Raw genomic sequence first — 288358 nt, 5'->3', positions numbered from 1 at the left:
TTACCATACTAGACAGTTGAAAGGTTGCCTATGTCACTTAAGTCCAAAATTGGCTTCGCTCACCAAGATGCCAAATTCAGATTTTTAAAATGGCACCCATAATAACTTTGTTTCTGAACACCCATTCATAAAACAAATTCTAAATGTAAGACTGGAAAACTTCATCAGTAAGAAAGATAAATGGCTTTTTGTGGGTTCCTTTCACAGCTGTGAGGAAAGTATTTTATAGACAAAATCTTTGGCTGACTTAGAAAATTAGTGTGTGTGCTTATAGTTCATTGCACACATCTGACAGTCCTCTTAAACCTAAAATTTACTTTTATAGTAAATTGAATTAGGCCATTTTCTCCCGTTTTACTTCTGATAGACTAATATTCCCTGTGACTTGCAAGAAGTGCTATAATTCCCACAAATGCTGTTTAAATTTGGTTTGTGTGTTTAGATGTGAATGGTTTAAAATTGTTGTTACAAGTAGTTGAAATAAATTTGGCTTTACAGTAACAGTAACAGTTTTTTGTTTTGTGGTTTTTTTTTCTGATGCTGAATTTGTCATTATAAAGGGTTTCAGTGTAGGAAAGATCATGAGTTTGACTCGATCAAGTAGCATCAACAATGCTGTCTAGTGCATGCATTTGAAGCACCACATGAGCATGTACTTTACCATCTTCTAAGCTATAAGAGTAAATGGTATGAGAGGTTATGTAAGATGTTGAAAGGCTTTTTAGTGCTGGATGCACTGGAGAGATTACAACACATGTTTAATTCCACTGTCTACACCACCTGAAGATTGTCTACATCACTCAGGTTTCTGATTGTCTGCATGGCAAACCTTTGACCTGGGTAGAGGAGAGTTACCTCAGACTATGCCTTCATCCATTTGTGCCTCTCCACCCCATCCAGATTTTTCAGTCCAGCATCATCTAGAGTGAATAACAGGACAATTTGGAACGGACAGCTCTGCTATTAGTCAGTGACAGGAAAAGAGGCAACTACATGTCAGAGTGACAGATGCCGCTGCCCCGTTGACACTTTTTCTCTGCTTTTATGTTTCTTTTTTTCCCTCAACTGTTTTTCTACTCTAGTGCCGTTTGTTTTCCATGTGTTATAGGGTTGATTGTTGTTTGGTGTACCCAATGATGGACAGCAGTCATCTGTAAAATTGACTCGCCTCTGGAGCTGTTTCAGGAAATTGGACAAAAATAATACACAACTAGGATTAATGAAATGATTTTCTTTCTTCCATTTTCTTCTTCTCTTCTATTGTTCTTTGTGCTCAGATGTCTGACAGAAAAGGCAAAATGCCAACAATTACCTTATCATAGTCACACAGATGCAGTGCATCTGTTTCTCTACCATTATTTCATGCTTAGCTTCCAGCTTGATGTGGCCTATTCTACCCTTTTTCTCACAGCAGAGTTTTCATCAAGTTCACCTTCAAATGACAGTATAATCCGTCGCCTAAAAATAGTCCCACTGTGACACATTTGGTGCTTGCATCTTGGCTCTCACTTTTCTTGGATCACTTTATCTTGTGTTTATTAATTAATCTCCTTTAATGATCAGTGTAGATAAATGAAGCAGAAAGACAGAACACAGGGACTAACCTGTATAATATGTGAAGCTCAGAATTTAGCCATAGAAGTGATATCAGTGATAAAATGAGCTTATAAAAATACCATATAAGTATTACATGTCAGAGTTTTTCCTGGCAGCATTGGTGGACAGGTTGGGAAAGTAGGATGGGAACAGAGAAAAGAAAGGAGGTGATGAAAAGAGAGGCATCGTTCTTTGTTTTGCAGTCATCAGTAGGTCTTGATTCCACATTGCGTTAGCTACCCATGTGCTGGGTCTTTTAGAGGCTTCTTTCCCTGGCTTTGGTGTGCCCCTAGCAGAAACGCAGACAGCGGAGAACAGTTCCTGTCATGATTTAATGACCCGTGTGATTTCTTGGCAAGAAACATGTCCTCAGAGGCAGCTCGACCTGTCTCCCTGGGCTCTCGTCTCTTCCAGAACCCCAATGAGGGGGCTCTCTTTTTCAGTACTGCCACCAGTGACTAGATTCCTTGGTAAAACAGTTAGAAATTGGACATTAATGTGGTAGTTGCTTCCCATGGCCTGTCATCATCATCCCATTTGCCACCCCAGAAAGCAGAGGAAGAGGCAGAGTGGAGAAGATGGAACTAGAACCACTTGCGTCTCTGAGAAAATTAGTGAAGTTTTTATGTCTTTGGTCCTTCTGGTTTTAAGTTTGATAAGGTCACTACATAGCTACACTAACATTTTGTACACAATATGGAGTAAGCTCTTTTGTTTTTGTATGGATGTCCTTAACCAGTATTATGTTAATTGCTTTTTAATGGTGCTATTAAAGGGAGGCTGTCCCTCACACCCCAGCACACCTGTACAGATGATAACTATACGTTAGATGTGGGCCCCTTGATATCAGCATGGAGTCATCATCGTATTGTTGATTAAATGTAAATGTAAAAGCCAGTTTATCCTGAGTGCAATCAACCTGTGAAGTATTTTATTTAACCCCCAATTGTTTTTGTCCTCAGCTTTTTTTAATGGAGTTATAATAGGGTCTTGTTTTAAATACAGCTTAATCTTTTTTCTGAGCCAGAAAAATGTAAGCAGAGTTAAACTCTGAATAGGATTCATATTTTAATAAGAACCAGGGAAAATTTTAGACTCTGCACTCTCTTGTGATCAGGCATTGCAGCCGCAGCAGTAGAACTTGCAGCCCCAGTCCAGATTAGATAAGCAGGAAGTGCTGAATCTGTTCTCTTTATGCCTTCTTTTGGTACACTGGGGCTGTAAAGTCAGTCCCTCAGTTTGCAGAAGTGCTGATGGAAGCATAATTGAATAACCATGCTGATTATTGATATCACACAAACACACCAGCTTCTAATTGGAATGAAGGACGGGAAGGAGCAGTGGAAAGGATACCAATCTGGGTGGCACTTAAAAAATGTGAAGTGAACCAAGTATTCTTGATAGACATTTTGTTCTACGTAGCATCATCTTGTTTCTTGAAATGCCTAACAACCTTTTTCCATCATCAGTGGTATAAAATTGTCTAATACTTTTATAAAACAGAAAATACAGTTTTAATGCGATGTCTCAGAAAAGCTGGCATGATTCACTTTAAGCCTTTTTTCTCCCTCTCATTGTAAATCCTGATTTTGTTCTTCCTTCTAGCCACTGTGCCGGCAAGCCCCTGTTCGTTTCAGTGTACGACTCCAGCAGTCCCACGCTGCCACCCGCACGGTGGACGAAGATCGTCCCTGGACTGGTCAGGAGAGCCTGGCTGAGGATGACCCCGAAATGTGGGCTCTGCTGCAGAAAGAGAAGGACAGGCAGTGTCGTGGTCTAGAGCTCATTGCATCTGAGGTACTACAGCTTTAACAATAATTTCCTCTGCTTTTGGCAGAACAGATTAATGCAGTTCTCTTAACATCTTATGTGGTCAGTTAAGGACAGCCACACTGAGTTTTGCCATAAATTTCTTTGCATAGAGATATGTAACACACTGCAACGGCAATATAATTTTTTTTTTTCCTTTTGTCAAAAAAAACTAAAACTCTTCCTGTTAAGTTGGCACATTTTTAAAGAAATAAAATTTACTCACTCATTCTGTATGAGTTGGCAGCATCTCCCTTATATGTTGGCAGTGCAGGTAGCCAAGAACACTGCATAACTTCTGATTAATGTTTTGCCAAAGCAGATAAATGCCCAGACTTCCTACCATTGTTGAATATCTATTGTTAGTACAGCTGATAGGAGTGACTTGAAAAGCTTTTATTAGAGGTATATTATGTATAAATGCAGCACTGTTATTGGATAAGGATATGAAATTGTACATCTACTACAACAAATAAGTGTAATGTGTTTGAAATTCTTACAGTGTAAAATAGTGTTGACTCATTTATTCCTAAATCATCATGTCCTCATAACATCACATTTCCTCTGCCAGTAGTCTGCAAGGCTTACAAAACTCTGACCTTATTTCCCAAACAAACAAATGATAAAACTTCTGTCATAAACACCGACAAGAACAAATTCATATCAGCATTGCTTTTTATTAATTAGTCACTCAATGACAAGCTGTGCTCTGTATGTTGTAATTCATTCAGACATGGCTTCTTAAATAGTGAAACATTCAGAGTTAACTCCACTGGCTGTAAGCCAGAATAATTGTACTTGGAGCAAAAATAAAAAAATAAAAAGGTAGCCCTTTGTTTCCATTCCAGGGCTGCATGGTGTGCAATAGAGAATTTTACTATTCAGAAGGGCAGATGAGGTTTTATCTTCTGTTGTTCTTTCTTTCTTTGCCACAGTAGTTGTTCAGTGGAGTATATCAGACCCTTCTCAACACAAAGCCTGACCACTCTAGTGTAAGATAAAGCTGATATCTTCATCCTTCTTCCTCCCTAACTCACTCTGCAAGGCACATCACAGTACAGTGAGGCAGGCATTCCCTGAATAACAAGACGTACATTATTACACACGTACCGTCACCAACCCGACACATACACACATCTCAAGACACTGCAAAGCAATTGCATTTAGTTTCCTAATGTATGCACAGTTATCAGCATGACAGACGGACGCAGCAGAAAGCTGTTATTGAAACTGTTACCTCCCTTGATCTTCCCTTTCATCCTTGGTGAAGCATTAGCATAACCACTTACGCACAATTTGCCATCACCACCCAATCAAAGGAGAGTGAAGGGTGGATTTGTCTTTGTCTTAAATTGTATTATTGACAACTGTAATAAAACACACCAGTTTTGTTAGGGCCAGGATATACTTGCTGTGAATGCAAGCGTACACATCCATGTTTCGCTACGTTTGTGTATATACTTTCTGCAAACATCGGAAGCACGGCACGGCACGGTAAAAATGCTCAATACTGCAGGTCACCGCAAGTAAAATGTCAGAAAGGACCCACAGCCAAACATAATTCATTTAGTTTACCATTTTTTAGGGTTTAGCATCCATGAAATAATCACAAGACATTACAATTAAGAAGCTGAATTCATAAAACTTGGCATGAATTGTTGCAGATTTAGACCTTACATAAACATTTCAAGATTGTTTGTTTGTTAGTTTTTTGGAATTCAGCACCCATTTTTCAGCTAACCGTACTCATTAACATTGGTTTGTCAGGTCGGTGAATTGCAGAATTAATAAGACCACTAAGGTAAACTTTAATGTGTCTAAAAACATTTATTACATTATCTTATCCTCCAGCAATAAGCGCTGTGAAGTGCACAGTGTTGGTCTATGGAAGTCCAGAGGTTCAATACTAATGATTATCTGTAGCCAGAGGGGATTTCTCACTATCACTTAACAGACTTTAATTTGCCGTCCTCGTCCCTTCATCCTCTCATGTCATTGATCTGAATGTGTGTTTGCTTGTGTGTGTGTGTGTGTTCTCACCACAGAATTTCTGCAGCCGAGCAGCTCTGGAAGCTCAGGGTTCCTGTCTGAACAACAAATACTCAGAAGGCTACCCAGGGAGACGGTGGGTGTTTATCCAGCCACACCTCAGCTTATTAACCCTGCTGATATTCTGTGCTTTAGGACATTTGTTACAGACATGCCAACATAAACACCCCATAGATTTTTTTTTTTTTACTGTGTTTTCTAGACAGCCTCTAATAGAATGTACTAACCACATAAATAATCCAGAGCCTTTACCTTGCCAAAGAGGACTCCCAAGGGGGTACATTGGAACAATTTAGTGCCAGGCTGAGAGTTGTATGTTTTCTATTTCAGGTTTCCCATTTTCTGTAATTTCCCTTGGATAATTCACATTTATCAACAGCAAACGGAGAGCTGACGTGCTTTGAAATGCTCATCTTTTGATGCCTTTTGGATCCTAGAATATGAGCCTCTTAAATCTCCCTCCCACTGTATGTGTCTTTAATTTTTATCCGCCCCATCCCACTCATCTGCTGCTTTACACTCAAATGTAATGAAACAAAGGGATCATCTCATCCAATGAGGGGTTTGTACAGTATCCATTTGTTGACAGTTCATCTGTTTTTAGCATTTCCCCTGACATGCCCCAGATCTGCTGTAAAACTTTGAGGTCAGTGTTGGTTGAGGGTTTTTATTTTAATTATTTATTTTATCATTTATATATTTATTTTTAATCGGTGTTCCTGATGGTATCAAATACATTAAAATGTATGATGATGAAAAACGTTTCATTCAGTGGAGACGCTCTAAAAATTCTTAAAGGTCAGATCTCAGAGAACGTGTTGACGTTGATAAAACCTAAAAAGAATATTGGATCCATTTTAAGCCATAACATGACTCAGAATTTCCTACAATGACGGTAGATTCTGCTTGTTTAGTCATGCTGGTTCCCATGATGGACACGAAGTTCTCGGTGCAACACCAGAGCAGGAGAAATACTTATTGGTGGTGTTTTTTTTTATTTTTTATTCATTTCAGAAAAAAAAGTTGGTCTTTGTACCACCTGCCTTTCATAGAGGAAAAACAAGTGCAGATACAAACTATCTGCTGGACACAGTGAATAATTGAGATGGAAATGCATTTTTTTTTATATTTCCATCAGGAGTTGATGAAAGAAGGAATCTACAGAACTCAAAACTAGTCCGTTTAAATTTAGTAAGTAGACAGAGCCTGAAAATGAAAGAATATGTTACTCTGTGTTTGCTAGATGTGTAAGTTAATAACCGTTTTGTAAGCAATTTACTGCATCGTTGATGCCCCCAAGAGTGCAAAAAATATATATATCTTGTATTTTGAGAATGGTGTACCTCTTTTTCATAAAGGGCATATTTCTTTTTTACCTGTAATCCCTAACCTCAGGTACTATGGTGGAGCAGAGGTGGTTGACCAAATTGAGCTTTTGTGTCAGAAGCGAGCACTTGAGTCCTTTGACTTGGATCCAGAAAAATGGGGTGTCAACGTTCAACCATACTCTGGTTCTCCGGCTAACTTTGCTGTCTACACTGCCGTTCTCAACCCTCATGACCGCATCATGGGCCTGGATCTCCCTGATGGAGGACAGTCAGTATTCACACCTTCTTCTTATTCTGTGCCTTACCAAAGCAGCTCTAATTTCTTTTTTGGCTAGCACTGTTGTGACACTTGGAGGGCCTGAATGAGTATAGTGCTTGACTCTTATGTTTTTTTGCAGTGTGCATATACCTAAACACATACAAAATATATAAACATTTTTCTCAAGCAAATTGTTTCCTTGGTACTAAAAATTGTGTTTGTGCTTCAATTTTTCCTTTTTTGTGTCCTAGTCTGACTCATGGCTACATGTCTGATTTGAAGAGGATTTCTGCAACATCAATTTATTTTGAGTCCATGCCCTACAAGCTAAATGTAAGTAGTAATATCTACAAAAACCTGTTTTTAAGTTTCAACAGTTTGTCAACAAAATCAGGTTTTACAGATTGAGTTGTACTCTGTTAGCTACTGTCCATAAATTGGATTTTTTTTAAGCTTATTCATCTGTTGCAATAGGTAATAGAAGAAAACCTATTAAAGACTGGATAAAGAACATTGAATAGCTCTAGTGCTTCAAGGCCAAATCACATAGTATATGCTCTGAGGTCATCCTTTAATAAACCATTTTCATGTTTCTTCTATTGTATGAGGAAATCTAGCACACAATAATTTGTCAATGTGAGTTATTAGTGTGGACATCTGTAATAATGACATATTGTGTGTGTGTGAATGTGTTCATCTTTCTTTTTAAAAATGTTAACCAACTAAATAACTAAAGATCAAGAAATTCCTGCTCTCAGTGGGAAACAAGACAGCGTGGGCAGAGACTCAAGGAAACTTAAACCCAGCAGACACTTGCTGGCAGGCACTTAATGAAGGAGCAGTGTTTAAGTTGATGTATGACCACCCTACACAATGCAGCCACGCAGTCCCACAATCATACTATGTAAAACACACTTAGAGTTGTGTACTTGCATGGAGATCTTTACAATCAGGTTCCACACATGTGACAAGTAATTTATCATGTTACCATATACAGTGGATACGATCAGCCCATGGTATATATAATGTATTGTATTTCACTCCTGGGGTTCATAGTTGTGTGGTAGTGTTGGTTGCAGTTGATGGATGGCAGTGAGAGTCTGCATGTCCAGACCTGCTGATGTATAGGCAGGCAGGACCCCTCTGCGAGAGAGATAATGGGAAATCGACAGGCTGGCCAGCATCACTGGCTCCGTCTTCACAATGAACAGGTTGATGGAGTGAGGGGGCATCCATAGACGTGCTCTGGAGATGGGAGATTATCAGGTTGTCTAAATAAAACTTTCCATCCTCCTCTTCTCTCTTCTTTTTCTTGTCTCTGACTTCCTTACTCCCCATCGTTTCTGTCTCCCACTTCGTTTTTCTGCTACATCCCACTGTCTTTCATTTAGCGTCTTCAGATGCTGGGAGGAGGATTAGAAGGGTAAAGCTGTAGATTCAGGCACCAGACATACTGGTCATTTCATGTGATTTCCAGCTCCATCTTCAGAGTTTTGGATTAACTAACATGTTTCTGAAATTGCCCAGTTTGTTGAATGGAGCAGTGAGAGTTTTGAAGCCAGCTTGATGTTTTCAGCTTCATCACAGCATTTGAGCAAATCCCTGAAAGGTGGAATTAGGATAAGTAAAGGTGCATTACCGGAATTGCTCCATCTTACCCTATGATCTGATGGGTGTAAATCTCTCCATTAGATAGGTTCTTTTCCCTTTTAAGGTAGCCAAAGTATTTCAATTGCAGCTGCTTCAAATGAACTTCAAATGGAAAATGTCTTTCTTCCGTGTTGAAATGCGCTCTCGATCCTCAGATATCTAACAGTTTTTTTTCATCTTATGTTCCTTTTTTTTCTTGACCCTTACACTCACTTTAATATTCTCATATTCCTCCTCCACTTTCTCTTCATTATTTTCTCTCTTTTATTACCTCTTCTCTCTCCTCGCAATCTGTCTCCCTCTTTGCAGCCTGCAACAGGCCTCATAGACTACGATCAGATGGAGATGACGGCCAAGCTGTTCCGGCCCAAGCTAATCATCGCTGGCACCAGTGCCTATGCCCGCCTCATTGACTATGCCCGCATCAAGAAGGTGAGTGGAGATCTGTATATTCAGTCCTCACCTTACTTTCACCCTGCCCCTGAATTCCTGATACCTATTGTTTTTTTTAGCTATTAATCCTGTACGAGGGAGGTCAGTACAGCTTCATCTTGTAATATAGAACGTAGTCAACCTGTTTGTTGAAATGTCGTACACACCTGCTTTCCATACTCGCAGATAAGACCGAGCCAATGTTTCTTCCAGCCACATCTTTACAAATTTTTGTCCCGCAATGGAAACTTCCCTCATCTAAATGATGAGCATTCGCTTGTCAAACTTCAATATTTCCAAATGCAAACCACTTTTAGGCTCATTACACACTTTCCACACACCAACACAGATGCTTTCATCCTCTGTTGCCTACTGAACCTGTTCTGAGCAACTTTTACAACACACTTCACTGCCCTCTTTCATGGTGCACAAGGGGCTCTTTATCTGTTTTGTTATACCAACCCGGTGATTCACTTCATTCTCTCCATGGCTGGCTCCCTTTTGTGGCAGAGCTCTACTTTAGCCAGTGCCATCAGATGAAGTGTGCCCCCATTATAGAACTTTGTTTTTATTAACCACCATAACCACTTTGCCACTAGGCCTGATGAGGGGCCATATTTCCTGCCCTCCATCTCTCTACGGAGCTTTTCACTGTTTTATGGCAGAATCTGCAGGGCAGGCTTCTCTTCAGCTTTTCAATGATTTGCTACCTAAATTTTATCACAGAGTTTTGTTGCCCTACCGGCGTTCCCTTTTTCCTGCTTTTTGTATCTAATATAGATGTGCTGATCCAGTTTAGATATCAGAGAAAGTAAGATCGTCATGACACACTATGAAAGACTGTACTGCTCTGATCATTTACCACTGAGTCATTTACGTTAGCAAGCTAAATATTGGTTGTGGCCTCTTGAATAAATGCTTACAAGGGAAAACGTGGACATATTAAATGTTGAAATATCTTCCCAATGAGAAAGTAGGTATGTCTAACAGATGTAGAGTAATCAGATCTTAATCGTTGGGAAAATTTGCAAACGTAAAAGTAATAAGAGATTTTATCTTTTAAATGTCAACAAATACAGAGTGCAGGCAAATCAAATGTCCCCCTAACTTAAGTCAGTAAGGCTGAGATTAGTTGTGCCTTGTGTTTTAGTTTAAGTACTCAGTTGTCAATGAAACTTAAGAAATAATGTGTAAAATTAGCTAATAGTAAAACATTGTTGGGAATTATTTACTGCATGTCTCGCTACCTCGAGGCTTAATGTCTGCGCTGCAGTTCGTAGGCGATAAGGCTTAACGTAATTGGTCTCATACTCATGTTTATCTTAAGTTTGAAATTGTTCCCTCTTTCCACCTTTATTTCTATCAGCTGTGCAGTGATGTTAATGCCTACCTGCTTGCTGACATGGCTCATATCAGCGGCCTGGTGGCAGGCAAAGCCATTCCTTCCCCTTTTGAACATGCTGACCTGGTCTCAACAACCACACACAAGTCCCTCAGAGGATCCAGGTAAGGACGGCAGGGACAAATCAAATCCAAAATTAAACCAGAAACTTTAATGGTAACAATGCTTAATAAATTCATGTTTTTGTTCTGTTCAGGGCTGGCCTAATCTTCTATCGTAAAGGTGTCCGTTCAGTAGACAAGAAGGGAAAGGAAATCAAGTATGACCTGGAGGACAGGGTCAACTTTGCAGTCTTCCCCTCCCTGCAGGGTGGACCTCACAACCACGCTATTGCTGGTGTAGCTGTGGCTCTGAAACAGGTCAGCCATCATTAATTCCTAATTACAATGCAAAAGTTGACAGCACATTCAATCAGAGGTTATTAAGTTGTTGCTAACTGGTGAAGCAGGGAGTTTGAGTGATCTTTTCACCGTCATGTGGGTGCAACATGACTCTGTAGTGTATTCTTTAGGCTGCTGCTGTTATCGGTTCTGATGCGTAATACTTAAATGTAATTACAGGACAAATGATACCACAATACAAATTGGTTATTGGTTAAAGATAGCTTATTATACTGACCACTAATCAAGGATATCTCTGTAACAAAAACACTTATTATAATCTACAAAAACCTTGACTTCTGTATTCATGGTTACACCACCAGGCAAGCAGGCTGAGAATAATTTTACATTACCTAAAGCCAAAACAAATGCAATCAAAATACATTTTTTATAGAGGAATAGATGAGTGGAATCATTTACCAAATAACATCAAAAATAAATAGCATCATTGAGTTTAAAATTACACCACAGCAGCATTTATTAAAGCAGAAAATGTAGCTCTAAAATGATATGTGTATATGCATGCGTATGTGGGTATGGGTATGGATATATGCGTATGTAGTACATGTCTGTATATGTATGTATGTTTATGTGTGTATACATATAAATGTACATGTATCTGTGTATTTGAATTTAGACTTTCTTGTTATATGTATGAATACTTGTACATTGATGTGTATGTAGGAATGCAGGTGTATGTATGTGTGTACACATGACTATGTATATTAATTTTTAGTTTATGGAGTTTGTATGCATTAATGTGATGTGTGTGTGATTATGTGTAGATGTAAAAATACTTGTCTGCATAAATTACATGTGCATAGACATTTGGTTGTACTTAACAAATGGAAGAAAAGCAGCAGCTTATGGGGATCCAAATAAAAACAATGTGGAGAATGTGGATCTTAATACTTTAAAGAGACAAATGATTCTTTTTCTTTATATGACATTATTTCTTTACTTTTCAAATAACAAAGTTAATGTAACCTGTTAATTATCTTGTGTGCAGGCACAGTCTCCCATGTTCAAGGAGTATATTGCCCAGGTACTTAAGAATGCCAAGGCCATGGCTGCAGCTCTTCTCAGCAAAGGCTACACACTGGTATCAGGTAAGCTAAATTTGTCTGTGTGCATTTTATTGTACTCAACTTCCAAAAAGGATATTGATTCAGCAAACAAGCAAGTGAAACAATGAAAACTCGTGTAAATTCCCTCTAAGAAAATGCAGACTACACTGCAGAAAGAGGGAAAAAAATGCATTTAAATTCATGATATGTAAATGGGCTAATGCTAGTGTAACTGCCTTGTCACTCAAGAAAATAAAATCTGATGAAAGTGGTCACTTTTTGATTGTGAGCAAGTGCTTGAATCTTGTTTAGCATTTAATACGCTCACCTAAGCTCTTTTTCTGATATATAGCCTCCGGTACACATCTTAAAAGAATACATACTTGTATTGTGCTTACACTGCAGCATGTACATAATTGTTACTCTTAGTGCTTGTAGGTGTTGTAGGAAAAGAAGTGAAAAGAGCTGTATGCTGTGTAACAGTAATAAAATGCACAAGCACTGTTATATGAGTGATACTGTTTCATGAAAGTTTTTTGTTATTTTTGTTTTTTTTAGAAATAGGAAATTACTAACTTTTCTGTTTGTAGGAGTTAGTTTTGCCTGCAGCGTTAGGTTAACCACATCAAGTCTGTAACCAAGTATAACAGCCATCAACTTTCTATGTTGCATACTTTTTTTGTTTTTTTTTTTATATTTTTAATAGAAGTTTATTGATTTTTATTTTCTTTCTTTTTTTCTTTCCTTTTTTTGCCGTGACAGTAATATTTAAAAAAATAAAATCTAGTATTTTCAAAGCATTGTTGATAAAGGCTGCTCCACACAAAATCTAACTCAGATTCCCCACCTGAACCCACTGAGACCTAAATGCTTTCCAGAACTTAGTTGTTTGGAAATGGCCTCCTAAAACCTGAAGGTTCTCTAAAAAAAAAAAAAAAAAAAAACTTTAAAATATCACATTGCTCAAACCTTTTGAGCCCCTTAGGAAATTATTTATCTGTTAAAAGAATTTACAAAAAAAAAGTGTATACCTGAAATTAGGTTCAATTAATTCAGTTAATCCAATATGAACATTAAAAAAGTAGATGATGCACAGTATCACAGAAGTGACACTACCAACACGATTCAGCCTTAATTTTACTGTGTTCTGTTTTGTTTTCTGATGCTGACACATCTGTTAACAGCGCTTCAAGGTTAAACTGAGGATGGGGCTGTGCTCTCAAATACCTCAAATACCTAATGTTTGGACAAGGGAAAATCTTGTTTGTACAAAGACTTGAGTTTTGATAAAAACGTTGAATCTTCTAGGGGGGACTGACAATCACCTGATCTTGGTGGACCTGAGGCCTAAGGGTATTGATGGGGCCCGGGCTGAGAGGGTGCTGGAGCTCGTGTCAATCACTGCCAATAAGAATACCTGCCCTGGAGACAAGAGCGCCCTGACTCCCGGTGGCCTGCGACTCGGTAAGAAGCTTCTTCAGATTGACACACACAAAGGTTTTAATACTTAACAAAAATCACATGAAAAAGATTTTAAAGGGGAAACCATAAACATTTTTGGGCATTTATTATTTTATTAATTTAATCTGCTTTTATGGGTTAAAATGTACTATGGAACTTATGCAGCCAACAATTAAGCCACAAGCACCGAGCTCCTTATGATTAATTAAATTTGTTTGGCTTTTTAATCATCTTCCAGGAAGTTTAGGAGCTTCCACATCTACAGCACAAGGTTCAGCTTATCTTGAGGCAGATCTCTTGCCAGGCTCTGCATTATACCGTCTCTTTAGGACTGGTCGTCACAGCAGAAATTCATCAAACTTCAGAATCTGTGTAACTTTGAATCTCTGTTCTAATACATCTCACAGCCTTCAGTGTAGATTAATGACAAGTCTAGGTCATAGGTTTCCTATATGTAAAAAAAGAAAATACTGTCTTCTAAGTCAGGAGAAATAATATTGCCCAAAGTGATATTGAAAGCAAAAAAGTGGATAACTTAAATTGCTTTTCTTATTTGTTCTAGGCGCTCCAGCTCTGACCTCCAGACAGTTCAAAGAAGAAGACTTTGTGCAGGTTGTTGAGTTCATGGACGAAGGCTTCAAGATTGCCCTGGATGTCAAGAAAAAGACAGGTTGGTCTGCTTTGAGGAGAGAGATTAACATGTAACTCGGTGATTACTGAGAAAAAAACTCTCTCTTTTTCCACTTTTGGTCAAAGCAGAATGAAATTATTTATCAAAAAGTAAAAGGTACTTGTGTTGAATAACTGAAAGAGAAAAGACGGTAGTAATGCAAAAAAGCTGAGCTTTTGTTTTTTGTTTTTCAACTACAGGAAAGCTTCAGGACTTCAAGAACTTCCTACTCCAGGACCCAGAGACGGTGGCTCGCATCGCAGACCTGCGGCACCGTGTCGAGGCTTTTGCCAGGCCATTCCCCATGCCAGGGTTCCATGACCATTAGGCCAGTCGATGTGGAGTCACGGGCCTGTGACGGCCAGGTGGCAGACAGATGGCTGGGCAGAAGTGTGCACAGAGAAAATGGAAAAATGTCACGGTCATGAAATGTAGTCTGTGCCTGTGAATTGGGATGACAAGAGTTCACTTTTTTTCCCCAATCAGATCTGAAAAGAAACATTTTTCATACGTTTTGCTGTCATCCATCAGTCTATTCCTCTGAAATCCTAGCTTCCAGTTTCAGGTAAATAAAAAATTAAATGAAGGTTGACAGACTTTTCATAGAGCACAAAGAACCTGTTGCCTGTAGTGTGAAGATCATGTCAGCTGTCCTTACACCATGCATTTAACACACGTGTGAGGAAAAGGAACACATCAAACCATACAAAGACCAACATTTAGCATCTAACTCAGTAGTTGCTAAAAGATACACTCAGTCTTATTTTTGTAAATATTCGTAATAATCATCACTTTTATTTTTTCCATGCTGAGATTGAAAGTGTCACTTCCTGCTTTTGAAACCAAACACTGGTGGAGGCTTCAGGAGGTGAAGGGGGGGGGTTCTGTCAGGGAATAATGTGTTTATTTTTGGAGCAGTGCTTTTTCTTTCAAATATGAAAATAACTCAAAATATCTGAATATAATTTTTTGGAAAGTAGACTTTTTAACCATAGAAATAACAAGCCAGTCATGTAAGATGGAAAAGTCCAAGCCAGATTATACAGGAAGTCGACTACTTCTTTCTCTTTAGATGAAGAATAATTGAGTTAAACAACACTACAATTTTTGTTTTGATAGGTTAAAACCATATTTCACACATAATATAAATTATTGTTAATTTATATTGGAGGAACTGAGAATTGTTATGTTAACACTGTTTCTTTCAGCATATCATAGAAGTCAGATAGGAACTGGTCTGTATTTTGATATGACAAAAAGTTATGAATATCCACAATGAAAAATAGAAATGTCACCCTATCATTCCTTTTTTTTCAATCTGTTTACAGAGTGTATACTTTTATACATATTTTATAAAAATTAACTTTGTAATTGTCATAATTTCCAAGATATAAATTTTCTATTACCATGAGTATTGTGTTCATGTGGGTCATAAATTGGTACCATTGTCATCGTTACCGCATCAGTGAGGAAATAAGATTAGTTTGTAAAATGGCACAATTTGGAAACGGGCGTTAAATATTATGGAGTTTATTGATCTTTTTAAGTGAACCGATCAGATACATTGTCCATGTCTCCACTTTAACAACTCTTTGCCAAAATATACCATTACTTTGATGCAGTGTTGATTAATCTGCTGTCGCCCTTTCATCATCTATGCCACACTGTCAGCGATTGCACACTGAAACTGTTTTGAACTAACATTATTTAACAGAATATTTTTTATTAGAAGAGTCCTAATAAAATTTAATAATGCATTGAGCCTGTCTGTTCTGTAATTAATGTTCATCTGTCACCAAACTTCTTACATCAAACCTTAAAAGGTATGTTTGAATTGTGTCTTTACACTGTGATGTGACTGGTGTGAAGCTGACGTCTTATTTAGGAAAAAGATTTGTAGACTAACATTTAATTTGTTTAATATCTATGCTATTGTATTGGACTTTCACAAAAAAATACAAATGGGATCACTTTAAATGCTACATTTAGAAGAAAGTGCATTTTTTTTAGTGCAACTATCTGACTATTCTCCAGTAAGAATGACATTTAATCAGATTATTAATCAGAATTAAAACATCTGTCTGATTAAGCTGTGTATTTTCAATCTGATTTAAAAGATTGTTTAACTGTTTATTAATGTGATCAACCGATTCTTGCTGGGCTTTATTAAGTAACTTTTTGAAAAGATAATGCAGTAAGTTTCCAAATGATAGAAACTTGGCATAAGTGTAACTAAACAAGTTGCAGTGACAGACCCATTTGTTGGAGACCTTAAAGGAGTTAAAGGATGGTTCAACAGTTTGACAGTTCTTCACTACTGATAGTGGCCTGTTCACCCTCTCCCTGCTTCACAGCTATTAACACTGTAAAGCAGGCAACATGCTTTCACTGCCGATGTTCGTGTGGCATTTTACTGCCTTCAGGAGAGATTAGCTTCACCAGGCAATTTCAACTTTCCCACTCATTCCGAAGGGTTCGTCTGCTAATATCTGGAAGCTGCTGGAAACCAGTGTTTCTACAAGTAGCTTTTTCTTACCGCTGGAGGTTTTTGGCTACATTCATTTTGTGCTTGTGGGTTGTGTGCTGGTTGCTGATAGTGGTTGCTATGGTCTTGTCACATCTGTCCAGACTAGCTTTTAGCTTTATACTGACTCATAAGGTTATTGTTCTTATTCCATTTTTTAAATTTTTATTATTTTTTATGCTCTCCTGCTGTTATCTGCTTTACTTGACAAAACATCACTTAGTTTTGGGCTGAGTTGTAACACATTACCACAGGCTGCTACTGTTTTTGAGGTTTCCTGAGAGCTTATAATCAACCAAGTATTTATTTATTTTAGGTGATTTTTGGGAGGCCCTGCGATGGACTGGTGACCTGTCCAGCGTGTACCCTGCCTCTTGCCTGCTAATTCCTGGGATAGACTCCAGCTTTCTTGCAACCCCTGAATTATTTATTTATTGATGGATGGATTTATTTTATGGTGACTTTAAATAGATGCCAATCATATCCTAGTGCAATACTCGTTTCAGGATTCACTAAAGAAAAACTTAACATAGTTTCAGTGTATGTTTGTGAATTTTGCTGCTGCATGCATGAGTTAATGATTACATTTTGCAATGGTTTGGCCACGGCTGCAATATCAAACTGCTGTTTTTAGAGTTTCACTCCATTTACTAAACACTGGAATGCTATGCTAATAAATGGCCACATTGTAGTTCCAACTCCGGGGTTTTTCAAGTAATGCTGGCACAGAACTTTAATCGACTTCTAACGGGGAGTTTTTTTTTATTGGCTTGTACAGTAAAACCCCAAATGATCCATATAATTGTCAAATTAAGAAAGATGCCAGATTTAGAATAATTTTTTTGACCAACAGGTTTGTGATGGATAAAATGGCATTAACAAGAGGCAAATGACAATGTTGTTTTAGAGAATTCTCTTAGAAAAATCAGTCACCTGTTATTTAAATGCTCACACAACATATGATGTAATTATGATTTAAATCAGCTGGATGGGTGGTTCACAGCTGCATTATTTATGTATAGGAGTTTTTTTTTTTTTTGTTTGTTTTTTTTAGATTTGCATTCATGGCTTTTAGATTTGTGAAACGATCTGTATTTCTACAGAATCAATAAGGTCAGAACTTTTAATGTTTTAATGTTAAACTTCAAGTCTATTCTGACCTGAGATAGTGTGTAAAATTAAAATTAAAAATGTATTTGCACCTTTTTAGCATGGGTGGGAAAAAAAATCTATATTTAATATTCTAAATTCTGCCAGTCTGTTCATGGGAACTTTAAATACAGCAAACTCTGCCTACGCACACTTTATGATGGTATGAGTGGAGGTGGTTCCACATTATGCATGTATGGTTTGAAAGATATTAGGACAGGCTGATAATAATTTTGTCTTAGTTCTGTCATATTCAACTAGAAAAAAATGTTTCCTTTGATAATTGTGAGTGCAGACACTGTTTTTAAAAGCAACAATATGCAAGAAAAAAAAAAATGTGAGCAACCAGGAAGCAGTGTTGGTATTGGGTTAAAAGGAAGTAAGGTGGAGAACAGTTTATGTAATGGATCCCTGTCTTAATCCTGTGCAGGAGTAACCAGAGTTTATCCATTTTTTTTAAAGCACAGATGAATAATATCTTTTAGCAGCAGAGGGGATTGTAAAATCACTCTGTAAAATGAATCGGTTCATAAGCAGGAAGAAGTGCAATGAGAGAGTACTCCTCAGTTGTAATTGTCATAATCGTATGCAGTAATACCCATCTGGTACATCTCCCTATAATGCTGGTCATATATCAAAGCCCTAAAACTCCCACTAATCTGCCCTCTGCTCAAGTAAAAACACATGCATGCACATACACAGCTGCAAATGAAAAGATGATCAAATGAAATTCCCGTGGTAGCTGATCTGACAATAAATCATGTCTGTTTAATGAGGAGAGGGATAAATGACAGTGTCGCCAATTAATTAGAAATGTATCTTCAGCTTGTCATGTCCATGTGAGATTATGTGACTGTAGCGCCAACCACACGAATGTGTGTCTGTCAGTTCATTACCTGTCATAATTAAACCTGGCAGAAGTTGATATGACCACGTAAGAAGAGCTAAGTATAGAAGAGCTGTCTGGCCAGATGCAGCCATGATCCAACTAAGTCATTTTTATACATTTAAGCCACGTTAATTCGTTGTAATTATCCCATAATGAAACACAAGTGCTCCTCTGTGTCAGAGGCGTCACATCAGTGCGGATGTTGTCTGTGTACAATAATCCTAATCCCACTCTTAATCCTTTTATACTGCACCTGCACCTGCTGCTGCTGCTACAACTGATAACCATTATAAAACACTTTACTGAATTACTGTAACAATATCGTAATGAAAGACAAATGTGAAATATTCCTCCACCACTACTGCTGACGAGTAATGTAAAATAAATGTGTTTGTTAAATATACCATATTATAGATAGATATATAAGTAGTTATATCGTCTTCTTGGTTTGTGGACTTCAGACTGTTTTGAGGCCTCAACATCAGCACAATGCCTGTCATCATGATGCTGTTTTTTAAAACCAGAAGTTTCAAGCAAGCGGTGGAGAACTGCAAAAAGTAGGACCTTCCATTTTATAGCAGCTTGTTCATCATAACTTGAAAGCGATGAAGACAAAGTATTGAAGACATTGTTTACTGAGGTCACATCTTAAGTAAGAAGTGGCTGTTTTTAGACGTATACAACCTCAGGGGTTGATATCAGATAGAAAGCAGGTTTACAGCACTGGTGCATCTATTTTTGGAAAGAGAAAGCCATTCTGCATCCTTCATCTGCAAAATCCTGATAATAAAAAATCTGCAATAGGCTGACACTCTATGTGTGGAGTTAAAACCAGCGATGATAAACAGATCATTAAATAACTAAACGTGAATAAAACAGTTAAAAAAGTTTTTCCTGCTGAAGATGAGAAAATTGATTTCTAAACTGACTGATTTCTGTGTGTGTGCTTCTTTGTTAGTGTAGGTTGTGATGCTGTGCATGTCTAAAAATATGACAGATTTACACTCAGATTTTCCTCTCTTACCTGGACCTCAAGTAAATATTTTTTTCATGCATGCAGCATGCAGGGAGCTAATAATAAAAACCTGCTTTTGTTTGTTTTTACCACTGACACACTGGAAACTTCTTGTTCCTGAAGCGATAAGGGAGTCTAGGAACAGATTGCCAATGCAGCATTATTCTCTGTCCTGCTTTTCACACACTGAGATATTTTCATGCTGCATATTATAAACATGCCTCTGGCATATGTGGAAATTCATATAAGCAGGATGTTACCTGTACTTTCTTTTTTTCATATTTCTGGTGGGATGTGTCTGATATCTCTTAGCTTACAGCTCAGCTGTGCTATTTTATGATCTAAGTTGTTCAGTTCAGCATAAATGTAATTTTTATTTTAACAGAATACTTGTCACTTTTAACAAAAAGTTGTTGATGGATTTATATATATGTATATATGTTTTTTGTTGTTGTTGTTTATGGATATAAGTATTTCCATCCATTGATGGTTAGGTGATGCAGCATATGTAGTAAGCAAGAGCTCAAACAATCACCTTTAATATGAGTAAAATACATTTAAAGACCTACAGCTGAATAATTGAATGTGCCTGAATGCCAGCAGGGATGTCAGGCACTCAAAAACTAAACAAATGCATTAGTAAAGTATTTAAAATGTACTTTAGTCTGAGCTTTATTAATGTATGGGGATGATTCACTGAGAGCAGACAAGTGGTCAATAGTCCCACAAAGTGACTTTAAAGAATAGTGAAATTCGTATTTGCAACCTAAACATATTTGATCCTGCTGATCATAAAAGTTAGGGAAATTTAACTTTTGAGATAGGATTTATAGAAAATGTAACCTTTCATGCTACGCTGAAATTATTATCATGAATATATGACATTTAAATATAATCCTGCAGTGGTAATTTCAGCATCTCAAACTATTTAATTAAGCAAAAGCTAACAGGGTGGGTTTACAACAACACAAAAATGTCAATCTCTCACAAAACTGGTCATTTGCTTGGTGTCGTAATGGTCTGATGTCAAAATGTTCACATCAGAACAGAATTATTCTAGATACAAGCAGAACGTTTGAAGTTTTGACAAATAACATTTAGGATTTTTGTTCTTTGAACTTAACTGTAAAACTAGCAAAAAGAAAAAAAAACACAACTAAACCTCACAGCCTATCAGTAATAAAGGGTTGTAATGTAGAGAAGTGCTGGACAAACACTGGTTTGGTTTTGATTTTTGAAGTTTCAGCTCTGGGAGCAAACATTAAAGGATGAAAGTCCTCCCTATCTCCACCAGATCAATGGATCTGCCCAGGGCCTCGCAACAGCACCACCTCACCGCTGCCACTGTTGCCTCCTGTTTTGCGGCATGTCCTATTTACTTATTTATTTGTGCCTCCTCCACCCACAACTTACCTCTTATCTCACCCATTAAAATTAATCCTCATCTAAAAATATCTACTCTTGCTCATCAAAAAGGATGTAACCAAGGAGACAACGGTCCACCTCAGTCGCTTTCGTTTTGCCTCATTCTCACGTACTCAAGCGCCATTGTGTCAACTTGTGAGGAGGAAAAATTAGAAAGCACAACTAGTGTTTGTGAAGCAGATCTTAATCGCACTGCAATGTTTCACTATATACTGTAGTCTGACAGTAAATGCATGTCTGCATTAATATTTGTAGTTTTTGGAAAGGAACAGCAATTTTTAAAAGCCATATTTGATGCAAATATAGAGAATTATACTGGAAAACAAATCTAAATATCTACATGATGGAAATGGAATGAAGTACCAATTATCGTTAAGAAGATGGCTGATGCTGAGCTGCTCTCATCTTTACATTTTTATATTAATAGAGGCAAACACAGTCACAAGGACCCGTGAAGCTGTTCAGGTTGGGTAACTGTCCCCCCCTTTGTGTGTGTGTGTGTGACCTTGTGATTATGGCCTAGTGTGATGCTTTGGCCAAGCTGATTACCTGTCAGCAGGTTTGTGCATCTGACACACACACACACACACATGCACGCACTGAAATAACTGCCCAACTGACAATACCCACCGGGCAGGTCACCACACTGTTGGATGAAGCACATTGGTGTTAAAAATGTGTACACACACACACACACACACAACCCTAAATGGCCTCATGCAGGGTCTACAACATAGATTGTCTATTAAGCAGTGTATTAGAAAAGCCCAGGGGCCTGACATTGAGACAGTTTGTGTGCCATTAGAGCGGGATTTTATGTTGTCTGCTGTCCAGTGACACTGACTGAAGACACACACACACATCCAGGCACACGCAGACACCCACATTCATCATTCAATGATCCCTCCAACAGGGGAGAATTAAGCCAGCAGGAGACATTTTTTGCAGAAAGTACTGATTCTGAGTGTCATTTTCTTGCTTCATACCTGAGTGAAAATAATGTTTTGGTTTTTACAGACAGGCGGTGATGAAACGGTTGAGTGATTTTAGCTTTTTTCTCTTTGGACTGAATCTTTCCTGGATCTAAAATCTGGTCTGAAAATGCTTGGTGACCTGCACAAACACTCGTTTATCATGGTTTATTTCTATTTGGTCTTTTTTTTGTACACCTTCACATCCCAGTATGTGTCCATGTGCTAAGTTTGTGATTAGTCCAATGAATAATATTTTCCCTGTGAAATCTAAACCAATACAATGTGTCTCATAAAGCATGCATGAGTTTGAATACAGTCAGCCACTAAAAAAAACCTTTTTGGATAATGGATAAAATGATTGTTCTCAATCTGGATGCAGATTTATTCCAGAAAATGATCAGCTAACTAAACTAAACTTAATGCAGTGGTTCCTAAACTGGTGGGCCCAGTTAGGCCAGATAAACATGTACTTTTCATACTGCCCACAAAACATGGACAAATTTGTGGTTAATATACATGTGGATGAGACACACAAGGCTATGCTTAGAAAATTATGTATTTTACAGATTGTAATACTCATGTAATTCTGATACAGTAATGTCACAGCAATACCATTCCCCAAAAAACACAGGTCTACACACAAGTTACTGTCTTTCTATTATCATCAAAACATGCAGATCCTTTCTGTTTAATCGTTTAGGCTGTTCAGCCATCTCTAACGTATCTTATCGCTCTTCCATAACAACTATGATGTGTATCATCAATAATAATAAAACAACTCCTTGTTGCCAAGGCCTTTGATTTACTTCAAATTTAATTTATTACACTTTTCTGCTGAACTGAGAATCCATTTTGAATCATGACCCCAAGAATGGTAATGAAATCATGTAGGTATGTAAAGAATTACAATGAAGCAGGAAAAAACAATCTCCTGTCACTTTGTCAGCTGGGTCGCTGCCACAGCATACTCAATCGCTTCCGGACTAGAAAACATGTTTGGAGCTTTAAAGCCAGGCTTCACTTTCTGTTTTAAGCTTACTTCTCAATATCACAAACATCTCTGATTTTTCCTTGTGTTTTCTAAAACAGATGACACCAATTATACTCCAAAAAGACACCTGTTTGTTTCATGTGGTCTTTAATATCATTAAACATGCTATAAGTCAATCAGAGTTACTGTAGCAGAGTAAGGTTTGACAGAAGTTAGGGAGAAGTTTCACAGCAGGGGATCCTACTAAACTTGGTGCCCCTGGAGTTGCCTGGAGAACCTTTAGAAGTCAGGACCCTCTTTCTTCAGGTTCTTGTAGTCGGTGTTGATGGCCAGAAACTGTGGAAGGCAGAAGGAATAAATTTAAATCTGTTTTGCTTAAATTAAATTAATCACTGTTAATTTTGAATTGCAAGAAAAAAATGTTTTTGTTTTTTTTCTCATCACAATTCACCATGAATATCTTATGTATTTTTTTTCCTTCTAGTTTCTTATCTCACTGAGCCTGTTGCATATATTTCAAACCTCCACCTGTGAAAGGCAGATTTTTTTTTTCCGTCTTTTCAATATGATTATTTTCTCCTATTGTATTATATTTGATTGGCCTGCCATTAAAACCCTCACCTCCCTCCGTTCTCCCTCCTCTCCTTTTCATTTCCCCCTCGTCATTATGATTATTGTTTGGACTTCAGTGGAATTTCGATGCAGGACCTTTGCCTTGCTATTGAGAATTAAACATGCCGCGTCCTGACCTTTTGTGTGCAATGACTTTCATTCTACCGGCAAACACGCCATCCTTGAAACCCTCAGAAAATACTCTTTTGGCTTAAAAGCACATCGTCCAGATCTCTTTGGATTTAGTCAAATTCTTGTTTTTCTGCTCTACTTTTTCTTGGTGGAGCAAATGTTTTCATTAGTTCATCAGCAGCCCTGGCCTCATTCAACCATAAAGAGCTCCCAGTCCCATCTGCCTTCTTCTTTTTTATTTTTTTATTTTTTTATTTTTTTTTTTTTTAATGAAAGACACTTGAGTTTCCTTTGTTCAAGCAGATATGAAGACAATCTGGAAGCAGCCACGATAATCTGGTAATATTTAGCCAACACTGGTTTCTCTGACTCTATTTTAGTACGTTTTTAAGCTGGTGATGAAAGCGAGATTTTCAGTGACTCTGTGAAACAGTGCCATTATTGGTTAGATTAGTTTTCTGGCAGACATGTTTGGTGTGTGCACACATGCAGCCACACCATGCAGTGTGTGATGGGAGCTGTCACCTTGTACTGGTAGGTTGGGTCGAGCTTGTTCCAGGGCTCAGGGTTATTCTTTTTGTCCCAGAGGCTGCAAATGTGGAAAGATTCACAGCATGTTGAGAAAGATGTCAGGACAGTGAAAAGTAATAACCAAAAAAACATGTGAGGAGCAAGCATGAGGCAAGAAGCAGCCTAAAGATCAGGTGCAGAGGAAAGAGGGTATTAAAATAATAACAGTATTTGTTCGAGTAATAATGTTAAAAAAATAACAAGGAAAAGAAGACAGGAGTAGCAGGATAGTAGTAGAAGACTAGCACGCACTTGCTGGATGAGGACAGAAGTTGAAAAAACAAAGAGTGTGATTATGGGATGAGGTAAACTCAGCTCATTGACTTGGCAGTCCTCCTGTTTTTATTAACCAAATTCTGGATTTCACAGAGCTCCACTGCGACTGTCCATCCCTCCACTTCTCCCTCCAAGAGCACATCACGCCACCAACCCACAAACAAAGTGACGAGGGTGGCAGAGCCAGCGCGTTTCCCCTCCTCTCAGTCCATTACCACAAACACAGCGTGAGAGGGAGGCAGCCACCGACTGCAGCACTCATCACCAGCTGATGATGAGGTCAGGCTTTATGGCTGACCCTCAGAACAAGAGGTTCTGTGTGTCTCCAAAACAGGATATGAGCCATCTACATTTACTGTACAGGAGCGGTCACTGAGTTCAGTACGGTTGGTGCAGTTCTAATATGTGAATTTAAAGGAAATAAGGGGATTTTTTTAAGCTTTTAAAGCTGGTTTATATTTTGCAATGCTGTTCGACAGTTGAATTTTCAGTCTGCCAATCAGCTGCAAATTTAAGCATTTTTACTTTGCAGCATTTCAGTTGCATTTATGAGGAGACTGCTTTTCCTGATTGTTACTCAGTATGCGTGTAACTGCACAAAGCTCAGTGCCATCAGTATTTTAGAAATGGACATATGTTGCCCCTTATCAAAAATATATGAATAAGTGAATATCTACCAACTAAATTGGTATGTAACTGAATTCAGTGGTTTTTTTTTATACTGGTGTCATGTTTATTGTTTTGTAAAGAGCCATAGCCTGTGCACCACTGAGCAGATGACATATTTTGTTCATTTTAAATGTAGGAAGCATAAATGCTGCAAGCTCTATTACAGTTTGCAAATGCTTTCTGAATTGATACAACTATTTGAAATCTTTTTTTTTTTTTTTCAAATGTTTATTCACCCTTGTTTTCTTAATCACTTTAGTTTCTGGGTTTTTTTTTTTTTTTTTGCAGGACTCACAAATAAAAGAGCATCTGTGAAGGCCTTGTAAAAAGAGTTCACCTACTTCTGATTTGGCCTAGTGTCAGGTAAAGATCTCTAAATTTCCCACTGTACTTTTAAATCCAGTGTCTGGTGTGACATTCCCACAGTGATTTATTTTACAGTTGCTAGAGCTGAATACAGGAGCTACTGTAATAACAGAGACAATAAGGATTACAGAAACTAAAAGCATGACATGAGGACATGAGGCTGCAAAGCACTGGAAGTTTCTGGTTCTCCAGATGATGCAAAACTCTGCATTTGAATGAAAGATAATCGCATAAAAGAAAAGACATAAAAACCTGAGAACAAACTAACTTTTTCCTACTTGCTTGTGTAATCACTCTCACTTCCAGGTGGGAGAGACAAAAATGAGGGTTTTGGTAACCTAAAGCTTTTTGTTTTTGTTGAACCATTAAGTTTGTCTTTCCTGAATTACTGCATAATATTTACATTATTTTCTGATATTCATTATATCCATTCTTCCCTTTTTCCATGTACTGTTTCTTTTGCTACCAGCTTCCTCACAGTCCCAAAGCATTATATATCCACCACCATGCTTAAGTTGGCAAGGTGTGTTCATATTAATTCCATCAACTACTAACTAAAAGTTTCTGTAATTGTGGCTACGAAGTTCCTCTGACAGACATTATTCTGTACACCACGATGTGGATAATGTGGGAGTTTAGTCTGACTTTGTTCAACAAATAGTGCAGATCGAAGCAGTGCACATTTGTCAGTTAATCCTCCAGCAGCCATTTGACTGTTTTAATGATGATTTCAGAAGGAATTACAGGTTAAATATTTTATTCTTTTTTATTTAGCCTCTGCTTTTTAAGGCATCAGCTACAACAGTGAAACTCCTGTTTCACTCCTGTTTAAGCAACTACTTATTAAACTCAATTTTGTTTCAGTCTCTTTTTGAAATTTAATTTTAGGAGAGAAACCGATTTGATTCTCTATGATAATAATTTACTTTTTGGATCAGCAGATTTATTTTTATCTCCAACCCAACCTCATTAGTAAAACATATGTAAATAATATCCAGACTCGGTCAGCAAAGTTTGAAGACATGGAATATAAACATGGAAAAAGACAAAAACAGGGAAAACACAGTCTTAAGCTGCAGTTACTTACAGAAACCAAGCAGAAAGTTTATTAGCGTGCTGAGAAATAGACTTACGTGACATGAGGCCCTTTTGCCAGTCGGATCAGGTAGAAAGTCGCCCCTGTGACGCCCAGACTCATGAAGACAAACTGAGGGATTAACTGAGGAGACGAGAGCAGGAATGCATTAATCCCCAGATCTAGGCCTTTTTTCCTAGGACAGTTCCTGACTGAGTGAAATATATTTAAGCAGCAGCCACAATAAGAACTGTATATATTCTCGAAATACTAAGGAAATGAACTTCAGTGCCACTGTACTAGCAAAGAAATCACTGGATCCAATAAGAAAGGAAAGGAGATAATTTATCACAATTTCTTGTTGCCTTTTTAAAGTGGTGCTTTAATATATTTTTCCAGCTCTATGAGGACAGACTGTTAGCAGCAACAATGTAAAATTATCTTTCACTTTGGTGTCTTTTTCTTTCCTTTCTTGATGAAAATATTACTTTATTATCAAATAATATTCTGTATTGTAGCATATCTTGTTATCCTAATGATATATATGATACAGCTTTTGTATAACATCGTGATAAGCTTGCATCAGGTAAAGTATCTAACACACTTTTTGCTGTATTTTTATCATAGCTGTATTGTCTCTGTAGCTTTAGTGGTGCAGACACACACCACAGCTCAGTGTGAGTGTGGTTGGATTCTCATTGCAGCAATATTATTGTTTTCTATGTACCTAAGAGTTTCTTCTAACACATTTCCTTAACCTCATGACATTTTCCTTACAAGGTCAAGAAAGAGCTTAGAAAAAAAAGAAAAGAGGTCATTCTTTTGATTATTCAACTGGACCTCAAGACCGGAGACGCAAGTTGGGACATAGATATGTTCCATCAAGTGGTTGGCTGTGATATGTACCATGAACACACACCTATATAAAACACACACATGCACACACAGGTAGTTATTATTCCTGTTTTTCCTCTCTCCTTGCCCTCCTCCATATGCATGAGGCTCAGGCCATGTGTGAGGCTGCTTACTGTCAGCCTGAGCTGAACGGGCAAGGACGCTGTGCAAAAAGACTGCTGCTGTGTGTGTATGCGTGTGTTTGTTTGTGTGTGTGTGCGAGCCTCTCCTACTACAACACTATCCCTATCAGACTGAGCGACAGTAACACACACACACACACACACACAACTAAAATCTGATTGCTGCACTCAAACACACAGGCATAAAGTCATGTGTGCAGAGACTCTTTTGAGGTTCTGAGCGGTGATGATGACAGGAATTAAAATGAAAAAGCACATTAAGGGGACAGGAGGATAATACGATGTGACATCTTAAACACTCAAAGCTTAGGTTTGACAATCCTCAAACCACACAGCATCTATTCATCGACACCATGCTGCTACGTATTTTCTGTCTACTTTTCTGTGTGGTACTCAGCATGAGACGGAGAGGAAGTCACACCGCTGGCGAACAGCTGTTCTCAGCCCACACAGATCCAGTCAAGCTGTAGAAAGCTGACAGCTGATCAGGTTGAACTGAAGGATGTCTCTACTCAGCTGTATCTAGACATCTGTCTTCTGTCTGATTGTATTGCCTACTTTGTACTGTTGTTTATTAGCAGAATGTCTGATGCTGAAACTTTGATATTTGCCACATTAAAGTTGCAGTAAAATAACCATCCCTCCCTCTGCTACATGCTGAAACCCCCCTGAGACCACACAACTTCTTGAATAGTTGTACATATATGTCTATTCCATCCTTTAAAATTTTTACTCAGCACAGATAAGTTATTCTCATACTTTAATTGCTATTTATTTACACTGAAAATTTTATAAGATTGTCATTTCCTGATATTTGAGAGCATGGATGATTTTTTAAGTATCAGTGTATTATTAAACTCAGGCTTTAAGCTGTATTATCAGTTCAACTTTCTGTGCAATGGTGTGGGAATTCCAAATAAAATTACTTTCTGTTAACAGCCTTGTAAGTAGAACATTTTTTTTCGTATTGCAAGCACTGTATAATGTTTTAGTTTTATCCAAAAAGAAAGGAGCACCATAAAATAGTTAAGGTACACTGTAAAAATAATTGAGCTCTAGCACAACTTTTATCAGTTTCACAGAATTTAATTGGCTTATTTTGCGATTGTTAGGAAAGGAAAGGCTGGGGGATGCAAATTTCAGAGATTATAGAATCTTTTTCTGACAGTTAACAACAATGAGCTTCTCTAAGCAGATTCCTACTACTCTGAAAATTAAAATAACAGATGCCTAGAAAGCTAGAGGAAGCTGTAAGAAAATAACTAGGTCTTGAGGAGAGAGCCATTTCCTTACTTAGCACGGAACCAGGAAATGTTTGCAGCCAGACCTCAAGGTCAAGTTGTGCAGGACCCTAAAACCTTGAGGGAATTTGACATTGGTTTGCCAAAAAGCTACCGGTAGAGGAAAAACATGCATTAAATTAAATACCAAAAAAAGAAAGAAAGAAAACATGAGGATAAAAAGGTAATGGCTTCTACATCAGAATGACGATTCTAGGAATATCTCAAAATCTACCCTCAGAGGTACACGCTAAAAGCTTAGCTATAGTTCTTAGAAACCGCAACCAAAACACAATGAAAAATCCATGCACAGACCTCAGAAGAGCAGTGCATGGAAAGTTGCCTGGGATTTTTGTAGAGCTATGTGAAATTCCCCCAAATTAAAAAAAAAATGCTTGTTAGTTTGTTATGATGCTTGCCATAAAAGCTCTTACTGAGTAGTGCCTGTAGCCAAATTGTCTGCCCCAGACTAATTTCTCTTTTTAAAATCATAAAAACAATAAAAAATAAACAACTAATCTTGCTCAGAATATCAAAGAAATGTCTTGGCTTGAGATTTTTAGCTTGACCTGTACCAGGTTGTATTTTACTTACTCATCAACTTACAAGAGAAATTTGAGCAGGGTGTCCATAATTTTGCATGGTATTGTATTTCCATTATTATTTCTTGAATCCTGCTTCATATTCCTTCTATAGTACAGGGGGTGTGATGAATATGACTTCTTTTTAACAAAAGTAGCAGGAAAATAACTGGACTAGAACAAGAACCATTGAACAGCATTTCCAGCACACAAACAAAAGTGCCATATCTACAGAGCCCACATACATTTCCAATCTGTAGTTTTTTACTTTCAAACTTTAGATATAAGTCACTCATATTTAAGAACAAGAAGGTTATGTCAAGCTTTGTGCCAGTATCTTTCACACCTCCTGTAACACTTTATCTTTGGAGGGAGAAAGGGTGTTGTATAATTTTGACTAGTGCTTTAGTTCAATAATTTTTTTTATACCCGTTTAATCAATTACAATTCATCCCAACAGAGATGGGATACATATGTTTGTTGATTGATTTCAACTAAAACTTAAATAAACTGCCCTACATGTACTGCACTATGTACACCATCTCCACCAACTTCTCATAACCTTGGAAAAAGTTTGACCGTGCACACATACTGTATGCTGACTGCAGCCACATCATCACTAAAGTAAACACAACCAGCAACATGCTCATAAACCAACAGAAGCAGGTCAGCTTTGATCACTGACACACACACATACACACAAATATTAAACAAATAATGAGGAAAGGCCTGTGTTCAGGGAACTGTCCACTCCCTGGTGCTGATATCTTCATACTGTGCTGCACAAGCAAGCGTTTCACCTTTCACCATTCAGCCTGACCGACATAGGAAGTGTTTTATACTCGCTGGGGCTCGATACTGTTGCTGCCCTTATTACTTTTCTGGTGCACTGCCAAGCCAACCCTGTCAATCCATGAATTTGGGTCACCCTCAGCATTGCTCTGAGGCACCAGGGGGGAGAAAAAAAAAGCACAAATAGCTTCAGTGTCTTCCCTTTTTTTCCCCTTCTTTTTGATAGCAAAGCAAATTAACATGCCAAAAATGATGTGTACAAAACTTTATTTGAATATGTCTGTTTACTTTTAATGTTTAAAATTTTACCCTCAAAGACCCTTTTTAGGGAAGTATTTAATAATAATTTTTATTTTTTATAGGCAAGTTTTTGTTAAAAAAGCTGGACAGAATAACACTCTTAGAATTTACTTGTCAATGTTGCTTAGTTTATAATATTTTTTCTTTACTTCTTCTTACTAACATAGTCACCAATACCATTTACCTAAATGTTTTACTGAGTTATTAAGAAAAAATGGGTCACTACTTATTTGCAAGAAAGATCATAACTTACACTGTATGTTTGTAGATGACACATTTCCATGGACAAGTGATGCTTAATAAACCCCTTGCCCCCCCACATCTAAAAGTCATGGTCTAAAAACACACAGTAACAAGAGAAGATAACACGCACATCCTAGAAGAGTAATGCTGGGTGCTGGACCGAAAAAAGATAAATAAGTATAGTCTGAAGTATAGACTTTGAACTTGTCTGAAGGGCTGGTGCCTGAAACGTAACACATATTAAACTTTTCAAGGAGTAGCTTCTGGTGTGCAGACTATACTTACTTATCTATTTTTTAATATAATCCCTTTTTTAATATATTCACAGAAATCATTTAGAAGGCCTAATGAACACACAAATATGATGCAGCCTACCCCTGGATGTTTCTTCGCATGCTGAATCATGGTCTTAATCATGTTTATTATTCTTCAAAAGAAATCCTCTTGATTAAAAAGTAACAGCTAAAGTCTGATGGATGAATCCATGTGAGGCAGCGTCTCTGTGCTGATTTATTGAAAGAGCTGTTTGTTAGTACAACAGTGCAGAGAGACCTGTTGCCAGTCTCTCCTCTCTGTCTCCCTCCTGCTGGATAAATGAGAGGGTCAGAGGCGAGAGGGAGACGGGTGCAGAGAGGAAGACAGTCCTAATCCTCATAATCACATCTGTTGAGGTCACTGTATGTTTCCACTGAGGCTCACAAAGTACCCTGTGTCCTAAAGTGTTTTGTTGTATAACACAAAAACTGCAGCTACTGAAACTTAAATTCACACAACTGTGTTGGACAGCTGTGGTAATTTCTAAAATATTAAATCACCATTTTATGTCTTGTAAAATATGTAAAACTTGTAAAAGCTTAAAAAACTTTAAAGTCAACAGTCAGCAATCATTAAATGTTGCTGTTCTTTCATGTAAACCATCTTGCTAACGGTAAGGATGAGGGAAGCAATAGCAGCTTCTAACCCGTCCCTCGGGTTGAGACCCAAATGTGATAATGGTAATTGATTAGTCATTGATGAGGCACCTGCAGACGTTTTAGGTTTCTTAACAACACTTTGCAACCTAATGCAATTAACACCAAAATGCAACGCTGGGAAGAATACACAGGTCATTATTATTCCTTACTTAAAGCATCTGTTGTGTTTACACCATCTATCATCCCTAATAGAATAAGGCAACGGGGCAGTATTTTTAGCCACACCAACGTCAGTGTGACTCTAGGAATAAATTATGTAAGTCTGTCAGTAAAACCATTTTGATCCAGAGAGAAAAATATGTCTCAACAGTTAAGCACTCTTGACAGCTAAGTTGCCAGAGAAAAATCTTAGCATTTTTATCCCTCTTCAAACCGGAGATCCAAGTCATCCCAGTGTTCCTGAATCCCATTCTCCCAAGTTATCAAGATTGTCTGCCTTCCAAATACAAGCCCACCCATCAGCCAAAAAGTTTTTTTTTTTTTTTTTTTCGTTTTCTCTCATGCTTCATGGGTATAATGTCATGACCATGGTTTTTTTTTTTTTTTGTTTTGTTTTGTTTTGTTTTTTTTTGTCATGTTTAGTTGTGTTTCCTGTTTTTGTAGCTTTACCTTATGTGTTCTGTGTTTTCTGTTCCTGGCTCATTAGTTCACCTGGTTTAATTGCTCATTCATTTCACCTGCTTCTAAATTCTCCCTCTGCATATTTATACCCCATGGTTTTCAGTGTCTTTGTCAGATCCTGGTGGTTTAGTCCCTGTTCTGTGTGGGTTTTTCTGTTGTTCCTGAGTTTTTGGAAATAAACCTTTTACCTTCATGGTTCTGCCTGCATGTTGGGTCCTCAGCTCCGGTGCATCTGACATATAAGGCTCCTCTTGAAAATCTGATTTATTAATTTAGTTAGTTAGTTTTAAATCTTATTATTTAGTTTGAATTATGGAATTAACATAATGTTGCTTGACCTGACCGGAGGGCACAAAAAAAAAAAAAAAAAAAGGAGAATAGTGAACAGAAGTAAAAAAGAAAGTAGAAAAAAGAAATGGGAGACAAAAGGTGTTTCCATTACCCCCCGATATGTGCAAATACTAAATATTGCAATAAAAACTGGTTTCTTTTTTTTTTTTTTTTTAAAAAAACCTGTGGGCAGGATGTCCAAACAGCAGGAGGAGGAGTTCAGTTGACATAAAAAGTCGTCCAGATCTTTACTGTTAATGGGATTCAGCTGTGTCATGGTGTTTAAACTGGTTTTCAGTGGACACAGTGTGTTTCTTGAACTGGACCACATAAGTGCTGAACTGGTTTGGAAAGTGTGAAGTCTGCTCTCATCCCAGATGAGAAACTGTTAATAGTCACTCGATAGAGGGAGCGGGGTCCCTGCTAGCTTTTTGCCATCCAACAGGGCGACATAAATGAACAATGTGACATCACTCAGAATGGTCTATAGCCTGGCAAGCTAAAATTATTGGTGGGCATCTCATGTAATTTAAAAGGCACTTTTAGCTAAATTTAAGCAAAAAAATGTATTAAATATTTCTTTTATTACACATGTATGCTCGCCAACAAAATTAACCATATCACAGACAGCAGAAAGAGGCTATAATGTGTGTTCAACTTTATCGGAATGTTTACTTTTCAGCTCAGTCTGTTTTAACAGGCCTCTCACTGGAAACCTTTAAAAATGCCACCTCGGATTTGCTTTACACAGTTGATCCTGTCACGTTAATTAGCTTGTCGTTTTTGGCTATGACTAAAATGTCCAATTTAAATATACTGTTGTGATTCTGATCCTTTCAAACAAAAAGGTCTTCATCTTTGTGTCATGGCTTAGATGCATTCTCATTCCTATAACTTTTAACTCATGTTTGCTGTTTCAAAGTTGTCTTATATTTAAAAGTGATTTAAGCTCTGGCGCATTCAGACTGCTGTCTTACAAGTCACACAAAGTTGTTTTACCTGATCCTTGTCAGTAGAAATAATGCTGGGTCTGTATACCACAAGACAAAAGTAATGGATGTAATTTTTCACCCTGCAAGGATGGGGACATTGATGAGGGTTGATGGGGAAGACAAGGTGCTCAACAAAAGACGTTTGGGGGAAAATGAGATGCATTAAGACGAAAGAGGTGAGAGAAAAAGTCGATATGTGCTCTTGCCACTTTCCTCATAACTCTCCTCCATTGTTCTCCTTAACAGATTGCAGACTGAGTGTTTAAAAGGAGAGATGGAATACAATATTCAAATCTGTTTCCCACTGATGATGTAGCTAAGAGCAAGGATTGCTTTAATGAGGTTTTCTTTGTAAGAATTGATACAGCAGGGCAGGCTTGTCCTAACCCTACCTTGTATTATGTGTGTCTGAGTCTTTTTTCTTTTTTTAAACAAAGAAGGAAAAAATTAGATTATGTACAGCTTAAATTCATAACCTTGACTGGCTATGTGTTTATATCAGTACACTGAATCTCCTGCATGAACAGCAAATCGTTCGGTTCCTGTGTAGCATCATCACCAGGGTGTGTGCAGTGTTTGCCACAAGGAGGAGAAAACACTGTGACAGTTTTTGTTTGGCAAAGACAAAAACAGAAATGGGAAAGCAGTTAACTTTAAAGATCGTCTAAAAGAAATTAATGGAATTTTTTTAAATTCCAGGGGTTTCAAGATAGTGTTGAGTACAGGGATGGGAATCGAAAACCTGTTCCACTCAGAACCAAATTTTCCAAAGCATCACAATAGTGTGCAGCTGGACCTATCAATACCCGTGTCAGCACTGACAAGTGCTAGCCAGTTCCCTTAGTAAACAGTGTAGGCCTGTTTGTTGCTGGATCCAGAGCGTGGCTACATTTCATTAAGTAACATAACAGCAGCACAAACTCTAATCTTTGTATTGGAAAGACCTGATATTCTGCTGCAATGTAGTTTTACTTCAAATTTTTGTTTTCATTCAATAAATCAAAAATGGGTAAAAAAATAAATAAATAAATAAATAAAATGGATCCAATATTCTTTGTAGGCTTAATTAACACCAACATCTGAGATCTTAACTTTAGGAATATTTAGTGACTCTACTCAATGAAAGAGTTTCCTCAGGACATTTAAAAAGTAAGGCTGTCAAAAAAATAACGGGTCAATGGTGGTAACTAAGTTATGTAATTAATTGTGTTAAAATTTTTAACGCATGTGTGCGTTTATGACGGCGAGACATGGAGCTGACTAGCTCTATGGGTGGATGTGAGTGTCACGGCCGTGGAGGATGAAAATGCTTTAAGATCCACAGTTTTCCTAGTAACAGAATTTAGATAATTCTGTTGAAGCACAGGTGAAAAGAAATGTCTGACTTTCATTAGTTAAATTTAATAGAATTTTTAAGTTATTTCTGTGATCATTGTGAGTTTTTCTTTCATAAGGGTACCAACAATTTTGTCCATGTGTGCATCTAGTAAGAGTGAAACAGTGAAAGGAAGCACAGATGTCTTCTCTAAATCATCCTTGCTGTGCAGATGTTGATCATTCAGGGGCTGTGACTGTGGTGAGAGAAACTACAAATAGGTTCTGAGATGAGATCAGGGGAGCTTTCCTCTTTAACAAAGTAGTTGACAGGTGGTAAAAAGGATTTATATTTCAGTCATTCAGGGGCGGGTCTACAAAAGTTTTGATGAGGGGCCAGGTGGTGGCACTGACCAGGAAAAGGTTGGCATAAATGAGATAAATTCTTTAAAGCAGTGGCTTTCAAACGGTGGATGCGAGATAATTTCAGGGGGTCGTCAAACAATTTTGAAAATATATCGCCTACATTTTTCAAAAAAATATGTGAATTTTATCAGGGTTGTCAAAATAAACCATTAATGAAGAGATAAATCTTTAAAAATTAGCACCTTCATATTAAAAATCTGAATTTGACATTATCTCCGTGACAGAAGCTGATTTGGGGCATGTAGGTGCCTTGTCACAGCTGTGAACCACCAAAACCCACTTTATCCTCCTTATTGATGACAATTCTGACAGTTTTCAAATCTTACATTTAGAAGATGGCTGCAAGATCACCTAATAAATATATCACACAATTAATCACAAATATGTTGTCGCGTGGGGGTCAAAAAGTTGAAAATCACTGCTTTAAAGGAATTTTATGTAATATTAAACTTATTATTAGGAATAAAGTGATCATGTAACTTAGAAAAGTGAAGAAAAACTCAAAGTGAAGTGAACAAACCCGACCGAGCATCTTTCTGTTGTTACAATACAGTAAAAACTGGCATGTTGTAGGCATAGTTATAAATGGTGATTAATCATGATCATAAAAAGTTTAACTTTATTCTGTTCTGCGTGTGTGTTATTTTTGTTTTTTGTTTTTTTTCATCACAGCATTTCTGGCTGTGAACTGGGGGAAAACTGTATTGTTCTGGTTTTTTAGAAATGCATGAAGATGCGTCAGATCAGATTATTTGATTCAGAGTAAACTCAAAGTTTACCCTTTTTTTTATTATTAAGTAGACAGTTGTTTTGACACTATAAATCTGTTGATATTTGTTTCCTCGTTGAAAACTTGGTCAAGAATTGATAAGGGAATTGTAAACAATAACATTTTATCAGTTTCCAACCACAGTCCAGTCCAATAAAACTGTGGACGGAGGTCTTGTTTGTCCCAAAGGCAGTGAAGTCAATGGCAAGACAAGGCTAGTTTATTTGTATAGCACATTTCATGTACAAGACAGGAAATACAAAGTGCTTTACATAAAACATTAAAAGCATTACACACCATGCAAAGAAAGAATTTAAAAGTAATAAAAGGCAGCAACTAAATTAAATTAAAATGATTAAAAGCAAGATCAGTTCAAAGTTAATGTGCAGATTTCATGCAATAAAATCACACAAAAAAAAGAAATGTTTTTAACCTGGATTTAAAGATGTCTACATTTGGTGAAAGTTAATTCTCTACTGGCAGTTTTATTCCACTTGTTTGCAGCATAACAGCTAAATGCTGCTTCTCCATGTTTAGTCTGGACTCTGGTCTGGACTAGTTGTCTGAGTCTATGCAGTGCATAATAGAATCTTAAATCAAATATACTGATAAATTTCCAGATCCTGACACTATTCTTTATGACAAATGGTTTGAGCTGTCGTTCCTGTTTAATGCAGCAGGTTGTAAAGTTTAATTTGTCATGAAAATTTTTACAAATTGAGCCCAATGAAACTAACTTTACTTCTTCTTTTCCTTTACAGCTGTTCCCTTCCACCACATCTGCCTCCATATAACCTTAACTTGCATCCTCTTTTCTTACACTAACTTCGTGTCTTCTTTCAACTCATTCACATTATCCTGTAGGCCTCACAGTATATTCACCTTCCACCTCTGCAATTTCCACCAGCACTCTGTAAGATAACAACAAAGATGGGGGTCATTGTTAACCCGGGCCTCGCTGTATCCAGTATGGAAGACATGTGCTAATGATAGCTTGAAACAGTTTCATATCATAGAATGGACAGTGAATATATTTAGCTTCTCACTATGATTCTGTCTGCCTCTTTACCACCTTGGCTACTACAGTGAGGTCATGCAACCTGCAATATTTCTGAGAGCCATCTCATGACCCGACACACACATACTCAGAAGTCCTATAAATTTTCAACAAGTTTTTCTTTTGATCTGTGGAGAGCAAAGAGAAGTCACGAGTTATGTCTCACATCCCAGGAGTACAAGAGCCCTCTCCAAACTCAATTTGCAGCCAAGTAAACATAAACTGTGACCTCACCAGGACAGCTGCCAAATAATAAATGTTACCAATTTTCCAACCTGTAATGGTTTATTTTAATTTTAACCTTCATTACTAGATCAGGTCAGCAGATCAATTATTGCTTGTTGTCCTTAAGACCAAGAGGAAGCTTACACCTTTCCACGATCTGATCAACAGAAAAAAATGCATGTACTGTATACACTCATTCTGGTGGTTTCTGTGATGTATGTTGTTTCTGCTCAGGCTGGGGTTAGATGACATGATGAATTTCAGGATTGATTTGAAAAAATGGCATCAGCAAAACAGACCTGGACTGTGGAGGATACAACGTTTTAGCTGGAAACTCAAAGAGTTACAGATCATTGAGCATCTCGATGGTCGAAAGAATCAGAACGAATTGTTCGAGCAAATATTTGATTAGATTTGATCAAATCTTTATGTTGCATTTTTTTTTACATCAGTAAGTGTCGAAAGTGTTCCGATCGTATTAATATTTCCGTCTTGTTAACACACAACTGATCAGATCACTTATCTAGCATCCATGTAAACATGTTAGTTTGAATCTGTGATCAAATTTTAATATGAAATAAAAATTTGAATATTTGTCCATGTAAGTGTTGTTATTGATCGTCCTCAGTGCAGTATGGGAAAAACCCCTAAATGTAAAATGGAGCCAAGAAGGATCCACAAAAACACTGAAAAACAATTTACTTTATCATTATCCCTCTAAGAAAACAAAGACAATATTTAGGCTTACATTAAAATCTGTTCTCAAAATGAGTACAGAAACAGAACTTAAAGTACAGGATGGATGGCAGCCATCTCTTTTTACAGGAATTAAACATTAAAAATGAAGAGTTTCTGCAACACTGAGAACAGCTAAGGAACTCAGATGATAATCTTTGCATTTTGATATATAAAAAAATCTATTTATCATAATAACTGATTAAATGAATTTGCTACATAACTAAAGCATTCACATATCTAGTCTCATAACATACCTGTAGGCTTGTTATTTAAACATGTCACTGCACTGTAATTTAGACAGAGAATAAAAATATCTCATGCAGTTCTGCTGTAATAAAAAATGGATCCATTTAAATTACGTATTATTATCAAAGCCTGTTTTTTTTATTTTCCCATCTCACAGTAAGGATGCGACCTGTTTTAAGTGATTAGCCTTATTGCTGTGCGAACTGTCACTGAAGCTTCAGCCCCTGAAACAATGATTCTTCAAACTTTTTTCATATCTAAACTCTTCATAAGTGTGTTTAGTATAATCCTAACTAGCGAAATATGCTCCAACAAATCGTATGCGAGTCAGTATGTGATTAAATGATGTATTAAACCACGACCTCAAGTAGGTGGACAGTCGCCCCTTCTTACCCCATAAATATCCGCCCCTGTAGTGAAGTAGTTTTAGCACAGACATACTTTAAAAGTGCTAGATCTCCTTTCCCTCTATGTGTAATTTTTGCTGAATATGTAACACTAATGTCAGCTTTCTGGTGTTAAGTTGCAACTTCTTTTCTCACAACGCATGTGACTGCTAAAAGCTTAGGATCTAAAGCAGTGAAATGATAATGTAAAGAGGAAAAGATATTCAGTGTTGTCCTGTATGTCCAACAAAACACATTTTTCTGCACATGATCACTGTATGTCTGGAGACATAATGCATGCCAAGGTGTGTTTTCTTTTGCTTATGTAAGGTGCAAGAGTTGCAATTAGTTTTAGTATTAATAAACAAAGTTAAGCAGCAAAGATCTTGCTCTTGTCAAGCTTGTTGAGATAAAACACAGCAGTAAATATACACATACAGAATTTTTTGTTCTGTTCTTTTCGGGAGGAAAGAAATCTGTTACCTGTGTGGGCTAATGTTGGAAATTGTACCTGTTACAAAACATTGGGACAATTTGAGCATTGCTTTATATTTGTATTGTTTTGGACCAGTATAACAGCAGTAACCTCAACAGAGCCTCCTTCTACATGCACTGGAATATTCATGTGGTCATAGATATGGAAAAAGTGGAAATGCCAAACACTCGATAGTTTCTGATTTTTTCAAGCTACATTATCTTTAAATGATAAACAGATTAAAACTTTGTGGCTTTGACTAAATGATCAGCTCTTAAAGCAGGTAGCATACACTCTGAGTAAAATACATCACAGCACCCATAATATAAGATATACATTAAAATATACAAGACCTATAATGTCTTGTATATTTTAATAGTCTTTCATTCTTCTTCCAGTTTGTATCTACTCATTCACATCCAAGTCTCGGGTGAGTACTCACTTTTCATGTTTGTGCATTTTGTATTGTCCTTCTGTGTCTCTTTTAGGTTTTAATGTGTTTTGTTTTGTTTTTTAGGCCTCTCCCATTTTATTACAAAACAAATCTACCTTCAGGTATAAATGAAGTTAGCTTACCTTATTGTAATTTGGTCAAATTTTCACAGTCTTGATGATATGGGACTACGTCAGTGCAACCAGTCCTAGATAACCGATACTTACAAATAGCACAATGAATGCTGGGTATGCTGTGGGTAGCCCTGCCAGCTCATAACAGAAAGAATCCTGGTTTAAATCTCAGCTAAGGTCTTTTTGTGTGGAGTTTTTCATGTTTTCACAATTTGGGCCTCCTCTCACAGTTCATAAAGATGCATGTTAAGTTAGCCCTTTACTGGGCAAAGGAGCATATTTGGTTCTTAGGACATACAAAATGCCTCCTCATGCTACTACTTGAAATCTACTACTACTTGAGTTCTTCCCATCTATCATCAAAGATCAGACTTCATCCCAGATACCTTGGGGAGGTTGCTTTTCAACAAAAAAAATGTGAAGAAACTTTTAATACTGGCTACAGAGGTATATTTTAGAAAAAAGAAACCAAGTTTTAAAGTGTTGTAATATCCTCCAGTATCATAATAACAGCCTTCTTTATGGTTGAAAATTTGAATTTCTAAGTATTTCAGTGAGTGCCAAATAAAGGGTTAATTGGTGATTATAAATTTACTCTAGAAATTTGTACTAATGAGTATGGTTGTTTGTCTCATTAATCTCTGAGCTGTCCCTTTGACTGGCACCCTGTTCAGGTTGTATCCTAGCTCTCGCCCTGTGGTAGCTGAGACAGGCTCCCACATGACCCTGCATTTGATGAAGTGGAAAGGTTGGGCAATAAACGCCTCTGTGATTAAATTCAAGTCTTAAAGTCTGGTATTTCCATACATAGCACACTTTTTGAAAGGTTGAGCAACACAATCTTGCCTGTAAAAAAGAGCGTGAAAATCTGTCTGAAAAATGGCAGAACATTTCTCCAGAAATGTGTACAACACCCTCCATGCAGAAGAGGACTGGATCTGTCACCAACAACTGAAGGTGGAGAAGAAAAATTACTTTTCCCTTATGTAATAACAGATTTTTTAAGTGAATGCCAGTTTTGATATTTGATCCTATAGTCAGCCTCCCTTCAACAAATAAAGGAAAAAACATGTACTACAGTCCAACTAATCAGGTCAGCAGAAGAAGAAACGGTATTAGTCATGGCAACAAATGCTCAAGCTTTGGTGTTTTAACTGCACAGAGAGATTAACTTCTTTTCCTTTTAGAGACATCTTGGACAAGAAATATACAAAGCAGAAGATAAGAGTACGACATCTGTGGGGAATTATCCATCTGTGAGTGATCTCATTTCAATTTCTAACAGTCAGTGCTTGTGTAAGAAAGTCATAGTTAGACTGTGACCATCGTTATTTATAATTTCTCTGAGCAGAAGGTGGAGGCGAGTTGTTTTTAAAGCATAAGGCATTTCAGCTAATAGCCATGTGTGAATATAAGCATGAAAAACAACACAACCTGTTTCAAGACAGCATATCAAATATTAGCTACCACAGCCGACGAGTTGTTTTAGTGCACCATTGCATGCACACTCACACACACATTTTGCATGTAAACAGTCACATGTTTCTATGGCATTGGGGGGGGAGTGCATTTTTATCATTAATTACGAAAGTAGTGCATTTTAAACCCCACCATTATGTGCTTTCTTCCCTCCTCACCACTGAGGATTGGATGATGGTCACGATTTTGTGTGCTCAAACTTGGTCCCACGAGTTCTGCAATTGCTTTGATGCATTTTTCAAAAGGGCTGTGACTTGAATGCCAAAAACACATAACTTCCCATTCCTCCAGACAGCACATAGTATCCTCACCCTTTCTCCTTTGTCACATTTTCTTTTCTGTGCTCGGATTCTTGCTACGATAATATGAGTTCTGTAGAGACACCTGCACTCTACTTCCACATCAACAGCTGACAGAACAATTGTGGTGCTGCAGGTCTGTTTGGTACTTTCTCTAAAACTACTTTGTTCACCTCTCTGCTCTTTTTATTTTTGTCTCTCTATCATGTTTGGCAATTTGGACCTGATTTTGAATTGGTTCATGTCACATATATAATGACATGTAACAACAAAGTGCTATATGTAGTTGACCCATAGATGGTTCAGTCATATTTTAACATTCCTTCTGTAGATATTGTATTGCAACTTAATGAACTTGGTGCCTTAAACCTCATGAATAAATCTACTAAACTAACTGAATAAAGCCAGTTTCACGACAAAGACTCAGATATTGTACAATTATCGTATTTTCTGGACTATAAGTCTCTCCAGAGTATAAGTCGCATCATTCATAAAATGCATCAGGAAGAGGAAAAAAAAAAAAAACATATATAGGTTGCAGCGGACTATAAGTTACATTTATTTAGAAATTTATTTTACAAAATCTAGATCCAAGAACAAACATTTAATCTGAAAATGCAAGTTATTCAACTATACAATAATACATGGACTAACAGGCTGAATGTGTGTCGAGTATGTTACTGTAACACCAGAGTTTCCTCACGGATTTGTTTAAACTGTGAGGGACAACTTATTACACTTAAACAGCTGATTGAGGTGCTGAGAAAGTAAAAAAATTATTCATCACATTTGGCTTTTAAAGCCACTGGCACCACTGCCTGCACAACTCCGCCCTGCCACCGATGAAATTTCATGTTGAATATGAAATAACCAGGTCAGTTGATAATTGCACACAAAGACACAGACATATAATTGCATAAAAAGAACATACCTGGGAGTCTGACTAGGCCAAGTTAACATAACAAGCCAGCGACTCCAACAAGCAAGTTACCGATGAGCAAGTTGACCAAGCTCCCGTTCTCATTCCACATCACTGAATTCATTGAAATCTTCATCCCCTGTGTCGCTTCTGAACAACTCTGCCAACTTCTGCTCGATTACCATTAACAGCTGCGTACTTTACTACCTGCAGTTTGTAATCTGCAGAATAAGATTTTCTTTTTTGTTTGTGTTCAGATGCCGTAGTAATCACAAACCTGGAGCGCCCTCTCACAGCTGTAGAGGGTAATGTTCGTGGTCTATGTCAGTCAGTATAAATTAATTAAATATAAATTAAGAATTAACATTTAAAAACATGTTAAATTATATATAGAAGTCACACTTTCCATGACTCATTACTATATATTTCACCCATCAGGCACTTACAAGGAGAAACAACATAGGTACAGGCCACAGGCTACTGTGATACTCGAAACACCTTCCTGCTAGAGACCACTAGTTTGAGACCTGATGCTGCACAATGTTTTCAGCATTTATTGCTTTTTTTGTTGTTGTTGTTTTGTTTTGTTTTTACTTCCCTCCTATTTGACTGACTGAACTTTGGCAGATATCTACACTTTGGTGCCCCCTTATTAAGGCTAATTCAGCATCCATCTTGCATCCTGTCTCTTCTGAACTATTACCAGCCAGTAAAAGTCAGTCCAATGTTGACTACTGTGTTGACTCTTGCTCTGTCACTTTCTCTCTGATAAATGTCGTCTTGTGTTTCTTTGCTCAACCAGCCGTGGTGGCATCCTAAACATCCAGTTTCTGGCATGTGACGTGGTATCTCAGTTCTGGGATGACAGAGGACAACAATGGCTTCAACAATGTGCATAACAGAGTTTAAAGAGTCAGACAACTTTTGTTGTGTTGCCACATTTTCCACACAGTTACTTCACACATATTCATGCATCGTCTGGTGAGAGCTGCATAATAGAATAAAACAATCTTGGGATACTTTACCAGTTCACATCTGATAACCATGTACTGCTAAACTACTGCATTTGTACACAATTTCAGGTGATACTGGATTGTAAATAGAGTTATATGTGTTTGTTTCTCTTTTCAAACTTGTCACATTAACTTAATTTTACTGCCACGTGGTGCAACTATGCAAAAATATCATTGCTTTTCTTTCAGAGTGAGGTCATTCCAAGCAACATGAAATCTTTTGGGGGGCTTTTCTGTTACTGTATACCTTTGCTCAGTGTAAAAACTTAAACAAAACCACTAGAATATCATACCAATATAGTATATCAGAAGGAATGATGCAGACAATATGGCAACATAATGAGATAAGGAAGCAGCCAATAAAATATTTACCATCAAATGTATTAACTAAAAGATTAGATTAAAGTAACATCTACCAGCTAGAGTTTACAGGCAAATTAAGCTTAAAGTGGGTGATATTTTCAGTAAATGAATGGATTAAAAAGATGAATAGATTGAAACAGTTATGCGACAGTTTAGGCATAATAAATGTCCAAGGTTAAATGTGTAAATCACTGGCAGGGGAAAAATGGGTTGTTTATAACTTCAAACTTTCAAAGGGAGGAGGTTTACACATTTAATATTTGTTTGCTGTTTCAGCTCCAATGTGTTAAGCACCTGCTTTGGGTGCATTAAAGCGAAGCAAAAACACACTAATGAAAGGTGAAAGAGGTGGAGAAGCAGAGGAGACCAAATAAACCAAGGATGTTCCTGCTTTTTCTCCACCCTGCATCCTCTTTAAAAGGCTTCACTTGTTTGAAATAACATATAAGATGTAACAATAGACAAACGCTCCAGTGTATTTATTTTGTGTGTCTTCCAACAAAAAAAGGGGGAAATCTGCTGCAGATTTGATATGAAAATGTCTGGGGCTTTGTCACCGGGAATACTCCACCAGCATAATGGATTGACTTCAATGTCATAAATTCTGCCAAATAGCTTAATATCATAGTATTATAGGCAGTGTCATAACTGAATGTGAAAGGAATAATAGCTTTTCCTCCTTATGTCTCCAGGTCTTGATGAAAACCTAATTTTATTGCCACAATCATAATGGAATTATCTCCAGGTGTGATGAGGGCATTTAATGAAATCATTACAAAAGATTACTTGCTCTTTTTCTCTGGCTTATTAAAAGTCCCTTTGAGATTGGAGGTGTGAGAGGCTGTATTTTTTATTAATTTATTTTTCACTCCACTCTGACTGATTGCATGTTTGTCAGTCTGGCAGTCATATCATTTGTGGATGGCATAAAAGCCTGCAGGAAGTCACAAGATCTGATTGGGAATCTTGTGGGGAAAAGAAGACCAGAGACAAAAAAATATAAATAAATGCATTGATGGCTACAGTGTTATATTGATGTGTTTGAACATGGGGCTCTCATTTTCATGCCCTCAAAGCACACATACATTTTTTTTTCAATAAATGCTACTCTTTGATGCATAGTTTATCTGTTCAGGCTGATGGAGTTTCTCCCTCTTTTTCTCCCTCTAGTTGTGTGCATCCTCCTCTTCTTTCCCACTTTTCAGTCTGTTCTACTTCCTCTTCCTCTCTTTCTTTCTCCACAATCTCCCTTTCTTTGTATCCTCTCTTTAAGCTCATCCACCTTTATTAACAGCCATGTTGCTTCACCCCTTTCAGTATTGAGCTGTGTTTAATCTGTCCTGTAAATCCTTTTCCTTCTTTGCCAGGGGGAAGACGTACACTATGGACGTTAAGTTTAATGAGCAGCAGAGGCAAATTAGTGCAATATTGTCATCCATAATTCTCTTTGATTGAACCCTGAATTGCAAAATCAATGTCATCTTGCCCCCTGTTCACCTGCGGTTGATATTTCTTTATATGACAAAGCAACTTTGTTTCTTCTCTCATCAAGTAGTGGTGGCCTGAGGATGCGCCATACATCAAAGTTTGATGGCAAATGTACCTCAGATGTTTCTTTATTGTTATCTGCAGTGTCGTTATGTCCATTCTTTTGAAAAGAAATGCAGCACACGCAAGTGTTTTATATTATTTCCATCTCATTCAGCTTATGACATAGCTTTTGAAAATCTAATGGTGGAGAGAACTCTTGTGCTGTAACTTTAGCTTTGCTACATTTTTGGTACAGAGGATAAGGCAAAAAGTCTAATCACAATATTATTTTCTATTTTATCTATCTCAATCTTGATTGTGATATAGAATTTAATCTTGTCAGTTTCATTTCTAACAATGACCAGAAGGGGCATTATTTATTTTGCTGTGAAATATGGAACTGCTGTTGTGATTTTCTTTCTTGATTTTGAATGCTTTTCATATGGGGTGCTTCCCAGCAAGAAGGTTCCTGATTCCATCCCGGCTGAGGTCATTCTGTATGGAGTTTGCATGTTCTCCCTGTGTATGTTTGGGTTCTCTGTGGGTACTCTGACCTCCTCCCACAGTCCAAAAACTGGTACTTATTAAATTCTTCCTAGGTGTAAGCATGAGTGGTTGGTTGTTTTTGTTGGCCCTGTGATGGACTGGTGACCTGTCCAGGTTGTATCCTGCCTCTCATCTGATTGCAGCTGGGATATGCCCCAGGCCTAAGTGGGTATAGCCAGTTTTTGAATGGATGATTTTCTTAGAAGCAGCCGGTTTGTTGCAGGCTCAAGCTAGCATTTCAAATTAAGTATTTATTCTTCAAGTTTAGCATCTGAATAAATGGTCAGTAAAGCAGGGAGGACCACTGGCTTGCAACACTCCTCATTAAAGCTGGATAGCATAAATATGCCTGCCTTTTCTGGAAATCATTTTTTCAATAATTGCTTGCAGCTAACCTGGTAGAACATCATTTATAGAAGCCCAGACTTGATTCCTCCCTGTATATATCTCAGCACTGCTAAAATCAGCCCCTTCATAGTTACAATTTACAGGAGTCTTTAAACGTGTTTAACTACTCGCTAACATCCTTTCAGCAAACATTTGGACTGAATGATAAGTATGTTTAGAGACGCTGTCAAGCTGAGATGAATGGCTTTGCTCAGGAAACTATTCAGGAATAATGTTTAAAACAGAAAATGAATCCAAGTCGTGAATAAATGTATTAAACATTTGTATTGTGCCTGGTCAGCACTGATTCCACTTATCTGAAGAAAGAAGCGAAGGCGGGGTGGGGGTGGCAGAAGTATTGTGGCAAGAAATCAAGCACTCAGCAGCTCCACAATACACCATTACTCTTCATTTTCAGTGGGGCATGCAACAGGGCCCTTACGTCTTAAAGAACAAACTAAAATTTATTGGGCTGGCCAGTTTGGGCTAATTGAAAGAAATTGTATGTCTGTTTGCCTGTAGTGGTTGAAGGGTTGGGGCGAGGTGACGATTTGGGGCCTGAGCTTGTCGCCCTCTGCTCACCACATCAGTCTTGTTTCCAACTAATGGTTTGATCCATGAGTGCCCTCCACTGATTAGACAGTCTGAGCTGTGGGAACCATTCAAATAGGAATCATTTAGGGAGGATTTGTGAGATGCATTCATTATGAAGTGTGCAGAAGCAAACAGACTTCGATTGGTAATGACGGTTTGATAATGGTTAACCACTTTGCATCTGCGCTTGCTGTTGTTGTTTTGGTTTACTCCTCTCTCAGAGCAAGAACTGTGATTATGACTGATTATCTTGGCCCTGTGCTGTTACAATGCTGTTTCAGATGGCACACCAGGAGCTTCCCAACATGACGCTGAGGGATTATAGCAGGTTTTACTTGGAATCATTCATTTGCTAATATACTATGCATTATTATTGCACTGGGTTCATGGGAAAGACATTACAGATCTTTTTTTTTTTTTTTTCAGATCAAAACATTGCATCTTTTGTTAAATAATATATTTTTGTTATGCATGTTGGGGCTTTCACATTGTATTGATCCTAAAACAGCTGTGGTCCATTGGGGCATGGGTACTAATGTAAATCTTGTGGTCTTTGGCAGCAGGACTTTTGTAGACTCTCTCATGAAATCATACAGCTTTTAAATCATACTAGGATCTTGTGAGATTGGAAGACAGATCAGTGTCTTGAGTTCCTTGTTGTATCTGTGATTTTTCTTTTGGAAAGTATCTTCTTGAATGGTAAGAAAATTGAAATAAGATAATCATTATCCCCACCCCTCCTCTTCAGAGAACTGGTATGGTAGGAAATGGTAAGAATGGTAGGAAAATGGGAATTAGATAATAAGTATTATTAACTTCACCTGAGTGTAACAATTAGATGTTAATCTATTCACATAAATGTAACAACATAGTTAAAACTAGCCTATGATTAATTCAGAATCATATACAAATAAGGCTTCCTTCTTATCACTAACATAAAATCAGTAATTCCCACATTTCTTTCTCAAGACTACTCCATATTGCTTTGCCATGTTTCTGTAGGACCTGAAAAGGGACAAACCAAATCCTGGCTGTTGACTGGGTATCCAGATAAAAGTAGAGCGTTGTTTTCTATTTTTCTTTCTTTTTTTTTTTTTTTTTTGTTTTTTTGTTTTGTTTTGTTTTGTTTTGTTTTGTTTGCTTGTTTGTTTTTTCTTTTCAGTCCTAATTTCTCTCCATTTAATGGAGCTGGATTTATAATTATATTTTTCTTATGTTTTCAGGAATTTTTATCCACCAATCAAATGGGTGCTGCAGCTTAGTACATGCACTCTACAACACACTCACTAAAATAAAGTGTATTACTGAGCATACTTACACTAAACCTCCACTGTTTTTATTATTGTATTTCATATTAATTTGTTGTTTATTTATAATTAATTACAGTTTAATGGACTGAATGGATTTATCATATTGAGCAAATGTACAAAATATTTAAATATTTAACCTGCAGGATAAATTTTTATATTTTCTCCTAGAAAATTTCCAGTTATATAAACCACTAGATTCACATTAGTATATCAGAATTAGACTTGTTTGTTATAGATGGAAACACACTTAATTATGTAATACTATCAGACAAAAGAGATCTGATCAACTGCACTTCTTGTGGTCTCTATCACCAGAATGTTTTACATTTAGTTTCTATGCATTCACCATCAAATCTCTTGAGAACACAAATCCCAGTAGTCCTTTTTGACTATTTTTTCCTACCCAGTATGATAAACAGTATCCTATAGTTATTTTTTTTAATTATTATTGAGAATCCAAAGTGAATCAGCAAATCATTGGAAAAAAAATAAATGAGTTGTGATATTAGCAGAGAGGGGATAGAGAATCAAAGCATTGTTGCATGTTTCTGTATTTGTCATCTGCTTTTCTGAAGTGAAGCATTTACAAAGCTCAGACTGAATGACCCAGCTGCCTGTTTGACAAGTGACAGGCAGCAAGTTTCAGTTACCATCTGAAACATAATCCAAAACTGCCAAAAACACTTTGCCGGCTCTCTCCTCCGCCTCCTCTCTGTCACAGGTTAGAGAAACTCTCTGTCGCTCTCTCAGCTCAATTATAATTGCTAACATTTAACAGCTGAGTTTCCAAATCCTGAGGAGCAATGAGAATGAGGAGAGGCAGAGCGCTTACCCCCCAAAAAATATGCACGCATCTCTTGTGGAAACTGACTGGCACCGATGTTTAAAATAATAAGATGCAGCTGTTGATAGTAGTGACTGTCTCCAGGTTTACTTCCCTGTGGCCTCTGTGGCAGCAGAGGAGCCGTGATGAAGGCAGACAGCTGACAGGTGCTCCAGGATGCTGCTGCCATCAGGTGCATCTGCTAAACTTAACTCGGAGACGGGAAGATGGAGAGGGGAAAAAAAGGAAAGAAAGAGGGGAGAAAGTGAGAGGGGGAGAAAGAGAGAAGTGGCCACAAAACATAAGGGGAACGGGTTTAAGGATGAAAAGGAAGTGAGCAGGAAAGGAGGAAAATACTGTATGTGTATTTGCATGTGCAGTGTGTGTGAAAGCATGCTCCTTGAAACTTTATACCAACCCTCTCGGCAAAGAAATTCAGAGGATGTCTTTGAGCCCATGTGGCTGATGGAGTGTGTGCCTGTGCACTGACACTGTGAGGGGCTCACAAGTTTACTGAACAGGTCAGGAGATGTGGAGACAGTGGAGGAAAGGTAATAAGGAGAGATAATGAGCATAAGCAGATAATGATGGAGAGAGGATAGTAAGGCATAATAAGAATGAAGAAATATAAGAAAAGGTGCAAGCAAAAAAAAAACAACTTGTCAAGAAGCAATTTTGAGTGTGTGTAAAATGTGTGTGTGCATGAGAGAGGCTGAAGATAGGCACTTTGCCATATGTTAATATATCACTGCATACATCAGCATTTTGCACCTACCACACACACACACATATACACACGTCTTCCAACTCTTGTCAGAAAGGCACACTGGGTGTGAGTATACAGCCTTAATGGATTCACTCTCTGTGCTGTGGTGACAGCAGTGATGCTTACGCTGCCTCTGTCTTTAATAAAAGGTGCACAAGTCAGGAGCTGAGGTAGGGATTTGAACCCTTCATCAAAGTTGAGGCCAAGCACAGATGAAGTATTCACTCGCATCACAACGAGGTTTGTCGAGCTGAGCAAAAGGTGACAAAGAGTGTAGTCAAGGAGCTGATCTTTCAGCCTTCCTTTCTCCCATGTGTGTCCTGCTTTCCTGGCAAATACACACTTGTAACACACAAAGGCACAGCAGTGAGGAAGGAGAGGAGCCTGACAGAGCCCAGAGCATCGCAGGTAGCCCGACAGAGTGGCTGGGAGCGCTGTCACCAATTTGTTCTTAGCCATGGGGGACATGCAGGGGATGGAGAGGCAGTGGCAGCTCCCTGTCCTCATCGTGGCTAATGAGGCCTCGGCTTCTCCTTCTGTGTGTGTGTGTGTGTGTGTGTGTGTATGTCTGACAGCAGTTTGTAGAAGTTTGTGTCAGAGTGCTGCCAAAGCTCCTATTTCTGAAAAAGCAGGGTTGATATCTGACACGTACCACTGTGTACTCTTATGTACAACTCTCCTGGCTGAATTATTTACCAAGTAAAGACACACATATAATACATACACACAAAGAGAAGAGATTAGGTCTTGTTCAAGGCAGCTACCATTCAATACATTGCAGCTGTTCAGGGACACTGCACCAGCTGAGACTTGCTTGCTGTGCTGGTTCACCCATCAAACCTTTAAGACAAGAGGGAGGACAGAGGAAACGAGATATGGTACCAGAGCTTCTGTGATAAAATACAGACATCTCCTTATGAAGAGTAAAACTGATCAGCATGATGGTCTGAGCCCTTTAGAAGCAGAAATAGAGCTGTATTTGACTTTGCACAAAACTTGCTCACTGACTGTATTTTTCCTCCACAAAATATTGGAGCTACACATCCTACAGTTTATATATCAGCAGGATGCCTGAGTGATGCTGCTATATATGTAAAAGGTATAAGGAGAACAAAGACGTGATCCTCTGAAAGATGAGAACTGTATGATGTGGTTGTAGCAAAGAAATGGAGAATAAATAGAACTGCATTCATGGTTCAGGAGCTCCCCACTGTGTTCAAAAGGGGGAAATGTAGCCGCTTTTCTGAATTTCACAATACTTGGGATAATTCCTCATCTTCTATTGGGGGCATTAAAATATATTTTGTTTTGATAAAGTTAAAAATAATTTTAAAAACTTCTTTTTCTTCCTGTACTAAAAATTTGGAGCCTTAAGCAGATCACATTTTACAGATATGCAAAATGTGAAAAGTTTAATTATGTAATGTTCAAATATGAAACATTGATAGGGGAAGTTCTTCAGAACTGAGGAACAAAACAAACAAACAAAAAAAAGATAAGATACCTTTATTATCAGTTTATTATCATTAGAAAGAAATTGAGAGAGAAGCATCCTCTAAGATGACAATGCTCGGATTCATCAGGCCCAAATTGTGAAAGAGTCGTTCAGGGAGCATGAGGCATCATTTTCAAACATGGATTGGCCACCAAAGAGTCTAGACCCGAACCCCAATAAGAATCTTTGAGATGTGCTAGAGAAGACCTCATTGCAGTCAGACCCTCCCATCATCACTACAAGGCCAAACATTAATACAAAGGAAAGGGTGGAAATAGATGTTGTGAGATTGCAGAAGCTTATTGAACTGATGCCACAGCGAATGTGTGCCATAATCAAAGCAAAATGCAGTCTAATGAAATATTAAAGCAGGGTTATTCAGTTTGGTCCTATGAGGGCCACAGTCCTGCAGGTTTTCAATGTTTCCCTGCTCCAACACAACTGACTCAAATTAAATGGATCCAACAGCCTTTGAAGATCTGCACAATGACTCATTAATTTTAGTCCGGTGTGTTGGAGCAGGGAAAGACTGAAAACCTGTAAAATCAATCACTATAAAATGTTGAAATGCAGTCCATACTGAGGACAGTAGTTTGGTTTATTATGACATCTTTGTGCTGATTCTGAGGTATACAGCAGAAATTTTTCATCACTCTGTAAATTTGGCCACTTATGTCCAGCTACAACATTTGTAGGAAGGCAAACGCAGCTTGACTGTTTGCTTCTTTGTGTTCACGTTTAAATTGTTGAATTTTATGATGCATGTTACTAATTCATTAAATATAGTTTTACAACATGTAAATGGTTTACTTTACATTTATTAACTTAAAGCCCTTTAAACTTTTATTAAAGGAAGCATAAGCACCTGCTAACTGGTCATTATGTGGCAGCAATGGGATGCATGTAAATGCTCACAGAATTTGCATTTGTCCTTTTTGAGATGGTTCTGCATCTTTAAGTGATCATAAACTTTCAATATCCTTCTTGACATGTTGGGTAATATTACGTTTTTACCATGAGAAGCAGCTTTGTTGGTCTCACCTCTTCAGAGTGTAAATCAGCCTGCTCTTTGCTCCCCTCCATCTCCCTCCACCCGACTAACAGACCATTAAAAAGCTTTGTTGACTACTGAGACAGTTCAAATTCTTCCAAGAGAGAGCCTAGGAAATAGGGAGTTGTTTTTTAAAATAAAATGTGGCCCCTAACTTCACCCTTGTATTTCCACCTTTGTTTCTGCACCAAAAATAAGAATATTTATTTCAATGTCTTTATTTAAAGGGTAATAATAATCTTTTGAAGTTATTAACTTTGCTTTGAGTCGGTCTTCGGGTGGAGACGATAACAAAGCTACATTTGTTGTTGGATACCAGGCAGGTAGGTGCCATAATCTGTCCGCCTGTTTAAGCTGGAAATATTGAGAGCAAAGATAATAAACTAAATTAAGCCATTAAAATTAAAACAATTGGTGCACCATATTAAACAATGGACTTTAAGAGCCTGATAGTTCTGAGCTTACATTACAAAGCATCTGATGCATTATTAAAATATTTTAATTACTAAATGAAGGCAAGGGATAGATTCATGCATATGATTGTGATGGGATTACAGTTTTTATACTGAAATTAAATGTTTAATAGTAACAATCCATGAAATGTTAAATGTGTAAACGTAAAACTTAAATCCCTTAAATTCCCTTAATCTTAAGTTTGCACTCAGATATCAACATACAGTGAACTGGGCTGTTAAAGTTAGAAATTAAGTGCAGACAAAATAAAGGAGAAAACTGCAGAAATAAAAGGAGATGTAAGAAAAGTTAGAACGGTGGAGAGGTGAGAGACAGAGAACATGAAGTATTCTGCTGACTTACATAACACCAGAACATGGCCGAGTCAGCTACCAGAACACAGTGGAGGAGAGCTCAGCTTTTTCCACTCTTTATCCCACTGGGACCCCTCACAACATTACGAAATGAATCTGCCAACTGAAAGATCTCAAGACTGAGACATAAAACCCTGATAGGAAAAATATTCATTCCCCTCTGGCTTTTCATGTCTTACTTTTGAAATGCAGAAATGATACGACATGACATACACTTGTGTTTGGTGAGTCAAAGACCCCATACTTTAATCCCACAGTAACACAATTCAACATTTTACAGCTGAAAACTAATGTAGGAAATATTTCCCATCACAAATGCAAAGAGAACAGATCAGATGTACTGAGCAAAAGGCAAATGAGTCATGAATTGAATTTATATGGGCATTTTAATTATGATCATTCAGGATGTTTGTTGCTTTAAGAGGCAGCTGGAGAGTAGAGAGAAGTCATCAGGGTGCAGGTGTGGGTGGTTTAAAGAGTCCAGTCTTTCTGAAGTAGCGAACGATGAGAGGCACTGACACCAGTGTGATGCTGATGCGAACAGGAGCAAAGAGCTTGTGGATGGCGTAGGCCAGGACGAATGTGCTGGTTCCTGCTGCCATTTTAGACTGAACCATCGCCTCGCTGAAGCCTAGTTTGCACAGCAGGGCTGCCATGTCGATGCCACTAGGGAATCAAAAGGGCAAACAAAGCTGGTTAAAAGGGCACATAATTTACATTTTACTGTTTTACTCAGAGTTTTCATCTTCCTACTTTTTAATCAAACAATTGGAAACATCTTCATTTTTAAGGCTATGCAGCAGTTATGCATGTAAACCAAGGGACTGTTTCTACAAGCAGGGTTAGAAGCCAAGTGAGGTAAATTCAGGATTTGCTCTGTATTCTCAGTGTAAAAAGGATGCAGTACATAATCCAGAATCTGTTATAATCCCAGCGTGTATTAGTCCAAGTAACCTGGGTGACTATCACATCTGTGAAAGAACCACCAATACTGAACAAAATCTACACACAACTTTAAAGCAATTTAAAACAATTGTGTATTAAAACAATTAAAAGAATGCTGAAACACATTGTGCACAGTATGAGGTTGGGAGCTACGTACTACATAAGGACGCTGCAAACTGTTGTGCAGCTGAAATTCTGTTTCAAGAAGGAATGATGAAACATCGCACTTTTAAAACTGTTTCCTTGGTTACCAAAGACAAAGTGTTGTTGAAAGAGGATATGATGCAGCCCAGCAGTACTTGTTTTCTGTAGTTAATTCTTTTAAGCAAGTTGCTGGCACAAGTCATAATGAGTAGAAATTAAAAGAGCTGTCAGATTTCATGTTGTTTACATAGCACCAACTCTTTTTTTCTTGGAAAGGTGTAGCATTCCAAATATGACAACAAAAGACATTTGGGCATTTTGCAACCAGACAAACCTTTGCTCAACTTATGCACAACAAGGTAACATTTTATTAGTTGCTGTGTTAATTAAGACACACCAAAAACACACAAGGAAATGAGTTTTTACAAAGAATGTCTCCAGTAAGCCTTTAAATGCTCTAATCTCTGTAAATGTCATCACCTCATTTTCTGCTGCTGCTTATATGTTCATGTAGTTTGTATTTGTATCCAGCAGAGGGAGCTGTGTTTACCCTGTTTATTTGCATCCCACTTCAGCAACACTAAACTAGAAGCTACATCTTTGACTGACCTCATGAGACCGGTTTTTCTTTTGTACAGTCATGGCATTAAGGTCTGAGCTATCTGGGGAGATGAAAATGAAAGGAATGCACTAACACGAGGCTGTGAACTGCTTCAGTGAGTGCTGTCATGCTCACACATTAACAGCATAGCAAACTTAGGTCAGCTAAATACCAAGATCCAGCTGCACCCCGACAACTGTTCCCCTGCACACACAGTGCTGTAATAGCAGGCCACATGCCTGCACTCTGCAGCCACACAGTAATAAAGCTCAGCAGCTGCTGACTACACAGTAGGTTTGCAGTTCAAGGCTCATTATCAGCTATAGCAGGAAATCTCCGAGCTATCAGATAATGCCTGCCAAGTCTCTTTTGTATGTGGCCACACAGACAGGCAAGGCCCAGAAACTGATAGGGCATGAATTCTTGCCAAAAATATGGGTGTACTGTGCTGCTTTGGCTTCTCTATCACCATCAACAACATGGATAAAAGCATGGATCATTAGTGGCTTTAAGATCTGCACACCTTACATTTAAAAAAATTGCTCACAAGCTGCTCAAATAAAGCACATTTTCTTTATTTGAGCATGGATTTTGGATCTGCATCTAATGCAGCCAGCTGTAGTGTTTGAAGAGTGACAGGGCCAACAAAGAGCAACTAAGAGGAAGTACTTTGAAGTCAGCACTTTGCTCTGTCTCCCAGAACAGGTAGTGCGTGTTGTACTAAACATTTTACATCCCTCAACAAACACAGCAGCTCAGTTTTCTTACACAAACCGTTGACTTAAAGGAAATGCCGCTCTTACACTGCTAGATAATATCAGTAAGAGATGTTTGAGATACTCCAGAGCTGTCTTCAAGTTTTTCCATTTCCTCCTCCTGTCAGTCTGATTTATCAGTTCTACTCCAGCTCTGGATTTCTTCCATTTCCCCACACAGTTGGCGAAAGACTTCCAGACAGTGTTTCATTCAGATGTGATCAGTAAGCATCAATGGAAAATATCTCATTCTTTTGTGAATGCATTTTTTTTTTTACATAAACATGCTAAGAACAGGTTTAATCAGAATAACATTCATTTTCAAGTGGTATTACAACAGATTTTAGTGATGTTACTTGACATTTTATCAAGGATACACAACATGGAATATAAAGTACATTTAGACTAAAAGTGTAAAATGACTAACATTCAGGAGGAATTTTTATGCAGCTTGTTTTTACTGTATGGGCATTTTATTGATAATGAAGATAAAATTAGAACAAATATTAAAAAATTATATTAGAGATGGTTAGTCACATTCAGTCTGAGTTTTGACCAGATAAATATGTCCATTGAGAAACAAAATGGGATCAGATGAGGTCAGAGCCCCTCTTGGTATGAACATGCAACTAAATGGGAGTTTCACACATTCCTCTCCTCCCACAATCTGTTTGTTCCGGCTTTAACCCTCCGTCCCACAAGCCCTGCTTTATTATAAATGTTGTGGCAACTGAATGTCAGTGTCATGTGGAAATTTAGGTTGATATAAATCCTTATGGTGAAATGAAACCCTTTTGTCTAGAAGAACTTACAGTTTTATGTGATTTTGCAACTTCTCTTCTAACAAACCGCATTTACAAAGTAAAGGTGGTTTCCTCAGAAATAAAAAGAAATGACTTGAAATAAAAATCACAACTTCCTTAAAGTGATATTTTACCTGCTTCCATCTCCAGCCTCTATGTTTATTGTGACTTTTTGCATAAACTGTCTGTACAGTCTTTTTCTTTTGCGCTGTGTAATGAGGTCTTCTTGCTTCATTTAGGGATTGATCTACATAAAAGGTGTCCACAGGTTTTTTTTTCTATGTAACCACTCTTCCATATTTCTACCAAAATAAATTCTCCCCAACACTTATGTTGCAGGGGCACTCCATCCTGAGGTTAGTTCTTTCTATAAGGAATGAGTGGTTTAAAGAAAACGAGCCGGTAACAGAAGTGATGAAGACCATTCTTCAGCTACAGCAAAGCGTTCTGGGGTTAAGTCTGGTTTGAGTTACTAATTTACACCTTTCCTAATTTTTAACAGCATTTAGCGTAGATTTTCTTTGAGGATGCAGGATAAAGACAAAAAAGTAGAATACAAAGTATTTAAAGTGACTGAAACCTGAAAAAAATATTAATAATGCACTTTTCAGTAAACATCATAAATCAAAATCTCAGGTGTAAAAAAGTATATGATGAAATTGAACTCCACACCTGGAGGTATTGAATGTTACCTGGATATAAGGAGATAAAACATTCCCAGAGACATGAGAGAGATTCCGATGTGAAAGGAAACTCCCACTGCTCCATATTCCTTGAAGACTTTCTTTAGTTGCTGGGTTTTGTTGAGTTTTACTCCCTCTGGCTCCGGCGTGTCCCCCAGGCCTTTTTCAGTGGTGGAGGTAGGCGATGCCTCCTGGACATCCTAGACAAAAAAAAAGTACAAGGTAGTAGAGTTGTGGTATTATTTACATTATCAATCCCAGTTATTTAAGATGCTTTTTAGCTGATATCAAGTGTCACTTCAATACTTGCATTTTTCTTACACACAGTTACAAACTACACACTACAATCACATTAAATTCAGTGAGATGTCAATTAACAAATAAGCATGTACAATTTTATAGAAAATAAAACAATGTTTAAGAGAAAGTTCTTATAAATCTTACAATGAAGCATAAATTTGATTTTCCTGACAAATTTGCTGTGTAAATAAAGGTTTTTAATAAGAGAATCCTCATTAGACTTATTGCAATGACGAAGTAACACAAACATCTTAAAGAAATCTAAAATAAAACCTTGAAATAAATATACAACATACTGTTATTGCCCCACTATGATTACGAACACAGCATCTTAAGCTAAGATGACAACGAGCACACAGAGTTAACCAGTCACTAACTGGAGAGTAAACCTGTTTTGTTCATGCAAAGAAAATAAGTTGTGTGTATATTATAAGTATTGAGAAATAGTTTCCCTAATGTGTCTTTGTATGGACATGTTAATTAACTAAGTGCTAATCAATGTACTATAAATGCTAAAGTCCTAGCTGATTTATAGCAGAGATCGGATGGTAAACGTACTTAGTGATCCCAACACTGAGCATCTAATTAAGACCAGTGCCCGAACCGATCCTTTAGATCATAATAGGACACTCCTACAAAATGGGATGGAGTGAATTGGAGGAATGAAAAGAAAAGAGAATTTGTAGGGGATCACTGTGTGATGTAAACACAAAATTGCATGTTGGAGGCAGCTTGTTCAAACTGCTATAGTTTTATTTAAAGGTCAGACAGAAATGCATGTAGCTACATTTTAAAGGGTGAAAACTATGTGCTATGATTGCATCATCCTTGCAGCTCAACAAAGCCTGCACGTTTAAGGGCTTCCTGTATTTACAGAGTCAGCTGATTAAACATAGACGGCTGCTGCTGTATGTTTTAGGTAATTCACATCATCACTCACCCATTCACACGCTCATAAAAGATGTCAGTCACTGTCACCTACATGCACACCGAGCGTCTCTCATAAATGCACAAACACATAGATTACTTTGTTTGTGACCTCCTGACACTTTAGTCTGTAAAATGAACAAGCACCACACACTCACTGCAGCTGTCCGACACGTAGCAGGGAGGAGACGGGTCACGCCGGAGTGTGTATGAAGCAGATTAGTGAAATAACTCCACACAATGGGACCACAACAATAACTGATGGCAGACTGCAGCAGAGGATAAATGGGGAGGACTTGCCTGTAGTTTCAGCATGTAAACAAACAAAATCTCTTGACTGAAAAAAATCCTCAGGGGTTGCATTTTTCCAGGTGCAGTCATGCTTCAAGTAAGAGAACCAGTCTAACAAGATCTGAACCATTAAACAAATATGAAGCTGAGTAAATGACAGCAATTCTAACAGGCATTTTTTCCCCCTTTACAGTCTCATCGTAGTCTATTAAAAGTTGAGCTCTTCAAGTAAAGAGTTGTAAATGGATTAAACAGAGCTTTGTAATGTTTTTGCTTTACAAAGTGCCACATGGGAAAATAGTTGGAGAGGCTTCTCAAACCAGCTAACACACATCCAGTTTTCCAAAAGAATTTTGACTCTTAAACAACAAGAGAAAATCTTTGGCAAAAATATGTTTGGATGGAATCATCGCTGAGCATCACCTCATTAATACTATCTCTACAGTTAATTATGACGATGGTAGGCTCATTATGTGGAGATGTTCTTTTCTGTGTCAGAAGCTGGAGATTATTCAGGGTTGAGATGAGGATCAATGCAACAAAATATAGAGCAGATGTGAACGAGCCTTTTCCAGAGTACTCTGGATTAGTGCTCAGGCAAAACTGTACCTCTCAACAAAAAAAAACAACTTAAAAAATAATTCCAGTACTGCACAACTTCAGGAGAATTCTCCAACCATAGCGTGGGCCTGAACCAAGTAGAGTAAAATATCTCTGAATAGACCTGAAAATGACTGAAAATGGCACATTATTCCAATATTTTCACTGCCAATAAGAAACAATCTTCCTTTGAGAAAACAAAGCAATGCCTCTGGTCTATTTTTGGACAAAATATTGACTGTCTGCCCAGAGAGCTAAAGCAGCTCATTGAGCACACAGAGCCATGCTTACTGTGGCCTTCTAGCAGCTCTTTGACACTAAAATATTGTGTATAAATATTCTATCATAGATAAGTTGATGCAGATTTTTAAACATTTAGGATCTAGAATATTTTCCCACAAATTGTTAAATGTAATTTAAGTGACTTTAGGTAAAAATTGTGTTCCCATCAATGCAGATGCAAATTATTAAGTTCTGCAGCCATTTGACACAAGACTGAAAGGCACCATCTTCCTGTGACGATTAATCAACAGGAGAACAACACTGAGGAAGAAACATGCTGATCTTTTTTCCTGGCTACAATTATTCCTGCTAGATTTTGAGTCAGGCTTCCTGGATGAAGCCATAGCCTTGGAGATATATTCACTAGATTGCAATCAATAGACAATGGAAGAGTCCAGAGTGGGCGAGGGAGCAGGCTTTTGCTTTTCAGAGACGAGACAGGCCAAGCTAAAAGTAAAGGCGAGCAGCACTCTGGGAGGGTCATGTGAGCGAGCAGCTAAAGGGAGTTTTGCCAAGAAGGGTGAATGGGAGGAGAACAGTGGGACTGCTGTGTCTGATAACAGCTTTTCAGAGGCATGAAAACACATGCCAAGTCACAGTGACATGCAGACAGAGACAAAGACACACTTACATGCACACAAACATACACAGAGCAGAAGGGAAATGTTTAAGTGGTCCCTCCCTCTTGTCAAGACAGTGACTGTTGAGTGTAATGAAACAAAGAGAAATTCATACTGGGCTGCCCACTGCAAAAGAACTGTCCCATTTATTTATGTCACATGTTTCCACATGACAAAATCTCAATGAGAGTACCGTAGATGTGAAAATATTAGTTTGAGGCTCCAGGTCTGTGAAAACTGAGAAATTCCCCAAAGATCTGACAAGCTCTTCATCTCAGCTCAAAGCTAACAGACTGGAGCTACATGAATAAACCTGTTAGTAGTACCATGGCATTGTGGGTCATTTAGGGTCAAGGTGTGAAATAAAAATGTCAGTTCTGCTGCATTTATTTACATCCCCTCACCTACATCAGTCTGCCTGATGGATAAAAATCTAAAGTTTTCAGGTTTACTGCGTTTACAGATTGCTGGCAGAATGAGGGTTGGCATGATGAGTCTGAATGGCTGATCAATCACCAGATTAGAGAGAGACTTGTGGACTTGTCTTCACGGGCTAAAAAAATATTTTCTTTTCTCAACCAGTTTTCAGAGCAAGTGGTGGAATGTAAGTCGGTACATCTGCTTAAATATTCTACTTGATGAAAAAAATGTAATGCTGATTTAGTGGAAGAGGAAAAAGTATTTAGACATTGTGTAACATTCTTCTACAATTTAAGGGCAAATACTTTACTTTTTAGTCCACTATGTCTGTCTAAAGACTTTGGGTACTTATTCTCCAATGAATCCTGGATTTAGCTTTTTATTTATTTATTTATTGTTCTTTTCTTTTTCATTCCTTTGCTAAACTGCGATTTTTAAGCAGCCTCCATGGAATGACTCGTCAGCTGAACTTATTTTCAGTACTTCCTATTCAAAGAGCAGGAAACCTTTGAAAAGTCGCAATTTTAGAGAAATGCTGTTCTTACATCCTCATTCTTACAAGATGATATTGTACATTTCCCTGAAGCAAGGCTGTTTTCCTTTCCCATATTCTAGTCTTTTGTCACTTTTCAGTCAACATTGGTTAGCATTATTACTCTAAAACCTAGACTCTGTTAAGGTTTTGTAAGGAAAATCATATGAATTATCATTGTTTATATTATATTGGGGTTTTATAAATGATTCGTTATTATACTTTGAACTAATCTTTTATTCATTGTGTTTTTAGAATCTACTTTGTATCTACTCTGTACCAGTCTTTGTATTTTAATCATTAAGATTTAGAAAACGTACTCACAGGCATTCTTTGTGCATGTGTGTGCTGGTTTATGCTTGAGTCTGAAGGCCATGGACGAGATGAAAGGATGCGATTGTACCAGGAGACCGGACACTAACCTACCCATGCTTTTTATTTTCCATGTCTTATTTTAGTGGAAAAATACTGTACCCTGAGACTTGTGTAATTCTGGGAAGGACTTCATAAACCTCCTTTTGTAATGTCTTCTGATGTGTAAAACAACTCAGTGTATCCATCCTACTTGTATGGTGCGTACACTCCTTGCAAGTAAAATTGCGTACTGTGATTCGTCATTATGTTGAAGGTTTAGCGTTGCAGTGCTGGTGTTGGGAAGAATTTTCCTAACAGGTTTCATTAGCATGCAAACAGCAACTTAAGTATCTCAACAAGTATCAGATGCATTGCTATGGTGGTAAAATTAAAATCAAAATTAGGCCTGTTATTACTAACAAGCCTGTAACTAAGATTATTTAATCTGATCATCAAGATCATAGTTGCATACAGCGCCAGTCAAAAATGTGGACATACCAACCCATTCAAACTTCATGGGTGGGTGTGTCCAAACGTTTGACAGATACTGTAACTGTCATCATATTAATTTGCCTGTGTGAAAACAGAGAAGGGTAAAAAATAAACATTGTTTCCAACATTTAACAAAGTTAATGATTAATTAATTGAGCTGACAGCTATCGATATTGGCTTATAACACACATTTCATGTGCTGTAGACTGAGGTAGCAAACATCTCAAGCTAAGCCTTGTCTTATCTTGAGTCTAAATTTCAGGCTGTGACCAGTTCTCAGATTTGACAACTATCTATATTCTCTTTGATAAAGTAATGACAATAACTATTTGTTACAGCTCTCCTCGTTAGATTTCAGCTAAGAGGGTAAAGGTTTCTCACTCTTCATCAGTAATCATTATAGATAACTATTTATTAGCTTACCTCAGCACATTCACTGCTACGCAGTAGTGTTCGTTGTGCATTATAACACATTTCTATCCACCAATCGTTTCGCATCACTCTGTTGACTCACCACTACAAGCCACGTGCTACAGTACAACGTGAACTCCCACTCAGCTGGTGGAGATTTTGGCCACAGTGACTCACTCCTTCTATTACTAAATTAAGTAGCCGGAGATTTTTTGTTTTTTTCCCCCCAGCTTAAACAGGCAGGTGTATGTGTGTGTGTGTGTGTGTGTGTCAGCACGTGTTTAACTTGAACTTGAGACAGATTAATAACACACGAACTGTTGTGGGCTCAAAGCACCAGCAGGCAGCCCGCGTAGCTGCGTGTGTCGTGCCGGGTTGTGTAACAAACCTTCATAATGCAACAGGCCTGCTAAGTTTTGAGTCAGATAATGACACAGACTCAGGTCTCTGAGTGAGAGGTCAGTGGGGTTACGTAAACGCTTGAGTAAGCAGATTAATTTACCCCTTTGTTGTCTGCCTGTTCTTCGCTCTTCTTCGTGGCTGCACTTGTGGATGAAGCTCTGGTCTGCATGTTGGAGGTGGTGAAGCAGCGTCCGCTAGAAACCCCACAGTTACCAGTAAACGAGAAAACATCAGCCGTGACTTTGCTGTTAAAGCGTCTGATAGGATCAAATTCACCGCCTTTCCGCTGCACGCTTCGGGACAGGTTCACAGCTACAGTGGCCACCCGGTCCAAGTGTCCCCACTCTGTGGTTACAAAACAACACGGCGTGTCCCAGTTTTGGACTGGGTCTGGCTTTTGTTTACCCAGGTTCTCACGGTTTGGGTCCACACCACCGACGACCGCACAGAATAACCGATGCCGTTTAAAAGTGTGGTCCTTGCATGCTGCCTGGGTGACGTCCTTCAGTCTGTTTGCTTTGAGTCGCACCAAGAAAAACAAACCCTGATCCAAAGCCGCAGCAGACGCTGTCCTCAAGCGACACAACAGCATTGTAGATACCGCTCCGCAGGCGAGCTTTGTGGCTCCAGAAAATTTAATAAGTCGAGTAAATCGTCTGGCGTTACTAATTATGGCTGCAAATGGTTGTAAACATGCTGCCCTATGCCCTCCCGTACTCCCACCCGCCCCCTGTCAACACCGGTCGTCTTGTTGACCGATTCACCGACAGCCAATGAGAGCTGACGCGCAATCGCAGATAGTAAAAGCAGGCGTGAAGGGAGGGGGCATTTAAAGGTATAACCGTGCTGCCTCGCGACTCTGTTATATCATTTGTGGAGAATGACAAACTAAATCCAGTCGATATTTGAAACCACGCGGCCGAGTTTCAACTATTTACAGCGAAAAGTTTCTTGACCATTAACTTACCCAGTATAATCAGCTTGGTAAAAAATGTTGGTCTGACTTTGTTGTATTTTTCTTTTAAGATTCTCTAGTAAATTTAGGCAGAGAAATGTCCTGCAATAAAGTCTGATATTCTTCTTGTGTCACCGAAGAAGTGGAGATTAGGAAAGAAGCTTAAAGGTGTAGTGTTTAACTAAATCAAAGGTCAGTGACAGAAAAAAAGTTTGGCATCAAGTCATTTTACTAAAATAATTTGTGTGTTTATTCACTTAGAATAAGCAATTTAAATTTAATTGCCGTGGGTCTAAATTTGTGTCACAATTTGTACTATGGTGTTTCACTATGGACAAACAAGTCCGTGTGTAAAGTGCACGTCAGACCACTGGAACCACTCACAGATGCAAGTGTGTTCATTTTGGTCACCTGCAGCCACCGTCCATTTACAACTAGATGTCAGTTATTTTTACAGACTGTACCTTTAAATATGAAAACACATATAAAAAGATATTTTTCATAATAAGTGTACGACAACTGATAGCCTAGTTTTTGAATTGCTGAGGAAAATGTGAATATAAAAAAAAACCACTGATGATAATACAAACACATAACACTTATATGATTAAAAAAATAATAATTAAAAAAATAAGAACCATCTTTTTCTTTTTTTTTTTTTTTTACTTTTAGGGTTTAATGCAAAATACACAATCAGCACTAAGTAAAAGTGGTTTTGTATGTAAAAGATCACTGACCTACAAGGAGCTTAATCAATATTTAGCCTTCTACAAGAAAGTAAGTGCAGTCCTTTTTTTATTTTATTTTATTTTATTTTATTTTATTTCTGTCTTGTCTCTTGAACCAATAAAAGTTTTCTGTGTTCAAGCTTCTATAGTTTAAGAAAGTCATATAAATAAGAAAGTAAGAGGTCACAAAGATTCTTAAAAGTCTGTTTTCAGACCAGTATACAGGAAGCCAGTACAGAGAGGCTAAAACAGGTGTGGCGATCACTTTTCTTAATTATATTAAAGTCACTAAATTTTGACTTTTTAGTTGTAGTAAATTCAATCAGACAATGGAAATGGTCTTCCCTTCGCAGAATGTGTTGTCAGGTCAGCCACACCTCATACATCATTGCTTGCAGTTATCTGAGTTTTTGGGATGTCTTGTTGGAGAGCGATAAGGTTGCAGGCCAACAGACTGATGAGACATCAGAAAACTTAACTGTGGAAGTGTTGGTTCCACAAACAACATCAACAGTTTGATGCAGACTTTTGAGAAAACCACAGATATCTTTCTACTCTGCATTTCTCTTGTCTTCACTAGCTTTGTTTTTCATGTGAATTTGCATGCCTATGCAAAAACAGACATAAATGTCACCAGTTAAGGAAGTAGAGACATAAAAGAAATTCAGCTCTACAACTGCTTTAAATTGAATGAAGCACACTTCCTTAAAAATGTTATCAGATAATGCTGATGCATGTCTGCTGTCAGTGTATAGTCATGTGATAAACATGATCTGCTTCCTTGTGACAAAGTGAGTGCATATGTGCACCCTCACCGTTTTTATGGCAGATAGAAGGTGCGTGTGTGTAGGCGGTGAGATAAAACAGTGGGATGTCGGCAGGAAACCATGAAAAACAGTCAGCACAGCTGTGGAGCCTCTGACATTTTGTCTGCAAAGCCACAAAATCCACATTTAGGTGGCTTCTAATTTTAAAGCCTTCTTTACATTTGAGAAAAAAAGAAATTTTTATTTTCCATAAGAGGACAGCAGTGACTAAAAACAAGTCGAGTACTGTTTCAGCAGAAGTGAGGCATATTAATTTTACAACTCAAAACAGCAAAGTACCAACATTTGAGCAGAGAAGGAAATAGAAAGTTGTTACATTTAGGTAGATTTTATGCTCATGTTTAAAGGTCATAGCTACAACTTCTTCATCAAAACAATACATTTTTCAAAAATAATACATTGAAAAAACATCTAGAGGAGTGCAGAATAAAAGTATTGTGTTAATGTAAAAATTTTGTTTTGCACTTCTTAAGGCGGGCAACATTTAAACATGCAGGTTTCAAATTAGACTGATCAAGGCTGAAAAAGTTTCTCAGGTGTTATGATTATATACTTGTTGCAGCCATTTGTAAACAGTTCAGACTCTGGACCCCATTTCACACCCCAATCTGATCAGTTTTGTTTAATGTTAATATAAGAAGTTTAGGTTCTCAGATCGTAAAGATATAAAACAGTTGATGAATTTGATTTCGCCCAGTAATGTTTCACTGCTGAATAGATTCATTCAACCATGTTTGGAGCTAAAATAAAGTGGGATTCTTATGTTGTAAGAATAGAGGATTTTGTCCCATGTATCCCCTTCTCACCTTTTATCCTGCTCATTTAGTAAAGACCAGCTCTTGTCCTGTCTCAGTGAGGTCTAATAGATATTTGTCACAAGGGTTTAGAATCAGATGAGCAAATTTTTATTTTAAATGAATTTATCCTTTTCTTGTATTTATTTATGATTTATCCTAACAGCTGTTTTAGGCATTCGTAAGCCTGGAGTTCTAAAAGAGCTACACAAATCTTGCAGTTTAAATAAATAAATAAATAAATAAAACAAAGAAAATATTATTCTTTGGTTAATTTGCTCATATCGGCATTTATTCCACTACAGCATCTGTGATATAAGGTCATACGGTGACAAAAAGGTTTACTATATGAGGTCAAATAGTCCTGAAAGTTGAAACTCTGCAGGACTGAATATAATGTAGACTTTTTTTACTGTATGTTCATTCAGTGGTTTCATGGTGGAGGGAGTGATTCATTTAGCTTTTCAGGTTTCATAACCCCTCAGGCACAGTTGAGCATCACTGATTTCCTTGTTAAAGACATCGCATCAGTGTTTATCAATTCAATTCAGTTGAGTTTTATTTGTATAGCACCACTCCACAACAGTGTCATTTTAGGGCACTTTACAGACAAATCAAGTCAAGCAAAATCACAATAAATAACAGCCAAGTTAAGGAAAAGCAACAGATTGCATTGCATCTTGACTTCCATCCAATCCCCCACCCTGAGCATGCAAGGGGGGGGGGGACAGTGGAAAGCAAAGACTCCCTTTAACGGGAAGGAAAATCCTCCAACAGAACACTTCTTTCATCTTATTTTAAATAATTGTCCTTACATGTTTCACTAATGTTCTGTGTGGTCTGTGTGTAAATTGCAGATTTGAGTTTTGTATCCATAAAACTATTTCCTTCTTTTAAAACGGTCAGGTAGATGACAAATATGAGAATGATATCGATGTAAATTGTTTTAATGCTAAGAAAAATACTTTTTCTTCTTCACTTTCAATGCCCATCAGACTCGATGGGGAAAAGTGTGTATGTGTTGCATTCTGCCTGAAAGGTCAAAGTTAAACTTGGTTTGGGGCTTTAAGGCTGCTGATGTGGGTCATAACTGACAGCTAATAGCTCACTGAGCTGTTTTATTACTTTTTGTGGTGTTCAAGACATATTTTCATGACTAAACATTGACATCCTGATTAAAAAAATCTAGCATAAGCTTGCTAATTACTTCCCTCATTTGGTGAGCTGTGTGGCTAAATTTTAGAAACATATCTGTATCAGTGTAGGTAGCAAAACCATTTGAATAGGGTTATGAATGGTTATAAAAAATAAGCTTCCAGGCAAATGGAATCAAAATTGACTTAAACATTTCTTATGGTCTCCATTGTCTTAATTTAGCTTGCAAACGTGATGCCATTTTTATCTAGTTTACAGAAAACTGTGTCCTCATAAAGCACTTTAGTGTCATAGAAATTCCCCTTTCGTTTCTGAAACGTTTAGCTCTGTTTCCTAGTGAGCATTAGAAAAGTGAGAGGGTCTCTGCATTTTCAGAAGAGACATATTAGAATGTTACAGCAATCCATCCACATAGATGTAGAAAATATTTGAGTTGTATTTGAAATGACAAAGTTGTGTTAATAGAGCTTAGCCTCGAGATTTAAAATGGAAAAAGCAAAATTAGTATTAGGATAATTACATTCATCATATTCCACCATACCTGATCAAAGTAGCTGTGACACTGATACAGAATATAGTTTTATGTCTGAGGGTTTAGCTCTAGCTTTTCATCAGCTGATGGGCAGACAGATCTTAGATTGACTCAAACATTTTAAAGTCAGATTTAATAACAGAGAAGCGTTAAGTCCATGGGAAAGAGCCGATGTTCTGACCCTCTGAGCCTTCCCGCCATCATCAATGATAATTGTGCAGCTCTTCTATAAATCTTACAATCAACAGCCATGTTCGTTTTGGTGGCCTCTTCCCAGTCCAGGCCGCCTCATTTGCATACCTTTTTTTTCTCCTTCACTTGTTCATGTTGCTGCTTCATCATCTGCTACTGTTTTCCTGTCTTCTTAGTGCATTCCTCCATTTATGCAACTAGCTCAGTGGTCCATATGTCTCTGCATTTTCCTTTTTTGGATCCAATCCACTTTGCCCTTCAGTGAAGAGGACTGAAGAACTGGGACCAGAGCCAGTTGGCCTGCACCCAGTATAGCTGAGGCACAATAGTAAAGACGGGCAACACAATGGAGGGTAATGCTGTGCAGGTCGTGTGTTTTCAGCACCATTGTCATCCTCTCTGTCTATATGCTTTGGGCATACTGACTGTGAACAGAAGGTGCTGCCAATGAATGGATGATTTCTCTGTATATTTGCTCAACACACACTGAAGATTAGTTAAGTTCAATGTTCTGCTGCTTTATCTTTCAAATATCTGAGCTGATGTAAAAGTAAACGTGCTATTTCAGTGTTCTCCCTACTGTTAAATTAAGGGGGGCTCTACGCCCTCCCAAGAAGGTGAAGTTAATTTAAATTAAACACCTAGGGGAAACATTGCTAATTTATGAGCACATAATGAGTAATAAGTACCGTTAAGTTCCTCAAAAAGATAAAATTGTATTAATGTCAACAGTGCACTCCCTTAAAAGCAACAGTAACAACAGACTCAATAAGGGGAACACTGTTTTTTTTTTTTACTTTCCTTTTCCCTCTCCTATGCGGCCCAGCAGTCATGCATCAGAGCAACCATCGCTGTGTGCATCCTGTAGAAATACCGACCCCTGCTGACCTTATCCACAGGCAGGGAAAAAGAGACTGAAACGAAACAGAAAACCATTGATGGGAGCAGCTGAAGTTGAGCCAAGATCCTGATGAAGGACAGCGACATGATCTCTGCTTCTTAGACAAACAGAGGGGAGCTGTAGAGCCAATAATGCAGACGAGTGAAATTAACTGCAGCATGAAAACAGCACAATGTTGAAAGAAAATAATGATGAAAGTACTGCCGACTCCAGTTAAAACTAAGAAATAAGCTGTACCTGACAATTGAAGGACTTTACTAATGAAGACACAATCTTAAATTCTCAAAATATACAATTTATTTAAAATATGTTAATGCAACCATCAATATATTCCAGTAATTACAAAATCAGTAGTTTGTCCTCTTTATAATTTTATCCTTATAGACAACAAGGCTTGCAGTCAAACACAAGCATTGATCGGTATACAGTATACCATGAAAACACAGGTTCATTTTTAACATGTGACTGTCCCTTTCTGGTTCTTATTAACCAGGGTGATGCTCAAAATTGCAGCTCAGTCTGAATTAATTTAATTATTCATTTGAAACTTTTGATTTTATTAGTTTGCAGCAGCTCAGACTTCATATGATCTTTTTTTTAAATCAACCAAAAGCCCAAAATATATGCAGACATTGAATTGCAGTAATTAAAATCAGAAAAGCACAAACCCTTTGCTTTTTAGAAACTTGGCTCTTTTCAAAAATTTTCCTTAAAAAAATCCCCCTTTCAGCTCTGAATGATGCACACTTGTCTCTGAACAGCAGGGAAGACACCCGAACGAACTACTGAACTACACAGCCTCAGTTTCCCCTTTACAAATAATCGCTGCTTAACTGTTCATCAGTACAGGTTAACTGTGTTTTCCTATTTCTTCCTTAATAGTAACACAGACATGTAAATACAAATCATGGGATCAGGTAAAGGAATACTAATACAAACATATGTACAAACTCATCTGCACAAATATTTAACACTGTACAGTTGATGTCTTGGGGATAATATGCTATTGAATTGTGTTACAGGCAATTAGACTTTTGAAAGGGTTGGCTGTTAGAAATAAAGAGAAATAAAGAAATCTACAATGGTTTTCAACACATGGAAGACTCTTTGGCACTTACAAGATCAGAGGAGCGGTTGTTCAATGAAAAGATTCATCCAACATTTTTCGAAATCCAATTATCTGCGTTCTTGAGTGTTGAGTTAGAAGTTTGATACTATTGTCATATTTGATTATTATGAAGCCACAGCCAGCAGCTGAACCATCTTAGCTTAACATAACAATGGAAAACTATGAAACTGCCACATGCCAGCATCAGATAAAATCTTTAATCTTGTGCATATTTGTCCTGACATGTCTCAATGTGAAAATGCTATGTGCAAAGGATGAGGAACAGAAGTTGGAAAAATTAGGGAATCATGTAAAAATAAAAGAATATTTTTGATCTTCCTTTTTCTGTATTGTGGCCTTTTCTTCTTTTATTGTTTAAAGTTGTTATTAAGCTAACACACATTTCTTAAACTGCAACAATTTAAAAGAGATATTTATTTATCATGTCAAGTGTCCATGACGATAATCACATTATAGAACTGCACTTACAGAGGTTTCCAAAAACAAATGGTTTACTTTAAAAAAAAGGGTATTATGTTTGGTATTAAATTACTTTGACCTCCAATAGTAGGATGTGGTGGATAAAGGTGATAAACAGAGGACTTTCATCAAGCAGAGTAGGGTCTGATGCCCTATTTTAAGCATGTTTGAAAAATGTACTGTACAGATGCTTGTCTGGTGGAAGGGGGTTAGCACACAGAGGGGTGAAGAGGAAGAAGGAGGGTGTCAGGGCCTATTTAAACATTCAGTCTTTTTCCATCTGCAGCTTTACCTGAGCAAAATCACTCTTAATGTTAGTAGTTTAAGTTGTATTTTTCCTCACTATGGAAAGTGAAAACTCGTGTTTACTTTAGGTAACTGGCTAAGACACAAAGTGCTGGTATGTAAGCAGTTCTTACTAGTTTTGGAAATTGTTATGCTGGTTATTAATGTGGGTGGTCTTGAGCTTAGCAATGCTAAGCTAAATGGCTGCTGATGGTAGCTACACATTTAGTACAAATACAAATGCTTTTCTTTTAAAACTCTCTTTACAAGTCTTTCCAAAAAATGTCAAAATATTCCTTTAAATGTTTTTTTTTCCTTTTTTGTGAACTGACAAATGTGGATTATGTTTTTGAGTCACGATGCATTAATGTACACCTAATATGGAGAGTACGGTCTTGCTATATCCCCGAGCCAAGAGAAGTTTTTTTATTTTGTTTTTGTAAAGAGGCATTAAGGAGTAAGTTTGTGTGCATCTTCTGAAAACTCTTAACACACTTACAGTAATTCATTACACAACACAGTTTCTGTTAATAAGACAAATACAGTGACGGGCAGAAGCTAGAGCCACACAATGGCCACCAGGAAAAACAAAAACAAATAACAATGTTATTTGTAAGGAGACAAGTATGAACCCACCCACGCAGGATGGCCTGTATTAACAACATGTACACACATCAGACAGTAACCTTCAATTTATCGTTTGATTTTTCCATGTCAGAAGGTGCTTTGCTGGAAAGATGCATCCTCCCAGCTCATCTCATACTGCATTCACACTCTCCACACAGCATCCAAATAATAAATACACTCAACTTTAGGAACCATAATTTCATAAATAACAAAATGTACAGCAAATTTTAACCATGTTTGCTTAAATTATCTATACGAGTAAGCACAAAGTGGATTATACACAATACAAAGCATTGACCTGTCAGTTTAGGTTTGATATGAGGACGGTGAGGTGAAGCATAGTCGACAGAATATAGTGACAGTTTAAAACACAAGTGCAGTAATTTACTCTTTCCTGTTATCGCTCCTATCAGTTTGAGAAGTACACTTCTTAAATAGTTTAACACTGTTTTCTGGCATTCCTTCCCTTTAGCTTTGCAGGGAGTTAACAAACAGAGACTTGGAAGAAAATGTCAACGTGTTCTCCTGCTACATTTTAATGTTCCACCTATGTTGTGGTACAACATGGAGCATTGCAATACTTTAATGAGCCTTCCTTGTCATTTAAAAATTTTTTTTTTTTAAAAAAAAGTCCAAGAGGAAAGGTTGTTTAATAACCTGATAAAGATCCATTTGTGGGATTAAAAGCTTTTTTTGTCTCATCATGGGGGAAACATGCAATAACTTGTGATGTTTTCTCCTCCCCTGCTTCAAATTCTTTGACCCTTTAAAAGTGGACAAAAAAATCAGTAAAGCCATAGAGGCAGCTCATTCTCTCTAATCATGTGGCTTTTCTTTCATCCTTGTACTTCAGGGAAAATTATCCAGGTAACATCCGCAGAAACATGTAACATTTCTGAGTGTCTTTCCTCCTCTCTGCTCCACTTCAAACATGCCTGCTTTGGGACAAAGTCTCCAAATAAAGCAGAAGTCATGTGACACAGAGGTATGTGAAGTTTTCAGACCCTCATTGGGCCTCCCAACTTCTCTGGATAAAGTTTAAAGTCAGAAAGAAACGGGATGTTATGGACAGGAATACTCTCCATTTCCTTCCTTCCTCTCCTCTCTTACACAGCACATTCCTTCCTGTTCCGTCAGCAGTCACATGTTGCTACGACACGCAGCAGCAGGTCCGCACCTTCGGCTGCTCCTCCTCTACAGGCTGTTTCAGCTTCAGGAGCGGCGGATCACCGCTGGCAGGTGTGTAGTAAACTGCGTTGCCATTGGAGGAGACCAGAGGCATGCAAGGGTCTTCTGAGTTGGTTTTGGCATCAGTGAATGAGTCTGTGGAGCCGTTACCAAGATGACCGTTAAACAAGGGGTGATTCAACAGTTTGGCTGCAGCCCTCTGCTTCTTCAGCTCTGACAAAGTCTGAGCGCGCTCTCTTGGCAAAGCCTCTTCTTGGGTGGGCTGAGTGGTGATGACCCCACCCTTATTTGCAGATGGCGTGCTGCCATTGGAGGGCGGCTGAGGTGGCGTTGACGTGGTGGTGTTGATCAGACCGTTTTGTTTGTTGCTGCCATCTTTGAGGATGGTAGGCAGCTTGGACTTGTCTGGCAGCTCCACGTCGACGACTGGCTTGACCTGCAGGACATCAATACGGATTACTTTGATCCTTCTGTGAGCTTCATCTTAGAGATAATTTAAAAAACGCCTGACTTTCTGTAATAAAATATAATCAAATATCCTGGATTTGACATCCAAGCGGCCCAATTAAAATAAGATTAAAGAAAATCGCCCCAATAAAGTTTTGCTACGTATATTCCTTTAGAGATGAAGAGTTTCGATATATAGTCCATATAGTGCTGGTTTACAGCAAATGCTGAAGGTGTTCTCAGTATGGCATTGATTATGATATAGAATATAATGCTAAGAAAAGCCAAATAATGATAGCTAGAAGCGCTGATCATAGGAATTCAACCTTTCCTATCTTTTATCTGTCTAACAGTCCTCTGTCTGTGTGTGAGGAAATTAAGTACTTAGGTCATGTCATATCTGGATGACAAAGACATCCATCAACATCGCTGTAAAATCTATGCTCAAGCTAACACCCTGATAAGTAAATTCTATGTGCTCTGTCACACTGTTTTTTACTGGTCAGCTTTGGTCAAACTAAAGGAAAAAGAGTATGCAGAGACTCAAGGTAGCCTACAATGCTGCATTGAGGTTGATACATGGTGTCCCTAGGTGCTGTAGTGCCAGTCAGTTGTTTGTGGCCACAAGGGTGCCATCTATTAAGGCACTCTTAAGGCAGCTTATGTTTGGTTTTATGTGTCGATTGGATAAGTCAGAAAACCATATTATAGAAACCCAAGCTAGCCCTCTGAAAAGCTGCTGTCGATTCACTTCTAAATTGAGACAGCATTGGTTTAACAGCCTGTGTGTTTTAATGTGCGCTAATCGTGTTTGGTTTTCTCTTTTTTTACTGTTTATTCTGTATGTGTGTTTTATGGACCTGTGTCTGCAAATAAAGTTTATTATTATATATTTCTGCTATCTACTTGGGTAAAATGCCATTTCAGGTCATGATGATTTTTTACATTCCTCTTAACTACTTTAAATAAGCTGCTAATAAAGTTCATCAGCTTGTTGCAGTAAGTAAATATACAGACTAAGAATTTACTGCAGCTTTTTTCCACTGTGGGTTTCCTCCTGCAGGCTTGTTGCCGAGCGTTGGAGGAAGTCCCGACTCCTCAGTTTTGACACTTCTACACCCAACCTGACATTTAGGCTGAAAGGGGCAGATTCTAATCTTTCTCGCTTTTAAACACATTTTTGTCATGTTATCTGATAAAGTACGTAGGAAGAAGTGAAAAAGAGATACATCAACATCCAACTTCTGCTTCTAAAAACAAGCAGTGACAGTGAAACACTTACAGTAAGCACCTGATTGTTCTCCTGATCAGACTCCTTCTCCTTCTCCTCTTCCTCCTCCCTTCCTCCCCTCCACACGATGGCCTCAGTCTCGTACTCTTTTCGACACAAGTTGTGTCTGTCCGACAGACTGGCTCGCCGCACCACTTTTCTGTGGAAGCAAGTGAATTTCTCAATAAGATGAAGCAAAGAGGAAAATAGTAACCTGTCTGCCCGCCATAGTGTCAGTACTGTTAATCAGACATTATGAAACCATTCAGTCACAGAGATCTCTGGTGGGTTAGGATCAAAACTGTGAGTAAAGCAAGGGTATTTTATGAAATCTTTGCTTTCTTCTACTACATTTCCCTATTTACTAAAAAACAAAGTAAGTACATACTTTGTAATAGCTGCAGTGAAACCAGCAGATGTCAGCACTTACCCACGGCTGCCTGCACTAGACGTCCGCCTGCATAAGGACGTCTTGTGTTTGAGCTGTGACTTCATAATTGTGTCGTGTTTGTGTTTCAGGTCCAGCAGGATGGCTCTGAACTCCTCATCTTCACACAGATCTTGAACAGACAGGGACAAATAACATCCTTTCAATAAAACAGTTTGCTAATGCTTCCCTATGCTCATCAGTTTTACTTTCTTACTTCCTTAACAGTCAATACTGCTAAAAATCTCAAACCTGACATTTAACAGCAACACTTTAATTGGACATTTAATAACTTCCAAACTGGTTCAGACTGGGAAATAACACTAGATGATAAACTGTGACTGAAAGAACTGGAAGTGAAACACTGCTGAGATGATCTTTCCTAAGGCCCCCTCCACACCAGGGACACAGATAATAGATGGCTATGTTTTAAAAGTACCGATGGGAGTCTCCTCTAGGAAGGTTTTGGCGTTGAGACTGGCTCCATGTGACACCAGCAGCTCCGCCACATGCATCTGAAACAACAAAAGCAGCAAATTACATTGATAGCTTCAGCAACCTTTGTGTGTGTGCTTATCTGTTTCATGTTTCCTGTTGTGTTTACCTTACCTGACCCCAGCACGCTGCAGCATGAAGAGGCTGCCATCCATCTGAGTCTCTTAGGTCCATGCGAGCCCCCCCCTCCAGCAGCAGCTCTGCAGCCTGCACGTAGCCATTTGCTGCTGTGATGTGGAGCTGCAAAGGAAGAGCACAAGTGCTGATTCAAACTTTCCAGTGAATGAGATTTGCTGTAGATTTGTCTTGGCATCTATATTGTGGCTTTAGGTTTCATGAACTAAATATATTAGTAACAGCATAACACTATAAATATCCCCAGAATTAGATACTCAAATATTTTGTTAATAGGAGATATTTGCACCACTTAGCACCTTTGAGCTTGTCAGGTTAGACCCATAAAAGGCTATGCCATCAGTTCAGGCTCATAGTGTGCTGAGTTCTACTCGAGCAGTAGATAAAAACTGTTTCTACTGCTTTGACAATTTCTATCAGGAGACATTTCTAGAGGACTAATAGCTGTGAAGAGTGGATCATTGCATGCTCTCTTTCATCTTATCTGTAATAGCAGGATATTAATTCTAGTCCCACCCTGTTGTTGAACTGCCTTTGGCCACTCGGTTGAAATTCATATTATACAGCCCCAAAATGTTCATAGCCACAGCTATTTATTTCAATTTTCAAATGGATCCTGAAGTGGCCAAACACATCAGATTAGTCTGGTTTTCTGCTCAGAAACTGTAATATTTTCAAATGACCAGCTGTGGTCAGAGTACAAGAATAGAATAGAATAAAATAGAATAGAATAGAATAGAATACAGTAGAATAGGAAACATGCTGTACAACATATGTTAAATTATACCTGTTACTAAAAGAGTCAAGTCTGAGCAGGTAGACCTCTCTGGATAAATTAGGTCTGTGGTGATATTTCCATGTTGGTGCACCAGCAGCCAACCAGCAATGATTGACTTGCCTGAGTTGTGGGTAGAGGGGATGGAAATAAAGTCAGCTGTGGTAAGAAGGAAGTTTTAAAAAGAGGCAAAGCCTCATGCTCTGATAAATGCTGTAACATTTGACAAAACATTAACTCCTTAATTCCCAGGGCATCAGGTTATTATTTGGGTTGATTAGTCCTGAAACTAAAAATCTACTGACATAAAGCAAGAAATGACTTTAGAAGCTTGAAACACTTTCAGGAACTTTGTTTGAATATTTAATTTTGATATTTGCGTATGTATGAAAACTGCTTTTGATAAGTTTTAGTAATAAGCTCTGTGTAGATTCTCCATGTTCTAGGTCATGTTCATCTAAAACGTTTAGAAGCCAAGAGACTTCCCTCCTGGACAAGATGTCAAAACAAAAAAAGGTTATCCAGTTAATGTGTTTTAAGAAAACTACAAACCTAATCAACACTTTTCACTCTGAAATGTATATTTAAAATAAACTCTGTAGAGGCTGATACATATTTTTGCTTTGTGTGGTAATGTCCAAGAAATTTCCAGAAAATCATGTAAACTAGATAAAAGCATCTTTAAGTAATGATGAGTATTTTTCTGGCTTCCAAATGACTAAATCTGAGAAATGAAACATAATATGAGAGCATGTCTGATCTCTCAGCCTGATGGTTTGTCAGGCAGAATTAGTTTGTTGTGATGGCAGTGACCTGAAGACCCCAATGAAACTCTGAACACAACTGGCCTGAAATAACAAGCAGCTTAAAAATATCTCTCTTTTTTTCTGCTTAGTGCAGGGGAGTTTGTACAACTGCGGATGTCAGTCTGGATAAGAGGAGTAGTGAGTATTACTCTTCTGCAAAGAAAGGTACGTGATCCTAGCTGTCTATTTGTAAGGTAGGGCAACAACTAACATGATTAACTGAACTGAACATAGGAAAAAGGGGAATTTAAGAAAAAGAAGAACCCATTCTGGCGTAGATTTGCAAATAATACTACTACTACTACTACTACTACTACTAATAATAATAATAAAAATAATATTAATAATAATAATATAGAAAGCCTAATTTAACAGCAGCTAACTCGTCATGGAGTAGCCCCCCGCCTTCTGATAATAGGTTGTACACAGTTTTTACACACAGCTTAAAGGATAGAACAGGGGTGCCCAAGTCCAGTCCTCAAGGTCTACTATCCTGCAACTTTTAACTGCAACCCTTCCCCAAAACACCTGAATCAAATGAATGGCTGATTACCAGGCATCTGCAGAGCTGAATGGCATGTGGATGAGGGAATTGAGCCATTTGATTTAGATGTATTGGAAAAGAGTTGCAAAATATTCTAAAATAGCTCTAGAGGAATGGACTTGGGCACCCCTGGGATAGAAAGTCCTTTTTTGTGTCCATCTGGCCAACTTATGGTTTTGCATTGCTTAGGTTGTGTTGTGTTTACAGTATTGTGCACTGTTTCAGATGCATGAATATGGGGAACCAAAGTTAGCTACCAGCTAAGTCATCTCAGCTTGCAATGCAGTGTATATTATCAAGCCACCATATCCAGGAGCAAAATAAAACAGCAATTCCAATGACATCATTTGATGTTCTTGTATTTATTGAAATAATGGTGCTACCATGTCTGTTTCCTTCACCTTCATTTTTATGCAGTTTAAGCTATTTAAGCCACAATGGCTCTGCATGTACTAGAGCCCCATTGCGAAGGGCCTTGTGTTGGTCATGCCATTGTTCTAGGTCCAATTGTATATTTTTGTAGATGTTTACAATTTAGCTTCTAGTTTTTACCATTTCCTAGTTAATAATGCACTTCTGCACTACTTCAAAACAGAAAAGATAAAAAAAAGACAAAATGACACCTGTTTACATTCCTGCTAATATTTTCCTACAGTGAAACTAATACTAAAAGTATCTAAAAAAGAACGTTGTGAAGATTTGAAGGACTGACTCCAGGCTGCAACACTGGCTTCCTGATCCACCTCTTATATAACTGGATCTTTTGTCATTCTTCCATTGCACAGTACAGCTTGATTCAACCCTTCTTTATTTTTCCACTAAAGCATCATCAAAAGAGACACTAAACCTTGGTGTGTGTGTTTGTGTGTGTGTGTGTGTGGAAAGGTCATAGCACTATTTGAGTTTTCAAGCAGCTCTGTGTACAAAAGTGTCTAACTTATCTTCAGAGTGAACACAGCTGTGCACTACAGGGCACATCTTCAGACAGCACAGAAGAGAAGAAATATTAAAGCACTCATTGCATGTTTTTCTGTGTTCTCTGGTTATCTGCAGAGTTAAAACAGGAAATAACACCTTAAACAGACTGAGGCTAAAAGTCAGTCTCTAAAAGACAGGCTTCCTCAACACTAAAGAGGCATGGGTCTGAGCCGGTCAACGGTAAGGAGCTTCAGTGCTTCCTTTATTACCTCCTTTAGAATAGGAAACATCCGACTATCAGGAAAGAATTAGATTGTTCCTTACTTGAAATCCATTCAGATTACTTCTCAATTATTTTTGTCCACTTGCACAAACTGTAATTCACTAAAATGAAAAAAATATGAGGATATGAAGATAAGCGTGACCAACTAAAGTGAGCAGCCTATGTCATCATTTACTTTTGTGCTTTTTTTCTCTACTTTATTGAATAACCAACCCTGATAATAAGGTAATATTTCATATTGTATTATACTTACATGAAATATATGTTATAGTGTTGCTGAAACCACATGATGAGAATGCATTTGGTGAAATACTCGGTGCTGTTTGTGGAATATGTTTTGAACAGCTGTTTCACCGCGGCAAGCCACAGCATGGCAAAGTGTAACTGGACTCTAGCAGAGCATGGCTGCCTTTTCCTGAGCTTTTAAGAAATTCTCCCATCATTTTTCTATGACCTCATGGTGTTTTCAAATGTGGTTAGAGAGAAGTACTTTTAGAAAACAACATATATTTTTGGCTATTCAGCCATAGCTGCTGATTGTACATCCATAGTTAAGGAATTTCTCTCATTTGAAGCCTGCAATGTTAAGTATCAGCTCAAAAAAAAAAAAAACACCTGGTACTAGGTGGTACATACTATTGAGAGGGAAGGAAAAAGGCACACGTAGAGTTGAGTTGAGCAAAAACTATATAATGGAAAGGGCCACCAGAAGCATGTGAGGAATGTAAAGGTCACTCAGCTTCTGCAGGGCTGATCAATGTCTGGTTTTAGACCTCTTGACTGGTTCAGAGGGTTGACTGAGATCTTCTGCTGCTGAGGATGTGTTGAAGGGTTCTTATTGCTTTTAAGAGGAGAAAACAGGGATCCTGCTGCAGAAAACTAGTTTACCTGTAAGTAGAACTGACTTTTCAGGTCCAGGTTCAGGTAACAGATTTAGTTTGGTCATGACTGGATATAATCCGTTGGTTTTCTTTAGCAAGGCAATTATTTTTTATGAACTGGCTTGTATGGACACAGTTATTATAAACTGGATTAATGTGGATTTGCTTGAATTAGATCACATGAATTGAACTGAACTAAACTGAACTGAACTGAACTGAATTGAACTGAATTGAATTGAATTGAATTAAATTAAGTTGAATTGAATTGAATTAAACTGAATAGAAAAAATCAATAAGTTGAGTAAAGAATGCATGGATAATGGAAAGAATGGCAACAGATAAATATGGAGCAGAGCCAGAATTTAAATGAAAATGAGCTGGAAATATTAATATGTGCCAATCCTAAACATAATGGTAACCTAAAAGAACAAGAATAAAAGAGAAGCTGTTATATTAACACTCTTATATTCAGTTAATGAAGTGCAAAAACTCATCATTTACATGACTTCTCTTAATTACCAAAAAGACTTGATACAATCTTGATATAACATTCAGTTTAATATTGAAACAGAGAGTAAACAACACCCAGCTAATACTGAGTTAACCCCTTACGATGCAGACGTACCGGCCCCGGTACATGACTACTAATCAACAACATTGCAGCCATGTGTGCAAGCCCCTCCGTCATGAATGCCCACAATATACACATCAAATGAAAGCTCAAAGTCTCGTCTTTAACCATTTTGACACGCAACAACCACAGCGCTAACACTAAAGCGTTTTTTACAGAAAAGCAGGAAGTTTAAATGTTGACTTTCCTTAACTTTGAGGGCTCTGTATAGGTCAAACATCAATATTTCCCATCAAGATTGTTCTCATTCTGTCCGTACAGGTTAGGCGAGGACAAAAACTATTTTTTTCTGTGTGTTCTAAAGTGTAAAACTTTTTATCAGTAACACTTACAGTGATTCTGATTGCTGTGGGTGAAACTAGAGAGTGTTACCTTTACAAAGAGCCAAAGCCTGTACTTACAATCCAGAGGGTTCAATAACAGCAGTAATTCTAATTTGGAGAGGTCATATTACAGCCGTTTTTGCCAAAATGACCCCGCTTGATAAGGGGTTAACCTATAGAACAATGATTGTAAATTCATGGTATGAATTAATGATGTTTGCAATAGGAAAGGTGTGTCTGTTCTAAGTGACAGTAAATCCATATACATCTATTTTACATTTAAAAGTCGTGCTCCTGTATACATAGCATTTCTCCACTGATCCACTGGATTTTCCAAGTCTGTTTACAAGTCTCAGGGAGCATATCTCCACTTATTAAACAGTTTTATAAAGGCTCTTTGACTGGAAAAAAATATGAAACTGTTTTAAGCAAGTCAGTATTGGAGGTGGTGGAAGATGACAAGGCTGAAAAATGTGGGGAAATAAATTGAGAGAGAAGTTGCTTTGAGCAAAACAAACATAAACAAGCCTGTTCAGCATAGTGGATATATTATATACTTATATTTAACTTAGATCAGTGGCTTGGCCTATAGCTGACTCTGGACCAAGATGGTGGACCAGCATGCATGCTAAAAACCCCATGATCCTCCAGCTGCATCTCCAGTAATCTGACCTGGTTTACCCACTTACTGTCCATAAAAGGCTGGGACAGAGACACTCTCATGTTCAATTTTCACTCAAATCTTCAGTTTTACATTTGCTCAAAAAATGTTAGTAATAGTTTTACTTCAGCAAGAGAAAACAATCTTAACATTTCCCGTTTATTTTGACAGACAGTATTTACTGTACTAACCATTTAGTCTTGTTAAATGTGACATTTTTTCAGAGAAGATGCAAGATTAAAGGTTAAAAAACATGTTCCAGTCTCAGGTTTCTAACTACATGATCAGTTTGTTTTTTTAATCACACTTTCCTGTGATCATAAGCTCTGTGACATATTTGTACATGTCTGTTTTTAACAGTGGAAGTTTGTCACAACCGCAGTCGCACTTTAGTCCTTCTCTTTTTTCCCGTTTGTAATTGGTGCTTTAGTTTTTTTTTTGCATAGGTATATTAAAACTATTTGCAGCCACATGATCATAAAATCATATCACATAAAAACAGAGACAGAAAATGCATTTCACTACAAAACCAAATGATTTGTGCAACTTCCAACCAGTTCTGGGTTTTTTATGCCAATGATTTTAATATGACTTGCTCTAGTTTTCTTCATAATGCTCACATAAAGATTAACAACAACGGGACTAGCAGCACAATCAGACAACCTGTAGTAAGACTTTAAAGCTTAACAGGGTTATTTTGGGATTCTACCGTCCCATCGCTGTTTCCATCCAGTGATCCGTCTGTGTGTTTCCCCACTGTAGCTAAATCCCTGACACACAAGAACGTCATTAAGGTCTGAAATTACACGGCCTTCTCAGAAATTTTTATTTGTGCCCGACATTTCAATGAATCACTGTACTGAACCGCTAGACAAGTTGAGGGACAAATTTATTCAATGAACCTCCTAATTAACACCAAACTGACTTTCACTACAGCATAAAGACATGAAGTTGACCTTAGCATGCTTCAGTTCTCTCTAATCACCCCTTAGCAAAAAAACAGGACGTGACTGGCACATCGACATCTAAAACTTCTACGTTTCAGTCATGTTTTTGAAGATGGAAAGACAGTAGTGACTGGTATGTTGACTAACTTTGTCAAACCTTTGAGGTTTGTGGGTTTTCAAGTAGTATTTACAACCTAAAATGCACTCAATGACAACACAACAGGAAATAAAAAGGACATTCCACTAGTGATGAATTATGTTTTTACGACTCTAATTATTCAATTTGTGAATGTGTCTTTGCTTCTTGTGATGTGTTAAAATATTAATATGAATTTAGTGTTTTAAGTTCTGACTGCAGGTATATTCTGCATTCAAGGCAAGGATAAGTTGGATATCTGCAAAGCATTTTAAATCATTCATCTGGTTTGACTGTAAGGAGATTATAATGACTTTCTATTGCCTGATTACCTCTGAAGGTTTTACAGCCTCATGAGATAGCACTGCAGAGAGCAGAATCTTTAAAGGGCGAAACCATAATGAAGATGGTCCACTGAATATTTACATACCACCTTGTCTTGTTTTTCTTCGTGGTGCATCATCTGTATGAAAGTGTAGGACTGCAGCACTATGACAGGGTAACTTGAAAAAATTCTAAAGCTGGACCATATTTAATGATAAAACACGCATGTATGAGTAACATCTCCATCAAATCAGTTTTTTACCTACTGATAAACAGGATTGTTTTTCTCTTCATCCTCTTTGTCTGGTATGTTTTTCTTGTTTGCATGGGGGCTGATCCAGGTGCATGTGAAGTAGCCATGCTCATATTGCAAGGTAAAAATTACTTGTGCTGCATCTGGTCACTCAGGGTTACCTACATTTCCACCTAAAGATAAAACAGGAAATCATTTCTATTTAATTCTTTTAGTTTAATTAAATTATCACAGAGCTAGACTGAGATAGTAAAGGTCCAGATTTGGCCTGGAACCCCCCCCCCCCCCCCCCCCAACTGAATCAGTTTGGTTTTGATTCATATCTGTAAGAAGGAAAACTGTAGAAATCTCTGTACCAGGATTCCTTTTTCAGGGATGAACAGACATGTTACAGTTTTTACATGTCTGTGGAGTCTGCCTGACAGTTCAGACTCCACAGTGTGGTATGGTACGACTTATAACACATATTATCCTTTTCATGTCATTCTTTAAAAATCTAAAAGGAAGCAAATGTGTCTAAAGAGCAACAACAGCAGCAGCTGTGTTGGACGATTATCCAAAGGATTACATTCTTATCATGGTCTAACTCAAAATCTAAAATAAACTATTAAAAGTTATATTGCGCCTCTTATAGGTGCTCTAACGCCGCAGTAACGTCTCTGTGCATATGTGTATTCCAGCAGGGGAAACTCTTGTGTAGCTGTGCCAGCCACTTTTAAATGTGAGCAGCGCCTCACCAGCGTGGCTCCCTGAGAGTCCTGCTGGTTGACCTCCTCTCCTTGTCTCAGCAATTCCTGAATGTCTCCCAGCATCCTCCTCTCTGTGGATGCCCTTGTCTCGTTGATCATCTCCTGGGTGATACCTGTCAAACACGCAAGAGAGCCGCAATTAATCCACCAGAGATCCTTTCTCTGACAGCTTTAACGTATAACTGCAGCATGTTTTGATACTGGACAAAGAAACGTTGACTGACAACAACAATTTTTGACGTCTTCAGAAAGTAGTAGCTTATGGTGCTGTTGAATAAAAATGTAACTGGATGGGTTGGATGAGATATTAATGATTCGAAGTGACAGATACAGGCTGCTTTTTGATGTTTTGAAGGGGAGTTTTACAAGCTAGAAAATAAAAACTTGACATAAGATTCAGAATGTTCTAAATAAGCAATATTGATGACTACTGGAAGGCAGATCACCTTCACATATAGTAAATAATTGAATTTTTTAATACCTTTTTTGGGGAACTGTTTAAATTGGTTGAGAATCAACACAGAACATTTCTATTTGGTAAATGTTTGAAAAAACAAAAAAATTACACAAAATGAAATAGCCTCTCCCTTAAAATCACACATATTTTCAATATACAAAATAAGATTACAAAAAAATGTGAGTTAACTTCATAATTATTCTATAAGAATAAAATAACACCAACGTTGAGGATCAATTTGGAACAAGCCTGAGCTGGAAACAAAAACCCAGTTTGAATAATCACAAAAATTGATTATTTAGGCACATGCACACAATCACTTTGGTTTGGTGGTGGAAAGATGAAAGAGAATCTCCTGCAACTATCACTCCTACCTAAAATAAATTGTGGAAGTAAACAGGCCAGGTATCACCTGACTGTGCATATTTTATTGACAAGATTTCAGCCTTAAGACCTTTTCTCATGGCACTAACAAATAAATCCATCCATGCATCAAGCACTCCAGCATCCAGACCAATATTTTAAACTGGACCTCTGTTTCAGCATCACTCTCTCGACTGCAACATGAGTGTCAGTCAGTGATTGCAATAAAGGGTGAACTGAATTCGCAATCAGGCCCAGAGGGTGTTGAAAAGCAGAGAAATCTCCGTCTTCTGTCAACTGCATCCCATCCATCTGTTTTTCTTTTGGGTTTCTGTTGCTCCTGAAACCCTCTGTATTGTACTTAAAGATCTACTGTGTAACTTTCCAACCTTAAAACTCTGCATTCCCGACTTGTTTGACGGCACAGTGACATTTATGATGTGTTGTCTGAACTATCTTCAATCTGTTGTAATGAAAAACAAATGAAAAAGAGGGAAATAAAAACTTTTTATTATTAATCACTGAAGCATTTATGTTGTATGCTATTATTATTATTATTATTATGTTTTATTTTATTATTATTGTGTATGTGTATTTGTGTGTGTATGAGTGTCAATAATTTTGGCATCAAACTGAGGTGGTGTAAATATTTCCTGTTTACACCACAACGCTGAGAGAGTAAAACACTAAAGTTTTCTCGCGTTTTGGCCTCTTGTTTACATGGTAACAGAGTTTTGGGTGTATGCAATCACAAAGATTTGAAAACGGCCTCCAGAGTGAAATTTTCTCACAACTCAAGGCGGTGTAAACTGGAAGTGGAATCTTGTTGGCGATGATGACGTGTTTCACGTTATCTTATCTTATCTGCTTAACCTGCGAAAAGCACAACAACAATGACGGAGCTCATGTTTGTGCAGCTACATCTTTTTAATTTATTTTCTTTGTTGAAGCAAAATCTGTTTGTGGTACATTAATTACGCCGTCAGCAAAGACGCAAGATAACTAGATGATGCTCCTGCTGTTGTGTTGTGTGTTGCGGTCTTATGAGGATGCAGTGCACCCCTGGGTGTGTCATTGAAAAGTTTTACTGCCCACTAGAGGCCTGGCATGCACACTACATTGTTTCTGGTCCTCTTTGCATTTTCTCCTGCATGGACATATTTAAAAAAAAAAAAAAAAACACAAAGGAATATATTTGCATTTTGGGTTGAAACATGGTTGTGTAACAGGGCCTAAATCTTCAAATAAAAATCCCCTCAGGCATCTCCAGTATAATGTGCATGTCCATCAACAATTTGCAGTCTTGGTGCCTTGGCATTCACCTTTATTTTTGTGAGAAGTAATTATAATCAATTACTTTTTAAAAGTACCATGCTCAGCACTGCTGAACACACACTGTTGCTTCCTCGCTGTGTTGTGTAGAAGGTTTTAAGAATTGTCCATTAGGTTCAGCAGCTTGTGTGCAGCATTCTTCTCTGTACAATCAACTCCATATCAGCTCCCAGAACAGAGCCAGCTTTATTGAGCTTGATTCTTCAAAAATAATATGGACAAAAACTCACTGCTGACAACTTGATGTCACATGTGCTTATCTTTTCCTTTACCAGAGCATGTTTAACCTTACAATGCCTCATGTATCACATTTAACACATACACTTTCTGAAACTTTTTGTATCAGTTTATGGTAAAAATTTTGCACGAAACCCTGTCGAACACAATCTGATGCTTGTTGTCTTCCCCCTTGTGGATACCAGGAGCCAGAAGACTATAACACACAGATGACATATCACATGGTAAAAAATGCTAAATATACCAAAAAGTTCTTTGCTAATTATTATTTTTCCATTTTGTTAAAGGGCCACATTAAGATAATTAAGATAAAAGAAATTTCTTTTCTACTCATTTTTTCTTGGGTCAGGCTTTAAATTTAAGTTGACAAGCTCTGCAATTCCTTCCTTTTCTCTTTACTTCAAGTAGACAGATTTCCTTCTCATCCCTACAGCTCATCATAGATGAACTTAACTTCACAGGGAGGATCAAGGGAGAGTCAGATCAGTCGATGCTGCATATTAAATATGTATTGTTATATGTGTGTGTGTGTGTCCCACAGACACTGTGCCCATTTGTTCCCCACTACACAGCTGAGAACATTACTGGAGCAATTAGCAGAGCTGCACTCCTTTTGATCAGCTTAATAATTATTCTTCTCACCTACTGTACCGCTATCTGCATTCTGCAGCTTGAGTGATCCTATTGTAAGCTGAGAACCTCATTTTCAAGTGTGTGTTTTCCCTTTCAAGGCCCCCCACTCTATCTCTGTATGCATTTCCAACATTGGCCCACATCCAGGATGCAACCCACATAATGTGGTGTCATGTGGCCTATTTGTACAGTTAAAACAAAATCAAAGTTATTAACCCTGCACTTGTTTACATTACCACACTTATCATAACAAAGCTTTTCTGACTTTTAAATAACCAGGGAAATACGACTAAGGACTTATGTTGCTCCAACACCATCCAGCCTCATCACAGTCAGTTTTCTGCTGTTTACCACCAAGCAGCCCAGTGATGAATTGGGGATTTAGTGAAATGTTGCAGGGCACCTTAACCAAGGATTTTACTGTCTTGTACAGTTCGCACCTACTTAAGCATGCACACCATCAAAAGCAACCCAGATATTCATGCCTTTTTGTTTGTTTGTTTGTTTGTTTGTTTAAACTGAGACAGCTGATCTAGATTTATTTCTGTATTTAAGGTATGTCTATAGCAGAGGTGGTGAGCAGCAAGGCGACAGAGCAACACAAGATTGAAAGTGCTATAACTTTCTTCCCTTTTAAGGGAAAAGAGTTTTGTTGAAGCCTCATTGTAAAGATGTAGCTACATTCAGTTCTGTTAAACACTATTTATTCCTATTATATTACTACTTCTTAACCTGCAATAATAATTTCCTGAAATCTCTGTTTACCTAGTAATTACTACCCATCAAGGCTACAGCATATAGCCAAACTCAAAACTGTAATTTTGTCTCATTAAGCTGTCAGCCAAAATACAAGCACAGTTTGCTGCTCTGAAATATTTTGAACCACTGCTTTAAAAGCAAGCAAACGTCAGCTGCTAAGTAATTCTCTGAAACTGGAAATTCCCCTCAAACATGTTTTGTAGCTAACTGTGTGAACATGCCAGACGGTAAATGTTTCCATTTACCAGAGAATAAAAGCAAAACTTTGACAAGCCCTTGTTTAGAGGTTTGATTTTATTCCAAGATAAACAAAACTTTCACCCCTACTTAAACATGTTAAACACAACATGAACTTCCCCTCCGTTTATCCCTAACGTGCACTTTATACGTCAGCGCTGATCTCCTTGAACTGTCACTCATATCACACAGACAAACTGTGCCGACTTTCACTGTTTACTGTGACGCAGCATGAATATACAGGATCCAAATCTGCATCACATCAGGAGATGGAGTCAACTCTGAATATTTCAGAGCTCCCTGGAGTGTCAATCCCAAATCAGTGCGGGACACTAAGTGCTGTCTGAGGTCACAACTCTGCTGCAGTCTTCTTCATGTGTGTGTTCCTGTGGAGGGCAATGCAGGAAGAGAGCCAACAGCTCTGAGCTGTTAAAGGAGATGCTTAATCTTTGCTGTCCAGTCACGTTACAGTTCATTTTGAAACGATAGTGAAAGCATCTAATGAGTATTAAAGGTTGAGACAAGACTTTCCAAAAGCCAAAACCAAACAAGAAAAAGTGGAATTAACTGATTTAATTGATTGTCTGCTTAAAGTAGATTTTATTTTAATTATAGATTACTTCCTAATGTAGAAATCAAGGTTACTCTAAGGCTGTTAGGTATTGTTAGGGAAACACATTATTAAGCTTGTCGATACTTCAACAACAATCACCAACCCAATTACATGATTACAGTATGGAATTGTATGGCTATGACACTCCCTGATGGCAGAATGCAAATAACTTGCTGCTTCCAGCAGAAAAATAACTTTCTTCATTTAGCAAAGCTGCTCGGAAAAAAAAAATCCGGTTTTAAATTAAGCCAGTAGCAGGCTTTTTTAAATCCTGTATATTGAGATAATAAAAGATTAAACTATCTAGAGCTGAAAAATTCTGCAGGGGTCAGCTGCTGCTTTAGTGAGCCAAATGGAAAGCTGTTGTCTTTCAAATTAAAAAGCTGCTCTAGTTTACTTCTGTCTGAAATTAACCATCCATTTTATTTTAATGGAAAAAAAACATGCTGAAAAGTATCTGAATGAAAGAAATTTGTCTTTTTTTCTTGAAGCAATAACACACCTCAAAGTCTGCTTCGGACTTGTTTTGATGGTACACTGACATTCATTACGCATATTCCTGGAGCTGCCATTGCCCTGCAGCATCTCCAGACTGAGAAACTGGACTTCAAAACTTTGTTTTTATAGACTGGAAAGAGCTCAGAAATGAGATAGACTGCAAGACGGATGCTGAATTATACTTATCAGAGTGTAAAAATCTGCCAAATTTCAGAAGTGCTGCTGTAATGTTTAAAAGGTATAACAGAAATAAAAAGCTGGACTTCACGCACTCAGATTCAGATGCAGTTGTTTGTTTTACAATCTCATACCAAAGAAGCTGACAGGGCATTCTGTGCAACAGTATTATTACTGTGCATGAAGAAGCAACATTATCTCACTGATTCAGTTTGCTCCAAACTTACTCAGGAAACACAAACATATTCTTATCAGCTGAAAGCTATAGGCTGCTGCTGGTTTGTCTTCTCTTAAAAACACTTGTTCTGTACCTCTGTTGGCCATGGCCGTCTCAATAATGTCAAGTGTTGGGTCGTCCTCACACAGGTCGTACGGCATGTTTCCGTCAGAGTTGACTGCCAGCAGATCTGCGCCACTGTGAGACAAAGAGGTCATTAATTCAACAAATATGCATTTTTTCAGTTAATAAATTCTATAAATGAATAATGTAACTGGAGAATGAGAAAACTAAATAAATTTGTATTATATATGCTATACGTGGCTGCATCGGTGTTAAATGTACTCAAAAGGGCAGTGAAGACTTGTTTCTTCAGAGAAAACCTACCTGACAAACTAAAATCTCACCTGTATTTGTTCTATGTATACTTTGCAATTTAGATAGATTTTTATTGATTTAATACACAATGTACAGATCAGAGTTTGTTTGAATGCTGTTTTCTCCTGTAAGTAGTTTTGAATAAAAATCTGTTCCATATAACTTAAAATCATCCCATTTGACCTGGTCTGAGCAGTTTTAAAAATAAGAAAATAAAAGCATAGACAAGAAAAAAGAAAACAAACACTTTAGGTGTCTAAGTCACAATCTCAGTGGTTTGACAAGTCCTGCACGTCAACAGATGGCAGCAATGTATTTTTTAGTTAAAACAAGCTAAAATTTAGGACTCTGTATTCACAACTAGACGCAGTGTGTGTTCACACATACAGTATGTCAATTTATCTGCTTCGCCTCCTAGTGTGTGTACATGTATTTAGCTGTTTAAGGTTCATTAGGATGTAATCAAAACTTAATAAAAACCTGTCTAATTAAAGCCTAATTAAAAATGTCACTGTGTGAATTATAAGTATCTCACATATTTGCGACTAGAAGAGGAGCCCGGGCCAGGATAACTGAATGATTAAAAAACATTTGCATAATTAAGAAGATAGATAAGTCAGGCTGTTCCGACATGTACTAATAACAATAACACACCCAAAGAATGGACATATCTCACACTTTGATTTCTTAAACAACATACTGCTGTTTAAGTGGTGAACAGAAGCATTCCCACTCTGAATTTAAACCATTTTTAAACACATTTTCTTAGTTTTTCTTTTTAATCATAATAAATGTTTTTTTTAGTTAACATGGGCTTGCAACTTCTGAGACCATTAGGTGAATTACCATCAAGTTTTGCCACTTCATGTTGCATCTGCTGTTGATTTTTAAACAGAATATCCTCATTTGTCTTGCCCAAATCTCAATTAAAAACTATTTTAAGCTTCTCCAAGTTGAATTAGAATATTTGTCATCATGACAGCAACATGCTTGTTAATTTCAGAGTGTAGTTAAGTACTTGTTTTCCACAGGAAATGTATCTGTGGAGGTGTGATTAAATCAGCCCACCCCTTCATCTGCTCACAACCAACATTAATTATACAAGTTCAGTTGATCTGTATCAAAATTTTACTCAATGTAGAATATATTGATTAAAACACTTATCTTTAGCCTGGTTAGTCATAACCCATGTGTGAAAATTCATTGTTTGTATTGCAACAATTAGTGAAAATAAAGCAACCAATCAGTCATCCGTTACGTTAGATCAAACACGACCTGAATGAACGTATCCTGTTACTGGTTAGTACTCATCACTACCTACATGGTCTTTAAACGGAGAGGTTGTGCTATCACTCATTTTCTCTGCACCCTCAGTCAATTTGAGCTAAACAGTGTTACGCTGAGCTTTATCACAATCCCTATTTTATAAATTTTCTCACTTACACCTCAGCCCAGAAATTTCCCGGAGTTTTGAGAGAAGTAAAATGTGAGATCATAATGTTAATGTTTGCTCTGGAAATCTTATGAATATTTTCCAAACAGCTGGAAATGTGGGAACTAATCTTCCGGAGTATTTAATGCAAGTGGGCGTGAGTGTTTATAAAGTTTGAGACTTCAGCCATTATTTATGATTTTTTTTTTTTTTTTTGCTGACCCATGTTTTGTTTTTTTTTTACACTTGCTTGGTGCTTGTATAGAAAACTCACTGATGTTCAGTGCATATTTATTGCATCATGCCCTGCCTCCTCTTGCATTTTGAGCTGTGAGAGCTCATCTCCAGCACAGAATCTCCTGCTATGAAGTACATGTCTGAAGAGCAACCGTGAAAACAGTCCAGACCAAATCGTTCACCCTGAAAATCACCAGTGTTCATGTATCGGCTCAGCTTATGCATTTTAAAGTTTTGCACTAAGAGCTTAAATCGCAAGTTCAAGGAAATTGCGTGGTAGTTTGCTTACTCGTAGTTTACTCCTGGACACTTGAGTGTCTGTATGACTTACTGAGCGATGAGTATCTTGACGAGTCCTGCATGGCCACAGGTAGCAGCAGCGTGCAGTGGTGTCCAAAGTTCGTTGTCCTGAGCATTCACACTGGCGCCGCGGTCCAGCAAGATCTTCACCATCTCTTCATAGTTGTCTATACAACACTAAAAGGGGAGAAAAATGAGAGAAAAATCACATTAGACCTGATTTATCTTGGATACTTGGTTAATGGTCTGGTATCAGAAGAAATGGTAAGATTAGGAAAAGAACACAAGACAGATAAGGAAAGAGGGAACGTGTTAGAAGTCACCGTTTTTAATACAGTTAGCAATTCATGTTAAATAACGTGATGATTTGAACAAGAAATCATGAACATAAATAAAAATAAATGAATGAATTAGTCACTATTAGCACAGACAGTGTAATAAAGTAAACAGTGATAAAAAGAAAAAAGTCAGACTGTGCCTCTTTAGAAGTCTTTGAACAGCTTATTACAGGCTGCAAAACTAAGAGCACATAAAGTCAATTTGGAGCCAGTCATTCTGACACATCAGCCATTGTGTGGGCTGCTTCCTGGATCTGAGACAAAACTGGGAATGCACCCATAACTCACACCCATCCACACAGACAGAGGGACAAAGGCAGAGGGGGAGAAAGTATTTTCCTTGTTAAACTGGGTGTGATTACAGGGTGGAGAGGGAGATGGATTTTCCATGAAAACCATCAATATGGCTTCTTCCATCTGCAGCTGCAGCATTTTTCTCCATCAGAGCTAGCTGAAGAGACTGTCGCACTGTCATGTCATTTAAAGACCGGGATAGAGGAAAAAAACAACAGAGCAAAAGACTACAAGTTGCAAAGATGAAGGATGGGATTACACAGACACAGTAAAAAAGTTCTGATATAATCAAAATATTGAAGGATTCGGTAAAAAGCTTTGTTTCCATTAGACTGAGAAGAGCCCCCGTTATCATCAGATATTCTGGTTCATTACATTTTTAATCAAACCTGCCATTGTTCAGTCTTTAACACTTTAAAGAAGTATAAATTCCAGAGACACCTGCCTGTTTCTACAAGAGTGCCTCTGCACTGGGAGAAACTTCAGGAAAGATGTGATCTCTACAATCTCAGTGTTTAACAGAAAGAGACATCTGTCACTAGAAAAATGCTAAATCTCTTCTGTGTAAAACACTGATAAGCCCGTCATTAAGTCCAAAAGTACTTTAAGGAAATAAGGAAAGGAAAATGAAAAAATAAAAATTGGTAGAAAATAGGAACCTTAGATAACAAATATAAATGCATCAGGCCGCTTCCCGGAAGAAGAACCTGTTCTGTGAGGAGGCGGGGTGAATACCATCCGAGCCAACACACACAAGTCCGTTCTTGTCTCCTTGAGATTGCATCTCTGATTGTCAACAAACAACCATCATAGCCTGCTTCAACTCCTATAGGATTGTAGTATCTAAATTACACAATTTAAATATAAATTATCAATGAAATATTATATTTTATTCTGGCTCAAGACTGTGTTTTCAGATTACTCTCTATAAGTGCCCTCTCTATATAACTGTATTTAGAAGTTCAATTTAATAATTCAAATATTTTTGTCAACAAAAAGCTACAAATGGGATTTGAATTGAGCTTCTTACAGTAAATGTGGGGACTTTCTGCTGTTCTGTTTCCTGTCATAGAACAAGTATCTTTGTTTTCAGTTAGTGATGTGACAAAAGAAGACGTCACTAACTGGGGAACTTTTTTTGTTTGTTTATGTTTTTTGTTTTGTTTATTCTTTTTCCTGGATGATTATTTGGAAACATAACTGGTTGATTAACTGAATAACTGCTTGTTACATATACAAACATATGTAGAAATTTCAGTAACCCAAGTAATTTTTATGGTATTCCTTGGTGGGATAGATAAAAAACTATAGTCCTGTTGATACCTTTCTCCAGTGAGCAATGCTGTTCACTGTTGAAGGAAAACAGAAGAAATCCTTTAGAAAAGTTAAAAAAGAAGTTAAATAGACATCTTTCCATTTACTGGTTTGAAGCTAATTAACTAGGCTGCATGTCATCATCAACTGGAGAAAATAAATAAATAAAGAAGGAAGGAAGGAAGAAAAATGAAGAGAGTTCTTCTGGAGTTAATCTTGGGAATATCTGGGAAGATGATGGTTATTCATGTAAGTTTGCCAATTTAGACCAAAAACAGCCTGTATGTTATATTTTTAATCTTTGTCAGGTCACATAAGTTTTGTAAAGTTGCCTAAATTCCCCTGAATCCTCAGATATATATCATAAATCAAGATTTATTTTATAATTAAAATTATATAGATCATTTTTTAGTTAATGGAAATTACTTAAACCCATTTTCTGTCTCATTTTCATTAACCATTTCTTATTAATTAATGAAAATTAGCACTTGAAACTTTGCTTATGACTACATTGTAATAGGCATTTCCATGCAGAAGTTGATGGTAAGTACTGCTTCCTAAAGTGGCTCATTGCTAGCACTGGTTTCAATCATTGGGCTGCTGATAAAATAAATGACAACCATGTTTAAAACACTCATCATATAAAATACTCCGTTCAGTGAAGGGAGGATGTTCTTCCTTTTCCCCCATGTTGTTATATGGAAGATGAGTTACCTCTAGAGGTTTCTAGTATCAGGGAGTAGGAGTGAGAGATGGAAACACAAAGAGAAGCACAAAGATAATATAAACTACAAAAGAAGAAAAGGCTAACAGACAGGAGTTACTTAGGGAAATGCAGATAGTGGCTGTCTTCTTCTGCCTGTAAGATTTTATTAAAATAAGTTCCTGCTCTACAGCAACTTTACAGTTTATAACACAAGCCAACTCATATTTAGATGTTCAACACTGCAGAATATACACCAGTATGCTGTTTTATTTAACATCAGTGTCAAACGCATTCCAGCCATCTAGTAGTGTTGAGATGATTTGATAGCCTTTAAAACATTTTATCTGGCAAAATAACAATGAAGTCAAAATGTTGAAACCACACTGACGTTACAGGGAACTGTGTTGTTTGCATTCTCTGGATTTTTGTAGGTGGGATTTATAAGGCCCATGAGATAAGGCAGCTCTGACATGAGTGTGTGGTGGAGGAGTGCATAAATTAATATACAACACAAGAGGAAATTAAATTATGGCACACATGCAGATGACAGATAATAGGAGGCAGATAAGAGGAAGGTGAACGCTGATTGTAAACGACTGACTGACAAGCATATCCTGTACGTGACATTTTAGCCGATAGTGTAGATCAAGACAACCAGAATTCAAGTTTCATATTTTAAAAAAAAAAACAATCTAAAAGACATGAGGACTGTCGTGATGAAATGGTCAGATTAACTTCAAAGTTGTTCATGCTCATTTAAACCAGACCACCGAAAGCACAATGATACGGATTAAACCGTGGCTGCTGCTTACATACTGAATCTGATACACAGACAAATAAAGGTACAAGCATACGGACGTGTGTGACGGGTAAAAACAGACGACATGGACCGGGAAAAAGAAAAGAAAAATGCAACTGGGATATGAAAGTCTTCTGACAACTCAGTGAAATATCTTTAAAGTAGTCTGTTGTTGCAGCAGCAAAGCCAATTCTCTGGTGAAGAAAAGTGACAATCAGAGCTTCGTAGGAGGGTTTGTGAGAACTAAACCATATTCAACCACAAAATGGTTGGTTTGTTTGTCTTTTTTTACAGCCTGGCTCAGCTTAGAGTAGTACTACGTAATTTTCTAACCTTGAATCAGCTAAGGTGCATGCTCAAAACAGCAAGTCTGTTGATATCCAGTTGCTGGCATGTATGTGGTGCCATAAAGCAAAATGCAACTGTAAAGTTATGCACTGTCCCAGACAAAAAGTGCAGTTTCTCACCCTCGGGACGCTGCTGGGCAACAATGGCTCGATGTACATAATAAAAGTCACTGTGCCATCAAAATGATGTAAAAACATATTTTTAAGGTCAGAAAGTTACATAGATCTACTTTAAGATCTCCACTTCACCTTCACATGGCATTTCTTCATTACACATCATGTCCAGTTGCAGCTGAGTGCTAGGACGCTGAGGATGCTGGACTCCTAAACTAATTATAGTTAGAAACAAGGTGGGTCTTTCTAAATGAACTGATTTACAGGAATTGTCTTAACATTGTTAATAGTGGAACTGGAGCTGGAATATCTGTGATACCTAAAAAAATTGAAAAATGAGACGCCAATTGTCTCACCTATAACACCTGAGAGAACCGGGATGGAAGCCGACGCTACACAGAGGAGCAATCCACCTGAATTTGCTGCATTAATCTGCTTAACAATAAGAGAGGAAATAAACTAAACAATTGATAAATTGCAGCCTCAATTGGATTTTTTAAAGGTCCAAATGAAGGAGTGCAAAGAGAAATGAGTTGATGTCGAGTTGGCGCTCTCCAGTACGCAATCAAGAATGAATGAAGTGGAGAAAGTTTGTAACCTGCCCCACAATGAAAAGAAAGAACTGAGAGAAAAAACTGAAAGGCTGGAAAATGGCAGCCGAATATTTAACATCAGTGTGTTGGGCCTCAACAAAGATGTGGAAAATGGACGTCCCACAGAATTCATGGCATCATTATTTAAAGAGGTATTTAAAGATAAAAATGTTCTTTGCCAACTCAAAATGGAAACTGCAACACTGCCGACAACAATGTCTGGTTCAAGACCGATGATTGTCAGAATGCAGAGAAACTTGGCCAAAAACCCTATTTTACAAATAGCAAAGAAAGAGAGTGCTAAATTTCAAAGGGATGAAAGTGAAAACGGATGAAAGAAGAGCGCAGTTCAAGGATCTCTGGATGAAATTACATCAGGCAGAAATAAAACATGGTCTGACACATCCGGCAACACTTATAACTTTTAACAAGGAAAATAAATATTTCTAGGATCATAGAACAGCGGAAACCTTCTTTAATCAAACAATTAGACTGACAATTTCAGTCGGGTCAAGACGCCTCAGGATCCCCCCGGACGAGCTGGTGAGTGTGGCCAGGGAAGGGGGAAGTCTGGGTTTCCCTGCTTAGGTAGCTGCTCCTGCGACTTGACCCCTGATAAGTGGCAGAAAATGGATGGATGGAAGGATTGTATTTACTTGTAAATTAAAAGGTATATAGGCTACAAGTAGGCTAAATAGTTGTTTGTATATTGTTTTTGCCAGACAAGTAAGTTTGCCATTAATGAAAGAACACAATTCTAAAGGATATTTGATTTACTTTATAACAGCTTTTAAGACACTCACTTAAATAAGAAGAAAAAGAACCTAGAAAGGAATTCTGCATAGGACTGCGATTATGATAGTGAGAGTTGCAATACAACAAATAATGTGTGATTTGTTGCCACGAAATTGGATTCTGTGATATACTATGTTAAATAATTATATTTTTATATTATAGATTCAATCGGAGCTTGTTAAAAGTTTTGTGTCTGTTTGTGTTATTTAAATTGTGTTAATTGTTAATGTTTTATTTATAGTAGATGTACAGTATGATGTGTTATCTTAGTGTATTGTGATGAGTAGCGTCAATGTGTATTTTTGTATTGTCACCATGTAAACTGTGCAGGAAGAACAGCTGCTGCTATGCAGAATGTAATGGGGATCTTAAATAAAAAAGACAAACATCATGAACTGGGGCTACAGCTCACTGAAATCATTTTTCTCTTAGCCTGGGCACTGATTAATTTTATTTCTTGTGTGTCTAATCAGCTGTTCAGAGGATTGCTGGGACAATTTTTCATTATTCAAACTCTATCAGTAATTAAAGATATGGATCACTCAGCCTTTCTTGATTATGCCTATAAGCTCAAATAAAGAAATAAAAAAAGAACCTTGCTTAAAATATCATGACAAAAATCTTGGGTAGGGGTGCCCAAACTTTAATGCACTGCTGTATACTCAGTGTTATGTGGGGCAAGTAAGGACATTTCCTGTCAATAATAACCATTGAAGATTAAGATATAAGACACCTTTATGCTCTCCATATAAAGCACCCAGAAGCAGAAGTGGTTATTTATATGTGTCAACTATTTCCATTGCCAGTGGTTGAAATATAAAAAAAAAAATCGTAGCAGATAAATGAGGAAGTCACACATTTCTTTTCTCAGCATCTCTGTGCACATGTATGAAGCTGTTAAATTGATAATTTGAAGAATAAGCTGTGGATTTCATTCTCAGTTTCAATATGAGGTCATTTGTAAACTTGAAGGTACAATCCAGTCTGAAAATCTCCATAAAACTGACACGAACATGTATTTTAAAAGACAAACAACCTGTCAAAGACATTCGGTACACTGATGGATAAGCTCACTTTCAAGGCTTCAGCCTGCAGGAGCAGGGAGACAGATGACATCAAAAGCACCTATAAGACTGCAACCCACACACCAGAGAACAACTAGGCTAATCTCTTTATGAATAAACCCACATACTCCAGCCCACCAGCTAGCTAAATGCTAGCCCCATCTCTTAGCTTTTCTGGTTTAAAAAAAAAAAAAAAAAAACATACTTGCACCCACAAGTTAACTAGCAACTAAACTAAAAACAATGGAGGCAGGATATAATGTCCCATTCATGAAAAGTATTTATACAAGGATAGGAGTGTGGCCCAAACAAAGGCCAAGCTTATCCTTGTGTGGCTGGAAAACAACAGCAACACTCTTGCTGGGAGCCGTCAGTAGGCTGAGAGGACTATGGATCAGGCTGAGGAGCACAACAACAAGGAAATATGGCTGCCATTTTGAATTTTAAAAGGCTGAAATTCAATCACAGCTTCTGCCAAGAGGGCTGTTTGTGACAAAGATGGCACTAAAAATTAAATACTGAAGGATTAATAAGATAGAGCAGGACCAGGTGGATGTGAGTGCTGCTGAGACGTCCACAGACAGGAGCTTAAATGGGTTTTAAATTCTAGTAGAGCTTCACAAACTAATGCAAATCATTAAGGGTGAGGGGAGATGAATCTGAAGTCATCTGTTGGGAGTTGCAGCCAAAGGCTAAAAGGCTGAACTGAATGAACTGAATGTGGTTCTTGACAAGCATCTGGGACGTCAATGGATGAGGCCTCTAGCATAATTTAATGCAGGTAATTCTTTGCTCTTTCTTTTAGTTTGACAAAGTGCAACAGCAAAATCACATCTCTGAAGAATGAATGAAAGCATAACAATGAGAAAACAGTTAGATAAGAGTGCTTTTATTACTGAATTTGGGGAGCCACATGATGCTAGGGTGGTGGGATCGAGTCCTCAAAAGCTAAGAACAGTTGAATGACTAATTAAAAGACTGGAATTACACAGGAATGCACACTCACAATTTCATAGCTCAACATGATCAAATCCTACAGATGATCAGTGAGCATCTGTGATTGCTGTCATCTCAGCATAAATTTTGGAGCGGTTAAATAACTCAAGTAAATGTTTTTAAATGTGATTTCAGCTCTATGCTGATGTTCTGGGTCACCGTGCCTACTCAGCCAAAATGAGATGCTGCAGCAAAACACACAAGATGACAGCCATGTGTCTCACTGAAATATGGGAAAACATGAGGCAAGCGTGTTTGGAAGTTTCCAAAGAAATTGCTGTCAAACTCAAAATATCTCTGTGTACCTGCAATAGCTCTCTGACTAAATAAAATCTGAAAATAAAAACCCTTGGGAAAATGTATCATAAAACTCAGTTTAAAATGAAAAGTGTGGATCCTGCTTGTAGAATTAATAGCTGATGGTGCTACTGAGATGCATACATTGGATCTGATGTATGTGTTTTTGTGCATGAATTTACATTGCTAATGGAAAATTTCAGACCATGTTAAGATTTCCATTTTGTTTAATCTTACACGTCTAAGATATAAATATATAAAAAAAATTTAATAGTTTGATCATGAAAAAATAAGTAATTGATCCATAATTCTCCACAATAAAAGTTTAAAAACATTTTTTTGGAGTGCTTTCATATTTTTATTAAATAAGTTTTCATATATTCAAACTTTTCTGTACTGATGTCTTAGGACAGGTGCATCCCGCTTCTATTAGAGGTCCATTTGTTTCCTCTAAAGTCCCGTTTCCTGCAAGGGGTCGGGCTCGGGACATGGTGGATTGGTGCAGAGTGGTTCTGTAACACCTGATCTCTGTTGAGCTCCCACAGCCAACCCTACTGGTAACGGGTAGGCAGCGACTCCGTCAGAGAGCGATAGACGTGCCAGATATTTAATAGTATGATGTCATAGCAGCGCATTGCTTTCTTGTAATTGTAACAAAGAAGAATATGATACAAACAAATGAGAGGAATGGCAGACATCCAGCACTTTGTGTTCTTTCTTCTTGACAATAATATCGTATAGTTAAACACAACACTGTTGCCACTTTGTTCTTAGAGCCGAGTCACACAGGAAGTGATGTTTCTTTTGATCATTTAACAGATTGTAGCATGTCAAGTTCCATTTTTTGGGATTTAATCAGCAAGATTGGGACCTCAATGGAAGGGTCCCAAAAAAGTAGGATAGGATCTATCAGATATTCTGGCACCCACCCCAGGTTTTGCCTGTTGTAACACACACAAAAAAAATGTGTACCAGCCCGTCCTGACCACTGGTGGAAACGGGGTTTAAATCTTGACTCAGGGCTGTCTGTATGGAAACATTTCTGCAGTACTGAAGGAATATAAAACCACTAAAAGATTTGTTAGACCTGACCAGATCAACTGGTAATCGGGGACTAAGGGCCTCTTGTGGAATCAATCCTCTGATGGTCACAACACGCATTTTTAGAATTCCGCAAACTTTGTATAGTAATTGTTCATTTGGCCAAACCCCAAAAACAGTTTTTATTTTTTTGTTTGTTTGTTTTGCTTCAGTAAAGCAGTTGTATTTCATAGAAGTATGATGCTACTGTCAGCAATTGCTCCAGAAGATCTAAGCATACAGATTGTTAAAAACATAAAAAGTTGGTTATAAAAACAACCGTTTTTAGCCTGTAAAAACTTCAAAAAAACACATTTTAACAGAGAGTTAGTAAATTCTGGTCTTTACAGAGCCTACTCTATATGTAATGGAGTAATGATTTTGTGTTTAATAGTCTTCTATTACCCACCAACTGGCCATTACATCCCTTCAGCACTCATGTTTTCCTTGGCATCCTGAAGAAAAACCCTCAAAGAGCCCTTCGAATTGTTTAGTAGGTGCTTTCTGATTGAGATTCAGAGCTCTTTTGTGGAGACAGAAGAATATTTTAGAAGAACAGCCATCACCATAACTCTCCTTATGGAAGAGTGACCAGAGCCAAGACAATCCTCACCAAAGAACTAAAGCCTTCTGGGAGTTTGTCAAAGTGCACTTGGATGTCTCTCACAATAGAAATCATAAACCATCGAAAATCTGATTAGATTAGGACTGATCAGTTTGGTCAAAATTGGAAACCAGACAAGCAACATGTTTGCATGATGTTAGAAAAAGACTAATTATTCCAGCAGTCCAACCAGTAACAAACATGTAAATTCAGCCTAAGTCATATCATACTGTAGCTGTAAAAGATAGACTAACACACCCAGATGATGCTGCAGGAAATTTATGATTTTACTCAGTTCCAAAACAAACATGCTTGAAAAGTGGCCACACACATCAGAGCATGTACACCGCAGTCATTAAGCATTTGATTCAGATGGAAATTCTTTCCATATTTTATTACATTTACTAAACATTTTTTTCAGTGTAAATGGAGTAGTTCTTTATTTACTTTTTGCTTTGCTCAACAAAACCTCATTTCATGCAGAAATGTGCATGCATACCTAGAAGAGAAATAAAAAATATTTCAAGACAAGTCTGAAACATGACAGAATAACTTTCTGAACAAATAAACAATTTATTTTACTTTTTGTACATGTGCCTTGAATGTGTGTGGTGTTTGTTGTTTCAGCAGCATTAATTTGGCATTTCAGGACATACAGCTCATCCATTACATCATCCCAACCAAAGCAATCATGGTGCGTTCATGTAGCATTGACAGAGATGACAGCATATATACTGTGTGTGTGTGTTATATGTGTGTGACTGCGTGTGTGTTGTAGCTCATTCAGTGACCCTGCAAGTAATCTATTGATTAATGTCTCATATCAGAGAGGTGAGACCAGGTCTGGACAGATATGACACCTCATTTAGAGAAATACCACCACCACCTTCCTTCATTTCTCTCACCTGCTGCAGTGACATAAGCTTGTGTAGTCAACTTTTAACCCAGGTTGTGGGGACCCACAGCTGCTTACACAGATAGATTGTGGACTTCTCTAAAGTCACACACACACACACATATATATATATACACCTGTGTCTGTATAGTAGTTTCTGTAAACCTGACAGCAGCCTCTTCTTCTACCCAACCTGCAGACTGACCCTTCCAAATGGCAGATAATCAAGTGCATACACACTCAAAGCTAAAAGGTCATTTTGATCTGTTGGCAGATGGCTATGTTTAAATCACCAGCCGCACTGGTGGCGACTGATGGACTTCAATTTTCTCTTCCTCTGTTCATTTTGCTGTCACCCAGCAGGAGCCTGAATATGAGGATTTGAGTAGCCAAAAAGGAAAGAAAGATGGCTGTGTTAGCTAAGGATGGAAATACAAGTCTGAGATTACTTTTCAGGGCAAGCTGCACTTCAGGTTTAGCAACAGTAGCATTTTCTTGGACATCCAGCAACGTCATAGCAAGGAAAAAAACGTTCTGGTAAATATCTTTAGAGGAATCCACTCAGGGTTTGTGTAATGACTGTGACAGACAATCCTGTCTTTTAAAATAGAGTGAAGTAAAATTTTCTTTCCTGGTTAAAGGTCACAGGAAATAAAGAGAATGTGAACAAGGACAAATCATTTCACAAGTTGTTTTTGTGATCACAGAGATGTGTAATGATCCACTCCTTTCTTTTTTCTTTTTCATTTGGGCTGTATTTTAAATACTTTTGTTTGTTCAAAGCACTTTGCAATATTCCTGTGATTAAATAATTCACAGACTTCCTGACCATCAGGATCAGTTTTTAAGGTTCACGGTTTTCCTCTAGGACATATAATCTCATAGGCCAAAACAAAAGAGGAGCAAACTGCCAGATGTGATTAAAATTCCTTTTTTTGTTGCAAATTTATGACGATAACATAAGAGGCTGCCATTTGTTTTCTAACAGTGTTCAACTTTAAAAGAGAAAATAGACAAAAGGAGTCAGAGGGCGACTATTAATCCTACCTGATGCAGAGCAGTGAGACCGTCTTCGTTGCAGAGGTCTGGACTGACATTGTTCCTCAGCAGGTAACGAACTGATGGAAAAAGAGACAAACATAAATAAAGGACGTATTTCTGTTTTGTGAGGTCGTCTCACACCACTGCATTCTCATCTTGCACTCAAAAAGTATTTTATGGCAAATCATCAAAAACAAAATCTTTGCTGTCCTCCCTTGCTGTAGATAAAGAAAAAACAAGTTGTGGTTACCCCAAACAAAACAATAAATGACGATAAGACACCACAAACTCCAAACTTCTAATTCCTCACTCAGCTTGCTGATACACTGCAATGTAACCTTTTGTTATCTGATAACGTCACAGATCAATCTGCTATCCATTAATCAAAGCACATCATCAAGGTGCATCTCCGAGGGGACTCCAATCCCTCAAATTATCAGCCCTGCCAGGATGTTACCTAACTGATCTTGGAAATATGGATGAAAGGGTGAGAGGTTGAGGGGAGGCAGAGAGGGCCGCTGATGGAGAATGATGTAATGAGGCTAAGGATTACCATTTGTCCACAACCAAGTATAAACAGATAAAGCCTCCGCCTGGACCCTTCTTCCCAAAATATCAGCTGTATCAGTCAGCGTACAGGACAGCTGTCTGACTGCTAAGCTGCTGACATGAGCAGGATGGGGCGCTGACACGTCGGGTTCCACTTCACGTCAATATTATCCTGTTTTTGGCAGGGCTGCCATCTGTCTTTATTTCACAGGGTGACACCAAATGCTGATAGGAAGAGAAGATATTTGGCCTTTTAATTATCACATCCATCTCTTGACTCGCAGAAAAATGGTCTTGTAAACATTATGTGTATCCCACAATATCACCTTTACATGATTGAGTGTTGATTGTGATAGATGTGTAAGTCAGAGGATATAGTTATAAGGGAAATATCAGTTTGGAGTTCTTGAAGTTGTTTTATATCAGCCAAGCGAATTCGTCACTTTTAGTTGGGAAGATCAAATGATTTCAGTTCTTTTGTGGTTTTTCAAACCTTAAGAGTCATTGAGGTTAAGTGTCACGTACACACTCAACCACTCTGTGGGTCATGTGCCTCAACACGGCAGAGCCACAGGTCAAAGCTCGGCATTTCTTCTGTATTTACAGACTGAGAAACAAAGTAGATGAAAGAAGAACGAAGATGCTATTTATGTCGAACCATTTCTAAACAGAGACGGTGGCTTCACCTGTCAACCCCATGCAACACAACCAGATTTGTCTCGCTAAGTGATTTCACCACCAAATCATACCTTGATTCATGTGACCAAAAACCTTCCTAATACAACCAACAGGATGGTGAAGTGGATGGTGACACATGTTATCTCCATGACAATCAGGGTGTGAATGACCTGAGAGTCCCTGGATTTCGCCAATAGTCTGAACAGACAAAAGCTTCTTAAATGAGAGGTGAAACATCTTCAAGAGTTAAAGATGCAGTTGCTCTCTGTAATATGACCGTTTTTGTTCTGTTGAAAACTATAAAGTTTAAAGACAGTTCCAGACTAGAATGTCAACTATGGTGCTAGTATTTGCATGCGGATTGGTTTAAGTTCCAATTCAGGTGTTTTTATGACAGAAATTTAGGTTTAAGTAAAGAGAACCAGAGATATACAAGACCATTCTGCTGTTCCTGAAAGCTTCAGCCATCTCTATAAATAATGGCAGCTTGTTTGCTTCCTGAGGAGAAACAATGGGCAAAGAGAAATTCTGAACACCTGCTCCTCCTGACTGCAAAGCCTAATTGTTGTGGGTAATCACAAAAGCAAACCCAGAAGAAGGCATTGCCATTTTTTACTTTTCAGCTTTTGCCCTTTGTTTTTCTTGTCAAGTCACAGTTTATTTGTTCTGTTTAATTTCCACCTACAGTGACGTAGCCTATTGTTTATACTGAGGGCATATTTCAGTAGCTCCAGAACATCCAGCACCTTTTGTCTGATTAGGTCAACAGAAGATGGATAGATGATGGACATTTTGGATGAGCCACACCTGGTATTTTGGCAGAGTAATCTTTTAGAAGTCAAATTAAAAAGAGGCTGATGATATGAACAAAATTTTTCTAAGACAGCTAATAAAGATAAAAGAGGCAGGGAGTGTAAGAAAGGGAAGCCATGGCAACAAGATGATATGAAACAAGGAGAAAAGTAGGTATTTATGCACAGTGGGTGTGTTGCAGAATGTCATTTAAAAAAATTGTGAAAGGAAATAATGAAAGCTGTAGTTATGGAAGTGCAGTAAATAGCAAATTGCAGAATGATATTAGAACAGCTATTATCATCCTCGTGTCTTGCTTTTTCTGTATATCTTTACAATCATGTCTGCAGCTTCATGCACTCGTGTGAGTAAGTCTAGTAGTGTGAAGAACTGAACTATTACAGTGAGTGCTGAGAGAAATGGACCCAAGGTTTTACAGCACAAGCTCAGTGTAACTGCCTTCAATAAATGCCAGACACCATCTCTGCAGTGCTCTGTTGTGTATGAACAGTAAACAGCCTGGTCAGTAAACATTAAATCTCAGTGGATCTAACATCAACTCTGCAGCTAATATCACAACAGCCTCAGTCATTTTATTGTCAATAGGTTTGTCTTCTGGAAAAAGAATCCTCTAAATGTCATGTTTAGCAGCCCTTGGAGAATATAACTGGATTAAAATGCTGTGAAAACTGCATAGGGATAACTGTATTTACACGGATGACCCTTGAATGCATATATGCTTTGATAAAATCATGTGAAAGGTTTGCATCAGTTATAAAGGATCTTATGTTTTTAAAGTCATAGTCACTGAAAATAGATTTGGTCTGATTAATGGCTGTATAACAATCTTGCGTGGAAAAATACAGAGTTAAGCTGATGAAATACTAAATAGATAAAGTTTGCAAAGTAACAAATGGAATGATGAATGCGTGCTGACACGTACTAACTGCTGAGGCAGAGAAAAATAAACTAGTTTTGCTGCCATATCGAAGTTTTTAGGCAGCAAAACATCAACAATTAGATTAGGATACAAGACAAAGGCAGACAAACTGTAGTGGCATCAGCGCTTTTTATACAACAGAGAAATCAGCGGAAAAAAGGGAATATTGAGCAATCCTGTTATGGGTTAAGTAACTGGTGTTTATGGCTCAGTTTTCCTCTAACCCCATCCACAGCTTGATGTGGTCAGTAGCTGCAGTTAGCTCCATTGCTGGTGCTGTTAAAGTGTTTGTCAACTGCTGAGATAAAAAGACAATTTATAGACATATTTATTATTTATTGCTTCAGTTAGCCACATTCTGCCAAGGCTGTCACGAGCGGATTTTGTGAGGGCACGATTCTTTATTCATCTTTCAAAGCTGACATTCACCACTTTTCTTCTTCAGCTGCAGTAGAGCAGACGCATTGACAAGAAGATTTCTAAAGAGACAGCTGAGTCAGGCAGAAACTTGGTATAACAAGAACCAAGTTTTGTTGGTTTAACGAATCTGCCTTGAGCAACTACTTAAGAACCTGCGCCCTGACTAATGCCAAACACTTCATCTTTTATAATTATGTATATTGACAAATACCTGATTTGTTCAATTTTGTCATCCGTAGGAAGGATTCTTCACAGCCACCATCATTTATTATTAGTTTTATAATTTATGCTTATCTCATAATGGGTGCTATAAATAACTGCAGCCATGCATCTGCCTATCTGCTGTTGAAGACCTCTCTAATGAGACTTTTAAAGGAGAATGGGTATTAAGAGATTGTTCTGATTTTTTTCATGCTGATGGGCTCCAAAGGTAATTCACAAAGACAGCCAACACACCATGATTTATCTGTGCATCTTTGTCTCTCCTGGTTGTCTCCAAACAAGGCTGTACACTGTTACAGGCTGTGTGCTTATCTATTGCTGATAAAGTAGGAGTTGATGCCCGTCTTCCTCCTGTAGCTCTGATGCTGTCCTTGTGCGAGCTGATGTTTGTTTTCTCTTGTTTCTAATCTGCTTCTGATATTTGTTTTTGCTGTTGTTACTATGATTACTTTATAGTGACTATAATTATTTACAGCAATAATTAGGATTTGCATTTGAAGTTGCATTTTCAGTTTGGCACAGGACTTTGGCATCTGAGCTGGGATGCAACACTGCTTCAGTTATATAAAACGTTTTGTTTTTAAATGTCTTGATGAGGTTACTTGTGTTTCTGAACATCCTGCCAGTCAGTCAAAACTGTAAAGTAAAGAATGGCTCTCCAGTCCTGAAAGACAAATGTTATTGCCTGGTGCTGAGAGCTTTACCATTTAAGGATATTTATAAAAGTGGATGGTATGTGTTGGAAGTAATTCTTTTATAAATATACTATGAGTTGCACAGTTTTCCCAGCAGATTGGCAATATGTTGGCACTGAACAGTCAGGTTCACAATATTTATACCTTTATCATGTGAAAGCTGATAGCCTGTCTGACTGTTTCATCATTGTTATGACTTGTTTAGTATTTGCAGTAGCTTCAGGAGGATTTCAAAACACAAAGACAATATTAGCGGAGCAGGTGCATTTTGTAACATCATGAAATTTATCAACATAATATGTTTAAATGTTTATTAGTCCTACTCTAATTAATCCTACTACAACTGTACATATGCATATTTATACCTATTTGTTTGTTCAATCACACTGTCACTTTGCATTGCCTTTTTACAGTATTTATAACAGCTCTTTTCTTATTTTTTGTATATAGAGATGGGAGTGTCTTTATCTTGGGTTCTGTGTATATCCATCCATCCATCCATCCCTTACTCTCTCTCTCAAAATCTGTCATTTCACCTGCAATCATCTCAGATAAGCCTCTACCTAACTAGGACTGAAAACAAAACGGGGATAACAGTTTATTTGTGAAAAGAAAAAGAAATCCGTAAGACAGACTGTGCAGACAGCAGCAGCAGATAAACAAATGCCTGTTACTGTTTACATACTCTGCTATTAATCTCAATTACCTCTTCATTTATACGGGTAGCGCTGCTGTCGTTTAGGCAGGTTTGTGTGTCTGTGTGATATTTGTGAATACACAGCTATGCAAGTCTTGTGTATTTCTGTGCAAATTTTTTTCATAGCAGTGAATAAACACTTCTGCTTCGCCACTGTTGGACTGTCAAAAAGTAATGAGAAGGTGGCAGTTGTCTCACGGTGTCTGTCAGCAGAAGATACCTAGGCCGGCTCTTTGGGATGGAAACTCATATTGAAATATGTGAGATACTGTGTGCAATGTGTTTGTGCGCAGGCACAGACCAAAATCTAAATGTATTGCCGTTGATTTACTGCCTCTTTCTGTGAGAGGGGTGCCACTGGTGCAGTAGTTTAGATTAAATGGATCCGAGTAAAGATGTAAATACGTAAAGATGCCATGGGTGGAAAACGGTGAGCTTGGTCTGGAACAATGTTTAAGAGGGTCTTATGTGTGAAACTTTGTCTGCATTAAGGCAGTGTTACCCAGCAGAATGTTGTGCTGTAACAACATAATCAATGCTGTTCACTCCACCTGTCAGCAGTTTTAATGTTAGCTAACTGTGTGTATGCTGCTTGTGTGGGCTGAGGTGACTGAACTATTATACTACCACAACACATAAAAGGTCAAACAATCTCTCACGTCTGAAGAATTGATCACTGAAACATTAACAACAGAACAGCAACACAAACAAAACCATTTCAGCTGCATAAACTAATTAACGTGTAATTAACAAACTTTCTGGACACATTAGATTGCACAGGGGACTAACAAAATAATGGCAATACCTCATAATTGGAACCTCATCACTATAATTACAATTAGCAGTTGCAACAAAGCTTTAATAGAGATGCCACAATCAACAATAAACAATAAAAACAACAAACAGTGTCTACTATGGAAGAAACACAGTGTGTGCAACACATTTAACAATGTGATGTGCATTTGAGTATAAAGACTTAAAAGGAGAGTAACACAAATTAAATCATAGACAGCCAGGATCATTACAAATTTCAGATGATCCTGTTTTGTACATATAGGGCTTCAATATCCAGGGATGTTTGGGATATTTCAAAATCATTTTTGGGGTTAGTTTTGGTGCAATCCTTCTTGTTTTAAGTGAAGAAAATAGTCCTTCTCCTGGCTTTCAAAAATTGTTAGAGGTCCTCTACGGAGTTGTTTAAAAAACGTTAAAAGTCTTTATTTTACATGGCAAAATTAAAAACACAAACAGGTTGGGACCATCTAGGTCTTCATCAGGGTCATTGTTTGCTATGAATCACACTCCTAATTAAAATCTAATTTGTGAGCTGATAGTCAGACTGACTCACTTTGAAAATGAGGAAAAGACAACATTCAAATTAGCAGAAGAGGAGGGAAAGAAGGGAGGAAAAGATCTCCTTTCTCATTCTTTAATTACACGTTTAAAAGATTCCAATACAAAACTTGTTTTACAATATACAGATCCAACAATATACAACCATCTATCACAAATCCACAGATGGAAATACAATTTAAAGGCAGACAGTTTCTATTCTAAGTTTCTGATGGAAAGTTTTCCATTTGGTCTTTCCAACAACAACAGCTAAGACTACAATCTAAATAGGACCCAGACGTGCTTTGAAAGACATTGTTTTGTTTTCTTTCCTTTTTGTTTGTTTTTGGTTAATACAGCACTTGTATCCACTTCAGTATTCAAAAACAATGTAAAATAATTCAAGTTCATATCCTCTGAGTGCAGTGGAATGATTTTAAGCTGTTTCAATATGTTTAAATGTACCTAAACTTAGTATTTTTCTTGATTATGAAGCAAAAATTCTTAATGTTAGTTTGAGTTTTTCACAATCTCAATAGTGTTTGTGTTCAGCCATGTCTATTAAACATTTAAAATAATATCACCTTAATGGATTTTTTACTTCCTTCAACAAAAAAATACAACATTATTATCACATTACATCATATATAATACATTGTATAGCAATTTACTGTATGCATTTTATACAAGTAGAGAAGAATATGTTATAAATGAATGCTCTGAAAAGGTTGATCTAAATAAATTATTTCTGGACTCAGACTTTACAACAGCTTCTTAAAGAGTATATATACATATAAAGAAACTATATTTGGAACGTGTGTGATGAAATGTGTACACTTCACAGATCATTATGAGTATCTGAAAAATCCAAAGGAAAAACAAAGTGGAGAAAGTCAAACAGAGCTGGCGACATAAACCATGAATGTGATTCCTATCTGTTGGTTCCAACACCAGGTGGGGCTGAGCAAGCACACAAACACAAAAATCTTTAAAATGCAATCCATTACATCCGAGGATCACCATGGAGATTATCTACTACTCCACAATCCAGTAGCGCAACATAGCACATATGCCATGAATGCCTTCCTGGGCAGGTCCCGTAAATTCCTGTCTAGAGAGCTGGACGAGATGCTTCCAAAAAGATAAAAGATAAATCAACAAATAACGGCCCGGGTACAGAAACCCACCCTTCCTTCCTGTTATCTTACAGTGCCTCGACAATGCTCTCTCTCTCTCTCTGCGTGTGTGTGTGTGTGTGTGTGTGTGTGTGTGGAGGTTCAGGTGTGTGCTGGAGACAGAAACAAAACCCATAGGAGTTATTTTGGTCATAATTTTCCTGAAAACTGATTATTGATAAAAAGGTAATTAGCAAACAGCAATCTGTGCTTGGCAGTTAAACTGGGGTCATGCACACTAAAAAAAAGGTTTCCTAAGTCTCCTCTTATTAAAAATGTAAATCCTTTCTGCTGTAGTGTACCTCTAAAAGAAAAACTTAAGGGCTCCTTTTAAAGAAACTTTCCAGTTGTGATAAAGATTTATAACCATATAACTAATGGTTTAAGGAGAATAGAGGCCCTTGGGGAACAGAATCAGCCACCTCTCCCATCCCTTTCATCCCTCTGGTATCAACAGCATTGAAGGACACACCAGACACATCAGGTTATTTATGATTCTGTCAACTCAGAAGCCTCTCAGATGTAAAGATAAGCAGAGGTTCACCAATCAAAACTGTGTCTAAATATGAAAAATGTTCCTCAGTGTAAAATTGTGAACACTCTGAAGATCCGACCATCTACAGTATATAATATCCTCAAAAGATAAAAAGAATCAGGAAGCTCTGCACATGGTACAAGGTCGAAGGTCAAAGTTTGGTGCTTGTGATTTCGGTGCGCTCATGTGGCACTGCATTAAAAACTGGCATGATTCTCTAATTGAAATCACTGCAACAGCTCAGGAACACTTCCAGAAATCCCACAGTTCACCGTGCGATTTTGAGGACAATTCAAAGCCAACATCTTGGATGTTATGGGCTTGCTTTAGAGCCTATGACACGCACAGCTAACACATCTGAAGGAACTAATATAAATGCTGAAAAGTATATAGATGTTTTATAAATGACATGGGCAACTCTTGGCTCTTTTAGACCACTGTCCTCCAGGTTTTAAATGGTTTCTGGCTCCAACACACCTGCTTCAATTGAAATTAATTCAACAGCTTAATATCAAGTTTTGCAAGTTCACCCATTAATTAAAAACAGATGCATTAAAATAGGGAAACATCTAAAACCGGCAGCGACATCGAGGACCAGAGTTCCCCATCCCTGTTTTAGACCTACATCTACTTCATCCAGACAACTTTTCTTTTATGGAATGTCTTGCATATTTAAGCAAGACAAAGCTAAACAACATACTGCATCCATCACAACATCATGGCTTCACAGTAGAAGAGTCCAGGTGCTGGACTGGTCTGCCTGTAGTCCAGACCTTTCATCAACAGAAAACATATGAAATGAAAAATCCAGCACCAAGGACAAACAAACTATAGACCAGCTAGAGTCCTGCATCAGACAAGGATGGCATCCTTTCCTAAAACTCCAGCCGCTGGTCTTCTTATATCCCAAATGTTTACAGACAGTTGTTGAAAAAAGAGGGGATGCTACACAATGATACACATCACCTGCTCTATTTTTTATTTTTCTTCGTTTTTTTGATGTTCTGCTGGCATTAAACTTAAACTGGGCTAATATTTTCCATGAAATAATAGAATGTCCCAGTTACAACATCTGATACTGTACATTTGTTTTTAAGCTACATTTTACACAGCATCCTAACAGGAAAGCCTACAAAAATAATAGATATTAAAAAAACTACTAATTTAATTATTGCACTTGTTTTGATGTATTTGTCACTTATAGGTCAGTAACATTTAATCTGAGAGAGTGCAGGACAGAATGCTGCAGCATAAGGATACCCCTAGTGGCTCATATATAACAGTCATTGATTACTGATAAGAGAGAATCACTGGTGAACTAAAGATCAAGTGAAGACTGTGATATGAGAGAGGGCTACATAAGTTCAGGTGCTGGAGAGTCCAATTGGAAAATTGATTTTCTGTCTGGAATGTCTTGTTGCTATGTTGAAGAGACAAATATTTGTTATGTTGCAAAGATAGGTGCCACAGGATCTCATGAATCACAAAGATGTGCTGATACGATTAGAAAAAGGTTTTTGTAGCAAACTAAAATGTCCCAGTGATTTATAGTCCCAGTTTATGGCTATAGATGCAATCTACACAACTAAAAAAAATTACAGTAAGTCATGTTGGTATATGTAAATACACACGTTTCATCTCATGTGAAAGATTAATATGTAATTACATAAAACCCTGGAGTTTTCCTCTGCTGTGCTCTACTCTTTGCTCATATCCTTTGTATTATCTTGCCCAGCAAGTAAAATGTTTGGGTCATTCCTTTTTCCTCCCACATAAATCCCTCAGATCTGTTTATCTTCATCCCACTATGTCCCACACTGAGATGGACCTGATTTTTCAAAAGCCCTGTCTTCCCTCAACCGCTAACAAGTGGTCCAAGGAACTGCTTCTGCTGCTGCTTGTGCTTCTCCAAAAGGTTTTGTGCCACATGCAAAAATTCTTGTGTTTGTGATTAAAGTCTGTGTAATACATCTGTCTACATAAATAAGCTACTAAAGCTCTTCATCACTAGCAACGATGTGAGGCCTAACTTGCTGATTTTTAAGAATCAGCCATAAATGCCAACTTATTTAGATTTTTGTTTGTTTCTAACTGTACTATTTTTATCTTTCATGTGGAATTTTCTGCTCTGCATTGATGCTAGTTCCTTTGCTATTTGTTTACAAATTTTAATCATTGCTCTTTTAAGCTATCATATAAATAAACTTAAACATTTAGCTTTATGTTTCATTTCAGAGCATATGTTTACTCTTATGATGCAAACAAGAGCCACACAAAATTGACTACTACCTGATGAACACACTGATGGAGCCATTTTTTCAATGTTCTGAAGTATTGAAGGTTTTTAAAATGATAAATTTCCCGCAGACTTACAGTTAACTTTGGAAGCATTTTTATGTAGAGGTCATGATAAGACGTTGGCAGATCTCACTAACATACAGTGGATTACTTTTAATATACCTGGGAAAATCTAGAAGTCACCTTGTTAATGGAATATTTATGAAGTCAACAGGCAATATGGAAATAACTGATGATGGTTTCTACCATAACTATTTTGCAACAGCTCAGTTTCAGTCATTTTCTACTAGTTTACTGCAAACAGAAAAAGGCTGATGCAGTGCACATAATCATCAGTTCCCACAAATGTAACGCTTTATTCTTAGAACAGCCCAATAGCCTTAAACAATGTCAGAGTTGCAGTTTCCACAACATAGCAAAGCTATGTCCCAAATGCTCTTCAGGCGATGTAGCCTTTTCTGCATTCCTGTCAGCTGTGCAGAAAGTGGGCCACTCTGTGCATACACAAACTAAATGACATTGGTTTTTGTAGGACATTAGGAGAGATCAGTGATATAATTAGTTTGCGTTATAATTATCCTCCACATGATGAGCCATTAAGGGACTTTAATTGTATGTTATACGGCCTTGGCAGATGTAGATAGATTGCACTACAGGGGAGGCAACAGAAAGGCTCAGCAAACAGTGGATAAGGGTGCAGCAGCTGCTCTGTGGGTCACTGTGATCAAACTACTGCTGAAGCAGAGTAAACTTAACTGATATTACACTGATTTCTAGCTTTGATTTGGATAAATAATGGAACTCACAGTGAAAAACTGGATAGAGCTGAGACAGTTTTCATCTACCAAATCTTCCATTCGGTTTCTATAAAAACATATATACATACAGTATTGCACATAAGTGAGTCCACCCCTCACATTTTTGCAAATATTTTATTATATCTTTTCATGGGACAACACTATAGAAATGAAATTTTGACATACAGAGGGGTGTGAGGGGTGTACTCACTTCTGTACTATAAGAGAAACCACAGGTTTGCTGAACTTCTGATAAAAATCAATCTCCTATCAAAATTAACATTTCATCAAATCCAAACAGGTAAAGAAGGGAAACATTTACAACCGGCAGGATTGTGACCCTCGGGGTTCAGAGTTGCCGATCACTGCACTAGAAACTAACACCAGCAAATTTTATCAATTCCATTTTTTTATTATCATTATTACTTATATATTTTTTTAAACTTCACATATAAAGAATATTGTTTATTTTATTTTAGTTTATTAGCATATTTACTCATTTACATTTGCATTACCACCTTAAATGCAACAGATTTACAAAATCACAAAGTATTTAATCACAGGTATCTGGAACTGAAAAATACAGAACTTTTCAAGAGCTAGAAATTATTTTTAATGTACATACCAGTACATTTCCGTAGCAATCCTGACCACCTAAACTGACTCCCTTCATTATACAAACGCAACCTCACATAGCCAAATTAAGAATTTCATTTGTTTTTATGTCATTTTCACTTTTACCAAATCAATCCCTCGGTGCAGACTGGACCCTCTGGCGGACCAAACCATACATTACCATATTATTTATAAAGCATATTTAAAACAGCAACTGGCTGTGGCTGCAGGTTGTATGTTTGATACTCCTGCTTTAGGGTTTCAGACCAGATGAAAAGTTGCACTGGATTAAAGTTATAGAGATAAGCATAGATAAATAAAAAAAAATGGTTGACTAATTCTCAGTGACTTTGAACAGTATTTTTTTTAAATGTTAATTCCTATTATTTGCTTTGCTGAGTCTAATTAAACTGACTGTAAAAGATCAAACAATATGGATTTTCTATTGTCAACACCAACTTTAGAAAGCAGGGCAGCTGATAACCTATAAACGATGCCAGATTTGAATTTATTGTTTGGCTATTGTGGCTTTATATGTAAATGTATTACATGTGAATAAGGAAAATAAACAACTTTTGCCACTGCCCATGCTGCCCTCTCCCAAACAATAAACAATGCATTTATACAGACATTGTAAATTGTTATGAAAAACCTACAAACATCTATTTTCTTTTCTTTATAGTCTAAAATATTTTTTTAACTTATTTGAATGAGCATCCCTACCTCCTTTCATTAGCCATTAATCAGTTGTGCAAGTGGATTTTTTTAGCCTATGTGTTTCTTAAATATAAGATAACACTGATTATAGATCAATGCCATGATAAAAAAAAAAGTTAGAAAAAACAAGTTTACAATAAAATGGTGTATTTTCTAGTTTTTGGGCTGCTGAGGTCTAAACATTAGACTTGCATTTAAAAAAAAAGAAATAACTTCCAGTCTTCTTTCTATCTTGATAAATTAGAAAAATCACTAATGATCATATCAGTCTGATACAGTAAAGCATTAGTTTTATGTTTTTGTTATTACTTCATTTATATTCAATAGAAATCAGTGTTTGATTAGTGGTGCCTTCAAGAATCTAAGAAACTTAATTCAATGTAAATGCCAAAACGAAAATTTGTCAATTCTCAGAAGCTAAATTTACGTCTTCTTGTCTTGACACTGAGGATGTTTTAGGTTTAAAGATGAGTTTATTTTGGGCTTTGCTGTTTGTCTTGACTGACAGCTCCTCAGGCTGTAACCAGCTATATTGGTTGCCATTTGCTCACAGCAGCTCAGCTCCACTCCACTACTCCCATTTGAATTTGTAGCTTCAGGAATACCCGATAAAGATGGCCAGGAGTATTTTTTGTGTTCAGTCTGCTCTCCGATCCTTGAGTTCTTTAAAATTCCTTAATAAATGTTTCATTGTTTCTGACTTTCTGCATCAATAACATTTTCTTAGTGCACAGTTATTGTTGAAAACCTGAACCATCAGTTTAAATATTGTTTTTAAATGTTGGCTGCCACTCTTTGGGTTGCTGAGGTCTAATCCTTGTTGGATAATCCAAAATCCTTCAGTGGGATTTAAGGTGAAGAGCTGTTTATTCACTGGACAGACTTTGGAAGACATGATGTGGAGCTTTAGGAAGAGAAGAGGTGCTGACCAAGCATTCGGGGGATTGCAACAGGGGATCAACCCAGACTCACGCTGACATACCCCCAGCTGGCCAGCACTGCGGCGGGTGGGCTTCAATCACAAAGACTGATAAGATGCAGCCCAGCTGATAGATTTATCTGTTCCAACGTCCTCAACTCTGATAAATATATTGGTTTTTTTCTTAAAGACTCTTGTTGTCATATGGTATTATGTGTCAGTTCCATAAGAATTAAAAGTTTAAAACATCTAAAAGCCAATGATTCAATTCTACTTTTTCCAGATTAGACAGATTTATGATCTGCTGTGATTTGTTCCAAAAGCAGAGTGGGATTTTGTAAAAAGCTAATAAAGACAGAAGACAGATTACAAGTCGGTTAAACCCAATATTTGACAAGAACTTGAAGCATGTAGCATATGCCACAGTCATAATTTGCACTCCACACAAGGATTCAGGCTATAAAAGCCATCTGGTGTTGTCCTCTTTTTCTTTTTAATTTTTTCTGTTTTTTCATTTATTTATTTATTTTTTCCTCACCATCTGCACCAGCCTTCACAGTTTTCTCACATCAAGTTTCTGTAAGTATCTTCACATATTTATGAATGTGAAACTTCTTGATGTTATTCCAAAATCTGTCTAACTTTTCTCAATATTGTGTTTTTAAAATAACTCTGACCAGCGCTGTGTTAGCTGTATTCTGGCTCACACCGTCCTGGACAGTTTTACTCAAAATAGCCCCAGCAGCCGCAACCACATCCAGCAGTTCCCAACATATTATCCCATTCACCGGTAGCAGTGACATTGCACAATTTCTGGCTTGCCAACTGAGTAGCTCTGGATCATGACTGCCTGGACCTCTCTCTGTCTGCCTCAGTTACCATGGAAATAGGAGTTAACTTGAGAGCCAGGGCTCACCCAGGAGTTATAACTGATGTGAGAGAAAGGAGGAGAAGGAGATCTCAGTGAACCAGTAAGATTATAGCTACCACTTTAAGACAGAATGATTCACTGAAAAAGCACCTTAACAGTAGACATCAATATTTACAATAAAATGACTGGTTTGGGAGTTTGAAAACAGGCACATGGATGGGCTTGAGTGAATGTAAAGGTTAAAATGAAGGAAAAATAGTGAGTGATCTGCTCAAGTTATAAACAAATGAGTCTTTGTTGCTTTGAGACAGTCAAACAGTGAGGACACGAGTTCACATATGAGACTAAACAAGCCAACATTCTGATAATTCTTCGCTCCAGTGAATCCCTCTTTTCTAATTGATTGCATCAACCTCTCTAAATATTAACTCTCCACGCAACATTGTCCATATTAGTTTGATCAATCATGTTGCTGTCACTTTTATATCTTTACTTCCATCTGCATTCTTAAGTCTAAATTAAGTCATGTGAGCAGGATGACTCATTCCCCCCCATGATTGTGCATGCAGGGAGGAGATGGCAGAGCCAGTAAGTACCAGCCAGAGCAGCAATGCCTGGAGAAGCCAAGTCTGATGAGCTTAAAGACGAATCGTACTTTCAACAAAGTAGTAAAGATCAGGATTGTAATGAGAGAGTTTTGCTGACCTCAAAGCTGTGTGAGACTCTGAGAAAACTGCCCTAATCACACAAGACTGACAGGAAAGAAAAGGCAGATAAAAAATGGCAGAAAACCTTGCAGTTGAGAAAAGAAGATGAAAGAACAGATTCTCAACTCCACTTATGTGAGGAGAGTAAGATTAGCCCTAATCACAGAGTGCATGACGTTCGCAAATGGTTGTGTGTTATTGATGCAGCTATGCTAAAGGATTAAATGCAAATTCCCACTTGAGTAATCAAGCCTTTAGAATTGTTGCAAAACTCAATGACACTGATGATGAGGACAAAAGGGAACAAATGCAAAGAGTGAAGTAGTTTTGATTTGGCTTTAAGTGAAGTGGCATAAATTAGTGAACAGGACAGCACTCATCCACATGAATTACTGCATAAAGCAAGAACTCCTCTGTCTGGTCAGTGGCTTTAATTTTCAGTCACATGAGTCGGGAAATAAAGAGAAGAAAGTGGAATCAACTGAAAAACAGGAAATATTGTGGAATTTGATTCCATGTGGGTGTTATCAGTTATCCCTACTGAGTGTTTCACAGTGCTTGAGCAAAATGAATAAGAAAATATGTTGAGTGTTGAGTATTTCAATTCTGCAGCGTCATGTCTTTGTGGCGTTAGCTGAAGTGACAGGGCTAAACTCGGAAGTTCAGCAGTGGCTAAGTGGCCAAAATAAACAGCAAAGTTATCAAATAAATACATAAATAAGAAATTCAAACCTATGCAGCTCTCACAAGTTTTTATATGCCTGGAATTTGCCTGTTTTTACTGCATTGTTTCAACACAACGAGCCAATGCTTACAAATATTTACTGTTAACTGACCTTCCCTTGGGTATACGTCAGATGTCCAACGGTCAGTAAATGCAGCATGTTGTTCTAGATCATAATTCAGCGTTCATATATCATCATCTCACCAACCGTCTCCATGGTGATAATATCTGTCCTAAAACCACCAGATATGACGACTGACGTTGAATAGCCAACACTGATGAAGAAACTCTGATAAAACTGATGATCTGAATAAAAATGTGTTTTTTCTTTTATCATTGAAGTGTGTTTGTGCAGCAGTGATAAAAGTCCTACAGCTGCATCACCCAAAGTAAACAACAACAATAGATCATTGGCTGTTTGTTTTACACGTTTTTCTTCACTTTTTTTTTACATTAGATGATCGATTTAGTTGTAATAATCAGTTCAATATTTCATAAAATCTAGACCTAAAAAAAGTCTAATTTGTGCCCTCCTTTTCCTGGTCGGTGCTCCTGCCTGGCCCCCCATCAAAACTTTTCTAGGCCCGCCCCTGCATAGCTGAAGTATAAATCCTTTTTACAACTACTTCCTGTCGTCAGCTACATCCTTTCATCAGCTACTGCGTTAGAGAAGGTACTGCCAAAAGCATTACTTTGGGGTAAATATGTGACATTGTGAACCACTAACCGCTAGTTTCCTCCTTCTCAGCCAGAGTTAAACTGATCAACTGATCACCAGCCGTGCTGCTCAAACAGAGAAGACCAAAGATCCACTACAGCAGAAATGTTGGTGCAAAACGCAGCAGGGCTGTGGCAAGTTTAAAAAAAGAATGCGGGAAAAGTGTGGTGTGTAGAACCCTCGCACCAGGAAAAGTGTGTATGTTAAAACACCCCCATTCTCCACGGAGGCGACGTCCATGGGTTGCTCCATTAATGCTGTGTTTATTCTCAAGTCCATTCATAGAACCACCCAGCCGACCTGTTCCATCGTGCATCTACACATCCCGCCATCATAACAGAGAAATGACAGATGAATGGGGTTTGTCGTGCCGCGTATGCACTAATTGCGGTAAAAATTTTAAGGCAATTAATTACATAAATTATTTAACGCCATTAACGCATTACTTTTGACAGCCCCAATATATTTATATGTGTGTGTATACAAAATTAACAAAAATGCAAGAGAGCAGTATAAAATGGATAAAACATAGATAAGTTGTGTTGCATAAAGGACAGCAGAATCACGATAAAAGTTTCAGCCAAAAGCTGAATTCAGATATTTTTGGAACATGGCTACTTTAAGTTATTTTAAGTATTTTAAGATCGTCAAAGAACAGGGAAAAAGTTTATTTGATTAATCGATTAATCGAGCCATTACAGTGGCAGATTAGTTATTAAAATAATCAATAGCTGCAGCCCTATTTACAATATTTTTTATTGGCTCCATTTTCTATGAAACCAATTACTTTTCTTTATTTTATGAAATACATATAATTACATACACATATAATTATCACTGCTTTCTGCATCCAAAGAATAATCAAGATAGAAACTTTTCATGTGTGACAGAATTACACACCTTACTGCTCACCCTCTTAGTCATCTGTGTTGTAACACATGAGGCACAACAGACACTTGCCAGCTTACACTACAGCTGTCAGAGGTCACACCAGCTTAGCTGGACATGTCAGTAAACAACCTCATACTGCGTAGTTACATTTGAGCAGAGTAAAAGATTGTAAGCTTTTGGGAACAGTGTTATTTATTAAAGAATTTTTGTATAATAAAAGTTGTTTATGTAAAGATTTATGTAAAATCAAAAGGTCTTAGAAAAGAAAAAGAAATAGAAATGGCAAGAAAAAAGGGGGATAAATTGAATTCTGTGACTGAAATGAGCCTTTGGATCATTTGTTAAGTCACTGGCCTTTCAATCCCACCCAGAATTTACAGTGCCAAAAAGTCTGAGGAGTTTGATAACAAGCTTCAGACAGCTCTTGCAGGCTGATGATAAAACTGGTTCAAAAGTCCATCCTTTTATGTCTGTGAGTGCAAACTGTCTTGTCTCAATCCAACACTGGCCCTCCCATCTAACACAATGCGGTGACGATGATGTTACCGAGGGAACTTCATCATCTCTGCACAGCACTGTTTATTTTTCTTTGCATGACCTGTGAGTGGCTCTGTTTCATGTGCACAACTAATTACTCTTTCATCATGTTAAAAAAGGAGAAAAAAGCATGCTAATAATGATACTAAATGATGATCTCCATTATAGTTAAAGAAGTATCTAGCTTGGAGACCTTTCTATGTTGCACTTGATGATTTCTAAAGCCAACAAGGAACATGGAAGCTATGAGGGTGCTTTACATCACCATTGAAACGTGAATTGGAAATTAACTAAATCTAAGAGTGCATCCATTGGGGGATAAATGTAAGTTAAAAAAAAAAAAACATCTTTGGGATCGATCAATCGAAGAAGAAAACAAAAAGGAGTTCCTTTACACACACCTACTTGTGATGTTTACATTAAACTGATATCAATTAAGTTCTCACTGTGTGCTAAATACAGCTTGGGAATGAGAGACTCAGGAAAATCACAAAAACAGTACTTCATACCACAGGAATACTGTATGTTCATAAAAATTCCAAATTAAACCAAAGATTATTTTGTTTCCAGTGCTGTACACCCAGCTGTGTCTGAGTTTTAAGCAGCAATAGAAGCTATAATGTGCTGCAACTACTTTATTTTAACCATGATAAGGATATCCTTCACAAATATCTGTGAATTAACTGTACATCTTTGTGTAAGGCTGTTTTTCTTTGTGCTGTATTTTACTGAGCAGTCCAACTTTATTTTGATGACATGGTAGTTCTAGTATTGCTCATGTTGAAATCATCTATCTAGAAACATTTGCATTTAAACAGCTCTATCCTCCATTTGCCATACTTAACAACTGAACTTGCCAATGCCATTTACACACACAATTAAGTCCACTTTTTTGTTCATGATGATAGGCGAATTGATGTTTAATTTTAACTAAATACTTTTTCTGTTTGCTTTCTGCATTTGGTACTTTATGTAATGAGCAATTAAATATATATGTTTGATTGAATACTTTCTTCTGCACCAATTGGTTTTGTATGAGCAATCCTGCTACCGATGCACTTATTTGCAGCTGATTTGTACACAATCCTGTTCTCTTAGTCTTTTGAACATCGGGCTGGGTAAACCACAATAAAGGATATTGTAATACAACAGAACTAGTGGCCATACAATTTACATACAAAGAGGTTTTTTTGGCTCAGGGCTTCAAGCACCAGGCTACAAGCATGCACTGGTCTCAGTGATGGCTCTAATATAAACATGCCTACTGAATCCCTCAGAAAAGTCAGCCTGGTTTGGTTTTCTGACTGTTCAGTACAAATCAACATTAGGAAAAAATGGTTAAATCTGCCATGAAGGTGATTGATAACAAAAAAATACTAGCTGATAATATCACAGTCAACCTGACTCAAAGAATTCTGAAGGATGTCTTCAGGGAGGTGGTTCAAAGCTTGTAGATATAAGAGAAATGGCTGGAAATCCTCCCCACATCTGTAACCCTTCTTAAACTACCTGACATTTTTAGACACCTAGGATGAAATTTAAGCTTTTATTGATCAGTGTAGTGTTATGGCACCTTTACCAAAATTTAGGATTAGATTTAAGGAGTTAAGTGTATTGTTTAAATATTATGTGGTTTATGTTGATTTTAATAGTTTTATTCTTGTGGAATAGTTTATTCAACTGCATTTAGTGGTTGACTCCTATTGCCCTATTGTCCTACCTCTTATACATACATATATATATATATATATATATATATATATATATATATATATATATATATATATATATATATATATATATATATATATATATATACATATATATATATATATTCTGATTATTGACATGCAGGCATCCATGGGTTTACTGTTGACACTTGTCTCTTTTGTGTGGTTGATATTTGTTGTATTATGATTGAAACACAGCTACAGTGATGTCCATGACAAATTTCCCTTCAGGGACAATAAAGTTATGCTGATTCTAAGAAAAGACTTTTCTCACCACGAGAAAAGGTCACTGACTGTAAAGATACACCACAAAGGCCTTAGCTGTTCCATTCAAATTTTTAATTACGCAGTTAGATAAATTCACGATATCTTTTCACTGGTATTTCCAATTAAGACTAAAGGAACATTTTTTTCTGTTTGAATCTGAAAGCTGCAATCTGAGTGACTACTGGAATGTCAAAGAAAGAGACAGGGCAGACATCAGTGCAAGGTTAATATTTTTTCTGTATTTTTTTTTGTCGTCTGTATCTTTTCACTCATGGAAGTATCTTTTAAATGCTACTCTGTTGCTGCCATATGCCTGGGAGCAGCTAAGCTTATCTCAGGCCTCTGAGGAGGGAGGCGTACCACTACTAATAAGACAGCAGAAGAAGACAAAAGCTCCACTGGGACCTAATGTGCACACAAACAACTACAAAGGAAAAAAATTAGACAAAACCACATATGAATTCTTTCACAAGAAGGTGTTACACACAGGGGGTTCATTTCTAACCTGAAATTTAGACTTACTGCCTTTCTGTGTTTTTATGGCGATGATATGGCAGAAAAATAAAGATGGTCAACCAAAAGGAAAAACCGCGTCTAAAAATGGAACTTTAAGGGCGGCTTCTCAAACTGCAAGCTACAAGTTATGATTTTCAGCAGAGATATAAGTGGTAATTAGTGCGCTGGGTGTTGCCATGTGAGTGGGTGAATAAATAGAGTTCAAGGGTGGGAAGCAGACAGGGCTGGAAACAAAGACTGGGTTCAACGGGGGTCACTGCCCCCATTCATAAAACCATAAGTCTAATAAAACTGACCACATGACTGTAAGGAAACTTCAAGTATTCAAATAATCACATTTTAGAAGCTGCTGATTTTATGACATCTTTGTGGTTGAAATGTTCAGTTTTTACTATTAATAAGAAAAATCTGAAATAAATGAATAAAAAGGACTTTATTCCCATTTCAGTTTCAGTACAGTAGTTATGAGCTTTTTACAATTTCACCAAAGAATAATTATGAGCATCTTTATAGGTGGTGCTAATTTTCCAACACCTTTCCTTTAGACAATATTAGACAACAAGACAGCGTCAAATAAATTAAATATCGTGGAAATTTCTTTTCCAAGATAAATCAGACCTAGTGATTCCCAAAGAAATTACAGAGCAGTAGCATTTTAAGACACTAATCTTCCGTTGGACACTCGGGTCAGCTATAACTAAAAATTGTGTTCATCAATGCTACTTTTCCTCCATGCTAAAATTCAAATAATCACCTCAAGGAGTGAATTGCTTCCACTTTACCCCATGAAGTTGTGTTAATCATGCACCACAATTTGCCTTGTTTTCTTTCTGAAATCTGTAATCTGTAGACTTAAGCTTTGACCTCACTGGAAAGTGTGCCAATTTTAAAAAGAAATGCAGTGTGCTTGTTTCTAGAGGAAATGTCAGCTCAGTCTCTGAGTGTGTTGTATGTTTATTGTCCTTTCTGACCCCTCTGGCTGCTCCTCTGCAGGACAGCGGCTCTGCGCAGAGAAATCGCTTCAGAAGCGATGGTCAAAGAGACAGCATGGGCCTTCACAGTAATTTCACAGCCATCAACCCTCACCACTTTAAGGGGGCAGAGGGTTCAGTATGGTGGCACCCGGAGGGCAAAGAAATGTCCTCAACCTTTGAATGAATCCCTTCCTGTCCCATCATCTTCTTCTTTGTACTATTCCTTTCTTTCATTCTCCTAAATCTAAACCTTTTGTGTTTTTCTAGCTACCCTAAAAGCACCGAGCCAAGTCAAACTAAAAAAGGTTTATGAGCATGTAAAAGAAAATATAGACATGATTTCCTTCTCTTGCTGTTACAAACTTGCAAAGATATCATAGTCATAAACCTCCACTCAAGTACACAATTTATTACTGCAATTTCACTACATGTGAATTTTCATCGCTTCCAGAAAGAAAGTTATTATGACAGAAACACTGAAGTTAAGAAAAGAATGAAGATGCACGCTTAAGTATTACGTCTGCGCAGATCTCACTCTCAATACAACTCTTGTATTTTAAACATAAACTAGACAGAAAACAGCAAGTCCCTCCATTTATAAAGCATTCACGGCAATTATCAGTCATATCTGACAGCATGTCATGTTCTTGTACACAAACAGAGAGAAAACAGAGCAGGTAAATAATCACAGGAAGCAATGTGTGTGTACTCTAAGAAATCAGGGATTACATGGGAGCCAATCCAGCTTTTCATCTTATTACAGCCCCAGTACATTGAGACTCAGGTCAAAGTCCACCTCAGCTTCTGTTTTTGTTTTTACTTCTGCCTACCTTCCCTACCCTACTTGAAAAGAGGGAAAAAAAAGAAAAAACTTTTCTATCATGAGCCACATCCACTAATTTCACTTTCTCTTTTCTTTTTTCTTTTTTTGTCTGTTTTTTAGCCTACTTAAAAAGACTGAACAAGAGACTCCACAATACTATCATGTAAACATTTCTGCAAACGAAGACAAAACCTCCTGTGCAATGTGACGAAGCAGCATAGCGTGTGGAGCCATGATGCCTGACTGAGCATTTAGGGACCTGGGGGAATGAGAGAGAAGATTATCAGGCTTCTGAGCCAGCCAGCTGCCACTGGAGCTGTGTGGGCAACACTACATCCTGTCTCCCTTTTCTTTTTATCTCTCTGCCTCTTTCATGGTTACCCTCATTAAACAGCAGTGATAGCAGACGTTTCTTCGCGCAGACACTGCCAGCAGTAAGGAGCACTGACAAAGCTTCTGCACATCAGACATGCTTCACACAAAGCAAAGAAATCTGCTCTTAATGTGCCCAGTGTTGTGAATTGATAGTCTGGGCTGTACATTTAGTATGAAAATGACAAAGTGTGAACACACTCATAGTAACAAAGCACTTGATCATGCTTTATTATTTACATGACTGGTCTTCACAAACGAGGGTTAAATCTACCAGTTACAGATCAACTCTTTTTTCCCCCGTAGGTAACTGAAACTATGGTCTGCATCGCTATTTTTAATTTGAATTGTTATACAATTTAGGGAAAGAGTAGCTATAAAGATTGTATTTTAACTGTTGTTCAGACAGTTAAGACAAAAGCAAATACCAACCTTGTGGATGAGTTACATGAAACCTCGTGTAGCTCATGAACATTGCTAAATTTATCTAAATGTATTCTCAGAGCACCTTTATGTCTGTATAAGTATTCATGGGAATCTGTCTGAACACATCAAAAGATGTCTGTCTTTTAAAAACTGGGTAACAGAATGCAAAAGATGCCCTATGACAGAGACTAAACCTGAGTTCAAGAATTGACAAAGAACTGATGACCATACCATCTTTAATGTAGATATCAATAAAATCTTTTCATTTCTCACCCTAATGTTAGTATCACTGGGTTTTCTAAGTAAAAATGTTGTAGAACTTACAAATAATGTAAACATACGGTTAGACATGAGTGACAGCGAGCTCAATCCAGGAAAGAGGTTGGTTTTAATTAAATTGCTAGCTGGGACGCACCGATTAAGTCAATAAATTCAATATCAATTATGCTGAAAAATGACCAGATCCTGACAATTTTTGATAATGAATTCTTAAACTTTTCCAAGTGAGTAATTTCATGGCCTGATTTGCATGTCATTGGGAAGTACAGGGATTATATGAAGGCAAATCTGTACTTATTTGAATCCTTAATGCTGTTGTACACCAAGCTGACAATCAGCTGATTGGAAATGTCTGGAATGCTGTGAATGTCTGTCTCCTCTGATGTTTCATTCTGTGGTTTTTTTTGTTGTTGTTGTTTTTTGTTTGTTTTTGTTGTTTTGTTTTTTGTTTTTTTGAGCCAGCTAAAAAGCTGAATTAAGATCTGGTCTTTCAGTCTTTCAGCTGTAACTGGAGAATTCACAGTTAAGAACAGTTTCTGCTTGAGTTTGTCTCTGACTCTTCAAACCAAGTTCTCACTTAGCTTATCCTTCAACTAAACACAAGCTTCTATAGTGGGTGAACAACGGTTCTGCAATGATACGTAACCGCTGCTTTGCTTACATTTTTTTTCTATGCGATCATTAGGTTTCCCTTGTTGAATAGACAAGATGCTCTCACACTTTCTAAAGAAAATGAAGAGTTGTTTTTTTCTGCAGGCCTAGATGATATTTGCAGTGCGTTTGCATGCTCTTTATTTTATAGAGAACTGGCAACACCAGTAGATCTGGCAGGGGGACTCTTGATATCATTTTCGTGTATTAGAGCCCTTACATGTACAATATTATGTTTTTGTGTAGATTAAGTCTGAGGACACACGACAGGAGTGTTAAATTTTGAGACACAAAATGGGTACTGCAGATTTTGATGCCTTTTTACCAGCCTGGACAGACAAGCTTCTGCTCTCCACAAAGGTATGTGACCTCCACAGAATAGACACAATATAGAGAACCGACGATTAGTCTTAAGTAGTTAATTGACCTTGTATATTTGTGTTGATACTAATTCTTGGAAAATGAATAGGTGTTTCTTCCTGGATGCCTTGTGGTTCTTTAGAACAAACAAAAGACCTACATGATCACACACAACTGTCTCTCTAAGCCCAAATGACTTCATGTAAATTACATCCAGCACAGCAACGTACAACAATAACCTTTAAACAATTTATTACACAACCAGAGTCAGCAACAGCAATGTCAAAGGTTATGCTGCACACACCAGCTCATAGACCATGTCCACATATTAGCGCATGTGTTTAAACATCAGTCTCCTCTGTCCTGCAATAATCCTGTGAAACTATTGTGGTTTTCCTTTCTGTGCGTACAGCTTTCAGAATGAAAGTAAATTAGTTTTTTTGCTGTGATAATAAAGTTCACTACAACTTCATGTTAAATAATCAGATGCTACATCTATAAGATAGTAGTGTGTTAACATTCTAGCATCACAGACACTGCCACAGCCTCATGCGGCTGCCTGTATTTCAGGAAAACAATTATCTCAAAACAGGGAGGGGGGCCATCGGCCATAGAAATTTTTAATTAAAAGACTGGCAGAGTTTCATCTCACTGTGACAGCTTCATTATTTCCCAATGATACAACGGTCTAGTAGCAGAACAAATTCAGTTAGCAAGGAGTGACTTCTACGAGCTGTTCAAGTGGGCAGGCTAAGCTAATCATTTATCTGACCTTAGCATTTTGATATCTGGCAGTAGAAGTGAGGTGAGGTTAAATTTGGTGTAATTATTCATATGTGGCATCACAGCTTTCGTTTTGGCTTTGGCCTTAAGAACATATCACAAGAACACATTTATAATGTCCAGCTCTAAGAACAAATCCCTTTTGTTTCCTTTTCTTCTTTGTCTAAAATGGTGTGTGCATTTGTGTTCATTTATGTATATGTTGTAACATAAAATCCCTTACCTTCATCAGGATCATTCCTGGCTGATGCCTCTAGAAGAGCCACACTGGCAGCAAATGACACATGCCTCTTGGACTCTGACTGCTGGAAATTGTTGGCATTGCGTCCCTTCTTGTCAGCCTTTCGTTTCTTGTTCTGCATCTCCTTCTCATATACAGCCCATCTCTTCAGCTGCTGGGTACGGCGCTTCTGCGCCGCCCGCAGCCTCTCCAGACTGGGCACCTTGTCCAGCTGCTGCAGCTCTTGGATTAGCTCCAGGTGGTTGGCCATGGTGGCAAGAGGGATGGACAGCAGTTGTGGGTGATGGAGGAGGGGTGAGACGGTGGACAGTTCTAGCGAGGGATGCACCTACGGCTGTGGCCTCCTCCCACTATCCTCATCATCATCCTTTCAGCAGCAGTGATCAGCCTGAGAGAGCAGACGGAGAAAGAAGCTAAGCCACAAACTTTGATGATAAAATATGGTAAATACGCTACCGTTCAAAAGTTTGGGGTCACTTTGCCATGGGATTCAATAGGGAAGTGACCCCAAACTTTTGAACGGTAGTGTATGTCAGTAAATAAAATATAAAAGTTGGAAGTAATACTTTTTTTTATTAAAACTGTGAAACCAAGTCTCCTTTCAACCGCTAACATTTTAAACTGAATACTGGTCTGAAGCAACACAGGAAAGTGCAGGGTTGTTTTTTAGTGCTCCATTTAGAGCCAGATTCAAGAGCTGGACAATTCCTTTTGCAGCTGTCTGACTCTTTTCTTAAGTCTGTTGTAATAAAGAACAACATCAGGCCGAAACAAAAACCAAAGAAACTTCTCATTCTCAGAACTGTTCAGTTTTCTTCCATCATGATTGTCACTGTCAAAACATAAATAATTCTAGGTTTAAAGACTGAGGACAAACATTTTCCACAAGCATGAAGTTAAATCTTTAAATGATTGAGCACAGGTTTTGTCTCAATTTTCTGCTTGCTTTGTACACTGGTACAGATCTCTACCTTCCATCCTCCTTCAAGGTTAACCACTTCCTAAATGCTGCATGTATGAGAAACTGACAAAGGGGAAAAACAGAGCTAAGCCAGTGAGTCGAAGGTGTCAGCATTTTTATGTCAGCGGTGCATTTTCTCTCTCTGTCAACATGAACAAAAGTTGGAGGGTTTTTTCCCGCTCTTTGACAAATGAAAACATCACCCCGAGCCAAATTCTGTTGCTAACATTTCGGGAAAAGGTGACTCCTGTATGTGCAGGACCATAAACATCTGAAACCAAGTTAACACAATACAAACAAAGTAATAAGGTAAATACTTAGTCATAACCACTTCCTTTGAGCATGTTTTAAAAATTTTAAATTAATCAATCACACAAACACATACACAAATATTAAACAAATTTATTTGAAATTAGCATTCTTTGTTATGTATAAAAAATGTTCTCACTATTGCACAAAAACTAGTAATAATTTCCTCACGTTTGCACCTTACACTAATGAGCCTGTGCTGCCCTGCAGCATCATCTGATGAAATATTCTACAAAGAAGTGATGTCTCCTCCAGTCTGCCATCAGTCTCACGCTACATTTCCGTTGCAACTTGTACCCAACTTCTAAAATCATGGACAGGAAACAAGCCATATAATCACTTCCTACTGCGCCACTTTCAGTCAGTTTAGCAGTGCAGCACGTGTGTCATTGTGTGCAAATTGTCCGTTTTGTTTTCAACTTGAAGCCAGAAAAAGCTAAACAAAAGGTGTTCCCAAGCACAAGACTCTTAAGTGTGCAGATGCATAAAGTAAAAGTAAAAGAAAACTTAATTTGGTTGAGACATTGCGAGTCATAAATGAAAAACATGCTGTTGATGCCTTTAAATGCAACAGTTTGTAAAGTCTGGGTCACGAGCCAAAGGTCAATCACAAGAGGATTAGCAGATTAAACTATTTTGCTGGAATTTTAAACTTAAACCATCAGCTTCTTTTTTTATTTTTATTTTTTTATTTCATGGTAAACAGACAACAGATGCAGATGTACTGACATTTGTCTTGGTTTTATTTGTTGGTTTGTGGGACTGTTTTTTTTTTCCGTGATAGGAAATTATTTTCCACTTGCAACTAAAAAAGGAAGTAGTGACAGGAAAGGTAAAAACTGTACACAAAATGCAATCAGCAAATAACCCCAGTTTGTCTGCTGATTGCTCTTCTTCAGCTTTATGTGTTTTCCAAATGGCAATCAGAAACTTTACAGGAAATGTTTTATGACTTGCAGACTGAAGCAAAATCAATCAATCAAGTTTAAACAGAATATTTTCTATTGCCGTGACTTTACTCTGACTAGAAAATCAAATAAAGTATCCACCTGAAAACACTTCGCAAAGAGAAAGATGGGTTGCACTGAAAGGATACAGTGATGTTGGCCAATTAGCAACATAATAAAATCCAGCCAACAGTACCCTACAAAAAATGTTATGATAGAGCCACCATTAACATGTTACATCACCTTTCCTTTTCATTTTTAACAGTTTTTCATATTTTGGGAATTAATTGTTGCAGTTTTGCAAGAGAACCTGTGTTCATTCTTGCTGAATCCAAGAGTTCAGTTGCTCAGCAGACTGTGGTCGTCATTATCTGGTCCTTCTCTTTATGAAGCACCATGCATTTTCAATAAGAGACAGATCTGGACTGCAGGCTTGCCAGTCAGTCACACACACTCTGTGTGTATCACGCCACACTGTTGTGAGTTATACAAAATGAGGTATAACACTGCCCTTCTGGAATAACCACAGACTTTCTGCGAGTAAATATTATCTTGATGGAAGGATATGTCTATCTGAAACTCTAATGTGTCTCTGCATGGGGCCCTCAAACATATGCAACTCATTCATGCTATGCTCTGAAATGCATCCCGTTTTCCATCTTCGTGTCTCTGGCACATAGAAGTAGATGTTTGTTTATTCGGTTTATTTTTCAAAAGCAGTTAAAAGTGGACCCATCTGTCCATAAAATTGAGAAAATATTTTTTCCTGTAGGGGAATCATGAAACATTTTAAATAATAAAAATTGGGAAAACATGTCCTTTGTCTTTTTTTGCGCAGTGTTTTCATGTGGCTTTCTTCTTGTGTTACAAAGATTAAGGTTATATTTCTGAAAGCGGCAGCGGAGCATGTAAATAAAAAAACTGGTCTTCAAAGGTATTTCCAATATCATGTTAGATGCCAATGATATACCCAATTCTGACACCCTAACCTGTCATCAATTAATCTGTTGATAGCAGAATCTCACTTATAATATAATCTATAAACTTTTTGTCTTTAGTGGTTTTCTTCCAAAAACCTTACTATGTGCTTTTCTGGCATTTGATTCTAGATTTGTTAGTGTTTCTAATCACAGTGAAGTCAGGCAATGAAAAATCTTTGTTCTTGGGTCTGTTAAATAAAGATTCAAATTAATTAATAAATCAAACATATAAGTTTTAAGTGCATATTATAAATATGCTCAGATTTTCTGGAAACAGTATTTGTAATAATATTACAATGCAGTGCTCACTATCCCCAGAATGCTAAGATCGCAACAACACTCATAAATACATTTCATTTCATTTCATTTCATGTGTTGCTGACACACTGCTCCTTCTGACAAAAAACACACCCATTCAATAACATGAAACACAACCCAGAGCTCATCTTAATGCTCTAAAACAAGGCTAAAACAGACTAAGTGCTGGGAAAAAAGGCTACTTGGAGAATGTGCACAGACGGTTCGAAAAACACGTAGCGCCTTTGCCGAGATTTACCTTTGGGATCTTATTATCAATCTTAAAAAAATCACACAATCTGCAGACTTAATTGTTTTGCTCATATTTTGCATTGCAGTTGGTTATGAGTAACATTTGCATAGCAATAAAGTTTTAACTGCTCATTTTATCAGTGAAATTAAGCGTGGCTCCAGCTGAACTGCAGCCAAAAAGTCAGCCAACCTTCTCTAGTTTAAAGGACTTTAGAGGCAGAACTGATGAGATATTAAATGTTCCTCAGAAACAAACTTGCACGTTAAAAAAGTACAATTTGATTAAATTGAAAAGAAGTTTGGGATCCTCTGAAATGTGTTAAATAAAATTGGATATGTTAAGGAAAGGGATGCTCAACAATGGTCTCCATTTATAAAAGGGGCTTAGACTGTGGGGTTTTCTCTATGTACTGTACATTAAATAAGCATGCATTTGAATCAATCTTCACCTTTATGAATACAAATTTCTAAACACAGTGAGGAATAGGTATCAGAGAAATTACTAGGAGCTTCACAGCAAAACAAATCCATGAAAATGCAGACTAATAAATCAAGTATGATCCTAGACTGCTGACATCTATAAAACACTTTACATAAGCCATGTTTTATACTTTTTATTTTTATAAGGTCAAAGTTTTCTCTGGTGCACCATGAAAGTGCAAATACAGACACTGCATACACCTCCTCTGTGAGATTTGAGTGTAGCAGCCAAAGTGAATTAACTTCAGACAGGATATGTGACAAACAAGGAACATCCAGTGTTTTCTTTAGCTGCCTTTGATGGTCAATGGCATTAGTGCTGGGAATATGAAACCCAGGAGCTATCGCTGATCAAATCAGAGGAATCAGAGCAGAGGTAATGATATTACTCACAGGCACACAAATCACAAACACACACACATATACACACAAGTAAAGCAAGAGACAGAAAAGCAACAAATGACACAAAGACCCACACAAACAACGTCTTCATTAATCAGCTCTTCATTAAACAACTTCATTAATCAGAGACTGAAATTAAAAAATAATTTGCCAGCCAACTTCGAAAACATGATGCATAAAGACTAGACTCCCATAAAGACTGACACAGAATTAATAGAACAAATGAGGAGACATTTCTGCTAAGAATGATGTTTGAATATAACTTTCAATGAAGTCAAAATAATGAATTAATAAGAAATGTTGCACAGAAATTTAACAACAAATAAAAGTTACTTAAAGTCTGACTTTCCAGCCGTCAAATCCCTGAAAGACCCACTGACTTTCTGTAACTGTACAGAGAATTTCAAAGTAAGTAGAAAAAGGATTTATTTTATATGCTGCAGGACGGCTCAACAACATGAGAATGAGAAACATTTAGCAGCTCCTCTGCGTGTTTTTCTGGTTGATAGTTGCCTTTAAGGGTGTTAGCTAATGAAGGTTAAAGTTCTTTTAATGTTTTCAGTGATGTGTTTGCTAATTTATTATTAGTTTAATTAAAAACAAGACATACTTGCCATTTAAAGGCTACAAAATTTGAAAATTTGTAGCTAGCTTTATCTTATAATGAAATAAATCTCTTACTTTGTAATTTTAGGTTGAAGGTTAGAAAAAACTACACATTGTTTCTGCTTGTGCTAGATCAAATTGTAAAATTCTATTTTTTTATAGGACTCCTGTATTAAACTTGCAAAAAGTCGATATTCAAAAACCAAAAATGAACAGAATTTTTATCATGGGAAACAGATTTGATGTGAAACTTCTGAGAACAAACTAGGAAAAAAGTTATATACATCAATATATTAAATAATATTTGCTCCTCCACTTTGTTTTCCTTGCAGATTACTGACCGCATATGTAGGCATTAATAAGTAAAAAATAAATAAATAAATAAAAACTTTTGCTTAATTCACTTGCTGATACAGCCTTGATGCTTTGCGATTGAAGAGTAAAATTACATCAGCACAGCCTTTGTATTTGTTAAAGATGATAGAGAATAAATCATTTGTAGCCTCGAGGTGAGGTTGTCTCACCCGTTAGCTCTTAAGCAGCGCTGAAACAGCAGATAATGCAAAGACTTGTACTTGATCTGATGTCCTGGCAGGAGGCAAAGCCAACATTTCTGATATTATGTAAAACACGGGGAGCTGTAGGTTACTGTAAGCCCTGCAGTGATATCACAGCCAGTACCCAGAGCCAAGGCAGCAAATCACAGATTGACCTCAATCAGCTCCCTGGCTACAGATATGAATGGTTGGACTGTGCTCACACTATGTGTTTTACATTCTTACATAAAACACAAAACCTAAATTTTGTGCTGATTATCTGATAAACCAGGTCAAGCTGCTACTATCAGAAAACTATTTATGTCCAAATACATATTCAAAAACAGAAAATCAGATACTAGGGATTTTTATTCATGCGTTCAGAAACTGGTGGCGTCCTACGCAAAACTCTGCTTTGGCTGTGACTAGGTCACCAGAAAGCAAACACAGACAAACACCTCTGAATAATATATATGTGATCTGGACTTTAGAACAGCGATCTATGCTGAAAAAGAGACGACAGACACAACATCTTTTCCAAGCTGTCTCCTTTACCTCAACCTATAATTAACCTGCTTTGAAGTCTGACAGCTAAATGATCAAAACATTTAGAAGAGGCAGAGACAGGACCTCTAACATAATATGCCACAAAACAGGCCACATTTTCCCAAAAAAAAAGTTATCTTGCATGCTAGGAGCCATTTACTGTAGCTCATTGGGCTGATTTTAAGACTAAAGTGGAGAAAATAGGGCAGATTAGAGGCAGTAGCACTGAACATTTGCATCATTGTGATCCATTTTGATCTGACTGGTAATTATAACATCTGTTTTTAAGTTAGTACGCTTACCTACACTTGAAAATATGTTTAAGTTTGGCAAAATCGATGGTTAAAATATTTAAACTGGAAATGAATGCTTAGAACAAACAAGTGTGTGTCCATGTGTGTGTATGAAGCATTGCTGACATCAGCTTTTAATCATTAATATCATCCCAAAGCAGCTGGATTGAGGTCATTCAGGGCTTTACATTATCATCATAAAGGTGATTTGACAGAGAGGGACATATATTAGGGACATATAGATAACTGGCAGTGCACAAAAGCAATACACAGCCGTCAATACGACACATCCAAACTTATTTTCAGTTATAACTGTCCTGCTGGACTTTTGCAGCATTTTATATCAGCATTACTGCATTATCTTCCAAATATGCTCGTCTGCTGCAAAGAAAAATACTCATTTTGTCATTCAGTTTCATTGAATAGACTTTTCCAATTTTAGATGTGCCTGCCAGCAACAAAAGAGCTAAAGAGAGTCAATGGTAAAGCCAAACCAATATGTAGGTTGAATGACACAATCAGCCAATACTGATGTTTTATAGATTTATTGGCAGACAAAAAGCAGTACAGGTCAACCAACAGCAAAGAGTTTGTTTCAATTAATTTGAAAATAAATAAATAAATTATGCTAAAATTATGCTTAAACATAAGAGTTATACCTTGCAAGAGTTACCTGCATGCAAACTGGTATTGATTAAAGAAGAATGTGTGTTTATTTCTAATATTAAGCTTAAGGTCAAGCACTCAGAGCAGTTAAAGTCCAGTATGAAAAGAAAAAAAAAAACATTAAAAAGAATTAAGTTAAAACAAACCGGCTTAACAGAGATTGCTCCTCACTATGATAATGGTTTGTTTTCATATTTTTCCTTTTTTCTGTTGTTAGTTCTTGTAATGTAATTGTGGGTGGTATAAATGACTGCAGCTGTGGTGTAACTGTAGAGCAAAAAGGGATGCAGCTCTGGCCTTGTTGGAAAACCAAGCTTATAAGCAAGTATTTCAAGCTTATTTTTCTTTACTGGTGTAAAATGATAATTGGATCAAGCACTGCTACAGGCTTCCAAGGGCTGGTTAGTTTTTTTCTTGTCTCTATGAGGTCTTTTATCTCTGAACTTACAGAGATGATCTCTTCTCTTACATTTCTTCCATTCAGCTGTGTTTGCTCTGTTTTTGACTCTGAGACCATGAGATAAAACAGATTTCTTTTTCTCTTCTTCACTGTGCAGCATAAATTTCATGTTAAATTTCAACCAGCCCTTCTGAACTAAATTCATTGCTTAGAAATTCTGGTTTATTTGGGGAGGTGTGTATACCCAACCAAACTGATGCACATCAAAGAAACGAAATCTAATTCACCTAAAATCGAAAGTCTTTGTTCACTTCAAGCAAACCAAACGCAGGAATACATGGCGGAAATAGAAGTTGCCCTTCATTTATCAACACATGAGCATGTTGTTTGTTGTTTATGTCGTCCTCTTCTTGTGTAAATCTTGATGCAGTGCCACCTCAGGTAAGGAGGGGAAAATATATCCTAAAGGTTCAGTTCATTTCTAAGTGCAGTGTGAAAGCAAACTTAAAAGCAAATGAACTTGACCTTTAACAGTTTCAAATTCAATATTTTTGTGCTTTTATTTATGGCTTATCATGTATATGTCAGTATGTTCCCTCCATCAATATTCAGACTATTTTGTATGTATAGTTATGGTGTCTTTTGGAGTCTATTTATTAAACAATTAAAGACTGTTTGGTGACTCGTCTTGTACCAGTTCTGAATCTAATGAAATTCTGTCTGGAAATTCAAATATCAGCAGTGCCATGCAGAACAATGGGTGGAGACTGTTCAGGTCAGTAGAGCTGACCCATAAGAGGAGACTATATCTTTCTGGTAGGTGGAGGTATATTTCCAGCTTCTGCTTTTACAAAGAAAATATAAATATTCAGAATATCATAAAGACTTTTATGGAAGGATGTTTTGATTATTGGTAGTGACAGAAACCACCATCTTGATTTGGGATTAAAACTTTAACCTCTGACCTTAGGACTTAGGAAACAATGAAAGCACAAAATCCAGCTTAAATTAATCTCTCTGATTGCATTTCTATTAACCCTCTATGGCTGTATTCAGTGAAGCATACAGTGTTTCCTGATGCTGTTGGTGCAATATAAATGTCCTCATCTGGTTAAACACAGGCTTTATTGTAAACCAAGAACGCAAAGCATTTATTTCAAACCACTCATATAAAATATGTTTACAAAACAACAAAGCTGTAATTATCTGTTGCACACACCTCTAACTATGCTGCAAGATAGCCAACAAAATTTCTTGTCTTCTTTTTTGAAACAAGTCTGTGCAGAGAGTTTGTTGCAGTATTAAACAGTACTTGATGTTTCCACCAAAAACCACAACAAAGACTGACGTTTTTAAGATTGCAACTTCAAAAAAATGTATCTATTTCACATTTAAAATGCGAGAACACAAAGTAACTACACTGGTACTTCAGCAATCCTAAGAAAATAGTAGCTATGAACGCATAAACTTCCACTCGACAGACAAAAAGTTGTGCTTCCTCTAATTGTAACTGTAAGCATCTTATCTGTTCGTTTCTTTAAAACTCCATTTAAGTCTTTTTAAAAGCTGAAGGAGAAGTCAGTGAGTACATAACTACAATACGGGTAGTGGTCAAACAGTCTCTCTTATCACCTAACCATCACCTTATGTATCAATTACCATCTTTCACTTTATCCATTTTTATAAGTAAAGAGAAAATGATAAAAATGATCCTGGCTGCCCAAGCAAACCTTTTAGATAGACTACTACAAAGTAGAGGTCAAGTTTTAACTGCAAACTGCATCAACTGACAATCCACAAAGCATGCACGTCTCTCTGCTCAAGACTTTCAGACCCCTCAAATGAAAACCATATCTTTTTAAAGAGTTCCCATTCAGTAACTCCCTTCCCATTATGAATGTCTGATTTCATTATAAATACCCCGTTATTGTGTTACAGAGTAACTTTTCAGGAGATTCCTTTCAATCCTTGTTTGCAGTACAGAGGGGAAAAAAGTTGAACAGCTGCTCTCTCGGCCTTTATGAACAGCAGAACCACGCTGCTGCCATAATAAGAGGAGTCCACCCACTGCGGCCATGACCCCGTCAATCAGCAGCTCGCCATGTACGAGACTGAGCACAAAAGGGTGCATATGTCTGTTATGTTTGAGTATGTCGTCCTGTACAGCTTCTGTTCTTGTGACCAGCTTATGCCATTTGTAGTCTGCCCAAGACAAACTAAAGAAAGGACAAAAGAGGAAAACATAACATAAAGAGGACAAAATGAAGCTAATAAATTCTATTGCAAGTTTTCAAAGTTTTCTCAAGAAACTTTTGATGTTTTCAAATTTCTTTTTTTTCTTTTCTTCTATGTAAAAGAGTGTGAACGCTTAAAACATCCAACAAGTTCTAAAAACAAAATGATGCTCTTTGCAGCATTTTGGGTAGCGTTCACAAACGCCTGCTTGCAGTATGAATGAAATAAACAGCAAGGAGATGAAAAGAACACTGACCTCGTGTTCTTCAACAGCTGCTTCCCCTTCAGATTTTTATTCCATCTTTTCTAGAAAATATACTGAATTGTTAAATGTGTCGCTGACAGTTTTTAGATGCTTCTATAGCGAATGCATACCGATCTGTTAACATCGGTTTACCGGTGGCTCTCATCTTTTTAATCAACGTCTTATTCAGAATTTCTGAAGAGTATTTTATCGCATCATTTTATACCAAGTTGCGTACTCGGTGGCGGCAGCAGCTTCATGATCAGTGAATTTTCGTCCTGGTACAAATACAGTGCATTGGATAAACACATCCCAGAGAACAGTGGACTTCTACAGAAACCTTTCCAGGTGATGTGCATCTGGCTGACTGTGGGCTGGTTATAAAAGACAGTTTGGGTTTTATTTGAGCAGAAGTAATGATGGCTGCATTTAAAACGTGTCAGCTGAATAGGATGATCAGAGAACAGGTGAGCTGGTACGCTTGAGAATTAATGTAGAAAGGGTTACTGGCTGCAGATACAATAAGTACATAAATTTTAAATGCAAAAGTATGCAAAAGTATGAAACTCCCATGTTTAGAAGTAATCCAGTAAAGAGCTAGTAAAGTTATATATATATATATATATATATATATATATAAATTTGCCCCCTCGCCCTCCGTGGGCGGTCTCTCATGCATCGAAGCTCGGGTCCTCTACCAGAGGCCTGGGAGCTTGAGGGTTCTGACAGTATCTTGGCTGTTCCTAGGACTGCACTCTTCCGAGATGTCTGAGGTTTGTCCTGGGATCTGCTGTAGCCACTCTTTCCAGGCCTTCTCAAGTTCTTCTTTCAGGCCTTGGTATTTCTCCAGTTTCTCATGTTCTGGTGCCTGGTAGTGCTTTTAGGTCTGCAGGGACTAGTCAGAAAGTAGTGCTTGGAGTTTAAAACCAAATATGGTGAAATGGCTCTCGGCCATCATACTGCCAACTGCTGCAATCATTCTTTGTTTTTCACCATTTTTACTAATTTTATATCAATTACTTTTACAAAAATTTTTTAAAAAGGTTTAATAAGTCAAATGGCCAATGAGTTAACTGGTGTTTTGCAGATCACCTAATCAGTTGTGAAAGTACTTGCACACACTTTGCATACACCAGCTGCATTCTACATCATTGACTATGTCAGTAACATCGCATGACATTTAGCTGTGAGGAGGCGTGTGCTGTGTCAGGACGCTCCACATAGAGAAACAGAAGCCCCCAGTGTCGTACACAATGGCCCAGTGTGTCTGACAGAGCATGCGTCTGTCTGCCTTTCATCTTCATGTGTGCGTATTAATGAAAGTTGTACAAATCCGTCTATGTCGTTACAATGTGTGTGTACACTGTGTTTGCATGCTTGTGAAACAGCCGTCTCAGCAAAAGGACAGAGAGTTGTGGTCCTCCACTCTGGCCTCTTTGCATCACCCCAGTGGCCCCCTGAATCCCTGAGATCCCCCCCCCCATTCCAGGTAAGCACTAATGTCTCCAGGTTCCACTAATTCATTTAATCACCTGCTAATACCACAGGCAGGCCAAGCTGATTAAAAAGCCCACAAAAAACATTCAAGACACAAGGAGTTACAACTGTCGCATAATTGACGTACACCGTCACTCACTGCAAAGAGACAAGCTTTTCACTTTCTGCAGAGGCCCCACTTTACTATTTAATCAATGAATAGACTTGGTTTCAGGACTTTCAAGCGAGGGAGACAATTTTACTAATAATTACAGTAAAAAATGGGAAAATCTATTACAGGATTTGTGCGAGGCCCCGATGTGAAATGGAGGGTCCAGCACTGTGCGGCCGTTTCAAGCTTCCTTTCAATCTGTAGCAACTTTTTACACCACTTTTAGAATAGAGCAATAAGATTATCTCTCAAAGGCCTTTGCATTGAAAGAGCTCAATCCAATTTTGTGCTGAAAATTAATAAGACAGCCTCTTTGAATAAAATGAAATGACTTCTTGTCATTTCATTACTTGGCTGAACCATAAAGACTTTTGCAAAGCAATGTCTGCTTCAGTTTCATTACTGAGCCTCACAACAGTCACTGTGCAGTTATTGTCAGCCTTTGTTGTATGTCACTGGTGAAGGTGTTGGCATGTCACACCTGAAGGGAAATTAGTGCATAACTCATGCATTATGTTACAGGAGACTGCACAATTATTATTATGTTTTCACATCCTAAGCACATACAGAACATTCTGAGTTTTATATATGTTATTTCAATAATGTCTGAGATGCATGAATATACATGACCATAAAATAAGAGTTTAACGGTTCAGATTATACTGAAGATTTTTTAAAAGATAGACTACACCTTGCTAATAAGCCATTGTTGTAAAAGACAACTAAGAAATTACAATTGATGCAGTAAAATTCAACCAGGTTGTGATCTTCATCATTATGTCATTACTATAGGGCTGTAAGTATGCAAAGATGTAGCGGGTCCTGATGCAAGGGGCCCATGCATGTCACATTTTTCATAATGTTATTTCCATCTATCCATCATCTATACCACTTCATCCAATGAAGGGTCATAGTGAAGCTGGAGCCCCACCCAGCATTTTAACAGATGAGAGGCAGGGTGTACCCTGGTCAGGTTACCAGTCCATCACAGGGCATATCATTATTTCTTAAAACAGTATTCCCTGTTACAACAGTATTTTTTTTTCTTTTCCATATTTTCATCTAATAAATCTAGATGGCACTATTAATATCTTGCACTAAATCTTTTCAGCTTTTTTCCTCTTGTGACAGTGTTAGTTAGTTAGTTAGTTAGTTAGTTAGCTGGACAGACAGACAGACAGACAGACAGACAGACAGACAGACAGACAGACAGACAGACAGACAGACAGACAGACAGACAGACAGACAGACAGACAGACAGACAGACAGACAGACAGACAGATAGATAGATAGATAGATAGATAGATAGATAGATAGATAGATAGATAGATAGATAGATAGATAGATAGATAGATAAAGAGAGCCCAAGAGGCCTTATTATCATATTATTCCGATCCCTTAGCTGAAGAAACACTGCATATGGCCATTGAAACAGGAAACGTTTGGTTCTCAGATTTGACATGACCTTTCTAACGACTGTGTTCATTAGCCAAAACATGACCCTGTGGCCATGTCAAAGCTGAAGTCCCTGAAGTCAAACTGACACAATGCAGGTCTGTGTTTGGAGAGCAGGGAACATATTTCCACATATCACACCTCGAGCACGATGGCTGGCACTGTACCGTCACCTTGCATCTAACTTTAATTACATCTCAAAGGTTATAACTCATATTTATTATCTAACATTTCAAAGCTTCCACTCAAAGTGGAAACTTGAAAACATTAACACGCTACAAGCATTTGTGTTTGTCTGTATCAATTTATTGGGACAGTCAGTACAAATTTATTGGGACTGCAGCCATTATCTGTACTCCAGCGTTACAGATAATGAATGAATGAATGAATGAATGAATGAATGAATGAATGAATGAATGAATGAATGAATGTCAATTTATGATGAACCAGGGTTTTTACACTTTGTTGGACACTTTTAAGCAAAATAAAGCATCCCATCTTGAGAGATATTTTATAACACAGCATTCCTGCACTTTACATCAGAGATAACAAGTTGGTTGTGATGCTCTGAGAAGATGGTGCTGTTACCACTGATACTGGTGCAAACAAATACTAATTAGATACAAATTTTCATCAATTAGCACTAGGGCTGGGCAATTAATCGAATTTGAATCGCAATTACAATCTGGGTTTTCAACGATCATAAAAATAAAATGGTCCGATTATTTTTTGTCCTTCGATTTGTGCTGTTTTCAAATCGAGCGCAGCTGTCATTGCAGTGCTTTGCTGCAGACTCCTCCCACAGCCCCAACCGCTTTAGTTTTATTCAGAACGAGTTGCAGACACCTGGACACACGGGAGGCGGCGTCGCTCCTTCTCCATCATTTTCTATGTAAATTTGCACGAGGAAGCGAAAATCGCTGCCCTCCTCCTGCCAAGCGACAGGCGACAGTCGTGCATGTCGTGCAGACGTGCACACGGGGGCTCGCGACGCAACACAAAAAAGTAGAAAAATGTTCAATTTTTGTGAGTCGCAACTAAATAATCCACCAGCTCCCAGAGTCACAGAGAGACAAACGTTATAAACAAACAGAACTTTTTTCTCAGTTAACACAGTGAAGAACCCAGGATTTAAGAAACTCATCAACACTTTGGACAAACGGCATCACTGCCATCTCAACACCATTTTAGTGGACTGTCTCTTTCTTCCCTGTATGATGAGTGTAGTGAGGGTGTTGTGAAAGACGTGGTGACAGTCCGATGTTTCGCCACCGCTACGGACCTGTGGTAAAGCCGCACCAGAGCCGTATAGAAATGTCGCGCTACATTTTATTGACGCGGATTTCAACGTGAAAACGAAATGTCTCCAGACTATTTTTTCCCAGATCACACCAGACGGAACATAGCTGCTGGTCTGAGACAAACAATAGCTATGGGGACCTGGTGGAAAGAAACTAGTCTGCATTACCACAGTAAACACTTCAAATGTCACCCCCCCCAACCTCTTATCTATAATTGTGTTAAATAATCGAGATCTCAATTTCAATCAAAATAATCGTGATTATCATTTTTCCCATAATCGAGCAGCCCTAATTAGCACCTAAGTATCATCACATTTTTGAACAAACCCAAGTGGGTTATAAGTGGTACCTTTTAATGACAGAATATTCTGACAGCTCCAAGGATCTATGAGCACAAATTTAACCTGTTGACTTTCTACATAAAAAATAATTGAAGTAAATTACCATTACACATCATTTTATGTAAAAAAAAGAAAAACTGTGCAAAATGTCCATAAAGATACATTAATAAAAATTTTATAATCTTAACCCAACCCTATAAATTGTACTGAGATCAAATTGTGGTGTCTAGTAATTCTCACTCCTATTCCTTTCTCCATTCATTTATCACTTTATTAAGAAGCGGTGAGCAATTTACAAATATGCTCAGGTCATGCATGGTATTTTATATGCTTACAAGACAAACCGTGTTCATCTGCTCTGTAACAACTAATTATGTCAAGTAAAAAAGAAAAATGTTTCACTTCTTTCATGGACTGGTCGTCTATTTAGATTTTCTTAGCAAAGCCATTTTTTTCCAGTAAAAAACAGAACACAGAGGAAACCATAATATTACACAGCAGCGGGGAGTTGAGGAGTGGGATGAAAAATATGTGTAGCAGCCACTGGTGTGTGTAAACAGATAAACAGAAAACTGAGCAGGGTACAGTGAGTCATAGAGATACACACATACAAACTCAGAGAGACACAAGCTGCTGGTACCCTTATTAGGACACTGCAATGACTTTCATTCCTCATGGGCAGCCTAACACTGGCATCAATTCACATGTATCCCAAATGATAAACAAGACAGCAGAAATGAAATTTTATTTCATTAGGATAAAGTTTTAGTTATCATGACAATGACTGGTCTCAACATGGTTGGTGGTTATAACAGAAAAGGCACCAATGACATAAAAAAAAAAAAAGATTGCCCAGATATACATGTGCACGACATTAAATGTTGAAGAAGTCTGTAAGACGTTTTGGCTCAAATGCAACAGATTTATACTGTGGTTGACTGATGAGCTGAAAGACAACCCATGTCCAACTCAACACTCCTGATAGCACACACATAACCACAAAACCCTTCCTTAGCAGGCCTGTGTATTATTTCATCATTTCCACCTCATGTAATAATAAAAATCACTGTTCTATGCAAACTGAACACATTTTTCACCTAAAGGCCCATTTATGCTTCCCTACATTTGTAATAGGTACGTCCATTTCAAGCGTTGTCATACTTCCATGCGTCTTTTACGTTACCATGGTCATGAAGTCAGTTGATTCACTAATGGGCAGTGATGAGTTCAGAGTTCACGACCACGTTCTGACGTCAGTTTCAGACACCGGTTGGTGGCTGTAATGCACCGCTATAATGTTTTCTCAACTGTCCAACACACTCACACAGCCTTTCTTCAAAAGCTCTCGCTCTCTCTATAGTTGCTTTCCTCATCATTTTCTCTTCTTTCTTCTCCTCCTCTGGTTCCTGTTCTTCTTCTCTGGTTTGTTGCTTTTGCTGGTTGTATGTCAGCTATGCTGCTGAGCACTGACCCCGCAGTTTCTGGAGGTATTGCTCCGCTTGCTGTGAATAGCAACTAGGGATGCACCGATATGAAAATTTTGGCCGATATCCGATATTAATATTGTTGTTAAGGCCGATAACCAATATTTACCGATGTCGATATATATTTTTATATATATTTATTTATATATTTTGTTATAAAAGGTTTAAGATTATCAAATTCTGTACAAAGTGAAAATAAGGCAAACATTAGTGGTGTTAGCTTCCCACCATTGTTTGTGAAGTTCTGGATGGCAGTTTTTCGGATGACATATCAAATTTGTGTTGCTGAATGAGTTGACACGGCATCCTCCTCGCATTACTTCCACTTTGCAGATATTGCATACTGCTTTTCGAGTACCTTCTTTTTACACCGTGACAAATTACCACACAGCTGAAATTGCTTCTTGCTTCAGTTACATCCCACAATGTAGTGCTGCATTGCTGTCACATGTCCAAACATGGCTGCATGGCCAAACCTTCCGACACACGAACACAATCAGCAATTATACGAAAATAAATATCGGCTGTTAATATCGGCCCAGTTTTGCTTATCGGACCGATACCAATATGTTAAAAAATTACTAACATCGGCCGATACCGATATTAATGCCAATATATCGTGCATCCCTAATAGCGACGGATATTCAAAGTCCCTGAAAACGGAACAAATGGCGCACGTTAACAACATAGGTGGCAGACGAAAGTGTCCGTCTGTGTGCATATTTGTTTACTGCATCGAACATAAATGGACCTTTACGCCCATTTAGCCCTCCCCACCCCCTACCCCTGCAAAAACTATCGTGTCTCAAATTATGTGACAATTTTAAGCAGGTTTTGGTGATTCTTGGAAAAAAATTGTGTGCCACACAGACCAAAATTTTTAGCCTCACCAAAATCAAACAAAATTGCAAATCTTAAACTGGACAAACGAACCAATGGTGTTTCTGGGGATCAAAGTATTCCCACATGGCAGTCATACATTCCCCACACACAGTAAATATGCAGCACTGTGTTTTTTCTACACTCACACACCAAAGGACATATTGGGGGAGTGTGCACCTTTAATGCCTTCCTCATAGAGGTGTGAAGGTGCTGAAAAGGGTGTTCAGCACGATACAGCAACCAGATTATCATTCTGCTTGCTATAATGCTGGACAGGACAAGTTAAAAAAAAAAAAAAAAAAAAAAAAAGGGTGATAAATGACCTCATCTTTAGTTTTAAGCTGCAAACATTAAATTTTCATTTTTCCCAAGAAAAGAGGAATCTCGATGAGGACAGTTTTATTCATTGCAGTTTCTGTGACATTGCTCAGTTTATTGCCCCATTTGATAACTTGTCTTGATGTCAGAGCGTAGACTACTTTTTTAAGCTATCTAGTCACAAATCCAGCTTCTTCCATTCTTAGCCTATCACTTCTTCATGCTTCCTTCCTCTCTCCCTCGGTGTCCTCTAAGAGGACGTTTTTATTCTGTCTGGATTACTTGTCCTACTTGGCGCTGGGCGCCCTGGTGGGGCGAGAATTTATTTCCTCTGGTGGAGCCTTGATTTAAAGCACTCAGGTCAACTTGATTCTGGGTCATTGTCTCCCTTGTCGTGATGAACCAGAGCAGAGGTAGACAGCACATTGCATATCAAGAACAGCAAGGTGCTGAGGTGCTTCTACTGACCAGATGCATTCAGAACTGAGCCAAAAGGAGCCACACTTTTCTACTGGCTGGCATTCTTTAGCATTCAATGTTCCAACTTGAAGAAACATTAAAGTAATAACCTCCACTCAAGCATAATAACTTAAATTACATTAGCTTACATAAGCTGTTCACTACATGCCTGAAAATACTAAGCCAACAACCTTGCAGTAAATCTGTGTTTCTCTGTCAGGACTGATCCCGCTGGACCTACTGACCAAAATGTAAGTGACCAACATTTTAATCTCTGCTGTACAGCACTGAGGGTCCAACGGCCATGCACAGTTTAATTCCTGTTAACCTAATTCATGGCTGTACTTCATCCTGCCCAAAACAGCTGGGTCAACATGGTATCAAGAGTTCTGCCACTCTATTGTATCCAATACCACATTTAGACAAAATTATTAGTGACAAATAAAGCTGTTTAGATCTCATTCTGTACAACAAAAGCCTAAACAAGGACAGAAATTTTGAGCCCACACCCACATCTTGAGGACACATGCCAGGTTTCACCACTTTACTCAAACAGGGATCTGGAAGTGCAATGAAGTGGCACTAAAACAACAGCTTGAGTCATCTTGCATCCGATGCTTAATGACCCATCTGCTGCGTAATTGTGGAACATAATCTTTTAGTTATAGTTTAAAAAAAGGACAATAATGTACAGAAGTTGAGGAAACCTGGTAGCTCATCTAGTAAGAAACATTTTGTATGCTTTTTGTATTCATGTGGATATGAGGTGCGACATTTTTTTATTTCCCATACTAAACTGATTTATCTTTCTCTCACATTCATCTCTGTACCAAGATGATAATAATGTGGGTATGAATGTAAACAGGCAGGTTAAAAAAGTGCTCCAAGAAATGTGTGACAAGTAAAACCAAATGAAGAAAAACATATTAAGAATGTGCCTCAAAAAAAAAAAAAAATAATAATAATTCATACTTTTCCTTTTTTTTAAACATGTCATGTACCAAACAAATACATACTCCAAACAGGACACAGGCTCAGAATAACTTCACCTGACCCTTGACTCTGGATTAAATCATAGCATGAAAATCCAAAAACACGTCTAAAAAAGTTACAAGACAATAGTGTCCAGTTGTGATAAAGATGCTCTAAAGACATGTTTTATAACGGTACTTCCAGCTTTGTTTATGTACATTTTCTGGCTTTAAGTCTGCGTTGCTTTAGCAGGCAAAGTCATAACAAATATGATGAGAAGCAGCATTCAGATTTTAATCATAGCATATGGATGTCTGCTTCAGCTATTACATCAAGGCTTAAAACCTTTCTGATTACCGCTGTGTGGTGGCGGTGTGCTTTAGGCTCAGCAGTAGGAGGTGGAGGCAGACTAGTAGCTCAGGGGACACTGTCAGGTGAGTCTGATGTGTTGTTTGCTTCTAATTAGTTGCTCCGCCTTTATCTGTAACAGTATACAGGGACCCCAGCCACTTTTTGTCTGAAGCCTGAGTTTCACTGTACATAAACTCTTGTGGAATAAAATGAATAAAGAATAAAATGTTTTTGGAACTGTCAACTGTATGCAAGCTGCAATAAAATTAACTGTAGCTGAAATATTGCTACACACCTAGAGACAACTTCCAAAAGTCAGCTGACATGGAAATTTAAATTAATCTACATCATCTTTAAAAGAAAAACCTGTGTATGTCAAATACAGGTAGCATTGTCACAGAGGAGGAATTTCCCCTGCAGCCATTTTGGGTTATTTAACTCAACGTGACATTACCTCCACTGATGTAGACTTGTTTAATTTCAGCTCTGTGCAAATCTCTGCAGAATTTTATATTCTAAAGCCATTATCACCATATTCTAATTTCTAGAGCAAAGGAGAAGAGATGTGATGGGAAGATGGCATTCCCTGCAGCTGACAACAACTTCTTACTCTACAGAGAGAAATAAAAGCTTCCCAGCATGGCTGACAGTGGGGAAAACTGGAGAGAAATGGGGGTAACAGTATTCCTATAAACACTATAAACTCTCTGATGAGGAACATGTTAAACAAAAAGGGGGGGGGGGGTACATTGTTAGCTTTGGCAGTTTATTTCCATCTTTTGTGGTAAGTGTGGTTTTGAATAAATGCAATCACAGCAGCCTTTAATGACCTTAAGTGTATGTCTGAATACCTCAGTCATCGTCATGTCTTGTATTTCTTAACCCATAAGAGCCCAACGTGACATATTTGTTACATACAGTTTCTAAAACATTTTGCTTCAATTTATGGTATAAACTTTGCTTAAAATCTTGTTGAACACAATCTGATACTTGTCTTCTGTCCCCTAATAGATACCCAGAAGCAGAAAACCACATTATAATATTTTAAACTATCACATGGTAATAACGGGCTTTTATGGGTTTAATACAATGCTCATTTATGTTTTGTTTTTTTTAACCTTTGCAGTCATTCCACAGTGCTTTGCTTCTGCTGTAACTTTAAATATCTCATTTGATCTTGTTAATTTTATTTCAGCTTAGTTTAATCCTCCATTTAATTTTACTGCTCCACATCCAATCAGGAAAGAGCTCTGTATTGGACAGATTGTGGAAAAACTTAGGTGGACTGATTTTTCTAGGCAAACTGTTGGACCACTGCTGTCTAATCAAAAACAGAAATGTCAACAGAATATTATAATTAACAATAAAATCAGAAGCAAAGCTACTGAACAAGGCTCTGAAAATGGAGGAAAAACATATGCAAAATGTTAACAAAAAGTTCCTGTGTGTGCAGGAATTATTATTAATAAAGCATACAGTACATCAGGTTAAAAAGAAAAGGTATACTTATTTCTGTGTAAGCTGCATAATCTTATGTTCTGTCACTACATCAAGGCAGAAATGTTCACATCTGTATGGAGACCCATCCTAAATGAGAAAGTTCCACATTTCTGTATCATACCTGATACAAATACTATTTAATCCAGTGTTTCCCAACCTTTTTTCCTTGGGTACCCCCTTCATCCATATACTAAAAGCCATGGACCCCCTGCCCTACTCCATGCTGAAACCATGCTTAGTTTTATGCTTTCAAAAGTGAGATTCACAGCATAAATAATGTTTTCTGGTTGAGTCCTGTCCTTTGATAAAGCCAAAGTTGAATGAACAACATATAGCCTTACTCTTTTTCATTAAAATAGGGAAAATTTGTGGACTTTAGTCACAATGGCTCTAATGTTCAAAGCCTCAGGGACTCCCTGTGCTCTTTGGGGGACCCCCTTGGTGGGTCCCGGACCCCAGGTTGGGAACCACTGATTTATTCTATTCTAACAAGTGGTCAAAAAACACACTATTTCCTCAGACAGTTGAGTTAACTGATCATTTTCCCAAATAATTTATCCAGGAAAGTTTGTTTCCCTGTGTTTAAGGGGTTGAAGTCTTTTGATCCAGAGCCAGCCGTTTGTACTTGTTTTTACAGCCCATTGGGCTAAGTCTGAAGAAATACAATTCACTCCCTCTCTGCAGCAGTTCATGTTGCAGCAAACACTCATGGCTTGTTATTTCCAAAAAACAGTTCATCATTCTTTTCATTCTGCGTTGTTGTTTTGTCAGTCTGTAAACTCTGTTTACTAATCTTTATTGTGTATTGCCTTCTTTTATGCTTTCAAAAATGTACAGTTATTTCATCTGCCCACACAAACGTATTGCTTTCCGTTACATCAGCAAAGCAGCATGTAGCTCTGAGGGGCATAAAAACGACCACATTTACAGCTTTCAAAAAGAGATCCAGAGCCTCCAACCTCAGATTTGAATTTTTCTTGAGAAGACAGGACACTGATCCAGTTTAAGTCAACTCAGTTTTTAATGACATAAATGTGTGTAGTGGTTGTTGATGGGAATGTTAAACGGGGATAACTTGACCCTGCAGTGTCTCTGCACAACAGTTCAGGTTCATATGTAGGGTCTGCTGTTCTGTCCCAGTCTTGGGTGGAGCTATTTGTCCATCTATGCCACACCAACACGAGCAATTTGTGTTTATGTTAGACCAATCTGTCTGTTTATTTAGAAAAGGGTTTGACCACAGCACGCCCTGGCCCAGAGGTTCCCTGTTGCAGTCAGCTGGGTTGCTCCAGGGGATATTCAGGAAAAAAAATCCTCTCATTTCATGTCTCTCATTATGCTCTGAATTGTTCCAGCTACTCTTTATCCCTCTTTAGTCTAATTTCATTCGTTCTGTTCAGAGATCTTTCCCAGTGTTGAGTCATTTTGCTGCCTAATGATAGTCTGAGTCCTCGGCTAAGACCCAGTCAGAGTAAACAAGGCTTAAACTCTGCCAGCCTGCAGTAAGTGTCACTTCTAATCCACTACTAAACAAAGATGAGTGTGCAATGAGCCTCCACTGTTCCAGTAACTTCAGGCACGAACAGGGAAAGAGTAAAAGCCGTGCATGCTGATTTAACATTTCACTGAAAAACAAAAGTCTATGTTTTTGTTTCAAAAAACAGATGCAAACACTGTTCATTTCCACGATCTGTTCCTGCTGGGCAGTTTCCTTCTTCTGGATGAGTTCATGTGTCACTTGGGATTTGTTAAAGGATAATACCAGTTTATTTCACCCTTGTGTATTTATCCCTATGTTTATTGCTTCTATGGATTATGCTTCCACTGCACCCTCTGACACCATGTAGAGAATCAGAGAAATGAAGGGTCACAAAAAAAATAGGGGAACCACTAACACCAATCCAGTACAACATTAAAATTCCAATACTTAATTAATCCCTGAGGGCAATTAATTTCTACAGTCTAACCTATCCATACAGAGGAAAGAATTAATAGAACAGAATAAGGAAGTACATCAACAAACCTCCATTAACAACAACAGCTTGTTAATCAGAGCACACAGGTCAATGGGATTCTAGAGACATCATTTTACACTTTACATTTAGTGGCCTGGCAGCACAGAGAATGAAATTGCATAGTTATTAGTTATCTGTGTTGCCACAAATCATCACCAACTAAACTAAAATTTCTGTAGGAAAAAGTCAGGTTGATGCATTCGTTGTCTAATATTGTGTAGGGTTGTTCGGTAACACCAACACTGCTGTGGATGGACATGAAACTTCTGTGGGTGTCCTGGTGTGATGTGAATAAAAGTTGATTTTTTTGGTCCTATAAATTAGAGGGTGGGATGTCCGTTAATCAGAGTTGTTCCTGCACATCCTGTGACAGATCAGATAGGGATCTATGGTGTATGGAGGCCAAGGCAATGCCTTTGGCTCTTTGCGTTTCTGGGCCATTCCTCTGCAGTTTTTGCAGGCTGACAGGGAAATTTGTCATGTTGACGCCATCATGGAGCGACATTAACATGGAGGGATGTGCTTGGTCTGCAGCTGTAACAGCATTTTGATCATAACTTATTCAGTATCAGGGACGTTTTCAAGAAAAAGCATTGAATATTAATCCTGATTGAGTACACACTGGGTGAGAGACACTGAACCCTGGGTCGAATTTACTGGGCCTGGATGAAGTAGATTTGGTAAGGCTTGTAAAAAATGAAAATAAAAATGTGAGTGGTTTGTCTGTCAATATTTGCTTTAAATTGCAACTGTTTGCCAACTAGGAAAAGCAGAAGCAGTCTCAGTTAACAGAGAAATGCAGCTTGGCTGGGCAGGGAGGCATGGGAGAAAAGCCACGGGGTGTTCTGGCAACATGCGCGCACAGACTTTATCCACATTTAGTCCCAAAATAACATATAAGAGAGGTTTTTTTTGTTTGTTTTTCTTTTTCAAATAAATCTTGAAATTATAAGCAAGTGCGGCTCAGCATGTTCATGACATGAAAACACTATTACTTCGTTCATCACTGTCACACAGAGGGCATTCAGAGAGCACATACCTGTGCACAGTTTGCTAAGTTTGTCATGTTAATGTTAGAAAACGTATGGGATTTTGTTTTGTTTTTTTGTTTTTTTTACACGAATGGAGAAGTCATATTCAACATTGTAAGGACCCTTTAAAAAGAGCCACTACAGAAGTTCGTCACTGTCTGCCAAAACGAATTACTTCTCAAGCTGATGTTTCAGAAAACCTCCAACAGTACAAATAAGCTAAGCTGAAACTACGGCGGGGCCATATAGCAAACAATGTTATCACAATGTTATTTTTTATATTGGTCTAGCTCAATCCTAAATTAGTTGTGTTTCCCATTTTGCGGTTCACCAACAAATGACAAAGTTTGTGAAGTATTAATCTTTTAGTCATCCTTTTTACTGAATTCAAACAACTTCCATATTACTGACGTAGTGGGGTCTTTTTTGAATACAACACCTTCGGAAGAAGATAACATGACTTTAGTTTCAGTCTTACCCATGCGTTCAAGGCTCTCTTCGGCTACACTCATTTTCTCCTACATCAGTTCCTTCCTCAGTCCACTGGCAGGCCATTGTAAACTTATTTTCATTGTATTTTTTTTTTCTCTCTTTTTGGTTTCCTTAGTGGTTAGCAACCAGCTTAGAGGTGCATTACCACCAACTATTGAGCTGGAGTGTGCTGAAAGATACATAGGTGGCTTTGTAGATGGATTATTCTTAATCGTGTTTTCATTTTAAGATCATTTTATCCCCAAGCCCAAGCTGAAAATCTGGGATGCTAACTACAGGAGTGCACAAATAACCACATCACTGTATCTGTAGCATGTCTGCTCTGACTGTCCCTATGTGAATAAATGCTGCAACTGTTCTAAACCAGGAAGCACACATGCTTGTATCAAAGTGGTCATGTCTAGACACCGATATGCTTTCAAACATGTGGCCTCCCTTGAGGTTTAATAAAAAGGAAACATCAAAATGAATGTGTGTGTTCAATCATCAATATTTAAAGAGACACAACTGTAAATACTTTGAAAGGATCCTGCACTTAAGATATCAGAGCTGAGGAGCAACAGTTATAAAAAAAATAAAAATAAAAAAGTGTGCATGTGCATGTATAGAGGGTTATGTGCAGTGAGCCATGCTCCAAAGTGGGGTGAAACACAACATTTACAGAAGCATCAATGCTTAGACACAATATCCAACGTCTCAACAGTAGAAGGGTCTCCAGAGCACAAACCACAAAATGCTGGTGTGCACACGCACACACAAATACCCTGAAACTGCAACCTTGGCATAGGCAGGCACAACCAAGCACCAGAGTCTGCAATCGGTTTTACACCAATTAGCTCAGAGCCCAGAATCCAAAGCAAAAACAGACATTAAAGCATCCATCCCAAACAAAAAGCTCAGACATACACACACTTATAGAGCGAGAGAGTTATTCAGCAATACTTTCAGTGATTGCTGAATGTTGCTTTTGAAGTTCAACAGCTGTGTTGGTCTAAAATAAAAAGGCATGTTTTTCATGGTGAGAGCAGAGCAGGAGAATGCCTCTACACCGCCTCTAGATTCTGCAGTGTTTGCAGAGGTTACATGATCAATTTACAATTTGTAACAATGATAAACAACTGGAGAGTAATGCTGTAGATGCAATGGGGAAGAAAAACATGTAGGATTTTCTATTCATCATGAAAACATCCCAAATAAGAAAATCCACAAATTTCATCTGTATACAAGGACCCATATGCTAAAGTCAAACCAGACTACAGACGCTTGCTGTGCTTTACACAATGTGAGGAAAAAACCTTAACAACACCCCCCACCCCCACCCCAATCAAATGCCTCCCTGAACAAAGAGTACAAGCACAACCTCCATGACTTCACTTCCTGTTCAGTGGCTTGCCTCACTGACTGGTAGCTCTCTATCTACAACAGATGCACACAAAACAAACCATCAAAAAATTCATTACCAGGACATAAAAACATGCACTAACTCTGTCATCAACGCTCAATATGACATATTATAAAGATATGTTATTGTTTTGCTTTAGTAGACAGCACACAGTGAGACATGAACATCAGTATGCAATAATGCAAGTGACTGAAACCAAATTGTACCCTTTTCATAAACTAAGCTTCATTGTAAACTTGTTGAGGTTGTGATTTTAGAGTCATGATACCTTAAATTTCAACCAGATCTCTCTCTGTATGCATATTTTGAAAATGAAACAGAAAAACAAGAGGCTTTGTAGCTTCACTGTGTGTAACAGAAGATCAGGAGACAATACATGAATACAACTCTATGTGACTTGAACAGAGATGTAGACCTGCTGTAGATAAATATTTGTAACAAACAACTGTCAGACTCTTCTCAGCTGGACAGTTGTGGAGCCTGGTCTCTGACAATCATTAGAGGCACATTTAGTTTTTTTACTTACTGTATGAGTGACTTTACTGCAGGGGAGAAACTGCTCCTACTCATGGGCACCACTGTGCTAGTTATTACTAGAAATATTGCTAGTTTTCATCTCAAATATCATGCTAACAACATTTGCATCGACACATAAGGGTTTCCACACATCGACCAATTAGTGGCACAGCGCCATAGAATCAACTCCACACACAACAGCTCCCTCCCCCCAAAATGCGATTTTGATATAAAAATATTAAGGCTGTAAAAAAAATAACGCGTTAACGGCCCTAACTAATTTAACTGTGATCAAATTTTTAGCGCATTTAATTAATGAGCGGTACAATAAGCCCAATATGCCCATCATTTTTCTGTTATGACGGAAGATGAGCCGAGTAGCTATGGATATATTTGAGTATAAAAAAAACATCAACGAACAACTCATGGGTATCACACCCGTGAAGGATGATTTTAACACCCCCACCCACAAGAGGATTCCACACCTGCACCCACGTGTTTTAAAAACTTTTCTTGGAGTTTTGCATAAACGTGGCCGATCTGTGGTCCTTCCTCTGTCTGCGCTCTGCCTCCTGTTGATCTGTGACTGGCTGTCCGTGATCAGCTGATCAGTTTTTCAGACGCTAGTACCGTCTCTCTCGTTGCGTTTATTGTTCAGCAGATAAGAAGGAAATTAGCAGAGTTCACGACACATATTTACTCAAAAGTTTTGTTTTTGGTAGAACCCTTCTTTAACAAAGTAGTTGACACATGGTAGAAAGGATTTATACTTCAGATATGCAGGGGCTGGTCTAGAAAAGTCTTAATGGGGGCCAGGCAAGGGCACTGAGCAGGAAAAGGGAGGGTATAAATTATACCTTTTTTAAGATTTAGATCAGTGGTTTCCGTGTGTTTGAACACGGCCCACTACACACACTACATACAGCCAATGACTGACTACACCAACCACCACGAAACTGCGACATGATTCTCTCATCGGTGTCAAGGGAGCGCCACAAATTGCTACCTGGTCTGTGGGAAACACTGCACATAAACGGGTTATGTTTTCATTCATGTTAAATTTCACCACTGTTAAGGTGGCCTAAGCTATTTGCCCAAACCACACCTTTAAAAAGCAGATACGTACAAGAACAGTTGGATAGAAATAATGAGCAAAATATTCATCAATACAAAATACAGGGTACGCAAAGTTTGGGAAAGTAATGAGTTCATCTAAGCTCATGGGGCGTTTATTACTCCTTGCAGAGGCGGATGATTCTCCATGTCATAATAAATTTAACTTCATATCAAAACAGATGTGTCAGTCCACTGAGAAACAGATATTCAAATGTTTTAGGAAATCCAACCAATTAATCAATTTAACACCATTTAATAACAGTTGGGGGTCATGAAAAAAAATACTAGATCATATGCAACATTTCCCACAATATCCTAGTTTAGCTATAGAGAACCCTTTCAACTGGACAGAGACCATTTGCACATTAGGAGCTTTGCAGACAAATCTGCACAAACCGGACAGATTGGCTGAAACTACACGCTGCTAAAGAGGCTAAAACCCTGCTCAACCAAAAAGCTGATATTTGTGGCTTTATCCTTTAACATCTCAGCATCCATCAGCAGGAGGGATCCACCAAATGTCCAAAGCAGGGATGGCATGGTTATAATTTTTCTCTGTTAAATGATTGCCAGAATAATAATCACAATATTAAGATTATTATGTGTGATTTACAACAGTATAAATATTAGAGTTGGGATAGATCTAATAAAATATCGGTTTCAGGCTCCAATATTGACGTGATTCACGGATAGGATATCAGGCTGAATTCCCTCGTGAAACCTTACACAATAAGAACAATATCATTAATGATAATAATCACAATAATGTTTACATAAACTCGAATGTATCAGAAAATATCGGTATCGGCAGATGTCCAATTTTCAGATTTTGGAATCAGATCAGAACCCCAAACATATTTATTAGAGATGTAATAAATATGTAAAATCACAAGTTTTATCTATTGTTATCTTTTAATGCCAACATAATAAAATAGTATAGCAACAAAGTTAAAAAGTCCAATTTCAACTAAACTACCTCTGCTCTATCAACAAAAAATAAATGCTCCATATTAACTCTATATTTCTCTCAGAGAAACAAGATATAGAGCCCCGTTTCCACTGAATGGTTCGGTTCAGGCTGTGCAGTCCAGTATGCTATTCCATTATAAAAGGGCCCATATGGACCTCCTTCAGTTGTAGGTCCTAGGAAAATGCTACGGTACAGTTAAGGTGGAGCTACTGGCATTGATTGGCAGACAGAAACATGTCATGGCCCACAATAAAAGCAAGCGTGAAACAAACACAGCGTTGCCGTTCAGTTCATGGTTCAGATGGACGTTGGAAAGATAACAGGAAAAGGATGCCTGCAAACAACAGTAAGTTCTGGTAGAACAATGCAGCATGTATAGTTCATACAAAGACCCAAAAGCCAAGCAGAGCAAAAACAAGCTGCTGATTGGTCTATTGTTGTTTGTAGCGTTACGTTTGTTGTCATCGCATTAGTATGAGGCCATGCTAGGTATTTGGTCTAAACCCTGCATGCCCAGTGGCAGTCCGACTTGCAGTGGGGACGCTCACCATTCTAAAACTTCCGAACCGTACCGGCCTGGACCGAACCGCTCAGTGGAAACGGGGCTTAAAAGGCTACAGGACCTCTACCTGGTCTGGGGAGAGCTCTTTCTCTAAAATGAATTAAAAAAATATAAAAATATGATATATAAATAATACAATCACAGAGAGAATAAATACAGTTTTTTCTACATGCCATTGCACACTGATGACAAAAAAAGGCATTTCACTCAAACCAGGTAAGTAGTGATTTGGATCCATATAGTCATGTATTTTGCATTCATACAATAATATTCAGTGAATGGTGCCTAATTCATTACATTGCGCTGTCAGCCCAACTAGACTCATACTCAATAACAAAATTGAAAATGGCACAATAATATTTCATTTAAATGTTATTTTAGGTAACATTACCGTCATTTAACCCACTTACTGTGCATATACCTTTGCTTTGGGGAACAAAGCCAGGGGGTTATCCCACAGTTGGATGTATAATCTCCTTTCACTGCAACTCTTTTATGGCTTGCTTTACAGGCTGAATGCAGTCCTCCATAAAGGCACCTGGTAATTTTTTTTTCCAAAACCAAAGAAATCTGACAAATTCAACACCAAACCCACACTTTCAAATCAGTATTAAGGCAAGGACAAACTCAACATGTACACATCGGCAATGGCCAAAATGTGAACTTTAAAGGCTTCTTAGTAGTCTTGATTGCTGCCCTGAGATTTGCCAGTCTCGATATTAAGACCGCAGATTAGCAGGCAGTGCCTGGTTGCTTGCTGTAATCAGGGTGCTGATCTAGTGTAATCTCCTTTCAATAGTAAGCAAGCATACTGCTTTCAGACGCAGCTCACAGAAGACATCTTATGCAGCAGGAGGTCTAGGAATAAGTTTTTCTAATTCGTAAGAAGGAACAGGCGGGCAAAAAGACATTTAATTAATGCTTGTGTGTTTTTGCTGACTTTCTAAAATGACCAGCTCAACTAAAAGTCGTGCTTTACACATGAAGTGAGGCCGGTGTCTTTCAGTGTGCCTCCAGGGATACTTCTGTTTCAATGTTTTATGAGTTACAGCCAAACCACCATGTTGGAATAATTAAACATCAGTAAGGGTACAAAACTACAGAGAATACATTATGTAGGCAGCTCATCAGCGAAGAGGGAACATTGGAGGAGAGCAATGGAGCTCCTCAAGAGATCAGAAATGGTTCATTCAGACACTCGGAGGAATCTAATTTGCCATTACAAAATATTGAATGAAGCCTAATGATTTATTACTTCAAATACCAAAGTTAAGGAGTGTCTGTGTGCACTAATTCATGCTCAAAACAAAAATGGTGAAATGAGATGTCAACATTAGGGTTTTGCAATGTATGAAAAACATCTTTTACTCCAAGTAATGTCAGCAAAGAAGCAGCTGGGCTGCATTTTTAGAAAGACTGATTCAGTGTTTAAATAATATCGGAGAGAAAAAAAGCAACATCAGCACATGATCAGTTTCAGTTTTCTTCTACATCCGTTCATTTGTGAAAGTAACCAGCAGCCCTCAAACCACAAGAGACTACATACAATTTTATCAAAGATAAAAACAAATATGCAAACTCAGTCCCATTTAATAAGATCTGAACTAAAAACTTAACAGCAATTCTTTCAAATCCTTCAATGAATAAACTTAAATTAAGAAATAAAAAGAAGAACTTAACCTGAAATCGTTAAGATTTACAAAACACCAATCCCCCAAATTTTTGTGATCACCAGCCTACTCAAGTCTGATCAAACATAAACAAAGAGAATGTATTAATACATGGACAAAGAAACACACCAAAGCCTCCCAACAGAGAAAAAATGACCAAATTAATCACCATCAGACTCACTTTACACAAATGTGTATTTTTCTTTGCAGCTCTTCTACTAATTAAGATTTTCATCTCCCTGCTTTGTTTAAATAAACATGTAACATTCCTGTTCATATGTGAGCATTTAAAGAAATAACAGCTGTTACCTGAAAGAAAAACTGATGACACAAACCACCATGTTCAAAATGGTACAGCTGCATACTTGGCTCAATTTTTGAAAAGATTTTCTCTTAGTAAACATGCTGTAGATGCAGTAAACATGCTGCATTCTACACTACACCTCTGCACCCCATCTCAAAGGGAGCTGAAATCGCTGATGATGTATAGCGTCTCAGGGTTTATAAAAAGACTGATGTTTTACTTGGTCTTTTTTTTTTTTGCATCTAGAGCTTCATATATCATCATATGTCATTATGTAATCATACATCGTAACTGGTCTCATGTTTGTGATGCCAACCTGCAGGTTATTTTCAGGTATTTATATGTTTGGACGCAACTATGCACACCATCACTGTATCTACAGTAGTTGAGCGAGAGTGAGTGCAGATTACAGTGTCTCAAACATGAGCTGACAGCTGGGGCAGATGCTGAGAAGAACAGCAGGGAAGCCACTTAAGACTGGCTCTGCACATCAAACATTTAAAAAGCCAACACAGCCAGGCAAGGATCTCTACCTGTCTTTGCAAAGTGCACACCTGCTACAAAGTGAGACCAACACAGCTGAGGATGTTCTGAGCATGCTGGAGTGTGAACATGGGGCAGTGCACTGGGAAGCAACAACTTCACTCTACTGATATTATTAACTAAGGGGGGAAGTTCAAACCTCTGATGGTCTGTCTTGTCGTACTGATACAATGTTGTCATCATAAAAAGAAAAAAAACTGTTAATCTTTTCAGTCATTTATCCTAAAAATCTGGTCAAACATTCATTGATCCAAGCAGCTCGAGAAGATTGTTAAAAGATTGTGATCTTATGCACTAATACCATTACTATATACTGTACCAAGCCATACAACCAACCAACTAATGATCTACTTTGGTTTTGGTCAATTAATAAATTACACTTGTTGGCCAGGCGGATAGTTAATAATATATTGTGTTCCTTTTCTGTACCAGCTAAAACAAAACAACCCTCACGGTCCACAAGGTGTAAGAGCAACTTTTTTCTTATTTGAGTTTTGTTTTCTATAATATCTGGAGTTGTTTTTAATGATGGGACCCAAATTATCATTTTTAACATTTTAATTTGTTGGTGTTTTCTTTTTTTAAGAAAAAAATGTAGTAAATGAGCAAATGTCTCTATTAAGTGACGCTAAAGATTATTTTGCATCCTAAGAACTGATGAATTTTTCAGATTTATTGCCATTTAAGTCACATACGTGGTTCAAACCCTTCAGTCAACCTCGTTCCAAACAAGCCCCATCAGGATGACTTCAGGTGGTCATGACATGCCTGAGTTTACTAAATTATAATTTTCTGCTTTCACATACTTTTTCCACATCCAGGGGGTGAGCTTGAGGTTTGTGGCTTGCTGCATGAAAAATGGGTGCTGCCAAAAATTGAGTTCCTTAAGGTAAATCATGACACTTGATGTTGTGATATCAATGTTGGTTGTGTCTCTTGGTTTGTTTTGTCTATTTTTTAAGGATCACAAACTTAGCGTGAAACTTTGAACCCTGAAACTGCCACAAACACACCATGCTTCCATCTGTCTGTCATAAAACTTTAACATGGCACTTTGAACCAGATTTCAAATTTGACTTTAGCCATAACACTCTGAATGTAAATGGTCCTTAGCTCACTTCAGACTCTCTTTCTTGCCTTAAGGGTGTAAAAATGCAATTGTGCTTGCCACATTCATCACTATGTGAGTAAAATGTGGCATCAACACAGCACTAAAAAGATTTTACACCAGTACTGTAAGCATATTGGACTTGCTGCAGTCCTCATCGTGGACAGTAGGTGTCACAGCTAAGACAATGGCAGCACAGAGCGGTAATAAAACTTGAAGAAGTAATACTGGAAGTTTGTTAATCATACACAAACCTCACTGTTTCAGTCTATCTGCTAAACATATAAGCTGTAGTTAAAGGGGTTTTTTAATAATATTTGTGATAACTGTACATTCTAACAATCACAAATACCATGATAACATAGCATGATACCAGGACACCTACTGCAACATAACTGGTAAGCAAAAATGGCTTTTTTTCAAAATTGACATGCGAGCCTGCCACTGAGGTCTCTGTCAGTTAATGAACATCCAAGTTCCCGTCATAAAGACAAAGACACTTCTCTGCAGGAGAATTTATCCCGGTAAATTGAGACTGAGACCCATAAGGCCATGTCAAGTGGAGTGTTATCTTTTGGGTTGAATATACCTCTAGTTGTTGCTCCTCATCATCTCCTACAAACGCCTACTTGTTTTAGCTTTCCACTTCCATATGAGGGCATTCCTCAAAATATGGAACATGTCATGGTTTCATTTTTCATGTTGTTGGTTTTTGCTCTGACTTGGGAAAGAGCTCATTAGCTTTTGAAGAAAAAGTACACATTATAAAGCAGAATAATTAAAACTATTTTATTTTTATAATAGCAAATAAGTTATTAACTTTCTGCCAGTCAGAATTTAACCACCATGCAGCATTAGCTCCAAGAACTCAGGATTGTTAGATTTCTAGAGGACTGTTCATCCAGCAGTCTGCCTTAAAAATACTGTATGTCAGTATGTGGAAGCTGAAAACAGGTACCTCAGCAAAAGCATAAACCACATAAACATAAACTCCTATTGATATGTTTAGATTCCCTACAGTTTCTCTGTAGATACACCCTTCTCATCCTCAAACTATAACTTGTGCATTTTTAAAAAATAACTTCCTTCTGGTTCTTTATTTCTTTAAAGCCTTAACTGCATAACTTTCTGGACATTAAACTATGTGCTTCTGACTTATTTTGATGGTAAACTGACTTAATTATGCACATTCCCAGAGTCATCATTGCTCTTCAGTATCCAGAGGCTAAAAAAGCGCACATCACGACTTTTATTCTAACCTGGGGCGTCATGTGACAGCTGTCTTTTGTTTTACAGTATTGATATCAACACACTGACCGTTCTTGAAGTGGCTGGTTAAGTGAAGAAATACAAGAGGATCTTATCAGAGAAAGAGAGGAAAAGTGACAGAGCAAGGGATGAGACAAACGTCAACTTTGGACTGACTTTTTCTGGCTGGAGAGAGCTCAGTAAAGAGACAGGATGCAAGACGGCTGCTTGATTCAAATTAGCTTGGGGGTGCCAAAGTTCAGTAGTGTCACTTCAAGAGAATGTTTGAAAATCTAAACAATGAAATTTGGGTTGTTTGAAAAGAATTGGTATTTCAGCATACATTTACTGCCAAGGCACACTAATGGTATGCAGTACAAGCTAAAAGCATAACCCTTTAAATACTACAACAGCTATAGTTGATATGCAGATTCACACCCTTTACAAATCAAATCTTGGAATATTTGTTGCTTGAAGCATCTACTATTGCGTTTTGTGTGGTTTTATATTTTGAGAGGGTAACTGGTTGAGTATTTTCAAGACATTTTTCAATATTTAGTAGACTAAATTATAATAAAAATCCATAAGTTGTTAGATCAGATATATTAAGGAAGACTTAAAGTAAGCATGGTACTCTTGTAATAACGCTGTGATTGAATGCGAGTAAAGTTTACAAGACCCTGCTCCTCCCATGAAGTTACAGGTTTCCAAAACTAAAATATTCAGCTTTTAACTTAAAAAGTAAAGCACCTCTGCGGCTTCGACCATGTAAAACGATCGTTTAAATTGTGTCATACTTCCCAAAAAAAAGAGATAAATACTTCACTGTTTGTAGGTAAAGCCATGTGTAACATTTTTTATTGGCGTAATGGCAACATCACGGAGATGTTAAAGCCGCTCTGCTAGTCTCAAAGCGTGTCTCTGAATTTGCAGGCGCCAGTAGCGGAAACGACGGCTTTCTCCGGTTTAATTTCACGTTGGGGAAACCGTTTGCTGACCCAAGAAAGACGATTAAAGTGAGCTAGCAGAAACTGCTCTAACAAGCCGGACATGCCTCTTCTCCAGCCTGTCCTCGGTCGATTTTCCTCAACTGAGGAAAAAGCCCCGCTTCTTCCCCCCAGTTACAACCGGTCCCGAGCTCAGCCCCCCTCCCTGAAAACTGGCAACATGTTTCAGTTTGTGTGCTCACCTCAGTCCAGGTCAAGATGTTCACAAGGAGGTGAGAGGAAGGCAGAAAGAGGACGGTGATATCCAAAAGGTTTAAACTTGTCCCGTTAGTGGAGACAGCACGGCTGACAAGAAAAGCTCGGTGTGTGTGTGTATCAGTAGGTGCGTGTGTGTGTGTGTGTGTCTGCAGAGTCCCTCTCTCTCCTCGCTCCGAGTCACTCCTTGAGGGCGGGGCTGAGAGAGAGGAGGAGACTGAGACGCGCGTGCAGCCACAGAGGATAGCAGGGGTGCACAAAAGGGGTCCACAGACCAACATGGGGCCCCCATAGGGATTAAGTGACCTCTCAAAATATCAGATTAAACTACTAAAGTTAAATTATATTTTACAGTCAGTGTTATGATTAGCCTTTATATTTAAATCTGGAAAGCAAAGGCTGCTCAGTGCATTCATGCTGACTGTGTAAAACAGGCTACATGGACCTTGTTACACAGACCCAGTCCATCTGAGGCAAAAGTGACTGTTTCAGTGGGTTTGGATGGTGAGAATGAGCTTTTCTGGTGGCCCTGTTCGTTGTGTATTGCAGGTAAAACACAGTCCAACGCAGCCCCACTTCAAATAAACCAAAATATCCCTTTTAAGTTTATTCAGAAAGCTATTTTTCACCAAGTGCTTTAAAAAATGCTAAGGGTCTGAAAAAAAGTTGTTAAATTTATTTGGCAACAAGGAGCATTCCTGCCAAGACCGTGTACTGATATGTTTATAAGAGTGTTGGACCAGTGGAACATCTGCATGTTAGAGACAGGGGGGCAAGGGGCTGAATCAAAGCTCTGTGTGCAGCTATACATTAGTAGACTGAACTATGTGTTTATTGTAAATAAAATTATGCAAGTGGGGTATTTAGCTTGTAATCCCACCCTGCTGAATTTTGCAATGGAAAATGTAACCCTCAACACACACTCCTATGTCATATCATGCAACATCAATAACACAACATGCACCAGATGTCCAAGTAAAATACATCATTTACAAAGTTGTACTGGGTGGCACAAAGAAAATGCTGATTTTGTGTTTATTTCCATTAAAGCAAAATCTTGGGTTTCACAACGTTTTACTGAGACTGAAGTTATCATGGAGATTTCTGACTTACAACATGCCTAACATGCCTAAACTAACGTCACTAGTCTGGTCATTGAGCAATCAGGTGAGTGTCCTGGGTTGATATCTCACTGCCAGAGATAGATTTATACTTGTGCTTTGTCATATGTTTTAACTGATGTTTGCAATTGCTACCATGTCAGGAAAAAAGACGATATAATGATAAACTGCTCCATCAATATTTTAATGTGATCATCTTTGGATGAGGAACCAGTGTGCAGAAGGCAGATCAGAGTAATGGTTCATTTCCAAGAATGAGTTAAGTTTTACTTCAGACTTGGGTTGAGACATGGCAAAAATTTGAATATATTCAAGTCTATTTATTAGGTATTAATAGTCATAAAACTTTTATAGTTCCTCTCTGACTCTTCTTATATAGTATTCAGGATTTGTTAAAAATCTTACAATCAAATTAAAACTAATTTTGTTATTTTGAGCTTTCAAAGTTTTGTAAAATCAAAATCGCTGTAGCAACTGAAACTACCAACAACACATTTGCAATGACTAACAGACCAGAGTTTCTTTTGTATAAATTATGTGAAATGTTTTTTTTAGGTCTTTCAGCAGAGGCTTCTAATGAGTGTCCCAGATTTGAGTCTGAGCTGTCCCACATTAAGAAAAGTACATCATTTTTGGCAGAAGGAGCAATTGTATATTTGCCATTTCTTCTTTTCTTCTCCAAAATTTTGTCACATAAACTAAAAACACTTCAAGGATATCATAATAGTCTCCAGAGAACATAAGTATATTCACATAAAGAAGATAAATTCCTTGAATTCTCAACATATCATTTCAATGATTTAAATGATTGTGTTTAAATTTTGGGCCTAATGAATCTTCACATTTCACTCTGTAATAATAATCTACAATATTCTTGTGAAGACCCACCAGTATTTCTATAATCTGCCTGAAAATATTAGCCCTTGTCTTTTGACGGTTTTCTTTTGTGTTTACAAGCATCTTCCCTTAATCATTTTCAGAACCATGTTTAAACACTGACAAATCATATATAAACAATAATGAAACTGAAGTTCTACATTAAATTTACTGAATAATTTTCACTCTACTTGTGGCTTAAGAGTTAATGCCAATGCCAATGAAAAGTGTTCTCAGTGTCCAGGCTTCTCTGTTGGGATTTCCCAATTTTTTCTGTATGTTTTTAACTCTGCTTTCTTGTATCTCTTTTTGTTAACGTTCCCTCTTCTTTATGTTCCTTCCATTGCTATGGCACTGATTACATTTTCATGTTGCAGAGAACTTGGAGAAACTTGAACAGCTCGTAGTGGCAATAACTGTGATCACAAAGGACACAGCCTCCACAAGTGACAGCTCAAAGGAAATTGGAGTTGTCATTGAGGGCATAGAAGTCATCAAAAGACTTGGAGATATTGCCAGGGCTTGCTGGCTCCTCTTGGGTTTGACCTGTGCACTGAATCTCAATTATCCCAAGCAGTTGAAATACACCTTTGAGGTATTCCAAAAATCTTTCTTGGGACTGGATGCATCAAAGCTGTCGATGAAAGACCAGTCCCTCAAGAGCAAACTTCTGGCTTGAAGTGAAACTATGGTCTCACACTTTTGTGCCACATAAAGTTCAGCTTTATCAGAACTTGAGAATTGCATATTTGAAAGTGCCAAATGTAAGTGAAATTTCTGTTGTGGTCAGTTCAAGGTAAAAATGTTGTTATACAAATTGTTCTGTTACATTATCTCTGTTGGGGCACGTGCACTTGTCAGAGATTTGTGCTTTTTCTTTGAGATCATAACTGATATTAATTAATGGCTCACTGTGCTAAGGAAGCAAGCAGAGGATTTTTCTTTTCGACAAGCAAGCCTTTCAGTTTATACAAAGACCACAAATGGTCTCTTCTCTTATTTGTCACAAGCATTTAATTGATTTGTAAATATAAGTAAGTAGTACAGTGTGGCTCGACAGGTCCTCTGGCAACTGTACTCAAAAATAGTGTCAGTATTTGTAAAAGTTTGCAGTGTACAGTGGTCCCTCGTTTATTGCGGGGGTTACATTCTGAAAACACTCTGCGATAAATTAAATCTGCGAAATGACGACCTTACTTATTTTTCACAATTCAAATGCATGTTAAGACCTAATTATCCCTCCTTGGAGTGTTTATAGACCTTTCCCAAACTATAATGAACATTTTCAAAATTCTCACACACTTTATACACTCACAAAAACCTACATATATTTAACATTGTGAATTTCTTAATTATTACTCACCCCGTAAAATATATTATCTGCCTGCGCTGCGTCCCTACCCTCATCTGTAACGTTGTTTTTCACAGAAGGCCTGGGTGTTGCTGTCTTTTTCAGAAAAAGCAGGACACGAAGTAGACTGACTCTGGACAGAGTCAAAACACAGCGCATTGATGTTTACCCACCCAATCAAGAAACAAAGCGTAGTGGGCTGATTCCTACAGTAAAATCTGGATATAGACATAGTAGAATGGTTGAAATAGGATTTACATATACGTACACTACTGTTCAAAAGTTTGAGGTCACTTTGCTATGGGATTCAATAGGGAAGTGACCCTAAACTTTTGAACGGTAGTGTATCTACATAAAAATTATATCTAGATTTAATTAAATCCACTGAGTAAATTCAGCTAAAGTAAGATACATAATTGTTACTCAGTTAAATGGTACTTGTATGTATAATTTTATTATGTTTTTTTAGTACTTTTTACTAATATAGACATTTCTCTTTGTGATATCTACTCAATATTTTTTGTTTAGGTATTAATAAATTCCTTAATGTATTTTAATTAAATCTGCTCATATTAAATGGTTAACCCCAAAAAATCTCATTTAAATAGAATTTACTCAATTACAAACATAATTATATTTAATTAATAATGTTGCATGTAATCTGTTGCCTAATTTTATTGAGTAAATATGGCATATTTTTCTTTACAGTGTAAGAAATATATAAACTATATAGTCCACCCTTTTTCTCTGTTTTCTTAAGCAACCTAACAAGTATGTGCATGCTGCTGTTAAAAAGCTAACTCATAATGAAAACAGGACTGGAGTACAAATGACAACTTGAATGAAACATGTGGAAAGGATTATGGGATTTTGAAAATATGTAAATGAGTGAGCTTCACATGGGGCTAAGTTGGCTGAAAAGACATACAAAATAAAATGCACTGATATACACTGCCTGACCAAAGGAAAAAAGCAAAAGAAAAAAAATGGGTTACACACGCTAATAAATGATTGGACCACCTTTAGCTTTAATAACGGCAGCATTCACTGTGTCATTGTTTCGATAAGCTTCTGCAACGTCACAAGATTTATATCCATCCTGTGTTGCATTAGTTGTTCACCAAGATCTTGTACTGTTGATGGGAGTCCATCCACTGCACAAAACCTTCTCCAGCACTTCCCTAAGATTCTCACTGAGGTTCAGGTCTCGACTCTGAGGTGGCCAGTCCATGTGTGAAAATGATAGCCCTAAATTCTACTTTTGTTTTTCTACTATTTGATTTCACCAAATGTTTAAGTGATTGCCGACCATCATCATTCAGGATGCTTTTCTGACAATATTTCTTCCTGAAAGACAATTGTTCCTCACTATCCTTCCTGTTTTTAATAGTGCATTGGAGAGTTCCTAACCCAATGTTAGTAGTTTCTACTATCTCCTTAGATGTTTTCTCTTTAAAATACATAAACGTATGAATCAGCAAATATATATATTAATAGCTGATTACATTTAGTGTTAATACACTTCAATACTGTCCTAAACAATGCTGAGGATATACAGTTGAGATAGGGAAGTTTAATACACTTCTGACCCGACTTCCTGTTGTAAATCTCTCACAGTGGTACACCAGAGCTCCACTGCACTGACATCACATGAGATGTTCACAACACAGTTCAAGGTTTGAGTCTATGCTGCCATTTCTTTTCTTTTTTTTTTTTCCTTCTTCTTCTTCTTTGTCTAAATTATTAACCATTCAGTGATTTTATGTTGGCCCGTATAAAAAAAAAGTCTGCCATGCCTTGTGAGCACTCTAGGGGATTGGGCCATTTTGTTAAGTGAAATATTTTCTCTGTAAAGGTGTGACCGAGCTTTGGCCACAGAGTTACAAATCTGTAAATTTTTAATGAGTGGGCATCTTGGGAAAATTTGACAATATTAGTTTAAAATTTGGGGGTATGAAAGTTTTTCACTCACTGTGAGCTAAGAATTTAGGTCAGCAGTAATACTTTGAGGACAAATTCAATTGTGATACATGTCCCCCTCTCTCCTCTTAACCCCAATCCTCCTGGTCCCATGGCAGCTGGAAATGGTGTGAAGGTTTAAGACTTTACCTTGTACATATTTCATGGATTTGCACTTGTCCTACTTCTCCCCAGGACCAGAAAGAATTTGGTTGGGTTGTTAATGTTGGCAATGAACAACACAAGTCACAGAAGGGAATGAGAACTGGGTAATTTATTCTGGAGCCTGTTTAAACAACTGTTGGCTTCCAATGATATTTTTTGTTTGTGCATGTTGCAAAATAAGTATACAGTCTATACTATTAATAGAAAAGCACAAAAGACCAGAACAGTAGTGCCAGTAAATATTCAGACAGACATTTAAAACTACAAAATGATCAGTTTTACACATGAAAATGCAACACAAACAAAATATAGTTTGCTGATTTGTGAGCTTTTAAATTATATGCCAGCATAAAGAGCCAAGTTGTTTACTGATGTTTTCAGTCATTATGCTACGTAAGGCTTACAGTGCTATACTGGCAATCCATTTTCTGATTCCAGTGCACATGAAAGTTGCATCAATCTTTTCATCCAAGACTAATTTTTTAGGAACATTGATCTGTTACTAAACTTCTCTAAAGAGAGATTTGAGATACTGCTGCAGCTCATGTGCTTGAAAATGATTAATCTGTTCATTAACCACACGGTTGGAAAGTGAGTTTTCAAATCAGAAGCTTTCCATCATTAATTTTTATGGATTCAATATGCAGGCAGACAAAGACAGACACTGTAGTGACTAATGAAACAAGAACACAGTGCCTCAGAGTTCTGCCTGCAGGAGCATTTCAGGAAAGATAATCTTTCTTTGTATGATGCTGGTAAGTAAAGTATTGTACATCAGGATAGAGAATGTCTTTGTGGTCTTTCTGCCCAGCACTGATCCTTTATGCCTTTCTCTCAGTCCTCATCCTCTGGGAAGATAAAGGATTATCTCCAGGTAGCTGTCATTAAGACATTACTAAGAATGAAGCATGCTCTCATTATAAACAGTTTATTAATCATTTAGAGTATTAATCATAATGTAAATTAAGTATTCATTCTTCTCTTTTTATAAGGGCTCTTCAGCTTATATTGAGCTGCCTCCTGTGGTTAAAAGTGCTGAGAGAACACAGTTTTTAATACCATAACAGATTTTATGTTGAGGACAGAAGTTTTAAATGAACACAATTTGTATGATTTCTTAACATTTACAGCAGCTGAAGCTTTTTCTGCCTGCAGTGGCCGTTTTTCAGTACATGGAAATGCAGATTTTTTTTCCATAAAAAGCAGTGATGGAGTGTATGGCATCAGTATTTTTGTGCTGCTATAAGGTGAAGCCCCTCTACATTTTCATTTAATTTATTCACTCATTTTTTAAAATAATGCTTGAAAACTTTGAGTTCCATCTTGTTGTTGGAAGAACAAAAACACTGTTTAAACACTTATATTCGAAAGCTGTTTACTTAAACACTGTTTTAAAAAGGAAATATTATTTAAAAATCACAGTTTTCGGTGCTTGAGGGCACATATTTGGGTGTCTAGAATTCTGGACTCCTCCTCTCTGAAACTATGGCATTCAGAGTCTATATGTAAAACTTGAAAGGTCAAAGTCTTTTTAATGTTGGTACTTTTAGAATAAATGTGTATTAACTTGCTGGTAGTAGTTTCTGAAGTCAGATCCAAGTTTAAATTTAATATTGGGGCTCAAATGGCTTGGTCTTTTAGTCACCTTAAACCAATTCCCATCATAGTTATCAGATCTCCAGTTATCAGTCAAACACCAGTTTGAGAAGAACCATGACTAGTAGCAGATGAGGTTCAAGCAGGTTTATTAAGAAGTAGAAAGAGCAGTGAATGAAGTTGGATTCTTTGAAAGAAATTTATATAGTATAAGCAAGCAGACAGGTGGGAATTCCAGGTGTGGATTTCAGGAACATGGATCAGGAGATCAGTGCTTCCACAAAAAGCTTCTCTGAACTGGTAGGTGCTGGAATGGCTGGTGGTGTTCCAAATCAGCTTTTTCTGAAGAATAAGAGATAATCAGTAAGCTGATGCAACAGAGAAGCATAAATTTCTGTAACTAAGGTGGCTTGTATACCACTGCAGACAGAAATAACAGTCTGGTGCTGAGTTGAAACCAAGGTTGACTTAGTGCAGGCTGATGAAGCTGACAACAGCTGTGACTAGGGAACCTACCAGAGTAGCACTGCTCAAACCACTCCCCAGCCACAGGGTGAACCAGTAGCCCTCTTTCCATGAGGCTGCATTGCTAACCACCACACCACCGCGCAGCCCTCAATTTTTAATCATAGTTCATGACCTCACATGCTATCTTATTCAAATTGGAAAAATAATCATCTGAGATAACCCAGATTTTTTTTAAATACCAGTCAGTTAAATATAAAAAAGTTAAATTTAAAAAACAACCAAACTAAGCCTAAGGCTACTCTTTTCACAACATCAACCTTGAAAACTGAAAAAACTAGCTGTAAGGCCAAATTGAACAACTTTGGCCAGACTCAGCAAGATACTGATGTACAGCATGACCATTATCCTTGTCACCAGGCAACAGTAAGATGTGAAAACTCCTGCAAAAAAATGCTGCATTTTGACTTCAGTCAATTTAAGCCCCATAACAATGAGTCTGCAATACTTTTCTTCAGTCCTCTTCAATAGTGTTCAATTTATTTTCAAAGAAATGAATAAGAGTGACTATTTTAATCATATTACAAGGCAAGCTCTTGAGATAGTTTGTGGGCTGAGTGTGACTTGACTGATAAACAAATACACCCCCAGATACTATCAGTCGAATTTAATGGTAGCTTAAAATCCCAACTGGTGCAGAAAGATAGTGACATTACCTTTTCCATCTGAGCCTGCATAATAAAAATACCAGGCAGAAAATTCTAACAAAACCTGAGCAGAAATTGACGTGCCTGTAAAATTGCATTTTAAAATCCACAATCCATGAATGTTCAAAATGCTCTATACAAGATGTCTGTTATATTACATATTAATTGCGTTTGGTTTCAACATAAATGAGCTAAACTTTATAAAGAGACATTTCAGGTGATGCTCAAATATCCAAGCAAAGTAATAATAAGCTATACGCATTTTTGGGTACAAGAAGACTTGTAAAAGTGTATTTTGAGAGCACATTACTGCTTACTTTATCTGCTATCCTGATGCAAATGTGACAGCTGTAAATGGCACATGTTGTCCCCTGGCTCCATAGGGGGGTATATTTGCCGCAGCCAGAGGTTTTTTCTTTATTTCTTTATTTAACAACAGAAGTGCTTGGAGACTTAGATTAACTGTATATGTGCCAAACTAAGTATAAAGACTGATTAATAATCTAATAATTGCAAACAAACTGATCTCTGTACACACAGATTGTTCAATAAACAGTTTGAACATGCCCAAATTCTCACTGAGCTTAACAAAAATGGATATCTCACTAAGCAGTGATACGATGCAGATTATCAATTTGCTTATTGAGTCTAAGTTTTCTGACTCTGGGTGTGCATACATTCATGTAAAATAGGGAGACTTTGCATCAGCAGATTTTTGTTCAGGCTTTAATGTGTGCTGTCCCAATCCTGAAGTATAAAAAAACAAGTTTAAAAGCACTTAAAAAGAAAAGTGAAGTGTGACACCCATGGAGGAGTTCATTTATCAATAAAGGCCTGATAAAAAAAGTCTTTGTTTTAACCAAATCCAAACAGAGGGATCTTGAATATTTACACTAAAAAGGTTTGTGTTTATAGCTGTTGTAGCAACAAGAAGACAAAAACTGTTCACGAGCTGTAGCAACAGGCCTATGATTACCAACATGTCTACTTGTTTAAGACTCTAATCTGATTTGCACTTGTTTGTAAACCAGTAGAGTTTAAGACCTTATCCACAGAAAAGGGCACTCACAGACGAGCGTGATCATACTCAGATTTGCCTGAGATAGTAAACCTGCCTCTAGTATTGAATATGTTTGTTGTAGTATGTTCTGGAGAAAAATTCACATTTTGAATGCGATATTAAAGATGACATTACATCAGTACATAGCTGAGTCAGTTATATTAATATATTATCTGCAGTATGAATGTCAAGTGCCTGTTTCCTGTATAAAGATAGAGATGGAGATAAAAAGGCGGATATAGAATAGTATATTTTATCTTATAGTGTGGAGCAGAGAACATTATAAAGCATGACATTCAAAGTGAAGCACTTTTGCAGAGTACATTGGAGATTAGTGGTTTTCTGCAGTTGGCTGCAGGCTGTCTGTTCACTCTGTCTCCTTTTGATTCTCTTACTACAGTATTAAGCTCCTCTTCATTTTGCCACAGCAGGCAGTGATTTCCACACATCATGCTGAGATGAACAATATTGCATCTCTGGAGAGCGACCTGGAGGTTTCAGCACTCTTTTGAAAGATTTAACACTAAACCTGATTATATTTTGAAATTCCTTTTTAGCAACAGTGAAAAATTATTTTGTTTTTTGCTTATAGCTGCACTGCTGTTCCCTGCATATTGTGGAGTAATTGTTGAAGCTTAGATTGTATTTTTATGCACAGGGCTTGATATAGAATTATATATATATTGCTGAAATGAAAGATTGCTCTTCCTTAATCAGTGCACTCAAGAATGAGACAGTACCTTTTTAGATCTGTAAAATCATCAGTATCAGAAGTTAGTTGCTCTCTTTTGGAGGCAGACTCTGCAGGAAAGCTTTGGTGGCATTTACATCTAAAATTTACATGAAATTCAAGGCATTTTTTAAGGAAAGCTTTTAAACTTTTACCACAGTTCTGACAGACCACTGAAGTGTAAGGGAAGGATGTTTGTGTCACAGCTCATGCCCATATATCAGGGAACACCAACTCTGGACTTACTGAGCAAGTGTCCTGCAGGTTTTCGATGTTTCCCCGCTGCAACCCACCTGACTCAAATAATTGGTCATTGAAGCTCGTGCAGAACTTGGCAACAAGCTGTTGGAGAACCATTTCATTTAAACCAGGTGTGTTGCTGAAGGGAAAATCAAAAACCTGCAGGACACTGGCCCAAGAGGTTTAGAGCTGCTGATCCCTGTCCCCCTATACATATATATATATATATATATATATATATATATATATATATATATATATATATATATATATATATATATATATATATATATATATATATACCAGGGATGTCCAACTTTAGTCCTAAATAGCCACTGCCCTGTAGGTTTTAGATGAGTCCCTACTCCAACACACTTGATAGAAATTAATGGTTTTTTAACAGGCTTGTGTAGGGCTTGACAAGCTGTTGGGAAGATCCGTTTAATTTGAAAACTCCATTTGGTGCAACATTTCTTCTCTTCACAACCATTTCTGATGTTACAAATCTTGACATTGCATCAGTAAAATGTTTTGGCAGCCAAATGCCCTCAACGAAAAGTTGAACAGCTTCACTTGGTGTGAAAACCAACAAAATTGTACATCCGAATCAGTTTGAAATATCTCACAGATGTACCGTCTGTACTCGTCTGCCCCCTTTACAGTCTGCTCAGAAAGACTGTGTCTCCCTCTAGTGGCAGTATTGTGAAATTACAAGCAAAAATACTGGGAAGGCTGATAAACATGCTGCTGAAAGAAAGACAAATATTTATTTTAACTGAATATGATGGTTAATGTATTTCATGAGTTATGCTCACATCCCTGTGTCTCTTTATGTTTTTAGGACAAAGTTTGAATTGCGTAAAGGAATTTAAAGTGTTAAGAGCTAATCTGTAGTACCTGCATAAGACATTGAGGGGCGTTGGTGTGATGTCATAATGCAGTACTCCAACAGCAAAGTGGCACTCCTGGTAGTAATACCATGTCATCCGAAGCTGCTTATAAAGACTGAGAACTAGCATTTGAAATGAGGTGTCACTGCAGGTGTAAAAACTGAACATAACTGATACAAATGATGCTTGCCCTTAATAGTTTAATCATATAACAAAGTGAAGCATGTATGTAAATTAAGAAAGAAAAAACATTGTTTTTGTAGGTCACTCTGCTCATTTTTACATTTCATTTTACAGTCGAAACAATGCAGTGCAAGAGTCTTAAGCCGCCCCTTATTATTCCATATTTGTTTCTAAGGAGATTAATTTTCATGTATTTTTTTAAGGAGAGAGAAAACTTTCTCCAGGATTTCAAGGTTTTTCTTTTTTACTTATTTTGATTCTGTGTCCCTGTCCATTTTCACATGAATGTTTTTTTTGTCGTTGTTGTTGTTTGTTTGTAAAGCCATTTAACAATGATATATGAATCAATCAAGCATATAAAAAGACACATAACTCATAGGATAAATCAGAATTACTGTATGTCAAACAAATACAAGAACTGGACTGAAAGTCTGTGGCAGTGGGTCTAAAAAAAGTGATGGTCTCCCCAGAGCCTTAAAAAAAAAAAAAAGCTAGAGAAAGCATAGCTGTGTTTTGCATTGGAGTTCATTATAATAAATCATCAGTCAGAGAAATATTGAAGCCATTTAAGACCCCCTGTGCTGCAGAGCTTACATCTCACCAATGCTACTTTGTTGCCCAGTTCAAATCAAGGTTAATCCCACAGAAGGATTTTACCATGAATGAAAAGAGAATTAGTTAAATATAGCAGGGATTTTAACTCTACTTGAATAGCATCTATTGTCTGGATATTTATGTAATCACCCTGCTCGTGTTAAACCTCTTGGTTGTAAATGGCCATAAAAGAAAATCTAAATCAAATAAAAAATTGTTAGATTACATTTAGACACAAACATAAGCCTTATTATTAATGAAAGAAGGTGATTGATAATATCTTGATATACTTTATAATACTGATTGTGAACAGTTTAGTTTCTTGTTATACTGTGTGGAATTACCTGGTGTTTGCTTGGTAGTGCAGCTTGGTATAATTTTGTCACAGTGCTCCAATCTGGTTTCCCAAGAATTTTGCTAATTTATTATGTGCAATAAAAATGTGTGACACGACAAGAGGCCTGCAGTAATCACTGGATATGTTGGAGAAAAATCCTACAAACTGCCAGCTCACTCTTTTTACAACAGCAAACGGGGCCCTTCCAGTGTATTACCAGGAAAGTTTATTGCAGACCACATAAGAAGGGCTGGCTTCACGTGCTGTTGTGACGTGAGGCAAAGTGAGCAAGACAGCAGATGTCTGGCCCTTTTCCCAGGGCCTTAAGGAAGTTAGAAATCCAGCTTAATGCACGTGTCAAAGTCCTAAGTATCGACAATGCACATAAGGCATTGTTTGTCTGTTTGACTAAGCAGGTAGCAACATGTGTGGCAGAGGGGCGTAAATTTGGTTGTTAAAGGAAACGGACCAGATCATTAACACAGGTAGAGTTTCTCACTTGAGATACAGTTTCAGTAATTTGCCACCTTTGTTGTAAGATCATGCGCATCCATGCATCCCATGTGCATGTGCAAATATATGCCATGAGAGTACACACTTTTGAAGTTGAGCCACACAAATGTGCTCATATACCTTAGTTTAATGCCATCCATTTTACTGCTGAAATGTCTAAAACAGAGCTGTTACAGGGTTAGGCCGATGTCTAGGTATAGTCAAGCAGAGCCTCATGTGGGTCTCTGAGATTAAACAATGGCAGGAAGAGAGTGGGATGCTTGACTGGGCCTCTGTGATCTTGACTTGCTTTTTTTCCTTTTCTATCTTAAACATATACACATATACACAAACTCTCATACACACACTGTATTGAAGCAGACTGATCTATTACAACAAAAACAGGATGTGAGATGTAATTTATCTGTCAAGGAGGAATCTTTTTGCTATCCAACAGCTGCAAATAGACACAATGCAGGGATGGAATGAATGAGTCACTCTGAGTTTAACAGTATGCAAGGAATGAGGCAGGCATAACTACAGATAGTTATGTCTGCTACAGAATGAGTGATTTATTTCTTGTTGATGTGGATGCATAAAAGTGAAAGACAGGCTGGGGCTGAATGGTACTTTGAACTAAATGCAAACACACCTGATGAATAGTTGATGATAGTGTGTTATTATCAACTGGTTAGCACCTATGCTGTGAAAGAATAGAGCGGTCATTAGTTTTGTAGGTGTTTGTAAAACAAAAACAAATATTTATCCTCAACGTACAATAAATATCTATAAAAAATATGTCTAGGTAAGTCACCTCTGCAGGGTTTAGCATCTTATTCTGGACCAGTTAACCAGTTGCTAGACTTGCCACACCAGATCAACATTACTACAAAGTCCTTAGAGCCATAGTGGCTGCATGAGGAAAAATAACAAATATGGATGCTTTTTTATTTTTTTACCACAACTATAACTCTTTAGGGAAGCGGGAACATAAATGTGAGTCAGACACAGCTGTGCATGAGTGTATTTTATTTTAAGCAGTTTAAAATTATTTGCAAATATTCATCTGACTAAAGGTTTTAAGCACAAAGTGAACTTCCTTTTCATACATTTAGCTACATCTTGTAACCTTGATAAAGGATATAACTGTATTTGATTACCTTGAAATTTATTACTAAGCAGACCTTGCACTGAGGTTTTTTACACTTTATTTCTTATTGACTCACTGAGATTCAAGTGCCATTCAAATTTAAAAAAAGCACAAAGTGCAGCCACAACCACAGCCATATACTGTGATTCAGAATATTTCGAAAGTAGTATTATACAGATATAGTCAACATTAATAGGTGTAAATTATATTTCTGAAATGTATGCTTTAACTTGTATACTCAAGCATGGTTTGCAAATATTCTCACAACTTTCCTGTTATATTATCAATGGGGCTGCTATGTACCTCTGTGAGTAATGCAGAGCTATTGAGGTCAGGCTGCTCTTCACAACATTAGGCTAAGTCATCATAAAAGGTTATGCAAATAGTTTCATTTTACAGTAAAATGTAAAGCTTATCAGTCAGGCAATATTATCAATGGTGCATTTGCTTAAGCTACACTCCATGCTATGTATACATGTTTTAGCAGATATAAATGTTTCATCATGTGAGTTCATGGCAAATCCCTAAAGAATAGTTTAATTTTTTATTAATTAGATTAGTAATATGTCCATGCCCAGTAGGCTATTTGATAGGCTAAAATAAATGCCCCTCCTGGATTATACAATGTATAAACATTTGGTTCATGTGCATAAGATGTAAGAGCATTGTCGTATGATGTATGGATATGTACTTATCAATTTAAAGATTATAGACTATTGTCTATCCATGTCTACTTTTAGACAGATGGCTAGCAACCAGGTAGAGAGAGACGAGAATGTAACTATAGGTGTTTATTTTAGCCAATTAATAAATGATTATTAATATAACTTAATTTCCATCTTGAAAGCTATTTTCAGAAAATGTCTGAGCTGTATAATACAAACAGAACTAATGATAATAGTTATTATGTTAGCTATTAACTTGGAAGAGGTCACCTAATGTCAAACATTTGTCTAGTAAGTAAATAATGCTTTTTCAATAAAATGTTTGGAATTTTACAATCAATAGGGTGGTTTTCTCAAAATGAGTTGAGATCATACTCTGAGCCAGAACCCCCCCCCCCCCCCCCATAGAAATAATATGCTAAACATTCCGGGATCATTTCTTTCTAATTTCTGAAGTTTTCAGAGAAATCAATTAATACGAAAGCCGAGAGCGACCTTTTTTTTGTTTTTTTTTTGTTTTTTTTTTTTTTTTTGTTTGTTTTTGTTGTTTTTTTTAAACACTGTTTTCTCGTGACAACGTGATACTTTATCTCGTTATCTCGAGAAAACAAAGTTTGCTTATTCAAAAGCAGAGTTGCTTGAGGACTGGGGCTGCTCCTGGTCCATTTCAGAACCAACACTGAGAGACAGCCATTAAATGTGACTTGCAGTCACTCCTAGCGCGAATTTAGACTCAATTCTCAGCATAACATGTCTTTGGACTGTGGGAGGAAGCAGGGGAGAAACCATGCATACACGGGGAGAACATACAAACTCCACAGTTTCCCCCCAGAAACTTGCTTGTTGTTAATAACAATGATAATAAAAAAAACATGTATTAAGTATGTAAATTAATAAATTATATAGGATTTTACTTGATGTGGTTGTGGTCTACTGGGAGAATCACGGATGTCCTATAAGCGCGCCTTCATGTTTTGGATGCAGCAGTCTGTATCTGAAGGAGCTCTGCAGGGCTGTCAAAGTTCGCCGGGGGGCGGGCACGCAAGCTGACGTCAGTTCGAAGAACATCTTTTACTTCTATCAATTCTGACAAAGGGTGAAATGGCGACGTGTCTTACTGTTAAGCTTTACCAATCACTCATTCACATAATTACACATATACGCCACGTAGCTCTTTCCATCAGCTGTCATGGGATCTGTTTTGATCATTGAAATCAGGTGCCACACACTTACCCTTGTTACCAACTTAATCATCGTTATCTCGAGAAAACAAACTTCATTTTCTCGCGATAACAAGATAAATTATTCCGTTATCAAGAAAGCGGAAATTAACTCGTTATCTCGAGATAACAGAATACATACGGCTTCCGTAGATTTTAGCCAGATTCATTTTTTTTCCTGTATTCAAGTGACAGTATTATCTCATTTATGCGACTATAATACTATGACATATAGATCACCATTATGAGCAAATCAAAATAAAAAAGAGTGTTAATATGCCTATGCAAGCTTCCAAAAGTCCATTTCAGACAGATTTTAACATGTGAGAGCTGAGTTTGGATGACGCTTACAGAAAATTCTGAGCCATGAGGTGACTAGTGCTCGTAAGCACCGGATGCTTAGAAACATCACCAGTCATATGCCACTTTTTGTTTTTCAGTCATATGGCACTGTTGCTGTGGAGCTCGGCGTAATGACGTCAGTTGCAGGGTGAAAAGGATAACGTGGACGTTAGCGGACAGCAGCAAACCTTCCTCATCTCATCTCCATCTGGCTGTTGTCACTTCTCACAGCAGGACTTTCTGTTGCTGTTCCAGATGGAGGAAATTTTACTCCACGCTCAGTTGCGCCTTGGCACACCGTTAGCACCGACGGTGTTTTATCAGGTAAGTGAACAGCTTTTTTCCAGTTAGTTTGTCTAACCGGTGAGCAATGGTGTTTTTTTGTTACAGGTTGTGTGCATATTTTAATATTGGCGAAATTATTTTGTTAGTATAAGTATGCGGTGTTTTTTTTTTTATTTAATTTTGCCTTTTGACTTTGGGTTACTGCTCTAAGCGTTTGTGGTTGCTAGGGTGTCAGGACCTGTTGCTATGGGAGTTTTAGTACCCGCACGTGCAGCCTTGCACGACAGAATGCGGGCTACTGCACATGATCCCGAATCCAACTAAAGCCTGGCTTTTGTGGACTACATTTAAGTTGTTAATTGTTATTTGCTGAACTGATAGTTTTGACTGTCTCTCAATGTAGCTTGACTGATATAATATAGTTAGACAAAACTAGATAACTATAAATCACCATCTAGTCTACTAAGGCACACTTCATGTAAAGCAATATAAGGGACTTTTTTATCTGATAAAACTGCTAAAATGTGAATATTCTGATAAGCCAGGAATATTTTAAATCTAGCTGCTAAAGGTTTTTGACAATATAATAGGCTAAATAACAGAACATTTTAAAACAAACCAAGACATACCAATGCTCTTGATTACCGGTCAGTGTACATTACTGTTGTACAAGCTTATTTTAAGCTGCTTGCTAATTTTGTCATCAATTACTATTATTATTATTATTATTAATATTATTATTATTATTGTTGTTGTTGTTGTTGTTGTCATGCCTTTTGTGTTGCTTTTCGCAGTTAGGGTTACTTGGTTAGGTATGCTTTCTTAACAGTGGTAATCATTTCTGAAAATGTTAAAAAAAAATCAATAACTTTACTTTGCTACTATTTGTCTTGTATCAGGAGAATATTATCAAGCTAAAAGGAATAGCAGTAAAATTGTGGTTGGTTGAATGGCTTATTTGTCATCTCACTGTCTAATGTACATTACAAAGAACATATGGTAACAATGTATATGGTCTAGGTAAATTTGAGTGTATGATGCATATATTGTCTAGCCAAATGTTGTAAGCTTTGAAGTCTAAATGGCAAGAGTCAGTGGAAAGTAGTGTGGTTGTTGTAATCCACTGTAGCACCATATGGCACAAGAGGAGAAGGTTTTTAGATAAGCCATACCCTGCTCAGCATCTGTGATACTGTGAGGGACTTACTGTAAAGACACTTGTTTGTTTTGATTGACGCAAAGAGCAGTCTGTTCCAAAAGAGTGACAGATTCAGAAATATCTAATTGTGTCAAAAACATTAACTAATAAAGGTAATAAAAGTCAAAACTATGGTTTGTATTCCATACGTTTGTGTCATTAGCCAGTCTTGACAGTGGACAGTTGTGTTTGTAAAGGTGCCACAAACAACAGTGACAGATCTGTTCTAGGAAGTTAGTTTGACCTGATCACTAAGAGAGATATTGTTACACACCACAGATTATGTTTCAATCATTTATCATGGTTGTTATGATCATGTGAGTGTAGGGTTTCAAGACAGTATGGCTCTCCCTTGGTTTGCTTCCTGTTTTCTTATTATGAATTGATGAAGTTATTGGATGATCAAGAAGGAATAAAGCTCAGCAACTGAACAGCTTTATACTGATGTGCTGCTTGAGTGAATAGGGAACAAGGAATTAATAATCATGTGCCACACTTCCTTTTTAGAGGATAAACCAAAGGTGGTTATTATCTTTCTAAACTAACCACACATATCTTTCATAAGAGTCACATGTATGAAATCTCAGCTAAAACCCTGAACGAGGAAGTTACTATACTACTGAAGCTTAAACTGTTTCGTCTGTATTTTAAAAGTTAAAAACCAGTATATGTGTAGCCCTTGAAACTATATGTGTAACCTTTGAAACTTTCGGTTAGACAAAACTAACTATAAATCAGCATGTATTTGTACACAAATCAATCTTTCCTTACAGTTCACTCCCCATCTATGCTTTCAGAACATGTTCGGCTGCACTGCCCAGATGAATGAATGTGCCAAACTTTGTGGTCGTAAATAATATTGAGAGGAAACACGCACTTCGATGTGTGTGCGATGCAGGAACTCAACACCTGCAGCTCAGTTCAGCCTTGGTGTATGTAAACTTTGAAAATTTCCCCTGCATGACTAATTTTTTCATCTTATCAGATGTCTAATACTCAGGAAATGCATGTTCACTCCAGATTTGTTTCACTTTACTTTCTTTGGTTTGCTGTGGGTGTTGGACTATAAAGTAATTTACATGAGCTGCATGAACTTTATCATTTCATGATACAGTTCCCCATCTTTATTTCTGCATGCTTTTTACGTGTGTGTATGTGTGAGGCTGTGTAGTACTGTGGTGTGCAACCAGTGGGATGATTCTGTGTGGATACGTAAGTGACGATCTGTCGCCATTTGCTTGTTAATCAGGCCATCTGGAGGTGTTAAAGTCAATTTACCCTGCACTTCATTACCAGTCTCACTCTAAAACTGTATCAGAGCCCCTTGTTAAGAGTAGCATACAGCAGACATTAACTAAGAGTAAAAAAGCAGAGACCTGATTTAAGAATAATTAAAATCTTGGATGGTGCTTTTATTTATTTATTTATTTATTTTTGTAGCAGATGTTTTGTCCTTAAATCCTCCCTTTTGTCCTGAAGCCACATTTTGCTTGCTTTGTTATAATTTAACTGTTCCCTCTTTTCATCGTCTGTCCTGTATTCTCTTCAACTTTCCTGTTCTCACCTCACTTTCAGTCCACTCACTCCACAAAGGCTCAGTGCTCTGCTTGCCAAGAAGTGGATGAGCCGACTGAGCTGAGCTGGTTGTCACATGCCATTTGCAAGGTCACATGAGGATGTGCCCTCACGTTCTACACTCTCCTTTTACTCAGGATGTTTCTTTGAGTTAAGGAGGATTGTCAGATAGGGTGATAAAGGGCTTGCCATGCAAGGAAGAACAGCCAAAAAAGATTCTGGAGAAAAGATATTTATGTTTTGACACTCAAACGTTAGACAAGAATTTTTTTTTTTTTCCTACAGGTATAGTGCAGAAATTAGATTGTTCTGGTTCTATTGGGCTTAATCCCCACTCCCCACATTGGCTACCTGATAATAGTCCTTCAAAAATCTTTACAAGTAAACTTGACTACTACTCAGTTTAAAGTCTGGATCTGAAAACTCTTTGAAGAGCCTGTTAAAGGGGTAGACAACCAGTGTAGGTTGAACACCATAAGAAACACAGCAGCACACAGAATGTAGGTTTATGATCAAGTGATGAGGCCAAAGGGGGGATCAGAACTGGGCCTTGGACGTAAGTCAGCGGTAAATTAGTTTAAACAGTAAGTGGTGGTGAGAAAGGCAAAATCCCAATAGGAATCCCTGTGGTCTGTGTAATCTGTGTAATCTAGTTGTTGACCAACTAAGTCAAAGAGTCATAGGGAAACCTGCCAAAGCACAAAGGCAAGAGCCGCATGGAGCACAGACTATGACAATATTCCATAAGATGTGACGACCTTGCCATGTGATACAGAAAGCATGAAAGAGAAATGTCATTTTAATGTGTAAATAAGATAAATAACATCAGACTGTTCCATTTTTACTGCAAGGACAATGTATAAACCTGTTCTAGAGGAAATGTAACCTTCAGGCTTCAGTGTTTTGGCAACAGGTATTGTGCAGTTTATAATTGAAACTGTTCATATCTCAACTTTACATTCTTGTGTTACAATATAGAGCAGTTCATATTTTGATGTCATTGCATGTGGTAATCTACCATCTCATGTTATAAATATATTTCTGCATTGACACTGCTGGAAGCTGGAATTTAAAGATTAAATCTCTAACCAAATCGCAATTTTGGTCAGAAAAATTGGAATACCTTGTAAAATGGTTATGTTTATGAGATGTTTTAAGAAGTTGGATTCATGGGCCAAGGTTTCTAAACATTGCTTAGTGTCTCAGAAGTGGAGAAAAGAAGATTTGGTAGATTTGAAGCTGAACGTCTTTGTAGCTCCTCGTTGCAAACTTTGTAACAAGTTATCAGGTATGACAAATAAGTATAACAAGGCTTCTGGAAATATTGCAGTTCTTAACATGACTAGGTAAAAGGCACACTACTTTTGATTTACCACTCGCTGATGGGTCATTTTTAACTTTGTAATGCAGATCATGCTATACATCACAGCTGTTTTCTTGGTTAAATAGAGGCAACAGCTGCTAACAGTGGCACTTCAAGTCACAGCCTTGCAAGGACATCTGCTGCTCTTCATGTCTGTTGCTACATCATTGGTGGTAGTTTTCCACTTGGCTTGCTTGTAACGTCATAGGCTGCATGAACTCAGGTGAAAAGTAATCTTGCTGATTTCAGAGTATAGGAGTATTTCTTCTTCTTGACTGATATTGTTGTAAGTGGTATATATTTCCAATACCAGCTGATATTAACTTATGATCAAGAGTCTAATTATACAGTGTCTTGAGTTGATGGCGGTCATTTAAGAAATTGTTTTTTAAATCTTTTGAAATTGAAAGGTTATTTATTTTTTTATTTTTTTATTTTCGGTATTTTAAGAATGCACTAACATATAACCCTAACAGCAGTGATTATAAAATGTCTCCCCTAACAGTTCCATAAATGTTGACTTAGTGTAATGATTCATATTTAAAAAAAAATGTGAAAGAGAAAACATTTTTACCTGCAATTGAAGTTTTCACCGTCGTGGCATAACTTAAACCTCCTGGGAACTTGGGTTGTCACTATATCATATTCTTTGCCTTATTAACTTCCATCTATGTTGTGTAGGCCTGATAGAAAATTTAGTGAGGTTCAGTTTGCTTTTTGAAATTGTTTGGGGACACCATGGTCAAGTCAAAGAGACAACATTGCAGATTCTTGTGTTTGTGTTTAAGTAAATCAGTAAATGAATGAGGGCCCCTGTTGCCACTGTATAGAAGGATGTTTCCCGCTTTTCTTTGTCTTTGTAAAAAATTAAGCTTCAACATAAGTGAGTAAAGCCACCCAGCCAGCAAATCAAGCAGGCTTGCAGCTGTTCTGGCCACCATCCATTCAGCCCACAGCTCTAACCCTGTCCATACCAACCATTTATATAATATTTTCTTTCTGTCTATCCCAGCCCATATCAGGAAAACAGCCAGTCAGCTTTCTCCTTTTCCAACTCCCTGTGCAGACGTCCTTTCATGCTTCAGGATGCATGCAGTGACGTGCCTGTCAGTATAGGCATACTGTCCTTGTTCAAATATGTTTGTGCACTAAAGAGACTACAAGGAAGCAGCTTGCCAAGGGCAGGCAGCTGCTGTTTCCTACAAATCTCGACAGTGCGGGGAGACGACTGCAGGATGCCATGGGGGAGAAATGGCTCAGCGGCCCTGTTGCTGCTCACAGGCAAAGCCACTGGGCGGTCCAAGACCAGGTAGGATTAGGCTTTTGCTGCAGCTATGGCCTCAGACTGCTGAATCTTCAGGTTTATGTATACAGTTACTGATAGACTTAACTAGATTTTTGTTGACGCTTTGATTTGACTGTTAACGTTATTCATTTTTTTCGTTAGTATTTTTTTAGTTCAGTCAGTGCAGTAATGCAGCTGTCCAACTTCACAGATCCAACTGTACATTTGATGACAGGGCTTGAGAAGAATATATTCTCAATGCTGTATGAGCTCATTGTTGCTTTCTCTGTAAGCTAAGCTTTGTGGAATTCAGCCATGAGGATTAAACACTGTGTTGCTTTCAACATAAGCTGATTTTTAAGGTTGGTTACTGTAGTTTATAACCAGAGCTATTTATTGGGGACTACCCTGTTTACCCACTGTTCCCAGTATGAAGGTGGATGGCTTCACTTGTGTCCATTCTTCTCTTAAGAGTTCAGAGTTTCCTGTTGATTCTTTGTGTTATTGCAAGGTCCATTCAACTAGAAACAATTCCAAACACCCTGACATTTTCAGTCGTCTTGTTTTAAAATTAGAGCAGCTCATGTGCTTTGTTTGGTAGCCAAGGTTTATGCCTTGCAGGCAAGCTGAAGAGTATAATGAGAATGTTTAAAACTAAGATGATACTTCTTTTTCGCTTGTTTCAGGGGACCAAACAAGGAAGCTTTCAAATTATATTCAAGAACACTTTCATTATCATGTCATCAGAAAGGATTCCATGTCACTTGAGGCATTTTTAACCTTTTTAGCTGAATTTTTTCTGTGTTTTTAGGTGTTTGATATCATTGTTCTTGATTCAAATCATATTCCAAGCAGGGTCATATGACAAACTGTAAAGTTTGAAGTAACTGGTTAGGTTTTTCCTTGTAAGCTGCACAGCAAGTTTCAGTAGAAGTTTAACGAATAAATCATTGTAAAGGTAATTCCGTTAAGTTTTTATTAAAACAGATTAAACAAAGTCATGCATAAACTTTAATAAAATACATGGTCAGGTAAATGTGCGTGTATGCTAAAGTAAAGACATTAAATTAGTCAAAATCATTCTCAGCCGTTTTTCACTTTCAGTGGGATCTGGTTCTGTGTGTTTGGTTGCAGTATTAGGGCTTTGTTCAGTCTAATGTGAGAATAGGAGGAAAAAAATCTGTGTCAAGTCAGTGATTTAGTAAGATCTTTGAGGCTTACAGCTTGCTCACAACCAATGTTGACAGACCTGTTACACTTGTGAAACTTGAGAAACTTTTACCTGGTTTATCTGTATTTCTCTGCCTCATACTTGTACGCTCACATCACTTCTACACTGAGAGTCATTTGTCAGGTGTTCAGCTGTGCTCAGGTATGAGATTGAATGGGGACGTTTTAGTACGAAATCACAAATGTTGCAACAAGAAGCTCTCTATTCCGTATAAAGTTTGGTTTGACTATGCAATCAACTATCACATATTAAGTTAGTGCTACCTAATTAAAGATTGTTTTTAGTTTGAGGTTGATAACTTTAAAGAGTTTGAAGAATTAAGGCAATGACTTCATCCTTTGATCCATTTGATTAGTTTAATCCTGAACACATACAGTAATATAAAGGATTGTTCCAACAAAGTACCCTTGATGAATGAGCTCATTAGGAAGTAATAAAGTATCCCCAGGTGTATTTTTTAGGGACCATTAAGTAGTTAGCTCACTTACATGTCAAGAGAATCCAGCCCACAGACTAAAACAAGGATTGCTTTTGTTTTGGAATTGCCATAGTGTGTTTAGTGGGTTTAAAGTTTGACAGGCAATAATTAATAGTAATTCAATGGCTGCCAGGCATGAAGGGAGGGTGTGTCTCTTGGTGAGGAAGGGGACAGGTGTGAATATGTTGATGTGAAGAGAGTTGTCACTCCTTCCTGCATTCCAGCTCCAGCTCCACTCAGCTCACAAATACGCCACCCAGCCTGAAGCCACACTAAAGACTTTCAACATCATTTCCTGTCACTGCTCAGAAAAACTGGAGCAACGGAGAGATTTACATCGCACTCACATGGTGTCCAGCCACCACCACTGGATAAAGCTAGTTTTTGTGCAGGATTGTAATTCCCCGATTCCTTCAGCAGTGTTGATATGGGAGGCAGAGAGGAGGTGGTGGTGAGCAGGCTCGAGACCAGCATGCCGTTTTCTCGCAACAGATTCGCTCATTTTAGGCTCCGTCCAAACCAAAGCCCAATGTGGGACAAGCGTGGGAAGTTATCATCCCGCAAGAAAAAAGCCAGGTAGGTGAGGTGAAAAAGACCTGGAGCTGTTGTACGAGCTGTTTAAAATGTGGAGTTGGAGTCAGAGAACAACTCTTAGGCTTGCAATATTTTTTATTTATCTTATTATAGAAAACAATTATTTATGAAAGTTTGGTACAGAAACAGAAAGAATTACAGAAACAAACAGACTCTTTCTCCAGATGCTGCTTCCACAGCATTTATTTATAGGAGTGATTAAATGATGAGTTAAAGTCATACATTTTTGCTATAACTGTTATTAAATAAATAGTGGTACTTATCAGATTTAAATAACATGCATAAAAAGTTACTAAAAGAGCTATATCCACCAATCAGAAGCCAGTATCATTACTTTTACTGTTATGTAAACTTTTACATTATTTTTCTCAATTCATTTGATATTTGTTATTATCCAAAACTTTGTTGGGATTTTCTTTTTTATATATATAGTTGTGATACGTTGTAGTAAACTGTTGAGGTTTTGCATTGAGTTGGACTGGGTCAGAACTGACTGCATTTAACCATATGCTGTGGTTTGGTGGGTTGTATTGTATTCATACTGGTTTACAAGTCACTACAACAATAGCTAAAGTTTTTACTCCGTGAGTCTTTGGAGCTGAGAGACTTTTTTGATGAACATCTGAAATATGTAATTCCAGGATAGTTTTTTTTTTTTTTTTTGAAACAGTGGCATTCATTATAGAAACAGTTAACATTTGTTTTACTTCATTGTTTACAATTAATGAAATTTGAAATTTGATTAAAATTCACTGGACATGAAGGATTCAATTGGTTTCGGTCACTTTGAACTGAGATATGGGAACTGGGAATGTTGCTTTGATGTTAAAAAGAAGAGCCTAAGACTTGTAATTTCATTCAAGACAAGACACAAAAGATCTTTTTTAATCCATCCCTACAATAACTGATTTCTTTTTAGTCACCTTTACTGATTTTATAAACATTGCAGAAAACAGAATATTATAATATTTTCTGCCTGTGAGCAAAATAAAATAAGATTAAAAATAAGATTTCTGATTGTATAATTTCTCTGTTCTTTTTTGGATTTCTTGGTCAGAAACAAGCATCTCTTTGAACTGAATTTGTACTGAAACTCACAAGCCCAGAGCGTCACCCTCGCCCCACCCCCCACTGTGAAACTAGCATAACTAATTTAATCTGATCTGGCTTCAGCTTACTTGTAGTAGATGTAAGCATGTATGTGGAACATGTTGTTAGTTATGAGTCCAACTGAAAACTTTCCAGATAGCAGCTATCCTTTCTTTGTTTATCTCTGTGGTGCAGTCCTAGTAGCACAGTAAGCTATCTGGCATTCCTCAGAATGAACTAGTATGGTTTGGTATGCATCTGATTCAAAGAATGTAACTGAACCGCACAACAGTGGAGTGAATCAGCTGACCACTTCCTGTTTCTGTAATCAGGGGGTCACATTTTAGTGCTTTAGGGTGTGTGTGTATGTGCGTGTGTGTCTCCCTGCTGAGCCTCTCATTGTTAGCAGAGAATATTGTACTTTATTGTAAAGAGCTACATAGAAAAAGCAGGCTGTTTCTGCTTCATCTATGTTTTAGAACAAGACTGTGAGCAAATTAAAATCACATATGATTTATTTAATTGCAGATATCCATTTTACATTTTTTAGTGGTTTCTACCGTTAAGATATGTTATAGTGGATGAAGGGGTGTGACCCTCTAGAAAGCAGATTTTACATTGGTACAGTGACATCTAGTGGATCTGCAAGGCACCTTTTCTCCCGGCCACATTTTGCAAGAACAATAGAGACCCTGCTTTGTGTCCACTCTCGCCATCTCTCTCCTCACTCCGGCCCACCTCCCATTCCTCTCCTTTTGTCTCTCCATCTCTCTGAGCTCTCCTGGCGGATTCACCCTCCCCTCTTCTCCTCAATCCTCACCATTTCTCCTCTGTTTGTATGTGTCTTTGTCTTTCTTCTCATTTGTTTGCATGCATGCGTGTGATTTCTTTACGTGTGTCTATGTCTGTACCAGAGATCCCAGCCCCACCGAGATGAGCGTGGAGCCCTGGCCCAGCCCGCAGGACCAGGGAGCCGCTAAACACATACAGAGCACACACACGCAATCCTCCCAGGATCAGGAGGAGCACCCCGACAAACTGTGCCTGGACTCATTCTGGAGTGAGGTCGAGACCATCAGACAAGGGAGTGGCGACGCAAACCTTGACTGCACCAGGAGGGACTCAAGACAGTCAGAAGGTAATTATTGCTGATCCTGTGCTACTAGATTAAGTATGGACCAAAAGTGAAAAGAAAAAAGAGTTGATGTGGGAGCATTACAAAGCATTATTGTGACACACAGCTGCTACTGAGCTTTTCCATGATCCTCCATGAAATGATTCATTTGTCATGGCAACATATCGGCTTTCTCTCTTGCGGCAAAGTAGCACTCATCACCATGACAACACTATCAAACACTCTGTGGCGGGAAGGTTTTTTGGGTAGAAGCTAAATCATCTTAATGAATACTGACATTTAACGCTGTTTTATTTTGCCCATTCAAATTATCAAAGCTCATTTTGCTTTTTTATATATACTTTTCATGTTATTTAAAACAGAGGCATGTTTTCATTTATCACCAGTTAGAAAACCCACTGTATGAAAATTAACTCTCTCTTTTGTACATTCTTCTGAAATTTAATCTATTAATTTGTGTATTTTATGTCTATAAGAAAGGGCTTTATAGTCACAGACTCATCATAGTTATAAAAGTCCACAATGAGAACTGAGTCTCTGTTTGCATTACTCTGTACCATCTGATTTACTCATTAGTAGATTAGCTGGTGTTGGTAAATCACACAATCATTTTAGCAGTTATTTCATTTACAAAATTCTGAAATGTGAGAAGATGTTTTCGTGATGCTGTAGCTGGTGTATATCTGTAGATAACCCATTTAATAAATGTTCTTTACAGGACAGTATTTCAAAATTGTATTTTGAAGTGTTCTGTGTGTTTGCATGCTTTTTCTTCACATCGTTTTATTGAAATTTGTTTACATCTGTGTACTTGTGGTATGTATGTGTCTCAGAGGGCGAACAAGAGGAGCAGTGGCTCGCTGATGCTGGTTTATCTACCCTCATCAACGAGGACAGTGAGGATGTAGACAAAGCAGTACTTCTGTCCACTCTGACCCGGACGCAGGCCGAGGCTGTTCAACGTCGACTGGATTCTTACACGTTGTCCCTCCGCAAAAGGAACAAACCTCCTCCCCGTGACGTCCGTGACATCTTTGGCTCCCCTATCTCTCAGGTTGGGATGGTGAAATAGGATGTTTATTCCTGCCAGTTGTAGAGATTGTATTTCAGACAACCACAAAAGTTTGTGCCTTACTTGCTGGAGCAACTTTCTCTACTCTCTTCAGCTACTTAAAAGAAAATGACTAATATATACACATTACATCAGGTAAATTGCCTCATAAAAGTAAAGTGCCTCTTTACAAGCCCATTCTCATGACTTAGTATGGGACTTCCTGTTGTTCCAGTGTGTTGTGCTGACATGCTCCATGCAGCTGGGCTGACCTGTAACAATAATGCCAAACCACATGTAAAGGGCAGGCTTTGTCCTCGCTGTCTGTCTTTGACAGTCTCAGAAGAGAACATGCAGCTCCTCTGATTCTTATCCAAGCTTCATCAAAGGAAACACTGTATTCCCATACCCTTTCACTAAGAGGAAAAAATAAAACACATGTTTTATTCCCAGTAGTGAAAAAAATTGGAAATTGATAATAAGGACAGTTTACTAAAGTATTAGCTTAAATTAGGGCTCTCAACTTTTTTATCAGATTAATCACAGCTTACAAATTAATTAATCATGATTAATCACTATTCACGACTATGCCTGAAATATGCCGATTTTTACTGTATTAAAAGAAAGAACAAGCCGTTGCTCACTTGGCGTTTTCTTTGCATTTTAACTTTAGAAAGTCACTTTAGTTGTAATAATTAAATCAATATTACATAAAATCAAAACCTTAAAAAAATTATATCTTATTTATTCCAACGTTTTCCTGATGAGAGCCCCTGCCTGGCCCACCATCAAAATCTTTCTAGACCTGCCCCTGCATATCTGAATTTTAAATCCTTTCTACCTTCTGTCAACTTTTTTGTTTGTGAAGGCTCCTGCTCTGATTTGTATTTTAGAGCCTGTTTATAATTTCTCTCATCTCATTCTTGGCCCAGACATGTATCTCCATCATCTGCACAGCACCAATGATTTAGAGAAGATGTCCCTGTGCTTCCTTTCGCTGTTTCATTCTCAGAAATCTGAACCTGATCTATCTCCATAGATGTGTGCATGGATGTCTGATGACTAGTAGATTTTACAGCTGTGTCACTAGCAAACCTAATAGATAATGAAACGTTATAGCAAATAAAGGCAAGCAATATCTAACTGAAATAGGCTGTTATCAACATTTGTTTTATTCTTCAGCTTCACATGACAGAGACATGGATCTGATGGACATGAGGCTGATAAATGTTGCTTACTTTCACTAGTGTGTCCAAAAACAATGCTTTTGGGTAAATATGTGCTGGTGTGAACCATGAACCACTAGTTTCCTACTTCTCAGCTGAACGATAAACTAACACCACAAGAGAAACAATGCTAGCGACAGAAAAGCCGATCAGCTGATCACCGACAGGCGTCATGATTCACAACGGGAGAGGGAAGGGGGAGAGGAGGAGGCTGCCACGCTGCGCTGGGCAGACACAGAGATGACTAGAACAGTCACGTTTGTGTATAACTAAGTGAAAGGTTTTTTGAAAATGTGGGAAAAGTGCAGGTGTTGAATCCTCTCACCAGGAAATGTGTGCGTGTTAAAATACCCTCATCCCCCACGAGTGTGACGCATTCAAATCCAACTATAGAGTGAGCCAGCTCACCTTTAGACACCTCCATGTCTCGCTTTCATAAATGACGCCATAAATGACGCATGCATTAAAAATTTAACACAATTAGTTACATCAATTAATTACTGCAGTTAATGCGTTATTTTTGACAGCCTTAGTTTAAATAAATATATAGTTTAAATACAGTGAATATGTAGTACAAATAAAGTATTTTTCTTTTCATTTAATTTTATTTCTCACTACAGAGGAGATTGTTAATTTATTTGCAAATCCTCTCTTTCTCCAGACGCTGCTGCCTGAGTCTCAGAATAGTGAAGACCTTGACCAACACAGTATGGCATCAGTTGCCAAAACACCACTTTCAGGTAAGCACTATATAAGATGATCAGATTTAGTTAAGATGAACTTGTTAATACCAAAGGAAAAACAAAAAAGTGGAACACCTCCTCAAGCCAGTAATATAACTGGCATGTCAGAAATATAACTGAATCCAAACTTATTCCCAAGACAAGTCCTGTCATAATTAATTTCCATAATAAGATCATCCTATAAATTATTCAGAGGTTTAACTCTAATTACCGGCTTTGTCTCAGAAAAGTACCTGAAGAAGTCAGGTGAGCATTTGTGGCCTCCTGATGAAGAATGATCAGACCACAGGTCTGCCATCTGTCCTCCTATTGGCTCAGATTAATCCCTGATTAACTACTTGCCTCAGCATGCTGCCAGTTCCTGTCTGCTTTGTACCACTATGATAAGCAGGAAAACTATCCGAATCCTTGAATTCCTTTGTTATTGTAATAGTACTGAAACCATTCCACAAGAACCATTACAACTGACAGTGACAGTACCTCAGCTGTATTCTTTATTTTGTGTTGTTTTGTAATACTGCTCTACTTTCTCCCGAGATAGGGCTTGTATCCCAAATAAAATGAGTGTGGTTCTTCAGCGAATCCTCTGCAGTGTCATTCCTTCAGTAAACTGATAGTTTGTTTATGTTTAGCTGTGACGCCAGAGCATCAGCGAGGTGCTCCCAAAGATGAGTTCTTCATCACTGACGTGGCTTACTGTGAACAGGCCGTCATCTTCCTCAAACAAGCCAAACTGCCGCAGAATAACTATCAACGCAGGAAAGAGGATGGCACCCTTCCTGTAAGATCCCTAAATCTTTTCACCTATTCCACTTATTTACGAGAAAACTTTTTTTTTTTTGCTGATATTTCAAATGGGGAAATTGAAAGGAAATTCTGTAAATAGTTGAGCATCATAACTGGACAACAATGCTTGGTTTTCCTTGTGATGAGAGTCCAATTCATGGACAGAAAACAATGTAAAATAATTTGTTTTTAGTATGCTAGTTAATAAACAAACTGTACTGTATAACATCTGAAAAATAAATAATTTAATTTTTATATTAGAAGTACAGAATGACAATATAGCTTTAACATCAGAGCACATTTATTTGTGAAAACATCTATCATACGTTTTTATTGTTTTACTAAGGAATGTTTCACAAGTATTGCTCTGAAGTCCACATTATGCAGAATGTAATTTTTATTTTTTATTTGGTTGTGGGGTCCTTTTATATTGTGCTAAATATTCTATAATTTGTTTTTTGGGTCTGACTGTATATTATTAAACTTTTAGAAAAAAATAATCTGAAAATGTAACATGAACTAAATACAAAATTATTTTGTGTTCCAGTCTCAATGCTTTAGACAGCAGTTTAGAGTTTGGGGTCAGACTTGGCTTATATTGTCATGGAAATATGACAACACACATAGAAAAGACACATTATTACAAGGCATTTGCACTCAGCCCTTTGCTGTTGATTAGATAACAGGGTTGCTCATACAAGGAATTAGCTCAAAACAAAGGGAGGCTTGTTGCGTCATAGTTCAGCAGATTTTCTTTTTCTATATTTAAGTATTTTCTGCTTTAAAAGGAGTTATTTTGATTCATTAGTGGTGATTATACAAATACCACTCTGACACATTTACTAAAATTTACCACAAATAGATGAACTGATCCACAAATTATTGAATTAGTTGTAATGTTTTTACATTTTGTGTTCTATTCAGTTCACATTAACCATTTTTCTGGCCTTATATTTTATGTTGTTCTCTCTGCACTAACTTAAAATTTTCTAACTTTCAACTCCTCTTCTTCTCCTCTTTTCTCCATCCTCTCTCATATCTACAGCGGATGATCTGCCCTAAGTGCCGTTTAGGAGTAACACATATTCAAGATCTCTCCCACACTGACATGAAGAAGGTGCGTCAGTTGGCTCTGATTGACATGACAGCACTGTGTGACCTCTTAGAGCTGGAGGTGAAAAGACACAAAACTGGAAAGAGAAAAATTCCAGGTAGGTCAGCATTCTGCTGCATAATGCACTCACAAAAAAAAACTTAAAGCACAAGGAAATTGATGTAATGGAAAAGTCTAGTACCTTCTTTTAAAAAAGAAAAAAACTTTTCAACCTTCTGTTTTTGTTTTTTTATTTATTTTTGTTTTGTTTTATTTTTGTCCTAACCGAATTAAAGTAAAACAAGAAAAGACGTTAGTATTCGAGTCCAGGAGAAATCCACAAGCTGAAAGCTTTTACGCTTCTGGCAACTGTTTGTCCAGTTTCCTGTTGCACCAGGATGGCACCTGGACTGACTTCATTTAGTTCTAAGCTTGACATCAGACAAAAAAAAAATTGAACCAGGCAAATGTAACGTCTACAAATCTGGACAATGTGATTTAAATAAAGATGAATTCTTCATGAGATATTTAACATTATACTATTTCTGTATATAAAATAGCACAAAATTCTAGTCAGAAGTACATTTTTATCCCTTGTAGCAATGATAGTTACAAGTAAAGAGTCCCTGAAAATTTTAGTTGGCACTTCCTGGAAATAACATGAGCATTAACATGTCACAGGCAACACAACACAATCCTTCCCTTGTGCAGTTTTAGACAAAAGTTCATGTGAGAAGCATATGACCAAGATTTTGTTTTCTTACAGAGAGCACACTTTTTGGGGTGCCGTTGGCCACACTGCTGGATAATGATCAGAAAGTGAAGCCGAACACCTCCACTCCTCTGTTCCTGCAGACAGTATGTGTTTGTTTACTTTGAATGTGTAATGTAGGGTTCACAGCTGAAAGAAATGATAGATGCAGTAAATTAATGACACATGAAGCACAATTTTATGGACTGAATACAATTTTTTTTATATGTTACTGTTTTCAGCCTTGATGCGACACAAGATTACATTTTTTTCTGTTTTGACCATGTCTTGTGAAGCATTATGTCGCGTTTTTACTGTTGTCGAACACTCAGATTGCTTTCAGTATTCAGATAGGGATCATTAAAATCTGTTTGACCACACCCCGTTCGCAGCAGCAGTTACTGAGTCTAACCAGCAGAGGTGAGCATGAGATTCATATCTGCTGACGTCTCTCCCTGCAGTTGTTGTCGTTTTTGGAGAAGAAAGGAGTTGACTCAGAGGGGATCTTGCGGGTTCCAGGATCTCAGTCTAGAATCAAGGTATCACATCTGGATTCACACACCAAGCACTTCCCCTATTCATTTTGTCGCAAAGTCTCGAAATTATGACCTAAATGACGGTCACAACACTGACACTAAAATGTCAGAAATGCTTGAAGCACAGAGAGAAAAATCTACCAGCTTTGCCAAGTTTAACTACATCTGACATTTCTTAGTGTAACTACAGCTGACATTTTGAGAAACAATGAGACAAAATCAATGATGTGTTTTTCAGTTGCTGTTGCCACATTGGTCTCTTCTTACTGCGCTTGATCACTTCCTTCAAATAAATCAGTTAAAAAAAAGCAGCCACAAGAGGGCGCCAGTTAGCTCTAAGTGGTACAACATCCCTGTGAGGAAGAAAAAACTGCAACAGATAATCAAGCAGCAAATGTGAAAACATTAACAATGACGCAAATGAAAAACACAAACACCAAACAATTGTATGAATTTCAAGAGATGAATGTCAATTATAGCTTAATATCAGTTCACTATTGCAGATAAAATACATTAGACAGCTTATTTTTTCCACCTTGTCCTTTTGCTCAACGTGTTTTCATCCTGATTATTGAGCACATAATAACAATTCCTTTGTTGTCAAGTTACAAGCAGAGACTATTTAATCTGTCAGGTAGTTTGGACCTGCAAACATCTGAGTACACATAACAGAGCCAATCCATCTTTATATCTGGGTCTGTAAGGTCCATTCAGCTTAATCTTTAGTGTTAAAGATACTAATTATAACATTTAAAATTTAGTTTAGAAGCAGTCGTTTTGTTTTATTGTCATGCACGATTCTATTGTTTGCTGTCTGTAGCTTCTGCAGCAGAATTTGGAGACCAACTTCTACTCAGGGCGGATCAGCTGGGATGAAGTGAGTCCAAATGATGCTGCTGCACTGCTGAAGAAGTTCATCCGGGAGCTGCCCTCACCTCTGCTCACCTCTGAGTACCTCAACACCTTCAATGCTGTCAGAGGTCAGTGGACCCTACACAACAATTCTCTTTGATTAGCAACTTTTTTACATTGTACTTTATATCATATTCTTATTTGTTTTCATATTGTTGAGAAGCCCTTGAAGTGTGGGAGTGACACTGAGCATTTATAAAGTAATAGAAAATGTCTCACATCTTACTGTATAAAATAAGCATATGTAACAGTTCCTCTTCCACTTCTCTTCACAACAATCTGATGGCCACATTTCCTGACAGCTCATCAGAGTTCAAATCATAATTACCCTAGTCTCATCACTGTGATGGCAGCACTGTGCGATGCTTATCTCTACTGCTCCGGCTGAGAAATCAACATTGAGATGAACAAGTTGATACCATTTTAAGAGGCTTCCCTGCACTGCTGCAGATATGCAGTCTGGAGCAGAGGATCAGCTATTTCCACATTAGTTTCACTTTAATAGAAAAAAAAAAACACAATGTTTTATATTAATATAATTTGAGTGATGACTTGCCAGGTATCATTTCTGAGGAGGATCAGTGAAAGTGATAAACAATGTGTGACCACAGAGACATAGCTAACAAACCTAATGACCACCTGTCACATTGCCATTAATCTTTGGATATCCTATTACTCTTAGTCAAACACAGAGGAAATGAACAGTGTTTGTGTGTGTGTGTGTTCAGCTTCTTACTTTATCGTTTTTTCCTCCAGACATCACAGATCTGAAGCAGAAACTCCATATGTTGAATCTGCTCATCCTTCTGCTGCCTGAGCCCAACAGGAACACTCTGAAGGTAAAAGCAACACACAGACACCTCAACACTTGACTTTATATATTCCAGACAAAAGTCTGAACCTTCTTTCAGCACATGTGGAACAGATGATGGTGATGATGACTGTGTTTTAATTGTTACTGTTCTGATATCCAAGTTTTTTTTCTTTCTGAGTGTGTACTGAATGTTCCTCCTTTTTTAATACCACCTGATTCTAATGTGTCTAGGTATGCAATGTAACCAAACATTTGCTACATCATTAGGTTTAGATGCTTAAACAAGAAGGATCTATCACCACTGTATATTTCTACTCCACTCCACTAGAAATATGCAGCTTAGGGAAGGGCTGAGTTTCTAAAAATATCTGTAACATGTAAAACACCACAGAGCCTGTGAGTGACCTCAGACTGGACTTTTATGCCATAAAAGTCAAAGTTTGCTTCATGTTTATTCCCACATACTACATACTCGTCTTGGATTTTTCATAAATGTAACCTACTTGAACAAAGTACTGTTTCATAATGCCCTACTGTACTCTTCTACTTTTTCCTACATTTTAAACCCTCTGCTTTGTTATATAATGGCTTGCATTAATCGTGACTCGGTTTCACCAACCCAAGTGTGCAGTCAGCTCCACTTAGAGCAGCCAGGAGCATAAAACCCACCTGAACTAATGACTTTAGTAGAAGCAGCTGAAACTTACTGTGCATGAGGTGTTACGCCTGATTCAGCCAATGATAGTTCACTCCATTTTGTGACTTATATAAATAGCCTTTTTTTCCCTTTCAGTAAACACCTAAACATTGTTTACTTAGAAGCAAGAAAATCTTTAATTCTCTAAAGTCTTTATATTGAACTTAAATGCTGCATGGAAAGAAAAAAAAAAACCAAACCAACAGCTGACAGAGCTTCAGGTTCATGTGTCTCCATCTGTGATTGTTTCAGGCCCTGCTCGAGTTCCTCAGTAAGGTGGTTTCCAGGGAAAAGAGGAACAGGATGAATCTGTGGGCCGTCGCAACCATCATGGCTCCCAATCTTTTCCTGCATAAGGCTATCCCCAGCAGACTGACTGACGGGACAGAGAAAGGACAGGCGGAGAAGGCGGCTGATGTCATGAGGCTCCTCATTCGCTACCAGGACCTACTATGGACGGTAGGAATAACAACATGTGCATTAGAAATGGTTGTGATGTATTTTTACAGGTACTATTGATTTTATTTTTTTTTGTAGCCTTTAGCTTAGTTATCACTAACTCTAGTCCTCGAGGGCCAGTCTCCTGCGGGTATTGGATATTTTATTACTGCAACACCTGATTTATATAAAATGGATCTCCAACAGCCTGTTGTCAAGAGTCTGTTAATGACCCAATCATCTGAATCAGGTGTGTTGCTGCAGGGAAACATCGAATACCTGCAGGATAGCAGCCGTCAAGGACCGGATTGGGTGATCTCTGCTTTAATCTAATCCACAGGTGTCAAACTCCGGTCCTCAAGGGCCGGTATCCTGCAGGTTTTCATGTTGACAAGAAGCTGTTGGATCCATTTGATTTTATTCAGGTGTGTTAAATTAGGGAAACAATGAAAACCTGCAGGATACCGCCCCTCGAGGACCGGAGTTTGACACCCCTGGTCTAATCTATTGACTAAAAAAAAAATCATTGAAGTAAAATTGATTACAAAAACATTAACAACATAAGCAAAAGTAAAGCGTAGCAGCAAAAGTTTGTAAATGAAATCTTATGACAAGGTTCCTCTGCTTTTCCGTCAGAAAATTCCTGAGAAACCAAAGACATACTCCTATGAAAAGCTTGTTTTGTTTTGTTTTTTACACTGGTACATATGCTTGTAATAAATTCTTTCTTATTTTGCATTTATCGTCAGATCCCTAACTTCCTCATAAGTCAGGTGCGTAGGCTGAATGAGAATAGTAACCGGCGTTACCAGTTCTACGATCGCCGTATTAAGAACCTGCTGAGGAAGATCCACACAGACAGCAGAGAAAAACCTGAGAAAAACAACTCAGAGGTAAGTTACCTGAGCAATACTGCCTGTTTTAGTGAGTCTAAACACATTGTACATAACGACAGAAGAATTGTCTGGAACATTAAAAGTACAGAATCATAATCATTCATTGATAACCATCCATGAATGACAGCTGGAAGCCCATATTTTAGGTGAAGTATGTATACACTACAGTCATAATTTGGTTTATTTCTAAAACATACTTTTTATGTTAACATTGGTGTCATTTTACTTTAAATTATTCTGTTGTTTTATTTCCATCCAAACTTATTAAAGTGATGGAAATCCTCAAATTTGTTTAATTTCCTGCAGCTTCATCGTACCGTGAAAATCCAGGTTGGAGATCTGGTTAGTGGCACCATGGAGTTCCAGCTCAGCATCAATTCACGGACCTCAGACCTGCTCGCACAGTTTCACCGCCAGTTCCTCCGCAGCCCTGAAAATGGAAAAGGCAAAATGCGAAGGTATGACAATGCAGCAGTTTTGAATAACAGTTAGGTTATCGAGCTCTGGCACATGAATCCTTTCGACTTTATTACAAAAATGAAAACATGTTTCAGATTATTCATCATTATTATTTTGATGGTAAATAAAGAACATAAGAAATGATGTTTCTGTCAACAGAAATGGCTCTGTGGTGTACCCAGACTGCGCTTTGTACGAAGTGGGAGGAAATATCGGTGAGTTTTCTCTGATCAGAACAGCACTGACATTTGCATGTCTTTCTGCTTGCTGAGCTAATGAGAGTAGCAAGGTGTTACGTAATGAAGGTTTTTACAGCCAAAGAAACATGAGCTGTGCATCTGCAGTTATCAGAGCAGACAAATGCCCATTACACACGTCTGTGCACTCACATGAGCACCGACATCGTGAACAGTACAGCTGAAACTTTTGTAGCCAGTTCACTGCATGACAGGAAATAATTCCTACTTTTTCTTCTTATGTTTTCATTCAAACAGAAGACTTGATGAACAATCAGCTGACAGTAAAAATAATCATAAACTCTAAAAATATTTGTCCTGGGTTCAAGCAGAGAACTTTGCAGTTTTGATCTGTTTTCCAGACAAAATTAAACATTTAAGATGTCAGTTTATGGTGAGCATTTAGACAATAATAGAAACTGTAATGGGTCAAACGTATTAATTAATCAGTACATGCTAGTTAAGGAAGTCAGGTGCAGCATTAATTTTAATTTTAGGTCAATTACTTTGTCTGTAGGGTTCTTTTATTTTTATTTCTGTATTCATTTGTTTATTTGTTTGTGTGTTTATTTGCAGGTGAGCACTGTCTGGATCCGGACACACATCTGCTGGACCTGTACAACAGTAACCCAGGTGGAGAATGGGTCATCAAGATGAAACCCAACGCAGGCAAAGGGCTGTGACGTGAAGCCTCTGGGACAATAGACGCACAGATTGAGAAACTACTTTCAGAAGATGGATGAAGACAGATTCTTAAAGATCAAACTTTTTCATGTCCATTTCATCCTCTGAGCAACAAGCAGTAAGGAGACAGATGGAGGAAAGGAAACTGATATGTGGAAAATCTGCCTGGAGCAGAGCCTAAAAACTGTCTGTGATCCGTGAACACACACAGTCCTCTTTCTTTTCCTCTCTGCTTTTCACCCTGTTTCTCTTCATCTTCATCTACTCTTCCTCTTTGGACCATCATTACTTTCCAGTGTTACTGCAGGGCGGCGTTGGTGCAAGAGCAAAACCGCTTACGTGACTCATTACTTCCAACAGAGAACCTGCTGCATAGAAAAGAGGAGAGACACAGACTGGACAGTTTGCTTTTCTCTAAAGCAATAATTTCCAACCAAGAGCAAACAGATGGGGATGCAGGGCACCTCTGGCTATACAGACTCCAGTCATTAACCCATCCCAATGCCAGCTTCTGCTCCACATACACGGCCAATCTTTGTTGTGTTATGGGTTTAATCCAAGAAAAAAAAACATAATACTGTTTTTTTTTTGTACATATTTTAAGTAAAGTTGGTATGCACGAAAGCTGTCAGTGATGAAAGTTTATCTTTTTTGCCTTTTTTAATAAATCTGTATTAAAAAAAATCAGGTTGCAGACTGAAAGTGCAGTTAAAGGCTTATTCACATAATTGTAAATATGGTCAGAAAATCCCAATATCTGTATTTCCCCCTTTTACGAAATGCTGCCAGAAAACAATCAGCAACTACAGAAAATACTTTTGAAAGATGCTGGAGCAGAAGCTAAGCTGGAAACTGATCAATCAACGATCAGTCAGTCAGCCTCTTCAATCATGCGTCTTTTTTTTCTGCTGTGATGTGTCCACGCTGCAGCTTTCTAGACAAAGTAAACAAAGACAGAGGGTCCCTCTCTGTCAGCCTCTGTGCCATCCAAAGAGGGAAAGAGCCCCTGATGAACTGATATCTTTTTATCTGTGAATTCTTTACTCTAAGTATCTACTTTCTAATGACTCTGACTCTCACAGAACAGTGCTCAGAGAGCTCAGTTTTGTTTTGTTTTTTTGTTGTTATTGTTATGTTGAGACACTAGTGGATCTTATCTCTAAAGGGAGCTGATAAGGATACATTGTGAAGCTGGTCTTCAATTTTCATTTTTGAACACATGAATGGAGGTGAAAGTGCTTACATGACTCATGGGGCACACTGAGATTAGCATTATTATTATTATTATTATTATTATTATTATTATTATTATTATTATTATTTATATGAATGTAATACCATTGTTGCTTTTGTAGTTGGTGAATATTGTATATGATAAAATATGAAGTTGCTGCACTCATTGTAACAGTATGTTGTGTGAATTTGACCGTACTCTGTGTGGGAATGTTTGCATACATATTTCTTGATGCTCAAACGTGTTTTTTCCATTTTTTTTTTTTTTTTTTATGGATCTCTGTATTTCCTGTGTATATATGGTTCAGTCATACACACTGCTGTGAGGAGAAATAACTGCTGCAGGACTGTCTATTGTGGTCGCATTGCTTCTCAAAGCTTTTCCAAACACACACAAGCAACAAATGAATGTATTTAACACTTTGTGCCGATCATCAGATGCGAATCATTTGCTCCTTGCAGTTGGAGCCATGTTGCTGCACCGCGGCCATTTTGTGGGAAGTGTCTCACACACGTTACTCGATAGACAGAGTAATGACAGCGTACCCCGCACCAACATCTATCAACACCCTATGATCCATCTCTGTCACCTCCCCATAATGGACCATAATGGCAGTGCGGTGCATCAGAAACGCACAGAGGAATCACATTTCTCTGATAAAGCAGAAGGTAATAAATGGGTGTGATCAATTCTGCGGCCCCAGACCTGCCGACTGCAGTGTGTGTGCATGTGTGTGATGAGCTTCATTACACATGTCCAATCGGCCTGTCCCTGGGTCTCAGGCACAGTTCAGTGCCCCGGCACAAAGCGAACTGATGAGACTGCCTTCTGCTGACAGTAAGGAGAACTAGGTCACCTCTGAAGCAGCTTCCCAGAGGGCAAGTAGCACGAGTTCAGACACCCCAAGGAGCAGAGCACATGGACATACTGTCTAAACACAACATGATGCACCATCACCTATTGTTTGTTCTTGTATATGTGAGTGTGTGTGTGTGTGAGGACACTACCTGTGTGATGGATATCGCTGAAACAGTGTTATAGTTGTAAATTCTCGGAAACTCTCACTAAAACTGAAAGATTAACTGGAACATTTATGTCCTACTGTGGTGAAAGTATGGACCACTTAATGGCGAAGATTTTAAACGTCAGCCAGCAGACGTCCGAATGTATATTTATGCCCTTTACACAAGTCATTGTTTTTAATACATTTGTGAAAATAATTTTCTGTAGAAAAGGAAGCGTTTGAAAAATTTTCTCTTTTTGTCAATAAATGTGACTCTAATGCGCTAAAGATGATTTACTTTTTCATTATGAGCTAGCGGCTGTGGTGGAGAGATAGTATCAACAAAAACATCATTAATCAACACAGTTGCATTTGCTCCTTCATATTTATGCAGCCACAGAAAGCAGAAAACACATGTGAAAGCAGAAGATATTTAGTGAACTATTGGTCTATGCTACAGCAACAATCAATAGAAAAATTAACCTTGTAATGTGGCGGGTGATGAGGCCAGAGCTGCTCAGGTCCTTGATTAATCATCGCCTGTACTCCTGGAAAAAAAAACATTTGCTACTAACTGCTTCATCAACTTTGATTATTCAGGGTCTGAGCGTGTTCACAGAGGCGGGAGGAAGACAAAAAGACTGATGTATAATGCTGCATTCATTCATTCATTCATTCATTCATTCATTCATTCATTCATTCATTCAGGTTTTGTCTGCTTGTTATATTATGAGCTTCCAAATGTTATATTTTTGGAGATGCACCACATGAGTAATGAGTGGAAAATTCAGTATGTACATCTAAAATTAGATGATAGATTAACATCAGACTGAAAAATATACATATTCTCACATCCTCCCCACATAAATCCTTTTCCACTAAAATGGTCTCTTTCTTTGAAAATCTATTATAGGCTTTTTCCAGCATCATTCACTCATTTCTGACAAAAGAAAAAAAAAACACTGAGCAATCCAAGCTGCACCCCCAGCCAGAGCAGCAGCAGCCAGTTCTGCCAGACACAGGCCTCTTCGGCCTGCTGCAGATCTAAATTACTGTAATCAGTGAATGAATAGCAATCAGCAGCCTTGTATGAACTGCTGGCAGAATGCCTGACCAACGGTTCTCTCCACCAATCAGACCACTGCATCCCATTCACGACTAATCACGATGTGCACTTAGAGCTCACCATTTCCCTCACTCTCAAGGGAGGAAGCACTTTTTTCTTCCTTTTGTCTTTTTGTGTTTGGCTGACCAGATTGATGAGGAATGGCACTGTGAGATGAAGCTCTTTCCTGTGCTTACATGGTGGCAGCCACAGTTTTCCTCCTGGCATCAGCTGTAGAGGTGTGGAGGTCTCACCACAGTTTGCATGAAAGTTAAGTTTGAGATTCTAATTTCTTCTAATGATGAATTGAAGTGAGGCAGATTAACAGCATGGCTCTACATTTAATAGGCTTTCAGGACTGTGTCTTGTGCTGATGAAAATAAAGTTTGTGCAAGAAGAGAAGTTTGCAGACCTAATTATCAGGTTCAAACCAACTATGATGCAATCATGTCAAAGTATTACTCCCCGTGCGAGTCGGGGCCTTAAATACCATTGCAAAGTCTTGGATGATGTGGGGGCTTTGATAAGTGTGGACATCATATTTGATCACATAAATTACTCCTTCTGGGGTAAGACCATTTTTTTAAGCTCAGCCTTAACAGATTTCAACCATTTTTATTTATTTAAATCTGTATGTTTATGTAAACAAATGCAGAAATAAACATTTTAATTATGTTTAATTCTATAAACAGAGAGAGAGAAAAATAATATAATAATAATAATAATAATAATAATAATAATAAAACACAGAAAAACACTTTTTGGCAAATACTGTATGACAACAACAAAACAACAAACCATCTTGAGATGACACCAGCAGCCTCTTGTCAGACCATGGCCATTTTGGAAAATATGTTTATATCCTCATACAATGCCTCGTATTAGGAGGATCAACTAAAAACTAACTGACTAACTGACTCGTTTTTATGGCACACTGTCATCAATTATGTACATTCCTGGAACTGTCATTGCTTTGCAGCATTTTGAGGCCTGGGAACCACACTTCATCATTTTACTTTTACAGCCCGGTGTTATCATATGATGGCTCTATTTTGTTTTATGGCACTGCATCACACACCAGAAACACACTGGCCACTTTGAACAAGCACCATGGCTGATTCAGTAAAAAAACCACCAGGGACATTATCGGAGGAAGCGAGGAAAAGAAGGATAGCAAGTGACAGAGCAAGAGTCATCAGACTGACTTTTACTGGCTGGAGAGAGCACAGAGAAGAGACAGGAAGCAAGACAGGTGCCGAATTAGCCTTTGTTAGTAAGTGCCAAAGTGCAGTACTGCTCCTTGTTTAGGATTCCTGGGAGTCTGAATGTCAAACTAGCCACATAGCTCATCTGAGAAGCTTCTTGCTGAGACTTGCAGATTTTTATTTATTCATTTTCATGTCACTCTACCCACATCCACACACATTTATGGTGTTACTTTAGAGGTCACACCCCATTTACTCTCAATCCTGCCCTTTAACGCCAACCCTGACATGGATGTAAACTACAATGTGTATCTGACAACCAGCTGGTTTTGTTGTCTTTATCGTGTAATTGCATTTCTTCCAGATGCCATCATTTGAAGAAGTGGAGTTCTGCGAACACTTGGGTTTACTTAATTTGTCAAGGAATATTGAGATGAAGAAGAATTGGATTCATTTTTTGATTAGTCGAGCCATGAGACACACATTATAGGTTCCATACGGAAGAAAGGGGAGACACTGTGAATTAATCTCGTGAAGAACCAATGTCACGCCACAACAGCTCAGTGGGGCTCAGAAAACTGCCGTTTTTGCAGTAATTGAGCTCAATACACACTCTTGTGCAGAGTTATGGTGATGGAGCGTTGAGGTCAAACTTTTACTGGAGACAGCAAGAATCAGTAGCTAGAACGCTGCAACAGATTTTCATCGCTGTGGTGCTATCACCACAACAAAATCTGCCCTAAGACATACTTACAAGGGAAAACTATCCTATATGTGATGTGAACAAAGCACTGTGATTTCCACACAAAAATTTATGCCTCATGTCCTGCTTCTTGCACGCTTCAACAAAGCGTCACTTCAAGGAATCACCGGCATCACACATGAAAGATTTCCTGTGGTCTGGAGCATGTATGAAAGAGTAACTGCAGACATTTGCTGGTGAAAAACAGCTTGAGCTCACATGTAAAGTCCAATTGTGTTGTCAACATTTCTTTATATGCCACACCTCCAGCAGGCGTCACAAGGAGCTGAGTAGCTCTACACCATCTACAAAAAGCCTCAAATATAAAAGCCACTGAATAATTTCAAACTATTTCAGGCACACATTATACTATTCAAGTTTTGTTTGGATATCTTAAGGAAATGAGTGGATAAAAATAACTAACTTTAACTAATAACTGAAAAAAGAGGGGTAATCGTGAGGGGATAATGGGTAGAAAGAGAAGCTTATCTGCTTTAGAGGAGGATTCCTCTATCTTTGTTATGTGACTCCCCCCTCCCTTCCTATCTCCACTCTCCCTTTCCTACCCTCTGCCTCCCCCTTGACTCTTACCAACCCTCTGCTCACTGCCAGGGGTGGATCCTAGCATTTATCTCCACCATCCAGCCCCAGTGTCTCCTAGCAACAGAACATGGATCATTTAACTGCCCCTGCATCCTCTGTTTTATCCACCCGGCTGTTACATACAATATGCCAACTGCCTTTTTTTGCATGTTTTCCTCTTTTAATACCCCCCCACCCACACACAAACACACACACACTTACCCACTACCACCACCACGAAGCCTTAAACTCTCTTCCGAGCCTGGTTGTTGCTGTTTTTGTTAGACTACTCGTCTCTTAGGCTTGCAGCTCTCAAACCATATCAGTGCTACACTTGAGGCAGACAGACAGGCAGGAGAGGTTTTTCTGTCAGGACGTGTCTCTCCAGGATCCAGCAGGTGCACACACACACAAACACACACCAATTGACTCACACACACACAATCAATGGGGGAACACAAGACTTGGCCCTCAGTCTGAAAGGCCCTCGCAGAATCAATTAGCATTTAAATTAATGAAGCGCGTAATGAAGAGAGAGCTATCTCTCCTGCAGAAAGCTGGCAGACAGGCGGAGAGCTGATTGTAAATCTGCTTCAGGAAGACATGCTGAAAGGAGCATCAAAGATATTCAAATAGCCACTTTGGTCATTATTTTTTGGTAGGAATAGTGCCAAATTAAAAAAGGGTGGCTTTAAACAAACCTACATTGTGTATCCAGGTTTAATAAATTCACATTTCCATATAAAAAGTGCCATTAATAAAGCTCGTAATTAAAGATAAAATGATTGCATGGTAAAAACCTGTTTTATCTTTCAATGTCCATCAGTGCAAATATGTTAAAAGGAGGCAGCTTCCGATGCGATAATCCTGAGTAATTTACTCAGGCTACGGACTGGAATCACAGCTGATGTTCGGTTCTTCAAATGTATGTTTTTTTTTTCAAATATTGTGCATTTTAAGGCAGTGGTATAATAACAAAAGTTAGTAAAACATGTATTTATTCATATAATCTTTTTATCTGGCAAGTACTTGAATTCAGACAATTAAAATCTTTGCTGAAATATGCTTAAGGTTTAAAATTCAGATTCTCAGCTTTGGTACGAGAATCGTAGATCTGACATGTTTTAATTCACATCCACATGTCACACATATAATCCTCTTTTAGGGTTCAAATGAAATTAGACAAAGAAACAAAAACAGAGTCTGAAACCTGCAGATTATTCAGCTTTTTCGTTTAAAAAAATCCTAATGTTGCTTTTACAACATTAGGATTTTACAACATGGGTTTTGATTCATTGGTTAATTTAACTATGAACTTCAGTCCAAGTCAGTTTTTTTTTGTTATTGTTACTTGTATTTGTTGTAAATTTCATCCAGTAGCTTCTTTTCTTTTGTCACATCATCAATAAAAACAAGTTAACCAGTGAATTTAAAAACTGTTTTTACCTGGAAATAATTTTTGTACAACTCTTGAGACTTTTGCACCTTTTAGAATAGAATAGAATAGAATAGAATAGAATAGAATAGAATAGAACAAAATAGAATAGAATATATTTCTAATGTTAGATTTAGATAGTGATATATCTGCTTTGGAGGATGGATGTTGTAAAGAAGTTTTTCTTCACCATGTTTTCCAGGGATGTCCGGGCTGTTTTCCATCGCATTGTTCTCCAGTTTCTTCTTTGGCTCAGCACATGCCAATTTTTTATTTTGCCACACTTCATAAACAATTTTGTATTGAATCTGATTTTTTTTTTTAGCCTACTAATTGCTAAATGATGATCTTAACCACAATAGTGCCCCAACCATTGATCATGTATATTGTAAGGAGATAAAACTGTAAATGAGTTTTAATGACAGGAATTTGCATCAGCAAAGTCCATATTTTCATAAAACTGACTAGAATTTATGTTTAGGGGTGAAATAAATGTATTCTATCAGCTAAAGGGAGGTGTTTCTTTTTTAAATTGACTCGAAGTTGAAGGGAAACTGGCACCGGATTGTGGCTGTTGGTGTTTGCAGCAGCAATCAGACATATACACACTGCTGACAGCAGACGCATCATCCCCTGGGTCTCTCTCACACATACACACAAACGGTGACACTTCAGACTGACAGCATGTCTCACACTGAACAAATCAGACTGTATGTAGACACAAACTGATGCCTTCACATTTCAAAGAAAAAAGGGGGAGTGCTTGTGCATGCCTGTGCACACATGCTGACATAAACGCACGCACACACACACACAATCTTATCGCTACAACACGGTGACAATAGAAAGCTTTTAGCCTGAAGCGTGATGTTGATGCAGCATTCTTCATTTCAAAAGCCCCAGCAGAAGCGAGGGAGGAGGGTTGTGGTTTTCCTCCTCGCCATGACTCATGACTCAGGACCACTGCACCCTCCACCCCAGACACACACACACACACAAATGCACAATGCATCACTGCCAGGACTTGTACAAGCCCACAACTCAATTACACACAAACACTCCTGTTCAGTGCACCTACACTCCAAACACTGAATGTGATTACATGAGATGACATTTGTTTTCTATGAATTGTTTGATTTCACAGTGACAACACAGGAGAAAAGCAAAGGAAAGGAACAAGGAGAGAAGAAGAGAAGAAAAGAGCAGCTGAACCTGCAGCTCTGTCCTTCAGATTTGCCTTCAAATGTTCCAACACCTCCTTGCTCCAAAATTGTGATTTTGCACACGTCAATCCAACATCCAATGAAGAGCCACAAGCTTGGCAGCCACCCTCTACGTCATTGTCGTATTGTCCCAGCTGCCTTCTTATTTTACAGCATGCGTGTGCGCTGTGAAGAAATACCCATGCTGCAACATTCCCTCCGGGGGGCTTTTCCTCACCACAACATGAGAATGCACGAGGGGAGATGTGGGTGGACAGAAGTAATGTTGACAGTGGGATGCCGGAGGTTAGCGAGCCAGACTCAGATCTGTGTGTGAGTCAAGATGGGGAGGGAAGGGACACCCCCATGGTCTAAGTGTGTCAGAAAATGATGTTGCCGTTGCTGTGTTGTGACAGAGAGACAGGACAGAGCACTTCATTCAGCTGCAGACTGACTGTGACAAAGCTGGGAGCAGACAGACAGAGTCTTACCCTCAATGCTGAGAGATAACGCCAGAAAACACATTTAATTGTTTCCTTGAGAAAGGTTAAGTGATACAAACAGGGCACTAAACATAGTGCCACAATCAAAGGAATTCCATGAATGCAACTCACTTTTATAATTTACTTTGTTAATCCCAGCTGGGAAATTCTTTCCCTGTATTTAACCCATCCAGCAGTGGGTTGCCAGGCTGGATCAGGCACCCAGGGAGCTGTTGGAGGTTAAGGGCCTTGCTCAGAGACCCACAGTGGTTCACATCAGTTGCCAGCCTGAGGACTAGAACCCAGGTTCTCCAGACACAAGCCTACCTTTGTAACCACAAGGCCACCACTGTCCCACCGTTTCCACCTTTACCATATTCCACAAATTAAATTAAATTGGAGTACAACACACATGACTTACAGTAAGGTGATACACGATCACAACTGAATACAATTTACCTGTTGAGAATAGATATAAGGATGTTATATCCCCCACAGCAAAGGCTTCAGAAATGACCAAACAGAAAGCTGGCCCCGTTCCTCACCTGACCTAAATCCAATTAGGAGTTTGGGGTTCTTGTCTATTGTAAGCGTGAAAGATGCTCACAACGTGATCAAGAAGTTGACAGGATGGAAGGTTTGCTACTGTTTAGTCAAATAATAATAACAATAATAATAAATAAGATTGACCACTGAATATTTTTGAATAGCCAAAGATGGTCCATTTTTGTGACTTATTTGTTGCACACTGTGAATAAATTAAGAAAATAAACCCGTTGGTGTATGTCAGATTCTGTGGGAGATTAGATTTTTGGCTTTCAGTGATGTGAATTCAGTTACTCCAGTGCTGTCCTTCTACCTTTTCCTAATTTTCTTTTTAGGTTTGACAATTATTAGCCAAACAATACAAAGCCGAACCAAACCATTACAGTTTGTTTTTTTTTTGTTTGTTTGTTTGTTTGTTTTTTGTTTGTTTTTTTACCTGCCAAGGCAGAGGTTATTTTTCGGAAGCGTCTGTCTTTCTGTCTGTCTGTTAGCAACATAACTCAAAAGGTTATATACAAATTTGGATGAAAATTTCGGGAAATCTTAGAAGTGGAATAAGGAACAAGTGATTAGATTTTAGGGGTGATCCAAATCGCCACCTGGATCCAGGTATTTTTAAAGGATTCTTCACTATGGGGAGATCATTTTTCCATTCGAGCTTCTAACTCAAAAATAATGCCCACAATAATTTGCAAAAAAAAAAAAAAAAAAAAAAAAAAAGGACAATGGCTTGGTGGAGGTCTGTGCACTGAGTGCTTGTAGTTTTTTTTTGTTTGTTTTTTTTTGTTTTGTTTTTTTGTTTGTTTGTTTGTTTGTTTTGTTTTTGTTTTTGTTTTTTGTACAGTATGTCTTTGTGGATGGTAAACGCTCATCAGCAGCTGTAGTACCTTGTCCTGCTGCTAGTCTGCAGTGTTACCTCAAGCCTCCTTCTCTCGAAGTCAGTATTCCCTCTGAATCTTTTCTTTGTCTCTCACTGTCTCTCTGTGTATGTAGACATGAGACAATATCACACATACACACAAACACACACAGGCACATACCCCTCCTCTCTCATTTCTCTCTCTCCCAATTTTTGTGACCATGGCAACTACCTTAGAATATGGCCTGTGGATACGTTCAGTATTACCAGGTCACTGCCTTGCAGCCTATCTGTCCTCCCATTGATAAACACGCACACACACATGAACACACACACACACACACTCACCATCTCCCCACACCCAGACTCCTTCTAGCCTCTGTCGGCTCTAATCATCGGCCACTAAGGAGGCACAAAGCTTAAAAGAGAGAGGAGGAAAAATAACCATGGCAACAAATTTGAGGCAATTTCAGTAATAATATGAATTGGACGACAAGCATAATTATGTTCTGCAGGGAAGAAAAAAGCTCTCAGCTCTGCTTTTGAAGTCGTACAAATAAGAAAATGCATCAGCGTCTGTGTTTATGTTTACTTTTGATATTTTCTTACAGTTTTTATTTGTTGTTGTTGTTTGTTTTTTAAAGAAAAAGCACATTTTATTTAGACTTTAACAGATGTAGATGATAGCAGTCTGCTACAATGACACTGTTTCTATTTTAGGCTGGATGCCACATTATGTTGACTAAAATAGGACACACACTCACACACACACCCATACACAGTTACTCATACAGAATGAATGTCTGAGCATAAATGGCAGCTGGCAAAACAGGCTTAGCCAAGCATGAAAATCAACATGAATTCCCACTTGGCTGGAGCTCGATGTCCTGATGTGGTACTGCCTGCAACCCTGTGTCCATGTCCCCGGACACCCCTTCACACAGTGGAGTGGAGAGCCAAGCCACTTCCTGAAGTGGAAATAATATCAGAGTGCTTGAGAACAGAATGGATCTAAGGAGACCTAAAATGTAATGTGGTCAGATATCTGAGATAATGATACTAAAGTAATCTCCAGTTGTCTATCATTTATTTATGTTTAATCTGGCATACAATTCTTTTCCCCAGTTTTGTAAACTTTAACTGAAAAATAGCTGATAATTCAGTGTAATTTAGTTTCACTCATCAATGCTCCACCTTCATCCAGGAAATGCTTTAAAAGAGAAGGCCTCAAGCATCATTCTTAAAACGGCAAAATGTTTGTCTACATGAAAATATGGCATTTTTACTGAGATATAATCCAAAATACTGTTGAAGATCTATATTTAATTGTCTTTTTGTAATGTTTGAGTTTCAGATGCTAAATAAACCTTATTAATGACTTATTTCAAGCTTGATTTGATAAAAATAAAATATTGTTTTAAAAATCCAGAATAAAATTGAAAAACCTAGCTATTGTAGGTTGTTAAGTGTTGTAAATGTGTGTGTAAATCTATCGTAGTTTCTATGATTGCTGGGATGGAAGAAAGAATGACATGCACACATGAGTGCACAGTGCTGCACACTGCAAACAGACCTCCTGTTCTCCTGCTGAGGGATGCAGGTGCATTATGGGGGGGCAAACTATATCCCCATGAGCATGAATTCAACTATGAGACACGTGCACACTCAGTCAAGAGCATAAGAAAATCCCAACAGTTGTGAAATCATCTCACATCAGTGAATCATCTGTTGTTTTTCCCTCTGACTGCATACAGGATCATTCGTAATCTGAACACTGGACGAGGAAGGACAGCTGAATCCAAAGCTGTGATTTAACAGTAACTTTTCAAGACATAATTACTTACTTTAACCTTTTTATATTTGCTCTACCAAACAGTAGATATACACACACACACATAAATATACACACAACTGTATACTTAACTGTAAACATACATGAAATATTGACTGAATATTTATTTTTATTGGTGTAGGTCATCTGGAGCTGTGGCGAGCGGAACTGGAGGAAGTTGCTCTCCACATGAATTTAACTTTTATTTGCTTTTATCAAATTACTTTAGTACATTAGTAATTATTAAGTGTTAGTCTCTGAATTTGTGTAGTATTGGTATTTCAGTATATCAGTGAGAGCAGTATAATGTGTAACAAGAGCAACACAAAACGCCATCCAAAATATTTATCACATCTCCTCACTCATCATTCCACATCTGTAATGCAACAATCCTGAATAAATAACCACAACCGTGATGCTGAGACGAGCAAGCAGGCTTCTTTGACTTTCGTCATATTTTATCTACACTTATTTGTTGTAATCCACTTTTTTAGATGGATGGATGGATGGTTTTCTACTTTCTTTGTCTAGAACTTGATTAATTCATACTACTGTGCAACATTCAAACATTATAAGTAGCATTATATATGGGCCATAGATCAGTTGATCTCTACATAAAATCCAACAGTGCTTTACCCACAGCACACAGGATTGTCTATGCACACTGAAAAAAAATTAACACTGGCTCAATCTAAAAAAAATCTAGATAATATGTTACACATTTTGCACTGGTTCAATAAAATAGTTAACTTAGTTTCATCTGGAATTTTCTTTATGTAAACCATCATTTCACTTCTTCTACTCAAAGATCCTGAATCACTGATTTAAACTGCTCCAAATGTAAAATGTGATTTTCCCAAACACAAACGTCAATGTTATGTTGCCTAGGAACATGATGGGTCTAATTTTCTGTGCTGTTGTGCATCAAACACCACTCTCAAATCTTAGCAAATCTGAACAATTTGAATGATTGTAATTTATTTATTTATTCATACCTGAAGAGATTTGAGAAGCTGTTAAAGCTAAAGGAAATTTAAAAAAATGTACTTGCTGTTCTTGAAATAAAGGACAGGAAGTCAGGACAGTTTATAGAATGAAACAGCTCCATCTCTCTTCCTGTTTGAACCAAGATAAAGTGTTTTTGTTCAGCCAGTGTGCCACAGAGCCCTAAAAAAAACCATTCCTCTCTCTGCTTTTTAAATCACGCTGTGAGCCGTGCTGCCTGAGGTCACAATTGTCCTGCTTGTAATTGAAAGAGCAAGCAATCATTTTACTGGCACCTCACTGCTGATCACTTAATGTAGCTTTAGAATAAAAGAATGAAAGATACTACCACTTCTACATTCTGCAGAGACCAAGCAACTTAATGTGTAAGATGATCCACTTCTACTGCAGCAGTCCATCATTTACAGCTGTTGTTCAAAAATTCAAAGAGTGGCATTCAAATGATGCTGGGTCTTTTTACCCTTCAGAAAGCACCAGCTGTAGGAGAGCATCGACCTAAAGTGAAGGGATGGGAGATGGAGAGAGTGGGGGGGGGCTATTAATCTTTCTCAGTCATTCAGCAGTTTACAATGAATTGCAGCTGTGGCTGCAGATAAAAACCAAGCTTCCTTTTTTCTGGGTGATTATTTGCAGTCAGGTGCCCGGGTGGAGGTATGACCACAACAGAGCAGAGAGACATAGAAACAGTCAAGGAGGAGGGGGGAAGAGAGAGAGGAGAAGGGACAAATGGGAAGGAAATGGAGGCTGAGCCCAGTGGCCCAGAGTAAAGGGTTGGTCATCAACTTTTATTTTTAATTTTTTCTGTTTTAATATCTTTTTTTAAAAAATATGGCTAACTCTAAAAATCCTCAGGTTTACTCAAAAGATTGAATAAAAATGTGGCACCTTTACTTGGATAGAGGAGGGGAAGTATAACAACCGAATACTGAGAGCTGCTGAATTGATATGCAATACAGCAGCAGTGTGGGTAATAGCGAGATTGTGTGTGAGGAGAGGAAGGGTAAGGAGCAGATATGGAGGTGTTTAATATTGTTTGCTTTTTTATCTCAACTAAACAGAAGCACACAATAGTGATGTTATCTCAGCCACCACAGAGTGAGAAACATTTCAGATCAGGGTGAAAACGTGATACACTACATTTAAGATTGAATTAGGAGGAGGTCTGATCAGATAGCTTGACGTCTGTTGCTGCAGAAATGGCCATAAGAATGTTTTTGTGTTTTTATAGGAATGTAAAAGATAGAATACATTAATGTCAGAACAATGCATTCTCATATCCAGTTAATGTAAGTGCTATTCAACCATCAAAATTAATTTCTAGACATGGACACAGCTTTATAGCCTCCTTTTTTCAATTTTATTCTAAGCTGTAATGAAAATAATTTAATTAAATGGAAAGTGTAGCAACTTTTGCATGAAATGTGTGCATTTTTATTTTTGTCTGTTCCAGTGGACTAAATCCAATCCAATATTATTTATAAAGCACTTTTAATTCATTCAGCTGTGGCTCAAAAAACAGAGACTGTGGTCAGACAGCAGAAAAATGGGTCCAAGCGTGCAGACAACCTGCTTTGCATATCACAGGTTGCAGGTATTCTTTTCCATGACACAAAACAATTTTAATGTGTCTGAGACTTTCCTGCCTTGAATACCTGGCTATATGTGTGTGTGTGTGTGTGTGTGTGTGTGTGTGTGTGTGTGTGTGTGTGTGTGTGTGTGTGTGTGTGTGTGTGTGTGTGTGTGTGTGTGTGTGTGTGTGTGTGTGCTCCCTGTGTGTTCGGCATGCCCTCTACAGTCATGCATGTGTTCTTTATTGTTCTGCTTAAATTGTACAAGAGGCAGATGTGAAAGCAATCTGTGGTGGATTGTAGACGCATGGGAAGCAGGCCTGAGGGCTGCTGTCGACGGGAGTCTGAGAAGTTGATCTTATTGATGGGTTTGTATGAGATGTGTTACTGCAACCACCCCTCAGGGACGAGGCTCGCTATAACAATACTGAGGTAGAAACCAACACAACAGACCAACCTGCAATGTGTTGGTGAAGGTAAATGTGTATCCAATATCCAAAATCTTAACATAGTTCATATGTAATGTTTCTGTGTTGACTGGTTTGACAGCTGATGGTTTCTATTTTTCTTTGAATTTTTTGGTCTCTGTCAAACAAGTCAGATGAAACCGAACAAGCTCACAGTTTGATAAATTTATCTAATGATGTTTTACTTAATGTCCTAAATTAATAAATGCTATACTAATACTGATGTATGTCATATGTTTCCATAATAATATGTTCATTTAGGCTTTTTCCCCCGTTTTTTGTTCTTTTTATGGGGGGAAATAATCAAGAGTTGTATGTAGGTAGTTTAAATATTGAAATCAGAACATTTGTAAAAAAAAAAAAGAAAAAAAAGAAAAGGGGTTTGAATAAGTAAAGGTTATTTTAAAACTCTTCAGACATCATTACAGGCAAAAATTCTTCACAAACATTTTTCTTAAAATCAAAGCAGAGTTGTAAAAGTTCCCACAATGCTGTCATGAGTGAAGCAAACTATGACTTAATACTCAAAAAAGACAATAAAATCATTTAAAACCTTCTGACCTTTGTGTTAGCTATCCTTAAATCTTTACCTAGTGATTTACTGTTTTAGTTCATTAAACAACTGAGTACTTTTTTGAGGTTTTATTATACCCTAAAGTGTACTTGGTTATAACTACAATATCATGTCCATATTCTTAAACTTATCATCTAGTGAAATGAACCCCACCGTTGTCCATCTAATCCCCAAACACTCATACAGTGAAGATGCTGCCACTTTATTTTGCTTTGAGTTGGTCTATTATGTTCAAAGGTGTACATGATTCTAACTGTGGAAGCAATGTAAAGATACTAATGCCACATTAATCATATTCCCTAACTTTGTAATGAGAGCGTAGTGTGAAAGAAATTTTGCTGCATATGGTAATCACTCATATATACTCATATAATACGTATATTCAGTTTTCTTTATTCATTTATTATTGTTAATCCATTCACAGTTACATTTTCATATTGTGTGTTCTCATTTTACAGAAAATTGAAGTTGTTGTTTTTCTGCAGGTTTATTGTGCATGCTTGTGTGAGGTCAGACTGACCACTCTTTTCCAGACATTGGATATGGGAAAGGTAAGACACACACCTGCTAGATAGCAATAGTTGTTTTTGGTCCTTGGGTGTGTGATTTCTCCTCTGTGGATTGGAAGGAGAGTGGGGCATCCAGTCTCCTTTCTCTGATTTTATCAGATTTAAGACTGACCTTCAGCTGGGGAACAGTTACTGAGCTGTTACACGGGTAAATCACTTGATGAATATTTTGATGATCAAATCAGTATCACAGTGAGATTTAGGTTATATAACAAATAATTCATCAATAAGCAATAGTTAATTTTAATTAATCAACTAAAACTCGAATATCACAGGACATTTCCTGTGAAGTTTTTACATAAAACTGGGATTTCAAAATGTCAAAATGTTTACCACAGATTAAACAGCTTAACACCAAACAATTCAGCACATTGTTTTTATCAGAATATTTTGACCAACAAGCTGCTAAGATCACAGGAGTGGCTGAAATCACGCGAACGTTTCTGTCACACAGCTGTATTGACCGTACGTCCACACACAGATCCGCTCAATGGCTTGATGATGCCAAACGATTATAGCTCTCCAAAGACAAAAACACCTTTTGTGACCAGGGTTCTGTATTTGTGCAACGTCTCACACATCAGGCCAGAAATCAATAGTAACATCTATTCTCCTGGTGTGTGCTGTGGATTTTTGTGTCTCTGGATGTGTCTGTGTGTATCTGGGAGCTGTGGCTGAGCTCATGATAAGTGCTGGAGCATTTTTTCCTCCTGCCCTTGATTGTGTTGCTGACAATAGCAGTTAATGACAGCCCAGAGTGGCTGCACGGTTAGACTGTGGGGGATGGGCAGACGCGGATGGAAAAACCCATTTTCAAAAGCATATGTGGTTTTTATTCATAAACCTGTATGCAACACGGCCAGCGGTTTCCTTTATTAAGCCCCAAGTACTCTCCATGAGTGCTGCGACTTTCAATTAAATCAGAGCTGTTTGAAGGCCTGCCGACATCACAGGGACAGAACAAAAAGCTTTCAGCAGGTTGTGAATGTAGTCAATTGCAAACAAGATGTGCATTTCAATGAATCATTCAGACTGGATGGGGAGAGGAAATGGAGGGGTTACACTAATAAAAACACAGTGATGTGTAAGAATAAACAAAGCATCACCGCTAATTTGAAAAAGGGATTCCCTGGCTTGTTTCAGCTCATCCTTTGATCCAATGTCTGCTCAAAAGAAATTAAAAAAAGATTTTTGCCAGCAAAATGAAACATTTGGTATCATTTTTAAACATAACGTAGCATAAATAGGGGTAAAAGCATCCAACTCTGAAAATCTTTCAAATGTAAATAGTCACAAGGACTTTTTGTTAATAGCTTCATAAATAGATGCTTGTTGTCATGTTCTACATTAATCTGAGTCAGGTGTGTTAAAGTGGGAAACATCTGAAACCTGCAGGACTGGAGTTTGAGAGCTCTGCTATAAAATATGAAGCCATAGCCAAGAGAGCTAACTTAGCTTAGCTTATCCAAGCTTAGCTTAGAATCAAAACAGGAAATAACCAAGATGGGTTCAACAAAAGCTGCTTATCAGTACCTAAAGCTACTACTAGGATGGTATGTGTGTGATAAAAATGTCTTCTTAACCAAAATTATTTTTGTCCATTCTGATCTGGATATATAAAGGGCAGTCTGAAGAAAAGTAAATGTGTGTGAGAAGATATTGACTGAAAGCACAGTGCTACGACAACAAGAGCAGAGTTTATCAAGCAGTCAGCGTGTTTGTCGTCCTGCAGGATGAAACACTGTGAACCTTTCAGCTTGATTCAAGTCTGGAAATTCCTGTGAGAGCCGACAAGATGTTGCTGCTTTCATGACATAAAACTTTAATGAGAACAAAACTGTTACACATCAGTTAACCAGCCACTGAGGTCTGCTCATTTATTGACTTCTCTTTGGGTGACAAGACCACACACATACGTACATGTTACACTTCTGCACGCACTCCATTTATATGTTTTAACATTTACATGCACTCATATTCAGTCTGTTAAATATGGAGCATATATGCATTGACAAATAAGAGTTCTTACTGTAGTGTAGTAGATTATGTGTCACAGCTATTGATGACTTAAGTCTTAATCAATACAAGATACGTGCTTTTTCCTTTGCAGCTTCAGTGCATTTTCACATTATGTCTGCTAAATTAATAACAACATATGATAATGATAACATTTTAGATCATTAATGGGCCATTGGAAATAATAATTAGCTTAGTTATTCAACCATTTATTGGACTGTAGCCTCGAGGCAGGTGTCAAATGTTCACCGGATACATCATCAACACAATTTGAGCTCAGAGAACACCATGCATGTCCAGCTCTGAGATTGTTAATGAATGACTTTTTCTTTTTCCTTTTATAATGTTGGTAGTGTGTGAAAAATCAATGGCAAAGCTTTGTGCCAGCCCCGGGCAGTTCTGGTCCCTACGGACTGGCTCCGTTTATTGTGCTCAAAAAAAGGCAATTACAATGTTAATGTGTCGCAGCAGGAGAGTGAACCCGACCCACGCCGGGAAGGAGGACATCAAAGGTTGATGGAGAGAGTGGAATCACCGTGGGTTAACAGAAAACGACGTCTGGGGAGCATTTTATTTCAAAAACGATAGGCTCACCTTTACTCAAGTTCAAACTTTTTTATAGACTAAATATAGATAGATAGATAGATAGATAGATAGATAGATAGATAGATAGATAGATAGATAGATAGATAGATAGATAGATAGATAGATAGATAGATAGATAGATAGATAGATAGATAGAGTAGAGCAGAGTAATTTTTTGTGCTATTCATCATTGTCTTTGTACAGACAAAATCCACCATACAAGACTAATACAAGCCCCTCTCTGAGGAAGTCTCTTGGGAGCCCATAATAAGCCATTAAACAGGCGCATTAGGAGTAATGAAAAGGCTCTTAGTGCTTTGCTACTACAGACCACCTGGATTTGTCTCTGTAAGTGGACGGTGGTTGTGATTGCCTCGTGGTTCTGTTGTACTGTTGGGGAAGGGAAAATATCATCATGACTGTATCCCAAGCCTTTTCCAGACATCAGATATCATTGCAAACCGTTAAAACCAGCCCTGTTATTGTGGTTAGCAGACTATTAAACATCAATGTGTAGACCTATTCTGATAAGGATTAATGTAACACTTTTTTAAACGTGATATTTCCATTTAGTATATGGCTTATATATATATGTGTGTGTGTGTGTGTGTGTGTGTGTGTGTGTGTGTGTGTGTGTGTGTGTGTGTGTGTGTGTGTGTGTGTGTGTGTGTGGTTTTTTTTTGTTTGTTTTTTTTACCTATAGGCCTGTCTTATAAATCTTGCACCAGAAGACAGGCCATAATTAGAAATTCACTTTAAACTGTAGAGGCTGAGGTTACTAGAAGGTGCAATGGCTCTCTCCTAAAATAATATGGTTTAAGTTCTCACGTCAAGCTTCTCCAAATTCCTGTTTAGTCCAAGACCACTGGAACGACTTGGCCAACTACTTCCACTACTGAGCAGCTTAAACTGACTGAAAGTTTCTCAAACATTGACCTTTTGTCTGAAAATTTTGAATGAATAAATAATTAAAACGTTAACTTCCTGTGCGGCCTAAGTGCGGCTTCAGGTGGGTTTTGCGTCGAGAATGGGTAATAGCTTCAGTCAAACTCTGTCCATGGTGCTGAAGTTTGGACTTCTCATAATGCACGCTGACATATTTCTCTCAAAGCTGGCTATTCAAACATTTAACAGAAAACAGCTCAGTGCAAACAACACCCAATCCTGATGGAACATCACACAGTGTGCTACATGATTGTGATGCAAATGTTAATGGACTCTGAGGTCCTCTGATTAGCCTGATGTGGGCTAATTCCCCTCCTCTACAGTCCCCAGAGAGCACTGAGTGCCTTTTCACTGTCCCATCTCAATTGAGGGGTGTTGATGGTATTTTCTGCCTCGCTGGAGAGAGGGGGAGTCGCTTCAGCCGGACAGTCATGGGTTAAATAGCAGGTAACGTGAGTGAGCGCTTCAATCACCATAACCATTTCCTTTAACAGCATCGCAGCATTTATGAATTTCATTTGTTCTCAGTTCTCTGGCTCAGGATTTGGGCCGCGCGTCTAATTAATGTTGCACCCCCCTCCACCTCCTCTTTCTCATACACACGTGCATGCCTTGTCATTACCTTGTCTCACTGAAAACACTTAATGGTCTATGTAAAAAGAAAAGCAAAGAGGGCGGTTAATGGGCATAACTCTGATGCCATGGAAACAAAACCCAGTTTGACGTTGCTGCTGTTCAAATACACGAAAAGAGCTTTAAATGTATATTTTATGCTTTTCCTCCCGCTAATTTCAATCACCAGAAGCCGATTTTAATCCACCTTTCTGTTGTGTAACGTTTTTCTTTCCAGGTGAAAATGTTCCCTGATCGAAAATTATTTTTTGAATCATGGGAAAGGTTGTGGGGTTGGTGTCGTGTCTGTGTGGGGGGTAGGGGGCGGTAAATGAAGGCAGAACCTTGTGCCAGCTCACCCATGTGTGCAATGAGAAAAAGGAGAGCCAGGGGGCTGAAATACTGAGCAGAGAGGGGAGGAGGGAAAATATGCGTCTAGGGAGGGGAGGGCACAAAAGGGAATGGATTTGAGGGACAATTTGAGATCACACAATGCCATTTTGGATTTGTCTTTCTAAAGGTGGACACCTGACATGTGGGTCAAACACCAAAAGCAGTCGGATAACACTGATGAAGAGCTATGATTGGTCTGTCTGTATCGACAGAGATGAAGATCCTCCCGGGACGTGGCACCCTGACCCTCTGAGGACTCTCGGGAGAAGTGATAAACTGAGATAATCACGTCCCTCCTCTTTGCAAAAAATAAGGATGCAGCTCTCACACACATAGAAATAATACAAACATTGAGACTTTCTCTCAAACAGTCTTAAACCTCCCAATACTACCAATATAAGAAACGTTCCACTTTTTGTTTATGGCGAGATGACCTCAAATGAATTCCCTTTGACAAATTAGATGTGTTGTCTTCGAGTAGGTTTTTTACAGCTTTGCATGTGCTCCATATTGCAAAATAAAATACCGACACGTTTATCGCCACATATTTCTATTATTATTATTATTATTATTATTATTATTATTATTATTATTATTATTACAGCAGGTCGTGAAAAGGTCTGCAGCCGCTTTAACCTGCTGACTGGTTGTGTCAGGACTGGTCTTTTCATCTTGCAGCGCACTCCATCAGACAGCGCAGAGCGCAGATCAGAGGTGGTCTGCAGCTCGCTGATAACAGCCTCTGTCATTAACTCTTTCATTCACGACACAGAAATCAGTCATTTCGTTCCCACAACTGTAAGTTAAAAAATGAGGGGGGGCACGACACAAGAGAGGCACAAAGCAGGGGCGCATCAAAGCAGGCGATTCTTTGGCCTCGCGTTTGTGGTTTTTTACTGTTGATACAGGGGCCTGATACCCCTCGGCCTGCACGCACTGAGACATTAAGATCACCGTGATGCAATGTGGATTTATATTATTCGGGTCAGTCAATCTGTTAAAAGATAAATAAATAAAAAACTGACAGGTTGGGTACTTCGCTTCAAAAAGATTTTTTTTTCATAATCATACAGACCAGTAGAAAGATTAGTTGCGCCAAATTAAGAAACAATGTCATATCCTCATATTTCTGTAGTAAAACGAGTCCGCTATTAAGCATATGTGGGTCATATTCCATTTTAAAAAATAGACTCAGATCTTTCAATAAACCATACCATTTGATTTTTTTTTCTCGAATTCAAAACGAAGTGCCTGACTAGATCAATAGACGGTGAACGTAACAGTATATTCCAGGTATTTCCAAGCCAACTATAGGCCGCAGTTTCTGTATCCTGCCGGGAAACCGTGATCCAGGAGGCTGCAGCCCGAGGAAACAGAACACGGAGGACACAACGTTCTGACCAATCAATGTCCTTTTACTGAAACACTGGCTTTTGTTACTTATTTAAGACATTTTTTCAAATGACTACAATTAAAAGTCACCGTTTTAATTTATTGATACATTCCTTGGAAAACTGAACTTTAGATGTATTTTCTAAGGGGAAAAATATACTTACTGTAGTATTTAGGTTACAATTTAGTCTCGACTCCCACAGAATAAAAACAAATTCATTACCCATTTTAGATCCAAACCGCTTATCAGCATTTAATTTACGATTTAATGAATCCTTTGCCATTTGCCATCAGTGATTTTGTTTCTTCTCTGTTAAGAATTCTCCTAAACCTTTTTTTCTGACTTCCTTAACGGGAACACCGCCACGGGTCAGACTGCCGCATCATTTCCACATAGCTCACAAGTCATGAATGAATGAGTGAGTGAATGGGCGTCCTGAATGGAGATTCAAGTCGGTAGAAGGTCAGTTTTGTTTCATTTTAAACGAAATAATAAATTGCATCTTGCAAAGTTAAATGTGAATCATCTCGAGTTATGTATCTAACTACATTTGAGGGAAAAAAAACATAAAAATATTTTTCCTGATTATCAGCAAACGCAACGAGGTTATCAAAAACCCGATCCACGTAATCCCAGAGGCAAATTTTGTTACTATGATGCTCCAAGTCCTCTTCTCTCCTTTTTCAATAAACGGCATCATCAAATATTTAAAACAACAGATCCTTTATTTTGGATATTATATAATCTGGTCCAAAGAGCTTTGGGTTTCGTCAAATTTCAGTCTCCTTTTATACGCGTAAAGTTATGCAAGGTTTGAGGCCCCCGGAATGTCATTGGATGTTAGGATGAGGTATTATAGATTATGGGTTGGGGAAGTGGTGGAGGGGGTACGTCAAGCACCTCCCCTAGAAATGCAGCAAATCTCTCCCGTTTTCTTATGGTGGGGCACTGGGAGGGCTGGAGACGTGCTTAGCATTGGCATGAGAACACGTGTCTCCTCCCTGCCACCCCCCTCCGGGCTCCACGGTACCGCATTGGCATCAGTGAAGGCACCTGAACATCGACGAGCAACTCCTGGAAAAGCTGTCTGCCACCTTACAACCCATAAGAAAGCGATAATAACGGTCCTGCAGGAACCTGTGGCTCGTCTTTTGTAGTGCGTAAAGCTTTTGCGCATGCTGTTTAACTGCCTCAGAGTGTGAATAGGTGCGCTACTCGTCGAGCATCAGTGCGCGCAGTGCCAAGATGCAGAGACGGAGCTGCGACGTCTGAAGGTGACATGAACCTGGGGATAATCAAGAGCACCAGTCGCGCTGTGAGCAAGGAGTGGAGATAGCAACTGAAAACCATCGGTGTCTTGAAACCAAACTTGCGCTTTTCCTTCGTGGCATTATCTCATGCTGAGAATAAAGAGCTGCAATCCAAAGTAGCCTCAGTTTTTCTAACTGACTGGAGGAGAAAAAACACCAATTAAACAGCAGAAAGTTTAAAGCCGACAAGAAAGCGAAAATGGCGACGTTAATTAGAGGCAAGCTCTCTAATAAACTGACCAATGCAGCCACGGCTGTGTCCAACAAATCCCAGGCAAAGGTGAGCGGGATGTTCGCCAGGATGGGGTTCCAGGCCGCCACCGACGAGGAGGCTCTGGGCTTCGCCTCCTGTGATGACCTGGATTACGATCATCGGCAAGGCATGCAAATGGACATCTTGACATCGGATGAGGTTGGAGGAGAAGGGAGCGGAGAAGGAGGCGACCTGGACGGGGACAGCCATTACCAGAGGGACGGCACCGGTCCACCACACTCTGCCTCAAAGGACGGAGGTCCGACCAACGAGTTGACTGAAGTCAGACCAAAAATCACCGCATGGGAGGCGGGCTGGAACGTCACGAACGCGATCCAGGTAAAGACGCACAGCCCGGACTATAGGCGGGGGGCTCCTGTGCTCTGCTCTAATTGACTGAATGGCTTTAGGGTCAACTGTAAAATTCGAGATAAATGCGCACCTGCGACCCCTTGAGATGTTTATTAAAACATTCTTGGATGAGCCAGAATTCACAAAGCTTTGTTTCTTCAAAGGAATGTGGTCAAACAAACAATTTTTTGTATATTTATTTATTTTTGAAACAGGATAATTATTTTGACAAAAGAATAGAATATCTCTTGAAACACATTTTATTCTTAGAATTTTTTTAATCATTCTTTATCTATTCTTTATTGTCGGAGTGCAGAGATTTTATTTTCTCTTTGGCGTGTCAAAAAAAGAGGTAGTTGATACCCTGTGCCTCCTCCTCCACCTCCTCCCACCAGCAAACACATTCTTTGTCTGTATGTCCAATATCACCGATACACCTCTCTGATAATTGTTTTACTCTGCACCATAATGATGGAAAACACTTTTTGCGGCATCTGATTTCTCTCTCTCTCTTTTTTATTTTTTTTTATTTTTTTTTTTAGAAAACTAAAACCTTGGATGTTTTCTATCACATTTGAGATGCTATTGAAAACCAACTTAAAATAATTGAAGTGGATTATGTATGTAGGGAAACGGGTTAAGTTGAATGGGCACGCAGACTTTTATACATTGCAATAAGTCACAAATTTCCAATACTGTCTTGGAAAGAGAAGAAAGCTTTATAAATACATAGCATATCCAATTACGCGCAAGAATCGTTTGCGCAATGCCGGTCTTGATGTCGAAACTTGGAGCCTATGCGACAAAAATCTCCAGGACGCAGTCCTTTTCACGCCTTATCTTGGCTGCGGTCACGACAGTCACCCTGACGTCAGAGTGTGTCTCCTCTAGATTGTAATGACGTCAGAGCCGGGCGGATGCGCTCAAAGCAAAGTGGAAAAACCCACAACATGACATCTTTTGAAAAGTCATGCCGAGTAATCCCAAAGCCTATATTAAATACAATCTGATTACTCAAATTGAAAGTCATATTACAGGCTATTTAGAAAAGGAACAAATTATTAATGAACTAATGACCATTCCGCACAAGTTTAACCTAACATTAACTATGGTTTTTTTTTTTCTTCCTTTTTTGTAGGGGATGTTTGTTCTCGGGTTGCCCTATGCCATCCTGCACGGAGGATACCTCGGACTCTTTCTCATTATTTTCGCCGCCGTAGTGTGCTGTTACACGGGGAAAATCCTCATTGCCTGCCTGTACGAGGAGGACGAAGATGGGCAGCTCGTGCGTGTAAGAGACTCCTATGTGGACATTGCCAACGCATGTTGCGCGCCCAGATTCCCGTCCTTAGGTGGCCATGTCGTGAATGTAGCCCAAATCATAGAGCTAGTGATGACTTGCATCCTGTATGTGGTGGTCAGTGGTAATCTCATGTACAACAGTTTCCCAAACATGCCGATTTCCCAGAAGTCTTGGGCCATCATCGCCACCGCCGCTCTCCTCCCCTGCGCCTTCCTCAAGAACCTGAAAGCCGTCTCCAAGTTCAGCTTGCTATGCACGCTGGCCCACTTTGTCATCAACGTCCTGGTGATAGCCTACTGCCTCTCACGGGCGAGGGACTGGGCCTGGGACAAGGTCAAGTTTTACATCGACGTCAAGAAGTTCCCCATCTCCATTGGGATTATCGTGTTCAGCTACACCTCGCAGATCTTCCTGCCGTCTCTGGAGGGGAACATGCAGAAACCGAGCGAGTTCCACTGCATGATGAAATGGACTCACATCGCTGCCTGCATCCTCAAGGGCCTGTTCGCCTTGGTGGCCTACTTGACCTGGGCTGACGAAACTAAGGAGGTCATCACAGACAACCTGCCCCCAGGCATCCGAGCTGTCGTCAATATCTTCCTCGTGGCCAAAGCTTTGCTGTCGTATCCGCTACCATTTTTCGCTGCAGTAGAGGTGTTAGAGAAAACCTTTTTCCAGGACGGGGGACGTGCGTACTTCCCAGATTGCTACGGAGGCGATGGACGCTTAAAGTCCTGGGGACTGACTCTCCGATGTAGCCTTGTTGTGTTCACTTTGCTCATGGCAATCTATGTGCCACATTTCGCCCTCCTCATGGGTCTCACTGGCAGCCTGACAGGCGCAGGTCTCTGCTTTCTGCTTCCCAGTATCTTCCACCTCAAGCTTTTATGGAGAAAGCTGCTATGGCACCAGGTTTTCTTTGATGTCTCCATCTTTGTAATAGGAGGTATATGCAGCATATCTGGTTTCATCCATTCAATGGAGGGGCTCATAGAGGCTTTTAAATACAACATAGAAGAATAGGCGCAAGTCATCGCTGGAACTAGATGTTAACTGCGAATCCCCATTTAGTGAAAACATAAAGACACACGACTCCGCGCTGCCCTTCTGCTTGATTCACGCGTTAAAAAGCGCGCACATTGCACACGCGGACATTTTTTCGCACTCATGCACTACTTGTGTCAATTCACACACACACACACACACACACACACACACACACACACACACACACACACACACACACACACACGCACGCACGCACAAATATGATGGTTGGCAGTGAAAGAATAACACATTAAAAAAAAAGAAAAATACACAGACAAAAACATGTATAAATATGCGAACAAATACATATAGATATTTTCCAGTGGAGTAAACGTTTACAATATTGACCTAAAATCAAATTGCAAAAAGGGCAGCATGCCTTGTCTTCGCTCCTGTGGTGCATCCCCACATGAGATTTCACTTCATGTAACGCTCGACTTTGTGACGGTTGGACAAAGTGTGATTTAACGATGATAAGATTTATTTTAAAGACAGAAAATATTTAGAATGAAATGTCACTTTTCTTATAGATAATTCGCAATATGACTGCGAGCAGTGGGTGTGGCGTTAAAGCCAAATTAGAAAGAAAAAGGCTGTGGGACAAAATATATGAAGTAACACAAAAGGTTTAATCATCAGCGAAATAACAAAGAAATATTTCACAGAATTTGGACATTCCCATATAAAATACCAGATAGAACACAGCAGCTATAAAAACTATGCATTGAATGTATGATAGACTATTTATGACACGCAAAAATATTGAAACTGAAAAGTGGAATAAAAATATATATATATAAATAGATCAATTTCGGTTCCTCTGCTTGAACGTGTTAATGCTTTTAGGCCTTTTTATGCTTTTCAGTATTTGTCGATTATTTTACCAAATACACCCCCTCATCATGTGGCCCAAATTCTCTCTAGATGGGGACCCCAAAATTAAATACTGCACTTCTACGTCTTAACATAACGCATTTAGAACCACATGGCCTGTTTTTAAAATTAATTAGGAAAACTAATGTCTTGGAAAAATTCGGTGTCTGAAATAAAAAGAGAAAAAAGTGAGTTCATTAAAGAGGAAAATGTGCATACTGACATTTTTCATTCTGTGCAATCCAATGGGTCCTGTGGAAATGTTATAAAAACCGTATGTGTAGTGTGTTATTGTGGTTTCAAAAAGATGGAATGTATATCTCAAAGTCGTTATCATATATCGTGAAATTAATATTAAAGAATAAAGAAATAAGTGAAATTATATTGTAAAAATGTGTGTGGTTTTATGTAAATCTAAAATCAGTCAGAATATGTTTTTTTCTCTATAATAAAAGATAGAAAAAGATGGTCAGTCGCAGTCATATTTTTTAAAACGAAAGATCAGTTATCTTAAGGCTGCGCAGGCCACTGAATTAGAAAATGTATATAGCCATATGTGTCGGTGTTTGTGGGGTATTAAAGAGAGATGGGGGGATTCAAGCAATCTGACAACCAATTCGGCCTTTTTTAAAAAAAAAATTTGACTTTTATCTGTAGAGATTGACAACATGCAGGTTTTCCTCTTTGTCACAATTCGACATGCTCGCTTAAAATAAGAGGTTGGACAGATTTTCTGCTGCAGGCTTTTTGCATCGGTCCTTATGGCCGACATGTTCATCCACTCTGTTGGATTTCCTTCTGCGCAAGGAGGCAAACATCTGGACGAACAATTTATTTCCGAGTGGTTTCATCTTAAGATATGTACATATATACATAAAGAAAAAAAGCAAGAAAAAATAGGAAAACCAATCTATTGCATGATTAAAGCCTGAAGCTAACCATGCAGATTTTAAGGCCTGTTCACAGCAATGAAAGGGTTTTAAATGTGTATAGATCTGGTTCCTAATCTGGTTAGTCCTACAAGTTTGGGGTGCAATATAAATCCCACTATGAAATATGCATCAGCTATGAGTTAATTCAGTAAAATAAAGTGTATGAAGCAATTAACATTTTCAATTCAACACTCACTGAAAGCCTTACATGAAAGGCCGTGAATCAATAGCTTTAACGCACCAGAGAGAGAATTCATTTAAGGGAATCTTGGGATAAACACCAGTCATAAGACAAATTTCTTCATAATGGTTTCACTGACAGTTTCACTACATATTATCGTAGGGAGCCACCTAGCGGACAAGAAAGGCAAATACATTCAACAGGATAATAAACTGAAATAAATATTAAAGTATAATCTGTTTAAAATTTCAGGACAAACAATGCTGAATGGAAATATAAAGCAAGTCACCAGAGCACCGACTTATAGTCCAACATTTTATTGTACTAGTTTATTAATAACAATAGTCTTAAAATGTTCAGTTCAAAGCATGTAATTCTCCCAGTTCCAGTGATTTCGCAGCACCTCTGTTGAGCATTCAACTCTAATGCCTCTTGATAACAATACTCCGAGTCCATAGATGCATCGCGTGGCCTCGGCACAAACTTCAAAGTTTTAATAACCCTTTGAAACAACAAAATGAAATGCAAACAAGACTGAAAATAAAATGCAGCAGTCACTCATGAACACATTGTGGTAAATTCAAAAGTGACAGATTCAAAGAATTATAATTTATTTAATTTTCAAGTAATGGCATTTCACATAAGCTCAATAAAATGTTCATAATTATACAAAAAAAAAGAGAAAAGGTGAAATATTTACAGGCAAGAACGCCATTGGTAAGACAAGAAACACAAAGTACAAGATAAAAGATAACAGACGACCAAGTGGCTCGACATGTCTACAGACAAAAAGAAAAAAAAAACAAAGTGATTCTGTGACCACAAAGACACAGGTTTGGAGAAGTCAGCTGCATGCCATACCATTAACTGTTGGTATTATGTTGTAGTCCTGCATCATAAGCACACAGATGAAGAAGAGTTATTGACTGGACTCATCATTGCTCAGGGTGGTAGGCTTCTTGGTGGAGTACTCAAGCACCCAGGGGTGTGTTAGGACTCCATGAATTGGCAATCTGCGCATGGGGTTGTGTTTCAGCAGCCTGGCAACTAAGTCTTTAGCTCCATCACCGATAATGGCCTGTGCAGGGTAAGTGTACTCCACCTGAAAGGAAAAAAAAAAAAAAAAAAAAAACACACAAAGAGAAAAAAACATGATTTCATGTTAAACATTACTAATGAGACACGTTAAAGTGCAGCGGCTGCTCTCCAACAGTTTCTAAGTCAACTGCTGGATATTATTAAAAGTCATAATTGATCCCAACAATGTGTGTTGCAGTTTGACCAGATGCTCTTTAAACAGCACAGCATGCGACGGGGTCTGTCCCACAAACCAGGTTTGACATATCTAAGGCATCTTTGAGTGATGTGGCTTAACCAACTCAAACAACTCTAAGTGGTACATCAGTGCTAGTTTTCAACTCAACAGCTATGTTTTACTCCTGTAACACCTTGTGCACAGAAATGTTGATTGCTGTAATTGCAGAAATGAACACCAAAAAATAAGAGTGTAAAAGACATGTTATGTGTCTGGTGTTTTGAACCCAGACACCAGACCAACAAAAGAACCCAGAGAGAAAATAAGAAACAAAGATGCTTGCATGTGGATGTCACATTACGCAGCTGGCTCTTCGACATGACCCAGAGTGTGACCATCACATGTAACCAAAAATTGGTTGAGTGTGACTAACTTTTATTTTTCTTTGCCGCACCGGTGTAACTTAACATTCACAGGTCTGGACTGGTACCTGTGTACCAGTCAAAAGTGTAGGTGGTTTCTGTAATCTGGTCCCAGACCTGAAAGCTTGACAGGGCAAAGAGGAAGCTCCATGATTTTTTGCCTATGTGGATGTCATACCCTTGAAATCCTGCGGTAGGTATCTTCATTAGTCTTCGATTCAAAGGGGGGTTTTCCGACCAAGAACTCATAGCAAAGGACTCCCAGACTCCACAAGTCCACTTTTTCATCATGAGTCTTCCCCTCAATCATCTCTGGAGGCAAGTAGTCAAGTGTTCCACACAGAGTGGATCTCCTGAAAAGGGAAAAGGAATTCTGTGATACAGATCTCTGTCTTGTGTCTGTAAAGACAAGAGGAAAACAAAAAAAAGGGGGGGGGGAGGGGACAAAGAAAACCCCAACAAAAATGCCCAGCCAAAGCAGACCAAGTCCCAACAAGTGAACTCAAGTTGTGTGAAAGAATATCCTTTTCCAACTTCGCCACAGCATCAGAATATGACAGATACATCATTACATGGTAAAAAGGAAAAACAGTGTTAAAGCATGTTCATACCTTGAAGACGGGGTGTGAACAGACCAACCAAAATCTGCTATCTTTAGCTCCCCATTGGCTCCCAGTAACAGGTTCTCTGGTTTGATGTCTCTGTGGATCACTTTCTTGGTGTGGCAATAATTCAGGGCATCTGCAAGCTCCATGATGTACTGGTATAGATAATTCACATAGTATTATGAACACAATGCGTACCAAATCTTTGGTCAACCCAACTTACCCCCACTTTTTTTTTTTTTCAAGCCCTTTAAGGCACAAAAATGAGAAAATAATGTACACATTATACATGATTAAACTAGTGATGTTTACTGTGTATTTACTAGCACATTAAAAGGTATGAAAAAGCTCTTAAAGTGGCCCACTTACTGTGGCACTTCTAGCTTCAGGAAAACTTCCACAACGCTGCAGCTCACTGTACAGCTCCCCTCTGGGTGCAAACTCAAGGATCAGGTACACACGACTTGCATCGTGGAAGTAGCCATAGAGACGCAGGATATTAGGATGCCTGTAGAACACAGACGCAGCAGATTACTCAACAAAATTCTATTAAAAGCACAAACTTCCAATAGAGCAAAAATCTAGCTGTATTGTATGAAGGTCACTGTTAGCCAAAGTCTTGTCAGCTTCTTATAGAGCAGTTTTCTCAATCCAGGACCTTAGGACCCACTGCCCTGCATTTTTTTAGAGCTAACACTACATTAACACACCTAAATTAAATGAATGGCTTCCAAATTACTTGATGAGGAAGTTTATTCATCTGATTTAAGTGTGCTGGAGTATGAACACGTCTGTTATAGAGGATGAGGTTTCATCTAGTACAGGGGGAGGCAAGTTTGGCCCTCAAGAGCTGCAGTCCTGCAGGTTTTAGATCTCACACTCCTGATTCAAAATAAACTGATCCAACAGCTTATCAAGCTCTATTCAGTTACTCATTTATTTGAATGATGCTAGCTGAAACAGAGAAGTATCTAAAACTTGCAGGATTGCAGCTCTGGAGGCCAGAACTTGTCTACCCTTGATCTAGTATTGCAAAGCAAGATTTTCAAAAAACACTAATATCTGGTGTGAAATATGGATTAGTCAGAATAAAATCTTGCAAAATATTAGAGTGGCTGTTCAGTTGGGATATATAAAAAATTAATTTCAGTACAGCAGATGTTTCTGCCCCTGCTTCTCTGTAACGCACTGCACACTAAAGCTGGATTTATACTCATGCAGAGTCTGTGTGTGGTAGGACCGGCGCAGCTAATGCTGGTGAAATCGTGCTCTCGCGTAGGGTTACGACATCATGTTGTAGTTTCTCTTCCGTGGTTACCGCAAAATTCAGTGAGAATCTCCAAACATACTAAAGGGATATTTGTTCTTTTTCCCCAAGTGGAGATGTGTGTAGTTTGTATAACTGTCAGTATCTTGCGTGCAGTAGAAAGCAGTCAGAACTCCCAGTTTGGAGAACCAGATGGTTTCCCAATTTGCAAGCTAAAGCTACCGGGCCAACAAAAGAATATATGTTTCAAATAAGCACAAAAGAAATTTCAGGTAATCTGATTAAGTGTCATTTTGGGATGTTTAGTCTGCTTCAACCCTGGCATCAGATAGTTACCCAGACTAGGTCTTTTGTACACGGTCCACATTGTCACACATGGTTGCAACCTGGAATGTTTATTTCCGCAGTTATGAAATCCTTCTCTGCATTTTGACCCACCCTAGTTAAACCAGGAGCAGTGGGCTGCAAGACCAGAATCCACCTGGGGAGCAAGTGGGGCCCCACAGTGGTTTACCTCAGTTACCAGGCCAGGAACTTGAACCCAGATCCTCCAGACCCAAACTCAACTCTATAACCTCTAGGCCAGCACAGCCCCTTTTTGCCTCACGGACTTATGTTTATAATATCCAGTCTTATTTAGCAAGATTTTAGGCCTGTCAATTATTTTGACAACTTCTTACCTGAGATGAGACTGGATCTCCACTTCTCTCCTCAGCTGGTGCTCCACACCTGCCTTCTCTAGCTGCTTCTTGAAGAGCACCTTCAAGGCCAAGATGAACTTAGTTTGCCGTTCTCGGGCCAGGTAGACATTGCCAAACTTACCCTTTCCTAAGGGTCGGCCAATGTCAAAATTTTCCAGACTCCATCGCTTCCTGTGTGAACACAACAGCAGTAACATTAATTCTGACATAACCAGCTTTCAGAAGAACCTATGAGTAGTGTAAATAGGCTACATTTTACATACTTTGATGTGGAGGCATGATCATTTTTGGCAGGTTTGTCTAATGCGGAGGAAAGAAAAAGGACATATTTTAGTATTCTGACTATAAACACAGTTAATATGCTTGTCCAATTTAGTAGTATACTTACTCTGTGCCTTCTCTAGCTTTGCTGATTCCGATGGTGGGTTGGATAAATCAGGCTTTGCAATGGGAACAGGTGTCTCTGGCTGGTTTTGCTGAGGCCCAGATTTGGGTTGTGATGCAGGAGTCATAATCTGAGTGGTAGGGTCCACATTCTGGTCACCAGGATGTGGGGACTTGATAGTAACGGATACATGGGATACAGTTTTCTGATGGCTGGCTGGCCGCTGAACACGCTGAGGTCCATTTGGAGCACAAAGAACCCGCTGAGTTGGTGTCACAACAGCCTTCTGAACCACATGTGACTGCTGTGACACAGGAATCCGTTTTGGACCCTCACCATTTGACTGCCAAAAAAAAACAAAAAAAAAACATGATGATAACACCCCTATACCCAATGTTCTAACTTTACAGCAATAAAATGAGGATGTAGCAATAAAGTACTGATCACTCATATTAACTATAACTTGGGAAAAATAACCTTTAGTTTTATCAACTGATGATTCAGACTTAACTTTTATGTTTATTTTTTGTAGATTTATATATAAAAATGCATGTTTGTCTGCTAAGACATTCTTTTATTGCAGTAGCGTTGCTCCTCCTTATTCTCTTTTTTTTAAGATGCATGTTTGAGTCTTACTTGTGTTTGCTTACATAAAAGTTATGTACTCTTAAGTACATTTTTAATTTAACATGCAAAAATGAAAACATACTCAGTAGGTAAATTTAGATTAGCTCTAAATACATCTATTGTGTCCATAGATCATAAGCATAAAAGCAAGCCCACCGACATTCCCCCATACCTTTGTTTCAGGCCTTTGAAGTTTGTTGCCGTTTGTCATCTTGAGTGTGCCAGAAGAGTCCATTTTCTGAGGGGGGGGGGGGAGTCAAGGTATTATTTTGAGTACAACAAATCTAAAGAAATTTGATAATCCGGAAAACATGAAAAATAAAACTACAGCAGTACTGACATGGCAGTTTCACAAGAATATGGTCATCACCAGTATATATATATATATATATATATATATATATATATATATATATATATGTATATTTAAAACACAAATCTTCCCTCACCCAACCTCCCATCTTCCCTGGGTAGGCTGGGTAGGGTCCTCCCGGGTCCTCTACCAGAGTCCTGGGAGCTTGAGGGTCCTACGCAGTATCTTAGCTGTTCCTATGAATGCACTCTTTTGGATGGAGATGTTTCTCCAGGTATCTGTTGGAGCCACTTCTCCAGTGTAGGAGACATGGCCTTCAGTGGTACTACTGTTGCCTTCACCTTCCAGGCTTTCTCCAGCTCTTCCTTGAGTCTTGGGATTTCTCCAGTTTCTTGTGTTCCTTTTTCCTGATATTTCAGTCACTGGGGAATCGATCAGTCTGTATCTGGCAGTCCCACAGGATATTAGCCCTCTCATTCTCCACCATCTTGTGAGGTGTTTCCATTGTGACATAGGGGTCTCCAGTGCATATTCTGCACAAATGTTTCTGTACACAATGCGGGTTACTTTGTTATGGTGTTTCAAGTATTCTTTGCCTGCCTGTATCTTGCACCCTGCTGTGAGGTGCTGGATTGTTTCAGGGGCCTCTTTGCACAGCCTACTGTTGAGGTCCTGCTTGGTGTGGTAGATCTGGGCCTCAATTGCTCTGGTTGTTTTGTTGTTTTTTTTTTTTTTGTTTGTTTGTTTTGTTTTCTGAAGGCATAGTCAACCATTATACAATGGTAAAACAGCCATTATCTTCGCGTGGCTATCTACGGTCTATGGACAACGGTTTCTGTTAGCTGAAAAGTTAAGACCAACACGTCCTATAAAATACTCGTTAAACGACTTGTAATAAGATAACTTGACTTACCTGAATATACTATTGCACGATGGCGGCAATCAACTACTGTCCGTTGATTTATCCAGAACTAAAGCTGCCCTCGACCAGGCAACGATCCACAAGTCTGCTAGCAGCTACGTCGGCCACTTCACGAAAGCTGGTGTGTGGCTAACTACATGAATAAAGTAATATCCTCTACAACCCAAGGACACACAGACTTTCTTTAACAGCGCTGCAAAATAATGAATAATGTTCCTATTGTAAATACCTATTTGAAATATAATTGAAAAAGTAACATAAATGTGATACTTCTGGCTGTAAACGCTAGCGAATAGCACTTATTAAAAGCTGGCTGTTTGATTTCAAACGTCCCTCTGTTTAAAACCTTTAAACAAACCAGGAGCTTGGATTGGCTGAGGGAATGCTCTGTGCTCGCTCTCTATTGGCTACAACTGCTTACGAAGCGGATGTTGCCTGACGTCAGAGTGTAGCCTCCAAAACAGTAGAGGGCATTGCGTGCTGCATGAAATCATGCCAGCTACCTAATTTATATTTTCTTAAATATATATTCTTCATTTGATTCAGAGGAGAACAATTTAACAGATAACAATTCAATTGATGTTCTCTCCAGCTATTTCTTAAAAGAAAATACATGAAAAAATTGTATAACTGTGGTTCCCTTGTTTCCTCCAGAGCTTTCCATAATGAGACACTTTGATTAATTTATAATCTTTGATTAACCCCCCCCCACACACACACACACACACACACACACACATATACATACAAACAAACAGATTTTTGAGACTTTGAGTCATCTTAATAAATTAATGTTATCTCAAGATACAATTGCAGGTCTTGCATGTGGCCCCCAGGTGGCAGCATTTACCACCACATGGTCGCTGTATGTTGCATGTTAATGCTAAAATTGATGGCTTGGTCTGAATTAAAACACAAGATTAATACTGAAAAATCAGTACGTGAAATAGACGCAGTACTGATTCGAACAATTAAGGAAAGGATTTTAACTTTCCTCTGTTTATTTGTTTCGTGATTTATCTGATCATTTGAACATTTATTGAATATGACTCAAGCAGAAGAAAAGTTGGTTAGTTATTAACAGCTCAGACATCTGAAATATGAACCTGATTTCATGTAGTTTTTTTTTTTTTTTTTTTTGAAGATCTCAGTAGGTTAAAAAAAATCTGTACTGGTTTACTGTTTGACTGTAATAATTCATTTTGGTGCTCATTTTGTGAAAAATGTGTATATTAAAAGTAACTTAGTGATTGTTTAATTATTGCAGTTTCTAAAGGCAACCAGGCCAGTAATTTGACCGAATAATAAGCACTGGACAAACTAGGCTTTCCTATAGTTCACCGTGCAAGTTAAAAGTTCTTGGATGAAATAAACATCCAATTCATGTTAAATATTGTTCAACTATCAACTCTCCAGAGAAGAAGTGCTTACAAAGTGATTCAGTTGAAGGTGTTAAAATATTCCTAATTTATTGCCACATTCTGCATTCGGTCAGATAAGTTTTTTCACAGGCACCCAGTCAAAACTGCACGTTACACTTTGTACATAGGATGTCATATCACAGTTTTTAATGTTCAAAAAAACAAACAATCATTAAAAACAAACTGTTTTCCTAAATAAATATTCCTATTACAAAGAAATATATATATATATATATATTAAAGAAACTAGTGCATCCACTTTATAGAAGACCTTCCCAAATACACAGTGTGACCACTCCAGAACCTATACCAGGTTCACTTTCTACAGCATGGGTAGCAGCTTTTCATTAGTAAACCGTTTTATTCTCCAAGTCTTGGCAAAGGTCTCAAACACTAGGTTGAAAGACCACTGATAATATCATGGGCTACCTGATAAAACTGCTGAAGGACAGCAAACAAGTTCAAGTTGAGCATGTACCTAAAAGTTCACAACAGACAGATTTACAACTAAGTTACACAAACACAGCATTAGAGAAGGTCCTCGTACTGCTTCAAAAACATAAATATGGCAAGAACATTGATCCCTTCATCAAACTTAAATACCAACACAAGTTAAATAACAATACCGTTTAGAATGAGGTTTTCATGTTTCCTGGTACAGAGTCTTGGTATTACTTAGGTCCCAAAGGAAAACATTGAGATGACTCTTAGACACAAAAAAGATAACTAAAACTTTTCTTTGTCATGTTAAAGTAATTAACCCACCCAATACTCCAACCACCTTTCATGCATACAGGACATGTACCGGATTTACCGCTTGTCTTGGCACCTCTCCCTCCCCTATTGTATGTTCACAGTCATCTATATGCCTCTTAGCATGACGTTGTTTCCTGTACACTCTGCAGCTGTACACAGCATCCATATCAGAGGAGATTTGTTGACATTCTGAGGTCTTTTGGAAAACAGAAAAAGCACAGCTGGCAAAGGTGTGTCTTAAGACACTGAATGCAGCTTCTGCGTTGGCACTTTTCTTGTGTTTCTGGTTGATCCAGTGCTTCTGATGCCTTTCTGCCAATGCTGGATGCCTCCGAATACACAAATGACAGTGGTGTTAAAATCTATCCCTGAGTGTGCCACTCCTTCTCCACCCTACAGTTTCTCATCACTGCAGTCCTGCCCCGAAAACATTCATCAGAGTCCCTTTATGCTGCAGCATGTTGCTTTAATTTATCTAATGTAGATAGTAAAAAATGAGTACCCCTTAACAATATGGAAAACTGCACCAGAGCATCATAAAGGGAGGCTGGTTGTACTTAAGAGCCGTGTCTCTCAGATTGAACAAAAGAGGCAGGTGTCATTTCTCAGTAACTGCAGCAGCCATCGGGGTGCGTATAGTCCCACAGGCGGTAGCTGCAAGCTCCTCGATTTCTGCATTCAGTCGCCTGATTACCCACTCCATGGCTTCTCGGCCCTGATCAAGAACAAAATTAAACATTAGTTAAAATATTTACCTTCATTAAGCATAAAAAAGAAGAAAGAACATCACAGCATTTATCAAGTACATCAAAGTGACAGTTTACAACACACTGTGTCTAACTGGGCCAATAAGAATCTTATTTTGGGGACATGCACATCAAACACTTAATCTATAACCACCAAAATAACACCAGCAGAAGAAGAAGGACACGTCATCTAACAATAAAATTCTACTGATTTTATTATGTTTATTAACAAGAAAATACATTTTATGGGGGCATCATGTTCATACAAAAAGAGCAATTTTATCCAAGACCTCAAACTTTGGATGGGAGTGAACCAATTAAACTGACTGACTTGATTTAGCCCTCATTTACAGAGAAGACTTATTTAAAGAAGATTATTATTTTATCCTTAGTGTGCATGTGAACAGCAATAAATACTCAGTGAAGAGGTGCTGATGTCACAACACATGTGACAAGTTGCTACTTTTGACTTGATATTCACCAATTAGTAGTTTATATAAGCTAGACTAAAAATTCAACACTTTTGCCTCAGAAGACATCTTATATTTAGATGTTACATGCATCCAATGAAAGAGCCTCGTCAGCTGTTTTAATTTACCTGAACTTATTTTTGAGGCAATTCCTAACAGCTGGAATCCCTCTTTGCTTTTGTATGTTGTCATCAGCCTTAAATGATCATGTTTTCATTGCATTAAAACACTGGAAAAACAACCAATTTTTCAGAATTTTAGGATTTCTAAGACTTCCAATGACAGATTATATACAAGAACAGTTACTTTGTCCCAGCTGAGGCCATAACTGTGATGTAGGATGGAGTCATGAGTTATAGAAAGAGATTCATAAATCAACAATACATAGAAATTAGGAGATTTTGTTGAGACACATCAATCTGACATTTTAATTTAAATTTAAACCTTTTAATTTAATCTGTGTCTTACCTTTCCAGCATTAGCAGAGATGGTACTGGCCATAATTCCCTCCAAGTAACTGCTGAGACTGACTCCTTTCACAGAGATGATAGCTTCTTGAGTCAGTATTGTCCTGGAGAGGTGAGGTAGAAATTAAAGCCAAAAGTTACCACATGGCAAGTAAGAGACATTAGAAAAAAAAAACACCCACAGTACTTCATTCTAGTATGACGCAACAACTTACTTCTCTGGATCTTCAGGGTGTGGTTTATAAGTTAACTTCTCATCCACAGACACCATGTTTGTAAAAGTGATCTAAAGAGGAAATATTACAAATGATTAGAGAACAATGAGAGATGATGCATTTACAAATCAAGGGTCAAGTTTCCAGAAATACTGTGAGCCGTTAGATGTGCCTCAAAAAAACTTTGTGGATGCAGTTCAAGTCGAGCGTTTGACTTGTAAGACTTCATTCTAGGAATATGTCCTCATTTAACCCAGAGCACATTGTGCGGTACAGTTTAATTCCTGACTGGGTGTGGATGTTTGGGGTTGATACAGCCACAACAGAACATGTTATCTCAACAGGACTTACAATCATTTATTCTGTAATAAGAAACCAAGCAATCCCCTTTTTTAACTAATTTTTTTAAAGAGTAAGCAGTAGTGAAACTTGAGACATACTTTGCATGACGCTTGCAAATGTCATGTCATAAAACTTAGCTGGCAGCTCAACAAGCCAACGCCATAAATATGTTCTTTGATATGTTCAGTCAGCTGTTGCTAGCTGGCACTACATCCAGCCTGACTTTAAGGAGAACGCAAGAGTACACACTGTACTGGAAATCTCAACACAAAAATAAAGTGTTATCAGTACTCACATTTGATGATTGAAGTTCAAAGGTTTTCTCTCTGGGATCCACAACAGAGTGTTCCTGAACATAGGTGTATGTCCGCGCACTTCCAATGATCTGATGGCAAAGAAGGAGACACTGTAACACCATTTTCAGTATCCTGACATACATCTATGTTCTACTGAAGACAACGAGGACACCACTTCATATCTTACATACATTCATTCCAAAATCCATCAATTTTAATCTCAAATCATTCAAGGAAGTGGTATATAAAAAATTCTGTAAAAATAGTTCCCAGCTGAATATATCAAAGATAACACATAATGAACTGCTTCTCAGTTTTGGATTCAACAAGTCTAACATTGTTATATGATACTTTAAAACATCAGTTTAAATCTGGACCTGATTCTCCGAGTTTCTTTAGGCAAACCTCCAAACAAACAAGGAAAAACACTAGCACAGACTTCATGAAAAGTAAAATTCCTATGATGTTTAGTCCCCACTAGCTTGACCTGTAAAAATGATACTAGGATTTCCAGCTACAGCCCCCTGACGCATTACCAGCAACCATTTGTGTCAAAGGTGATGTACAGAGATAAACTGACAGCGTGGGAAAATGTCTACATGGCACACATAATTCATACACAAACACTAAGGCTCAGGAGAGATGTGCTTTGAGACAATCTGATTAAAGGCTGTGTTAATATGCTAACACAGCGTCTGCGTCATGGGCTGCCCTTGGACTTAACAGGGTTGTCATGATGTCACCAGTGACTACAACCACAACCTCAGACATCTAAGCAAAGGTCATTGCTCAAGTAAACCAGCTGACAAATGTTTACAAAAGAAAACACAAGAAAAGGAAGCAGGGTATCAGCCTTCTACACCCTTATCATCATTACAGAGTACAGATAGTCAGGGTTACGCAGGAAGAGTTCAAATGACATGTTACACAAGTTCAGACGCGTCGGTCACTGCTCTGCATTCAAGTCACCTCTAGTTTTAACCGAGCTGACACGCTGATGGAAAGTTACATCACATGGTGTCACGAATGACATCTGAGCAATGACTGGAATGGCACTGCCATGTCCTGTACAGCACGAGCCATGGCATACAACCATGAACCTGCCTTGGCTTCACTCAGTCACCAGGCCTGCTGCTGTCCCCGGACAGATATAGTCTTGCATGTTAATGTCAGGTTTGCTAAATGGAAAACTGTAACCTGGTTATATCTGGACTCTTTTGAAGCATTGTATTGTCTGACTTTTCAAGTAATTTTACATATGTCTTTCATGTCTTTTCAATAAAAACAGAATTATGTGTTTGACTTTTGACACTCACAGATTTTACTATGGATGGAAGACCCCACTCCGTGCTGAGCAGTCTCTTACTGTGCAGGCGTCCCTGCTTGTCGATGTTTCTGTCCAGAACGTCTACTCCGATCACACTAGGGTTCATGGGATTGGGGTACTTCTGCATAGCAGCCTTGGTCACTGTCTCCCAAGGATGGCTGTTAAATCAAAGCCATAAAATACATCAAATAAACTTCAGATCAGCTACCGATATGTATATGGGCTTATACATCATAAAGAACTGCAATAAATACAATTTTGAGTTACTTAAGTTTATTATCTACTTTTTAATACAACTTGATAGTTATTTTCTTCTGTATTTTGCAGGTTTTTGCTCTTTTCTCTCTAGATTATACATCTCTGTGGCAACTATAGTTATCAGCACCTTCACAATTGACTGAGTTAACACAGGCTAATAACCCATATAGTTTGGACAGGCATATTCGATTACACAACTTACTCTGCAAGATACAAACTTAGCAGCAATGATTAATTTTTTTATGAATATATAACAGTATAAAAATTACAAGGGCATTCTGTAGCAATATGTCCATCTTGTTTGCATTAAAAAGAATATTTAATAATTGATACGACAATGAATATTTCTTTCACCCCTGCTTATATGGACTGGTGGATTAATCAATTTTTAATTTTAATATTAATTAATTAACAAAACAAACAAACAAACAAAAAAGTCACGTCTACTATCGCTAATTGCAAAGATGTGAATAATCAAAGACTTTAAATTAATGTAAACCTTTTTTTAGGCTCAGTTCAAATACATATATGCTGTAAATCAATAATTTAATTAGTTAAATAATATCCATGCCATTTAGGACTCTTCTTACAGAGCATAAATGCTGTGGAGCATAGTTTTGAATGGTTACTACAGAAATGTAGGAACGCGCCGGCGTTGCTAAGTGACGTAGTGAGTGAAGACAGAATGTAGGGGAAAGGTCGCGCGCGGCGGGTGCTGGACCCGAGCGGCAGGTTACGCAATAATAATGTAAAGCAACCAGTCAGTGACATTCTTGGGTCAGCTTTGCTTAGTTTGGTAGTTTAATTTAGACATTTTTGAGTCCTCTTACGGATTTGAATGTGGTTAAAAGAGGCACAGACAGATGTTACACAAAAGCAGTACGTCTTCACTGCAAGCTTCGACTACTATCGCATAAGCTAGAGGCAATGAAGTTATAATTAGCAGTCTTTTCATTATAATTTTAGCAATTATAACTCTTCGTATGCAAGTTAATTGGTTACACAAAAAACATAGCGGGATTGCTTAACATCCCGAACCAGAAAGGTAAAAGAACCATAGTCGGGGTGCGAATGAAAGAAAAGGCTCAACTCACTTGAATATGTGCTCTGAGGTCCAAATCTTCATGGCTGAGCAGAGGTGACCGATGCAGGTGAAACCAGAATCAACGCCTGGGTAAGCCGGTAGATAGACGGTCACACTGACAGGTATCAGCGTGCCACAAAGCGAGACAGCCACAAATCCCCTCCCCCATTCCTACGCAGACACACGAGTCCGTTACGCACTTCCGCTTGTGTAAACTATGACAGTGAAATGTCCTTTTTTTCACTAAAACCTCCGAATAGTCTGTCATTGTGTCATAATATTGATTACCACAGAATTATAGCGTTTCTTCTTAACGTGTAATATGTTTTTTTTTCAACTGTGCCGCTTTCGGGAACAGCGGGCATTTAACCTTCGATGTTACACAATTTAGCTCACTGAAGGTTGCAGAGTGCTGTTGCAACGGGATCAAGCAACTGATCAAATGTCACAAATCTTCAATGTATACCATAGACTGCGCATTCAGCCCAAGATTTGCTTTGATTATTTCTGCTGGCCATTGAGGGGAAATATCTGATGCAATTATATTTCCTTTTTTGTAGACAATAAGTTGCAGAAAATAGTCTATAATTTAGTCTTTGAAATGGGCTGATTCTCACATGAGCTGCAAGGGAAATTTAAGGAAATTCGCTGGTGATGCAAAAAACCTCAGAGTAATTTATTTTATCCGAGCATAATAACTTATAGTAATATTGTTAGTAAACTTATATGAACTATTAAGACTATTTCTCAAGATCGCATGCATCAACTGTGACTTATGTGAACATTTGAATAGTTTTGTTTGAAAACTGAAAACTGAAGTAATCAAATAAGCAAAAATAATGACACTACATTTTGTCATTAATTTGATCTGTTTAGAAATAGAATTTAGAGCGTTGTCTTTACTGGCCTCTTTAATACCTTGTGACTTGAACCCACCTTAACCTTGTTCTCTGTGGGGGAATTAGTCCAAACTGTAACCTACATTCACATATGATTAGCACACATTTCTTAGCTTCAAGTACACAAGTCCATTCAAGTCCTTTACTGCATGGCACAAGGGGACCACCACGTCATGTGTGCTTATCTCGGTGTGAACACACTATTGCCAAGTTATATGTAATCTCAATGTGCCAGACTTGTGCAAGTGGGAGGAAACTGTGTGACAGCCAAGAACACTATCACTGTTAGCGTGCTATCAGAGTACGGTCCAACACAGCAGCTAGTTACTGTACCACTGAAAATAAAACTGGATGAAGAGAGAAAGTCATATTCAAGGTGTTTTAATAGATATTCATTCAGCTGTTAGACAGCATCACACTTAGGTTTTACTATTTTTTTTATTATCATTATATAGAATACAAAAAATGTAGCGTTTAGATGAAACATCACAATTCTATCTTTAAAGCAGTGGATTATATAGAACTGCAAGCTACAATAATTTCCTTACATTCTTTCAAATATGTCCAATATGTCAAATATTTTTTTAAAAAAAGAACAATCAATATTATTGCAGAAATATGTCACAGAATTATAATCAAAGTTCAAGTTAACACTTGTATGCTTCTTTTTTACTTTTTTAAATTTTATGCCCCAAAGTATATAAAACAGCTTGTGAAATAAGAAAATTCTAACACTATCACATATTAACATTAATAATGCTGATATAAAAAGTAATTATTAATAAATCTCAGATGATGATGACAATACAGAGGAAGTAATCCATATGAGCTTCATTTATGGTTCTACATTAAGTGCACCTCTACATACATTTGGCTTGCTTCACATGGCAAACAACTTGGCTGAAAGATAACCCCTTTGTGAAATATCAAAGTAAAATATAAGAGGCATTAATTATCTATGGTTTATTCATAGTGCAGCAGAATACCTGTTCTGCCTTTGTGCCTATGTGCTGTCTTCATGGTGTTGCTAGTCTCTGTATAGACTCAAACTCCTCAGTATTGTGATACATAACATGTCTAACATCTTCCTTCTTTTCTGTGCTGCAGTAATTTTAGTAAATGAGGTGACTTTTCATCATTGTGTTGAATGCATGCAGTGCATTTACTTATAAAACTGGAATTTTGGTACATCTGTAGATATGAACGACTTTTGGCCCCTGCAAAGACATACATGATATACATACCCATTCTTGTAGATTTGTATAAAAAACATGAAATAAAAAACACCTAAAGAGATAATGAACATGCCTTTAATATATCTGTGTCATGAAAAAAGAAGAAGAAAAAAGGAAGGCACACACAAAATCTAATGGCTGTAATGTGCATCTAAAGCTTGGTGTAGTTGTAAAGTATTTTAGTATAACAGCCCTGTCAGAGAGTCAGTGCAGCTGAATAAAAAACAGCTGCTAACAAGCACACTGGTATTAATATTCATGGCATAAAACTGCACTGGTCTAAAGAATAAGCACAAATCAAGCTTTACAAGCTACAACCTTTATAAATCAGCAAGTTGGCAAAAAAAAACTATAGAATCTACATACAGCTTATGTCATGAAATAACTTAAAAGAATATGCTTAAAAAAAAGTCAAGACTAAAAATATACACATTTATAACTACTTTGGCACATGGCGGAAAATGTCTGAAAGCATATTTTATATGTAATTTTGATCTAAATGCTAACTAAATAAAATGTTAGACTACCAACCGTGGTTAATCATTGTGTTATTTTAGGTGCATCTGTCAGCTTTTTCAGCTAACCTGCAAGTAAAAGCTCCAAATAAGTTGATAATTCTCACTGAAGCTTGATATTTGGCACAGATCAACCTGTATCCAATAAAGGGAATGAACTAATAAATTAGAAATAAACCACAGGTGAAACCTAAACAATTAACGAAAGAGTTCCACTTCAGATCAACCAACCCCATACTGTACGTTGTCTACATCCTTGCGACAAAGAATCACCTCCATCCTGTGCACTCTAACTCTACTCATCTACAGTTTCTTTGCTTGTTTCTATCACTGTTTCCAATTTGACTTCCGTCCGAGACTGAATCTGTCTTGCTGTTGTTGGTGAGGGTCCTTCCTCATCTTCATCTTCTGCCTCCCAACCTAGATCAGCAGTAGCATCTTGGTACTGTTGGTACTCTGACACCAGGTCGTTGAGGTTGCTCTCTGCCTCACTGAACTCCATTTCATCCATACCCTCCCCTGTGTACCAGTGGAGAAAAGCCTTCCTCCTGAACATCAGGGAGAACTGTTCCCCCACTCGGCGAAATATCTCCTGAATGGCCGTGTTGTTGCCAATGAACGTGGAGGCCATTCTTAGGCCTCTGGGTGGGATGTCGCACACTGCGACCTTGACGTTATGGGGGATCCAGTCAACAAAGTAGTTGCTGTTTTTCTGCTGGATTGCAAGCATCTGTTCGTCTACCTCTTTGGTGGACATTCTTCCACGGAAGACACCTGCAACTGTGAGGTAGCGCCCCCGCCTTGGATCGCACGCAGTCATCATGTTGCGGGCATCAAACATCTGTTGTGTGAGCTCAGGCACAGTCAGGGCTCTGTACTGTTGGCTGCCACGTGCTGTCAGAGGGGCAAAGCCTGGCATGAAGAAGTGCAGACGAGGAAAAGGCACCATGTTGACAGCCAGCTTCCTCAAGTCAGCGTTGAGTTGTCCAGGGAATCTCAGAGATGTCGTGACCCCGCTCATGGTCATGGAGACCAGGTGGTTGAGGTCCCCGTAAGTTGGTGTGGTCAGTTTTAATGTGCGGAAACAGATGTCATAAAGGGCTTCATTATCAATGCAGAAGGTTTCATCTGTGTTCTCCAGAAGTTGGTGGACCGACAGTGTGGCGTTGTAAGGTTCCACCACAGTGTCAGAGACTTTAGGTGACGGCATGATGCTGAAGCTGTTCATAATGCGATCGGGGTAGTCCTCTCGAATCTTGTTGATTATGAGGGTGCCCATACCGGAGCCAGTGCCACCTCCAAGAGAGTGAACCAACTGAAAGCCCTGGAGGCAATCACAGCTTTCACTCTCGTTCCTCACCCTGTCAACAACCTGCTCCACCAGCTCAGCTCCCTCTGTATAGTGGCCTTTCGCCCAGTTGTTCCCAGCTCCTGAGTTCCCTGAAACACCACATTAAAGAGATGATGGTCAACCAAACACATGCATTAAGATCGAATGAAATAAGAAAAAATATGTAAAAATGCTGAAGCTATTGATGGTATTGTTGGATTCTTAAAGACACACAGTGGAACTTGGGCAGATTTTCTCAGTAACGGACCCCAATCAACACCTAACTGAGCATCCTACCTGTACTGTGTAAGGTTGGAAAGTTACGTAGTGCATCTCTAACTCTATCACTCATTCAATGAAAAACATGCTGTTCCTCACACGTCTCACAATGATTTATGAAACCTTAAAGATTATATGGACAAGATGTAAGCTACTTTTGTAAAGCTGAGGCTAAGGTTAGAGGTTAGATTATAAAAGAGCAAAAGGCTTGGAATACATGTGCTTTACCATGTCTAGTTGCATTATTTGTAAACTGAACAATCACGCTCAGTTTCTCCAGCAAATTTTGATGGATATTTTATGATCCAAGCATTTAATATTTTCCTGAAATTCTATTGTGTTTTTGTGTAATGTTTTTGGTAGATCAAAATATATTTCCTACAGGAATAAATGCAACATTTCCCTCTTGCATTGACATGGTATGAGTCTTTTTGGCATTTCTATACATACAAAATAGTAAACAATAATTGTAAGACAGCCTCATGAGGTATTTCACAGTATGAATGATTTGTTATCTGACTGACCATGAATGAAGTTGTCTGGTCTGAAAAGAGCCCCGATGCGGCTTCCTCTCACACTGTCCATAGTGCCAGGCTCCAAGTCCACAAGCAGGGCCCTGGGGACATATTTTCCACCTGCAAACAGAGTGATAAGAAATGGGAATGGACATTCTGAACCTAAACATGTCAGCACTTTGCATCTCAGTTTAAGAATAATATCTGATAAGAACAGTACAAATACATGTCTGAATAGGCAAATATTCTTCTGTAGTACCATGAGCCTCATTGAAGTAGACGTTGACCCTCTCAAGCTGGAGGTTGCTGTCTCCTTCATATATGCCTGTTGCATTGATCCCATGTTCTTCACTGATCACTTCCCAAAACTACAAAAAAGAAAATATTTACTGTAACACCAACAGAAGCTGAGTTGTTTGCTTAAAAAGAGGTGTTTTTTTCACCATTGATATGTGTCTTTGTCATTTTACAATTTTTATGTTTAAATTATGAGTGCTTCTCTGTACATACATCTGTGGAGATTTAAATTTTGATTTTCAGCATTTATGTGGATGTTAAATTAATTCCAGTTTATTCATGTCTGAGCTGGACTGCATCGTTACTCATGAGGATCTTGTGGTCTTGTTCTGACCGGTTGAATAACTCTAACTTCGTCAAGGCCCACTGTCCTGCAGATTTTCAATGTTTCTCTGCTTTAACACATCTGCCTCAAGTTAATGGCTCAATAGCAAACTTGTGCAGAACTTGATCTATTTAATTTGGATCAGGGGTGTTGCAGCAGGGAAACATCTAATACCTGCAGGGTGTTGGCCTTGACTGTCACAGTTGGGGATCACTGAGAGGAAAGAATTATAAAAGTAAATTTATACCCGAAGAACAGATTTTTAGGCTTTCTTCTCAGTTAATAAGCACCATAAGTTGCTTAAGCTTTATCGTCATGTTGTTCCCCTCTCTTGTTTTGTGTTAGTTATGATAAAAATGTCCCACCCATGTCAGTCTCGCTTTGGGTCTTATCTGTTCCCTGAGTACTTGACAGGGAACACCCTGTGTCACTCATTGTGAGTGACACAGCAAACAGTTCAAAATATCCTGCACAACAACATTGTCATATAATGCAATTAAAGCTTAAGTTATTTGTCTTGAATGATATATATTAGTAATATTTCATTTTATAATAGATGTGTTACTAATACTTTTCTAGAAAGTCATGTTTCAATTTGGGTGGTGGAGACAGTTTTTGGTCCATTTTAGTACATATGATAACTTAAAGTGCAGAAGGATTCAGTCTCACCTTTGAGCCGATCTGGTTGCCACATTGTCCAATTTGCAGATGTACAATTTCACGCATGATGATCGGCCTACAGTCCACACAACAGCTGGGGAGTCTGAGATAGTTCTCAGTTCGCCCACCAGTCTTATATATATGGGACCAAAAATGATGTCATCAATGATGTAAGGATGTCACCCCAATTGAAAATGTGCAAAAAACACAACATTCGGAATAAAAAATACAGGGAAGAGAAGGGCAGGTTATTATTATTATAAACTGTTTTCATGAAGCTCTAACTTTATGTTTCACTATCTTGGCAAACCAACCATTTCTAACAATTTGTCTTATTTTTGTTGCACATCTGTTTGTGTGGTGTATGGAATAAAAATGCAGTTCCAGTCAAAAGTTTGGACACACCTACCTATTAATTTTGGACGAGTAGGTAAGTCCAAACTTTTGGCTGGTACTGTACTAATTTGCATTGACAAGAGATACATCGTCAAATCCCAAAGTAATTTGTTTTATTTAAAACTATGCAAACCTAATGAATGAACTTCCATAAGTTGATGGCACACTCTTTTTTTAGTGTCTAAAATGAGTAAATTAACTGCAGCTGTAGCTGAAAACACTTAGTGAAATAGTGCCCAGCCAAACATTATTATCATACTGGCTTAATGAAAGATATCTATGAGCTGTACAACTAAGCAGAAACAGGAAGCAAGAAGGAAGTGTAGTGAAGATGGATGGACGCTGAGTCTCTCTGCTTATTGTCAGATAACAACCAGTAAATAAATATGAATAGTTTAAACCTGCACTTAATGTATGTTCACTTAATGTAATAAACAAAGTTTAAAAAACTGCAATCTAAACTTGCTGTTTTACTTTGCATTGTAAATGCCCCATTATTGCTCTACAAAGGACCTGTGTTTTATAAATGAACTGTTTGGCCACGCAGTTTGTGTCTATCTAGTAATAAAATAGACTATGAGCGATGCCGCCATCTAGAGGATGGATGCAGGCATAACATGACACATGTCAATTTCTTTGCCGTTCAAGGTTTGTTGTAAATATTTTCACGTCAGGATTTCTTAAGTCCAGAATAACCAAATCTAAAGAAAGTGCAGTAAAATTAACTAATTACCTGAAATTTGGGGAACACATTAAAGTCAATGGTGAGTTCAAGATCAAAGAGTAAAAACAGAAGCATAACGTAACATAAGAGATGGTTATTTGAAAACCTTTTCTCCTCAGTCTTCTATTTTATTCTTATTTTTGGACAGGAAAGCTACTATAGAAACCTCTTTCATATGTGATTTAAAAGACAAATGATGAAGAAAGAAAGAAAGAAAGAAAGAAAGAAAGAAAGAAAGAAAGAAAGAAAGAAAGAAAGAAAGAAAGAATTTCAGAAGAAATATCAAAACATTTTAAATAATCTACATTTGTCTATACTAAATATTGTTTTATTGAGAAAACTGGATCTTGAATTTTGTTATTCATACTGTGATGGTCACAAGCTGTATCTTTTTTAAATAAGCATTTTAATTTTGATAGTAAGAAAAGAAAACGAGTCATTGATTATATTATCTTAGTAAGTCTTTGTAGTAAGATGTTAAAGTTTTTGTTTCATCAACTTTATAAATCCATTTTTTTAGTCTCATGCCTGAAGAACATTAAAAAAGTGGGACTGTAAACTTTTGTCACTTTGTAATGTTTCCACATATTCTAACAACACTTAAAGAACATTATGACTTTGTGGATTCCAGCAGCTGAAGTCATTCAATTATAATCTTGGTCCATTTCTTTTTGTAAACACATTTTAAAGTGTGCACCAGCACAGGGTTGTAATTGCATTTTTGTTTTGTAATTCTCTACACATTCTCTACTGGGGACATAAGGACTCCTCGTAAGACAGTCCAGTTCCCTCTTCTTTCAGACATATGCAGAATATGGTTTTGCATTGTCTTGTTGAGAAATACATGCACATCCCTGGAAAAGATGTCTTTAAAGTTACTCTAAAAATGAGCTTTGCCAGGAGCAATGATACAACCCCATAACCTCACAGAGCCTGGCTTTTGGACTTGATGCTCAGAATAGTCTTAATGGACCATTTTTCCAGAGTCCAGTCTTTTTCTTTACAACTAAATAAGCAAACAAACAAACAAATAAATAAATAAATAACCAAAACTTACAATATATCAGATCACAGTAAACATTTTCACTGTGATGGTTCAAGACAGCTCACAACCCAGAAAAGGTCAAGGTCAGTTGTAATTGATGTTGTGAATGTTGCTCTCTGTAATAATGCTTGACCATAATGCTTTGCACAATTTCCACTAATAATGACTAGTTCTTGTCGCAGCATTGTCTGAGGACTCTAACATCACAGGTGTCCAACTCAGGCTCATACTTTTGCCTTTTGCACACCTTGAGTGTGTGTCTGTGTTTATCTGTTCTGTGGTGAGGCATTGTTGCACAAGACGACAGAGACTAAAACAGTTAATGAATAATTGCTAGTGAAGAACTATACAAACTGGCTGTAATTTTACCTGTAATGTTGTCATCTGTTGTCATTTCTCTCCTTGGTGCATTTGCAGAGTGAGCAACATTTGATAAAGTTCAGTTCAGCGAGGTCTCCATTTAAACCTGACATATTCCTGCACCTGACTGAGGACCATGATAATGACAGAGGATCTACAGTATTGCTCATGCACACTGAAATGTCACTTGTAGTCAAATGATTTGTCCGTGAAGTCCCTGTAATATTTTCCACTGCTACCTAATTTGACAATGATTGAGTCATGGAACAAAAGACTGTTGTGTACTGTATATACCAGTTTACCAGTATAACTGCTTGGGAATCTACCAGATACTGTCCCCTTTTGAAGGAAAAAGAAAGAAAGTGAGAAAACAGAAATTTAACTCTCAATCTGACTAGAGGAAGTTTGTGACAAAGAGGGGAATAACATTGATTTGAAAGTCTAGGATTTACCCTCTAACTTGTTTCTGTGATTTAAGCCATTAGCTCTTCCCTTTGTTATCTGTTGGGGTTCATTAGAGAGCCACAGTAGCATTTGGTTGTCACTGATGACCTTTATGTGTTTTATCCTGAGCCTAGCACTTGCCTTTTGACGCATTTATGGAATAAGGTGTTTGTGTGTGTGCCAGTTTGTCTGCTATGCACGATTTGTGATGCACACAGTGTTTACATGCATGCATATGAGAGTGGAAGGGCAAAGAAACATTTAGTTATCCAGATCACTAACAGGTGAGTAAAATGACAGCACAACTGTCTTTTAATTCTCAATGTTCTCCAAAGTGTACTGATAAGTTGTTTGAATTGTTTTCCATTATGGTTTTGCTTCAAAGTGCAAGCATGCAAATCACAGTATTTTAAAGTGCAGTGGAGAAGGTTAGAGGTTAGTAGGAGTGAAACAAGTGGATCAGAGATTATCTAATGTAGTTGAAGGTGCAACAATTAACAACTTATAGCCATATCTCATAAAATTCCTCTGGTAGATGAATTAATTAAATAGTGGTTGCATGGTGATAGGGTTATATTTATTACATCTCCTAAATAAAAAGGTTCTGGTCACCCAACTTATCATATTTATTGCTAAAAAAAGGTAAACTTTAATTTTGCTGCAGTTTGTTTTTGCAGGACACTTAATGCAGTCTGCACGTTCCTTGTTTCTAACCTGTTATGTAAAAATAGGTGTGTCTCAGTCTTTTTAAGAATGATCCAGGTTGTAGCGCTCCTATCAGCCATAATACGCCAGAAATAGTCCCAACATCTGGGGGGGGGGGGGGGGGGATCTATCAACAGATCAGCACAAAATTAAAGGATTTTCCAATGTTCTGAGCTCTGCAGGAGGAATGATCATCAATCATGTCATTTTTTAATGTATTGCCATTTAATGTCACTTAGAAATCACCTCTGAAGCAAAAAGAAATAGATACACATACAGCTCACATTCACCAAAACATTTAACTCCATTTTTCTTTGAACACCTAAACCCTATTTACAATATCTCCCAGATAAATTGTTGAAATAGTGTCACCTAATTAGATGAGTGGCAGTACCCAGGTTTTTATGTATGAAATTTGTAAAATTGCTTTCTGAAACATTATAACTGCAGACCTGTGTACTCTTGCACTTTTGGAGGGACACTATGTGTCTCCAGATGAACTGAATCTAACACATTTGGGTAAGATATTAAAGCTTAAGGATTCTCATGCTGTCACAGTCATGAACACATGACATGTCTGCTATTTTTGAATCCGAATAAAAAAAACACAAGAATTTGCTTCTAAACCTGGCTTGTGCTAGCTTGCTTAAGCCCCACCCAGTAAATAGCTACAGCCCCAACCAGCATGTAGTCTGGATTGGTTGATGCTGCTTCCTCCAAATAGTCTATAGAACATACAAGTTATCTGACTTCTGACTAAGTTAGGTGTGTTTTTCTGCAGATTTCAAGCAGAAATCCTCAGCCACAATATTGATGGCTAATGATTTATCATCTGGACATATTATCAAGCATAAAAAAGTTGATTTTTAGTAAACAGAAACCAATAATATGAAACATAAAAGCAAACAAATACAATAAAACTGACTAAATTAATCTAGTTTAAACAAAGAGACACCACAATATGAAAACCTGATGGGAATCAATCTGAACTCTTCTTCATAAACATTAGTTTTCAGACAGGATTTAAGGATTCTGTGCAGATTCTGGGCTGCAAATGTTGAGTTGTGACTGTTCCAGAGACCATGGACTGCCACTGTGAAAGCTCAGTCCGTAGGATGTTGAAATTGAGACCTTAGTTGCACTAAGATCATCTGGCTAGACAATCTCAGTGACCTATTGGGGCTATAGAAGTAGAGCAGCTTGGTTAAATAGCTGTGTGTTCTACCATTAAAGTTGACTTTCAGTCATGAACTTGAGAGTATCAGTATCTTTATAAAACATAAACTGTGGGTCTTCTTATTTATTTATTTGTTTTTAACTTTTGGTTTAAATATTAATAAAATTCTGTTCAGCTAGACTGGTTTGACAAAGTGCAGCTGAATTAGAAGTGACAGATGATAACTTTGTTTTTTAAATGATGAAAGATCTTAAAAAATTTGGGTGATCTATTATGGGAATATGTATAGTAAATGTACACAGTCCTTTTCTGTGGCGTTACAAATACAAGCCACTGATTTTCTTCCACTTGTGTTTTGTTATTAAAATATCAGAAATATTTGATTTTGTTGTCTTTTCCCCCCAAGAAATATATCTGATTGCATTAATTATTTGCTTATGTATGTGGATCATTTATGATAATGTAATCAATAAGCTTTCAGAGGCATTGATGAAGACTTTTTGGGTGGCTAAGTTGATGACCATTTTGCTTCAAAGAGGGCGCCTCTCCCCTTCTGTACCTCAGCTTCTGACTCTCCAGCAATCATGTGATCGCCCCGTCTCCATCGACATGCGTCAAGTGATGGCAAACCGGAAGTCAGACGCACTCTGATTCCAATTAAAATTAAAAGAATAAAGCCCCTCTCTCTGTAGAACTGCAGGAGTCTTTTTTATATGGCTATACTGCTTAGATAGTGTTAATTTTAACACCATTCATTCACTCATTCAACTGCCTGGGCAAAACAAGTTGACATATTGGGTGAACTCATTGGGATAAAGACACCTGAGCTCTGGTGCAATAATCAACTTAGCAATAACATTATAGGTTTAGCATGGATGGATGGTCTTGTGACTGAAAATGCATGACCTCGTGGGGCCAAAGTTTTAGGAAGGTTTGGAGCACTTGTCAGTCACAAAGCTCCAGTGAGAACTGCATGGTAACGTTATAGACATATGGATTTTAACTAGATTAATGTTAAAGACATAAATTTGTTCTAAATGAGGCAACATTGTAGGTTATAGCTCACTTAACTTGGATTAAACAACTTGAAGTTTTAGCCTTTTCTGGAAAATAATTAAACCAGTTGCAAGACAGACGATTAGAGTTAATCTAAAACTAAGTTGATTCTTAAATGAATCCTTCAGAGCATAGGGTTTGATTTCTGCTATAAATATTTGCTGAGGAGCATGGACTATCTGGATTATTTAAATGAAGAGTACATGCACCACTAAATGCCTACCAGAAGACTGCTTACAGATAGAAAGAATCCAATGACTTAGCTTAAATAATCTCTTGCGGCAGCTTTTGTACTACCAAGGAAATGCTTTAGAGATAGTATCTTGTACAATGACCTAGAAGAACCTGCACCCAGAGATGATTTCACAATGCAGCATTTCATTTAGATAAGTAGTATTCAGATATGGATGGTATTGTTGATTTTTATTTGATAGATTTCTATTTGATTGTATTTGTTATGTACAAAATAAAACCTGCATTACTGAAGAGTTAAACAGGGCTCATGTTAAATGTAGTTTGTAGTCACTGAAATAAACCCATGAATATTTAAATAAAAATATTTTTACTTTTCATGTTATCTATGATGAAGGTTAATCACACTTGTCTCATTAGTGTTTTTTCTGCCTCAAATTGCTCTGTTCCAACTTCAAATTCAAGCCTAAATGATATTTCTTTTGTGACATAACTGCTGTTAATTACAAGGAAAAAAAAAGTTTCTTCAGGGGTCAGACAGCACAAGCTATTTCATCACATATTTTTATTACATTTTGCCAATTAAAAGAAAATATGCTAACAAACAAAATAACAAAGTTATTATTTAAAATAATGTCCCACTGCAAATGAAAAATATGCATTGTGGTTATTTGCATTTTTTATTTATACATTTTTAATTTTGAGGCTTGTTTTAATTTGAAAGTTGCAACCGGAAATAAGTTGGTCGTCTCGTGAAACTTGACAATGATTATTCGTTCCCAGGGTTCCGTGAGAGCCGTTTGCCCCACCCCACCTCTTCAACGCTATCTATCTCAATGTACAATTCTCTGAGAGAAAAAAAGGGGGCAAAATAATTCAGGGAAATACGGCAAAGGAACGAATCTCATTTCCACGACCGCTTCACCGGAGCAGCTGCGGCGGCCTACCGACGCTGAAAACAACCGCTTCGTCGTGGGATGAGTGATTGAAAACACCGCGGTATGTTCATGTATCATACACATGTAACCACAATCTATAATACGGATTCAAAAGGAATACAAAAAGGCGAGAGACTTGACAGTGGACTGTACCTGCGCCAAACGGAGAAATAACAGGATTTCCACGAATATCACCTGGATATTGCGTTATAGTCAAGGACATCCAGCTGCCAAAAGCCGCCTCTGCTTGCCCGGAGAAGGTTTCCGATGTGAGGAGAAATACAAATTAACGTCACGGAGAGAAAAGGGACGAAGAAGGGGCCTTTTTTCTTTCTTTTTTATATTTTTATTTTATTTTTTGGGGGGAGGGGGGTGGGGGGAGGGGGGTGGTCTGGTCAAACCCTACCGAAAAAGCAAAGCAGCGTTATCTATTGACAAGGGAGAGGACACAATTTTGACATAGGTTAAAAACAGGACATTATTGATAAGGTTACTGGCATCTTAACAGCGACAGCCATCCTTTAAAAAAAAGATGTGAGGTATTTAGAAGACGATTGTGATAGATAAAGAAGCCCCGTGTAGCCTGATGATTCACATGCCGTCATTTTCAGAGGAAATATTTATTTTTAAAATATTTTTCACCCGCCCTCAAATGTGCTTTAGTTAGGTGGAGAGCGGATTGCAATCGCCCCCGTTATAAACCTGAAATATATTAAGGAGAATAAATAGGCATTCGAGGAAAATAGGGCTTTGCTTGTGTGTGGAAATGGATTGAATGGCAGTGTGAGATATCTGCCGAAGATGGGCTCAGGAGACATTTACTGAGAAAATCGTCAGAGTGAAAATATTTATAGAAAAAGGAAGGGGGGAAAAGCCAGTGTTTGAATTTCAAACATCTTTAAGGAAATCGGACTGCCGACTTTCATTCATGTTCTTCGAGAACCTGTAATTTTCACATCCACTCTTATATCAGTATTGATGACTTCATTGCGGATTTACAGTGAAAAACACAGGAATCAAGTGTTTGAGAGGGCGGCATAATTTCTCTCCTCCTGATCTCTTGCTGATAAATCGCCAATAAAAACCCACATCCATCCATCCACACAGTGCCAAAGCTCGGTGAAGCCCACCATCTACTACTTGACATCTGGCGACATAAATGTCACCCATTTTGAGCCAGGTGTTTCTCTCCTGGGCCAGTTCAGGAATTTAAGATTGGCTGATTTTTCTTCTCAACACCCTGCCTACTACCTCCCTTCCAACATCCAACCATACAACCACCCTGCTCCCCCCACCCCCTGAACCTAGAGCTGGGTTTCTGGGAAGATGGGCTGTCTTGGCAATAGTAAGACTGAAGACCAACGAAATGAGGAGAAGGCACAGAGGGAGGCCAACAAAAAAATAGAGAAGCAGCTCCAAAAAGACAAACAGATATACAGGGCAACTCACCGGCTACTACTATTAGGTAGGTGTGTTTTTTTTATTTCTCATAAATATGCATGTGTGGAGCATTTTGTGCAGCCATTGTTTCTGGTTATAGCAAAGAAAACCGCTTCATGACCACTTCCTCAGCCTGTGACAGTGAGGTATCAACAAATGATGCAATGACATGATGTCACTACGCCACCAGTTCATTGTCTTGACATCAGACTCTTGGAAAAACAGGCCTGTCTGCATTCAGGGGTCATTATAGAGCCTGATTGCAGAACATGTGAGAGAGGGTGGGGGAAACAGACAGACACCACCATCTGTGTAAAAGCAGCACACTCAGGCACCATGCAGAGGCTGGGAGGCCACTCATAGATGTTTTGCATGGTTGTTCCTTCGTCCACACATTACTTGTGATCTGGCGTGTTTGTGTGTTCACAGCGTGAATCCTGGATGCCTTCGCTTTGACTTATGTATCAGACTCCACATGCACCTATGCATGCTCCACACCAGCCACTCTGGGAATGACTATTCCACCAAGCCCCATCAAAATGTTTGTTATTTAGGACTTCAAAATGTGTGATTCCACTTCCTGCTACTTTACAAATGTTAAGACTAGTATCCTTGTTAAACCTCAGCGTGCAAATTAGGATTACCATTAGGATTACTAGCTTCCCTTTAATGCCTGTCTGGCTCATTCTAATCTGAAACTGATCTGAGATTTGTACACACTATCTGCCTTTAAATAGCAGGCTTGTAGCCTAGCTAACTTTTGACGTATAGAGATGTTGGGACCTTTCACTTTTTCACTTGCTAGGACAAGTGTGGGTCTATTTATTATGCCAGAATCATGAAAAGTTATTTGATTCTCACTAGCTGTAATGCCACAATATTTATTTGTATTTGGCCTGCAATGTGGATGCACTGCAGGACTTTTATATAAAAATACTTAAGAGTTCCAAGTGTTTTGCATCAAGGAATTTTTAGCAAAATGCACTAAAAGTATTAATTCTGCAAGATAAGGAGTGTATTGAAAAAAATTGATTTTAACTATAGCTCAGTAATACCGCAAAGAAATATTACCACAATATTATTTGCTATTTTGACCATCTCAAACTTCATCATGAGCTCATCTTGTGTACCAAAGTACTTTTAAAGCTGTATTTATATTTGTTTATAGTTATTTGTATTAATATGACATACTTTTTTCAATAAACATTATAATGCCTTAATATGTCTAGTCTTAAGTCTTAAGCAGCTACTGGGCAGCTGCACTCAGAAATTTAAATGTAGTCTGTTGCAACTTTTACTTGGTCAAAATGGCTACTCACATATTTGTAGTGGACCAATGGGTAGGCTGAAGTTGGTAGCTTATATTTTTGTTAGGTGTTTTTTTTAAAGAAAAAAATTCTTAAATTAAAATGAAAAATACTTAAAAAAAAAGGGGGTCCAAAAAGGTTTAAATGTTGCAACAACATTGCTTAGGTAGCAATAACAGTGTAATTCAACAAGCCTTGCAATTTCCCTTATTGATTTGGTGTATCGGTGCGTATAAACGAGGGAGGTTGTTCTATTATGAAATCTTTGCCAAAGACAGACAAAGAGAAGCTGAATAAATCTGCACATAGATCTGTGGTAAGAGAAGACTTTGCTATTTTGGAAAGTAAACAAATGACTAAATTAATTACGACAGCTGTTTACTGGACTAACACAAGTTCACCTTTAGTCTCGGTGAGCATGTCTGCATGACATTAGAAATAAACAAATTATTGGATTAGTCTGACTAGAACTGGAGTTATAAACTGCATGTAAACATGCTAGCCCAGTGGAAACGAAACTTATAAAACTAGACCATATTATGTTGTTGGGGATGCCTTAAAAAGACAGTAAAACATAAATGTGTTTGAGTACAGCTGTACACCCAATCAAGTTGCTCACGTTCACATATTTTTCTGATTCTTTTGTCAGATGCTTAAATTGTCACTGATGAGCCATTTGCAGCATGTCAGCATGCACGCATGGCGTGAAGCATTTTAAGACTGGTCTTGTAAATTCCTGATGTTATAATAGCAGTATAAATTCTTTTTTAAGGAGCCCTGTTTGAACACAAAAAAACATGTTTTCGAAATGTTTCAACTCATGTTGAGATAGTTTTATCACCCAGTCCCAGCTAATAAACTTTTAAAGTTTTTAGCTCTGTAGCTGTTTAAATCAGTGTACAGAGCATCCACTGCCCATCATAACTGCTGAAACTTTGTTTCTCTGCTGGTAGTTAGCAGCAATTTAGGTAAGCAGCCCAAGTTTAGCAAGGTCTGACATCCAGAAAAAACACATTTCCATTAAATAGGCAGAAGAGTTAGCAAGTGAATTGCTAGCCTGAGGCTAATGCATCCTAGTGGGTCTTTTTATAATACTGAAGCGTTGGGGTGAGGCCAGCAAGTCCCCTTGAGTTATAAATTTGTGGTTTTGGACCTGTCTTTAAAATCCAGAGCAAACGATTGATGAAAAAAAACTGTCAGTTCAACTCCACAGTTGAGTAAAACGCAGTTCTTGGCCCTCTAACATGTTTTAAGGAACTACTGTCTAACCGTAACTTCTTTCAATACAAATCTATGAAAATGATTTACTTGGACTCTAGTTTGAATTTGCTTACTAACTGACACTTTTTAAATATTTTAAAGAGAAATGTTAATTATTTCCAAGTTAAATGTAAAACAGAACACTAATGCAGACATTGAGTTTCTGGCGCTTTAGTTTTTTAAGGTTTCCCCATCGGCCCACTGCATTGTTGATGTGTAACACACTTCTATGGTGCAGACGTCGGAAAATTCATGACAGAAACGGTGTTAGCGTTGCCTGAGTTAGGACCTCTGTGCTGAGAATCAAAACCCTGAAATTCAAATCATTTGTGGAGAAAATCTTAAACTTTGGTGCTGAATCTGAACTTCCAGCAAAGCATCAAGCTCCTGAACCTCACCAGTCTATCCTGGTTTGTTAGTTCTTGCCGTTTCATTTAGGCTTGTGCAATTCTATTGAGCTCTTTTTTTATTTTACTGCTTTTCTCTGTTTTTAGGTGCTGGTGAATCCGGGAAAAGTACGATAGTCAAACAGATGCGAATATTGCACGTTAATGGCTTCAATGCAGAGTAAGTTTCTCTTCGTTCTCTAATGTTTTGTTCTGCAATTTTACACAAATTTAACAAATTTATCCACTAAATGAAAACAAAGAGGTTTTGCTGGTTTTAATTTTGGAATACAGCTGAAAGATGAGTCTTGTTATGACTGGATGATGGTCGTGGTCTTAGACACCAATTCCTAAGAAATGTTTTGGGCAGGACTGGTATATTCAGGAAATACAAATTATAGGAAACGCCTATGCTACAGGTTATCCTATGAGGGTGACATAACTTAAAAAAAAAAAGAAAAGAAATAGAGATTCTGTGAGGATTTACCACAACTGTGAGTGATCATGGTAGAAGTCAATTTTTCCATTCAACGTATATGACAGTGATCTACATTTTTAATGGTTTTGGTCTGCTTGTTGGACAACACTAGTCATTTAACACTCCAAAGTTGGATTCAGACCACATGGAATAATCTTTTTTTTCAGTATTTTCTGACTAACAGTCATTGATTCATCAAGAAAAGGATCATTATTCAGTAATGAAAGCCTTACAATAATACTAATAGTGGGAGATATTGTAGCTTTATTTTCATGATAACCTCTACAAAAAGTGATGGACTACACTACATCTAACATCACCTACAATTAAGGTATTTGCAAAAATCCTCACACGGTCCATACATGTTGCTGATGTGTGTTTTACATGTCAGCAGCATGCAGTAGGATATAACGAACGGCGTGATCTCTAGTTCAGAACTTCTTGGAAAGCACAAAGTGTCACCAGTCCGTTTTCTAATTGTCCTGCTCAACCAGCAAGAAGAGAAAACTTGCTTTTACCTTTAAAATTTCTAGCACAACACTAACATTATGTTATTGTGTATTTCCTAAAACGCAGTCCCAAGTTGGAGCAATGGAAACCAAAGTCACATTTTTCTATTCTTGATCATTCCTCTGTTTCCTAGAAGGGTTTTTTTGGGGGTAGGAGCGTCATCATGTGCATATTTTTGGATCATGTCAAACCAGTGCTCCTCACAGAACCAGACGCTCTGGTGCGCTGACAAATCCACTGTCAGCTGCAACTCCACCAGTTGTGCTAAGTTCCAGAGCTTATTTCACTACTATGAGGCTCAGTGGGATTCCCCTCAGGGTGCAGGGTCCGTACCAGTCAGTGGAAGGTACTGGGAGATGATGATGGTGAGTGACACAGGAATATGGAAGAGAGATGAGAGAAAGGGAGGGCTTGAGATATGAGTGAGCAGTTTAGTATGGCTGAGGTGAGAAGAGACGGCAGTTAATGTCAATTTTTTTTATTTTTATTTATTTATTTTTTTTTTGTGGAGGTCTCAGTGTGAACAATGTTTGTTTCTGTGGCTATAGTCAGGTTAGTAAGTGAAATAAAGGGATTCTTGGTTGAAATGGAGACATTTAATCCAGTCCGCATTAGGGATGCCACGATTATAGATTTTCTACGAATATTGTAAAAGAAATAATCAAAATTTTATGATTATCACAATATTTCTGTGTTAATTTCCCTACTTTAGAAATGTGTAAAACCACATGAACAGGTCTTTAAGTTTTATTTATTTCTATCTTTTGATGCAAACACAACAATATAACAACAAAGTGAAGTAACAAAGAAGTCTCATTTCAACGAAGTCTCCTCTGCTGTGTAAAGAATAAATTAATAAATCCTACATGTTAACTCTGAATTTGCTCTCAGAGAGAACAGATGGAAAAAAAGGCTACAGGACAGGACTTCTTTAAGTTATAAAGATGGTTTTAAACATTACATTAGAAAAACCAGTTAACCGCTAGCTTTGACTTCCAGCTGTCCTTTAGCAGAATAGCCACTGTTTGACACATAAATAATATGCAGACTGACTGAACTTTGCTTCTGTTCTGTGTGGAAGTTGCACTGATTGTGGTTCAGATGAAGTCTTTTATAGAAAATATGGATATTGGGGGATCTTTAGGATTAATTAATCGTAGTGTTTAACACCGTGATTATTGTAGAATTAAGTAATCGTGACATACGTAGTTAAGGAAACAGCAGCATTCATGAGCTTTTAGTTGCTTTTGGTAATTTATTAAAATTTGCGCAACAGTTCAGATGTAATGAAATGAACTGAAAGACTCGCACACACACCGTGATGCTACATTAAAAATACATAAGAAAAATAAAAACTTATTACGCATATTTTAAACCAGAAAATCACAGTGTTTTACTCTCTTTGTACACTTAACCTGTAGTATCTCTAATATATGTACTTCTGTATTTTTATTTCCGTCCTGTAAAATGCAAATTTAAGTCAAATGTTTGTCAACATACAAGTCAAAATCTAGCAGTTGGAGCGTAGAAAAAAATATTATTTTATGTAAATGTGAAACAAAACACATTGGCTGTCATTTATTCAGATCTTTTTTCATTATTTTTATAGATGCATTGAAAATATTCAGCAAAAATCTGATGTTTTCAGTATTTTTTAAATATGTTCTATTATTATCATCAAATGTTGTTCTTTTAAATCCAGTACCAAAAATGGTAACAATTAGATGTAATACATCTGTTTCTCCAAATACTGAATAAAATATTTGTCTGACCCCGAACTACGAGAAGCTCAACCTAGTTCAAGTCTTTAAACCTAAATCATTGTTATGATGACCAAAGTTTGACTGGAAAAATGTGAAATTTGTATGAAAATGGCCTAAAAATGTTGAGGTGTTTTGTAAAATTAAATAAAACAGCACACAGTTAGTTACAAATCTTATAAACCAGTAATTTATTCTCAAATAGACCAAAAAAAACATCCTAAATATTGAAAGTGAGACATCTTACTATTTTTGTCTGGTTTTCTTGCAATTGTCTGTGCGTGTGTGTATTTTGCTGGGCAACGATTAAAATATTTAATTGCGATTAATGGCATGAAATACTGAGATTAATCGCATTGTTATGTCCTTTTCCTCTAAAAGAAGGCCTACAGCTATATGAAGACAATGCAGTAAATTTTGGTTTACTAACTCTAAACCAGGGGTCTGCAACCGTGGCTCCACGATATATACAGGTGCTTGTCATAAAATTAGAATATCATAAAAAAAAGTTGATTTATTTCATTAATTCCATTCAAAAAGTGAAATTTGTATAATGTAGACATTCATTCCTCACAGATAGACATATTTCAAATGTTTATTTCTTTTAATTTTGATGATTAGAACTGATCATCATAAAGTTCGTGTTATAACAATTTGAAAAAAAAAGTCAACAAAAATATTGTACCATCTGAATTATGGTGAAAAAAAAAAGTTCCAAGTATGGATATTTTATTAAGAATTCCTGAAAACCTTAAATATCCCCCTTAAAGCACTAGGAGACCTTTCAGTTTAAATATATTTTATATTTTGCTAGTATCATCCAGATAATATATAAATATCTATAGTCAAATTTTTTTATTTAATTCTTTTTTTGTTTGTTTTCAAGTCAGGAAGCATTTATTACACATCGATTCACAGTTTTAGTTGGAAATCAGTTCAGATCTGGATTAATACTTTTTGGGAAATTTGAGTGTCAAATTAATTCTTGATTTTCATCAGGATGTTTAAAGGAGTTTATCACACTTGCAGTCCTGTGATACCAGACCATTGCTGCACATATCAGCGAAGCCAGATTGCATAAATGGCCACGTCGTGTGGTGGTGCGCTGTTTGTTCTGTCTGCACTGAACGGACAAAATACTTCCCATTTTGGGTTCATCATTGTGGGATTAAAAACTTTACATGAAAAAATCCTGAAAATGTGCAGTAATATTCCTTCATACGCTGCACCCCACTGGTTGGTGTTTAATAAATATCAGTGTTGTATTTATCTTCTGTCTTCATTTAGTTTCACCCAGTCAAAAAAAAAAAAAAACAAAGAATAGCAGTTGTTCTTACTCAGCAAAATAAGGGTGTTAGTGCATCTGGAGCCGCCATAATACTGATGTCAGGTGAAATTCATCTCCAGGCTGATGAAGATATCCTGGAAAAAAGCTGCTGGTACCAATATAAAAGACCCAAAACATCTTCTCACTGTTATTTTAGAGTAATTATTCCCTTTGAATAAGTGTTTTTTTTTTTGTTGTTGTTTTATAGAGCATGTTATACAATTATTTTGTTTTTTTGTAATAATAATCAGATTTTATGATCATGTAGGTGAAGTGATAAGTTGTTGACCTTCTTGGTTTTAGTTGATGAAACTACATGTTTGTAATTTATGCTTCTGTGTAGAAAACATCTTAAAGCACACGTGTTTTCTTTGTTCCCCACAGGGAGAAAAAACAAAAAATTCATGACATTAAAAACAACATTAAAGAAGCTATAGAGGTAAGACATCCATCTTTTATTCATTTCAAATAATGCAGCTTGAAGTTTGTATGGATCATTTACTAGTATTCATGTGTATTGTGTGTGTGTGTGTAGCAGTGATATGTCTCCCTGTGTAAAAGCAGCTCTGACTCGTTGCAGACACATTTATTGATGGCGCTGTTGTGTATGATACTCTTTAAATAAATGAGTTTTCTTCTTCTGCTCTCTCCTTCCAGACCATTGTGGCTGCCATGAGCACACTCACACCTCCTTGCCTGATAGCATGTCCTGCAAACCAGGTCCGGATCAGTTATGTCCTGAACTTAGTCAACCAGAAGGATTTTGACTTTCCCTCAGTAAGTTGCCCCGTACCTCTGTACTTCCCTTTTGATAAATGGACTTCCTCACTTTTAGTAGCAGTTTGTTTCCCTTCTCTGTCAGTTGTTGCAGTTGTAACTTTATTTCCATAACAGCTCTGGAGTAAGGCCAGTGGTGCATAACAAGAGTTGCTCTTTTACCAGAAGCCAGACTCTTGTGGTTTATGCATGACAATTCAAAGAAGTTGCAAAATGTACACAGTGGTAAGATAACAGCAGTTAACCTCTTGGAAGGTTGATAGTGTGCTGTTTTCTTCACAGACTTTGCTATGTACACAACTGCTGTGTATAAGTGATTGCACATGCGACATACTTTTGGATACTTGTGATTTGATTGATGCAGAGCTTACAATAAGATGACCACAGCAGGACTGATGCATCAAATATCCAATAGAAGGATATGCAATCTGCATGTCTAACTTTAAATGTCCAATGAGAAAAGTTGTACATGAAGCCACTGCAAGACCTTTTTGCATGCTTTGTGTGCTCGTTTGTGAAAGTTTCTGGGGCTAAACTGTGAAACAACTGACACCAAAACTAAGTCTACACTTAAGGGCAGAATAGAGAAATTAATTTGTGGTAATAATGACAAGTCAGTAGAGAAAATCCCAGATGGAAAGCTGAATTTTTATAGGCTGTGTACAGCCATTTTTGGGGGAGTGCTTTGTAGGGTTGTCACAATGCAGAAATTTCAAACTCGATACCGATACTAAGGCTGGTGCTCGATATTTGATGCTATTTTTTAAACTATAGAGGGGGGAAATTTATTATTAATTTAATCAAAGTCAAAACACTATAAAGGTAACAACACAATCCAAACAATACAACAAAATATAACAATAAATAGAAGAAAATACATTAACAGTTTAAAAAAAAAAGCATTATAGTATATGTGTGTGTGTGTGTGTGTGTGTGTGTGTGTGTAGTAACCCTTTAACCTCAGAAAACGAGGTATTACTGCCTTCCTCAGGTCAATTACCATCATATTAACAGATGTAAATATAATAGATTTACTTGCTGTATCCTGCAGGTATTCGGACTTGTTGTGCTGCAGGTGAGAAAGGTGCCTCACACCTTGTGTTTGCATGGTGCTTTAGTAATTAGCAGGTGTGCATTCACTTGGGAGCCCGTCAATTGAATGTAGCTTTCACCTGAGAGATCCACATTGCTTATTAACACTGTTTATCTGTAATAAACCTTAATGTGTCCAGAGAGACGTGCCTTTTAGAAACACAGTGCAGCTTAGGGATTCCCCCTGAGCTGCAGGCAGCTCCCAGTGGCCTGTCAGGTGGTCTCTAAAGGTCCCACCATTAGGTCAGACATTAATTTATTTACCTGTTTATGCTGTCTTTGTTTAAAACACAGATGATAGTTCAGTGAACCATATGAAGTTTATTGGCCAACCTGCTTTTTAAATTGCAGGACTGAAGAACTAAAATCTTAAACCACTCTATTAATTTTTTTTTGGGATAATAATCTACACATTTGTAGCTGCTTTGGATTCTGAACTATGCAGGTCTTTGTTCTTTATGTGTTAATGTACAAACAATATAATCTGTACTCTTGGATAACCATAGTAAAGAAAGAATTCCCAGCTAGCTACATGTTGTTATTCACCTGCTGCCAAAGACATCTGTAAGACCATACCTGGTACTTTACAATTTTAATGTGACCTATTACAATGAAAATATGCAATGATTGCCATAATAATCTGGTTTAGATGGGTTCCTGAGCTAAAATAGTTGTTTAATCATTTAATAATTTATTATTTTTAAGTATAAATGCATAAAAGCCTCTGGCTCCTGCTGCTTGAAATTGTTCATGTTTGTAAAAAGAATTATTTTTAGATTTAGATTCATAAGATGATGTTAGAACATAATAAGAGGCTTAAATTTATCATTTTGTGCTTTCAGAAACTCAGAAAGACATTTTTTCCTTCAGATTTCCTTTTGTCCATTGTCAAATAGGAAGCTATAATTTGTGGTTTTATGTAATGCTTTTTTTTTTTTTCCTTATTCATGTATTTAATCTTATTTAATTTAATTAGTCTACATTGGTTAATTTAGAAGGACTTTGGAAATTTGGAAGTTTTTACTGGATTTGCAAAAAATCATACATTGCTAGTATGAAAAATCTCAAAAAATATTTTTATTCCTGTGCTTATTAGTTGGTTGAAATTAAAATAACATGTAATATGATAAATGTAATAATAAACTAGCAGTGGTTCAGGTACTTATATTTTTTTTAAAGTAGAAAATACTTGGAATTCTTTTATTAGTTTTCCAGTTATCAGATGGGACTGGTTATGTTGAGAAAATTCTCTGGCTTTCTGTGGTATTTAAGCATTAAACCGGTTGGTTGTTTCTTGTATATTTTGTCATTTACAGCTGAGCTTCCAGTGAAGTGTGAGTCTATTTGTGTGTAAGCAAAAGTAAGTTTCCTGATGCTGCTTCTGTTGCGTCATGGCAAATTTATAATACGACCTGCATGGATTGTGTCCATCATTAGAGCTCTGCTGCTGATTAGAAGAAAGACCAGCATTAGTATTGTTTTATTATTGTTATTATTTTTTCTCTTCAGTATGATGTTATTTATAGATAGCTTCCAAAAAGTTTGGCTCACTTCTGATAAATGTTTGTTGTTGAGGACGGAGAGTGGATTAGAAAACTGTTGGATCGGCGCAGCTACTCCACCTCCTCAACTGTCTACTTCTCCTCTTCTTCCCGCTCCCTCCTGCCTGGCCTAAGGGCAAACGGGAAACCAGTTGAACTGGTTGGCTCTGCCTTCAACAGGGGAGGGAGAAAGGGAGAGGGGAAAAAAATCACAAAAAATGACTTTTTTTTATTTCATTTAGAGCTTTACATCTAATCAATAATCCTCATAGTTGTTATTCAACTGGAGGAGTTTTTGTTTTTGAAATGTTAAGAAAAAGTTGCTCCAAACTTTTATCTGCACAGAGCTTTGAGGTCTTTAGTCAGATTGTTTTATTCTTTTTGGGCTATTCTGACTGTTAAATGTCCTCGGCCTTCTTCCTGTCAGCTCAGCAGCTAAAACGTAACCATACATACAGCATACAAGAAATGTAAAAATCCTCCACTTGAGAGGAAAAAAATGTGTTTAAAAAAAAAAAAAGGTTTTTAGGATTGAATGATTTGATTGTAAAATAGGCAGAAAGTTTAGGGAGAACAGTAGATGAATCAATTTTGTAGCTTGTGCAATCATTACATGTTTGTACACAGACAAAACTCAGTAACTACATAGTACAATAACAGCAGAGATTATAGTTAACATGCAGGGGGGGTTTGAATGGATTGTTAGATTTGTCAAACAGATTTTATAAGGGATGTGGCTCTGTAATGTCAGCTGGTAGATTTCTCTGAATGCTTCTCTGCAACCTAAGTCTATAAATGCAGGTAATAATAGGTGAACTCAACACAACACCATGAAGTATGTCTCTTCTCAGGAATGGCTACAGCCTTTCCTATTTCAGATGAAAACCCACAACTGAACAACTACTTAGATAAAACTTTTCTATAGCAGAAAGACACCACACACTTTTTGCATATCATTAATGATATTTAACGTTATTATTTTAAATTCAAAAATAAAAGTGGAACAGCGTGAGGTTGACCCAGCTTACAACACTGCATATGTTCGGGTTGCAAAGGGTTGGCTGGAGAGACTGTATAATGTGAATACTGGACAGCAATGAAATCCAATTTCTGTTACTGCCTCAGAATTTTGTTTTTAAGATTTTTTTTTCTTTTTTTTTCTTTTTAATTTTGTGTTAAATGATTTCAACGTAATAACACACGGTCTTGTCCTCCAGTTTTCTTGCTGCCAACTTAGTATGTTTTAATCTAGAAAATAATGATAAATTTTCTTTTAAGCTTGCAATGGACAGATATGCTGAGCATGTGGATTTTAAGGGTAGAAATAGACTGAGATGTGATTTTTTTGTGGTTTATCATACAGTTTTAAACACCCTCCTAAGTGAAAATTCAGGCTTGATGCTTACAAAAGACAATCTCAGAGCAAACGAGAATAAAATATGGGGTCTAAACAATCTGACATAGTGTCAACTTTCTATTTTTTGTTGCTTTTATCCACAACAGGTCAAATATTGCCAGCACTGTTCCCTGTTTTACTCTCCAAACTGTCCGAGCGAATGATGACAGTGTGATAATTCGCTGATACTGATTTGTGTTCTGTGGCTCAGCAGTCCTCCAGCTGAACCCCATTGAATACCTTAAATGTACGGCCGCTCTTCTGCACTGTAGAGTTATGACCTCTAACTCGGGAGTAGATGGTACATGGAACTTGTAGTTGGACGTGTGTTTAAGTGCTGTTTGTTTGCACAGATGCTTAAAACATAAGTAGACCCAACAGGGGGTCCTTTTGTCACCACCCGGTTCTTGACAATGATTTGATCTACTAGAGCTCCGTGTACAAAGACAACTGTAGTGACAATTTAATTATGACAAGAGGACCCGAGACAATATCCTCTATTTAAATGTTGAATGCATCTTTTGGTTGTAGAAACATTGTAGTAGACTTTGTGATAACAGTGTTGTTTTGAAATCATCCATAAACCTAGTTCGGTTTGTTATTTTTTAAAGGTAGCCTGACATACTTGAGGTATTTCTACAAAACTGATTTCATCTCCTATTTTAAACCCCCATGTGTGACTTATGAATAATTTGTTGCCCATAGCAGTTACAGTGAATAAATAAATGACAGCACTTAATCTCACTGATTATGAGTATCACAACCATCTCAAAACAACTTCTAGTTTTCCTTATGTCCTGTTCATTATACTTATATGTCACTTGAACAAGCAAAATCCTGCTTGTTCTCAGCTGAGTTAAGCATTTTTCTGAGTGTACAGATTAACTCTGCCTCATAATGGCTTATTTTTGCTTGACTGACCACCAGAAGATTGTAGAGATATGCCGCTGTGTAGTGACAGCCAGGCCTTGTGTCAGTACAAAGCTCTCCCATTTCTTCATGAACTCAGTGAACTGTTCTGTTTCCGGCCTCTGCCAGAGCCTGCTCATCTGCTGCTCCTCTCTGAGGCGACCTTAAACTCCAAACTAAGCTAGGGAGTATCGCTGCCTCCCGCCATCTGTCCGTATACTCCTTTACCCATTGAGATCCAGATGAGAAATGCAGACTCTCAGGCCTATGCAAAGATACCACCAACCTGCTGCAACTGTGTTTTCAAAATAGGAAATTATCCATTATCCTCTACAACAGATTTTTTTCCCTTTATCAATTGCTCTACTCTTGATTTTCTCTTCATGCCTGTAATCATGTCTCAGTGGGACTTTTAAAATTTATTTTGGTTGACCAACAGTCTAAAATCAAAATGGTGACAGGACCACAAAAAAATGACAAATTCTAACATGAGAGAGCCTTGAACCAAGAAACGTTTGTGTGTAAACTTGTCATTCACTTTACCACACCTAATTACAAGTTATGTCGATACGAATGTTCTGTTTATTGATATGTAAATCAATTTGCTGTGATAGCTCGATATCTCCTTACACATCTTTGTAATTTCCTTACACAGATAAGAATGACCTGACGGTTATTTTTAAGGGGCATGTTGCTGATTCAGACCCATCTTTGTCTTTCCAGGAGTTTTATGACCATGCAAAGATCCTTTGGCAGGACGAGGGTGTGCAGGCTTGTTGGGAAAGGTCCAACGAATATCAACTCATTGACTGCGCACAGTAGTAAGTCTTTGCTTTTTTTTTTTTGTCTTTTCTTACTCATCCTCATGAAAACACTTGCTATTAAAAATATTACAGCGCACCAGTGCATCCTTTGTAGTGTATTTGATTAAAAGCCATTCAGTGTGCACTGTGAAAAATGGTTGTATCTCCTGGCTAGTTTGAGTTAAAGTAGGCATCAGAAGAGAAGGTAAACCTGTGTTACTGTTTAAAAGAAATGTCTGATATCTGTGTTTCTTACACTAAAAATATTATTCTGTTGGTTGGTCCACCTTTTTTGTTACTGGCTAAAATATTAAATCAGCTATCTGATGCACTGAAATGAAACTTTGCACATACTTTCACAACCAGTACCAGTAGTAGAATCTCAGTGACCGCCACCTTAACGCTCCAATGAGGTTCACTTTTTTGGCTTTGATTAAAATGACTCAACAACGTTTGGATGGGTTTCCGTTCATTTGTCTTGAGCATTCCTCAGGATAAATTACAATAAATGTAAATCTGTCCAGTAGGATGTTTTAAATACTATAGTTCATCATCTGTATAGGCTGGCATGGCTGGATAAACTGGAGCATTCTTACAATTAGACAAAGTTACAATTTATGTTGCTTTTGATCATTTTATGCTAGATTTTAGAAACTGGTGAGTGTGTAGTTTCCACTGACACATCCCTTAAGATTTTGTGTTGCTTTATTTCTGGTTGTTCTGCCGTCCATTGAGCTTTTGTGAGGTTTCCTTCAAGTGTGTTGGGGAATAAATTGTATTTTCCATTTAGTAGCTGTAAATGAAGTCTAGTTGTGGTTGTTGACAACTTCCTCTTGAATGTGTTGCATTTCAGAATTTTATTGTCTCAAACACTGTGATAAGTTTAGCTTCTATTTCCACATGTTTATCTGCACAACTCTGTACCAAAACTACCACTGGTTTTTATAGTGCATCTTTAATATAGTGGTGCTGCATAGTATAACTCAGCTTCGCTACAGGAACCATTTGTAGGAGCCAGTGAAATGTTTGAAACAATGAGAATTTTTTTGTTTGTGTGTTTGTTGTTTGATGAATTGGTTTGCAGCTTCAAGTGTGTTCTGCTGAATAGTTAAATAATTTCCCAGTGTGCCTTTTTTTTTTGTTAGTGGATGTTGGAATATCAAAATTAGAATTTCAGTTAATTAATATAATATGATAACAAATAATTTTTAATATTTGACATATATTTCAAGTGCTTCTGCAAGAAAAAAACTCCATAAAAAAACACTTTAAACAAAAGCTGCCACATAATCGCAAAAATTACAGAAATTTGCAGCGAAATCTTGGGAGGTTAAATAAAGCCTGACACTTGTTTACTTTTTATTTATTTACTTATTTCTTAACTTAAATGTGGATAATATATGGTACTTATTTTTTCTTCATTTATCACCACAGCTGGGGTACCTGGCAAGCTGAGGTGACGCTAAAATGCCAGTTTCTGCATTTTTCTCCTTACTACAAAATAAATTATAGTTTCCACATAATTTAGATGAACTGACAAACATGGACAGCGATTTGTTGTTCTTTGATGAAGTCAGTTCTAACTCCCAGCAAAAATGTCCAAGGCTCCCGAATCTGGAATTAGTTTCATGCCCCGTGATGAAGTGGTCAGCCAACACATGTACAAGTTTTGTATCTTGTGTGTGTGTGTGATGTGGCCCTGATGTGATACTCGGTTAATCTAGCTTTTCTCAGTCCTGGTTCTTTGGACCCACCGATCTGCATGTTTAGGATGTTTCTCTGAAATGAATGGTTTGTTAACAAGCTCGTATCAAACCTGATGGCAACCTGTTGAGGGCCTCCATTCATTTGGATCAGGTGTGTTGGTGTGTAGGTGGGGTCCTCCTCCAGACTGAAAGCTTATGATGAAGGTCAATGAAATGATTGAGATGATTGGAAAGAAAAAGTTTTGTTGCACAGACAAAATTTGACCTTGGTCTAGTCCTTCCTTTTCTTTTCTTTATTATTTTGTGAAATATTAGTCTTGTGTTTTTTATTTTTTATCAGATGAAAAACAAATGTATATGTAACATTTTTATCTAATAATTCCAGCAAAGTATGTGTTAGTAGATTTGAAATATTTCCCTGAGATGTTTTATAGGTATGAAGTGGCATAAAATATAAATACGTGAAGATAAAAGCATCTCAGAATTGTGGTACCAAAGTGAATTTGGTTAGTTTCACACCACATACTTTTGGTAAGTGCATGTCATTGTGGGAGTATTGCATGTAAGGCATAAAAGGTGTTGTTTGTGTGGTATTGATGATGAAAATCTTTTGGGAGAAATGTATGATTGTAGAGAGAGTTGAAGTCAACTACAAAGACAAAAGGACTGAAAAAGAGATATGATTAAAGAGAGATTGAAATAGAGACAGAGAGGCTTCCCCTGCTTTGTGGAACCTCTCCTCTCCTCTCCTCCACACCCAGCAGCCCCAGTGTTATGGATCAGATGCTGGGCTGGGTGGCCAGACCGGAAGTGCTCCCCTCCCCCCTCTGTGTGCTTATGTAAACGGAGAAGCAGCGAAAAGGAGAGGGGAGAGCTATTTTTAACCCAGGCAGGCTGCAGAAGGAGAAAGAATGAGCAAGTGTGTTAGGAGAGAGACAACTTCAGCATTATTGATGAAGGTTGTTAGCATTAAATGAAAATGTCAACCCCGGATCAGTGCGGGGTAAGTCAGGCCCACCACACACATTCTCCCTGCATTTCCCCTTTTTCAAAAGAGTGAATTACATCATCCAATTCATGCCATGATTAAAAATTTAAAAAAAGGGAAGAAGAAGTTGACGGGGTGGTGATGCTTTATTGTCACTATGTGATGAAGGGCAAGTCACCGAAGTTTCCCTGGCTGCCTTTTTTTTGCTTCGTCATGCTCCTTTGAGATGTTTTTGTTGTTGTTTTTTTGTAACACTTCCTGATGCTTTTTATGGATGTGGTTATTGAGGAGGTTGTTGTCCTTGATTTCATCAGGATGCGCTGAGTTCAGTTGCTATCACTGTAGGCAGTTCACATTGATGGTCCAAAAAACCTGACAGAACTGGAGCGAAGACTTTCTTTTGTCTCAGAAAACCAGACCTATTTGTGAAGTTTTGTTATTTATGAAAAAAATCTTCAAAATAGAATATTCACACAGTATAAACAAAAGCTTAAAAACGTGTACATTGCATCTTCAGACATGTATTATTAGTTTATTAATCATTTTCATGAAATAAAAAAAGACATTGAGTTCCACTTAAGTGTGAATAGCATAAAAGCAACTCTAACCTGGATCACAAGTGTGTATGATTTTTAAAATTGTTAATAGTTTTTTTATCATGTTTAATAAAAAAAGTGTTACTAGTTCTGTATTCCTTCAGTCTTACCTTCACTGTTAGACTAGAAGTGGCAACTCTGAACGAGAATCTAATTAAGACATAACCTCCCATAAAGCCACAACGTGCTGTTTTTACAGGTTTCTTTGTTTTGTTTTGTTTTTTTTGTGTGTGTCAAAATTAAACAAGACTGTTAAGTGTTAGCTGGTGAGTTTGATGATCTGATCTTTTTTTTTTTTTTGTTAACTTTGGACAGAGCTGCTCCCTCTTTTTTTTCCCAGTCTAAGCGAACCGGCTTCATGTTTGTCGTGCTGCGGCATTGATCTTCTCGTCCATCTCTAAACCAGCACTTTTTTTTTTCTCTAAATTTGAAGCTATTCCTTTAAATGAGAGGAGAAAGGACATTTGTGGGTGGAATGTGGTACAAAGAAAATAAATGCAAACACATGGGCTAAAGGAGCTTGTGAAAAACAAGCCAATCATGAGACACTGCTGACCAGTCGCAGACGATTTTATATTTGGAAACAGTGAACAAAGCTGTACAAAAGCAGCCTGTTTGTGCTGCACTGTTAGAGTCACTTTAGCCTTGTGCTACATCTTTATGAGACTGCTGATCATATGAAGATAGTCATATTCTTGATGCTTATTAAACAATATGCTTTTATGGCAGATAAAGATGAAAAATCGTCACCATGCCTGTATAATCACCTAAGTTTACCTGCATTAAAACAGTTTGGTTAAACAAGACATTATTAAAATTATTTACCTTTTTAATGACATCTTGCTCTACAATTTTTGTTTAGGAAGCCTAAAATTTAAACAGTCAGTTTTATTATTTCAATCCTCGTTTCAGCATTTTTTTTTACAATATGTTATTCTTAATAAGAGATGTGTGAAATATGACATTTTTAGTAAGCTGATGATAAGATAATGACACAAAATCATAGTTACATTCTTAAATTTAAGTAATGTAAAATGCTACCTGTGATATGTTGGGCATCATAACTGCAGTATGATAGGATGGCAAATGAACTCAACATGTCATAATGCAGTTTTTTCAAGATTTTTATAGTATAATACTATAAAGAACAAGCTTTTTTTTATGATTCATGTATGAGAAAATCTAGTGAAACTTAATTTACTTTGTAAAGATTCTGGGATACACAGAATTAAATAAAAAAAAGAAATAGACTCAACCTAAGATCACTGCTGCTGATGAGCAGCACACTGACTCTCCTTATCGCTGGCATGCAACACATGTACAGTGAAGAAATGATCAGCAGGAGAAAAAAAGTAGATTATCCACTTAAGTTTGGATTGATTGAAAAGTATTATACAGGATGGTGTCAGACAGGAAACCAAGGTATCAAATTGCTAATTTGTCCATTTACTTACTGTGATTATGGTTCACAATTAAAAATAATTTGAAGATCTTTAGTTTGCACATTTTTTAAAGATTAAAGCTTATTTGGGTATTTTTCCTTTGCCTATGTTAACATATACTTGTTGATTTTTAGATATCAATATGTTGTAGAAAAAAAGGAATATATGAGTCAAAAGCTTGGACACACCTTCCCATTTATTTAGAACGAGAAATAATGTCTTTCCAGTGTCATTTTTTTCCAATAATATATAAAAATATTAATAAGCAATTAAACAAAGCAGACTGGAAACATTAGTTATTTGTTCAGTATAACCTCCCATAACCTTAATCAAATTATATTTGATTCAGTTCGTTTAAATACTGTATTTTGAGGTGAATAAATGTGGTTAAATTCTTCAGCCAGATGTTTAGAGAAAACTAAGAAACATGAGAAAGTGAGGGGAGGAACGTGCCTGGACATGTGGATACGTTTGGCTGGGATACCAGCGAGTGTTCCTGCTGTGTTTATTATCTGTTGATTCTTTGAACTCTTGTCTTAGCGGGAATGTGTCTTCATGTGCCCCTAGAGTCCCCCTGAATTACCTCCCCACCTAGTCCTGTCTCCCCCCCTCTGCAAATGTATGGTGGTGTTTCTGCAGGGACAGAAAATGGCTGGGATCGAGTCTCTGACTCATCGTGAGGAAGGAGGGAGTGAGGGGACAACATGTGAGGGATGGCTGAGGAACGAAGACAAACTTAGTGCGCTGTTGTGAATTAGTTTAGATGTTACATATGCAGGTGTAAGCAGCAGCTGTGTATGTTGGTGCGGCTGTGTTGTTGTCAGGTTCATTTTAAAGTGGAGATGAAGCAGAAATTTAGCTTCTGAACGGCGTGTTTTCAGTGATCGTGCTGCTTCCAGTGTTCAGTCACTACGTCTGTGACCTGGGTTTAGTCCGTCTGACCTCCTTTTTTTCTTTATAATCTATCCTTATTTTATTCTTCCACTTTTTTTGTTTCTTTAATGTTTCTTCCCTTTTTTTTGTTCTTTTAATTTTTCATTTGTCCTTTTTGGTTATTTTAGTAATTTTGCTTGGATTTTGGTTTTGAATTTTTTTTTTATAGATTTATTCATTTTTTCTTTACCCCACTTTGTGTCCTTCATTTTTATTTATGTCCCATATTTTCTGTTGACTAGTTTTTGTGACGCTGCCAAAGTGTTTTTCTTTTTGCGTCATTTTCTATATGTCTGCAGTTTTCTCTTAATTCCTTTAAGTTTATTTTTTCGTGTATTGCATTTTTACATTTGTGCTCTTTTTTTTTCTAAAACTCATTTCTCCTTCTTGGCATTTTTCTTTTTCCTTACCTTTTTCCTCCACCCTACCTCCCACCTTTCGTTTGTCAATTCTTACAGTTATAATAGGATAATTGTTCTGTTTTTGTTATAGTTTTGGTTTCTTGTTTGTCTTGCTCTCTTTTCTCTGCTATCTCTAACCCACTCCATTCCCTGCATTGCTCTCTGTGTTGCCGCTGTGTTTCGCTCCCCCTCATTTAACACTCTTTCTTTCCCTTCTTTCTCATCATTCTTCCTTCTTCTCCTTTCTCTCTGTCTGTCTCTCCCTCTTTCTGGCCCCTCTCCAGTAGCACAAGATTTGGAGCCGATTGTCTATTTATAGCACCTGTGGTTCTGTCACCATGACAACCAAGCTGGAGGCCAGGGCGCCAGGGAGCTATTTTTGGAGCAGCGCTGTAATGTCAGACACAGCCTTCTCTCTCTTTTCCTTCCTCCTCTTTCTATGTCTCTCTCTGGATGTGGTGTCTGTGTGTGTTTAAATAAGGACCGGCTGGTGAAGCCTTTGGTTTGGTCGACTCGCAGGCTGAAGTTTCAACGTAGAAAGATGCAGCAAAGCCCCCCCCCCATGAGGAAGCAGCAAGATCATTTTCTGACTGGACTCTTGTGAAACTGCACTTTTTTCTCGTGCAGAGATTGATTTCAGTGTCCTAAATTGACTAATTCAGACATTTTTCTCCTTTTCACAGCTGTGACAAGTGGAATTTGAAGTTTAGTTTGATGATTAATTTTAATTCCCAACAGATTTTCTGCTTTTTTTATTATGTAAAGTTCATGTATAGTCACCATTATAAGGAGTCGTATTACATTTATTTATTTGTTTGTTTGTTTAAAATACAAAGGGAAAATTGGTTTGATAGTAGTAGTTTGTAAAATATGAAATCCTACAATTAACATACTCGTTTTGTGCTTAACTTTATTTAAATGACATTTTTACTTTATGCTTTTTATGGTCATCATACAACTTCTTCAGCTGGGCTGTTAATTTGATTTTTAAAAAATGACCTACATTGTTAAAAAAGTTTCTTTCTTTGCACAAAAATAATTACAACATTAAAATAAATTACTATAAAACAGAAAAGAGTTACCCTGTTGGATGGGGATAAAACTTTAAAAGATTATTCAGAAACTTCGCTCATTTAACAAGTAAAAATATAAATTACTCATTACTCAGCAACAAGGACTTTTTAATTGTTCAGTTTTTAAAAACCCTGCAGATGTAACTAGATGTGAGCAGATGTGGAAAGAGGAGCTTTTTAGGAACACAATCCTGCTCGCTAACTTGAATGTGTGTGTCAGCCTGTGTGTCACACAGCCGTACAGCGAAGCCGTTTGGATACACAGCAAAGTTTTCCAGATGTTTTATATTTCTATCACATTTATTCATAACCCCTGAGTTTCATTTACTAATAAAAAAACACACTTAAAAATTTATTGTTGGATTTGTCTTCACAGTTAAAGTTTTATTTTGTAATATTTTCTGGCTGTTTATTAAAAGAGAGACATGTGAAAACAGTTTAAATATAGTCTAATAAATAATGACACTATAAATGAAAACAATTAAATCTCCCCTATAAAACTAAAGGCAGCTATTTATTTTTAAAATGTTTTTAATCAAAGTAAATTAAAATTTCCTGTCTAGCCATACAAGTTTAGGTCTGATACGTTGTGTAACTCAGAGGAGCCTAATCAACTCTTAGTAAGGTAACAGTTAGTAAGATAATTGATTAATTATGTTGTTTTTTTTAAAGCAAGACAATTCATATATATATATATATATATATAGAGCACATTTCATACATGAAAGCAATTCAATGGGCTTACATAAATATAAAATAATACTAACAGTGAAACTATAAAAATCATGTTAATCGTGATTAAAATCAGTCATAATTAAATAATCATAATCATATTTAAAAGGGTGTGCAAATCGTACTAAAATATGTCATTTTAAAAAACTATGTTTAAATAATTAAAAGCAAACAGGAGTCAAGAGTTAATTATAAGATACAAGGCAGATGAGAAAGGAAATATTTGTAACCTGGATTTAAAAGTGTCTACATTTAGTTTAATCTCCACTGGCAGTTTGTAGCCTAACAGCTAAATGCTGCTTCTCCATGTTTAGTGTGGTCTCGACCAGCTGACCTGAGTCCTTGGATCTAAGAGCCTTACTGTGTTTATACTCTGTACATATCACAGATGTATTCTGGCCTAACTCTTTCTGGGATTTGTAGAGGGTTTTACCATGTGTAAAGATTTTACAAAGAGATTTTAAAACTGTTGTAATGTGTTCAGATCTCTTAGTCCCAGTTAGAACTCTAGCAGTGGCGTTCTGGATGAGTTGCAGCTGTTTCATTCTCTTAAATGAAAAAATTCTACATATTTTATTCTTTTTAGTTAAAATTAAATATTTTAAATTCTCAGTTGTATAATAATCTGTTGTCATTTTTGTTTTTGTAAAATATAAATATAAATAAAACAAAAAGCCAAATAAAGAAAATGGTAGAAAGAACATTTAAAATAATATAAATAGAATATATAATTATTTAGTATTTACTATATGTAGTTTTTCCAGAATTCACAAATACAATCCAACTGTTGTACTAGCAAATAAGAAAACATTTAAAAAAGATGCACTTTATCTTTTCTTGTAAATATATAAATATTGGGCTATTTTGGATCACTAGACAAGTGTCCTGTGTGTATTTCCACAGTTCAAGCCAGCCTGTCTGCTAGCCTAGAATAACCCTGGCAGGTTATACATAATACCGCAGACCTCTCTGTTATGGGGGCAGCCATTATTATTTAGTTCAACTTACTAGGCATGGTTATTATTGGCACTTCTCCTATTAATAGGGAGAACTGCTAAAAATTGAGCAGTGTGTTTGTGCTGGGTGTGACGACGCCTCAGACCAGAGCTGTAGATAAACACGAGTTTGGCCTCAGCAGATGTCGGCGGCAGCCATGTTACCTCTGTCATCATTATAGCTGCAGCTTTCAGGTTCTGCCACATCCAGATTATTTATGTTTTTGGGAGCTCAGTAGGGGAATGCTATGGGAGGGCGAAGTTAGAGACTCGCAGGGTGTAAGCGGTGGATGTGAGGCAGCTTGGCTCTGAACAGTTCTCCACAGAGGGCTGTGGGTGTGCTGGCACAGCAGAGGCACTGTGGTGTGGGAACAGCTGAGCCACTTGGCCCCTGCAGAGAGCCGATGGTACCTAACCGGCTGGCTGCTTAATAGCCTCTGTGTGTGTTTAAAATGAATGTCTGTGTCAATGTTCATTTGTGTGGAGAAATACACATTGACAACTTTTTTTTTCCTTTTTTTCTCTCCTTTTTGCCTTCCTCTGTTTCTTTGTAAGTCTCTTGCATACACTGTCCTTTTCCTGACTCTTATTGTCGGCCCATTGCTGTATCCAGCTCCCTAGCTTCCGTAATCCCAGCCCCCCCTGCCTTTCTCAGTGTGTTACCTGCAGCCCTCCTGTCACATTTCACCCCTGCCTGCCACATTCCTGTTATCTCAGAGGGGGCTACATACCTGTTCACCGAGAGGCAGCAACAAACAGGCATCCTGCCTTTTTTGTTAAAAGAACAGAGGGCAGACGGTCAGTCAGAGCAGACAGCCAAGCGGGCTGAGAACCAAACTGGGTGGGAAATAAGTACATCTGTCTGTGTTTGCAGCCTTTTTCATAAAGTAACCAGTTTAAAACAGACCATCCCAACGTTTTAAATAAACACATCTTCTATTTTCTCTTTAAGCTGAACTTCCATGGATATGAAGCTTCTTATTCTTTTGTTAGCAGCTTCATGTATCTACCTGTTTTGAGAGGCACAACATTTTTTTGTTGTTGTTTTAACAAATTTTAAAGGCTTAAAGAGGTATTAGTTTAAAATGATATTATTTAGTATATGCTGACTATTACCTGCTTGCAGCAGTTGTTATTTAAAGGGGTAATATTATTAACTCATTAACACAAACATACTTTGTATTTGGAGATAAACTACAATACTCTTTCATACTCAAATGTTAAAAATACACATTGATTGTTTCTAACTATGCTTTGTTTGCATCTGTGTCTTTAAAATCCCCTCCTCCTATATGGCTCAATCTGCTCTTGTTGGTCAACAGATTGGCGTGCCAAACTAGCAAACAGACAAACACGATGTTAACGTGTTACATGGCGATGCTGATCGTTGAGGGGGAAGAAAATGCCTGGACTACAAACGAGGCATTTAAGGCAGTTCAGGAACAATGTGCTGTGTGGGACTAAATAACCCCTTTTTGGTGTGGGCTTTGCTTTTTCACCATCCAAATAAAGAATTGTTGTGTTGATCGATTCAGACCACTGGCACTTGAATAGTTGCCAGTGCTGCTTAAAGATGATCACCAACTTCCTCCCAGTGTGTTAGAACTGACGTCCGTTCAGCCATGTGTCTGTGGTCATCCCTCATTCCCTCTTTAAGTCCCAACTAGGTGCAGCAGAAACCTTTAGCAGATCACTGCAACAGTCATCTTAAAAAACACAAAGGAGACTCATACACCATGGGAAAAAAAGCAGCACTATCAGTAGGTTCAGCAGAACAATCAACATGCCTTTGGGTGGGCACTCGGCAAATCTGAACGCTCTGTGGGCCTGCATACCCACCCACGCGTACACACACAGCCACATGTACACACACACACATACACACATCACCTCCTGTGCAAGTACTACTACAGCAGCTCCATTGACGAGGCTTCTCTGGTCTGACAGAGCAAACGGCTGCTGGTGACTCAGACTGGCTGCTTCTGATTTCACTGTGAATGAAAATACATGCCCCCTTGTGACCATTCAGGAACTGCTGTCCTCCATCTTTCTTAGGCTTTCACTACTTGCTGTGCACTGTTTTTTTTTATTATTCTTTTAAACCTACATGCTCAGACATTTTTATATTATATAAGTTAAAATGCAAGGCCTTAAAGTTGTATTCCTAGTTGTTGAATGTAGATCATTAACCCTTATGTTACTGAAAGCAGGAAGTTGAAGGGACACATTTTACATGTTATTACGGGATAAGGGTGATTGTGTTATTGTTTTATTCTGACATCCTAGTAACAGCAGCTGAGATTTGATCCTTTTCTGTTCTTTTTGCAGCTTCTTGGACAGGATTGATGTGGTCAGGCAGCATGACTACACACCCACCGATCAGGTAAGACTTTTAACACACAGTCAACATGTGATGATAGTTTAACAAAAATGACAAACACTGGCTTTTTTTTTTTTTTTTTTTTTGAGAACTCCACAAGTGAAAACAGCACCCTGTAAATAAGATGAGATGGAAAATAAAATAAGATGAATGATGGAGGATTCCAGGAAAAAGCCTCAGTTTTCAGGGTTTTGGTGTCATGCACACATTGGATGACTGTCATGACTTTTTTGGCTTTCGATTAATGTTTATTAGTAACACACTGGGCTTACAATGAAAATGTAGGTAAAAAATACAAAATGTAAATGTGATGTCCCTCTGCAGATCTCAGATAACTACGACAGCACATATTTAATAAAGTACAGACAAAAAGTAAAGTGCAAACTGGCTGTAACTCAAAGGGCATATTTCAAGTGCACAAGCTGTAAAAATACAAGATATAACACAATCACTTACCATTGGTTTAAAACTAAAGAAGCTGTGTTGTGTAACTACTTACTCAGAATAGGACCATTCATTGGTTTAGTACTTCTGTATCCTTCCTTTTGTACATCACACTAGTTGGTAGTACAAAAAAAGTCTATTTTTATTCAGAGGATTGCGAGGTCATTGCATGACCCATCCTTCTCTGCCTCTCGATAGCTAGTTTTGGTGTCCTTTTTTTAATTTGTCAATGGATTGGTTAGATAAGGTTCCATTTTTATAATGATGTTTACCTTCACTTGTCAAGCAGCAGAGGTAAAATGACTGTGCAAATGCTGCTGAACCAGTTTTGGAAGCAGTCATCATTTACTGGATATGCCAGTTAAAAACATGGAGTAGAAATTAAAAGCATTTTCAATCTAGAGACCAAGGATGAACGGTATGGTAAACACATACTAGTGACAAAGTAAAAACCTGAACTATTAACCCTATGACCTTGAAACTCACTGAATGTCTACTTGATTTAAACACCTGCGGGACATGTTAGACCAGACACCACTGTCATCATGGCACTAGTTATGGAAGTATTGCTTGGGAAATAGTTTCCATCCCTCCTGCAGAGTGTCACAGACATTTGGAATCACTACAGTGGTTTACTGAAACCTTTCTTGTGTCACATGGTGGCATGAAATACATACAGTCGATGCAGTCAGTGTTTTTTGCCTGCTGTAGAGGAAATTAACAGTCTGAAAAGTGCAGACGTTTGCTCAAGGTCCAACTTGAATGAATGATGACCTTTTATCACACTGACTTCTGCAACGTGACTTAAAGTGGTGTTTTATGAAATCCTCGTTTCATGTCATCACTTACAGCTACACTACACTTGATCAAAAGAGGGTAAATTGTCATCATCATCTCTTAATTTCTTTTCTCTCTACCCTTGTTTAACTTCCTTTTCTTTCTCTTTTCTAGGACCTCTTGAGATGCAGAGTACTGACATCTGGGATCTTTGAGACAAGATTTCAAATAGACAAAGTCAATTTCCAGTGAGTTACACACCTAACTGGGTTAAAGCCATACTCATAACATGAACAGGCAATGTTGCCAGTATGCAAAGATGAATTTGCGAAAGATGATCAAGGCTGTTCTGTAATCGTAAAATGCTGAGCCCTTAACTCACCCTTGTTTCTCTTTACCAGACAAGCTGTCAAGGTTTTATTAAATGAATCTTTGACTTCCTGTGTCTCACAGCATGTTCGATGTCGGGGGTCAGAGGGATGAACGCCGAAAATGGATCCAGTGTTTTAACGGTTGGCTGTTTCTTCACTGTTCTTATGAGAGGATATTGTATTATTTATCATTAAATTTGAATTTTGTAGTTATATTTGGACTTTTTTTTTTTAAATGTTTGTTTTTCTCAATATTTGGTTTGTTAATCCTTTACTGGTGTGTGTGTGGGTGTGTGTCACACAGATGTGACAGCTATCATCTTTGTGGTGGCGAGTAGCAGCTACAACATGGTGATCAGAGAAGACAATCAAACTAACAGACTACAGGAAGCTCTCAATCTTTTCAAGAACATTTGGAACAACAGGTCAGAGACTGATATTTACATTACTTTATTTGCTTTTTATTTACAGATGGGGAGTTACAGAAACCATTTAGAGTGCATTATTCACTTTTGATGTTAGATAAGAAAATTTATTTTATTTGATATCTACATCTACAGCAAAAACTTGTTGCATATAACATTTAGCTTACCACTATTTCTGTGATCGAGTTATAGTTTGCAATGTTGAAACTGTTTTTGGAGTACGTTGCACCATTTTCTGCTGTTTAGTTTCAAACCTTTAAAAATCCAACTTTTAGAGGCCTCATCAATAAATCAAACAGAACATTAGACATATGATTTATCATCAGTCTCTCTTGTTAGTACAGGAGTTAAAATTGAAATTCTCAAGTCTTTCCAAACAAGACCCCCAAGAGAGTAAATTGTACCCTCATTTCTTTAGTCAAGGCCCATCATAATGTGATGCCTCTTGAAATGTAAGGATTCTCTAAAACAAAAGGCACTGAACTCATTAACTTCCATCTGCAGGTGGCTACGGACCATTTCGGTAATCCTCTTCCTGAACAAACAGGACCTACTTGCTGAAAAGGTTTTGGCAGGGAAATCTAAAATCGAGGAGTATTTCCCAGAGTTTGCACGGTACACCACACCTGATGATGGTAAGTCTGGCTCAGGAGAAGTGACCCATCTGTGAATTTAATGACATGGAAGAAAACTTAAAGTAGGAATCTGTATCTTTTTATTATAACATAAAAAAATAATGCTGTATCTTGTTGTGTGCTTTCTATCCGTGAATGATTTGACATCTGAGTTAACATTTAGTGTTGTGGCTGCTTTTTTTTATTTTATTTTAATAAAAGGCAGTTCTGGTAAACAGTTATACTGTATTGTCTTTCTGTGTAAAGTTGACCAGATTTCTTCTTATCTAACAGCAATACCAGAGCCAGGTGAAGATCCCCGGGTTACCAGGGCAAAGTACTTTATACGGGATGAGTTTCTGGTGTGTACTAAACTCACCTGTTTGAATTTGACCCGTTAAATTAAATTAAATCTACTCAGAAGTGGAGTTGTGTCAAGTAACTACTTTTACTAGCCATTCATTTTTATAGATAGGTAAAAGACACTGTTAAAACACCATTCTCTTTAATAGAATTTATAATGTTAGACAAGTTAAAATGATCATTAGCCATTAGGCTCATGAGACAAGTGTCATCAACACTTACTTGTCTTTGTGTGTCTCTTACAGAGGATCAGCACAGCCAGCGGTGATGGACGACATTACTGTTACCCCCACTTCACCTGCGCTGTCGACACAGAAAACATCCGCCGCGTCTTCAATGACTGTCGGGACATCATACAGAGGATGCACCTACGGCAGTACGAGCTCTTGTGATATGTTGTGGCATCAGGTCTACGTATCTACCTACCAACCTACCTAGCAACTCCCCACCACCACCATGACCAGTTAGCCAATCACCCATTCACGTCTACCATCTTCACCTAACTTTGAAGCAAGTGGCTGAGCGCCTGCCATCCTCTCCACCCTCATACGACTTCTCCCAGTAATACAAGTTCAGAAAAACGGAACAGTGAGAAAACTTTTTCTTTCTTCAAAACTTAAATAAAAAAAAAAGAAGGAACAGTTTTACCCACAGCAGTTTCATCGACTGTCAGCCTGGACTGACAGTTTGACCCAGGAAAGAGGGTCAAGACTGGAAACCCTCAGTGTGGGTGATCTCTCCTGTTGAATTTCTCTCTCAGATATATGAACACAAACTCACTGGTACACAGACACACACACTAAAGAATAAGACATTTAGACATTTGCATAAGGTTTCATAGTGCAACCAAACACACTATCGTTTTAAAAAAACCAAGCCACAGAGAGAATCGAATAATAATGATGCTTTATGAGAAAAAGGAATTTATTCACCCCGTGCTGAAGAGGAAGAGAAGAAAAGAACAATGGACAGAGAGGGTGGCAAACTGATACAGAGGAGGGCTGTCAGCTTTTTCAGGCCTGGGGAAGGACTTACAGACTCATTGAGTAATGGTGGCCTGCAGACAAGAGCATGACTTGGAGATAAAGCCGCACAGCTCACATGACCTGCTCTTCATGGTAGAGTCGGGGAAAGATGGCAGAAAACAAAGAAAATACAAAAAAAAAATACCATAAGATGCATAGATCCATGCATACCAGTGAACTCCATGCAGTGCAAAAAATCCAAGCTCTATATATATATATATATACATATATATATATATATATATATATATATATATATATATATATATATATATATATATATATACATATATATATATATATATATATATATATACATATATATATATATATATATATATATATATATATATATATATATATATATATAATTATAAATATTATATATTCATGTAATAACACAACTCAAGTTTTAAGTTTTTGTTAGTTTTTATCCCTTATTGTGTGTTGATGTGCACTGTGTGTGAGATCTGCCTTTGTCCACCATTTAAATTTATCTTACACACTCACTCACACAGGTTTGGTTTCTATTGACCATGGGGACTCTATGTTGACACAATGCATTCCCTAGTCCAGGGGTAGGAAACACCAGTCCTTAAGAGCAATGAAAGAATGAAATGAGTCAGACAGCTTATCAGGTTCTGCTCAGTGACTCATTGATTTGGATTGGGTGCTTTGAAACATTAAAAGATTTAAAGCTTGCAGGACTGTGGTTCTTGAGGACCAGAGTTGCCTATGCCCTGCCTTAGCCTTTTACCCTAACCTTAGCCATCACAATTGAATGCCAAACTCGAACCCTAAATCTAATCCTGATCCTACATCCAATTCTTAACCCTTAAAATTCACTTTGTACCCATGGGGACAAAAATTCCATCCTGATTTAACAGGGAGAGCCCCACAAATTGGTTTTCAGTCAGATTTCTGTCCTCACCGTGCAAGTACACACACATAACTATACATCCTTGCTCTTGCTGCTATTTAATAACTATTCGACATGTGGAAAATAAAAAGGTTTTAGTTAAAAAGGAGGAAAAAAAAGGAAAGCATGAAGTTAAAGACTTGCAGAGACTGGATGCAACATTTTGAATGGGAGCACACACACACACACACACAGAAACAAAACATACATATGCTTGCTCCAGCCCTCATTAGTTCCCTCCTTGTACACACAACAATCCCCCTCTCCTTCCTCTCTCCTAACCTTTGATCTTGTTCTCTCACCTGTCCCATCCCCACCTCCTCGGCTTTAAGTATGTCTCTTTATTTTACTGCTGGACTATTATTCTTGTACAGACTGTAAAATGTATTATTTTGTACAACTTTATTGAAGAAAAAATAACTTGTAAAAGATCCCTGTGCCTTGATCACGACTGTACATGTAAAAATGAGCTAAAATGTAAGTTATGTTTCACTGCGCTGTACAGTTGGACGGGTCTGTCCCACATCGTCCGGGCTAGCTCACCCCTTCTGCCACCGGCTGGGAAGGGGAGGGACATCAGGCCTGGACAGAGGCCTTTCATCTGTTGCTT

General features: G+C 37.8%; 10 protein-coding genes across 13 annotated transcripts in view; 4 read left to right on the top strand and 6 right to left on the bottom strand.

Annotated features, from left to right (window-relative positions):
• shmt2 (serine hydroxymethyltransferase 2 (mitochondrial)) overlaps positions 1–15860 on the top strand; it is a 25715-nt gene extending 9855 nt beyond the window's left edge. Inside the window, exons 2-12 of the mRNA XM_041980529.1 lie at positions 3202–3393; positions 5451–5530; positions 6850–7050; positions 7293–7374; positions 9001–9123; positions 10490–10629; positions 10722–10884; positions 11915–12014; positions 13281–13436; positions 13996–14103; positions 14304–15860. Coding sequence (XP_041836463.1) covers positions 3202–3393; positions 5451–5530; positions 6850–7050; positions 7293–7374; positions 9001–9123; positions 10490–10629; positions 10722–10884; positions 11915–12014; positions 13281–13436; positions 13996–14103; positions 14304–14431 — 1473 coding nt within the window. The 3' untranslated portion in view covers positions 14432–15860. The remainder of the gene's footprint in view (positions 1–3201; positions 3394–5450; positions 5531–6849; positions 7051–7292; positions 7375–9000; positions 9124–10489; positions 10630–10721; positions 10885–11914; positions 12015–13280; positions 13437–13995; positions 14104–14303) is intronic.
• Positions 15861–22904: 7044 nt separating this feature from the next.
• On the bottom strand, positions 22905–31420 carry LOC121637029 (cytochrome c oxidase subunit NDUFA4). The gene is made up of 4 exons (XM_041980915.1): positions 31379–31420; positions 26829–26914; positions 24340–24403; positions 22905–23406 (listed from the first exon to the last, which is right to left on the bottom strand). Exons 1-4 carry the CDS (start codon positions 31418–31420, stop codon positions 23350–23352), a joined length of 249 nt encoding a protein of 82 aa, XP_041836849.1. The 3' UTR covers positions 22905–23349.
• A 22323-nt stretch (positions 31421–53743) lies between these two features.
• fam210b (family with sequence similarity 210 member B) lies at positions 53744–63822 on the bottom strand. The gene is made up of 3 exons (XM_041980956.1): positions 63188–63822; positions 57466–57656; positions 53744–54191 (listed from the first exon to the last, which is right to left on the bottom strand). The coding sequence occupies exons 1-3, from the start codon at positions 63677–63679 to the stop codon at positions 53975–53977; spliced, it is 900 nt and encodes a 299-aa protein (XP_041836890.1). The 5' UTR covers positions 63680–63822; the 3' UTR covers positions 53744–53974.
• A 6516-nt stretch (positions 63823–70338) lies between these two features.
• ppp1r16b (protein phosphatase 1, regulatory subunit 16B) lies at positions 70339–163446 on the bottom strand. Of its 2 annotated transcripts, none has more exons than XM_041981181.1 (11): positions 163294–163446; positions 128245–128650; positions 103018–103088; positions 91766–91911; positions 89482–89585; positions 83853–83977; positions 75613–75738; positions 75443–75518; positions 75007–75136; positions 74589–74736; positions 70339–73295 (listed from the first exon to the last, which is right to left on the bottom strand). In XM_041981181.1, exons 2-11 carry the CDS (start codon positions 128510–128512, stop codon positions 72822–72824), a joined length of 1668 nt encoding a protein of 555 aa, XP_041837115.1. In that variant the 5' UTR covers positions 128513–128650; positions 163294–163446; the 3' UTR covers positions 70339–72821. The 2 variants fall into 2 exon arrangements, with proteins under 2 accessions (XP_041837115.1, XP_041837116.1); XM_041981182.1 differs by having other exon boundaries at positions 74598–74736.
• Positions 163447–179605: 16159 nt separating this feature from the next.
• On the top strand, positions 179606–203523 carry LOC121637398 (rho GTPase-activating protein 40). 3 transcript variants are annotated; one of them, XM_041981528.1, is made up of 16 exons: positions 184906–185179; positions 187282–187440; positions 189462–189685; positions 190516–190736; positions 192621–192699; positions 193335–193483; positions 194534–194699; positions 195348–195439; positions 195794–195871; positions 196689–196848; positions 197537–197619; positions 198544–198750; positions 199479–199622; positions 199932–200083; positions 200244–200299; positions 200897–203523. In XM_041981528.1, the coding sequence occupies exons 1-16, from the start codon at positions 184947–184949 to the stop codon at positions 201001–201003; spliced, it is 2310 nt and encodes a 769-aa protein (XP_041837462.1). In that variant the 5' UTR covers positions 184906–184946; the 3' UTR covers positions 201004–203523. The 3 variants fall into 3 exon arrangements, with proteins under 3 accessions (XP_041837465.1, XP_041837462.1, XP_041837464.1); XM_041981531.1 differs by lacking the exons at positions 184906–185179; positions 187282–187440 and adding an exon at positions 179606–179773; XM_041981530.1 differs by lacking the exon at positions 187282–187440.
• Positions 203524–224311: 20788 nt separating this feature from the next.
• On the top strand, positions 224312–227768 carry slc32a1 (solute carrier family 32 member 1). The gene is made up of 2 exons (XM_041978354.1): positions 224312–225259; positions 226410–227768. The coding sequence occupies exons 1-2, from the start codon at positions 224867–224869 to the stop codon at positions 227595–227597; spliced, it is 1581 nt and encodes a 526-aa protein (XP_041834288.1). The 5' UTR covers positions 224312–224866; the 3' UTR covers positions 227598–227768.
• Positions 227769–229908: 2140 nt separating this feature from the next.
• Positions 229909–236447, bottom strand: aurka (aurora kinase A). Its single transcript, XM_041978433.1, has 9 exons — positions 236096–236447; positions 235042–235107; positions 234246–234585; positions 234121–234157; positions 233837–234028; positions 232259–232397; positions 231896–232044; positions 231463–231637; positions 229909–230709 (listed from the first exon to the last, which is right to left on the bottom strand). Exons 2-9 carry the CDS (start codon positions 235102–235104, stop codon positions 230527–230529), a joined length of 1278 nt encoding a protein of 425 aa, XP_041834367.1. The 5' UTR covers positions 235105–235107; positions 236096–236447; the 3' UTR covers positions 229909–230526.
• Positions 236448–237178: 731 nt separating this feature from the next.
• prelid3b (PRELI domain containing 3) lies at positions 237179–243649 on the bottom strand. Its single transcript, XM_041979583.1, has 6 exons — positions 243497–243649; positions 242134–242302; positions 240817–240906; positions 240180–240250; positions 239966–240068; positions 237179–238996 (listed from the first exon to the last, which is right to left on the bottom strand). Exons 1-6 carry the CDS (start codon positions 243526–243528, stop codon positions 238880–238882), a joined length of 582 nt encoding a protein of 193 aa, XP_041835517.1. The 5' UTR covers positions 243529–243649; the 3' UTR covers positions 237179–238879.
• A 1101-nt stretch (positions 243650–244750) lies between these two features.
• LOC121636238 (tubulin beta-6 chain) lies at positions 244751–249636 on the bottom strand. The gene is made up of 4 exons (XM_041979580.1): positions 249551–249636; positions 248519–248627; positions 248269–248379; positions 244751–247575 (listed from the first exon to the last, which is right to left on the bottom strand). Exons 1-4 carry the CDS (start codon positions 249605–249607, stop codon positions 246431–246433), a joined length of 1422 nt encoding a protein of 473 aa, XP_041835514.1. The 5' UTR covers positions 249608–249636; the 3' UTR covers positions 244751–246430.
• A 7331-nt stretch (positions 249637–256967) lies between these two features.
• LOC121636239 (guanine nucleotide-binding protein G(s) subunit alpha-like) lies at positions 256968–287032 on the top strand. The gene is made up of 12 exons (XM_041979581.1): positions 256968–258043; positions 261080–261152; positions 265431–265485; positions 265704–265823; positions 271485–271582; positions 282759–282813; positions 284206–284279; positions 284485–284543; positions 284707–284827; positions 285332–285462; positions 285736–285803; positions 286050–287032. Exons 1-12 carry the CDS (start codon positions 257905–257907, stop codon positions 286194–286196), a joined length of 1140 nt encoding a protein of 379 aa, XP_041835515.1. The 5' UTR covers positions 256968–257904; the 3' UTR covers positions 286197–287032.
• Positions 287033–288358: the final 1326 nt, after the last annotated feature.

Source organism: Melanotaenia boesemani, chromosome 3 (genome assembly GCF_017639745.1).
Source record: "Melanotaenia boesemani isolate fMelBoe1 chromosome 3, fMelBoe1.pri, whole genome shotgun sequence".
In the NCBI taxonomy this organism is placed as follows: Eukaryota; Metazoa; Chordata; class Actinopteri; order Atheriniformes; family Melanotaeniidae; genus Melanotaenia; species Melanotaenia boesemani.
The sequence above is the reverse complement of the archived record's forward strand: the minus strand, read 5'-3'. Positions and strand labels throughout refer to the sequence as shown.

Coding starts and splice junctions, on each gene's coding strand:
- fam210b (XM_041980956.1), bottom strand. CDS start 63,679: ATGCTGTTGTGTCGCTTGAGGACAGCGTCTGCTGCGGCTTTGGATCAG. Junction 57,657..63,187: donor AACAGGCAGACAACAAAGGG/GTAAATTAATCT, acceptor TTTTTTGTCTAG/GATGTCCAGGAGGCATCGCC. Junction 54,192..57,465: donor TTTTATCTCCTTATATCCAG/GTAACATTCAAT, acceptor TTGATTCCCTAG/TGGCATCGACATGGCAGCCC.
- LOC121636238 (XM_041979580.1), bottom strand. CDS start 249,607: ATGCGTGAAATTGTACATCTGCAAATTGGACAATGTGGCAACCAGATC. Junction 248,628..249,550: donor GCAACCAGATCGGCTCAAAG/GTGAGACTGAAT, acceptor TCTTTTTTGTAG/TTTTGGGAAGTGATCAGTGA. Junction 247,576..248,268: donor ACCAGACAACTTCATTCATG/GTCAGTCAGATA, acceptor GTGGTGTTTCAG/GGAACTCAGGAGCTGGGAAC.
- LOC121636239 (XM_041979581.1), top strand. CDS start 257,905: ATGGGCTGTCTTGGCAATAGTAAGACTGAAGACCAACGAAATGAGGAG. Junction 284,280..284,484: donor ATAGACAAAGTCAATTTCCA/GTGAGTTACACA, acceptor TGTGTCTCACAG/CATGTTCGATGTCGGGGGTC. Junction 284,544..284,706: donor ATGGATCCAGTGTTTTAACG/GTTGGCTGTTTC, acceptor TGTGTCACACAG/ATGTGACAGCTATCATCTTT.
- LOC121637029 (XM_041980915.1), bottom strand. CDS start 31,420: ATGATTAAGACCATGATTCAGCATGCGAAGAAACATCCAGGG. Junction 26,915..31,378: donor ATGCGAAGAAACATCCAGGG/GTAGGCTGCATC, acceptor TCGTCTCCTCAG/TTAATCCCTCAGTTTGTCTT. Junction 24,404..26,828: donor GCAAAAGGGCCTCATGTCAC/GTAAGTCTATTT, acceptor CCACATTTGCAG/CCTCTGGGACAAAAAGAATA.
- prelid3b (XM_041979583.1), bottom strand. CDS start 243,528: ATGAAGATTTGGACCTCAGAGCACATATTCAA. Junction 242,303..243,496: donor ACCTCAGAGCACATATTCAA/GTGAGTTGAGCC, acceptor TTGATTTAACAG/CCATCCTTGGGAGACAGTGA. Junction 240,069..240,179: donor CACCCTGAAGATCCAGAGAA/GTAAGTTGTTGC, acceptor TCACCTCTCCAG/GACAATACTGACTCAAGAAG.
- aurka (XM_041978433.1), bottom strand. CDS start 235,104: ATGGACTCTTCTGGCACACTCAAGATGACAAACGGCAACAAACTTCAA. Junction 232,045..232,258: donor CTGAAGCTAGAAGTGCCACA/GTAAGTGGGCCA, acceptor TATCTATACCAG/TACATCATGGAGCTTGCAGA. Junction 231,638..231,895: donor GTTCACACCCCGTCTTCAAG/GTATGAACATGC, acceptor TTCCCTTTTCAG/GAGATCCACTCTGTGTGGAA.
- slc32a1 (XM_041978354.1), top strand. CDS start 224,867: ATGGCGACGTTAATTAGAGGCAAGCTCTCTAATAAACTGACCAATGCA. Junction 225,260..226,409: donor ACGTCACGAACGCGATCCAG/GTAAAGACGCAC, acceptor CCTTTTTTGTAG/GGGATGTTTGTTCTCGGGTT.
- LOC121637398 (XM_041981528.1), top strand. CDS start 184,947: ATGCTTCAGGATGCATGCAGTGACGTGCCTGTCAGTATAGGCATACTG. Junction 185,180..187,281: donor ACTGGGCGGTCCAAGACCAG/GTAGGATTAGGC, acceptor CGATTCCTTCAG/CAGTGTTGATATGGGAGGCA. Junction 198,751..199,478: donor ACCAGGACCTACTATGGACG/GTAGGAATAACA, acceptor ATTTATCGTCAG/ATCCCTAACTTCCTCATAAG.
- ppp1r16b (XM_041981181.1), bottom strand. CDS start 128,512: ATGGCCAACCACCTGGAGCTAATCCAAGAGCTGCAGCAGCTGGACAAG. Junction 75,137..75,442: donor CCTAGAGGAGACTCCCATCG/GTACTTTTAAAA, acceptor TGTCTGTTCAAG/ATCTGTGTGAAGATGAGGAG. Junction 74,737..75,006: donor TCTAGTGCAGGCAGCCGTGG/GTAAGTGCTGAC, acceptor TTGCTTCCACAG/AAAAGTGGTGCGGCGAGCCA.